At 33.1% G+C, this 260895-nt stretch overlaps 11 protein-coding genes across 26 annotated transcripts; 4 read left to right on the top strand and 7 right to left on the bottom strand.

Moving 5' to 3' along the window:
- Positions 1-963: 963 nt before the first annotated feature.
- On the bottom strand, positions 964-9763 carry LOC115877621 (larval cuticle protein LCP-22-like). Its single transcript, XM_030893868.1, has 3 exons — positions 9689-9763; positions 8045-8160; positions 964-1441 (listed from the first exon to the last, which is right to left on the bottom strand). The coding sequence occupies exons 1-3, from the start codon at positions 9698-9700 to the stop codon at positions 1168-1170; spliced, it is 402 nt and encodes a 133-aa protein (XP_030749728.1). The 5' UTR covers positions 9701-9763; the 3' UTR covers positions 964-1167.
- A 14597-nt stretch (positions 9764-24360) lies between these two features.
- Positions 24361-31905, bottom strand: LOC115877589 (endocuticle structural glycoprotein SgAbd-2-like). The gene is made up of 3 exons (XM_030893835.1): positions 31891-31905; positions 26881-27020; positions 24361-24697 (listed from the first exon to the last, which is right to left on the bottom strand). The coding sequence occupies exons 1-3, from the start codon at positions 31900-31902 to the stop codon at positions 24361-24363; spliced, it is 489 nt and encodes a 162-aa protein (XP_030749695.1). The 5' UTR covers positions 31903-31905.
- A 9096-nt stretch (positions 31906-41001) lies between these two features.
- Positions 41002-49985, bottom strand: LOC115877620 (endocuticle structural glycoprotein SgAbd-2-like). The gene is made up of 3 exons (XM_030893867.1): positions 49920-49985; positions 44831-44982; positions 41002-41333 (listed from the first exon to the last, which is right to left on the bottom strand). The coding sequence occupies exons 1-3, from the start codon at positions 49929-49931 to the stop codon at positions 41069-41071; spliced, it is 429 nt and encodes a 142-aa protein (XP_030749727.1). The 5' UTR covers positions 49932-49985; the 3' UTR covers positions 41002-41068.
- A 15054-nt stretch (positions 49986-65039) lies between these two features.
- On the bottom strand, positions 65040-91025 carry LOC115877480 (protein Daple-like). The gene is made up of 9 exons (XM_030893651.1): positions 90673-91025; positions 88707-88865; positions 84011-84661; positions 80460-80636; positions 77898-78011; positions 73706-74488; positions 72804-73082; positions 70649-71159; positions 65040-65273 (listed from the first exon to the last, which is right to left on the bottom strand). Exons 1-9 carry the CDS (start codon positions 90856-90858, stop codon positions 65041-65043), a joined length of 3093 nt encoding a protein of 1030 aa, XP_030749511.1. The 5' UTR covers positions 90859-91025; the 3' UTR covers position 65040.
- A 1397-nt stretch (positions 91026-92422) lies between these two features.
- LOC115877619 lies at positions 92423-94732 on the top strand. Its single transcript, XM_030893866.1, has 2 exons — positions 92423-92684; positions 94447-94732. Exons 1-2 carry the CDS (start codon positions 92505-92507, stop codon positions 94654-94656), a joined length of 390 nt encoding a protein of 129 aa, XP_030749726.1. The 5' UTR covers positions 92423-92504; the 3' UTR covers positions 94657-94732.
- Positions 94733-97311: 2579 nt separating this feature from the next.
- Positions 97312-185940, top strand: LOC115877479 (microtubule-associated protein futsch-like). 14 transcript variants are annotated; one of them, XM_030893639.1, is made up of 56 exons: positions 97312-97568; positions 101140-101313; positions 101371-101436; positions 105192-105624; positions 107765-107890; positions 108130-108234; positions 108293-108403; positions 109168-109272; positions 109371-109475; positions 109582-109686; positions 109749-109853; positions 109962-110066; positions 110182-110286; positions 110408-110512; positions 110624-110728; positions 110876-110980; positions 111127-111231; positions 111352-111456; positions 111692-111796; positions 114157-114315; positions 114379-114483; positions 114616-114720; positions 114870-114974; positions 115070-115174; positions 115273-115377; positions 115475-115579; positions 115675-115779; positions 115877-115969; positions 116072-116176; positions 116265-116357; positions 116457-116561; positions 116673-116777; positions 118055-118252; positions 118614-118730; positions 119335-119451; positions 119510-119647; positions 122852-122992; positions 123088-123204; positions 127423-127497; positions 127693-127752; positions 132374-132475; positions 134960-135085; positions 135146-135202; positions 135261-135299; positions 140134-141575; positions 143019-147407; positions 150135-150278; positions 153830-154662; positions 158000-166032; positions 167332-167678; positions 170278-170601; positions 173460-173684; positions 175583-175775; positions 179252-179397; positions 185446-185661; positions 185848-185940. In XM_030893639.1, the coding sequence occupies exons 1-55, from the start codon at positions 97389-97391 to the stop codon at positions 185641-185643; spliced, it is 21411 nt and encodes a 7136-aa protein (XP_030749499.1). In that variant the 5' UTR covers positions 97312-97388; the 3' UTR covers positions 185644-185661; positions 185848-185940. The 14 variants fall into 14 exon arrangements, with proteins under 14 accessions (XP_030749499.1, XP_030749497.1, XP_030749498.1 ...); XM_030893637.1 differs by having other exon boundaries at positions 122852-122998; positions 127426-127497; XM_030893638.1 differs by having other exon boundaries at positions 122852-122998; positions 127696-127752.
- Positions 185941-190072: 4132 nt separating this feature from the next.
- On the top strand, positions 190073-193499 carry LOC115877478. The gene is made up of 3 exons (XM_030893634.1): positions 190073-190200; positions 190266-190430; positions 193221-193499. The coding sequence occupies exons 1-3, from the start codon at positions 190101-190103 to the stop codon at positions 193460-193462; spliced, it is 507 nt and encodes a 168-aa protein (XP_030749494.1). The 5' UTR covers positions 190073-190100; the 3' UTR covers positions 193463-193499.
- Positions 193476-212768, bottom strand: LOC115877477 (nibrin). 3 transcript variants are annotated; one of them, XM_030893630.1, is made up of 8 exons: positions 212624-212768; positions 212308-212420; positions 212107-212243; positions 211617-212032; positions 206324-206813; positions 198954-199050; positions 196762-197337; positions 193476-193848 (listed from the first exon to the last, which is right to left on the bottom strand). In XM_030893630.1, exons 1-8 carry the CDS (start codon positions 212652-212654, stop codon positions 193678-193680), a joined length of 2031 nt encoding a protein of 676 aa, XP_030749490.1. In that variant the 5' UTR covers positions 212655-212768; the 3' UTR covers positions 193476-193677. The 3 variants fall into 3 exon arrangements, with proteins under 3 accessions (XP_030749490.1, XP_030749491.1, XP_030749493.1); XM_030893631.1 differs by having other exon boundaries at positions 212586-212666; XM_030893633.1 differs by lacking the exon at positions 212624-212768 and adding an exon at positions 212540-212614.
- A 208-nt stretch (positions 212769-212976) lies between these two features.
- On the top strand, positions 212977-225933 carry LOC115877476 (sentrin-specific protease-like). Its single transcript, XM_030893629.1, has 6 exons — positions 212977-213271; positions 213399-213490; positions 213543-213899; positions 213949-214399; positions 222201-222767; positions 225502-225933. The coding sequence occupies exons 1-6, from the start codon at positions 213192-213194 to the stop codon at positions 225794-225796; spliced, it is 1842 nt and encodes a 613-aa protein (XP_030749489.1). The 5' UTR covers positions 212977-213191; the 3' UTR covers positions 225797-225933.
- A 6578-nt stretch (positions 225934-232511) lies between these two features.
- LOC115877473 (DNA repair protein complementing XP-G cells homolog) lies at positions 232512-260691 on the bottom strand. Its single transcript, XM_030893627.1, has 9 exons — positions 260506-260691; positions 260142-260317; positions 259691-260075; positions 258858-259077; positions 256381-257776; positions 244267-244648; positions 240829-241164; positions 233931-234943; positions 232512-232886 (listed from the first exon to the last, which is right to left on the bottom strand). The coding sequence occupies exons 1-9, from the start codon at positions 260591-260593 to the stop codon at positions 232635-232637; spliced, it is 4248 nt and encodes a 1415-aa protein (XP_030749487.1). The 5' UTR covers positions 260594-260691; the 3' UTR covers positions 232512-232634.
- Positions 246291-255736, bottom strand: LOC115877474. The gene is made up of 8 exons (XM_030893628.1): positions 254785-255736; positions 253858-254064; positions 253730-253786; positions 253531-253611; positions 252214-252303; positions 247858-247941; positions 246556-246780; positions 246291-246413 (listed from the first exon to the last, which is right to left on the bottom strand). The coding sequence occupies exons 1-7, from the start codon at positions 254847-254849 to the stop codon at positions 246561-246563; spliced, it is 804 nt and encodes a 267-aa protein (XP_030749488.1). The 5' UTR covers positions 254850-255736; the 3' UTR covers positions 246291-246413; positions 246556-246560.
- Positions 260692-260895: the final 204 nt, after the last annotated feature.

The following is a 260895-nucleotide window of genomic DNA, read 5'->3' as shown; positions in this document are numbered from 1 at the left end:
TATGCACTTTTTGAGTCGCACCTCAGATATGCCCTTCCATTCTGGGGTACGTGTTGTGCGACTCAATTTGACCGCATTTTCAAGCTCCAGAAGAGAGCTGTTCGATATTCACTGGGTTGAAACAGCAGAACTCATTGCCAGGACATTTTTAAAAAAATATAAATATCTCTTCTTATAACTCTTCCTTCCTTATTTATATTTGAATCCGTTTGCCTAATACGTAAGCATGTTTCAGCTTCTCAAGAAAGGCCATCTCACACTTATCCACTCAGGAACGCGGAGCAAGATCTTTATCTGCCTACCCCACGTTCAGAGTTAGTTAAAAGTTCAATATTATACAACTCGAGAAAAATGCACAATCACCTGCCATTTGAAATCAAATCCATAACATAATTTTCTTCATTTCGCAAAGCATTGAAATCTTATTTACTAGACAAGGCTTTCTACGCCATAAATGACTTATATTTTGATAATCGAATTTGATCGTGTAAACACTGGTCTAATATTTGCTACAAACTTATTAAATATTTTTGAATCTTCTTTTTATTTTTTTACTCTTTGACATTGTAAACATTTATATATGTTTATTTTAAACAATAAGACTGACAATGTAATTTGTATACTTGTTTTGTATTCTCTTTGCTTGTTTGTTTGTTTACTTTATCTTTGTCTACAAAATGTAAAATTTTTTGACAATAAAGACATTGTTTTTATTTTATTTTGTATAAAACCAATTAGAAAATTAACAAGAAATAACACAAAAATACACTTAGGGAAGCCCATCTAATCCGAATCTGCCAAAATTTAAATCATTTTCAAATGTGTCAAATAAATGACAAAAATGGACTATGATACCAATTCTTCACTTCATATAAATTTATGTCCTAACATCCTTCATTTCTGAGATACGGGGTGTAGAAGTTTCATTTATATTTCGATTTTTTTCAATATATTTAGGCATTTTTACAATGATTTTTTTTTACAATTAATATGTCGTATACAATAAACTAGGGTACACCTAGGGCAGTACATTTCATTTTTCAATTTCAGGAAATATGAATATCTGGATATATTTAATTTAATTAACATATTTAAATTTAAAAAACATTATGGTTTTGTCTATGATTTAAAAAAGGTGAGTTTAAAAACAATATCACAACTATTAACTTAATGTCTACGATAGTGACTTGGGATTGGTTGGCCAGTTCTAGCAGCAATGTACTCCAACGACTTCAAAATTGCTGGTGGTATGGGAGGTGGTGTTGGTAGTACGTTGGATTGTGGTTGATACCCGTTTTCGTCAGCTACGTAGTTAACTACAACCGGTATCCCTTCTGGAGAAGTGTATCTGTAAGATCCAGCGGCTGCTGTACCGCTGCCTTGGGGTAGGTACTTTTGTTGGCCTTGTTCTTGTACAGAAATACCATTTTCTGTATCATACCTGCATATAAAATTATATATTTAATGGAAAAGAAATTATTAGATTGAAAAAATTGTAAAGTAGATTTTAAACTCAATTCTGAAGCTATAGGTACCGGGTGCGTCTCAAAAGTGGTCACCCTTATAACTTTTTTATTTCTTCAGATAAAAAAACGAGATTCGGTATGGTGGTATATGACATAAATTAGGATTTATTGACTTTGTATTCAATTGTTTTTGGTCACTTCCTGTTTCACCGGAAATAACTATAACTTTTGTTTTTTAGATAGCACCCTCGGTATTTTTTTACTTTATTCGATAGAAAATAACACTCTGAATAGAATGACATATCATATGTCAACTTTTGACATTTTTTCATATGGTTTATTTGAAATCATAACATGCGGTTCATAACAAAAGTTTGATTCAAAATACCAAGTGTGTGGTATCAAATTATTGGCAAAAAATACTTTTTGCAAATATGCTAATGAGCCACCCTCTCTTGATATTTGGGCATCTTCCAGGATAAAACATTAAAAATATTATACAATCAAATCTAAGTTTCCAAGCCTCCTTGAATAAAAATTAGTGTTTTAACATAACCATGGCACTATTGAAATTTAAAATATAATTTTTTATTTTTTAAGCGAGAATGTCAAAAGTTGAAAGTTGATGTTATAGGGCTTGTTTCTCTCTACAATTTCCTATCTGACAATGTACCGTTTGAGTCCGGGAAGGGTTTATAGTTTCATAGTTGTCGATTTTCAAAAGAAATCAGTACATGTATATTATTTCGTATATTTTTCATTTTATTGATTTTATGGAAAGAACTGTTAATTAAAATGTTGTATCCTGTATTATAGGGCTTGTTTCTCTCTACAATTTTCTGTTTCACAATGTACCGTTTGTGTCCGGGAAGGGTTCATAGTTTCATAGTTGTCGATTTTCGAAAGAAATCAGTACATGTATATTATTTCGTATATTTTTCATTTTATTGATTTTATGGAAAGCACTGTTCATTAAAATGTTGTATCGTATGTTATAGGGCTTGTTTCTCTCTACAATTTCCTGTTTCACAATGTACCGTTTGTGTCCAGGAGGGGTTCATAGTTTCATAGTTGTCGATTTTCGAAAGAAATCAGTACATGTATATTATTTCGTATATTTCTCATTTTATTGATTTTATGGAAAGCACTGTTCATTAAAATGTTGTATCGTATGTTATAGGGCTTGTTTCCCTCTACAATTTTCTGTTTCACAATGTACCGTTTGTGTCCGGGAAGGGTTCATAGTTTCATAGTTGTCGATTTTTGAAAGAAATCAGTACATGTATATTATTTCGTATATTTTTCATTTTATTGAATTTATGGAAAGAACTGTTCATTAAAATGTTGTATCCTGTATTATAGGGCTTGTTTCTCTCTACAATTTTCTGTTTCACAATGTACCGTTTGTGTCCGGGAAGGGTTCATAGTTTCATAGTTGTCGATTTTCGAAAGAAATCAGTACATGTATATTATTTCGTATATTTTTAATTTTATTGATTTTATGGAAAGCACTGTTCATTAAAATGTTGTATCGTATGTTATAGGGCTTGTTTCTCTCTCTATTTCCTGTTGCTCTTCTACAATGTACCGTTTGTGTCCAGGAGGGGTTCATAGTTTCATAGTTGTCGATTTTCGAAAGAAATCACTACATGTATATTATTTCGCATATTTCTCATTTTATTGATATTATGGAAAGAACTGATCATTAAATGTTGTATCCTATGGTAGAGGGCTTATTTCTGTATACAATTTTCTATCTCACAATGTACCGTTTGTGTCCGAAGGAGGATCATAGTTTCATAGTTGTCGATTTTCGAAAGAAATCAGTACATGTATATTATTTCGTATATTTTTCATTTTATTGATTTTATGGAAAGAACTGCTCATTAAAACGTTGTATCCTGTGTTATAGGGCTTGTTTCTCTCTACAATTTCCTGTTTCACAATGTACCGTTTGTGTCCGGGAAGGGTTCATAGTTTCATAGTTGTCAATTTTCGAAAGAAATCAGTACATGTATATTATTTCGTATATTTTTCATTTTATTGATTTTATGGAAAGAACTGTTCATTAAAACGTTGTATCCTGTGTTATAGGGCTTGTTTCTCTCTACAATTTCCTGTTTCACAATTTACCATTTGTGTCCGGGAAGGGTTCATAGTTTCATAGTTATCGATTTTCGAAAGAAATCAGTACATGTATATTATTTCGTATATTTTTAATTTTATTGATTTTATGGAAAGCACTGTTCATTAAAATGTTGTATCGTATGTTATAGGGCTTGTTTCTCTCTACAATTTCCTGTTTCACAATGTACCGTTTGTGTCCAGGAGGGGTTCATAGTTTCATAGTTGTCGATTTTCGAAAGAAATCACTACATGTATATTATTTCGCATCTTTCTCATTTTATTGATATTATGGAAAGAACTGGATCATTAAAATGTTGTATCCCTATGGTAGAGGGCTTATTTCTGTCTACAATTTTTCTGTCTCACAATGTACCGTTTGTGTCCGGGAAGGGATCATAGTTTCATAGTTGTCGATTTTCGAAAGAAATCAGTACATGTATATTATTTCGTATATTTTTCATTTTATTGATTTTATGGAAAGAACTGTTCATTAAAACGTTGTATCCTGTGTTATAGGGCTTGTTTCTCTCTACAATTTCCTGTTTCACAATTTACCATTTATGTCCGGGAAGGGTTGATGGTTTCATAGTTGTCGATTTTCGACAGAAATCAGTACATGTATATTATTTCGTATATTTTTCATTTTATTGATTTTATGGAAAGAACTGTTCATTAAAACGTTGTATCCTGTGTTATAGGGCTTGTTTCTCTCTACAATTTCCTGTTTCACAATGTACCGTTTGTGTCCGGAGGGTTCATAGTTTCATAGTTGTCAATTTTCGAAAGAAAACCAGTACATGTATATTATTTCGTATATTTTTCATTTTATTGATTTTATGGAAAGAACTGTTCATTAAAACGTTGTATCTGTGTTACATAGGGCTTGTTCTCTCTTACAATTTCCTGTTTCACAATGTACCGTTTGTGTCCGGGAAGGGTTCATAGTTTCATAGTTGTCGATTTTGAAAGAAATCAGTACATGTATATTATTTCGTATATTTTCATTTTATTGAATTTATGGAAAGAACTGTTCATTAAAATGTTGTATCCTGTATTATAGGGCTTGTTTCTCTCTACAATTTTCTGTTTCACAATGTACCGTTTGTGTCCGGGAAGGGTTCATAGTTTCATAGTTGTCGATTTTCGAAAGAAATCAGTACATGTATATTATTTCGTATATTTTTAATTTTATTGATTTTATGGAAAGCACTGTTCATTAAAATGTTGTATCGTATGTTATAGGGCTTGTTTCTCTCTACAATTTCCTGTTTCACAATGTACCGTTTGTGTCCAGGAGGGGTTCATAGTTTCATAGTTGTCGATTTTCGAAAGAAATCACTACATGTATATTATTTCGCATATTTCTCATTTTATTGATATTATGGAAAGAACTGATCATTAAAATGTTGTATCCTATGGTAGAGGGCTTATTTCTGTCTACAATTTTCTGTCTCACAATGTACCGTTTGTGTCCGGGAAGGGATCATAGTTTCATAGTTGTCGATTTTCGAAAGAAATCAGTACATGTATATTATTTCGTATATTTTTCATTTTATTGATTTTATGGAAAGAACTGTTCATTAAAACGTTGTATCCTGTGTTATAGGGCTTGTTTCTCTCTACAATTTCCTGTTTCACAATGTACCGTTTGTGTCCGGGAAGGGTTCATAGTTTCATAGTTGTCGATTTTTGAAAGAAATCAGTACATGTATATATTATTTCTGTATATTTTTCATTTTATTGAATTTATGGAAAGAACTGTTCATTAAAATGTTGTATCCTGTATTATAGGGCTTGTTTCTCTCTACAATTTTCTGTTTCACAATGTACCGTTTGTGTCCGGGAAGGGTCTATAGTTTCATAGTTGTCGATTTTCGAAAGAAATCAGTACATGTATATTATTTCGTATATTTTTAATTTTATTGATTTTATGGAAAGTAACTGTTCATTAAAATGTTGTATCGTATGTTATAGGGCTTGTTTCTCTCTACAATTTCCTGTTTCACAATGTACCGTTTGTGTCCAGGAGGGGTCTATATAGTTTCATAGTTGTCGATTTTCGAAAGAAATCACTACATGTATATTATTTCATATTTCTCATTTTATTGATATTATGGAAAGAACTGATCATTAAAATGTTGTATCCTATGGTAGAGGGCTTATTTCTGTCTACAATTTTCTGTCTCACAATGTACCGTTTGTGTCCGGGAAGGGATCATAGTTTCATAGTTGTCGATTTTCGAAAGAAATCAGTACATGTATATTATTTCGTATATTTTTCATTTTATTGATTTTATGGAAAGAACTGTTCATTAAAACGTTGTATCCTGTGTTATAGGGCTTGTTTCTCTCTACAATTTCCTGTTTCACAATGTACCGTTTGTGTCCGGGAAGGGTTCATAGTTTCATAGTTGTCGATTTTTGAAAGAAATCAGTACATGTATATTATTTCGTATATTTTTCATTTTATTGAATTTATGGAAAGAACTGTTCATTAAAATGTTGTATCCTGTATTATAGGGCTTGTACTTTCTACAATTTTCTGTTTCACAATGTACCGTTTGTGTCCGGAAAGGGTTCATAGTTTCATAGTTGTCGATTTTCGAAAGAAATCAGGTACATGTATTATTTCGTATATTTTTAATTTTATTGATTTTGTGGAAAGCACTGTTCATTAAAATGTTGTATCGTATGTTATAGGGCTTGTTTCTCTCTACAATTTCCTGTTTCACAATGTACCGTTTGTGTCCAGGAGGGTTTCATAGTTTCATAGTTGTCGATTTTCGAAAGAAATCACTACATGTATATTATTTCGCATATTTCTCATTTTATTGATATTATGGAAAGAACTGATCATTAAAATGTTGTATCCTATGGTAGAGGGCTTATTTCTGTCTACAATTTTCTGTCTCACAATGTACCGTTTGTGTCCGGGAAGGGATCATAGTTTCATAGTTGTCGATTTTCGAAAGAAATTAGTACATGTATATTATTTCGTATATTTTTCATTTTATTGATTTTATGGAAAGAACTGTTTATTAAAACGTTGTATCCTGTGTTATAGGGCTTGTTTCTCTCTACAATTTCCTGTTTCACAATTTACAATTTGTGTCCGGGAAGGGTTCATAGTTTCATAGTTATCGATTTTCGAAAGAAATCAGTACATGTATATTATTTTGTATATTTTTCATTTTATTGATTTTATGGAAAGAACTGTTCATTAAAATGTTGTATCTTATGTTATAGGGCTTGTTTCTCTCTACAATTTCCTGTCTCACAATGTACCGTTTGTGTCCGGGAAGAGTTGATGGTTTCATAGTTGTCGATTTTCGACAGAAATCAGTACATGTATATTATTTCGTATATTTTTCATTTTATTGATTTTATGGAAAGAACTGTTCATTAAAACGTTGTATCCTGTGTTATAGGGCTTGTTTCTCTCTACAATTTCCTGTTTCACAATGTACCGTTTGTGTCCGGGAAGGGTTCATAGTTTCATAGTTGTCAATTTTCGAAAGAAATCAGTACATGTATATTATTTCGTATATTTTTCATTTTATTGATTTTATGAAAAAACTGATAATTAAAATGTTGTATCCTATATTATAGGGCTTGTTTCTCTCTAAAATTTCCTGTTTCACAATGTACCGTTTATGTCCGGGAGGGGTTCATAGTTTCATAGTTGTCGATTTTCGAAAGAAATCAGTACATGTATATTATTTCGTATATTTTTCATTTTATTGATTTTATGGAAAAACTGATAATTAAAATGTTGTATCCTATGGTATAGGGCTTGTTTCTGTCTACAATTACCTGTCTCACAATGTACCATTTGTGTCCGGGAAGGGATCATAGTTTCATAGTTGTCGATTTTCGAAAGAAATCAGTACATGCATATTATTTCGTATATTTTTCATTTTATTGATTTTATGGAAAGCAGTGTTCATTAAAATGTTGTATCCTATGTTATAGGGCTTGTTTCTCTCTGCAATTTCCTGTCTCACAATGTACCGTTGGAGTCCGGGAAGGGTTCATAGTGTCATAGTTGTCGAAACATATGATATGTCATTCTAATCAGAATGTCATTTTCTATCGAATAAAGTAAAAAAGTACCGATGGTGCCATTTAGAATCAAAAGTTGTTGTTCAGCTGTTCCGGTGAAACAGGAAGTGACCAAAAACATTTGAAAACGTCAATCAATCCTAATTTATATTATATACTAACATACCAAATCTCGTTTTCTTTATGTGAAAAAATAAAAAAGTTATTGGGGCGAGCCACTTTTGAGACGCACCCGGTATATCTACTACTGGCATGTTCTACTGACAACTGAATTTTAAATTGTATGTCCAATCGAATAAAATCAATAAAATATGATCACAAACAGGGACAATAACAGAAATTTAGGTACTCATAACATAACTCATTACAAATATCATGCTTTTACTTACAAGTATTGATAGCTGCCATAAGGGGTGACGTCAGAATAAGATCTTAAAATGGCATATGGTCTGTAAGGAAACTGGCTGCTTACCAACGTCATAGACGTTAGGGCAAAAAGCACCACCTAATAACAAAAAAGGAATCATCTATTAAAAAAAACCGAGTATTTCACCATTGGAAAAGAAATCTAAAAAAATAAAAGTTGTTTTTTTATAAAATACCACAGCTTAGAATCCAAAACGAAAATGAGCATCTCAGTAAATGGCTCAACTTCGGTTTAGCTGAAATAAGTTATATAAGAAATATTTGTTTATTTAGTATTTGGAAGCATTTTCAAATAGTATACCACAAAAAATTTTCTGCGGAGATGCATCCTTTTTGAGTTTTTCAACTTTAAATTAGCTGAAATCAGGACTACTGACTACTTTCGCTTAGCTGAAATGAGTTATGTAAGATATATTTGTTTATTTAGTATTTGGAAGAATTTTTGAATAGAAAGTCAAGAAAATTTTTTCTGCGCAAATAATGCATAATTTTCAGTATTTCCACTTTAGAAACCTGAAACCAGTTAGATGAAAACAGTTTTCTGGTTTTCAAGTTCAATACCGTTTTTCAGTCTACAAATTGTTCTTAGGTCTGTTCTCAGAAGAATCTCTGACTAGTCAGCGCGTTTCTTATTGGTTGAAATGCGTAGAAACCTGACTAATAATCAGGTTTCTACGTATTTTAACCAATGAGAAACGTGCTGACTAGTCAGGGATTCTTCTGGGAACAGACCTCTTAACAACAAACAAAAAGCACCCAAAAAACTTCCTTCCGAAGTGTACCATATTCATTTATTGATAAAATATTATAAAATATATCAATATTTAAAAAGAACTCGGCAATTGGGATTCGTAAACATTTTATTCATATTTGGAGAAAAATTCATTCGTCATAAAAATGTTTGCATTTTCTAAAATGGTTAATGCCGTTTATACTTTTCCAAATTTCCATACTGTTTTAAAGAAAAAAAATATGAAAATATGATTGAATTTTTTGTCCTAAAAATCAAAACACGTTACTATGGTAATATAATTTCATCTTCATTCTTTGTTAGAGTGTTATTGATAGAATTTTAATTAACGTCTCATATTTTGTTGTTTAGAATGTTATAGAAACACAAAATTTTATTAGTTCAATGCTCTGGAAAGGGTGTTAATGGTTATCGGAAAATGTGCTAACAACAGCAAAAAATATGACATTATCAAAATTAATGATAACCATCTATCAAAAAAAAAATCTAAATTATATTACCATATGAACGTGTTTTAATTTTTAGGATTTCAACCATATTTCCATGTTTTTTTTATTTTCCCTTATAATATGGAAAAGTATAAATGGGATTAACGATTTTAGAACAAGCAAATTTTTTTATGAAGAATGCATTTTTCTGAAAATATCAATATTAAGAAAGTGTTACCTCTTGTAAAGATTATCCGGGGACATAATGTAGATTTAAAAAATACCTAAAAATAATAACCTTTACCCCCTAACCCTAAACTATACCTTTTAAAAAAGAACCTAGTTACCGATCAATATAATTATCCTAACCGAGCCATAATACTTTTTTTCCGCCTAAAATATTTTGCTAGAGCTACGGTGTTACTCACCAATTTGATCATTTTTATTCTACAACTATTCGCTAAAGTCGTTCAAACTAGTCTCAAAACCTAACTAAAAAATCAAGCTAAAGCCGCTATATTTATATAGATTTTCGGACAATAAATGATCTTCGCTGTTTCATCTTCGGGTGTAATAAAGGAAAAGTTCAGGGACGCCCAATATCCGCCGTAGGAGTCTCTTAATCACTCCAAAGATTTACTGGGCTATTCAAAATTGATTTGATTATTCTTGATTGTTATCGTAGACCTATTTGTTCAAAACCTAACGATATCAATAAATTCAGGTCTAATTTGTATTAATAGAGATGAAAATTTTATAGTTGGTCTCTTATTAATATCAGTGACGTTATTATATAATTATGCCAAAAAATTGCATAAATATACCTATATAAAAAACGCCTTATAGTAGAGGCACAGAAGTAGTGGAGCCGAGCGGGGATTTGGGATTTACTCAAGCGCGACAGATACATACATAGGGTTTCCATACAAGCTTTTTGGAAATTCTGGAGAAGTGAGCTCTGAAACATGGACAAAATCCGGACTTCATAAAATAAATTTTGATTTTATTTTGTAAAGATTGCCTATAAGAAAGAGACCGAATATATAAAGATAGGTACCTGACATGATACCTTTGTTGTATGTCATTGTTTGGACGCCGCCCGCCTAAAGCTTGATTCTCACTATACCTTCCATATCAGCTCCCTTCCGTTTACATAAAATATTATATCATGTAAATGAATAGGACAATGCACAGTATCCGTTCCGTTTCCCTTCCGTTCCATATCCTTTCCTTTTGGCGGTCGGACTGAAGCGTATCGGAAACAGCGTTGTTAAGTTCTTACATTTCTACCAGATCTGTTAACATTTTTCTGATATTTATTTATTCTTCCACGTCTTAATTAAATCTATTACCTTTTCAAAAGATACAAATTTTTAAAATAAAACTTTCGTAATGATATAAATTGTACAATAAAAAGTACGGAACTGATACGGAACGGAAGCTTACGTATAGCGTCAATACAATAAAAAATACGGAACGGATATGGAATGGATATGGAATGGAAACGGAAGGTATAGTGAGAATTAACCTTAACTCGGTAGACAGACATACCGGGTGGCCAGCTAACAATGGACGCCAGCTGTATCTCAAAAACTACTTATCGTATAACTTCAAGAAAAAATTGTGATAAGTAAATGGGCCAAGATAAATCGCTGGAAATTAATTTCAGGTTGAAAAAATGTCCGCTAGGGGGCGCATCTGTCACGACCAATGGGAAAACAGGATTTTTCCAAAAAAAATATGCAGGTGAAGAGTTATTTTTGATATTTCTGTTATAATCAATGGGAAATTTGTAATTTTTAAATTGATTTAGCTGGCCATGGAAATATACCGCTCCAGCGTCTCTAGCTACCAAACTAAGTGGTTTCCAAAAAGCCCCACACATTCATAGCAAAATAAGCTGCACAACTGCACCAATTGAACCATCATGCTGAAATGGCAACAAATGCAGTATCATCATGATCCTCTAACAAAATTTGCAATTCCTCTCTTAGAATTAGATTGTGTTCATTCCATTCAGATGAATGAAAAAGTCTAATCATTCACCCTCCTAGAATTCCTGCCCGACATTTACCGACCAACGATCTTGGTCTTGGTGCTGAACTACTTGCATCAAGGGTAGATTTGGACCTATTGTTATGATTTCCACCTTCGTTGCTATGACTCGAACAACATAAACTTAATATTATAATAATAAATAACGCAAACAACAGGTAAACAAGAAAACAAGTGAAATTAAGGACGAACTTGGATTAATAACTAAGTAAATGATGTTAGCATGAAAATAAACCCTATTATAGTTTTCGGCCATACGAAATTCGGGCGTTTCTGTTAAAAGCAATATGGCGGCACGAAATTTCTAAAAATTTAAATAAAATTATTGATTCTTCAACTTTCGGATATTTTAATCTGTCAACTACCTATATAAAATTAACCAAATATCGATGGAAGATAATGTTCAATAAACATGTTTAAAAAATTATGACGTCGTTTTTTTCTCAGAAAATGTGGATGCATGAAAACTAAAATTAGGATAAATGAAAACTAAACTTAAACGTTTTGATATTTTGACGTAACCAATTTACCTTCTTTTTGTTTCCTAGCCTACTATGTATTATACTTTTTGTACCTTATAATCCTAGGCGGGAACCTAACATGCTTTGTTTCCTTAATATCTCCCGTTAGAGAGAAGATAGAAAATTGCGATTTGCACTGATATTTTGGAAATTTTGTGATCTATTTGACTGTGTAAAAAGATACATAACCTGCTATTTAATTTTTTTATGCAAAAGGCCAATATCTGTTGCGATGTCAAACAACGCCCTCTAGCTACCATGAAAAAATGTATGAAAACAAAATTTATACTGTAGATTATTAAGAAAGAAAAGCTCTCTTAAACGAGCCCTATTTTGTTTAAATCGATTAACTCGAACTAGAGTTATCCTTATTTTAATAAAAGAAAGTTTAAACTTCCCCCACCGCTTTATTTCATGAGCAAAATACGCTATATCAAAAATATTACAACTTTTTTATTTTTTACAATAGCAGTATATAAAATACCTCTTCGCCTGCACATTTTTGAGAAAAATCCTGTTTTCCATTGGCCATCACAGATACGCCCCCTAGCGAACGTTTTTCGAACTTGAAAATAATTTCTTATCTATGGTATATTTTTTCCCTAAAATAATTATATAAGTTCTGTCTTAGTTGGCCACCCGGTACAGACTTTATTTTAAAGAGGAAATTAAAGGCACTCAAAATAGTGTTAAGTATAGTGATGTAAAATTACTGGTAATTTATAAATCGGTAATATCACCGATAATATTACGTAATATTACGGTAATATTGGTAATTTTTAAAAAATCAGTGTTTTAAATTCGTAAAAAAAGACCAGTTGTTTTTAATCTAGTCAGAGTCGGACTCGGAGTCAGACTGGCCTATATGATAGTACGTAATAGAGTGGATAATGGTAAATCCTCCTCAAACTTGTCATCTGGTTCTTCTTTCTCTTTCTTTAATTGACTCAAATCTATTACTTCGAAATCGATATCTTCTTATTTTTCCATTTGAGCCTTTCTGCCATTCTTCTACCATTCTTGGATGTTAATCTCCATCTAGTAAATTATAATTAGGGGCAATATAAGTAAATTTACCGGTCTTCTTGGCCAATGAACCAGCCATAAGTACTAAAGGTTCTTTCGGTTGCGGCTGTTGACGATAGTAAATTTAACACGTCCTCATTTTAGAGCTAGGCAAATAAAATAATAGAACACGCATAACCTTTTTTTAGCAACTAATTTTCAAAATCCAATAGATCCCCAGGACGCTCGAATACATTCCCTTTTAACATGTTTGGCTCCCTTACTATTAATTTCAATATAAAGTATATCGTTAAAGTAGAATTAATTCCAATCTGTAAAGCTGTATTATGCGTATTAATATAATTTAGGCAAGAGATTAAGATTAATCTTTCCTGTTTTCGCAAATGTGCAATAAAATCGATATTAAAAAGACATAAAATAAAGTAAGTTCTAAATAAGTCGCCACTGCATTATGTCAAATGTCACAATGCCGTAGGATGGCATAACTTAATGTATTTGTAATGTTTTGGTATTCCCATAAAACGTCTTCCTGGAGGACAAATCAGAATAGTTTAAATTTTTAATTAATTACAAACCAAATTTAAAATTATCTGTTTTTATTTTTATTATGGTGTACTTTTTAGTTTGTTGCCAAATAAAAAAATCTTAAAATTCCTCATTTAATGTATATTTAACAAAATTATAATTGTCACAAATATTAGCATCTCACAAATGGGATTAACAAGTGGTAAAAAAGATGTATAACAATTTAGAAATTTTTTTAATTAAATACTCAATTATGTAAACAAAAAATATACGAAAGTAGAGATGTTAATTTGCTGGAAATTCTGGAATATTCAAAAAAATATAGAAAAACATAATACATGAGAATAAAAAACAAAGAAAAATAAAATACAAAGAATCAGAGCTGCAACAAGTCTTAAGTCTTAAGTAATTTCTAAAATCAAAATGATTTCCGAAAAAGTCCGACGGCTATCTTGAAAAAACAGGACGGACGGTCGGTCGCGGACGGTCCGCTCCATCTGAAAGCGCTGTTATAACAGTAAAGACAAATCTATACTAATATCCCTAGGGTGTACTATATAGGGTGTCCCAGAAATAAGTGCAAATATTTTAATTGGTAGTATAGTTCAACCCCAGAAACACGCCTATGAGTTTTTTTTCGCGAAAAAAAAATTTTGAAAATTCGAAATTTTTTGATTTTTTGGAATTTTTTTAGTTTTTAGTTAAAAAACATAATTTCTTGATAATATGGCAACATAGGTATTAGATTAAATTCACAAGGAAGAAAATCCAGAAAAGATCCAGTGGTTCTCAAAATTTTCTCAAAAAATCATTTTTTTGGAAATTTTCAAAGTAAAATAACTCCGTTATTTTGGACTTATTTGAAAAACGATAAAGAGAAAATATGTTTCTTTTCATCAATTCATTTATCAAAATCTACCACCCCTTAAAATATTTGCACTTATTTCTGGGACACCATGTATAAAATCCTTAAGTGACTGACATACTGATTAATCACGATCCTGCTCAAACCACTCAACGTAAGAAGCTCAATTTTGGCATACAGGTTAATTCTAGGGTGTAGAGGTTCGATAAGAAGCGATTTTTGAAATTCCAGTTCCAAGAGGGTGAAACCACCCCTCAAATATTACAATATATTTTATTTAAAAAACGGTCAAGTTTCCGAAAAAAACGCTTAAACACGTATATTTTATTTTGTTTTTTTACATATTTTAAGATTTTTTAAAAATATATACAGGGTGTTTCGAAAAATCTGGTCATTGATTAATCACGATCCTGCTTACAGCCCTTGACGTAAAAAGCTGATTTTTGGAAAACAGATTGACTTTAGGGTGTAGAGGTTCGATAAGAAAGGATTTTTCGCAACTCGAATTCTAAGGGGGTGAAACTATCCCTCAAATATTAAAATATGTTTTATTTAAAAACCGGTGAGTTTTTCGGAAAAATTCTTAAACACGTATATTTTATTTTGTTGTTTTACATATTTTAAGATTTTTTATAAATTTATACAGGGTGTTTCATAAAATATGACCATTGAGTAATCACGATTCTGCTTAAACTGCTTGATGTTTAAAGCTAATTTTTGGCAAACGGATTGACTGTGGGGCGTAGAGGTTCGATAAGGAGGGGTTTCTCGAATCTCAAATTCCAAGAGGGTGAAAACGCCCCTCAAATATTACAATATTTATTATTTAAAAAACGGTTAGTCTTTCGGGAAAACGCTTGGACAAGCATAATTTATTTGTTTTTTTACATATTTTGAAATTTTTTAAAAAATCATACAGGGTGTTCCAAAAAGTTGGGTAATTCCTTAACCACGATTCTGCTTAAACTGCTTGACGTAAAAAGCTTATTTTTGCCAAACGGATTTTTCGAAAGTCAAATTCCAAGGAGATGAAACTACCCCTCAAATATTACCAAGTTATATAATAATATCGCCATATTGTTTTTTCTCACATTGACAAAAATGTGAGAAAAATTTATCCAGTTTGTATGTTAATGGAAATTCTTGCTTTGCTTTATCATAACCATTACAAATAATTAATTCGACGCGAACGAAGTCGCTGGTACACGCTAGTGATCGTATATTTATTTCTTTTATTGGATTTCCTTCGTTTTATAGAATAAGCACTTTAAAAACTTTTTTTATCTATGGCTGTATGAAAATCTGGTGAAAATTGTCCTAAAATGTTATACTTTTAGACAAAGTTTCTTATGTAGGTACATTCGTAACGCAAAATTTTTTCATCAAGTTTCATTTGTTATATTTTCTTTACTTTAAGCCCTATTTTTATGATTTTTTTAGCAAACTGTATATAAATCTATCAACTTTACTTCATAAACTCATTTTTTGATAAACTTTAGTATATAGCTTAGGTACTAGCGTGTACCAGCGACTTCGTTCGCGTCGAATTAATCATTTGTAATGGTGATGATAAAGCAAAGCAAGAATTTCCATTAACATACAAACTGGATAAATTTTTCTCACATTTTTGTCAATGTGAGAAAAAACAATATGGCGATATTATTATATAACTTGGTAATATTTGAGGGGTAGTTTCATCTCCTTGGAATTTGACTTTCGAAAAATCCGTTTGGCAAAAATAAGCTTTTACGTCAAGCAGTTTAAGCAGAATCGTGGTTAAGGAATTACCCAACTTTTGGAACACCCTGTATGATTTTTTAAAAATTTCAAAATATGTAAAAAAACAAATAAATTATGCTTGTCCAAGCGTTTTCCCGAAAGACTAACCGTTTTTTAAATAACAAATATTGTAATATTTGATGGGCGTTTTCACCCTCTTGGAATTTGAGATTCGAGAAACCCCTCCTTATCGAACCTCTACACCCCACAGTCAATCCGTTTGCCAAAAATCAGCTTTAAATGTCAAGCAGTTTAAGCAGAATCGTGATTACTCAATGGTCATATTTTATGAAACACGTGTTTAAGAGTTTTTCTGAAAAATTCACCGGTTTTTAAACAAAAAATATTTTAATATTTGAGGGATAGTTTCACCCCCTTAGAATTCGAGTTTCGAAAAATCGCTTCTTATCGAACCTCTACACCCCACAGTCAAATCATTAAAGTCATCACCCTAAAGTCAATCTGTTTTCCAAAAATCAGCTTTTTACGTCAAGGGCTGTAAGCAGGATCGTGATTAATCATTGACCAGATTTTTCGAAACACCCTGTATACATTTTTAAAAAATCTTAAAATATGTAAAAAAACAAAATAAAATATACGTGTTTAAGCGTTTTTTTCGAAAACTTGACCGTTTTTTAAATAAAATATATTGTAATATTTGAGGGGTGGTTTCACCCTCTTGGAACTGGAATTTCGAAAAATCTCTACTTATCGAACCTCTACACCCTAGAATCAACCTGTATGCCAAAATTGAGCTTCTTACGTTGAGTGGTTTGAGCAGGATCGTGATTAATCAGTATGTCAGTCACTTAAGGATTTTATATATTAGTATAGATTATACATACAGGGATTAAGGATTTTATATATTAGTATAGATTATACATACAGGGTTAATTGAAGGGTTGTTTTTTACCCTAACTTTAAAACACCTTGTGCAATAATTTCGTGAGTTACTTTTCCTAAAACGTTATTTTTCTATCAGAACCATGTCTCTTGAGCATTTTATTTTTTGGCTCATGTCAACACATGCCTTGGTTAATTTTTAAGAGCGAAATGAACTTGTCATCAACAATTTGCAATTTTTTCAACTATCATTACTTTATGATGTTTTTTAATATCACCCGGTGGCTTTGGTAGATATTGTTGTAATTTCATATTGACACTGGTTAGAACTCTATATTAAAATTTAAAACACGTTAAAATGTAACGATACAGGCTTGGTGTTAATAAATATTAGTTACACTAAAAGAACAAAGGATATTAAAAAATAATAGCTGTAATAACTAAGTGTACAAACAAACAAAAAAAAATTGTAAAAATACTCTAATACTTTGTAGTGCCTCCCCCGACCGGTATAACTGTCTGTAGATGTCGGTGTATAAGGTTAATGAGGCTGCAAATATATTGTTTAATGGTTTCTCATTCTTCTGCAAGGACCAAGCGAACATTCATAGTTTCGGCCATCTGCAACAAGATCAATGTCTTTTGCACAGTCTGGGAGCCTAAGAACCATATTCAATCGTACACAACAATAATCACCAAAGTCACTTCGTCATTATGAGAATAACATCAAAAAGTAACGACCTAACGATAATTGAAAAAATTGCAAAATGTTTGTGGCAAGTTCATTTTGCTCTTAAAAATTAACCAGGGCATGTGTTAACATAAGTTAAAAAACAAAATATTCAGGAGACATGGTTCTGACCGGAAAATAAAGTCTTAGGAAAATTTGCTGACGAAATTATTGCGTGGGGTGTTTTAAAGATAGGGTAAAAAACAACTCTTTGCTTAACCCTGTATAATAAGTCACATACTAAAGTTTATAATAAACTGAGTTAACGAATCAAAGTTAATATATTTATATAAAAAAATTAACAAAATAGAGCAAAAAATAAAGAAATATATAACATTTTATACTTGACCAAAAGTGTTTCCGTTGCTTTTTTTGCATCTGAGTGTACAGGGTGTCCCATTTTGGTGGAAATCATACGGTATCTCAGTTATTAGTAAAGATAGTAGGATGCGGTTTGCACAAATCTGGTGCCACTTTTTTGTCAAACGGAAGATGCTGTCAACAAAATTTTCATAGCCCTCATCGTTTCTGAGCTACAGGGTCTTTTCGAAAATTTTGCAACAAAATTTTGGGACAGATCCCGTAACTCCGTTATTATGGATGATATTGAGAAGGTGAAAACTGATTCTTGTAGAACCTTTAACGTAGAATACAGCGGCGTAGTCTATTTTTCTAAGAAAAAATATTTTTGAAAATATGAACTAAACTTGTGTTTTTTCAAATGGAACACCCTGTATATTTATAAATCATATGATCTGCCTTGTTATGAGCTTCTCAAAAATATATATCACTCTATATTTATTTTCACTATTTACGGCAATTTAAGTAGAGATAAATTTTCTTATTAGTAGGCGTGATAAATAAAAAATCAAAATGGTATTTACTAAAATAGTCATACACTTATTAAAATTTTGTTTGGAATTTATATATTTTACTTTTGAACTGTTACCACTCAATCTCTGAATATATTTTTATTTTTTTAACGGAATTTATTATAACTGGATGGGTTTGCAAATATCTAAAAGCTTGCATTATTAAATAATTTTCCAGGTGTTCGACATTGTGTTAGTTGCCACGATATATTTCATATTTTAAAAATCCCCAAATCAGAAACCGAGGAAAGACAAATCCCGGACTCAGGGTGGCCATCATATGGGTCCAATGGTTCCAATTGCTCATTGATTTGAGAAATAATAGTTTAACAAAATTCTAATATTTTCGTTGTAAGTTAAGTTGTGAGTGGGAGTTCCATCTTGGCTGAAAGCACAGAATATCTAGCTACGCAACAGAAAAATACTCGAGATGAAAGAGCTAAAATTGCACAAATAGAATACTAGATGGCGCGACCATATCATAATCAGAATATAATTAGAAATTTTGAACTTTTGGTTTTGGATCGACGGCTCGTCGACGGCCTTATAGCTCGGCTAAATATGCACAGTTGCCAGATTCAAAAAGACTTGAATTGGCATCCCATTCTTTTTATTGTGTATAATGCAGTATGTGTTTCTTTCTATTCTTTTTTCCTTGTCAGATACACTTATATTAATTATTCCTTTGGCTATTAAAATAGTTTTAAGAATATTATTACAAAACATATACATTTTTAATATACACTATACCTTATAATGTTAAGTAAGAAAATACCTTTAATTACTTTTTAAATTAATAATATACAGGGCGATTGATAGTGATATTTATTAATGCTGGAACGTTAGTAATGAAATATAAGTTTAATAATAATGGAAATAATTTATTAAAATGCAGTACAAAAAATGTTAACTGACAAAAAAATACTATAATAACAAATTTCTTCCGTTTGCCACGTTATTTATATAGACCTAGGTAGATTTTAAAAAGTGACACGGGTACAATTAATAATATATTAGTTCGGCATAAAAGTTGCTGTCACGACATCGAACAATAAATTAAAATTCGTAAAATAAATTAAAATTATTAATTAAACAAATCTTTATAAAGAAACGCAAGTATACCAAATTTAGGCCCAATCGAACTCCAGGAAATGATATCATAATAGTGTACTATATTATGGTACCACTCGATATACTTTAAGGTACCATAATATTGCAATGTCACCGAAGATCCGTAGTATACAAAATTTAAGAACATCGAACGCCATGAAATGGTATCGTAATATGGTACTATATTAAGGTACCACTTTATATACATCATAGTACCATCATATTACAATGTCACCGAAAATACGTAATATCCCAAGTTTAAGCCCAATCGAACGCCATGTACGTAATATAGTACTATATTATGGTACCAGTTGATATGCTTCATGGTACCATAATAATGCAATGTCATTAAAAATACGCAAGTATATATCAAATATGAGCTCAATCGAACGCCAGGAAATGGTATTGAAATATGGTACTATATTAAGGTACCATTTTATATGCATCATAGTACCATCATATTACAAATGTAACCGAAGATACGTAGTATAACAAGTTTAAGCCTAATTGCCAGGAAATGGTATCGTAATATGGTAAATTATATTATGGTACCTCTTATTATGCTCCATGGTACCATAATATTACAATATCACCGAAGATACGCAGTATCCCAAATTTAAGCCCAATCGAAGCCATGTACATAATATGGTACTATATTATAGTACCAGATTATATGCATCATAGTACCATCATATTACAATGTCACCGAAAATACGTAGTATACCAAGTTTAAGCCTGTCTCCTTTTGCTTCCTACAATTTTATACATGTAACGAGGCTTCTGTTGCGTAGCTAGATATTCTGTGCTGAAAGTATATTTCGCGTAAATGAGCCAAAGGATAGTTCCGATACGATTTACAAATAGCGGTAGAAAGTTAAGTTTTCCTAATATATAAAGAATTTATTAGTGGCTCTCAAAATAAAACAAGAGACCGATAGCAGTATACTTTTAATAATTCTTTAGTTTCTTTTATTATCAATCATGGCCTACTAATATAATGTTACGGACCGGTGTGGACTCGACCTAACCTAACAATATGGCCCGCCCTCGGATGACCTTAACATCGCATAGACACCGTAATGATTCATTCGAAGATTTGAGAAGTATCGAGTTCTACTGGAATGGAGTAGTACATACGAGAACAATCGAAACCTTCTCTATGCACCTAACGATCTATGGACTATTCTAGAGTTCTTTACCTGTCGGTATAAAAGTCGGCGGCTGTGGCCTAGAGAAGGCAGTTATAAATAGCCAAGTGCAGTTGACGCGCTAAAATTCAAAATAAATTCTTAGTTATAAATCGTTTGTAAATAGTTCTATAAGTCTTTTATCGTTATTGTTTTTGTTAATTAGTGTTAAATAAATAGTGTTTAAATAAATTGTGACTTTCTATCCACACGGAACCGACGAAAAACGTAACAATAAATATGAGTTGTTAATATATTTTTTTTAAATATTGCAGTAAATATTGAAAATAAATATAGAGTGATATATCTTTTTGAGAAGCTTATGGCAAGCCAGATCATATAATTTATAAATATACAGTGTGTTCCAATTAAGAAAACATAACTTTAATTCATATTTTTAAAAATATTATTTTTGTAGAACAACAGACTACGCCACTGTATTCTACGTAATAAGTTCTACTACAAACAGTTTTTACCTTCTCGATACCTTTGACAATAACAGAGATACAGGGGGTAGCACAAATTGAAACCAACCAAGACGAAAATTTCGTTTACGGCATCTTTTGTTTGGCAAAAAAGTGGCACAAGTTTGTGCAAACCGCACCCTTCTATCTTCATGAATAACGGAGATACCGTATGATTTCAACCAAAATGGGACACCCTGTACAGGGTGGGTCAAATTTGACGCTTTTAAATGGAAACACCCTTTTCTATAGGAGATAGACGAAAACTAATCGGTGTCTGGAGCTCAATTTTCATCAAAAACATGATGGTGAAAACCGCACATCAATATCTGTTACCGTTTCGGAGTTACGGGTGTTTTTTCAAAAGCTGTGCATTTTAACAAATCGTTGTAACTTTTTTGCTATGGAAAATTTTGTATTTCTATGAAAACATTTCCAAAGCACCCTTTTACGTAGAATTTAATGGTTTAAGTATAATTTTAAAATTAATAATTTGAGAGTGATCAACAGAAAATGGATTTTTATTTGGGGACACCCTCCATATTTTTAATTAACTGAAAAGAATTTAAAATTACCTTTCCAAAATATAGCACACTTGGATATTTTGTTATAATCCTCTTCGAAATACAGAATTTTTAAAAAGTTCGCCACTTTTAACTACTAGGCTTTGGACCCTTTATTGATGATATACTCTAATGGAACTCGAAAAACATATTTTTCCAGCAAGACGACGCACCGGCTCTGAACGCTGAAGTTATTAGCAAATTTTTGCAGCCAATTTCAAGAATATTTGAATAGCTAACCAAGATCCCAGCCGTTGGCCGTCGAGGCCGCCTGACTTAGTACCCATGGATCTAATCCTATTGATATATATATGCGAAAAAAAGGTTCCTTATTCTTCCGTATAATCTAGACAAGAATTAGAAATACTTAGCAGTTATGATTAGATATGAGGGTATCTTTCACCCCCACTGAGTTAATGAATTTCGCGAGAAATGTTCAAAAACTGCCACGTCTGTCCATAACAGAAGACGGTCGATATGTTGAACACCTATAGCAAAATCTCATGTCTTGGTTTGCTATTTATTTTTAATGTTATTAGATATAGTTTAAATGTGTTGATGTTGGTTAAATATGTTTTAAAATTGTTATGTAAATTCTGCATCTCTCATAGCAAATATTATTTTCGTTTTAATTGATGCTCACAGCTAGAATTTTTTTGCATTACAGCCGGTGCCGTTCAAAGCCTACTTATTTAAAGCGGGCGAATTTTTATATACTCTATATCTCGAAGAGGAATCGAGCAAAATATTAAGTTTGTTATATTTTTGGAAAGGTAATTTTAAATTCTTTTCAATAAATTAAAAATATACAGGGTGTCCCATATAAAAAATCAAATTTTTTGTTGATAATTCTTAAAATATTAATTTTAGAAAAATTATACTTAAACCATTAAATTCTACGTAAAAAGGTGCTTTGGAAATGTTTTCATAAAAATACAAAATTTTCCATAGCAAAAGCGTTACAGCGATTTGTTAAAAATGCATATTTTTGAAAAACACCCCATAAGTCCGAAACGGTAACAGATATCGATATGCGGTTTTCACCATCATGTTTTTGACAAAAATTGAGCTCCAGACACCGATATTAGTTTTAGTCTATCTCCTATAGAAAAGGGTGTTTCCATTTAAAAGCGTCGAATTTGACCCACCCTGTACAGGGTCCGGCAATAGTGCGTCGAGCATCTGTAGCTCCTAGAATAAAAAACTTGGAAATTTTGTTTAAGTGCAAACCTAAATTATGTACTAGGATGTATTTCAGGAAAATATTTTTACTTCTATAGGGTGGCTCAAAAAAGTGTGAGTGGATCTGGATGATTTTTTTTAAATGGGACACCCTGTATATTATTGTATTTTTGGCTTCCTTTCAGATCACTCTACATAATAAATAATATAATATTACATTAAATTATATGATATTAATAAATAAATAAACATTATGTATTTTTCAGCCTTTCTTAAAAAAAATATTAATAATACAAGAACTGTTCTGAAATCAAAACTATATTAGATATTCACTTTAGATGGTTTGTTCTTACTTTGGTATAAATATGGAAATGTAAATCATACAGGATGTTCAAAATTCTACGCCGAACTTCCTAAAATATAAAATAATTATTCTTCGTTTTTTTAAATGGAATATTCTGTATATTATTTTTTCAATAGACGGAGACTTAAAAAATGAACATTTTTTGTATTTAGAGTATTTCAAAATTTTTAACGGTTTCGTAGATATTACCGGTTTTGTATTTCATATGGCATTTTCCACAGTAAATTTTCATCAAAGCCACCTAATGATTTTTCTCTCGTATTTTACCATTGGAAGCGCCATATGAAATAATACTGCGTGTATCCGGAAAACTATTAAAAATTTTGAAATACTTTAAATACAAAAAATGTTCATTTTTTAATTCTCCATCTAATAAAAAATAATATACAAGGTGTCCCATTTAAAAAAAAAAACGAAGAAAAATTATTTTATATTTTTGAAAGTTTGGCGTAAAATATTGAACATCCTGTACGATTTACGATTACCATGCTTATAGCAAAGTTAGAATAGACCATCTAAAGTAAATATCTAATACAGTTTCGAGTTCAGAATAGTTCTTGTATTTTTAATATTTTTTCTAAGAAGGGTTGAAAAATATATATTTTTGATTTATTTTTTAATATCTCTGAAACTATCTAAATAGATTTACTCATATCTTAGGATTATGTGAAGTGATCTGAAAGGAAGCCAAAAATGCAATAATATACAGGGTGCTCCATTTAAAAAAATCATCCAGATCCACTCACACTTTTTTGTGCCACCCTATAGAAGTTAAAATATTTTCCGGAAATACATCTTGGTACATACTTTAGGTTTGCACTTACACAAAATTCTCAATTTGTTTATTCTAGGAGCTACAGATGCCCGACGCACTATTTCCGGACCCTGTATATTTTTGATAATTGGCATATAGAAAAATAACTACATCAATTTTAATCAAAAAATAAATATATTTGCAATTTACTGTCTTTTAATACATTTTCTACAACATAATATTATAAATAAATAAATAGTTTATTGTAAACTGACAAATCTTCTGAATCTGCGCTGACTAGACTGGCCAAAGAACGGCTTTTGAGCAACCTGGAACTTGGAAGCGGGTTCTTCTTGTTCCGGATGAGCCGCATTGTATTCCAAAGACCTCAATATGGCAGCAGGGATTGGTGGAGGAGTGGGCAGAACATCGGATTGAGGTTGGAATCCGTTCTCGTCAGCTACGTATTGTAAGTAGACAGGGACGCCTTCTGGGGAAGTGAACTGGTAGAATCCTTGAGCGGCTGTACCTTCACCTTCGGCAGTTCTTGTTTGCTGGCCACGTTCTTCGACATTTATTCCATTTCCGGTTTGGTAACTGGAAAATAATACAACATTTTTTTAGTACAAGTTAATTCGGCCAACAGTGAAAAAATGAAGCAAAACCAAGACCAGAATAAAACACAACATAAATAAAACAAAGTGATCAATTTCGAATCGAAATATAAACAAAAAAATATAATTTTTCTTTACAAGTATTGTCCAGCCATTCTCCAAGCATATTCCAGCATTCTCCAGCCATTCTCCAATGGTGTAACAAACCTGACTTTTGTTTTATTTGTTTAGATTTAATTTTGAATTAAGTAGTTTATTTAATTTACTAGCGTGTACCAGCGACTTCGTTCGCGTCGAATTAATCATTTGTAATGGTGATGATAAAGCAAAGCAAAAATTTCCATTAACATACAAACTGGATACAATTTTCTCACATTTATGTCAGCATGAGAAAAAAAAATATGGCGATATTATTATATAACTTGGTAATATTTGAGGGGTAGTTTCATCTCGTTGGAATTTAACTTACCAAAAAAATTCGTTTACCAAAAATAAGCTTTTTACGTCAAGCAGTTTAAGCAGAATCGTGGTTAAGAAATTACCCAACTTTTTGGAACACCCTGTATGATTTTTTAAAAAAATTTAAAATATATAAAAAAAACAAATAAATTATGCTCGTCCAAGCGTTTTCCCGAAAGACTAACCGTTTTTTAAATATCAAATATTGTAATATTTGAGGGGCGTTTTCACCCTCTTAGAATTTGAGATTCAGGAAACCCCTCCTTATCGAACCTGTACACCCCACAGTCAATCCGTTTTCCAAAAATCAGCTTTTTACGTCAAGCGCTTTAAGCAGGATCGTGATTAATCAATGACCAAATTTTTCGAAACACCCTGTATACATTTTTAAAAAATCTTAAAATATGTAAAAAAACAAAATAAAATATACGTGTTTAAGCGTTTTTTAGGAAACTTGACCGTTTTTTAAATAAAAAATATTGTAATATTTGAGGGGTGGTTTCACCCTCTTGGATCTGGAATTTCGAAAAATCCCTTCTTATCAAACCTCTACACCCTAAAATCAACCTGTATGCCAAAACTGAGCTTCTTACGTTGAGTGGTTTGAGCAGTATCGTGATTAATCAGTATGTCAGTCACTTAAGGATTTTATATACATATTAGTATAGATTAGATTATGAGGAGAGCTCTGGAAGACTGGGATGGAGGTATCAGTGTAAGAGGAGCTAAAATCAACAACTTACGATTTGCAGACGATACAACATTAATTGCGACCAGTAAAGAAGAAATGGCGAGTCTACTGTTGCGAGTAGAAAATGAAAGTGCTGAGATGGGACTAACTATCAACCGCCAAAAAACGAAATTAATGTTCGTGGACAGAAGAAAACCCCAACAAAGACCTTTCCAGCTTAATGGTATCGAAGTGGTTCATGATTTTGTTTATTTAGGATCAAACATAAAAGACGAAGACAATTATAAAATAGAAATTAGACGCAGAATACGGTTAGCAAAAACTGCCACAACGCGTCTTACAAGAATATGGCAGAGCAGATTGATAAAACACACACACAAAAAAGAATTTGCTGCATACAATTGTCTTCTCGATATTTTTTTATGGAATGGAGTCCTGTACCATGAAAGTAAATTGTATTTTCAGTCATTTTGGGGATGGTTTCTTTGTAATAAACAATAACGATTGTAACTCCAATCATGACTATATATTACGAATATTATACAAGGTGAGTCTTAAGTAAGTGCAAATTAGGAGTTGTATATTTCGACCAGCAAATTTTAGGAGTTGTATATTTCGACCCCAGACAAACAACTATAAGTTTGTTTTTTACGCGAAAAAAAATCAATATTTTGAACTTTTTGAATATTTATTTTTGGATAAAACATATATCATCTTGCTAATATGGCAACATATAGGTAGTAGATTAAATTTACAAGAAAGAAACCCAGAAAATATTCAGTGGTTCTCAAAATTTAAGCAAAAAATATATTTATTTTAAAAAAATAAAAATATTTTTATTTTTTAAATTTTCAAAGTAAAATAATTCCGTTATTTCGAACTTATTTGAAAAACGGTAAAGAGAACAAATGTTTCTTTTATAGAGATCTACCAGCCCTGAAAATATTTGCACTTATTTAAAACTCACCCCGTATATTATGAATATATTTTTGGCATTGATAATGTTCTTTACTTACCTATATTCGTAGCTACCATCAGGTCTCACGTCAGAATTGAATTTGAGAATGGGTATTTGGGCATTTTGTCCTGCTCCTGGCTTTGAAAACAAATGACTGACATCGGCAGCTACAAAAGCTACAAGTGCAGAAGCTACTACCTAAAATATAAATTAGTATTTTTTGAAGTCAGCTTCTAAAAATATGTTTTTTTTTTCTATAAGACACAAAAATCTAGTAAATACTAGAAGGACCATTTTACGAAACAAAATCGGTCGTCGATGGAGTTGGAAAATATTTCTAATAAAATTTATATAGGGGTAAGAGTAATTTTCATCCTTCCCGTACTTTTTCTTTTCCCGGACTTTTTTCTTTCCCTTGCTTTTTCTTTTTTTACGACTATTTTTGTGGAAGTCAAATGATAAAACATATATATTTTCACAAATCTAAGATTTGTCAGCATTTATGGGACACAGGGCACAGAATAAATTTTAATAACGCCAAAATTATAATCACAGAAGCGATAGCCTCTAAAAGAAAAATAAAAGAGGCTTTTTTAATACAATCTAATAAAAATAAATGTATTGTAATCGCAATCTTGTATAGCAATCGCTTCTTTGATTTCAATAACATAATATAAATAAACATATCATACGTAAAAATTAAAAATAATCATACAGAAAGTTTTGGGCTTTTTGGTTTTACCATTTTTTACCTTACTAAGTAATTATTATCAGGTAATAATTGTTAATTTTGAATATAATGTCATTTTAATAGAACATCAACGGTTTTTGTAGACGTATCTGTTTTAAAAACTAAAGTGTTCTCGAATAGTTGAATTTAAATATTTTAAATAGTTTTTTCGATTCTTTGTATTTTTTTGCTTCCGACGACCGAAAGAGATAAACTTTCCGAAACGTTAAGCATTTTTTTGTTCGTTCGGCAAATTTGTATATCTGTAAACCTAACTTCTGACAAGTAGTTTCCGTTTGGATTAACGCAGAAGTGTTTACAAAAAATAACTATTTTATTTTGTAGATTTTCTTGGAGTGACGAAATACCCATATAGGATTTTTTGGAGAGATGAATCCGCCACATAGGTATAGACATTTTTTATAAAACATATAGCAAAACATAGACACCCCAAATCTCATTGAAATCGAAATAACGAATCTTAAAATATCGTAAAAAATGTATTGATTTCTTAAAGGTGTATGCCCTCTAACGGACAAAGGAAGCACTAGTAGCCGGAGAGCTGGCGATCTATTTAGAGAACATATTTTAGGCAAGTTAGAATAACAAAAAAAATAAAGCTTAATAACTTGTGAACCCAGCATCCTAAGTCTGGCTGGGGGGTTGGGGGTATTTCGCTACTGCGAAACCCATAACATTTGCAAAAAAAGAAATCCAAAAAACATTCTTTAGGCAACTTGAAATTTGTTTATTCTTAAATTTTAGCATCTATTTAACCTAGAAATAAGTATGCCAGACTTTTTTTTCGGGTTTAAAGTGTAACCCAACCATTCCAAATATTTTTAATTATTATACCTGGAAAACAAATTTTAGGCATTCTAAAATTTTTACAGCGTGTTTATTAGATGATATTAAAAAATATGTGTTAATTGCCAGACGAATTCAATGGGATTTAATACTTGCCAGGACGCGAATAAAGATTGTGAATGAGCGCGACATAAAAGTCTTATGAGTATCTATAAGCGCGAGAAAGATAGTTTATTGAGACCCGTCGGCAGCCGATGCGGGTGACGTAACAGTATTTTGGAGCACTTCAAATTTCCATAAAAACATTTTTTTTTCGGTTTCATTTCAATTATTTGCAGGCTTTTAAATCAGAGATTATTTTGTTGGAATTAAGTTTCCATGTACAAATATGTATTTATAAATTAAATATTGACGTGCATAGTGTAAATAGTTTAGAATAATTACTGCAAATAATATTTTAGTAACTACTAAATTTGCTACTAACTACTAAATCTCAATGGATAAAAAACATTTCAGTTGTGTAGTTTGTAAAAAAGTTACTAGTGACAAAGTTATTGTTTTTGATGAAGGCAGACTACAAAAATGCAAAGAATTTTTAAAAGTGCGTCAAGAACTTGGCTTAAAATTTAAAGAAATGGTTTTACCAGAAAACGTAGTCCCGACAAAAGGGTACCATGTACAGTGCTAAAAAAATAAGTATTCTGGAATTTTATTAAAGTACCATTGTTACTCTTTCTAAATAGATTCAAAAGTAAGTAAAAGTGCTTTACTTTTATGCTTAGGCGTTAAAATGACTTTTTTATATTGTCAATCAGGTCGCAAAAATTAATAATAATATAATATGTCACAAAAGTATAATAATAATTATACTTTTGTGACGTGTGAAAAAAATATATTTTATATTATGCTAATTTTTAAATAATTATTCGTCTTTTTATTCTTTCGGATACAAAAAAAATACTTAAATTAAAAAGTCTTCTTATTGAAAGGATTTCAATTAAACATTTTTATTAAAAAACGTTTCTTTTTATTTATTCAATATTAGTTTTTTTTAAGTTTTTACGACTCCAAAATGCTGTTATGTCAGCCGCATCGGCTGCCGACCGGGTCTCAATAAACTATCTTTCTCCCGCTTATAGATACTCATAAGACTTTCTTATCGCGCTCATTTAAAATCTTTATTCGCGTCTGGCAAGTATTAAATCCCATTGAATTCGTTTGACAATTAACACATATGTTTTAATATCATCTAATAAACACCCTGTAAAAATTTTAGAATGCCTAAAGTATGTTTTCCAGGTATAATAATTAAACATATTTGGAATGGTCGGGTTACACTTTAAACCCGAAAAAAAAGTCTGGCATACTTATTTCTAGGTTAAATATATGCTAAAATTTAAGAATAAACAAATTTCAAGTTGCCTAAAGAATGTTTTTTGGATTTATTTTTTTGCAAATATTATGGGTTGCGCAGTAGCGAAATACCCCCAACCCCCCAGCCAGACTTAGGATTCTGGGTTCACCAGTTAATAAACTATAAATTTTTAGTTATTTTAGCTTGCCTAAAATATGTTCTCTAAATATGTCGTCAGCTCTTAGGCTATAGTATATCATCACACCTCTTTATATAAGTGTCCAATGAACTTATTTTGATTCCAAAAATAGCCTACAATAGTAGTTCTAGTTTCTATGTCTATAGGCATATTTTGGGACACACTGTACTAAACTATTCGTATGTTTGTAATATAATAATAGTATACACTACATAATTCCCCATAAATGACATCATTTATCATTCAAAAACCACTCACACATGAAGTGTTTATGTTATAAATGTAGCATTTAATTTTATTTGACTTATTTGAAAAATTACTAATTTTATTTTCGTTTATAATAGTGGAGTGCTTTAAGCCCTTATGGGATACAAACCTCGGAATTCATTTACTGTGAACGACTTTTTATAAAACTTTCTGCATTGTATTGTTAATAAGATATATTACAAAGTTTACCCATTTAAATTCGTTGCTTACACTTTAGTATTTATATAAACACACATATACAAATGCATTACATACAAGATGGCTCCGTGTTCTGAAAAAGCTCTGTATCAGGATTCCTATTTGAGATTTTCACTCCAAACATTTTACAAAATATGTGTTTACTGGTAGTTTACATTTCAAAAATATTTTTGTAGATATACAGGGTGAGTCAAATATATATCTATATTTGTTTAGTTCAGTGAATTTTCTATAAAATTCGGGTTCCAAAAATACTTTAATACCATAGAGTATACTAAGTGGTTTTTGAATTATGACCACATTCATGAGGACGTCAATCTAGACGTCCAGGAACCTTCGTGAGAACTTCTAATCGAGACGATCGACTTATTGTTAGTTTATCGCTAAGAAACCGCTGTTTACCAGCTTTTTAAAATGATATAATGAATTGCACTTAAGGAACGTACATATTAATTAACGGAAGAAGGTTAAATGAAGCAAATCTTATGCCAAGAAGGCATGCTTCGGAACCAGAACTGACTAGATGTGTTGACTAGGCTCAAAAGCAAATACATGGTTTTAATGTAAAAATTACGAAAAATGTTAGTGTCTTCTTCAAAAGCGAATATTTCCAACAAAAATAAAGCTAATGAGATGAACCAAAAAATAAACCATCGAGAAAAGATGTATCTAGATGATAAAATGATTTTTAAATTTCTTGCTGTTTTAACATATTCAAACTTTGTACCAAAATATCAACATTTTGTTTTCCCTCGTATAATTAACAGAAGGGGAGTTTCATTATTAATTTAGAAAAAGATACTAAAAAGTCAACTAATTTGGCTACACACTGCTTAAAAATCATCAAAATCGGCCCATTAAAACAAAATATATTAACCTTGAAAATACATCAAAGTTTTAAGGTGCCCATTTTTCGTGCCGGTGAATGTATTTCAAAAATTATACATTTTAGTCATATACTTTTCTAATGAAACAAACCTTTATTTTTTTACTAGAATCCAAAAATCAATTAATATATAGGGTGTTCCATTACAAAAAACATAACTTTGATGTGTAACTTTTTTTGGGGACACCCTGTAGAACTCTACATGATTTTAGAAAATGCTTTAAATTGACTTACATAAGCTCACAAAATTTCACTTCAATATAAACGTTTGTTCTCCTTGCAAAAACCGCGTCGTATATGACGCGCCACCCTGTATAATTCGATTTCAATCAAAATTTCAATGACTAGAATATAAGCAGAATAAGTATAGCTTATGCATTAGATTTATTTATTTCAATACATTTTCTTAGAAAAAGAATTAAAAAAATAAAAAAATTAAGAAGGAAATAATTAAGAATTTACTAAAATAAAAAATTAAAAGCAACGAAAAAAAAATGGGTAAGCATTTTAGTATTTTATCTATAAAACACAATACAGAAGGTTTCACATTAATATATTCACAGTAATTGAATTCCGAGGTAAAAGTCTCTGGGCACTCCACTATAACTAAAATTCACAATTACTTACCAATTTGAACATTTTTGTTTTATTTCTGTTATGAGATCTGGCGAACAGACGAAACTGAAGTATAATACATTTTGGCAAAAATCTTCTATTTATACAAATTTTACGACTGATGATAAAAGTGCAACCGGCAGCTTAACACTTCTTCGGCTAGACATAAAAAAGTCAAGGACCAATATAAAGATGTCTGCTATGGGGCGTTTTATAGTTTTCTTCTATTTAAATTATGTTCATTTCTCAAGCCAATTAGAATATGGCCTCATTTTTTAATGTCAATTTTTTAATATGTACCTGTTTTCACATAGATATTCTATTCAAGAAGCACCTAAGGGCAGGTGTAGGCAGTGCAGTAAGTATTTAAATAGGTATCGTAAAATAATGAATAATGTAAAGTGAATATTATACCAGAATGCAAATAGGTATTTGTTTTTAAGATTCCGTACCTCAAAAGAAGAAAACGGAACCTTTATTATAGGACTTTGTTTGTCCGTCGGTCAGTCATTAGCTTTTACGACCCACTAGTCAACTGGCATACCCAACAATGTTGCCGTTTGCTGTCGCTTTATTTTATGAACAGTTTACATACACACATGACCAAAATTATTGCATATAACGATATTTTTATTTTAGTTTGGACCTAATATGATTCTTTTTATATTTTTGGACATATTGGCTTACTACACGACTAACTAATATAAAATTAAAAATCTAAGTGCAACTAGATTGTTATTATAATTTTATTTCATAATGAGTGAAAATCAACAAAAACAAATTTCATTTTAAACAGAAAATATTGAAAACAATTTTGATTATTTCTCACAACTAATAGTCTGTATTGCCTAGAAGAAGTTATCCAGAAGATGTTGAGGAATGGCTTCTCATGTTTCGCGCGCAGCAGTCCTTTTGGCAATTGGCGGTTTAGCATGTCTCAAGCATGCTCGATCACATTCATATCTGGAGACATCGGTGGCCACCACAGTTTTCTTATACCCTCTTCCTCACAAAATTCGTAAACCGCTAAAGTGCGATGGGGAGTAGCATTATCGTCCATGTAAACAAATTCATCCCCATTGCCCCTCGAAATGGACGCACAATAGGCTCTAAAACGTCTCCAAGATATGAGGCATCTGTCATTGTACCATCAATAAAAACAAGAGGAGTTCAAACTCCGTGCATTATACCTGCCCATACCATAATGCTTCCCCCTTCAAAGGGGACACGGGGTTGAGCTGCATTCAAGCGTGCTCGTCTTTCAGATGCTCTCCAGACCAAAGTTCGTCGCGAGTCTAACACTAAGCCTATTCTTGTTTCATCACTAAACATGACAAAATTCTGATTAGGTCCATTTGCTCTCATCTCTTCAGCCCATTGTAGTCGCGTAATTTTGTGCTGTAAATTAAGCTTCGGAACACGTAGAGGCCTTCTTAAATGTAATCCTCTGTCATGGAGTCTTTCTTGAAATATTTACTCCTTCAAGGCGAGCTAACTCATTTTTATTAGCAGTACTAGAAAGCAGGTGATTGCGTCGGGCAGCAGTAGTAACTCTCTTTCTACCTCTTCCAGGCCGGTGTGTAACCTCGTTTGTCTCCCTGAATTTTTTTAATATTCGCGAAACATCGCTTTGGCTAACTCCTACGATTTCGGCTATTGCGACTTGCCGGTAGCCCTTTTGAGACAGTGTTACTATTCTGACTCTATTAAACTGTGAAATAAGGTTTCTAGGCATTTTAAGGCCAAAACAATGGTCAAATTTCTTCTGAAACCCAAGAGACCACTAATCGAATTGTGCACGAATTAGTAATAATATTGGGTTGGTATTTTAACAAAAAAATGTTTATTACAGATTATCAAAGCTATGTATAAAAAAAGATTCTTTAAATTCCTTACCGTATATTTTTAAACGATATATGCAATAATTTTGGCCATGTGTGTATACAAGACATATACCGTATGATCTTGGAAATGAACATCAATGACATTCTCTATATAATTTATTTGGTTAATAAATAAGTGGCGGATACCGAGGAGAAGAGCATGAGACCCCGGCCCCCTCTAAAATCTATAAATTGGAAGAAATATTATGCTTTTGGGTTAAAAATGGCGCTTTAAAAAGCATATTCTACATTACTTTTTATTTGGACTCACTTTAAAATAAATTCCTGTATCCGCCCCTGAATACCAATATTTCTAATGTTTGCTGCGAATGTAATCGCAGTTTGTGTGTTTTAGTGTAAACTTCGGAAACACGTTAAAAATTTGATCCGAATAACATAGAGAAGCAAATAATAAAGAATATGCATTTACCTGCGAATTTTGTAAACATGTTTAGCATGGCATTTAAAATCACACGCACAAGTGGCACAAGGTAATTGACCAAATTCTCAAAGAAGTCAGGCAAAGTCAAGTGTAAGCATTGCTATTCAGGATATTAGTAATGATGGTGCATGGACGTTAACTGTTAACTGTGACTTTCTTTGTCCTCTTTAAGAATGGAAAATTTTCTCTTAATATCTTTGATGATAGAACTGTTGGTTTAAATAATACCAATATCCCTGTACAGAATACTAGACAAAAATGCCCTATGTGTGATTTTGTCAGTAGGTTTAAAGATGACTTACATGAATGTTTTAAACGGGATCATGGTATTAGTGATCCCGTTTTTTTTTTCTGGATAAGCATTTAAAATTACGGTTTTTACCGGGTGTTGCTATTTACGGTTTTTACCGGGTGGCATGCTATGACCATGCCACTACTACTCTTTGCCTAGTCACAGATTTCGACTATATAGCTACGTCAGTGGTCACGTGACGCGAGAACGACGTCATATAAAGTAGCAGAAAAGGAACAAAAGATTTGACGAGGAGTCAAGCTACTAGTTTCCTTGTACTATGGTACTAGCATAACAAATTTCGTTTTTTTTATCTGAAAAAATAAAAAAGTTATAGCGGTGAGCCACTTTTGAGAACCACCCGGTATGAATATACTGGGTCGTGTTAAAGAAAAACATCTTAACGACAAGTGTCTTTAAAAAGATAAAAGCAAATTCCAATCAAATGAAAGGAAAAATTAATTTGGAATTATAATGAAATATAATGTCGCCTTAAGTGTAAATCTGACGGTTATATTTTATATTAGTGCCCTTATTATAATAATTATTAACAAGAAAGACTAACTTGTACAACACATCAGATAACGTTTTTTTTTCTTAGCTTGGCAGAACTGTCTTACTATCAATCCATGATTAATAAAATATTTTTTACCTACTAATTCCACATTTTTCTTTTATTTGACAACTTTATACAAATTCTACTCCAGTAATTTTTTTACTGGTTATAAATGTAACAGCTGACCTAACATAACAGCTGAAGAAATATGATATAGTTATAAAGTTTTCCGCAACACCTATGTGACAGTAATAAAATCACAAATACCATACATAAATTAAATGTTTACGACATTTTCCTGCTGCTAAATTAAACATTAAAAACCAATAAAAGATTGTGAACATAATATTATGTTATATGGTAAGATAACAAATTTGTTATACTATAGTTAATAGAATTAATAAATAATATATAGTTAATAAAGTTATTAAAATATAAATCTCTTCAAAACGTTGGATTAACGCCCAGCAGTGTTTACAAAAAATAACTATTTTATTTTGTAGATTTTCTTACAGTGGCGAAATGCCCAAAGGATTTTTTTTTTGGAGAGATAGCTAGAGAGAAAAGCTAAAGAATATAAATCTTTAGCTTTTTGAATCAAAGATTTTATATGGAGTTAGACCTCGGTGCGTCTTACACAAAGAATTTGAAGAGATCGATGTTGTGAAGGGTTCTATGAATGTGGTACACAAGAGCGGAACCAGGATTCCGGAAAGGGGGAGGGGCTAGACACAAAACTTTACTACAAAGTACATATTCCAGATTTGTTTAAGACAAAAAAATAAATAATATCGTATTGCTTGACTGAGCACCTATTGGATTCTTGTCTCCCTTACACACATATACAGGGTGTCCCAGGCTGCGCGTGCATTAGAAGTTTTTAGAGAAGTACAACATCTAGCTCGGAGATTTTTTGTACATCATAGTTTCACAACGAGATCTATCGATTAAAAATATTTTCAATATGGCGGCACTTCCGGATATACCGGAAGTTGACAGCAGTTTTCTTATTTTAAGGTGCGTATTCATTATCCGAACGAACGAACGAACGAATGTTCGCTAGTGATATGGACGGGGACCGTATGATAGAACCGCACGAGAAGACCGGACCACACACCGGACGCATTTCTTGGCGAACGCCTTTGATGTACCGACTCGAAACGGATGGTCGAGCGAACGAACGAACGAACGGCCGCATGCGTTCGGTCCCCGTCTAAATATACCGCACTTTCATTCGTTCGTTCGGATAATGAATATGCACCTTTAAATGAAAGCCCCCATTTTTTATTATGTATTTAAATTCTCTGTAAAATTTTATGTATTTTGATATTAAACACCCTCTATCTAACATTGACCGTTTTTGAGAAAAAAAATATTGAAAATTTTTGAACGAAAAAACTGCCTGTCAAAAATATGTGTATAGCCTAAACGTCAAATTTAGTGATTAGCACAGCCACTGTGCCATAAAGAGAAAATATGTGGCTTTCTATTTCAAAAATTAAATTGTTAGAATGTTATATAATTATCGCCGCAGCTGTCATTGAATTGGGCGATTAAAAAATTATCATAAATATTTTTTTTCAAATGGAAACCCACTTTTTTATTTCGCTGGTGAAAAGGCTTTTCAATTCGTTACTTTTAATTAACTACTTTTAAATAAAACTATACATATGTTCCTATACCTAAAATAAATTGTTTTTAAGTTATTTAAGATTTAGTTTTAAAGCATATATTTTTCCTGATTTTCAGTAGCCTATGACTTTAAACGTCAAGTCATATTGTGACGCTTCTTTGTTGTGTTCAAAAGCAGCATCATTTTCGAGCAAACTTTGCGCTGTTTTTTTTTCGATCATACGGAATATTATTAATAATATCAACTATTAGATATCACTAAAGAGCGAAAATACGAGATTCGTATCAAGATATATTTTTATAAATACACTTTTTAAATTCTTAAGCAAGCAGTATTTATACTATTGGAAATTCAATTTAATAATTCGTTTTCTGACAGATGGAAATAAATTGTCTGACAGTTTGACACTTAATGTCAAAGGAAGCTAGATAAAATCAAGAAAAATATACGTTTTCAAACTAAATCTTATATAACTTAAAAACGATTTATTTTAGGTATAGGAATATGTATAGTTAAAAAGTAACGAATTGAAAAACCGTTTCATTAGTGAAATAAAAAAGTGGGTTTCCATTTGAAAAAAATTATTTATGATAATTTTTTAATCACTCGAATTTAATTTTTGAAATAGATAGCCACATGTCTTCTCTTTATGTCACAGTGGCTGTAGTAATCACTTAATTCGACTTTTAGGCTATATTCACGGCCGCGATCACGATCTCCACGCGGCCGCGGCTAAAAGTTGCTGAAGAATACATATGACCCATAGACTTAAAATAAAATATAGACTACACTATTTACATCTCAACGCGGACAAACAATCTTTTTTGTACACATGTTTACTTCTGGGTACAGTCGACCGAGCCTTCCTCATCCAGCCTATGTTGTCACGTCTTTAATATTATCAATATTTTTTTTCTTGTTATACACATATATTGAGATATTAATACTACAGTTTAATAAAGTAGGTTTTAATATTCCAGAGATGTATTAAATAGTCCTTATACTACTAAATTATAAGTCGGATACTGTTTAAAAAGGATAAGTTCTTTACAATATGACAACACCGATTAGAGGCGAGGGAGCCTATTCATTCATTTATTACCTTGTAGTACGTGTCGCACGTGTGCGGTAAAGCTTTGTTGCCGCTATCTCCCCGGCTGTATTAACGCATTTTCTTAGCTTGTAGTGCTTAAGTGTTTATTTTATTGACTTTTTCTGTTCAAGAACTATAAAATATGGTTCGCCAGTGCCAAATTTGCAAGAAATTTGACTTAAATAATCCATTTAAGTCTTGAAACGACTTTTGACCGGTAGGCAACTCTCAATTTACCCATTGGGAGTCAGTGGCGTTGTTGTAGAAAGGCGCTTATTTAGATAATATTTTAGTAAAATGTAAAATCTGAATTTTTTCTCTTACATTACATTATTTACTTACTTACATTGTAACAAAATCATAATTATAACCCTGTTAATAATTAATAATGTTTTTATTAAAAATATATTCCGGTTTATTCTAAAATTATCTTCAGAATCTAAAATAACATACAAGAATTTTAAAATGATATTACATTATGAAACAATATTTTTTAATATACCGGGTCGTCTCAAAAGTGGCTCACCCCTATAACTTTTTTATTTTTTCAGATAAAAAAAAAACAGATTTGTATGTTAGTAGATATATGACATAAATTAGAATTTATTGACGTATTCAATTGTTTTTGGTCTCTTCCTGTTTCACCGAAATGATTACATCTTTTGATTTTTAAAGGCACCCTCGGTATATTGCTACTTTATTCGATAAAAAATGACACTCTGAATAGAATGACATATCATATGTCAACTTTTGACATTGTCGCTTAAAAACTAATCGTATTTTAAATTTGAATCCAGGGTGCCATGGTGTTGTTAAAAACACTAAGTTTTAATCAAGGAGCCTTGGAAAAATAGTTTTGATCGTCTAATGGGTTTCGTGTCTTGTCTAGGCCGGTTAAAAGATGTACAAATCGTATTTTTAATCATACATATGTCAATTTTTTCAAATGGAACAAGGGTGACTCATTAGCATATTTGGAAAATGCATTTTTTTTATGATTATATTGATACCACACACTTAGTATATCGAGTCAAATTGTCGTTATAAACCGCGTGTTACAATTACAATTAAACCATATGCAAAAATGTCAAAAGTTGACATATGATATGTCATTCTATTCAGAGTGTCATTTTCTATCGAATAAAGTAGAAATATACCGAGGGTGCCGTTTAAAAATTAAAAGTTATAGTCATTTCCGGTGAAAGAGGAAGTGACCAAAAACAATTGAATGCGTCAATCAATCCTAATTAATGTCATATACTAATATACTAAATCTTTTTTTTATTTGAAAATATAAAAAAAATATGGGGATGAGCCACTTTTGGGACGCACCCGGTATAATAAAGACAGTACCAAGTTAAATAAATGTAGTTTTTATTTTATCCACTTCCTATCACCTTCTTTGCTTTAGTGGAACAGATTTATGTTTTCTCTAATTTACGTAATAAGACTAACCAGAAAAAAAATTACAACAATCATATATTTTTTTCTCCCCCTGTCGCCGATTCTATTATATCTGTGGAATAGATCCTGTTTTGATTAATATTAGAGGTTGTAAATGTTTGACTAAAATTAATAATTCACTATTAATTTCAAAAATTACGCAATTTCGATTATAAAATTTCTTCTATAATGTGTATTTTATTATTTTTATCCTTTTTGGTTTCTAAGACGTTTTTTCTAAACTTTTATTTAAAAAAACCTGTCTTAAATCTTAATAAAATATAAAAAAAATTAAATCCGATATATTTTTAATTTAATTATAGCTTCATTAAAATAAAAAAATTACCCGGCTATGATACGGCGAGTTCAGGTGTACTTGAGAAACGAAAGACAGTGTTGTGTTTCGCGTCAGAGTCGTCAGGGAACGACCGTTACGACAGAGACAACCTATCTATCACTCGTGTTGTACTCGTTATAATCTAAAACAATAACACAACAATAACAAGACATTGTCTGACCGCATGTTCCAGCTATTTATGAATGAGATGCTCAGTCTATATTTTATTTTAAGTCTATGATATGACCCGTTTCACATTGGCGCGATCAAGTTTTGGAGACGAAGCGGCCTGGCGGCGTTCTATTCTGCGGTGGCGATCAGATTCAACTTGTCGAATTTGATCGCGTGATCGCGACCCAACTGATAGGAATTTTCCGTTATTTTGTGTGTTTTTTCTTGTTTCAATTTAGAAATGGAGTTAACAGAGCAGCTAATTAAGGCTGTAAAAATACAAAATTCTTTATGATTTATCCGATCCAAGTTACAAAAATAATAGAATTAAAAATAAAAAGTTTGAGACAAAATTGGAGTTGCAACTGGACTGTATAATATATATGTATACTTTTTTATTGTTTAAGTTTAAATATTGTAGGTAAATATTTAAGAATGTTTTTTTTTCGGTATACATAATTCACATTTTTAATTTGTACCTATTTTATTATTACCTATTTTATTCTATTTTTTTAATTTGTACCTATTTTTTATTATTATTATTTATTATATTCCTATGTATACCTACAGGATGGCGCACTACATATAGGTACGGCGGTGAACGTGAACGAGTTGATGTGTGCTAGAATGATCGCTCATGTTATCGCTACCCTGATCGTGATTGTGATCGCGGCCGTGATCGAACCAGTGTGCGTGTAGAATCTTGTTCAAAACATCGAAAATGCTGAGGAGCGTTTTTAACATTTCCCTCGTATAATAAGAATAATGACATAACCATAGAAAAATATGTTGACGTAACTCAAGAATAGAATATGAAATTCACGTAACATTGAAATTTTTCATTGTTTTATCCACATTTGACGATTCTGAGAAATTGCGATTTTGCCAATATGTGCTCAACGCTTATCCAGAAAACGATTCGCACGGCAGAATTCCAAAATCGACTGCTTGGCGTTCCGCTAATCGAGTACTTTCTAAATATAATGGGATTGACGAACGTGCAGGTTCTATCAATTTGAAGATGAAACGACAGAACTAGACAGAACACATTTTATGTCAGTATGACAGGCCTGGTCAATGTGCGGTTTTCTGATAGGCCATCATGTAGGCCATTGACAGAGAGCTATATGGAGGGTTCAGTCTCTAAATTGCTAGACTTTTTGGGATAGAAAAAAGGATAGAACTGGAGAATGTATCCTCAATAGATCTGAATAAAAATCGACTGATAATTTCATTTTTGAAAGTTATTGAAATTAAAAGTTCAACATCTTTAAAAATAGATTTTATTTACAAATACAAAAACTTAACCTACAAATAAATTGTACAATGGAACAATAAACCTAATTAAAAGGGTTCTGTTGGGGTTCTGGATGGGCACGGTTCCATTCCAGAGACCTCAGGATAGCTGCGGGGATTGGTGGAGGAGTGGGGAGCACGTCAGATTGTGGTTGGTAACCGTTTTCGTCAGCTACGTAGTTCAAAGCGACTAGTAAACCATTGGGAGCTGTGTAAGAGTAATACCCTTGAGCGGAAGTGCCTCCTCCTACAAATGGTGATCTCTGTTGGCCTTGTTCGTGGGCCTTGATACCATTTTCAGTTTCATACCTAAAAATGCCGTTAAAAACGTTTTTAAACCAAGAAATCAAACCAAATATACACTAAACTTTTATTTATATACTTAATATTTTGTTGCTGCATAGAGGGTTCGGCAATAGTGCGTCGAGCATCTGTAGCTACTAGAATATAAAACTTAAGAATTTTGTACAAGAATGTATTTCAAGAAAATATTTTAACTTCTATAGGGTGACTCAAAAAAGCGTGAGTGAATCGGGGTGATTTCTTTTAAATGGAACACCCTGTATATTATTGCATTTTTGGCTTTCTTTCAGACCACTTTACATCTTTACATAATCCTAAGATATGAGTAAATATATTTCGATAATTTCAGAGATATTAATAAATAAATAAAAAATATATATTTTTCAACCTTTATTAAAAAAATATTACAAATTCAAGAACTGTCCTGAAATCAAAACTATATTAGGTATTTACTTTTGATGGTCTATACTTACTTTGCTATAACTATCGTAATCTTAAATCACAGGGTGTTCAAAATTCTACGCCAAACTTTCTAAAATATAACACCCTGTATATTTTTTTTTTATTAGATGGAGAATTAAAAAATTAACATATTTTGTATTTAAGGTATTTCAAAATTCTTAATGGTTTTGCAGATACGCGCAGTATTATTTCATATGGCTGGCTCTCTCAACGGTAAAATACGAGAAAAAAATCATTGGGTGGCTTTGATAAAAACTTACAATGGAAAATGCCATATGAAATATAAAACCGCGAATATCTGCGAAACTGTTAAACATTTTGAAATACTCTAAATACAGAAAATGTTTATTTTTTAACTCTTCATCTATTGAAAAAATAATATACAGGGTGTTCCATCTAAAAAAATCAAGAAAAATTATTTTATATTTTAGAAAGATTGGCGTAAAATTTTGGGCATCCTGTATGATTTAAGATTACCATATTTATAGCAAAGTAAGTACAGACCATCTAAAGTAAATACCTAATATAGTTTTGATTTCAGGACAGTTATTGTGTTTAATATTTTTTTTAAATGGCTGAAAACATAATAGTATATTTTTTATACAGGGTTGTTCACCACATACGACACAGAGTATTGTAGCTAAACGATTAGATTTTTACAAATTGTAAGTTTTGGGTTCGTTGAAGAATTATTAGAGCTACAATTTTAAATTATTTTTACAAGATACAGAGTGTCCCAAATAAATAAAAAATATCAAAGTTGTATTTTTTTAAATGGAACACTCTGTATATTATTGCATTTTTAGTTTCTACGATTAAAATAAAGCTAAATTTGATTAAGGTTTATTACACTTAAACCTTACCGTTTATGAAATATTTTCAATTTTGTGAAATTGCAGTAAAAAATTTAAGGCTTTAGTTAGCTTTTTTTCCCCCGAGGGTATCAAAGTTATTAATACTAAATATCTACTGAAGTTTATTTATTGATTAGTTATTGTGTTGCAATAATAAAAATTATACTACCTTATACAGAGTGTCTAAAAATTCATTTTAAATAATTACTAGCTTTAAACGGCAATAACTTGTTTAATTTAAATGGAACACCCTGTATATTTTATGAGAATCAGATGCACAATTTAATTGTCTATCAAATTGTATTATACCACTTCTTAAATATCCCTTCAAGTTTTCGTAGAAAATGCATTTTCTTATAATTTAGACCTCATTTATCAATATACCCATGGAATATTGAAATTTTAGATTGTTTTTAAAACAACAACTGTTCAAAATGTACAGGATAGTAATATTATCGTTTTTAGTAAAACGATAATATTACTAGCCCATTTGTATGCAAAAAGAAAACTATTTAATTTTTTATAAAAGAGTATACCATTAATTAAATATACCTACCACCAGTATTTCCGCCCAAATACTAATTAATTACATACTTAATTGTGTTCGTTAACAAATTATTCTAAACAAATATGGATTTGAATCAGAAGCCAATATAATAATAAGTTATGAAAATGAACGTCTCTGTTATAAATAAGCATTTTTCAAAAAATGAAATATAATTTTAAAGGTGTTAGTTGTTTTACTACACTGTCTAATTCTAATCTCTTTAACAAATATTTAAACAGTTTTTTTTTATTTTTTAATGAAATAAACGAACTATATCGACAATATTAGTATCTGTACTCTTTAAAAATTTGGTACATCTTTAAAGATAATCTAAAATGTCAGTATTCCATGGATATATTGATAAATGAGTTCTAAATTACAAGAAAATGCATTTTCTACGGAAACTTGAAGAGATAGGTAAGAAATGGTATAATACAATTTGATAGACAATTAAAATGTGCATCTGACTCTCATAAAACATACAGGGAGTTCCATTTAAATTAAACAAGTTATTGCCGTTTAAAGCTAATAATTATTTAAAATAAATATTTAGACACTCTGTATAAGGTAGTAAAATTTGTATTATTGCAACACAATAACTGATCAATAAATATAATTCAGTAAATATTTAGTATTAAAAACTTTGATACCCTCGGAGAAATGAAGCCTTAAAATTTATACTGCAATTTCACAAAATTGAAAATATTTCAAAAACGGTAAGATTTAAGTGTAAAGACCTTGATCAAATTTACCTTTATTTTAATCGTAGAAACTAAAAATGTAATAATATACAGGCTGTTTTATTTTAAAAAATACAGCTTTGATATTTTTTAGTTATTTGGGACACTCTGTATCTTGTAAAAATATTTTTAAATTGTAGCTCTAATAGTCCTTCAACGAACCCAAAACTTACAATTTTTAAAAATCTAATCGTTTAGCTACAATATTCCGTGTCGTATGTGGCGAACAACCCTGTATACATAGGTATTTATTAATGTCTCTGAAACTAGCAAAATATATTTACTCATATCTTAGGATTATGTAAAGTGATCTGAAAAGAAGCCAAAAATGCAATAATATACAGGGTGTTCCATTTAAAAAAAATCATCCCGATCCACTCACACTTTTTTGAGCCATTTTATAGAAGTTAAAATATTTTGCTGAAATACATCCTAGAACATACTTTAGATTTGCACTTAAACAAAATTCTAGGAGTAAAGTTTTTTTTTATTCTAGGAGCTACAAATGCCCGACGCACTATTGCCAAATCCTGTAGAACTAATGCTGTATTCTACCTGGTGTATAAAAAATAATTCTAATTAATGGATTCTAAAACGATCCAACGCCTATAAGAATCACATAGTTACTGGTCCGAAGAATCTTCGGCGAAGAATCTTCGGCGAAGAATCTTCGGCGAATGCAGATTCTGTAGGAAAAATGAGTATTTTGGTACGACTGATATCGGAGTTGGAGAACTACCCTCTGTAAAACGGTCTCAGATAGATCTCTTTAGTCAAAGCCGTGAAACTGTATGATGAGTTATAACTCAAGAAAGAGGGACACAATAGATCTATAAGGTTGCGGTGATTAACTGCCCCCCTCACCCTATACAATCTACAATTTTAAGCTCTTTTACTTACTGCCAACTGTAGCTGCCATCGGGATTAAGCTGTGAGTCTTGTCTTAAAATGGCGATCTTTCCTGTGGGACTTTCTAGGCGAAATTGTGGTTGGGAGAATTGGGGAAATGCGGCAATGGTGGTAGCGTAAGCCAGGATAGAAGAAACAACCAACTGAAAAATAAAACTAATTGAAACAGTATAAACAACAACAAAAATATAATATACAATACTACATTACAGTGTTAGCATTTTATTTTGTCCCGCTTTTAACTTTTTCATGCTTGAGCTGCACTATTTATTTAACAATAAAACATCGTCTTTTCGTTCCACCTAGTTGTGAAGTGTAGTGAAGTAAGAATTTTTTGTCAATCAATGATCTGGAATTGACCAGTTGAGACCAGTCGATTTGACAGTTGTCATTTGTTGGCTATATTTTTGTTTTCATTTCGATTTAGGTATTTCTTTTTATAATAAATAATCTAATTTGATTTAAGTAAATGCATCTGTAGATGCTTAAATTTAAAATATTCTCTGAATTATATTTAGTTAATTTAAATAGTTTTTTCTATTTATATTTTTTAAAAAATTGATTTGCTAAGAAACTAAGACAGTGACAAGCTGATTTCCATTTGGATTCAACGCCCCCCAGAGATGTTTTCAAAAGATAACTTATTTTGAAGATTTCTCTTTCAATGGTGAAAAAAAACCAGACCTTTTCAACTATTTAGTACTATTAAACAAATAAATCCTATGTCCCGGGCTCCTGTTATCTATCAATTGTTAAATATCCTATAGTAGGAGAAACAATGTACCAATCTGTATTTATTAATTAAGTACTTATACTTTTATATAAAATATCTTTTATAAGTCTAGATAATAACTTTGGCATAAATTTATTTTTTCTTAATGTAAATATTTCCCAAATGTTTCGCCTATAAATACTTCAACAATCTCTTCAAAATTATGCAAATTTCATTTCGGTAGTTCCATTGTGTAAAAGAACGTCTAAATATTCGATATAAATGACCAAATTATTAAAATAGCATTCCAATAAACATAATAAACACAAATGATACATATTAATTCGCGATAAAAAGAATTGTTTAACATTTTAGAATTTATTTTCGGTTATATAATGTTATCAAGAAATCTACCTGAAAAATGTTGTCACTAGGATTCTACCAATTGGTTCGCTAGATTCACTAACTTACTTTATTATTTAAAGAGATAAGATATTTGACGAACTACACAAGAACTACTGTTTTCAAATACTTATATGGCAACATCCAGTGTACAGGGTGGATCGAATTCGACGCTCATCGTTGGGATTTCGGAAACCGTAAGAGATACAGGATCGGTTAAATGGAGGCAAAGTTGCGCAATTGGATGCTCAATAAAATGCCGTATTGCATTTTTTTGCAATTTTTATTTAACAAATAAAGTCAGAAAACAATAGAAAACAAAATTGAAAATTCCGTTTTTTTTTGTAGTAAGTTTTCTAAGTATTATACTAGTTTTTTTAAGTATTCGGAATTTTTCAAAATGCAATACGGCATTTTATTGAGCACCAAATTGCGCAACTTTGCCTCCATTTAACCGATCCTGTATCTCTTACAGTTTCCGAAATTCCAATGATGAGCGTCGAATTCGAGCCACCCTGTACAGGATGTCTCATTTCTCTACTGATGTAGAGAGAGATAAAAAGATGAGGTTTTCACACGACTGAGAACTTTTTTTTATGAAATTATAGATGCTACGTAAAAAACGTCTCTGGGTAAAAATCGCTACGAATAATAGTTCTCGAGATATTTGGAATCGAAATTATCAATACCTGCCATCATTGACATACATTAAACATGTTGACTAAATAGTTTATAGACTCAAATCATAAATTTGGTATGTTTTTGTGCCAAAAGTTCATCAGAAACTGTTTTATCATAATTTTTTCGAAGAAAAATTGGTGATTAATTTAAAAACATAAAAAGTTCTCGAATTTATCAATTCAGTCAAACAACTATCTATTCAACATGTTTATTTTTTTGTCAATAATGACATGTATTGACAATCTTCATTCTAAATATCTTGAGAACGGTTGCTTGTGGCGAATTTTACCAAGAGACCTTTTTCGCGTAAAAAACGCCGCAAATGTATATTTTTTTGATCAATAGTTTTAGACAGGGACGAAAGAAAAGTTATTGCTCTTCAAACCTGTTAAAAAATATGTAGGTGGCGCCCTCTACAAGTAGGAGTCATATTGACATCAAAATCAAATTTCTCATGTCAAAAAACTCCCAGATACCAATTTTCATCCAATTATTCATGTTACTTCAGAAATTATTTAAAAAAAATAAAATAAAAATTAAACTTCTACACCCTGTATGTCCAAAACTAAATATTTTAGGATATACATTTATACGAACTTTTTTACTTATTTTTATCTGCAGAATATGATGCCGAAGTTTCTGGAATATAGTTTGTATACTATACCGGGTGTTGCATCGTCGAGCGGAACAGAAAATCCCATGTAAATTTTAATAGGGTCAATTATTGGCTTCCCTAATTATTTTAGAGAATAATTCTATTTAGGTTTATTGAAGAGCACTAAAACCCACATGTAAAAGAATAACTTTAGATATTTTTTATTAGCCCGTTTACGAGTTATCGCCCGATTTCTTTTTAAATATTTCTCCTTTCTTATGGCCCTGTATTTACTTATGAGCACCAGTCAAGGTAAAAGATAACTGTCAAATGAAGTTGTCATTTCAGAAATTTATCTATTTAGTGCTTTATTATTATTATTAAAAACTCATACCTACATCGAAAATATTAGCCATGAATTACACTTCCCAAGAAAAAGTATTGATGATTAAATGGTATTATCAAGGAAATGGTTATCAAAAGGTGTCGGACATGTTTGCTGCTCTGTATCCGAATAGACCGATACCTGGAAAATCTACAATCGCAAGGAATATCCAGAGATTTGAGACCAAAGTTACCCTAATAAATAACTGCAGATGTGAAGCAAGGCAGGAACAAAGAGAAGATGCAAGAAATGATACCGACTTGGAAGTTTTATTGTGCGTGGAAGAAAACAATGGAAAGATCAGCACAAGGAAACTTGAGGTTGAAATAGGAATAGATCACACTACAGCGTTTCGAATTTTAAAACGACATAAATACTATTCCTTCAAATATGAAAAGCACCAAGAGCTACGAGATGGGGACGAAATACGGCGGCAGGCGTTTTGCTTTGATATGATGGAAAGAGCAAACACGGATAGGGAATTTTTAAAAAACACGTTTCATTGACGAATGCACGTTTACCTTAAATAATGAACCCAATGTTCAAAATTATCGATATTGGAACAAAGAAAACCAACACAGGTTTGTCGAAACAAGGACGCAATATCCACAGAAAGTAAATGTTTGGGCAGGGATATTCGGACACAATATTATCGGGCCATTATTTCTTACGCGAAATTTAAATGCAGAATATTATTTAGAACTACTCGAATATCATATTTTACCTGCTTTACATGATACCGCTAGGGAAAATCAGGAAGTTTGGTACCAAATGGATGGCTGCCCGGCACATAGTACCTTGGCTGTTCGGGAATATTTAGACAATAGTTTTAACGGAAACGTTATTGGCCTAAATCATACAGTAAATGCCAGCAAGGTCTCCTGATATTTCACCAAATTAGTTCTTTCTCTGGGTCCATTTAAAAAACAGGATATACAAGGATAAAAAATACCCAAATCTAGACGAGTTAAAAAATGCTATTTCTGCCGAATGCAATAGAATTTCAGTTTACCAACTAGCGAATGTAAGGAGAGAATTTTATGATCGCCTGGGTTATTGTCTAGCAGTCGATGGAGGAATATTTAAACATCTTCTTAAATCCTAAGTTCTAACAATTTAATAGTACCTAAATTAATAAGTTATTGAATATTGTAATAATACTATAATTAACCTTGTAATTGATTACTTTATTTTACTTTAATTCATATTAATTTGTCTTTATAAATACATCTTTAAGACTTCCGATGTAGGAATGAGTTTTCAATAATAATAAAGCACTAAATAGGTAAATTTCTGAAATGACAACTTCATTTGACAGTTATCTTTTACCTTGACTGGTGCTCATAAGTAAATACAGGGCCATAAGAAAGGAGAAATATTTAAAAAGAAATCGGCGATAACTCGTAAACGAGCTAATCAAAAATATCTAAAGTTATTCTTTTGAAATGTGGGTTTTAGTACTCTTCAATAAACGTAAATAGAATTATTCTCTAAAATAATTAGGGAAGCCAATAATTAACCCCATTAAAATTTACATGGGATTTCCTATGTCCCGTCCGACGATGCAACATCCGGTATATTGGGGTTTATTTTTAAAGAAAATCTAAACTTAAGTTGTGTAATTAGAAGGAAAAATAATATACTAATGATGCCAGTTCAATAAAAGGGAGAAATAATATATTCATAGATTATATCGCGCAATAATTTTCCTGCAACCAAATTTTAACTTTTTTCTAAATATCAATTTATTCCTAAAATTTAACCAAATTCACAATCAAGATAAATTATTGACTGAAAACATATTATTATCAGTTATTTTTACGCCTACCATGAGAAACGGCTACCATTGATTAAAAATAGCAAAAATATTCTACCTAGACGCCTAAAAGTTAGATTAAATAAAAACATTAGATCAAAACTAAAAAAGACAACATTTTCAAATAAAAGGTCATTTGCGCACTTTTTAGCCATTTCTACACTTTAAATCTTTAAATGTTGAATTTGACAGATACTTGAAAGCACCAGGTTACACTTTTCTTTTCACCTAACAACTAATTTACAAGTATCAAGTAGGTGGTGTACCAGTGAAACTCGATAGGTTCGCCAGCTACTGGCTAGGTTCGTGTAAATGAATCAAAAAAGTAAAGAAATGTGTTACTATCAAAAATATTTTAATTTTTTTTAACTTAGTAGCTATTTTGACTAAAATATCTCAAAGAATGTTTGAATATAATTGAGGAACATTAACTCTTTACATAATTAAATGTGATGTGTGTACAAAAAACACATATTTATGTAAACTTACCAATCTGAACATTTTGAACTGATAGAAGATTCGACTTGCAAGCAAAAAAGTGAATAACCATTTTTGGCAAAGTTCCCTATTTATATGACAAATTTAAATCGCGGATGATCCCAAGCTGATCATTAACGAAAAGTTCAGGGGCGTATCAAATTCCGGTATTTCGGTATAAGTTCTCGTAATAGCCATATGTATGTATATTACACAAAAGTTCTATCTAGTATTCGTATTAATTTCTTGCTCGATTTAAATATTTTAAATATTAATACTGCCCAAAATTTCCATAAAAATTGGTTTATTTTATGTGAGAAATCTGTTGGTTGAAATTCATTCACAATCTTAATCGTAAATATAAAATAATTCTTGTAAGGCTACATATCCGGAAATCCCGGTGCCGAAAGTAATTCCCGGTTCTTTTTGGTACTTTCGGGACTTTCGGTAACAATAATTAAAAAATTATTTTTTGTTGCGCGCGGATGACCATTAATACATTCTAGCGGTCAAATTCTGCTTCTTTTCCCTTTCTCTTGCTTCTTTTCCCTTTTGAAGTTCCTATAATAGGTTTAAATACAGGGTGGCCCATCGAAAACGTTCCGCAAGGCATGACGGTCAGGGTATTTTTTTTCAAAAAATCAAAAAACACGTCAATTTTGTTTGTGAGGCGGACAACTTTTGCCCCAAAAATGATTGCAAAATCTTCAACCCTCTAAGCGGGGGTGTCATCCCCCAACTTTTTTCAAATGGCAAGGGGGTCAAGTGGCGCCGCAATGAAAAGAGCTTTCTACTCTCTATATTTCCCCGCTTCGTTTTTTAAAATCGATCGAGTCATTGAGAAAATATGATGGATTGAAATTTGAAAAGTTTATTTAAACATTTATCAGAGTAAATGATAAGGATAAATTCCTTCGACCAATTTGCTGTTTTTGTTATTATTTCTAGATGTTTACGCTTTTTTTCACTTGCCACAAGGTTGAACGATCATCTGCGGTAGTTGCTAGATAGTTGCTGTTCTGTGACTTGTGCGAACACACATTAAATAGGAAATTATTATCATTCGCCACTCGTTCACTCATAGTTTCACAAAATTGCAAGCTACGATCAAAATCGTCTTCGTTGAGTTCTTGTACCAACTGAATTTTGTACGGGTGGAACTTGTGTTTTCTTTAATATCCTTTGGACACTTGTACGATTCACGCCGCTCTCATTGACTAATTTTCTTGTACTCAGCGTACTATCCATGGCAACTTAGTCCAATACGAATACCTCCATAACTTCATTTACTACAGAATTTTCCCTCTGCCTCTTTTTATTCATAACGGAACCAGTTTTGCGAAATTTTGCTACTATCTCACGAACAATTTTGCCATAAAGGTGTTTGTCAGGATGGCGTTCATTGAATATCTGCGCAACCGGATTGCCACATTCATTATTTTTAAAATAAAGTTCGATTATTTCCACTTTTTCTGCAAGTAAGTACACCAAAATTGTTAAAAAGTTTAACGATATTAAGAAGAACTTTTCAAATCTTCATATTTTCTCAATGACTCGAGCGATTTTCAAAAACGAAGTGGGAAAGTATAGAGAATAGAAAGCCCTTTTCATTACGGTACCACTTGACCAACCTTCCCATTTGAAAAAATGGGGGGATGACACCCCCGCTTAGAGGGTTGAAGATTTTTCAATCATTTTTGTAGCAAAAGTTGTCCCCCTCACAAACAAAATTGACGTGTTTTTAAATTTTCTGAAAAAAAATTACCCTGACCGTTATGCCTTGCGGGACGTTTTCGATGGGCCACCCTGTATGTTATTTTATTATTTAGTATAATGTTGTTCAATGTATTAGTTATATTTTATATTTTATTTTAATAGATATTTGCATTTTGAATTTAAAAATGTAGGACTTTTTTATCAAATTTAGTTAAATGGGTTTATGTTGTTTGATGTGAATTTTAAGTTACCCACCCTTACTTTTTTTTCTTGTGTTTATATTAATTTTCTCATGACTGATTCCTTAATAATTGGATATTTTCATTAAAAATCTCAGTTTTTTTTATCGATTTTACTTTGAAAAACCATCCCTTGCTTTCTAATTGATGAACTGCAACAGCATTGAACAAAAATTAGTTAGTACCAAAAGTACCGAAAAAACAGGAAATCCTAGTTCCTAAAAGGTACCAAAATTCTCGGTTCCGAAAAACAGCTCCTGTTCCGGAAACCCTAATGTGTATTAAGTAAAGATATTTAGCCACCTCAAAGGGTAGAAAGTAAAAATTAAAATTTTGAAAATTTTAGAAATATGAGGATAAAATTTTCTATACACCACTGCTTTTTGAATAATTAAAAATTTCTAGACAAATTAATAAATTAATATTTTATTCATCTCTTCCTATTATACATTAATTCTATTTTTAAATGACACAATGATACGTCAACAAAAGATAATGTACCTAATTTGATTAAAGAGGTGAAATATCTAAAGAACTATGACTCAATACTTTAATCGATATCCAAAAATCTATGCTTTTGATTTAAAATACAAACTATGTTTCGATAAATTATAGTGATAGCTAATAAATTAAGTTTGGACATATGCCAAGGAAACTTTTTTTTTGTAATAAATTGTCCTTTAACGTTTAAAAAATATGAATGAATAACTTATTCTTTTCGTCTTTTATTATCATATTTTTATTCATTCGCTCTCGTGTATTTTAAAAAGGGTTTTATAAATCAAAGTTCAAAAAAATCGTTGGTTACGCGGAAATAGATATTAATTCGACAGATTTGGAAATAAATTACGAAACAACATCTATTTTTATTAAAATTATATCCAAAATTGTAATATTTAAATTTCTGCTATTATAGGATGTTAAAAGATTCTATCTAAAAAATATTCCCAACATCGTTAAATTCATTGTATCAAGAACATTTCAGCGAACAAAATCCAAGAGTTTATACTATCAACCACAGAATTATACAGAGTGATTCAAACTTTCAGGGGTGGATGGGCCATATGAGAAAACGGGAAAATTCCCGGTGGGCCGGTGGAAAGTTGGGCCGGTGGGGCGGTTCCGATAAGAGCTCAAAAAAGATTTGATTAGCTAACTCTGCGGTTGACGGAGAAAACATACCTATGCTTGGCTTGAATTGGGGAAACGGACTAAAAGCCGTCTGAGAACTAAAAGCCAAGTCTAAATTGTTGTTTAAAATGTAGCTAAAATGAATTTGCTAAAAATTGCTGAGACAACAGAGAAGAGTTAAATAAGGTTTAAACTAGATTAGATAGAAATAAAGCAGTAGAACCCTGTAAAACTGAGGCATTTTGTAGTAACATTTCAGATGTCCGACCCAATATTGGTCTTTACGAAAATTTTGATCAAGACAATTTAATTTTTTTCTAAACCGGAGGCAAAAGAGCTTTTTCGCACGAGCGAAAAACACCCTTACTTATATATTAATAAATAAAATATGTTTCTTCGTTTAGGTAATTTTGTATTTGTGGATTTGGGCCGGTTGCCTGTTTTTCCCGGGCCGGTTTCCACTTTCCCATCCACCCCTGCAAACTTTCCTTATTGAGTTAATGCGAGAGACATGGTAAATATAATGCAAAATTGGTAGTGATGAGGAAATGCAAAACCAAGAAGAAGATTCTCTTAGTCTGGGTCGAATCATAGTCTTGATCTTGCTATAAGAGTCTTGCAAGTCTTTCATTTTTCTAATAGATTCTTGTTGATAGATTGTAAATTGTATGGGAGGGGCAAAGTTAATCACCGCGACCTTATAAATTGACTGTGCCCCCTTTTCTTGAACTATAACTCATCATACAATCTCAGAGTTTTGACAAAAACCAGTACCTGAAACGGTATTACAGCGGTTAGTTCTCCGATATGAATCATACCAAAGTTTGTAGCATGAATGGTTGTCGTCTTGGCGCACTCATTGATAAGTGCGCCAGGCTATTTTTGTTTTTTTTTCATTTTCCCCATAGAATCTGCACTCGCTGTGGTTTCTTAGCTTCAATCTACTAAGATGTTCGGAGACCGTATTTTGTTAGTAACCCCGTGACAATCCGAAGATTGTGCTTACTTAAATCAAGAAAAATCCTTGATTTTTCTCGGTCGTAAGCTCTGAGAAATTTCTTCGAGTTTGGAAGATTTCCATTTTAGGTTACGGATTCTTGAAAATTTCCAGGTTTCCAGGTTCTTCCAGTTCTTCTAGGAGTCCCGCTTTAAGATGGTTTCGACTTGGAAAGCTTGGAAAACTTGGAAAACTTGGAAAACTTGGAAAACTTGGAAAACTTGGAAAACTTGAAAAACCTGGAAAACTTGGAAGACTTTTCTAGCTAGATCGTTTGCTTTTTTATTACTTTCTATATCTTAGTAGGCTGGTCCCAGAGTACAAGGACTTATTTTCTTTGCCTATTTGTTTAGAGTCTCTAGGCATTCTTTGACCAACTTCCAACTGATGGTTACTCAGTTGGTCGCTTTTATTGCTACTTGGCTATCGGATAAGATGAATATTTCTTGTTTCCGATAGTTCATATCTAAGAAAAGTTGTACGCATCTTTCAGTAGCGTAGATTTTTGCCCGAATGATGCTGGGGTAGGTACTCGTTGGTTCGGAGTATTAATTTCTCCGCCTAAATACTCCTATCCCTGTTACTGTTTACATTTTAGAAGTATGAGTACACCACGTTATGGTGTGGTCTTTAACCTGCAAAGGTTTCTCTCTTCCAATTCTTTTTATTGCTCAATTGCAGTGATGTGTTTCTCAAAGTTGCTCATTCTTAGTATGTCATCCACTGGGTGTTGGAGGAGTGGAATTTTCCTTTTGAGGGTGTTCCAAGCTCCTGAACTGACAATTTTTCCGAGTACTGTTTCCGTCAAGACCATTCTAATCACTGTCGCATTGGCATAAATATCCATGACAATGTGCCGTGGTGTTTGTTTCGTTCAAGTTTCGTTGTTTCGATAAGTGGGTAACTGTTAGACTGTTAATAGATTTTTACTAGAGGTATTTTCTTCACAGAACATCAAACAGTAATTTTAGTAATTTAATACAAATAAAATTATAAAGAAAAGAAATTTTGACAATATTTGTCAAACGAAATTTTTTATTTTTTAATAGATTATATTGAATCCGGCATTTATTTCTTTAAAATTTTATGTAATAAATGGGAAACACTATTTGTAGTAAATTAAAAAAAATAATTTTGTACAAATAAGTAATATATACTCGGGATATATATTCGATAAGGCCCTACAAGATAAAGGCATTGGCATAAAAATAAATGACGTCCCAATTAACAACCTTAGGTATGCAGACGACACCGCGATTATCGCTGACAACCCTGAGGCTCTTCAAGAACTTCTAGACGACATAGTTCGGGAAGGAGATCCATTGGGCCTTAAAATAAACACGGCAAAAACCAAGATAATGGTCGTTAGTAGGAGAAATATTCCACCACCCAACATACGAGTATACGGACAATGCGTAGACACGGTAAATAAGTTCAAACACCTGGGATCCTGGCTAACATCGGACCTTGATCCCGACTTAGAAGTTACATTACGTATAGAACATCTAATCTATTTTTATTAAAATTATATCCAAAATTGTAATATTTAAATTTCTGCTATTATAGGATGTTAAAAGATTCTATCTAAAAAATATTCCCAACATCGTTAAATTCATTGTATCAAGAACATTTCAGCGAACAAAATCCAAGAGTTTATACTATCAACCACAGAATTATACAGAGTGATTCAAACTTTCAGGGGTGGATGGGCCATATGAGAAAACGGGAAAATTCCCGGTGGGCCGGTGGAAAGTTAGAACAGGCTAAATCAATGTTTAACAAAATGAGAAACCTACTATGTAACCGATCACTCAACATCAACATACGTCTGCATTTTGTCCATTGTTATGTCTACTCAATCCTCTTATACGGCTGTGAGACATGGACGATTAAAATGAACACCATGAGACGGTTGGAAGATTTTGAAATGTGGATCTACAGAAGACTCTTGAAAACACCCTCGACAGATTATGTACGCAATGAAGATGTTCTTGGTTAGAAAAAAGTTGTAAAGGTAGAAGGAAGAAGAGGACTGAGGACTTGGGAGACGCAAGCACTCTTTGAAAAACTGACGAGACTGGACTGGACTGAACTCACACGAACTGTTTCGAGCTGCACAGGACAGACAGTGTTTCGCCGCGATTGTTGCCAACCTTCATTAGAAGATGGTACTATAAGAAGAAGAAGTATTTTTAATATCATATAAAATAAACGATGTACTTAAACAGTCGTTAAACGGTAGCCTACTAAAATGCCGTTAATAGATATTGTGACGTCGTTCATGTCGGCGAAAAGTAATGACTAACCTTAAGCATTTGGCAAGAGCACCTGTGGCTCAGTGGCTGAGGCTATCGTTTCGTAAGCGAATGGTCCGTGGTTCAAATCTCACGCCGACCAAGACTTTTTTATATTTTTTTTTGCTTATAGCGTGATCTTATTGCATTGGTTTCACTCTTTTTGGTTGGATTGGTTTAGTTATTTGGCGGGTTGGTTAGCGTGATTATTTGGAGGGTGTTAATTCATTGGTTAGTTGGTTATTTGGTGGGGTTGGTTGATTTTTACTAATTTATATTTGTTTTTTACATTTTTTATCAGTGTCGAGGTTAGTTGCGTTGGTTAAGTTGGTTATTTGGAGGGGTGGATAGCGTTGGTTAGTCCTTATAAAATTCCTATATTTCATAAAGCCGTCAAGTGCGTCACATCAACGACGTCATACCTATTAACGGCATTTTAGTAAGCTACCGTTTAACGGCAGTTTAAGTACAGCCTAAAATAAAACGCAAGAGTCTTGCATGCTTAGTCTTGATCCTGCGGAAGTCTTGCACTGATCGGTCTTGGTCTTGGTCATGCAGATCAAACGCTAGTCTTGGTTTTGATCTTGCTTGTTGTGCTCTTTGGAAATATTCTTATTTAAAAATATTTTTTCAGCAAGCTGCGAAAATATTGCCATTGAAATATATAACAATTTGAATAATAAATTAGAATACCTAATAACCTTAACAAACTCTTTGATAAACTAATTTTATTGTTCAACAACAATATTTAAAACTTATTCAATTGTATGAATAAGTTTTATATATTTTAATTTCAGGAAGTTAGTATAACTGCTTTTTAAATTTTATTGGAATTTTATAATGCAATATAGGCGGTTCTTCAAATGAATATTTACAACCAATAAAAATCTGTTTCGATAATGTATTCAAATGTTCTTATAAATATTAATTGATTTCAAATTCTTTTCAGATCTTATTGTATAATAATGTAGTATGTAGATGATTACAAAATATACCTTTAATGAAATAGAATTAACATTATACGTATCTGTATAGTGCAAGTGTCGTCAGGAAACATAAATTTATAGTAATTAACTTCTCCTAAAACAATTCCTTTTGATACATCCTGTACATTTTAGTAGTCTCTTCTTCATAAACTTTTATAGATCCTTAACAACCACATCCTTTTAAGAACTACCATAAATCTAAATACCATTTCGATCTTCTTCGGACATTAACGCTAATTCACTTGGAAGCCGCAACCATTAGCATATTATTATTTAATTTTATTAATGCATTTCTCTGATGTAAATAATTTCCTGTCACCAAGAACACCTGAGACTATAATTCTAGTCTAAATTTAACGTCTAGTTCCATTCTTCACAAGGATGGTCAATGGAAATCACATATTTTTGAAAAAAACACAAGCTAGATTTTTTTTCTCGCATTTGGACCATTTGAATCATTCTCATATATTGTGTGTGTAGAGGTATTTAATAAGTATAGGTACATACCTACTTTCGAAGCTCAATATAACTAAGAAAATATAAAAATACAAACAAACAAACAAACAACGCTTTATTGTGCAAAAAGCCAAAACAGCTTCATCGACAAAGCACTCACAAAACAAACAAAAGCACAAAAAAAGAACAACAACAAATACACAATACAATTCATACAATTCAAAAAAAATAGGTCATTAAAATTACAAACAGAACATACATGGACAATTGCAGAACAGTAAGCAGTAAATAGATATAATTTTAAGAGTTATAAACAGTGGCGGACTAAGCCTGTCGGGGGCACGGGGCGGCAAAGCTAAATGTGGTCCCCGGTCTGCACATTTTGTAAAGATTGAATGACGTATGAATAATGGTTGACAAATTTCAAGTATTTATATACTGTACTAATGGTAATAAAAATCGATATATATACAGGGTGTCACAGAAATAAGTGCAAGTATTTTAAGGGGTGGTAGATAAAAGAACCATATTTTTTCGTTATCGTTTTTCAAATAAGTCCAAAATAACGGAGTTATTTTACTTTGAAAATATACAAAAAAAAATTGCTCTTGTAAATTTGTTCTTGTAAATTTAATCTAATACCTATGTTGTCATATTAACAAGAAATTATGTTTTTAACTAAAAACTAAAAAAATTTCCGAAGTTTTCAATTGTTTTTTCGCGAAAAAAACCTCATAGGCGTGTTTCTGGGGTTGAACTATACTACCATAAAATACTTGTAATTATTTCTTGGACACCCTGTATATTACAGTCAGTATCGCAACCAAAAAAAATCCTAAAAAAACTGAGTCCTAAAAATTTAAACACTATGGTAATATAATTTCGATTTCATTTTTTGATAGATCGTTATAATTCATTTTGATTAACGTCATATTTTTTGATGTTAAAGTATCACATTTTCCGATAAGTATTATCACCCTTTCCGTAGCATAGAACTAAAAAAATTCTGTCAATAATGATCTATCAAAAAATTATCACGAAATTATATTACCATAGAAAGGCGTTTTATTTTTACTAGTTCAAAAATTGAACTACATTTTCATATTTTTTTTTATTTTTCCCTAAAACGGTATGGAAATTTGGAAAAGTATAAACAGGAATTACCATTTTAGAACAAGTAAAAATTTTTATGAAGACAATCCGCGGACATACTGTAGATATAAATATGTTATTCATCGGCAGTGCCGTTTTTACGTAGAAAGAATTAAGGGCCCCCTCGAGGGCCCCAGCTTCAAAAAGGTATCAAAAAGGATAACATCATTTTTTTAAAGCTTATAATAATACATTTAAATTGAAAAACGAATGCAATTTGACGTAATACAACAATCCCGAAGCGAATGTTTACATATATTTAATGGCAATTTATGATGACAAAGTGATGGGAATACCGGTTCCACATATAAGCCGCGTTACTTTCGCGACCGTTCCAGGTAAATACCGCGATTTTGTAAGGGATCCCTTACAAAATCGCGGTATACTCCTATATAGGTACATGAATAAATAATTATTCGAATATAAAAAATAATAATTATTCGATATTCTAAACAAAGAAAATTACCCCTTGATTTAATTTCGTAAATAGAAAAATGCCATTGACAATTACTGGGGCCTAATAATTGATAATTAAGTAAATATCTGCTTCCATTTATACTGTGTTTAGTTTGCGTATACTTATGGTTTGCATACTCTACAAACTACAAATTGCTTTATAACTACTGAACACATATTGGCCTGTTTGTCAGTTGAATAAAAAATTACTTATTAAGATTTGAAGGCCCCCTAGAAGAAGGGACCCCCCCCCCCCTTTAGTCCACCACTGGTTATAAAATATTAAATACTTGACCTTTGACCAGTGTGTGAGATAATCAAAATTTTAAAATCCAAAATTGTTCATGATTAAACATCAACAAAAAAGTCGTTTACCGCATATAGGGCTCTCTCCAGTAAGTATGATTTCAGAGCTTTGCGAAATGCGGGAAAGATGAAAGCGACTTGATATTCAAAGGCAGATGATTGTACATTTTTTTGGCATTGTACAGTATTGAACCTTTAACTAGTTCTAAGTTCGGGGTTGGCAGATAAAGATCGTGGTCCGCATTCCTAAGTGGATAGTTATGAGATGGCCTTTCGGGAAGAGCAGATATGTGCTTGCGGATTAAGCAAACGGCTTCAAAAATGAATAAAGAAGGAAGAGTCAGTATTTTGAAATTTTTAAAGAAATTCTGGCAGTAAATATCGAACTGCTCTCTTTTGAAGTCTGAAAATACGTTCAAATTTTGTTGCGCAGCAAGTACCCCAGAATGGAAGGGCCTAACGAAGATGTGACTCAAAAAGGGCATAATAGGCTATTCTAGAGGTTGATAAGTTAAGTTCCTTAGAAACTGATCTTAGCGCAAAACAGGCAGCGCTTAGTTTCTTTGATAGAGTAAAAGTCCCATTTTAACGAGTTGTCTACAACATGTCCTAAGAATTTCACAGAGTCCACGACGTCAATAGTGGTGTTATTATGTACAAAAGGTTGTATAGTACTTTTATAAAATATAATAGTAATTGTGACGCATACACTCTATTTTAAACCAAAAATACATTTTTAATTTAAACAATTTATTAGGAATCAAAAACTACTTTTTGACATTTTTTGCCGTGAATATATTTTCTTGTTTAATAATAATAAAATTTTCATATAAATAGCCTTTGTTTGGAGAGATAGATAACTTATTACAGTTGTAATAAAGATGTTTGTGTAGGTTTACGGATCCTTCAATGCATTAATTAGAATATTTATTAAATAATTCAGACATTTTTAAACAACGTTGATTTAACCACTAATTTTTAGTGGGCTACCTTTTACAGCGTCATCTTGTAATATTGTGTCTCAAACAAAAGGGTAAGCTCTGGATTTTATATATGCTTGTTAAAAATCAGGAAGGTTTCGTTTGGTCTTTTTTTCTTTTAATGTACAGGGTGGGTCAAATTCGACTCTTTTAAATGGAAACACCCTTTTCTATAGAAGATAGACGAAAACTAATATCGGTGTCTGGAGCTCAATTTTCATCAAAAACATGATGGTGAAAACCGCACATCAATATTTGTTACCGTTTCGGAGTTACGGAGTGTTTTTAAAAAATTGCTTTTTTAACAAATCGCTGTAACTTTTTTGCTATGGAAAATGGTTTAAGTATAATTTTTTAAAAATTAATAATTTAAGAGTTATCAACAGAAAAATTGATTTTTTATTTGGGACACCCTCTATATTTTTAATTAACTGAAAGGAATTTAAAATTACCTTTCCAAAAATATAGTACACTTGATATTTTGTTATAATCCCCTTCGAAATACAGAATTTTTAAAAGTTCGCCACTTTTAACTAGGCTTTGGAGCCCTTATTGATAATATGCCCTTAATGGAACTCGAAAATATATTTTTCCAGCAAGACGACGCACCCGCCTCTGAACGCTAAAGTTATCAGCAAATTTTTGCAGCCAATTTCAAGAATAATTGAATAGCTAACAAGTAGCTAACCAAGATCCCAGCCGTTGGCCGTCGAGGCCGCCTGACTTAGAGCCCATGGATCTAATCCTATGGATATATTTGCGGAAGAATAAAGGTTCCTTATTCTTCCGTATAATCTAGACAAGAATTAGAAAGACTTGCAGTTATGAGAGGGTATCTTTCACCCTACTGAGTTAATGAATTCCGCGAGAAATATTAAAAAACTGCCCCGTCTTTCCATAACAGAAGATGGTTGATATGTCGAACACCTGTAGCAAAATCTCATTTCTTAGTTTGCTATTTATTTCTATTGTTATTAGATATAGTTTAAATGTGTTGATGTTGGTTAAATATATTTTAAATTGTTATAAAATTCTGCATATCTCTCATAGGAAATATTATTTTCGTTTTAATTGATGCTCACAGCTAGAATTTTTTTACTGTACAGCCGGTGCCGTTCAAAGCCTACTTATTTAAAGCGGGCGAATTTTTATATCTCGAAGAGGAATCGAGCAAAATATCAAGTGTGTTATATTTTTGGAAAGGTAATTTTAAATTCTTTTCATTAAATTAAAATATACAGGGTGTCCCATATAAAAAATAAAATTTTCTGTTGATAATTCTTAAATTATTAATTTTAAAAAAATTATACTTAAACCATTAAATTCTACGTAAAAAGGTGCTATAGAAATGTTTTCATAAAAATACAAAATATTCCATAGCAAAAAAGTTACAGCGATTTGTTAAAAATGCATATTTTTTGAAAAACAACCCGTAACTCCGAAACGGTAACAGATACCGATATGCGGTTTTCACCATCATGTTTTTGACAAAAATTGAACTCCAGACACTGATATTAGTTTTCGTCTATCTCCTATAGAAAAGGGTGTTTCCATTTAAAAGCGTCGAATTTGACCCACCCTGTACCTACGTTTCCCTACGAAATTATTGAGTTATACATGACGAGTCTTAAATAAGTGCAACTATTTTTAGGGGTGATTTTTTGAAAAATAAATTGTATTTTTTTTTCATTTTTAGTTAAAAAATATCTTGACGTAGTAGATTAAATTTAGAAGAATAAAAAACAGAAAAAATGCTGTGGTTCTTAAAATTTAAGCAAAAAATCATTTTTCTATTTAATTTTCAAAGTAAATAAACTTTGTTACTTTGGACTTTATTGAAAAATGATTGACAATATAAAAAAGTCATTTTAACGCCTAAGCCAGCCTAAGCATAAAAGTACGAAAATATATTATTAAACTGACATAAAGTGTCAAATTCAACGAGTCGTAACCATAGTTTCTTAATAATAATTGTAAAGTATGACCATAGATAAATGCAACAAGTTTAGATTGGAAAGCCCGTAAAAAATTTACGTCGCGAAATTATTTTGGGTCGCGACCGTTATACGCGATCTGGCGCTGCTATAGCGGTTGCTAAGAACAACGGCAAACAAAAACAGAAATAATTTTCTCTTGTCAAAGTCAGAATCTTCAAAAATCATAATAATCTTTCAAAATCCAAACCGCTCTCATTAAAGAAATTCCGAAAAGTGTTTATAGCGTCCATTTTTAAAGTAATAATTGCTATCTTGTGAGTTTAATTCAAGTTTTATTTACTCCAACCGGTGATAATTGTGAAAAAGTGGCATTAAAACATTAAAAAGTTGTGCTGTGAACTGTGAACTGCAAAAACCATCGTGGATCGTGGCATAACGTCGGTTTCCAATGTTTCATAGGTATTTCATACATGCGTCCTCATATAAAATAAAGTTTCTTGTATGCAACACACTGTCTTTTATTTATAAAATTAAACGAAAATAATAATAAATTTGAATAAACAATATTTGGCGATATAATTCCGGAAAAAGCCGAACCGCTCCGAAATTTTCAAAAGTTTTGGGTCGCGACCGTTGCAAGGATAGCGCCAAATAGTGTTTACATTGTCCTTATGGGCACTTTCCAATCTAAACTTGTTTCATTTATCTATGAGTATGACTTTTAAATCTTTTTATATTCTTTGGAACCTTTGGAACGTTTGAAAGACACTTCTTCTAGTATTTATTATTTTGTGGTTTGAAATGGCTTAAAAAATTATTTGTAGCGTTTGAAAAAAATGGCATGTTCTATTCGGAGTAAAAATGACTTTTTGTGCCTCGGCTGTATGTCAAACGTATAGCTTCGCCACAAAAAGTGTCATTTTTACTCCTAATAAAACCATATACTATTCTTTTATCGAGATCTATCAGCCCAGAAAATATTTGCACTTATTTAAAACTCAAGCTGTAGAAGTATTGTCGACTTTTTTCAAAAACTAGTATATTTATTTATCAATATCACTTCATATAATGTCAGGAAAGAATAACGATTTTACAGTACTTCAATTTTTTTCGTGTTCGCCTATAGTCGTTCATACAAAACCGACTAGTAGACGAACTACAATCGGATGAGATTCTGGAAATGGTCTCGGATCTCACACCACCAATCCAACTGACGCGCACAATGGGATAAGTCGAGAAACGACTTATTACATGCGGAATATTACACGCGAAAAAATTGGATTTCGGATCCAATACGGATGGATCCGAAAACTATAAAGGATCTGGTGCAGGAATTTACTGCAGCAGTCCAAAGACTGAGATCTACCACAGTTTTGGAAAACACACCACAATTTTCCAAGCTGAGCTATATGCTATTGAAACCTGTGTGCAACTGCTGGTAGAACAGCAATACACCGGGAAAACAATAAGCACATTTTCGGATAGTCAAGCCGCGTTGAAACCGCCTGAGGCAACGAAAAGCACGTCTCTGACGATTCTTCATTGTAACTACTCAATATATTAGAAGATAGGAACAAAGTGTCGCTAATATGGATACCGGGACATGTGGGCTTAGAGGGAAATGAACGTGCTGATTCCCTCGCCAAAACTGGTGCAGGCTCACCTCCATTCGTGGGCCCAGAACCGACACTTTAGCGTACCAAAAAATCTCGCAAGAGTTTCGGGACTGGTATAACAGTCCCGGAATGGAACATGCCAAGACAATCCTAGCAGAGCCATCCAAACGTAGAACATATGAACTCCTAAAGGCTGGTATAGGAACGGAGCGTGTACGCTCACTGCAGTATACACGGGCCACTACCGGCTGATGTCACACCTACAGAGGATGGGACTGGTGGAAGACGCCGAATGCCGACTCTGTATGGAAGATGACGAAACAATGAAGCACGTTATGTGTACCTGCCCCGCTGGAAGCAGGACCAGGTTTGAGGTGTTTGGCAAACCCACGCTAGACCTATCAGACCTAGAAGACATATCACCCTCGGACATAACGACCTATGTTAAAATCCTGGATCTTGAGGGTGAATTTTAATGCTCTTTTGCAATACACTGCAATACAAATAGTCGCGAAATAGTCACGAACAACAGATTAGTATGACTGATTGCAACTAGTTCAATTCGAATCGATTGTGTGCGGCTACTACTCTACGTGATCGGCACAGATAACAGAGGTATTATGTTATCTGTAGTTACTGAGGTTGCAAAATAATTACAAGGCTTAACCAGTTTGCATCTTTTATCACAAAACTGTCGCATCGTATGCGGTGGGCCTTAGAGTTTCCAAGATCCCAAATGAACACTATACATTATGTGTAGTGTCCATGACACTATAGGTATATCTTGGGTATAATCTATCTGTTAGCATAATGATAAAAATGTATTGCAGAAAAAAAACAAGCGAGCAAATGAAACAGGTAAATGTGTTATGATTTTTTATTTGAATCCAATGGTTGACCTACAGTAATTTCACGTCGTGAATCTTGCTCAAATTTTTCGTTCATCGCCTGTTCATTAATGAGTTCTTTTTGACAAGTGCACGCGCTTCTGCGAATACCCAAAGTTTGGATCTGTCTGACCGACATTTCCAATTTTTGCTTCTCCCTTTGAAGCTCCTCTAACTCTTCTCTGAGTTTCTTGCAATCGTCATCGCTCGAAGCTCGAAAATATAAAATACGCATTAGTACGGTTTACATGCATCCGTCATGCGTCGTCTGTCGTTGATTTTATACAATCTTATTGGTATTATACAGGGTGTCCCAGGCTGAGCGTGCATTAGAAGTTTCTAAAGAACTACAATATCTAGATCGGAGATTTTTTGCACATCATTGTTTTACAACAAGATCTATCGATTAAAAATATTCTCAACATGGCGGCACTTCCGGAAATACCGGAAGTTAAATACCGAACCAAACCCACTTTTTTATTTCACTAGTGAAAAGACTTTTCAATTCGTTAATTTTTGACTATATGTTCCTATACCTAAAATAAATCGTTTTTAAGTTATTTAAAATTTAGTTTTAAAGCGTATATTTTTAATGTTATTTTAATGTTAGAGACTTTAAGTGTGTAATAAAAAATGGGGGTCCCCATTTAAAATAAGAAAGTTGCTGTCAACTTCCGGTATTTTCAAAAGTGCCGTCATATTGAAAATATTTTTAATGGATAGATCTCATTGTAAAACAATGATGTGCAAAAAATCTCCGATCTAGATTTGTAGTTCACTAGAAACTTCTAATACACGGTCAGTCTGGGACACCCTGTATTTTAAAAATGACAGTTCACAACTTAAACACGAATGGAGTGACGGAACGACGGACGACGAATGACGGATGCTTATAAACTCACCTTTACAGAAATAGTCGTTTAAAGAACATACTTAATATTGATTATAGTTTGGAGGGAATAGTAGGGGAGTCCAAGCGGAGATTTTAGGGATTTACTCAAGTTCGGCAGAATAAGGGGAAAAACCATAAACCCTTTTATGTACCCCCACCATATATGAACCATGATACAGGGACGTGGGTATATGGCAGTCGTTCAGTAGTAAAAGAATGATCATTAGACAAACTCGAGAGCGTCAGATTAAGGCAAGATGAATTAATGGCTTGCAGCACAAAGGAAATGGAAGATTCACAAATTTGCCAAAAAAACATCACCTGGTCATTCTCGAGCGTGGTTATTTTGAAGGAAATCATTCAATAATTACGGGAATAATACAATTTTCCCGATTCATACAAACCAAAGTAGCTAAAATCACCAATAAAGTGATGTGCTGAGAAGTATGTTTTAAAAAATCTTGACTTTTAGTAGCGCCCAAATCGTCATGTCCATATCGGCACATGCACTATTAATATCTGAAACGCCCAAGTATTTATTTGTGACTTTTGATTTTTGATTTGTGATTTTTGAAAACTTGTACATGCTCCCCCCTACTAGTAAAAAAAACATACATCATAATATAATCTATTTTTCTTTTTTTAGCATCTAATTTTCACAATAAAATCCACATAATGCTCGAGTAAATTCCCATTTAGCATCTTCTCTACTAGTATCAATTCAGCATTCCTGATATATATACAGGGTGTCCCAGAGTGAGCGTACTGCAATATCTAAATCGGAGATTTTTTGCATATCATCATTGCTTTAAAACGAGATCTATCGATTAAAAATATTTTTAATATGGCGGCACTTCCGGAAATACCGGAAGTTGACAGCAACTTTCTTATTTTAAATGGCATATAAAAATGACATAATAAAAAAACTGCATGTCAAAAATATGTGTATAGCCTAAACGTCAAATTTAGTGATTACCACAGCCTCTGTGCCATAAAGAGAACTATCTATTTCAAAAGTGAAATTGTCCGAATGTCATATAATAATGACCGCAGCTGTCATGGAATTGAGCAATTAAAAAATTATCATAAATCATTTTTTTTCAAATAGAAACCCACTTTTTTATTTCACTAGTAAAAAGGCAATTCAATTCGTTACTTTTTGACTATACATGTTCCTATACCTAAAATAAATTGTTTTTAAGTTATTTAAGATTTAGTTTTAAAGCTTATATTTTTCTTGATTTTAACCAATAGCATATGACTACGCCAAGTGATGTAAAACAATAGATCTGGCCATGTCATATTGTGACACTTTGTTCAAAAAGCTTAAGTTGATATGAACTTTTTGTTTTATTTTTGCAAGTTCTATCGTCTATTAAATTTTCCCGATTAACATCTGAGACACCCTATATATATATATATATATATATATATATATATATATATATATATATATATATATATATATATATATATATATATATATATATATATATATATATATATATATATATATATATATATATATATATATATATATATATATATATATATATATATTGATCTACAACTTCGAAACCTGCTATTTCTGTTGTAATCGTGGGTTCTCGATCGATAATCATTAATTTTGTCTTTTCTTTATTTAGTTTTAACCCATATCTTTTGCTGACAACCTCTAATTTATGCATAATGGATTTTAATTCATTAGCGGAGGATGCGAGTATAAGTGTATCATCTGCGTACCTTAAATTTGTTATTTGTTTACCGCCTATAGTGATACCGCCGTTGTAGTCTTCCATAACTTCCCTCATTATAGATTCGCCACATATATTGAAGAGTAAGGGAGATAAAGGGAGAGGTATATGAAGAAATACACCTCAAAATATCTTTATCTTAAAACAGTCAGATTTAGATATATCTATATTAGATCCTACTTTTCTTATGAACTGTTTTTAGTAAACTGGTTAAAAATATACGTTATTAAAAAAACTTTTCCGAAACGTTTAGGTCGAACAGAATATACTATAATCTAACTCTGGTCGAAACGCTGAAACTTTATGAAGAAAATCAACGCCCTCTAATGACCGGATATTCAATGGAACTCCTGTCATTTACCAATTTTGGCAGAAACCAGAGCATCAGGCCGGATATAGAGTATGATATTGCCACACCACCACCAAGCGGCAGCCAGTTAGAATTCTTCTTTGTGTAAAAATATCAAATTAACTTAACACTAGCCAGTATGATATATCTGAAAATTATTTTTAAAAGTGTTAATTACGAGACTAACAATTTAAATTATTTTATTGAAATTTTTGAAATTAATAAAAAATGCATTGACTAGAGTAGAAAGTCGCCAGTAAAGAATAGTAGTACTACCATACGAACGAAAAAAGAAACGGCGTTACAGAAGGCTGTGGAATGGCAATCGATGATAATTTTGGCAAGGTCAAGCCCTAGACGTCATTTACCTGTACCCTTCTTTATTTTTTAATGGCGCTTCCTGCCAGTTGCCCGTAAGAAGGGTGTAATTTATTTCTATATTGAGTAAAAATGATTTTTAAATGGTGTAGTTTAAAATTGGAGAAAAAATTTTGGAAATAGATTTGTTTGTTTGGAAACGTTTTACGGCAATTTTTAGTAAATGACGTCGTCTTTTACGTCGTTTTTTTTTTCATCATACCGTTACATATGATCGAAGTTGAATTAACTATTAATTCGTAATAAGTTCGTAAATTAAATATGTTTTAATAATTTATTATTATTTTTTCTGATTAGGTGTCTTCATTAGAACAAGTGATGTAAAGGGAAATATTACCGCGGGAATATTACGGGTAATTTTGGTAATATTATGTAATATTACCGCAAGATCAGTAACATTGGAAATATTTCTTTTTCCCGCTCTATTCTTTTCCTTTTTTGGTGTGACAAGATGGGGCTGCTTTGTTTCGTGTCTAAAAAGCATTTTAGAGACTAAACACTCATTAAAAAGTTTAGCAGTTGTTAATAGCCCAGATATGTTCTTTGAACAAACACATCGTCACACAACGTCATCGATGAGTATATCTAAAACGCAGTGTGTAGCTTTTGGTAACAGAGTATAGAATACGTTTGCACTTAAATATAAAACTGATTTATTACAACTAAGAACGTTTCTCTGCTTGGTGTTGTCATTGACATCAGATTGGATTGGAAAGCGCACGTTGAGAGTGTTGTAAAGACATGGCTTTGCTTTGAGGATTGTCTCGGAGAAGGTAGGCGAATAATCTGCATTGACAGCGTATTATGCTTTTGTGAAATCTAAAATGAGATATGGCTTGGTAATTTGGAGAAATTGTACTGATATAGGTAGAATCTTTCTGCTACAAAAAAGATGTATTCGAAGTAATAAGTTATTAAGTTAATTAATTAAGTTATATTAAATTCGAGTATTAAAGTTATCGATCATTTTCAAGCCAACTTTGCACTATTTTTTTTTTTGATCATATATAGGTATATTAGTATTAGTATATTAATATATGCGGTAATAAGTGGTTGTTATTAATAATATCAACTATTAGATATCACTAAAGAGCGAAAATACGAGATATATTTTTATAAATACGTTTTAAACTTTTAAGGCAGGCAGTATCTATAATACAGGAAATTCAAATAATTCGTTTCCTGACAGATGGAAATAAATTACCTGACTGTTTGACACATAATGTCAAAGGAAGCTAGATAAAATCAAGAAAATTATACGTTTTCAAACTAAATCTCAAATAACTTAAAACCGATTTATTTTAGGTATACTCAAAAAGTAACGAATTGGAAAACCTTTGCACTAGTGAAATAAAAAAGTGGGTTTCCAATTGAAAAAAATAATTTATGATAGTTTTTTAATCGCTCAATTCCATGATAGCTGCAGCCATTATTATATGACATTTGAACAACGAATTTAAGTATGTAATAAAAAATAGGGGCACCCATTTCAAATAAGAAAGTTTCTGTCAACTTCCGGTATTTCCGGAAGTGCCGCCATATTGAAAATATTTTTAATCGATAGATCTCGTTGTGAAACAATGATGTGCAAAAAATCTCCGATCTAGATATTGTGGTTCTCTAGAAACTTCTAATGTACGCTCAGCCTGGGACTCCCTATATAAAATAATATACAGGATGACCCGAATTGCAATATGAAAACTTATTATACAGGGTGTCCCAATATTCCGTGGACATAGAACTACTACGTATTTGTGGAATCAAAATAAGTTCAGTGGACGCAATTTACCTCTATACAAAAGTGCTTTGTTTGTCCGCTAGAGGGCATCAAGCTTAAAAAAACACATTTTTTAAAATGTTCTAAAATCTACTGGCTTCTATCAAAGCCTTGACACTGTATGAAGAGTTATAAGTGGTGATTAATTTCCTCTACAACTTATTCTAATTGAAAAATACGTAGTAATTCTATGTTCTACGGAATATCGGGACACCCTGTATATTCTAAACGTTGTTTGTTTCTAAAAATCGTTTTAATACTACGCCCTCTTTAGACATTACTCTGCTAACTGTATTTTTTCAGTAATTCTAAAACTTGATCATATTAGTGAACATCCAAACAAATGGCTTCTACTTTTGGACAATTTATTTAATGTTAAATTAATAGCACTACGATTGCATGTAACATATACTTTATATGACTAGCTTTTAAAGCTACCTTCCATTTTACACAGGCACTCGTGCACTCCGGGAGCGTACTTCCCTTTGGGAAGCTTGCCCTTCACGCCGTGATCCCACTCCTTGTACTGTTTGCCCAGCTCCTGCACGATCCGCTTCACCGCGCACTCCGACTGCTTCAGCATCTTCTTCATGTGATCGTCTCCGCTGGTGCACGCGATTTTGTTCGCGATCTCTTGCAGCCTCTTGTTCTCGTTAGTCGCCATCGCCAGCTCCTTCTTCATTTGCTCCAGCGTTTTGATTTCTTCTTTGTTCAACTTTTTACTCGCGTCTATGGTGCCCGTTTTGCATTTTAATTCGTCCTCTAGGCACCTAATGTGACATTCTTTTTGGAGAATGGTGTGCTCGGCGCGATGGAGCTGCTTTTCTAGTTCTTTTATTTTAAGCGAGGTTTGTTGGGCTTGAATCAGTTGTTCTTGGGAAGCCGCTATCATTTTATCCTTTGCCTCGATATCTTTTTTCATCGTATCGATCATGGTGTTCATTTGGCCCTAAAATAATATGCAATTACAAATGAGGGGCTTAGAATAAAAGGGGTACAAGTGACTTTTTGTTCTAAATGGACTGAAGTACAGATTTAGACACTTTAGGTACCAATTTATTTAGTATAAAAGGAAATTAAGTAAATTCTATATTCTACTCTACTCAGTACCACTGTAGAATATACTTAATTCCATTTTATACTAAATAAATCTGTACCTAAATTTTCTAAATCTGCATTGAGGAAAAAGTCACTTGTAACCCTAAGCGCCTCAAATGTACTACGTAGTAATTTACTTCAAGATAATTTTGATTTTATTACTTATTCAACTACAGTCTATTTTACAAATTTCGAGTTTTTCCGAATTTCTGAACTTTTTTCGAACCTCAAAATTAGTCGAATAAATTAGTTGTTTCAATTAGCGTAGAAGTTTGTTACTCTAATTTCAATGTGAGAAACGTCAAAATTAATGATAGTAATTTTCAATTAGTAGAAAAAGTTAACAAACATTTAACATTTTCCGCTAATTAAGCTTGATTTTCATGCACCCATTATCTGCTGATGTAATGGTCCGACGACGCTCTGATTGGTCATAGCGTTTTCGCGCCACTTTTTTTCATCAGTAATCTTTTTACTCCAGCTCATCAACGGAGAAAGATCGTACGATAACGGACGTTTTGACAAATTTAATCTAACCTTAATAAAAAATATAATAGTACAAGAGCTAGCAACGTTGGGAAAACGAGAATTTTAAATAAGCTGGCTATATCTTTTGCTATCCTCTCCTGACCAAAAAGTGTGGGTCGTCTGGCTGCCGGTAGACTACTGCGGTTCAATATTGCGCATCACATCTGTACAGGGTATTCCATTTCGTGTGTTTTATGGGATTTCTCGTTTATGAGTAGAGATACAACGAGGGGTAAACCGCTGACGAATTTTTTTTTACACTAATACCAAAGTAATACCAAAAATAATGCCAAAAATGCCAACTAATGCCACGAATAATATCAAGTAGGTAATGCCAACATCTTGTACACCAAAATACACCAGCGGTTTACCCCTCGAGATACAATAGTACGATTTTCACATTATTCTGCATATGTTTGTCCTAGCCTCCTAGTTCCTGAAATACAAGGAGAATTTGTGATGCGCAGTAGTGAAGAGATGTTGAATACAGATATGATGGGCAGTAGTAAACGCAACGTCTACCAGCAGCCAGACGGTCCGCACTCTGTTCAGAAGAGCATAACAAAAGATATATTAAAATACCAACTTTCTTAAAATTATCTCTTGAAAACGTTGCTAGCTCTGAGACTATATGTAATACAGCAAAATCGTTATGGCAATGAAAATATAAAATGACCCATTCATAAGTAAATCGTACATTCGATGAACGGATGCGTAAAAATGCAATAAATTTAAAAAAAATGCGTAATTTTCTAACCAATTGAAGTCTTTAAATTCAACCAATAAAATTAATATCGTATAATCGTATCGTCGGATAACGGATGCATGAAAGTCAAGCTTAACACTAACAGAACTAAAGATATTAAAAAAATAACTGACCGGATTGCAATTCTTGCACTGTACCTCTTTAGGATATTTCATAATGATTCGCCTTATTATTAATTTCATTTGGATCTTTAACACTTACATCTTTGCTGCTCTTATTCTTCGTTATACTGTCCACCTGTATCACCAGACTCCTAATTTCGTTCTCCTGTTCGCAGATGCAAGCCTCCAAATCTTCCACTTGTCTCTGCAGTTGGTCTCTTTCTCGACCTATCGTGCGGGCCTCATCCACCTGAGCCTTCAACATCTCGCATCGGCACTCCATTTCTAGAACCTCCTCGTACTTTTGCTTGTACATGTCCCTTTCCGCCTTGATGTTGTCGAATATTTTCATTTTGTTCATCATGTCTTCGTATTGGTTCTAAAATCAGAATGTAATGGGTATTTTTGAAAAGTGGTTCACCTCTATAATTTTTTATTTATTTAGATAAAATACCGAAATTTGATATGTTAGTATATGACATAAATCGGGATTGATTGACGTACTCAATTACTTTCGGTCACTTCCTGTTTCACCGGAAATGACTATAAATTTTGATTTTTAAATAATACCATTAGAGTGCCATGGCTGTGTTAAAACCATTAATTTTTAATCTAGGATCTTTGGAAAAATAAATTTGATCGTCTAATGTATTTCGTGTCTTTTCCTGGCCGGTTAAAAGATGCCCCAATCCTATTTTTAATCTTAATACATCTGTTGTAGAGGGGACAGGGTATTTTTTCAATTGGAATAAGGATGACTCATCAGCATAATTGGAAAAAAACATTTAAAAAAAACGAATAATTTGGTCGTTACATTAATGGCCATGGCACTCTAGAACTGAAATTTAAAACACAATTTAAAAGGCGTTAAGAAGCTCTTAACTCACTCAAAATGCGTGAATTAAGAGCTTCTTACCTCACTGTCGTAGATATAAAGTTTTATAAGTACGTATTTGATGACGTACACGACAACTTTTATTGATTTTTCTATAGCAAACATACCTGTACATCGCTTAATTCATTAAGCTTGATCTGCAACCTATCCCTCTCCAATCTCATCATCTCCGCCTCCGTTACCTTCGCTTTCTGATTATCCATCTCCTTCTTCATACTCTCTATCCTCTTAGCCATGGCGTCCCTCTCCGACATGACGTTTTGCAGTTCCCTCTCCAAATTGTCCGCCACCGATCTCGATTTCTTCAAATCCACCCCTGACGACCGATCACCTTTGGACATATTCCTCAATTCGCGCTCCAGTTCATCCACTCTTTCCGCCTTCTGTTTATACTTCATCAATTCTGACTCCACCTCTTTCAAGCTCTTCACCTTCTGACTCATCTTGTCTCGTTCTTCCAGAACCGTATCCAACATATCCGATCTGTTCTTCAATAGTTCCAAGTCTTCGGGGACGTTTTCGTACTGCATCAGTTGCTTTTCCAGTAGCTGAACTTTATTGGCTAGGGCGTCCCTTTCTTCAGTTAGGGCTTCTAAGTGATCTAATTTTTCCTTTAGGGTGTCCATTTTTTCTTGTTGTATCAAATCAGGTTCGCTGTCTTTTAGAGCGACTCTGCTACCCAGCTCTACCTTAAGTTTTTCGTTTTCAGTTTCCACTTCCTTAAGTTTGCTGCAGTACCGCTTAAGAATTTCAACTTCTCGCTTGATGATCTGGGCTTCCTCCTCAGGAGACGGGTTTCCGCTTCGCATGATCTTGATCTCTGCTTCTAAAGCTTCGATTTCTTGCTGACAAGATGCCGGAAGTGATGGGTTGGTGACCGTTTGTAATTTCTAATCAAGTAAACAAAAAGGAAAGAATTATTTTATGAATGAAACTAGTAAAGGAAAGCTAGATTCGGTTACTGCTGCATGTTCCTAGTTTAACAAAATCCTTCAGCAAGACTGAACATGCAGCAGTAACGCCTATCTAACTTTCCCCGATATCTCAATAATACAAGACGTCAAAGTATCGATTTTTATTCGCAATCGCAAAGTCTGCTACAATCACAGAGTTGTCTACAATCGCAAAGAGAAAATTTCGATCTGTTCAGCCCGCTAGTTCCAGTTAAACATATTAAGAAGCGCTGGAATAAAGAAATTTGAATAATTTAAAAATGCCAATTTAAAAATTTAAATATGATGATTTTCTGAAAACTTTGCCATAATATAGTCATTGGGGATCCAAAAAGGGGCCTGCTTGAAAAAAAGTCCGGAAGTTTTGAAACTTTGCAGGTTTATAGGTTTTGGGTTCCCTAACTAAAATCCATAAAATGCACATTTCCAGACTTGCCGCCGGCGCCGCCATCTTGCCAAGATGGCGCCCGAAATCGGTATTTTGTAAATATCTCGAAAACTATGCGTTTTTCGTAAAAATTTGAAGAGAGAAAAATTAAAGAGAATAAAATTTCCTATAAAAAATGTTCTATGAAAATTTTCGCGAAAGTCATCCGTTTAGGCACAAAATCCGTGGAAATTTTACAATTTGGCGTGAAGTATGATATACATATGTATAGTCGATTTTCTGAAATCAAATGTCAATTAGGGTTCACTAAAACTAGTTTTAGTTTAGTTTCTTCAATATTGTCATAAAACAGTGGCGTATCATTAAATCGCTCATCAATTTATGAATAATTAATTGTCGTGCTGGACAGCATTCATTGCGAACTTACCACCAGGTTCAGCATTGGTCTGGTTGTACCAAAGATGCCGAAGAATGGGGTTGGAAGAAAACAAAAACAGACATCATTCCAGTCACAACGTTGACAGATCCAGCTCCAAAATCCCTATTGGCATTTTTATCCTGTAAATGCAAAACTGTGATAAATCGTGCGGATGCAGAAAAGCTGGATTAAAATTTTCAATGATTTGTGCATACTGCAATGGGAAATATCCCTGTGACAATGTCACTGAAGTGTCACTCGAAGAATTCGATGAAGAAGAGTTGGACTTGCCTGTAGATATCCCTCTGGCGGCTGAAGATGAAGAGTTGGACGAATTGAGAGACCACTCTGATGAGCCCAGCACAGCAGACATGATCGACTTTACATCAATGAGCCAGGTCAGTCGGGCTCATTGATAAGTTAAGCAGATAAGTTAAAGTTTTTAATGTACCTAGTGGAATAGGCCTCCGGGAAGACCACGTTAAAATAAACGCGCCATGTACTTTATCTCTTGGGTGGTGTGGAAACAAGTACACATTTTCAATAATTAATATTAATTATTCATAAATTAATGAGCGAATTAATGATACGCCATTGTTTCATGACAAAATTGAAGAAACTAAACTAAAACTAGGTTTAGTGAACCCTAATCGACATTTGATTTCGGAAAATCGACTCTACGTAATATATCATATTTTACGCAAAATTGTAAAATTTCCAGGGATTTTGTGCCTAAACGGTTGATTTTAGCGAAAATTTTCATAGAACTTTTTTTATAGAAAATTTTATTCTCTTTAATGTTGCTCTCCTTAAATTTTTGCGAAAAACGCATAGTTTTCGAGATATTTACAAAATGCCGATTTTGGGCGCCATCTTGGCATTATGGCGGCGCCGGCGGCAAGTCTGGGAATGTGCATTTTATGGATTTTAGTTAGAGACCCCAAAACCTATAAACTTGCAAAGTTGCAAAACTTCCGGACTTTTTTCCAAGCAAAAATCCCCAATAACTGAACTATAAAGAGCGCCACAGGATTATGACAAGAATCTAGCACTCGTCAATTTTTTTGTGTCAATGCAATTCGGGTTAACAAATATTCAATGCAATGTTTTTTCACATAAAATATACAGGGCGATCCGAACTGTATTCCGGAAACTTCGGCAGCTTATTCTGTAGATAAAAATAAATAAAAAAAGTTCGTATATATGTATGTCCTAAATTGATTAATTTCGGAGATACAGGGTGTAGAAGTTTCATTTTTATTTCAATTTTTTCTGAAGTAACTTCAATATTTGGATGAATATTGGTGTCTCGGAGTTTTTTGACGTTCGAAACTTCATATGGATATAAATATGGCTCCTATTTGTAGGAGGTGCCACCTACATGTGTTTTAACTCTTTTGAAGAATAATAACTTTTCGTCCGTACCTATATAAAAGAACTGAGTGGAAAAATATACATTTCCGTGATTTTTTACGTAAAAAATGTCTCCTAGTAAAAATCGCTACGAGCAACCGTTCTCAAGATATTTAAAATGGAAGTAGTCAATACATGTCATTATTGACAAAAATAAACATGTTGACTAGATAGTTATTTGACTGAGATCATAAATTTGAAAACTTTTTATTTTTTTAAATTAATCAAAATTTTTCTTCGAAATAAAGATGATAAAACAGTTTCTGTTGAACTTTTGACACACAATCATTTCAAATTTATGATTTCAGTCTAATAATTATTTAGTCGACATGTTTAATTTATGTCAATGATGACAGGTACTGATAATTTAGATTCCAAATATCTCAAGAACCATTACCCGTAGCGATTTTAACCAAGAGACATTTTTTAACGTAAAAAACATCGTAAATGTATATTTTTTTACTCAGAAGTTTTATAGAGGTACGAAAAGTTATTACTCTTCAAACCAGTATACAAATATGTAAGTGGCGCCCTGTACAGGTAGGAGTCATATTGATATCAAAATAAAATTTTTCATGGCAAAAAACTCCCAGATACCAATTTTCATCGAAATATTGACGTTACTTCAGATATTATTTGGAAAAAATCGAAATAAAAATGAAACTTGTACACCCTGTATCTCCAAAACTAAGCATTTTAGGACATATATTTATTCGAACTTTTATACTTATTTTTATCTGCCGAATATGCTGCCAAAGTTCCCGAAATGTAATTTGGACCACCCTGTATATTACGATATTATTATCAAATTGATTTGACAGTAATATTTCTGGATTATTGCCGCACATAGTTTTATTCTGTCTTTAATCCTGTGACACTATCCATATAAATTTGAACTACTATAATATCTAACCACAAAAATATAATTTTTCGTAATTACATAATATTATAATATAGAAAAAATATAGGAAACCATTTTCCTCGAATTAAAAAAAAATGATATAGGAAGTAAATATTTTAATGCCTGAGACAAACGTTATTCTCTTTGCTTAAAAACGATTATTATCCTTTATTAACTATTGATTATGAGCCTTATTTAGTACTATTTGACATGTTTATTAGCTTACTTTAAATTGATCCAACTCATTTAGGCATGCTTCGAGTTTCTTCTTCAAACCATCACGTTCGTTACTTAGCTGTTGTATTTTGGCTTTTTGTTCCTCACACAAGGCTTCAGCTGCCTAAAACCGACAAAGCTTAATATACCTTTATCATTTTTAGTTAGTACTAAAAGTGTTAAAATCAACGAGTTTTGGTGTGTAGGCTTGGTGCATTTCTGTTGATTTCAAAAAATTCAGACCGCAGCGCTGTATACGGCAGAAATCAGAAATGTTCGCTATGTTCACGCCGGCGCCGCGCCGTCTCGGTTACAGTTCATGTTGAAAGCTTTGTAATAATAATAACGTATTTTAGTTTTTTGCTAGTGCAGTTATTGAGACTGTAAAACATTCAGGTGCGATGTGTGATATAACGCTGTTTCGGGTAGTAAAAAATAAATGAAAAAGAACCCGAACTAAGCGTCATGTTGTGTTGTGACAATTTCAAATGCTAATAAAATTGCCGAAAAAATGTTAACGCGTAAAGGAGAGCGTAATTAGGGCGTTGTTGGGGCCAATAACATTCAATAACTCAATTTTTCCGGATATTCAACTCTCCCGAAACAACATTTTATAGTTTCATAGTTTCTCCCACCGATTTGATCAAAAGCAAAAATGGATTCTAGCAGTTCGACGAAACAAGTGAGTAAACAAAATGCTCGTTACATAATCAAAAAATTAAATAGACATATACAATGAGAATATTAATGGAATACTTTTTTTAATCAACTAAAGATTAAATGTCTTATGAACAACTAAAATTATAAGTATGTACGTTTAAATAATTTCGTTACAGCCGAAATAGCCCCAATTATGACCCGACTAGCAAAACCGGTGGGTAAAACTATGCTCGCTACTGTAGTTGAACTCATCTAAAAAGTGTTTTTAACTGAAATAATAAACTATAATACAAGTTAGACCTTCTGAAGATATCAAAATATTTTCTTTTTTTTTTTATTGTTGTCGATCCAATAATATATAATGTGTTCTTTTTTTATAAATTGGATTAGGATCGAAAGAAATCAACAGAAGTCCTTTGTTTTAAATTTGTCGACGTTTCGCAAAATTTATTTGCATCTTCAGGACACTACAAGTTAAGAGAGCAAAAATTACAATCAAATAAAAGTTTTTTCAAAAATTTAACAAACAACTTAAAATACATATCAGTGGAATTCCACACATATACAATTGGTAAAACTACCCTAATGTTAACAATTAAATAAAATATATGTATATGTTACTCACATTTAAATCTGGACTTTCTTAGTCATATCCATTAATACACGGATGGTATAGAGGGGAGTGGTATATATCCCTTTTTTCCTTTTAAAACACATAACACACTTACATAAAAAAAAACATATAACACAATTATGTATAGAGAAATATCACGAAAATCTTTTCCTTTCACAGACAAGCAGTGCAGATGTACCTACGTTGACCGTATACAGAGAGCAACTAATTCTAGTTGATAAAATACTAATATAATTTTTACCTGGAGATAAAGAACAGTTGAAAAAAGAAACATATAAAAATATTATTTGGATTTAAACCATTATTTTGAAGTTATATTATTTAATTTTTGAAAGAATATTAAAATATGCTGTACTCAGGTTTTCTACGTCTGTTCTTTTATTAACGCAATTTTTGTTTTTTTGGATTTCTATCATCTCTGCAAATAATCTTTTCTTATAATTAGATTGTGTTTGTAAAATAGTGGTATTGTCAAAATCGAAGTTATGGCCTGTCTCTATTTTGTGTTCTACTAATGCGGTAGGATTAGATTTCAAAAGAAAGTTCCTTTGATCATTTTTATGTTCATTCAATCTTTGTTTTAAATATCTACCGGTCTGCCCAACATAGCTTTTAGGACATTGAGTACAAGGAATGTTATATATTATATCCAGATTTAAATGTGAGTAACATATACATATATTTTATTTAATTGTTAACATTAGGGTAGTTTTACCAATTGTATATGTGTGGAATTCCACTGATATGTATTTTAAGTTGTTTGTTAAATTTTTGAAAAAACTTTTATTTGATTGTAATTTTTGCTCTCTTAACTTGTAGTGTCCTGAAGATGCAAATAAATTTTGCGAAACGTCGACAAATTTAAAACAAAGGACTTCTGTTGATTTCTTTCGATCCTAATCCAATTTATAAAAAAAGAACACATTATATTTTCTTTTTTATTTTTAGAATTTTCATAAATTATACTTCCTAACAGCGTTTCCAGATAGAGCAGAGCGTCCGCGACTTCGAGCAAGTACCATGAGCTTATATGAACAATTTCACATGGGTCGCGTATGCTCCGTCCGGATGAGCTATCTTGAAAAACATCCGCACCAAGCTTATTGTGAAAAATTAGTGATTTATTTGGCTATTGTAACACCAAAGGTTCCAACCTCAACTGTAAAGTCATGGAATGTATTAAACAACAAAAATCGCAACTTAATCCAGTGCATTATCGGTTTATTGATTTACCGGTTAAATGTCCTAAAGAGCGATAAAATATGACTATGTACTTACAGCCAATCTATCAGGATCCGCCAATGCCTCTTTATCATCGTTAGGATGTCCCGTCTCCACTGACTCGCTGGATGTTTTGTGCCGATTCTTCGCACGTGCTTTTATCGTTATTCGGCCAGGCTTTGCCGGATCATCCACTGGTTCAAAGTCAGACGGAAGATCTTTAATTTTGGATACCTAAAAATCAAGCTAAAAATCAAATACCTTTTGTAACTAACTAACTAACTTTTTAATCCTTCATATTGAACTCTAGCTAAACCGCTGCGCCGGGAGCTGTCATTTTTTAAATATGACCTAAACTTTTTTTTAAATGAAATATCCTATATACAGGGTTCGGCAATAGTGCGTCGGGCATCTGTAGCTCCTAGAATAAAAAACGATGTTCGATTTAAAATAACGAAGAAAAAATATTTTTTATTTTAGAAAGTTTGGCGTGGAAATTTTTAAACCTTTTTAAACTTATTTAAAAATATCTTAAGGTTATGTAGAGTGATCAGAAAGGAAGCCACAAAATGTAATAATATACAGGGTGTTCCATTTAAAAAAAAAACCATCCTGATCCACTCACACTTTTTTGAGTCACCCTGTAGAGGTTAAATTATTTTCCTGAAATACATCCTAACATACTTTAGGTTTAGGGAATGCAATCCCGCACCAAAATCTCAATCCCGCAAACCCGGGGGATTAAGGCAATCAATCCCGCGGATCCGCAAAATTGCGGGATTGTAAACAATAAATGCTCTTCTTTTCTCTCTCCGATTTTCGAATGAGGTTTGGAGCAGGTTTTAGACGCATCGATTGTGATTAAGATGCTATGTGGTTTTCGAAAATATATTTAACGAATTCTCGTATACAGAGTGTTTTATAATAGTATACAAATTTGGTCAAGAATTTTTTTTACCGAAAATTTGCAATTTTTGAAAAATCGAAATTTTAACTATGTACAACTAATCTGTATTGAAATTAGAAAAAACAATTTGGTGTTTTTTTTTAATTTTTTGTTTTAAGGAAAATAAGAGTTTTTTTCGAAAAATCAGCATTTATAGTCATACATTTGGTCCTAAATGGTACAAAAGGCATTGTACATTTTGCATAGGCCCACAATATACTGATATAGCGTGTATCTTAAACTAGCTGAACAGAAATTTGGACCGATGTATACAGGGTGTTCAAAAAATATATTTAATATTAAATAAACTTAGATTTTATTATAATTTATCTACTTATTTTATTAATAAAAGTATTATTCTGATGTTGAAGGTTTTTTTTTCAATTTGTGTTAGTTATCTGCTTTTAGATACACTCTATATCAATAATTTTTTGGCATATGCAGAATGTACAAAGCTTTTTGTACCATTTAGGACCATCGTATGACTAAAAATGCATATTTTTCGAAAAGACGTCGTATTTTCCTTAAAACATAAAAAAATAAAAAACCGATCAAATTGTTTTTTCTAATTTCAATTACAGATTAGTTCGCTAAATATATTTTCGAAAATCACATAGTATCTTAATCACAATAGATGCATCTAAAACCTGGTCCAAACCGCATCCCAAAATATTTTTTAGTTCAAGAGATATTCAACTTTAAATTTACCCTAAAATTTTGCTTGTCCCGATAATTATGTCCGGCAGTTTATTTGACGAAATTGTCCACTAGTAGTACTAGTTAAACGCTTTTCTTCACTTACGCTCGCCAGAAAGAAATCTAATAACTAACCTGTTTGTTTCACTTATTTTTAATGGCCAAGCCGTAAGGGGAATCCCCTGGTGTCGATCCCGCAGATCCCGCACGGTAAATCCCGCAAATTTGATCCCGCGGAATCACAGAGGGATCCCGCATTTGCGCGATCCAGCATTTGCGGGATTGCATTCCCTATTTAGGTTTGAACTTAAACAAAATTACTAAGTTTTTATTTTATTTTAGGAGCTGCAGATGCCCGACGCACTATTGCCCAACCCTGTATTTTTTTTAATTGTCATATCAAACCTGACATGTCTTCTAAAAATATAATATACTTTATATTTAATTTTATAAAGTAAGTAAAAACATTATTTTTAAGTTTTTACCATTAGGCCACCGACCGGTATAAATTAAATAATATAATAAGAAAATAAGAAAATAATATATAGGGCGTCTCATTTAAAAAAAAACACATAAGGTTGCAATTGGCCAAGTGTAACAGTAATCGACACTGTACCAGTGTTCGTCACTTTCTTCACGTTACATCACAGTTTTTGTGAAAAATTAAAAAATTTTATATAGCACCATAATAAATTAAAATGTATTTTACAGATTTGATATTATTTGATCGATTTCGCAACATGTGGATTTTTAATAGCTGTCATAAATCGTTTCTGCACATCAGTAAATGTACAAAATTAAGTTTAGTTATGCATATTTTTTTATTAAATAACCTGTATGGATATTAAACTTGCTGTATTTAGGAAGTTATACAAGATTTAAAGAATATGTTTAGTTTATTTTCCTGTGACGAACACTAGGTCTAATAAAAGTGGTGTTGTCCTTTATTTAGGAAGTTATACAAGATTTAAAGAATATGTTTAGTTTATTTTCCTGTGACGAATACTAGGTCTAATAAAAGTGATGTTGTCCTAATAATCACATAACGGCTCACATGACGGTTACTGGTACATGGAGGTAAAACTTATAACTGCGTATAGATTAATTAGTTTTGTTAGTCTAGACCTTATTTTTAATGGTGTTATTTTAAGCAGTAAGAATATACGTACCAGTCTCCGTCATACCATATTGTTTCGACATTTCAAAGAAAATATATGTTAATTAGAGATGACGAATACCGGGACATGGGGTGAAGATTTCTGGTATTATCAGATAATATGGTAAGAAAACTTAAATATTCCGCAGATAACACGCTTAAAACGATTGAACCTGTTAATAATGGTTTATCCATTAAGAACAACTTTGTGAGATAAGATGAAAATGGGACACCAATCCGTTTTAAGCCTACCAGAGGAAAACATCTTAATTGACAATATATGGATAATAGATAAATTTCATGCCTCTCATTATTTCTTTTCGGAACTTAAATAATTATTAAACCCTTCGAAAGGATAATTATTAAACCCTTCACCAAACGTAGTATGAACTTTTCTTAATGTGGCGAGGACGGGTACATTTACCGTAAGTTTGAATCATATTTCAAAAATGACAATTACCAGCAAAAATCTAGTTACGCCTCTGGATTCTACGTGAAAAACTCTACGCGACTCAGTTTTTACCTATCCGATAAGATAAGTAAATCAAGAAACGAAAGGGTTCGAAAAATGCAACATTTTCAAAATCACACTGTATATCAGTATCTAAGAGGGACAAAATATCTAAGTAGGACAAATACTAGTTTGCAGCATCTTTAGTTCACAAAAAAATAGCACAGTGATGTGAAACCTGCATCTTTGTATTTTTGTATCTCTACTCATAAAAGAAAAACCTCATAAAACACACGAAAATGGGACATCTTGCACATTTTTTACCCCTAAATATTTTTGATAAAAAAAATACATTTTACCATTTTATGGGGCGACTGACTTTTAAGTTTTATAGTCGGTTGGTCCTGCAAGAACTTGCCGAGTTTAGCTCTTTCTCTCTCTTGGCGTGTTTTCCCTGTACATTCTTCTTTCTCTAAACATTCCTCGGCGGCAAGCGGTGCTCCAGAACCTTGCATATAGTCACTGCCCTGCTTTGCCTTCATTTTAAGCGGTGCCACAACGGTTTGCATAAATTCTTCACTAACCGCACGCATTTTTTCGTCGTCGGCGGAGTCCGCTGGGACAGCTGAGTCCGCTCTGCCCGCTGGAACAGCTGAGCCCGCTGGGTCAGCTGAGTCCGCTCTGCCCGCTCTACCCGCTGAAACAGCCGAGCCCGCTCTGCCCGCTGGGGCAGCTGGGTCCGCTCTGCCCGCTCTACCCGCTGAAACAGCTGAGCCCGCTCTGCCCGCTGTGGCAGCTGAGTCCATTCTACACGCTGAGCCCGCTCTGCCCGCTGAAACAGCTGAGTCCATTCTGCACGCTTGGACAGCTGAGTCCGCTATGTCCGCTGAAACACCTGACTCCGCTCTGCCCGCTGGGACAGCTGAATCCGCTCCGTCCGCTGGGACAGCTGAGTCCCGAGATACTTCTCGCCCAGAATCTTCCAAGCATACTTTGGCCATCCGACTAGTCTAGAAAAGAAATAAAGATTTTACTTATTGATATACAGAGTGAGTCTTATATATATAATAAGTGCAAATATTTTCAAAGGTGGTAGATCTCGTTAAAAGAAACATATTTTCTCTTTCCCGCTTTTCAAATAAGTACAAAATAACCGAGTTATTTGACTTTGAAAATTTAAAAATATATACATTATTTTTTTCTTAAGTATTGAGAACCACCGGATCTTTTCTGAATTTTCTTTCTTGTAAATTTAATCCTATAGTTCATATCGAATAAACTTTTAGTCACGTGATTAAGCTTTACCGGCTCAGCGTTGCCCACTTTTACAAATTTTCTTTTGATCAAAATATTTTAGGAAATAAAAATAAATTAATTATAAATATACAGGGTGGTCCTAACTGTATTTCGGAATCGGCAGCATATTCTGCAGATAAAAATAAGTAAAAAAGTTTTATAAATGTATGTCCTAAAATGCTTAGTTTGGGTGTAGAAGTTTCATTTTTATTTCGATTTTTTTCAAATAATTTTTGAAGTAACGTCAATTTGAATGAAAATTGGTGTCTGGGAGTTTTTTCACCTGAGAAATTTGATTTTGATGTCAATACGACTCCTACTTGTAAGGGGCGCCCCCTACATATTTTTTAACTGGTTTGAAGAGTAATAACTTTTGGTCCGTACCTGTATAAAACTACTGTAAAAAAATATACATTTACGACGTTTATTACATAACAAAGGTCTCTTGGTAAAAATCGATACGAGTAATGGTTCTCGAGATATTTGGAATCGAATTTATAAATACCTGTTATCATTGACATAAATTAAACATGTTGACTAAATAGTTATTAGACTGAAAACATAAATTTGAAATATTTTTGTGCCAAATGTTAAAGAGAAACTATTTCATTTTTTCGAAAAAAAATTATGATCAATTTAAAAAAAAATAAAAAGTTCCCAAATTTATCATTTCAGTCGAATAACTAACTAAAAAATAAATGTTGAGTAGTCAACATTTATTTTTTTGTCAAAAATAACATGTATTGATTATTTCCATTCTAAATATCTTGTAAACGGTTGCTCGTAGCGATTTTTACCAATGCGATTTTTTATCCTGCATTTTTTCAGATGATATTATAATAAAATAACAACTATAGTCTATAAAATTAATAACTTTAAATTTTGACCGTTACCGTTTTTTACCAACATGGCAAATAAAAAATCCATCTATCAAAAAAATTACTGATATTCTTTAAATTGGTCGCGTTCATCAGGATAAGTTGATCAGTGAGCGATGTGCCATCGATTGGTTGTCCTGCTGAACGCGCTTTTTAGCATCCCTTAGACAAGGAACTCTCTTTCCTTGTCTAAGGTCTATAAATCATCAGTAATGCATATAGTCTAAGTCATAAGTAAAGCATATTAAATTGTTTTCATCCATTTTTGGCACAAATCGAGGGGATTAGTCAACCGAGAACAATAAACAAAATGGTTTGTTTTCGTTTTCCAAAACATTTTGTGACATTTGGCTTATGTGACGTTTAATCCATCATGCATCGGTAGCGTAGCGTATTTTAAATCTGATGGAAAAAATGGCGACTGATCCCAGAGCGCTCACAACTAATCGGCGCGTTCAGCAGAAAATTAGTGATCGCTGCGGTAGCGCTACGTCCTGATGAACGCGACCATTGAGTGCCTGAACGAATCAGATAGGTAACTCTTTTTACTTTCGTGAAATAGAAAAGGAAAATAATAAAACAAATGACAGTTCTTTCTCTTCTTGCAAAAATCAACACGAAATGTCATAAGTGTCAAAAGTAAAATGTCATCAGCTTTTGACATTTCTAAATATCAGACAACAAACAAAAATGCATGGCCGCAAGTTGCTAACCCAGGGGGGTGACAGTAAACCGGAAAATTGGAAACAGTTGTGGCGCGGTTCTACCCAGGCAGAAAGCATGGCCTTCTAGACTGTCCTAGACAAAAATCTGAATATTTCTATATGATTTCTGTCAATTTCTGCTACGGAACATTTTTATGCACGTCGGCGTCCTGTTCTTTTGTCTTTTGTCTGTGTGTCAGTGTGAGCCTCCGAGGCCTCTGGCAAGGTCGGGCGCCATTTTAATTTTTGCCGTTTAGATTTGATTGGAAGTTTGTTTCTGATATTTCGGCTGAAATTTATAAGTACAAAGATGTTTTTTGATATAAAGTTCCTTGTTAACACTTTAATAAAGTATATATGATATTAATTACATGAAGAAAATGATGAAATCGACGTTTCGGCGTGTAGCAGGTATGGGCCATATTATAGGTAAAAATAGGTAATATATTAACTGTTTTTATATTTTTTTAGCTTTAAACCCAAGGATCTTGGGATATTCTTTCAAGGATTTTTCCGTATCTCTACTTTAAAGACTGATCGGTGATTTTGAGCAATTGAAAGCAAGTTATACAAGGTAAATTATGATTATTGAACTATTATTAGCCTACGTTAAATTTCTACAAGATGAACAGAAATGCGTAATTACATATCACATAGGTACCTATTATGTATTTTCATAGCAATAATGCTATAAATCTATGTATGTAGATTATTTTTAAAATACAAATGAGGTATTAGATGTATATGTATCATATTTTTTATTCATTTTATTTTCATTCAAGTCCTGTTTGATTTAATTCACAAAAGTCTTATGTAGGTACCTATATTTATATTTTTTACATATTTTTTTTGATTCCAGGTTTTGTGTGGGTTCCGGTTGCCTTTTTCCTGCTTCCAGTTATTTATCCGTGAAGCTGTGAAAACATTTATTTATCTTCAAGTTTCTGTAAGTCAATGCACTGTTACTTTACTAATTCGCTTTAACACAGCATCTCTGATATTATTTAAATATTTAATATTGATACAGTAGTTTATTGGTTTATAGCTCTTTAATTGTGTTGATTTGCATATTTACATTGTTCTAAATTCCAAATAAATATTTTTGAGTAATTTTGTTGTATTATTTACTACTAGAAAGAGTAAAAAGTATATTACCCTCATTTAAACCTCCCTGAACAGCCCGCCATTGAGTGCCTGAACGAATCAGATAGGTAACTCTTTTTACTTTCGTGAAATAGAAAAGGAAAATAATAAAACAAATGACAGTTCTTTCTCTTCTTGCAAAAATCAACACGAAATGTCATAAGTGTCAAAAGTAAAATATCATCAGCTTTTGACATTTCTAAATATCAGACAATAAACAAAAATGCATGGCCGCAAGTTGCTAACCTAATAAAATTAACACTAGAAAAGCCCGCGGGAACTGTCAGATTCAAAGTTATTCGTTTCACAGACTATATATTAACTTTAAATGATAAATCTATTAAAAATATTGTGGGTGTAGATATTAGAAATGCATTATATTTTAAACGTTATTTATTTAAACCATATAGTATATGGAATGGGGATTAGCATATATTTATTTACATTAGTCATTTTAATCCTTTACGAATACTTATAAATTATTAAGGAATAAAAAAACGTGCTCCTATAAAATTAAGACACATTAGATTTTTCATAATATTCATAAATAAAGATTATGTTAAAAATACCCTATGATCGAGAAAATACGCGTATTTCTCATATAATTTTACAAAAAATAAAATGATGACAGCTTCATTTTATAGCCATTGCTGACGCCGTTTTTTTTCGATCGTATAGTGTATTGTATATAAAATTTAAGACATGACAGAAAAACTTTATATCAATAAATTGAAAAAAACTTATTTATTTATCTTATATTGTGTATAATCCTAAAAAAATATATCAACTAAAAACGCTTTATCACATCTATAATCAAAGTACATAATATAAAATGATGAAAAATCATAAAAAAAAGTGTAAAGATAATCATAATTTAACCCTTCATATAAAGTGGGATTTGCGACTCAATAATTTGCTGGTTTTTGTTTTACGTTGAGCCAATAATTAATTGTTAAATACATAGGTATTAAAATTGATAAAAAATAAATTTTTAAAAAATAAATATTAAATGTATATATTTTTCTATATCTTACCAAAGAACTCAGCTGTTTCCTATTTTCATCGTTTAAATCCAAACTGGATATGAAAGTCCACAGTTGTTTTAAACAACTTTTGAGCTGTGTTATGTCAGAGTTGGCCATTGCTAATAGGGCATTTATGATTACTTCTATGGGTATAACTTTTCCTATGTACTGAAACCAAAAAGTAATATCAATATTAAGAACTTCACAAACTTATACAGGACCATAAATACAACCGGGCATAAAATTAGAGTCACCTCCAAATTTGCGATTATTTTTGAAATTTTCGGGTTTTAGAGATTTTTACTAAGTATGGCATAGTTTACTCACATAATTCAATAAGTTTATCGTGATTTCGCTTGGATAAAAAAAGTTGTTATGGTTTTTTCAAAGTTTTGTTAAAAAAGGGTCCCTCTCCGAAATTCCTTAGTCCCATTATCAGCGTATTTCTGCATTCCATGTATGGTTCTAGAAGAAGGCCATGGACAGCGTGAAACTGCAAGAAACCTGGATGTGAGTCTTTCCAGTGTGCAACGAGTGTCTCAACGGTACGAAGAGACTGGTCTGCTCACCCGAAGACCTGGTTCGGGACGAAGAAGGAATACAACAGTTAGAGATGATCGCTTTCTCATAACTAATGCGTTAAGAAACCGAACGAGTACAGCAGTTTCCCTACGAAATCATTTGCAAGAAGTTAGAAATGTAAACATAAGTGAGTGGACAGTTAGGAGGCGACTTCACGCTGCTGGATTATCCTCTCGAACCATGGCTACCGGACCGCCCCTTTCCCGTGAACACCGAATTGCAAGATTGACTTTTGCACGAGGGCACTTGGCTTGGACAATAGAAGATTGGAGCCGCGTATTGTTCTCCGATGAGGCGCGATTTTGTCTAACAGGTTGAGACAGACGTGTGAGAGTATGGCCACGACAAGGCGAACGATTATAGTCGAACGACCTGCATTTGGAGGAGGCTCAGTTATGGCATGAGGAGGCATATCCTTTCAGGCTCGCACGGAGTTAGTGTTCATCTTGAATGGGACTTTGAATGCGCATAGGTACATCCTAGAAGACCATAGGTACATCCTAGAAGACCATGTTATGTAGGAAATCCTAGGAGACCATGTTATACCATTCCTGGGTTTTCTTGGGGAAAGCGCAACCTTTATGCAGGATAATGCACGGCCCCACACTGCTAGGATGACTTCTACGTATCTCGATGAGGTTCAAATCACAGGATTTGTTTGGCCACCGCCGTCCAGACTTGAATCCCATCGAGCATGTTTGGAATGAAATGAAGAACCAAACCCCCAGAAACTGTCAAGAGCTTTGTAATGTACTGGTGCAGGAATGGGAGAATCTTCCGCAGGGTGTAATCCAGAACCTTATCCAAAGCATGCCGCGTCGTCTACAAGCGGTTGTCACAGCTCGAGGAGGAAATACTCGGTATTGAAAATTGAAACCTTGAGATGTTTTTTCTTTAATTTATGAACTATGCATTATTTCAATAAACCGTTAACAAAACCGTAACAACTTTTTTTATTCAAGCGAAATCACGATAAAATCATTGAATTGTGTTAGTAAACAGTATAGTAGTATAGACTACGTCAGTGGTCACGGGACGCGAGAACAAGGTCATATAAAGTGGCAGAAAAAGAACAAAGGATTTGACAAGGAGTAAAGCTATTATTTTCCTGATACTATGACCAAACTAAACCAAAAAAGAAAAAAAAAACATTTTAATTAAATAAATTTCGTTATACACTAAAGTTTGGTGATTTGGTTAAATTTTAGTCAAGTAGTAAAAACTGTTTTTTTTTTCAAGCCAATAAGATGCCTACATTCCAAAAGCAGTACTGCTAGATAGTCTAGATATAGAATCTTGAGGATGACACTAGCCTGAAACAGTACCTATAATACTATACATGGCTGAACAATTTTATTTATTCTATATTTTAATATAATTATTATCTACCTACTTTTGAAATGTCCTTTGTGGCCAATTCTAAGATATGTTGTCTGCGATCTTCGACGATATCGCACCAATTTCGGACATCGGTCGACGAAGGATAGGTTTTCAGTCTCGATTCTGATCTTCTCCGTTCCGGCTGTACATCTTTCGCTTTCCTAAACATAAGAGCTTTCTTTTGGGTGTATGTCGTCATTTTGGATAATGGATACTTTGCGATAGACGACGTAAACAGATACTAAAAAGATTAAACCAAAGTTACATTTCTACAAAAAAATCTGGCGTTAAATTTGAAAAATTTTGAGTTCCTGTCGATTTATGACAGATGTTTCAAAATATATTTTTTCGGGCTCGTTCATTTGACATCAAAATTGTCATTATTCGTTACTAAACACCAGTCAAAAATACTGAAAATCGTGTTTATGTTCAGGTGATTGTTTTATCGTCACTCAAGCTTTGGCGTATGACATTGGCATTTAAGAGTGTAATGGTTTTATGTTCAATTTCTATCGGTTTCCTGAAAGTTTTCTTATTACGGAACACGAATCATAAAAAACATCCTTTGACTATCTATATAACCCCTACTGGTTATATAGTCAAAGAAAATATCTATCATAATTGTCACCAAACTAACCAGCGCCAGAAGGCTGGTTTTTCTTGTTTTGTTTGTCAATTGTGTTGTCAATCAAGGTCATTTATGTGACAGATCTCAAGCAAATACTGGAAATTCGAGTGTAATTCTCATTTAATTTCTAAAATTTGTAATAATATTTTGTATTTATATCCAACAGCAATGCAGGTAGGTAGTAAAGGTAAATAAATTTCATTAACTAAATAGAATTACTTTTTAGGACCATTTAAACTTATCATGCAGCCATTGTTCCTTAAACTCAGGAGCATTTAAAAAAAAACATGAGAAACAAAACAAAAAGTAATCGTGAATGTTTTGTTAGCTATAAAAATATAAAAAATATTGATTAGATTTGTTTATTTATTATTGATCTGTTTCAATATTGGACTTGCAAATCTTCACTTGAGCTGTCTAACGAGTCATAGATAAATGAAACAAGTTTAGATTGGAAAGTGCCCATAAGGACAATGTAAACACTATTTGGCGCTATTCTTGCAACGGTCGCGATCCAAAACTTTTGAAAATTTCGGAGCGGTTCGGCTTTTTCCGGAATTATATCGCCAAATATTGTTTATTCAAATTTATTATTATTTTCGTTAAATTTTATAAATAAAATACAGTGTGTTGCATACAAGAAACTTTATTTTATATAAGGACGCATGTATGAAATACCTACGAAACATTGGAAACCGACGTTATGCCACGATCCACGATGGTTTTTGCAGTTCACAGTTCACAGCATAGCTTTTTAAGTTTTTAATGCCACTTTTTCACAATTATCACCGGTTGGAGTAAATAAAACTTAAATTAAACTCACAAGATAGCAATAATTACTTTGAAAATGGACGTTATAAACACTTTTCGGAATTTCTTTAATGAGAGCGGTTTAGATTTTGAAAGATTATTATGATTTTTGAAGATTCTGACTTTGACAAGAGAAAATTATTTCTGTTTTTGTTTGCTGTTGTTCTTAGCGACCGCTATAGCAGCGCCAGATCGCGTATAACGGTCGCGACCCAAAATAATTTCGCGATCCAAAATTTTTACGGGCTTTCCAATCTAAACTTGTTGCATTTATCTATGTAACGAGTTTATAATAAAGCATTAAGGAATGACATGTTACATCATTTTGACAGGTTTTGGTTATCCACGTCTATTCTGAAAATCCTTGTAAAACTATTAGAAGTCGCTAGTATGAATAAATTTTGAATATGTCATATGCAAATAGAAAAGAAAGAATATTTAAGGATGGAGAAAGATGGGATATTCCTCATTCGAGATCAGAAAGTCGTATGAAAAAGTATTGGTCTGCTACGGATAGGAGAGCTTGGTGCGATGAAGTGGAATTGAGAAGACAGCACATATTGGAATTAATTGCTAAAAATAGAGGGGTAAGTTTTTGAAACAAAACGAATTAATGTCAATATAGGCCAATCAAATTAGAAAGTTCACTTGGAAAAAAGTGTTGGAAAGCTAATTATCTTGATTTGTTTAGTTGACATGAAAGAGAAGTGTCACAGTTTTGCACGATTGCTCAACCGCCGCTTCACTCAGGAGAACCAAAAGATGGTAAAATTCTTGGATTTTTTTCAGATTTTCACCTATAGATCCGAAACGTTGCGTTTTAGCAAATATTTCACTATTACAAGAATTAAAGAGTATCAATTCGTTTAATTCGATCTAGGAGTATGGTAGAAATTGAAAGATGAAGAATGGTGATATTTACTTATTTTGCTGACAAACGCATTAAAGTGACATTTAAACGTTCGTCACACAGAACTATATCATTCTAAATAATAAACCATACAATAAAAGTTACAGAGCATCAAATTAGCATTTTACATGAAGTAATACATGGCAAGAAAATAAAAATTTTTGCGTTCCGTCGTCCAACAATTCTGCGTAGAATCATAAAGTATCAATTCGTTCAATTCGGTTCAGTAGTCTGAAATGATGCTTAAAAATAATGATTTTACCAGTTTTGCCGCTTCAAAAGAGCGTTTCTTATCCAAACGACCGTAATAAGAAACGTTTAATTAGCATGCTCTATAAAAAGCTAGATGATAAAGGATTTATTGTAAAAGTAGTGGAGGAAGATGCTGATAGATTCATTGTTCCGATTATTAAGTAATTATTAGTATATTTGTTACGATTTATAAGTAAGTAAGTAAATGTTACGATTAGCACCTACCACCTCAAAGATTGCACTAATAAAGGCTAGGAAAGATGCGAAGGAAAATAAATAATTGCACTCTCCCCGACACTTCAAATACTCGAAGAGTTTAAAATGAAACATTCTGTTCCTGCATGTTTTCAGTGGATATGATAACAACTGATCATTGTATCAGCAGAAGAAAATGAAGTTTGTCAAAACCTTGGACAGAAACATAGACTTGTTCTGGGATAAAATTCCCTGTAGCCATTTATGGTGACCCTCAAAATCAAAATCATTAGACGACATAAGATACGATATGTTCGCCAAAGTAGTAGCCAAAACAAACACGAAGATAGCAACCTTTTTCCTCTCTCCGCAGCAGCACGCTTTCCGGAGATACCACCAAGTCCAGACGTGGTTGAGGCAGGCTAAAAATCCAGTAGCACCTCTAAGAAGTACTCAACAGCGTGTCCTGCTTTACGGGATGCCGAGATCACTGCAGTTGTCAAAAAGCAGGAATGAAATGCAACTTTCATTGTATGGTTTATTATTTAGAATGATAATTTCCGTGTGACGAACGTTTAAATGTCACTTTAATGTGTTTATCAGCAAAATTGGTAAATATATTACCATTCTTCATCTTTCGATTTCTACCATACTACTGAACCTAATTGAACGAACTGGTACTCATTATACGCAGAATTTAATTTAAACAGGTCTTTAATTTTTGTAATAGTGAAATATTGACTAGAACGCAATGTTTCTATAGCCGAAATCTGAAACTATAGGCGAAAATCTGAAAAAGAATTTTACCATCTTTTGGTCCTCCTGAGTCGAGCGGCGGTCGAGCAACCGTGCAAAACTAGGATACTTATCTTCCATGTCAACTGAACAAATCAAGACCATAATTAGATTTCCAACGCTTATTCCAAGTGACCCCTATAATAGATCTTATTTTGACTGGCCTAACTTTATTTATAAGGTTATACTTACTTTAGCAATTCTGCTTGGAATCCCTTATCCCTCTTGGTATGATCTTGAATATAATGGCGGCAACCAGAGATGCCGAAAATGAGGATTTGCAAAAAAGAATAGATTCCCTAGAAGCGCAGTTGGCCGTATACAAGGACATTGATTTAACTGAGGAACAACAAAAAGAAGTTGATGCACTTATAAAGAAATATAACATTAAACCACCTGAAGATTAACTTAAAACATTTTAAGTACCTACTTATCATATTGTTCTGGATTCAAGTTTTTAAATAAAACATTATATTACCACAATTCAGATTTATTCTTACGGAAACTATGATCCCATCAAAAAGCATAAAGCCGAGGGCAGACGTTTTATTGTCCGTCTTTCTTGCCAGGTATCCTGCTCATTGCCACTTGAGGGATTTGACTGCCCATTGCCACTTGAGGGGGTATGACATTTATAACCTAGGTCTTTTGTCGTATCCACTCTATTCTGTTAGGTCTTTCTTGGTTATTCTCAGCACATTTCGTTCCATTGAATGTTGTTCGACCTGCAATTTCCTTATGATGTCCGTTTTAAGTGGTCAGGTTTCGCATGCATAGGTCATAACTGGTAGTACACATTGGTCGAATGTTTTCTGCTTTAGATAAAGTGGCATTCTAGATTTAAATATGATTGAGTTTCTTCTACTAAGGGCTAACAAAGGTTAGTCTTGGGTCGAGATTTCCGTATGTAAGAAGAGTACAATGCGTTTATAATGTACTGAACAAAGAGAGGACAGTAAACACGTTGCCAAACGTTGCAAAATATTGATGTGCAAAAAATCTTGTTACGGTTATATATTTTAAAGGGGAATTAATTTTCTTATATTTATTTTAATTAATATATCTTGACAAAATGGTGAATGTGGTGATTTATTATTTTGTTTATAACCTTGAAGATGGCACGTTAATAAAATATAACAATACATTTCTTAATACATATTAATTATTTATTTATTTTCTATTTACAAGTAAAGTAAATGTGCATTAACTTTAAATCATAATTTAACTTCATATTGTTGTATTTTTAGCCAAATGTAATATTTTGTAAATAATATCTTTGACTCGATCTTGAGGTATTATTCTTCAGGTTATGGAAGGGTAAATGCATCGTGTAAAGACTTCTTATTTATCTAAAATAACGTTAATTAAAGTAATATTAATAATAACCACTTTATATACTTACTTTTGGTATTTGTTTACTTCTGTTCAAGTGGAAATATTCATTGCATTTTGTTAGTTGTTTGGTTGCTACAAAGGGAAACCATATTATATTAATTATATTATACGAAACGATGTACATACCTTTTTAATAACAATAATACCTTCAATAATTATTATTAATAAATAATCTGATTGTGATTTTTGTTTAGATTAATTAATTTGTGGTTAGGGCAGAAACGTCAAATCATCAACGGGTCTAACGGTGTTGCCAGCTTCTTGAAGTTTTCTTAAATCATATTTCACCTCATTCATATTTAGTCTCTAAATAATTAATTTTAGCATTTAACTTATTTTAATACTTTTATTTATTAATGATCTTAAACTCTTATCAATTGTATCTAGTTGTAATTGCATTTAACTTATTATTATTGTTTGATTTATTATTAAGTTTCTTTTATTATCGGATTACTCCTGGCAACATTGGTACTTAACTGGTTGCGGATGTACCTAGGGATTTTATAGCTAAATTTATATCAGGAAGGGGTATCGATATTAAAATTCCAAGCGCCCACCTGTCTGGTGATTTCCTTTCTTTTCTTTTCGGCACGCTGGCAGTGAAGTCACGTTTTGAGTTGGAAAAATCCTTTCATTTGATTTTGGGAAAGGTTAATAATTCTCTACGTTTAATTGATATTATGTATATCATACAGCTACGGCTGGATTGAGACGAAACTAATAGCGTTGCATCTTTTGTATTATTTCCAAGGAAATCGCCCACAGTTTGGGTAAGTTAATTTTGGTTTATTAATTATCACGTGGGACAAATTTTTATTGGGTTAATTTTAAATTAGGCACCTTGGTTTGGTTTTCTTTTACGCACCAACTTGATTCCACGAGGGTTTTCACGACTGGCTAGCGAGGTTCCTGTTCAAACCAATTGATCAGCTAAGGGGAAGCCACGTGGTTGGGCCTTCTGGTTGTGCGGCAGATCCTGGCGTAGGGGATTTTTTTTGGGACCCTTACGAATAAAAGCTAAGTACCAAACTCTTTATTAGCTCCCTCTCGTTCCTGCGTACTTAATAAATATTGTACCTATTTTTTTTTGTTGCTTCTGATTAGTTTTAGTAAAGACCATTTATTTAGTAATTTAAGTATCATTTATATCGTGGGTACCCCGTTTTTCATATATATTAAATTTTAGTAGAGTAGGTAATTTTTTTAGTCTAGGTTACACTAACTGGTCATCTAACGGGTAACCAGGATTACCAATTATTGCAAATATTTAATTTATAATATAGTCATTTTAATTTCCCTATATTATTGTAATAATTATTTAAACCATTTTAAATTGTATTGTTTCAAATGATGAGCTACCCTACATCTGAATAAACGTCTGTCTTGTTAATCTGTGTTTTATTGTGTAATTACATTGAACTAAAATTTGGTGTTTTATATAGGTACAATTTTGAACCCACCTCCCAAACGGGAAGGTAGCAATCTCCGATCTAGATGTTGTAGTTCTCTAGAAACTCCCTTTGACTCCTAATGCACGCTCAGCCTGAGACACCCTGTATATCGGCGAGAGTTAGCAATTTTACCTTATTTGGCATTTTGTTGACGTACGTCATTGTCTCACGTAGAACTGTCCAAAAAATGACAATTCCCTTAACAATCCTTTGCAGAAACACCTCCACATCGCCCATTTGAAAGAAGATAAATTGAAATTCGTTCTGAAATAGTTCTTTAATTACTCCTCACCATGTCATACGTGAATAAGAAGGAACGAATCTTTAGGAAAGGCGAAAGAACGGATATCCCTCGAATAAGATCTGAAAGTCGCCTGAAGAAATACTGGTCAGAAACAGACCGAAGAGCTTGGTGCGATGAAGTGGAGTTAAGGAGACAGCACATTTTAGAACTAAATGCCAGGAACAAAGGGGTACGTATGAAACAATTCGTTTATTCTGATTATTATCCGTTTAAGAGTCCAAAGTGTAGCAAAATAAGCGTTCGGCATTTAACGTTTTATGTCAAACTGGCTAGGTATTTTTACACAAATGAAAAAGGAAATTAAAGATAAAGGATTATACTATATCCGTATTGTAGCACATTTATAGACAACTTCTTTATTTTTAAGATTTTGATGGTCAAACATCAACAAAATATTCCTTATGTTTGAACTAATTTTTCTCGAAAACAAAGACAGGATTTAAAATTCCGTTACAAAACGGAAATAGATTGGAATTTTTGTGATTACAGTGATATATAATTTATATGGTTTTTTTTTATGGCAAATGCTGAAGCTCCGCAAACCTTAATCTAGCCGTAATCAAAGCACGTGTGTTTGTAATTTTCAGTGTGGCTTAACACGATAGGACAGTCTATTACGCTGTACAGGGTGTCCCATTTTGGTTGAAATCATACGGTATCTCCGTTATTAGTGAAGATAGAAGGGTGCGGTTTGCACAAACCTGTCTCACTTTTTTGTCAAACGGAAGATGCCGTAAACAAAATTTTCATAGCCCTCTTCGTTTCTAAACTACAGGGTCTATTTGAAAGTTTTGCAATTTGGGACACCCCCTGTATCTCTGTTATTGTTAAAGCTATCGAGAAGGTGAAAACCGTTTATTCTAGAACTGTTTACGTAGAATACAGTGGCGTAGTCTGGTTTTCTACCAAAAAAATATTTTTGAAAATATGAACTAAAGTTATGTTTTTTTTAAATGGAACACCCTGTATATTTATAAATCATATGATCTCTCTTGCCATAAGCTTCTCAAAAATATATATCACTCTATATTTATTTTCACTATTTACTGCAATATTTAGAAGTTTTTATTAAGAGATCATATTTATTAGTAGACCATGATTGATAATAAAAGAAACTAAAGAATTATTAAAAGTATACTGCTATCTGTCTCTTGTTTTATTTTGGGAGCCGCTAATAAATTCTTTATATATTAGGAAAACTTATAGTCCTCATTCACTTCCACATTTGTTGGGTTCATACATGTAATGCCATTGCATTGACCACATGCCATAGTGCAGGTGAGTCCCATTCGCTTGCATGTACATGCTTTTTTACAGTCTCCCGAAAAGCAATTGCAATTTTTTTTTTCTAAAACCTGTGTAGGAGCAATGGGCTGATCTGAATGTATTGGATTCATATCTCGATTTTTCAGATTCCAACCCCAATCTTGCGGTATTAAATTGTTATTTAACCAAGTCTGTACCCTGCGATATTTTAAGATCTGTTTTCTCAATACTATAATTATATAACATATCATTATGGCAAAAATGTCATTGTTGTTTTTGATGGCTATGAAGAGATACAGACCAAAATTGTGGAGCAGAATCGCAGATCTGCAGGTAAAAAAATGGTACCAATTGTATCTTTCTTGAATTTATCTGCAGTGAAGGTACCAAAGACAGATTTTTTGTCAAACAACACCAACAAAAGCAACTTCATTCGTGCGCTCGGAAAAGTATTGTTGGAAAATGGAATCAATGTTAAATTCACTGATGATGATGCCGATACTCTTATTGCAACTACAGCGGTCGTAATAAGTGACAATTTACCAGAACTGACCGTAGCAGTAGTTAGCGAAGATATGGACATTATAGTATTACTGATTCATTATTGCCACAAGAGACTGTTTATGATTCTTCCGGGAAAGGTGTCAAAACCAAATAAAATAATCGACATATCGGCCTTACAACAAAAATTAGGGGATCTGAAGAATGTGATTCTTAGTGTCCACGTCCACGCTATATCTGGTTGTGACACAACGTCTGCTGTGTTCAATAAAGGGAAGATTAATTTAGTGAACACCATCCAGAAGAAAAAATTCTCTACAAAGGAGAAGTTAGAAGAGGTTACATCTCAGTTTTTATAGCAGCATATACATATGTTAAAAACTCGACAAAAAAAGTAGATTTGAATAGTGCCAGATACATGCTTTATCAACAGTACGTAGCTAAACGAAGTCTTAATACCAACATCAACTTGCCATCATTACCACCTACCTCCAATAGTGCGAAATAGCATGGACTTAAGAGTTTTTCATCAGGTAAGTTAAATTTATGTTGCATTCAAATGTTAAACTAAATTCTCATTTTTAACTTACAGGTACAGGCTTGGTTAAATAACAATTTACCACCGCAAGATTGGGGTTCGAATCTGAAAAATCGAGAGATGAATCCAATACATTCAGACCAGCCCATTGCTACTACATGGGTTTTAGAGAAAAATTTTTGCAATTGCTCTTCAGGAGGCTCTAAAAAAGCATGTACATGCAAGCGAATGGGACTCACCTGCACTATGGCATGTGGTCAATACAATGGCATTACATGTATAAACCCAACAAATGAGGAAGTGAATGAGGACTATCCTTAAGATAAGTTATCCTATTTTTGAGCTAAGGTTTTTCTTGTTTTGTTATTAAACGTGTAAATTTTTCAATATACCTATTTCATGGGAAATTATTTGTAAAACTGCAATTTTTCTTATTCAATATTTTTAAAATGTAAAAAACGCACATTTAAAAAAATTATCTTCGCCACTGGTAACTTACCTTTATTAAAAAGATCGATTTTATAAGAACTTGTATCCTAATAAATTTTTTGGTCTCGAGATTTATCTCAAAAATGCTTTCATTTGTAGTTAAACACAGAATGGTGGGTTATTAAAACAATCCTCCTAAATTAAAGAATTCGCACCTGCGCCACTGAAACTCTAAAAATTTTGGTTCTTTATCTATGTTGTAGGAAATTTTCTTCTATTCAATTTTTTACTCGTGACGTTTTTTCCTAAAATTCGTAGTTTTAGAGTTATTGAAGAAGAAGTAAAAAAGGGTCATTTTTACCCCTTATAGGGGTGGTTTTGGGGTGACGCATGACGGGCTCAACGCTTTATCGCTGGGGTTTTAGGATGTTTAAAAATCTACAAAATGAAGCTCCATGTCAAATTTCAGCTTGTCTCTAATTTGTTGAACCTCGGCCTGTATAGGCTCTGGGCTAAAAGCGGGTGTGTGACCGAAGGAAATATATATGATATTTCAGAAATCTGCCCTAAGGCTTAGCCCGATCCTGTCGTGTTAAGTCACACCTAGAATTCCAAACACGCGTGCTTTGATTAAGGCTTGATTAAGGTTTGAAGAGCTTCAGCATTTGCTATAAAATAATGAGCAATTTTGATACAAAACCATATAAATGATATATCACTGTAATCACAAAACTTCAATCTATTTCCGTATTGTAACGGAATTTTAAATATTCGAGAAAATTTAGTCCAAACATAACGAACATTTTGTTTATGATTGACCATCAAAATCTTAAAAATAAAGAAGTTGTCTAAAAATGTGCTACAATACGGATATATTATGTAGTATAATCCTTTATGTTTAATTTCCTTCTTCATTTGTGGTAAAAATACCTAGCTAGTTTTACATAAAACGCTAAATGCCGAACGTTTATTTTGCTACTTTTTCGGATGATTATATTTTTTGTAGCAATTCTGCTTAGAATCTCTTATTCCCTTGGACATGCTTTTTGACGTAATCAGTGGCGAAAAAGATGACGAAAGGGACAAATTGCAAAGTAGAATTGACTATTTGGAAGCCATGTTGGATATATACAGGCAAGTAAAGCTGACTGACGAACAACAAAAGAAAGCTGATAAAATGGTAAAGCAATAATCAGCTTAATTAGGAATTAATTTAAAATAGAGAAATATATTTCAGAACCAGGACTTAAAGAAAGAACAGAAAAAGCTAGCAGAGGCAAAACCAAAAAAAGAAGGAGACAGGGTAAGTTCTGGTAATCCTCAAATAATTTGGACTGTTTTGAAAAATACTTTGAACTTAACTAAAGTCCTTCTTAAAACTAAAAGAATTTCCGACCTCCATTTTCTTTATTTATTTTTGCTTACACAACGTTTCGGTCAGAAGTATCACTGACCGTTATCTATAGCTATTATACATAGTTATATACCTCTATATCGGTAGCTATTTCCTAATACATTGAGTAGCTTTCTGCAATGACGAATCATAGACGTGCTTTTCGTTGCCTCAAGCGCTTTCAACGCGGCTTGACTATCCGAAAAGATGTTTATTGTTTTCCGGTGTGTTGCTGTTCTAGCAGCAGATGCACACAGGTCACAATAGCAACTCAGCTTGGCAAGATTCCAGCGCCAGATTCTTTTTGTTCTTGGATCCGTCCATGTCCGTATATAATAAACCGTTTCTCGGCTTATCCCATTCGTCCCTATTCGGAAACAGGACGGTGTAGGTGCGTATCAAGAGATGGACAGGTGGTGTAAGATCTGATACCATTCTTAGCACTAGCATAAATAGCCTTTAGCCATCCAAGTATTCTTATTCGCAGATGCAAAAAAATCGCAACGGAACAATTTTTCGGCAAATTTGAATTGTTATTTCTCTTAACTCTGTTTTCATGATTTTTTTAGCAAACGGTATATAAATATATCAGCTGTAATTCGTAAACTTTATAAAGGTAAAAACTTTTTATCTTAACTTTAAAACACCCCGTGCAATAATTTCTTACGGAAATCTTACTAAAACGATATTTTTCAAGCAGATATATTCATACCGGGTGCGTCTCAAAAGTGGCTCACCCCTATAACTTTTTTATTTTTTCCGGTAAAATAACGAGATCCAAATCTTAATATTATATGACATTTATCGACGTATTCAATAATAATTATTGTTCTTGGTCGCTGCCTATTTCACCGGAAATAACTAGAACTTTTGATTTTTAAATGACACCATCGGTATTTTTTACTTTATTCGATAGAAAATAACACTCTGAATAGAATGACATATCATTAGTCAACTTTTGAAATTTTCGCATATGGTTTATTTGAAATTGTAACATGCGGTTCATAACGACATTTTGACTCGAAATATCAAGTGCGTGGTACCAAATTATTCGTAAAAAATGCTTTTTCCAAATATGCTAATGAGCTACCCTTGTTATATTAAAAAAAAAATGAGATATGATTAAAAAAACGATTTGGATATCTTTTAACCAGCCAGGATAAAACACGAAAAACATTATATTAATTTATGATCAAATCTATTTTTCCAAGGCTCCTTGATTAAAAATTAGTGTTTTTAACACAGCCACTGCACTCTAGATTAGTGATGGGTTGTTATTTAACTATCTGTTATTTTATAACAATTATTTATAAATAACATAACGCAACCGTTACTACTTCTAAAAAATAACAGATATAAAATAACGACACGTAGAGATCGGCCGCTCGTGAAACGAAAAACGAAGTCAGCGCTCTGCACCGCCACGAAATTCTATGCTGCTCGAAGCAATTCCAAAAACAACTAGTATGGATTTAAAACCTGTTATTTCGTCAACCATCGATACAGGCGGCGAGACAACGGACAACGGAGTGGGGAATGCGCTACGGCGAACGTAGCTGCTTCGGTCGATACCGCTTAAAAATAATAGGATATAAAAGAAGCAGGTTTTTGAAACAGTTGCGGGCATAACGCCTGGCGGTCGAGATAACAGGAGTGGGAAAGTAACGCTGCTGCATCGGTCGATTGTCGATGGAGGTTCGAAACAGGTTGGAGAATAACGCATCAGTTGTTTTAGATACATTGTTTTTCAACCTGTTACGAGCATAACAGGCGGAGGTCGAGATATTATGGCGCTGTATGTTTCAGTACTTACTTATTAAGTTTCAATATTTAGGTATTTATTTATTCTGAAAAATTTTCAGAATAATATTTTAAGATTTTTAAAAATGTATACAGGGTGTTATGAAAAATCTGGTCATTGATTAAACACGATCCTGCTTAAAGCACTTGACGTAAAAAGCTGATTTTTGGAAAACGGATTGACTTTAGCGTGTAGAGGTTCGATAAGAAGGTATTTTTCGAAACTAGAATTCTAAGGGGGTGAAACTACCCTCAAATATTAGAATATTTTGTTATTTAAAAACCGGTGAGTTTTTCGGAAAAACTCTTAAAACACGTAAATTTTATTATGTTGTTTTACATATTTTAAGATTTTTTAAAAATATATACAGGGTGTTTCGTAAAATATGACCATTGAGTAATCACTATTCTGCTTAAACTGCTTGACGTTTAAAGCTGATTTTTGGCAAACGGATTGACTGTGGGTTTGAGGTTCGATAAGGAGGGGTTTCTCGAATCTCAAATTCCAACAGGGTGAAAACGCCCCTCAAATATTACAATATTTGTTATTTAAAAACGATTAGTCTTTCGGGAAAACGCCTGGACACCTTGTTTTTTTACATATTTTGAAATTTTTTAAAAAATCATACAGGGTGTTCCAAAACGTTGAGTAATTGATTAACCACGATTCTGCTTAAACTGCTTGACGTTTAAAGCTTATTTTTGGCAAATGTGAGAAAATTTTATCCAGTTTGTATGTTAATGGAAATTCTTGTTTTGCTTTATCATCACCATTAGAAATTATTAATTCGACGCGAACGAAGTCGCGGGTACACGCTAGTTTAAGTGTAAAATTAATTCGAACTCTAGTGTGTAGTTGGTTTACTTATGAAGAATATACTACACATTTTCTTATATTGCTATTTTTTGACCGCAAATGGTAAAATCATAACTAAGAGCTTCTCGCCTGTCGCACCCTGTACACTGCTACGCAATTCAAGATCTACGCGGATCGAGGGGCAGGGCGTAGGTAGATCGGAATTTATAGATATAGACGAGTGGCGGAATTTTGGCTTTTTTATATCGCAATTTGTAAACAGCGCTTATTTGTAAACAACCACCGTTTTTAGAGAGGTATTTTAGATAACAATCGATATTTAGAAATGTTTTGACACCCTTGAAATACTACCACCGAGCACGTCATTGTTGCAACTTCCAACTGCGTTAATACGCCTGGCGGTGACCGCCTCATAATCTTTCAGATATTTAGCAGTAAAATAAAGAAACCTGTTATTTTTAAGCTGTTATTTTAAGCTGTTTTTTATAAATAACTATAACAGTTTCAACCGTTATCTAAAAATAACAGTTTTGCCCATCACTACTCTAGATTGAAATTTAAAACACAATTTTTTTGCAGTAATGTGCAGAGGGTGCCATTTAAAAATCAAAAGTTGTAGCAATTTCCGGTGAGACAGGCAGTGATAAAAACAATTGAATACGTGAATCAATCCTAATTTATATCATATACTAACATAGAAAATCTCGTTTTTTATGTAAAAGAATAAAAAAGTTATAGGTGTGAGCCAATTTTGAGACGCACTCGATGTACTTAGTTTACTAAAAAATCATGAAAAAAATAGGGCTTAAAATAAAAAATATATAGCACTTTAAATTTGACGAAAAATTATCTCTATGCTTTTTTTGTATCTGAGTGGATATTATTATAGAAACTTCCACAACAAGTAGGTGTTCTCAATGGACAACAGAAAACAGCAAACTTGACTGCTAATAAAAACAATGAAAATTCAACACAACAGTTTTATTACAAATAAAACTATTTCTAACACACTTTTAAACAAACTAATTAGCAAAATACACGTTCGTAGGATAAACCAAAACCCGATGAAAAAGCGAAACGAAAAAGACCCAGTTCAGAATACGCAGGCAAGCCGAAACCTGAAAAACCGAAACGGCGCAGTAGCGAGCCGCGACCTGCCAGAAAATCGGAAGACAGAACCGGACCTTCGGGCGAAGAAGAAGCGATAGCCCCCCAAAAGAAACCGCTGAAAGTACACGCAGCACCACCTCCTAAAGTGCGCGCAGCACCTCCTCCTAAAGGGAAGCCGGCTGCTGATAAAGGCGGAGAGGAGAAGGTTAAACTGCCCACTGATACCAAAAGCGATCGGAAAAAACCAGATGCAGGTGGTGTGAAAGGAGGTGATGAACCGGAAAGAGATGATGTGAAGGTCAGGGGCAGAGGAAGAGGAAGAGGGAGAGGAAAAGCTCCAGGAGAAAAGGTGGCACCAGGTGAAAGTCCAGGTAAGATAAATAGAAATAAAATGGACAGTTAAGCTCCATTCGGAACGTCGAAATTAGTGGTTTCAATTAGCGTAGAAGGTTTCTTCAATTTTCAATCTTCAAGTTTCTTCAAATGTAACCTAACCAAACCAAACCAAACTAATGAAAAATAAATATGTCAAGGCACTCAAACGACTTACCCCTTTTTGCCCACACTCTTCGGATGCACGTAACAATGTTTTTGAGAAAATAGCACAAGTAAAAAAGATCAGTGTTGGATTTCTGCACTAGTGTTTGCGACTCTACACATCAGCCGAATGTCTTCTTCTCCTGGTTGTACGCGCACTTAGATCGCGCGCACTGGGCAATAGAGAAACAATCTGAGTACGAGTTTGAATTTTGAAAAGAAATTGAATTTAATTTAACGATTTATGCGATCATTCTTAACCAAACAATTAACAATCCAATATTGTCAAGAGAAATAAACAAAAAATAAACTATTTATTTTTTATCATACCATTTATATTGTACTAATAATTAAAAAGTATTGTAATCCCAAACCCAATTAAAGAAAACTAAAAAAAATAATGTGATGCATGAAATTATTAATTTTCATAGACATTTTTTTCAGCATATACCGGGAGCGTCTCAAAAGTGGCTCACCCCTATAACTTTTTTATTTCTTCCGTTAAAAATACGAGATTTGGTATGTTAGTATATATGACATAAATTAGGATTGGTTGACGTATTCAATTGTTTTCGGTCACTTCCTGTTTCACCGGAAATGACTACAACTTTTGATTCTTAAATAGCACCCTCGGTATTTTTTTTACTTTATTCGATAGAAAATGACATTCTGAATAGAATAGTGTGTGGTATCAAATTATTCCTAAAAAAATGCTTTTTCCAAATATGCTAATGAGCCACCCTCGTTCCATTTGAAAAAATTGAGATTTGATTAAAAATACGATTTGAGCATTTTCTAACTGGCCAGGACAAGACACTAAAAACATTAGACAAACAAATCTATTTTTCCAAGGCTCCTTGATTAAGAATTAGTGTTTTTAACATACTCATGGCTCTCTAGATTGGATTTTAAAATACGATTTTTTATTAAGCGAGAATGTCAAAAGTTGACATATGATATATCATTCTATTCAGAATGTCATTTTCTATCAAATAAAGCAAAAAAATACCGAGGGTGCCATTTAAAAATCAAAAGTTGTAGTCATTTCCCTGTGAAACAGGAAGTGACCAAAAACAATTGAATACGTCAATCAATCCTAATTTATGTCATATATTAACATACCAAATCTCGTATTTTTAACCGAAAAAATAAAAAAGTTATAGGGGTGAGCCACTTTTGAGATGCACCCGGTATAAAGGGTTTTCATAGATATTTAGTGCGATAAAAATTGAAGTCCTTTGTTTATTTTTGTTTCGCTTTCTGGCAGTATAGGTAAAGTAGTAGGACAGTGCAGAAAATTTTGTACAGGGTGTCCCATTTTGGTTGAATTTTTTTGTATACGGTATCTCCGTTATTAGTAAAGATAGGAGGATGCGGTTTGCACAAACCTGACCCCTTTTTGTCAAACGAAAGATGCTATCAAACAAAATTTTCATAGCCCCCTTCGTTTCTGAGCTACAGGGTCCTTACGAAAATTTTGAATTTTGTATCTCCGTTATTGTGGATGGTATCGAGAAGGTGAAAACTGCTTCTTGTAGAACTTTTTACGTAGAATTCAGTAGCGTTTTCTACGAAAAAAATATTTTTGAAAATATAAACTGAAGTTATGTTTTTTCAAATGGAACACCCTGTATATTTATAAATCATATGATCCATCTTGCTATGAGCTTCTCAAAAAATCACTCTATAGTTATTTTCACTATTTACTGCAAGAAATGTAAATATATAATTTTCTTATTAGTAGGCCGTGATAAATAACAAAGAAACCCAAAATGATCTTTACTAAAATAGTCATACACTCACATACATAGTCATATACTCTCCCTATTTACAATAGTGAAAATAAATTAATTCATTCCCTTCTACATTCACTAATAACGGAGATACTGTATGATTTCGACTAAAATGGGACACCCTGTACATATGTAATTGTAATTAATACTCAGTAATTATTCTTGAAAAATTATTATTTAGGGAAAAAAAGACCTTCTATTTCTTTCGCCGATGATTCTGCAGAACCCAAAAATGGAAAAGTAGATGAGAAAACGCCCAGTATTGCTAAAAAAGATGGGAAACCAAAAGATAAAGATTTAAAAGCAGGTAATATTTACCACACCTCTAAGTAATATATATAATACTTATGTATTGCGTTGTGTGTAATCACTAGAATTAAATTTAACATAATTCTCTCCCAGCTGAGATAATACATAATATAAATTGCCCCATAGTTTCTTCACTTTACAAGCAAAATCAGCATTCGACGTAGTCCCATTTTAAGAAATCATATTTTTTATCATACCTACTAATTTTTTATTAATTACTTTAATATAAACACCAAGGAGGTCCTAAATCGCCAAGAGGCAAAGATAAAGGCGATACAGATAAACCTGTGGATAAAACAAAGAAGGATGATGTTGACCAACCCATAAAGAAAAAAGCAGCTGGTAAACAAGCATCTATATATTTGTATTATATGAACTGCGTATTTTATCTCAATTTTAGGACCAGGACTTGAATCTGCCAAACCGGTATCCAAAGCTAAACTTGATACAGATAAAACACCTGATAAAACTAAGAAGACACCAACTGGTACTGATGCTAGTAGAAAGCCAGGTAAAGTCCATAATATAATATATACTTGATTCCCGAGGATTTTCACACTATCGATCGCCATTTGCTTTCGCAATAAGTGTGTAGGAATATCAGGGCTCGAATTATGAAAATTCGACATAAAAACGTTACGCTTACAAAACGATGAAAAATGTCAACGTTACATGAATTTCATAACCTATTGTTGAGTTATGTCAACCTATTTTTCTATGCATATGTCATTATTCTTATTATACGAGGGAAAAGACGCTTCTCAGCAGCTTCGATGTTTAGAACAATATATAAACCTGCCAAGTAGTAAATTATCAACTACTTATTGAGGAATTTATAGAAGAAGTAGTTTTCACTAAAAAGCAAGAGAACGCACAAAATCACAATTTTTTCAATGTTTACTGACAGTTCAACAAGGATATATATCTTCCTCGTTTAGGATACGAATAATTTCTATGATAATTTTCAGAATTCTTGTGAAATTTTGCCAATTTTTTTTTGTATCCAGGAATGCACAATACTTATCACAATTTTGTCTATTATTTGTTTGAATGTAAAAATACACAAGTGGGTTTACATGCATCCGTCATGCGACATCCGTTTTTACATAATTTTATTGGCTTATTTCAAAAATGACAGATCATAATTCATCTTGATCGGAGTAATGGAAGCCGACACATGACGGATGCGTAAAAACTTATCAATATTATTTTTTTATAATCAAATATTATCATAATTAAACTTCTGTAAAGAGGAAAATAATGAATATATTCTAGAACCATCTGAAAAGCCACCTAAAGATGTTAAAGACGCTGGAAAACCTAAAACTGATGCTGACAAAGCTAAGAAACCTCTAGATGCTGAGATAGGTCCTAAATCAGGTATTACTGTATATATCATAGTTAAATCAATATTATAATCAAATATTATCATAATTATTAAACTTCTGTCAACAGAAAAAATAATACATATATTCTAGAACCATCTGAGAAACCACCTAAAGATGTTAAAGAGACTGGAAAACCTAAAACAGATGCTGCCAAAGCTAAAAAACCTCTAGATTCAGAGAAAAGTCCTAAATCAGGTATTATTGCATATATCATAATCAAATATCAAATATTATAAACAAATAACAAATATTATCATAATTAAAATTCGGTCAACAGAAAAAATAATTCATAATGTTCTAGAACCATCTGAGGAACCACCTAAAGATGTTAAAGACGCTGGAAAACCTAAAACTGATGCTGCCAGAGCAAAAAAACCTCTAGATTCAGAGAAAGGCTCTGAATCAGGTATTATTGCATATATCACAATTAAACTTCTGTCAACAGAAAAAATAATGCATATATTCTAGAACCATCTGAGAAACCACCTAAAGATGTTAAAGACTCTGAAAAACCTAAAACTGATGCTGCCAAAGCTAAAAAACCTCTAGATTCAGAGAAACGTCCTAAATCAGGTATTATTGCTTATATCATGGTCAAATCAATATTATAATCAAATATTATAAACAAATATTATCATAATTAAACTTCTGTCAACAGAAAAAATAATGCATATATTCTAGAACCATCTGCGAAACCGCCTAAAGATGTTAAAGACGATGCAAAACCTAAAACTGATGCCGACAAAGCTAAAAAGCCTCTAGATTCAGAGAAACGTCCTAAATCAGGTATTATTGCATATTATATTTTTCATAATTATATCAATATTATAATTAAATATTATAAACAAATACTATCATAACTAAACTTCTGTCAACAGAAAAAATAATGCATATATTCTAGAACCATCTCTGAAACCACCTAAAGATGTTAAAGACGCTGCAAAACCCAAAACTGATGCCGACAAAGCTAAAAAACCTGTAGATTCAGAGAAACGTCCTAAATCAGGTATTATTGCATATATCATAATTAAATGAATGTTATAATCAAATATTATAAACAAATATTATAATCAAATATTATCATAATTAAACTTCTGTTATCAGAAAAAATAATGCATATATTCTAGAACCATCTGCGAAACCACCTAAAGATGTTAAAGACGCTGCAAAACCTAAAACTGATGCCGACAAAGCTAAAAAGCCTCTAGATTCAGAGAAACGTCCTAAATCAGGTATTATTGCATATGATATCATAATTATATCAATATTATAATCAAATATTATAAACAAATATTATCTTAATTAAACTTCTGTCAACAGAAAAAATAATGCATATATTCTAGAACCATCTCTGAAATCACCTAAAGATGTTAAAGATACTGCAAAACCTAAAACTGATGCCGACAAAGCTAAAAAACCTCTAGATTCAGGGAAAGGTCCTAAACCAGGTATTATTGCATATATCATAATTAAATCAATATTATAATCAATTTTTTTAAACAAATATTATAATAAAGTATTATAAACAAATAGTATAATCAAATATTATCATAATTAAACGTCTGCAAACAGAAAAAATAATGCATATATTCTAGAACAATCTGAGAAACCACCTAAAGATGTTAAAGACGCTGCAAAACCTAAAACTGATGCCGAGAAAGCTAAAAAACTTCTAGATTCAGAGAAAGGTCCTAAATCAGGTATTACTGCATATATCATAATGAAATCAATAATATAATCAATTTTTTAAACAAATATTATAATCAAATATTATAAACAAATATTATAATCAAATATTTTCATAATTAAACGTCTGCAAAGAGAAAAAATAATGCATATATTCTAGAACCATCTGAGAAACCACCTAAAGATGTTAAAGACGCTGCAAAACCTAAAACTGATGCCGACAAAGCTAAAAAACCTCTAGATTCAGAGAAAGGTCCTAAATCAGGTATTATTGCATATATCATAATTAAATCAATATTATAATCATTTTTTTTAACAATTATTATAATCAAATATTATCGTAATTAAACTTCTGTCAACATAAAAAATAATGCATATATTCTAGAACCACCTGAGAAACCACCTAAAGATGTTAAAGACGCTGGAAAACTTAAAACTGATGCTGATAAAGCTAAAAAACCTCTAGATTCAGAGAAAGGCCCTAAATCAGGTATTATTGCATATATCCTAATTAAATCAATATTATAATCAAATATTATAAACATATATTATAATCAAATATTATAATCAAATATTATAATCAAATATTATAATTAAATATTATAGTCAAATATTATAAACAAATATAATGAAATATTATAAATAAATATTATAAATAAATATTATAATCAAATATTATCATAATTAAACTTCTCTCAACATAAAAAATAATGCATATATTCTAGAACCATCTGAGAAACCAACTAAAGATGTTAAAGACGCTGGAAAACCTAAAACTGATGCTGACAAAGCTAAAAAACCTCTAGATTCAGAGAAAGCTCCTAAATCAGGTATTATTGCATATTAAGGTATTATTGCATATAATGTAGTATTATTATTATTATTGTCTTTTACCTGCTGAGCAAACGTTTCTCTCATACAATCCATTTTATTGCTCAATACTACAGTGAGGTGTTTTTCAAAGTTGTACATTCTCGGTATGTCATCCACTGGGAGCTGTAGGAGTGGAATTTTACTTTTGATGGTTTTTCAAGTCCCTGACCTGATATATTTTCCAGTACTGTTTCCGCCAATGACCATTCTAATCATTGTCGCATTGGCATATCTACCGACGACCATGGCACCTGTGATGCAGATGCATCCCAGTCTCTGTACTTTGCAAAGGTCTTGTTCCAAGCAACTGCTCCATAGGTAATCATGGGTCATGATATACATCCAACGTAAAATGTTGGAACCCCATCTATTTCCTGTCAGTCTTCTGCAAATCATGAAAGCCTTTATGGCTCTGCTGGTAATGTTCTTAAACTGCCTGTTCCATAGAAGTTCACTGTCAAGGGTAATACCAAGACATTTGACTTCCTCTGATGGCAGTATTTCTTTTCCGTCTAGATGGATACTTACATAGGTCATAATGACTGGTGGTACACATTGATCGAATGTTTTATTCTTTATATAAAGTCAGATTCTAGATTTGCATATGATTGAGTTTCTTCCATATGTACTCCATGATAACTAAATTCTTCTGATGATTTGTTGTGGTCAAGATCTTAAACTGTGTAAGAGTTGTCCTTAGTGTTGCACAAGAGTCTTGCAAGACCAAGACTCTTGCAAGAAATTCAAGACAATCAAAATTTCTTGTCTTGAATTTCAAGACAAGACAAGACTTTAACATGCAAGAAATTTCAAGAGAAGAAGAAATTCAAGAAATTTCTTGAATTCAAGATTTCTTGAAAGTTAGAAATGATACATTTTTTTAAGTGATAATTAGGTCTTTGCGAAAGTTATGCCGGGTTTATACAACATTTACATAGTCGTAATTACAATCATAGTCATGATACAAAGAATACAAGGTATGATATTGCGCAGGTTGGTCATTACGTCACAGGTGATAAACGGCACCATTGGTCGGCAAGCTCCGCGCGCCAATTTGAAATTGTCAAACAGATGACATAAAAATGTGAAAATAATTTTTCAAATGTCAAGCTCCATGATTTTACATAACTTTTGGGGTTATGTCCTAATTCTTCCCTATTTTAGGTCTTTTTTATATTAATGGCAATTGAACAATATGGATATTTTTTGTCTGGCGTATGACGTCACAGGTGGTATGCGCAAAAACGAAATTGGGGCCGCTATCGATCATACCTTGTTTTCTTTGTACCATGAATCATAGTCATAATCATAAAAGTTAAACTATCCACCTGTTGACATCTATACCAACCTGTTGACTTCTACCATGAACTTAGCCTTTAATTATGTTACCCAACTTCACTGATATAAAAATTATGATTATGAAAATGTTCTCTAAACGCACATTTAAATTGCGTTGTTATTATGACGATGATTAAGACTGTGATTATGATTACGACTTATGCAAATGTTGTCTAAACCCGGCATTAATATTGACCAGTGTTCATTTTTTTTCTATCATAGCAGTGTTTTAGAGTTGAGAATGAAATAAAATAAAGTCGAGGCAACAAACCGTATATTGGTAATTGGTATTATACACAAAATTATATTGGTATAATAAAATTATAAAAAAACTAATGGTAGTTGAAACTAATGGTGGGTTCGTGGAGCACGCTATTTGCGCTGTTTGGTACTACTTTTCATGCACGAAATTGCTCCGCGATCAAAAAGTAGTATCAAATAGCGCAAATAGTAGGTACACTCTAGAATGACCTTTCCGTACACCCTATGTCCAAACTTTTCCAACCAATCTTCCATAATAAAAAAATAAAATAAATACCATAAAAAATAAAAGTAACAAACGGGTAACCAAAATAGAACATAATAAACTAACAAGAATTAACAACTAGAACTAAAAAATTAACTTAACCTTACTTATTCTTATTCTTTTACTTCTTTTATTTGGTAATGGCTCCTGTTTCGTCAAACGGGCGAATTGACGTAGTTCGTTTGCGGTCCGTTTGGTTTGGAGATTTTGTTCATTTTTCCGTATTACATTTTGTATACGAGGCTTTCTATGAAATAAAATATAGAAATATTATTACTTTTTTGTTAGAATGTAAAATTTTTCAAGACAAGAAATTTCAAGAGTCTTGCAAGACAAGACAAGACTTTGCCATTCAAGAAATCTGCAAGACAAGACTTTCTTGTCTTGAATTTATTATACACATTATTATTATACACATTTATTGATACAAATTCTAATAACGTCTAACGACAGGTAAGGATAAACTAGAAGAGTCGCCTATTGCAAAAAAAGCTAAGACCAAAGGGCCCACCGAAGCAAAACCTAAAAAACCCGAAGAATGCTCGGACGAAGAATGTATGTCTAATAAAAGTAAAGCAGCATCTACAACTAGTACTAAAAGTGGAAAAGAAGGTAGTTTCACATATTATCATACGTAAACTTCAGTCAACAGAAAAAATAATGCTTATATTCTAGAACCATCTGGGAAACAACCTAAAGATGCTAAAGCCGCTGGAAAACCTAAAACAGATGGTGATAAAGCTAAGAAACCTCTAGTTTCTGAGAAAGGTCCTAAATCAGGTATTGCTGTATATATCATCATTAAATCAATATTATAATCAAATATTCTAAACAAATATTAAAATCAAATATTATAATCAAATATTTCATAATTAAACTCTGTCAGCAGAAAAAATAATGCATATATTCTAGAACCATCTGAAAAACTACCTAAAGATGTTAAAGATGCTGGAAAACCTAAAACAGATGCTGATAAAGCTAGGAAACCTCTAGAGTCTGAGAAAGGTCCTAAATCAGGTATTGCTTTATATATCATAATTAAATCAATATTATATCAAATAGTATAATCAAATATTATCTAAAATTAAAATTATTAAATTATCTGAATTAAAATTTTAAAAAATACTAAATTTCTATCAACAGAAAAAATAATGCATATATTCTAGAACCATCTGAGAAACCATCTAGAGATATTAAAGACATTGGAAAGCCTAAAACAGATGCTGATAAAGCTAAGAAACCTCTAGATGCTGAGAAAAGTTCTAAATCAGGTATAATTGCATATATCATAATTAAATCAATATTATAATAAAACAGTATCACTATTAAATTTCGTTTAACAGAAAATATAATGTATATATTCTAGAACCATCTGAGAAAGCACCTAAAGATGTTAAAGCTGCTGAAAAACCTAAAACAGATGCTGATAAAGCTAAGAAACCTCTAGATTCTGAGAAAGTTTCTAAATCAGGTATAATTGCATATTATATCATAATTAAATCAATATTATAATCAAATATTATCGTAATTAAATTTCTGTCGTCAGAAAAAATAATGCATGTGTTCTAGAACCATCTGAAAAACCACCTAAAGATGTTAAAGACGCTGGAAAACCTAAAACTGATGCTGATATAGCTAAGAAACCTCTAGATTCTGAGAAAGGTCCTAAATCAGGTATTATTGTATATAAGATAATTAAATCAATATTATAATCAAATATTATCATAATTAAACTTCTGTCAGCACAAAAAATAATGCATATATGTTTTAGAACCATCTGAGAAACCATCTAAAGTTATTAAAGATGCTGAAAAACCTAAAACTGAAGCTGACAAAGCTAAGAAACCTCTTGATTCTGAGAAAGGTCCTAAATCAGGTATTATTGTATATAAGATAATTAAATCAATATTATAATCAAATATTATCATAATTAAACTTTTGTCAACACAAAAAATAATGCATATATTCTAGAACCATCTGAGAAACCATCTAAAGTTATTAAAGATGCTGAAAAACCTAAAACTGATGCTGACAAAGCTAAGAAACCTCTAGATTCTGAGAAAGGTCCTAAATCAGGTATTATTGCATATATCATAATTAAATCAATATTATATTCAAATATTATATCATAATTAAATTTCTGCCATCAGAAAAAATACTGTATATATTCTAGAACCACTTGAGAAACCACCTAAAGATGTTAGAGAGGCTGGAAAACCCAAAGCTGATACTGACAGAGCTAAGAAACCTCTAGATTCTGAGAAAGGTATTATTGCATACGAGTATATCATAATTAAATCAAATAATATTATCAAATTCTATCATAATAAAACTTCTATCAACAGAAAAATTAATGTATATATTCTAGAACCATTAGAGAAACTACCTAAAGATGTTAAAGATGCTGGAAAATCTAAAACAGATGCTGACAAAGCTAAGAAACCTCTAGATTCTGACAAAGGTCCTAAATCAGGTATTATTACATATATCATAATTAAATCGATATTATAATCAAATATTATCAAAACTAAACTTCTGTAAAAATAATGCATATATTCTAGAACCATCTGGGAAACCACCTAAAGATGTTAAAGAGACTGGAAAACCTAAAACCGATGCTGACAGAGCTAAAAAACCTCTAGATTCTGAGAAAGGTATTATTGCATACCGAGTATATCATAATTAAATCAATATTATCAAATACTATCATAATAAAACCTCTATCAACAGAAAAAATAATGTATATATTCTAGAACCATTGGAGAAACTACCTAAAGATGTTAAAGATGCTGGAAAACCTAAAACAGATGCTGATAAAGTTAAGAAACCTTTAGATTCTGAGAAAGGCCCTAAATCAGGTATTATTGCATATATTATAAGTAAATCAATATTATAATGAAATTGTTTAATCAAATAAAATCATAATTAAACTTCTGTTAACAGAAAAATAATGTAGGTATATATTCTAGAACTATTTGAGAAACCATCTAAAGATGCTAAAGACGCTGGAAGACCTAAAACAGATGCTGATAAAGCTGAGAAACCTCTAGATTCTGACAAAGGTTCTAAACCAGGTATTACTATACATATACTACACATCCTGAATTAAATAGAATGTATAACTACAAATATTTGAGATGAGCAAGTTAAAACTGCGATTTGCGTTTGTTTAGTTAGATCTCTGCTAATAATACCTGCGATTGGGATGGCAATTTTAATATTTCAATATTGTAATAGTTATACAATAATTGTCTGCGTATATAAATTAGTAAAATAATGTATCATAGATGAGGCACTGTGACCGCAATTCACTTCTTCTCTCTCTGTGCTCAGTTTTTTTTTCAGCGGTTCTCATTATTTACTTCTTAGAAAATAATAACCTCTCTATAAATTAGAGAGAAGATTCAACCGCAGTTTATGCATTCCCCGCCGGTGCTGCCACCGCCGGAGAATATCGTAAATAACGAATACGTACGTAATATAAGTTATAGGGGTGAGCCACTTTTGAGACGCACCCCCAAGTGACATTCACGGTAAAATCACAACTATATTAATATTTGCTGCCTAAAAACTCGCAGAAGAAGGTCGCAGTTTATAAAATCATGATCACAGCAAAAGCGCAAATCGCAGTTATATTAAATATTGCTTGATTAACAATTGAAACACGCAGATAGAAAAAAATCGCAGTCACAGTTTAGTATGAAAGCTAATCGTATGTTGCGACAGCGATTTAAGGGTAAAAACATAGTGAAGCGACGGGGCTAGAGGCACAGCGACGAGGTAAGAGACAAGATAAGCGTAGCGTATCGGAGACACATACATAGTAAGGAGACAAAAGTTGCGATTTATTGCTCGACTTTCCAAATTCAAACCAGTATGTACAATGTTCTCCGACAGTGTTACCTGTTATTCCACATTCTCTAGCCACTTCTGCCCAAAGTTCATCTAATGCATAGCGGTTTCTGTGGTCTGGATGGGATGCATTCCATAACGCACGTCTGTTGAATACGGATGGTATTATTTTATTGTCAGACATTGCGAATGATAAATGTTGTCTCCAAGTCAACTGAAAAAAGGCCACACGCATTCCAGCGCCAACGCGACAAGATATCATATTTTTATCTCGACGCGCATCTCCTCGCTTGTCTCGTCGCTTGACGCTTCGGCAATCTCTTTCCTATATTTGCCTCCATTACAATACACTATCAAATTCAAGTCGCGACGCTTATCTCGTCGCTGTGCCTCTAGCCTCGTCGCTCGACTATGTTTTTACCCTAAGAATCGCTACGATGAATACCAGTTTTTTATTTTTAGCTCAGCCCTGATTTTTAATTTAATGTTGCAATTGCAGCTCTTGATAAACCTGAAAAGCAAGCAAAACCAAAAGTTGATGCTGATAAATCACCAAAACCAGCCACAGAAGATGCAAGAGAACCAAAGAAAACTAAAACGAAAGATGATTTGCGACCCGAACCTACAGAAAGTAAAATTGCTGCAGATACTGCCAAAACCCAAAAACCTGAGGATGGTGAGAAAGCGCTTAAACCAAGTATATTTTTTGTTTAGTATATTTGTTATAGTATGTACAGGTTGGCGCCTCTCATACGACGCGAAGGCTCCAAGGAGGACGGTAGTTTATAGTTTCTATCGAAATGAAATTTTGGGAGCAAATGTAGGTTAACTGAAAGCATTTTATAAAAATATATACAGTTCTACAGGGTGTCTCCAAAACAAGTTACGCATCAAAACTGGGGTTTTCTATAAAACTCTATATTTTTAAAAAGTACTCTAAATCAACCTACATATGCTCACAAAATTTAATTTCATTACCAACTGTCGTTCTCTTTGGAGCCTCCGCGTCGTATGAGAGGCGCCACCCCGTATATGTTTAGAAAAATGATTTGTTGCAGTTCCTAGTGAGGATGTATCTGCCAAACAAGCAAAACCGAAAGATGCAGAAAAGGAAGACGCTGATAAGAGCAAGAAACCCATATCAGATCGTCCTGTCATGGATAGTAAACCAGGAGGTATAAAAAACCAAGTATATTATCTGCTTAGTTTTGTAATGCTCAAATCGTATTTTTAATCATATCTCAATTTTTTTTCACATTGAATGAGAGTGGCTCATTAGCATATTTGGAAAAAGCATTTTTTTACAAATAATTTGATACCACACACTTGGTATTTCGAGTCAAATATTCGTTACGAACCGCTAGTTATAATTTCAAATAAACCATATGCGAAAATGTCAAAAGTTGACATATGATACAGGTATATTTTTTGTTTAGTATATTTGTTATAGTATGTACAGGTTGGCGCCTCAACTACGACGCGAAGGCTCCAAGGAGGACGGTAGTTTATAGTTTCTATCGAAATGAAATTTTGGGAGCAAATGTAGGTTAACTGAAAGCATTTTATAAAAATATATACAGTTCTACAGGGTGTCTCCAAAACAAGTTACGCATCAAAACTGGGGTTTTCTATAAAACTCTATATTTTTAAAAAGTACTCTAAATCAACCTACATATGCTCACAAAATTTAATTTCATTACCAACTGTCGTTCTCTTTGGAGCCTCCGCGTCGTATGAGAGGCGCCACCCCGTATATGTTTAGAAAAATTATTTTTGCAGTTCCTAGTGAGGATGTATCTGCCAAACAAGCAAAACCGAAAGATGCAGCAAAGGAAGACGCTGATAAGAGCAAGAAACCCATATCAGATCGTCCTGTCGTGGATAGTAAACCAGGAGGTATAAAAACTAAGTACCTATATCTGCTTAGTTTGGTAAACTCTTAACTTTAATTCAGATAGTGAAGGCACAAAACCTATAAAAGATGCGAAACCATCAGCAGATGGTATAAAAATGGGACCAAAAGATAGTAAGCCCGACGAAATGCAAAAAGGTGCTGATAAATTGAAACCAGCTGCAAAGCCATCTAAACCAGGTAACTATAGGTATAAAGTTATTTAATCTGTCTAGGCAGAGATGGGACGATATTCAAAAATTGTGAGAAAATGACAATTTACTTTTGAATTACAATGGCATGCAACGACTGTTACTATCAAATGAAGACTTGAAACAAATAATGTTCTAAGTGCCAAAAAATCGGTTTAAAGCTTGATTTTCATGCGTCCGTTATCCGTTGATACGATCATAGTATAAGGAAACCAGTAGCTTTACTCCTTGTCAAATCCGAAGGTACCGAAAGAACCGGAAATTAATAATATCGAGTCCCGGTTCTTTGGTATCTCAAAAAAACCGGGAATTTACGGTTCTGAACCCTAGTTACCAAATAATCAAGAAATTATGTTTTTTAAATAAATACTAAGAATATTTCCAGATTTTTTTCCAAAAAAAAAAATTGCGCAGAAAAATCCATATTTCTGGAGTCAAAATATACTACCCCTAAAAATATTTGCACTTATTTAAGACTCACGTTGTATAGGGCGATTCACGGTTATGGTAAGTGATAACGTTTCCGGAACCGGAGCTGTATTTCGGAACCGGTAATTTCAGTACCATGCCTCTAAGGAACATGAATTTCCATTTTTTTTCGGTACTTTCGGTACTAGCAAATTTTTGTTCAATGATGGTGCAGTTCGTTAAACAGCAAGCAAGGAAGGGATGATTGTCAAAAGTAAAATCGATAATAAATTGAGGTTTAAATAAAAATAATATCAAATTATTAAGTAGTAATCAGTCATGAGAAAATTAACCTGATCACAAACATGATCACAAATGACTCTAAAAAAACTCAAAGCACAATTTATTATTACTACAACCAATAGCAGCACACAGTAAGACACTCATTTTTTGTCAATCCGTCTCTGTTCTGGGACGCAACGCTCGAACCTCGCAGGTCGACGGACGGAACTCAACTGAAAGGCTCTGCAATCTGCCGATATTCGACAGATTGTAAAAACTGGCAGAAAATATTTGAGAGGGTGCAATTACTCTTTTCCTTCTATGATACGATGGCGCGGCGCGGCGCTCTGATTGGTCATAGCGTTTTCGCGCCACTTTTCATCCGTATTTTTTTTTATTCAATGTCGTCAACGGAGAAAGATCGTACGATAACGGACGTTTTGACACTTTTTTGACAAATTTAATCTAACCTTAATAAGAATATAATAGTACAAGAGCAAGTACCGTCGGAAAAACAAGAATTTTAAGAAAGCTTGTTCTTTTATAGATCTTTTGCTATGCTCTCCTGACCAAAGTGCGGGTCGTCTGGCTACCGGCAGACTACTGCGCATCACATCTGTACAGGGCTCTCATCTCTCATTTTCGTGTGTTTTATGGAATTTCTTGTTTATGAGTAGAGATACAACGATGCGATTTTCACATTACTTTGCTACTGTTTTCTGAAACTAAATATTCTATACATAGGTTTGTCCTAGCCTCCTTAGTTCCTGAAATACAGGGCGAATTTGTGATGCGCAGTAGTAAACGCGACGTCTACCGGCAACCAAACGGTCCGCACTCTGTTCAGTAGAGCATAGCAAAAGATATATTAAAGAACCAGCTGTCTTAAAATTATCTCTCGAAAATTTTGCTAGCTCTTAGACTATAAGTAAAACAGCGAAATCGTTATGGAAATGAAAATATAAAATGACACCAATCACAAGCAAATCGTATATCGTATATAATAAAAATTGCGTAATTTTCTAACCAGTCAAAGTCTTTAAATTCAACCAATAAAATTAATATCGTATCATCGTATCGTCGGACAACGGATGCATGAAAATCAAGTTTTATTTGTAAAATGTCCTAAATTCAATAACCAACAACATATACAGGATGTTCAAAAAAAATATGTGTCATCTCTCGCAGGGAGATTCCTCTTGTAAGCAGAAGATTTTTTTTATATTAGCATATGTCCGATTCCGCTTTGTTTCATAGCTACAGGGGGTTAATGTAGAATGTAGAATGTTTAGGAGGGGAGCCAATCACCGCGACCTTATAGATCTATTGTGTGTTCCCCTTTCTTGAGTTATAACGAGTTATAACTCATCATACAGTCTCAGGGCTTTAACAAAAGCCAGTATCTGAGACGGCTCCACGGAGGCTAGTTCTCCATCGTCGACATCAGCCGTAACAAAGTTCATGGCACGAATGGTCGTCGTCTCGGCGTACTCAGTTATAAGGTATTCTGGTGTTTCCCCATTTTCCCCACAGAATCTGCATTCGTTGTTGTTTCTGAGCTTCAGCCTACTGAGGTGTTCGTTGAGAAAACAGTGTCTTGTTAGAAACCCCGTGATAATCCGAAAATTGTTTTTACTTAAATCAAGGAAAACCTTTGATTTTTCTCGGTCGTAAGTTCTGAGGAACTTTTTCGAGTGTCTTAGACCGCTGGAGGACACTCATTCCAAGTTACGGATGGAGTCTTCCAGATTCTTTAGTTCCGCTCTCAGTTGGTTCCCGCTTGGAAAACAGAACGGTTCTGGTCCAGTTAGTGGGAGTGTTCGCTCCTTTCCTAGCTAGATCATTTGCATTTTCATTGCCTTCTATCCCTTGGTGAGCAGGCACCCAGAGTAGGAGGACTTTATTTTCTTTGCCTAATTTGTTGAGCTTCTCTAGGCATTCTTTGTCCAACTTCGAATTGATGGTTACTGAGTTGATCGCGTTAAGTGCTGCTTGACTATCGGATAGGATGGCAATTTCCTGTTTTCGATAGTTCCTATCTAAGATAAATTGTACGCATCTTTCGATAGCGTAAATTTCTGCCTGAAGAATACTGGGGTAGGTGCCCATTGGTTCGGAGTATTTAGTTTTCGGCCCAAATACTCCTATCCCTGTCCCTGCTTTGGTTTTGGAAGCATCAGTATACCACGTTATGGTATCCACGTTATGGTATCTACGTTATGGTATCTACGTTATGGTATCTACGTTATAGTATCTTTTATATGCTGAGTAAGGGGCGTTTATTTCTTCCAATCCTTTTTATTACTTGCATTACATACGTATAAATACAGGGGGTTAAAGTCTTCATCATTAAGTGCTTTTTTTCATTTATTAAGTGGTTTTTTTCTTCTAAATGCTTTTAGCGATTCGAATGAAATTTTGAGGGTAAACGTTACTAAAGTGCGACATATTTTAATGCTAAAAAAGCGTCGACATATTCACCAGATCTTTACTTTGCATATAGCAGATGAAAAAGATGCTAAGGGAGTACCGAAGGGAGTACCATCAAAGGACGGTACGGCAAAAAGTGAAACAGCGATCAAAGATCGAGCAGATTTACCTGACGACGCCAAAAAACCGAAAGATGATGGAAAAGGTGTAAAAGGTAAAGGTATATATTTATAACTCAATTAATTCTTTCACAAAAAAATACTTACGATTTTTGTTTCGAACTGTTTTCACGATATATTTTCATTTTAGATGCTGATGGCGCTTTTCAACCAACTGAAGTTCGGGGTAGGGGTAGATTAAAAGCTCCACAAAAAGAACCCGGAATAACTCCTGGATTAGATGTGAAAGGAAGTAAACCTGAACCGCGTGAGTGGTAGATACTATAAATTTTACATTTGTTTCATAAAACACATTTTTGGTTTTGATTTTTTAAAGAAGGCGTCCATTCTTCTCCCATTCATGGACGCCTTGTCCATTCTTCTCAAAGAGACCTGGTTTAAATAAAAAAGAAATAGGAAAAAGACTGAAAGTCTCGGTCTCAACGTTTATATTAACTTAAACAGTGTCACTTGTTTCGCTCATACGAGCATCATCAGACCTAACAAGAAAATACCCAAATAAATAACAAATAATAAAAAGGTCATCGTAACTCATAAATACAATAATTAAACTCAATTCACACACTGAGATGAGGCTGAAATGACCGGCGAATATATGTCAATAAAAACAAACAGGAACAAAAAATCAAATAAAAACAAAACAAACTACAAAATTAAAAAATAAAATAACCCAGCGGGGATTTTGATTTGTTATTTATTTAGGTTCTTTCTTGTTAGGTCTGATGATGCTCGTATGAACGAAACACGTGTCACTATTTAACTTAATATAAACGTTAAAACCGAGACTTTGAGTCTTTTTCCTACTTCGTTCTGACTTTGATGTTTTTCCATAAAAAAAATTCACATATGAATTCTAACTTTTTTTATCATAGTTTAATTTAAATGATTGACAGCTGTGAATTGCAAACATGTAGAATGTAAAATGAGTAGAGGGGGGGGTTAATCACTGCGACCTTAAAGATCTATTGTGCCCCCCTTCCTTGAGTCATCACATAGTCTATAACCCATCATACCCCTGTTGTAGAGAAGACAAGGTATTTCCCATCCTCCTCTGACAACAGTTCTTCCTCCGAGGGTACACACCCTTCCAAGGTTGGAGTTTGGCCCTCCGTACCGCCCTTCACAATCGAGGAGCTTGCCTCCGGTTGAGGAACCCGTGAGGTGGAGGCTGGAGGATCTGTTTCCATTTTCTCCGCCTCTTTAACTTGATCTCTTCTTAGACCTGATACCGCTGTTGTCCCGTATCTATAATAGAGGATATGTCCCTCTTTCTCTATTGCCTCCTTGGATTTGAGGTCAATTTCTATTGTTATATTCCTATGGACCTGACCATGACCCTCCTCCCTCGAGTTGATAACTCGCCAACTCGATGTCCTTACATTGAAGTTCTGACCCTGGATAAGGCTCAGCAGGTAGGTGGTGTCTTTCCCCTTGCTCCTCGTCAGAAAGACTGTGATGGCCGCCCCTTTAGAGATGTTTTCTCCCTTCACTGCAACCAGTTCCGGCCCTTGCCAATTTTTAAGCTTAGGAGCGATTTCCACCAACCAATTCGCCGATTCTTGAGATACACAATCTATGAGGATCATGCCCACCCGAAAGTGTAACCCCGCAAAACGCAGCTGACACATTTTGTAGATCGTTGTGTTGCGATCCGTTCGCCACTACTTCGTCCAGTATAGCCTCTTCTAGAGACGTTTGCTGGTCGGTGGTCAGAGCAACCTCTGGGAAATCCTTTGGCAGCACCGCCATTTTCACTTGTCCAGCAATAGCGGCAGAGATGGTGACACGTTCCTGCTTGCCTCCCGGTGTTGGACGGCTTTCCATCCTGGCTTTTTTCTCTCCCTGCCGGAGAAGAGGTGAGAGGTTCTCGCTCCCTCTCTTGCCTTTTGATGGAGATGAGTCAGGTTGTTTCTTGGTTTCTTTACTTTTTTTTCGTTTTTCGGAGGAGTGTTTTTGCTTTTGCTTCCTCCGGAGCAAATCCTTCGTGGATCAGTAGGAGGTATCTCCGTGCTTCTGCTCCACTAAGACCTACTCTCAGAGGACCGTTGCCTGGTTGGTCCAGGCCGGGTAGGCGAAACGGTAGTTTGTGTCGCTTATTGGGTCTAGAGGTAAGCTCCCGACCCTTGCTGGAGAAGGTGTGTGCCACTTGTAAAGGAGGATCCCAAGCAAGTGTCAGCCGCCCCTCTTGTAGTTTCCTTTGGTTTTGGTCCCCTGAAACTTTCATTTGTAATGTTCCCAGTGTCGCTAGGGGGATTCCCCACAGCTTCACCGGTGGTGTTTTTAATGCTAGATCTCATAGTGTCTCTCATATTCGGTCCACTTCTACAGAGCCCCGCATGTAGAAGTAAGGAGTAAATACAATGGGGTGTCCCCTGATGCCCCAAGGTTGAGGCCAGTAATGGCTAGTCCTCTATCTAGCAACGCATCCCTTTGACCTAGTTCCGCCATCGTAGGATTTAGATTTTTGGTGAGGTTGTCTCCTATTAGTCCAGGCGATTAAGCCATGGACCCCCCCCCCACACCCTCTACCCGCGAGACATGACCACAGTCAGTAGAGGGTGCCTGGTATGACGGACAGGGGTAGCCTCGTCCGGCATCGTTATATGTCTTGGTGCAATTCCCTGGCCATGACACTACAGTCAGGGACAAGACGATGAGTGAGATGCTTGTTAAACCAAGCCAAGCCCTAGGGGGATTCCCCCCAGCACCTGACCAGGAGCTTCCCCACCAACGACAAGGTCTTGCATCTCCTAGGGGAAGAATTGCAAACATTGTCACTGTGAAACAACCACAGGTAGAGATTTTGTACCCACTTCTAATGGAAAAATCTACCTTTATAATTTTCGTTGACCCAGGTAAAGTGAGAGGAAAGAGAAGTACAATAGAAGAACCAGAAAGACAACCGAAAAGAAGATGGTGATATTAAGGATGCCAAACCAGGTAAAATATACTTATTATCATTATCAAACACATTGATTATAATTGGAACAAATTATTAATAAAAGAATAACCAGTAGATATTATATAATAGAATAACCAATATAGAGGATGTCCCAGGCTGAGCGTGCATTAGAAGTTTCTAGAGAACTACAATATCTAGATCGGAGATTTTTGCACATCATTGTTTCACAATGATATCTATCGATTAAAAATATTTTCAATATGGGGCACTTCCGGAAATACCGGAAGATGACAGCAACTTTCTTATTTTAAATGGGCACCCCCATTTTTTATTACATAATTGTGTGTTGAGTGTTGTTTTAATATGCAAATGTGTGTGTGGATTGACTTTTATTGTATTTGTCTGATGATGCTCGTATAAGCGACACACGTGTCACTATTTAACTTAATATAAACGTTGACACCGAGACTTTGGGTCTTTTTTCTACTCTTTTTAATTTAAACCAAGTCCAAGAATGGACGCCTTCTTTAAATTTATCCTCTGTGACACTATACAGAGTGGTCCGAACTGCATTCCGGTAACTTTGGCAGCATATTCTGCAGATAAAAATAAGTAAGAAAGTTCGTATAAATGTATGTTCTATATTGCTTTGTTCCGGAGATACAGGGTCTAGAAGTTTTATTTTTATTTCGATTTTTTCCAAACAATTTCTGAAGTAACGTCAATATTTTGGTGAAAAATGGTGTCTGAGAGTTTTTTGACATAAGAAATTTGATTTTGATGTCTATAAGACTACTTGTAGAGGGCGCCACCTACATATTTTTTAACTGATTTAAAAAGTAATAACTTAAATTACATTAATAACTTGATTATCAATACCTGTCATCATAAAGATAAATTAAACATGTTCACACTAAATAGTTATTAGACTGAAATCATAAATCTGAAATGTTTTGTGTCAAAAGTTCAACAGAAACTGTTTTATTATCATTTTTTCGCAGAAAAATTTATGGTTAATTTAAAAAAATAAAAATTTCTGAAGTTTATTTCTTCAGTCAAATAACTATCTACTCAACGTGTTTATTTTTTGTCAATAATGACATGTACTGACTATTTCGTTTTAAATTTCTTGAGAATGGTTGCTCGTAGCGATATTTACCAAGAGACATTTTTTACCTAAAAAGACACGGAGATGTATATTTTTTCACTCAGTAGTTTTATACAGGTACGGACGAAAAGTTATTACTCTTCAAAACAGTTAAAACGCATGTAGGTGGCGCGCCCTACAAATAGGAATCATATTGACGTGAAAATCAAATTTCTCATGTCAAAAAACTACCAGACACCAATTTTCATCCAAATATTGACGTTACTTCAGAAATTATTTGGAAAAAATCGAAATAAAATTGCAATTTCTACACCCTGTATCTCCGAAACTAAGCATTTTAGGACATACATTTATACGAACTACTTTTTTACTTATTTTTTATCTGCAGGATATGCTGCCGAAGTTTCCGGAATAGAGTTCGGACCACCTTGTATATTTAATTATTTCATCAATAGAAGAGAAGAAACCAGAAAAAGCAGCACCTGGAAAATCCGACCCTGCTTTATCAAAAAGCAAAGATGCAGTTGCAGGTTTGCATTTAATGTAATACCGTATAATAAAAAAAAACGGCGTCCAATTGGCTTGGGAATGACGATCGATGACATTCCCCATATAATTTTACATATAAAATGACAGCGATCTTCATTTCATAGCCATCGTTGACACCGTTTTTTTTCAATCGTATTGTTTATTGTTCATTTATTAATTGATCGTTTAAATTTCAGCAGAGGAATCCACAAAGTCCATAGTAGAACCCGATGAAGAGGAATTGAAGAAGAGAAAAGGTGAGGGCGAAATACAACAAAAAGTCAAATTAGTTTATAGTAGAGTGCTTTAAGCCCTTATGGGATACAACCCCCGGAATTCTTTTACTGTGGACGAACTTTTATAAAACTTTTTGCATTGTATTGTTAATAAGATATATTACAAAGTTTACCCATTTAAATTCGTTGCTTTCACTTTAGTATTTAAATAAACACACATATATGAATGCAGAAATATAAGATGGCTCCGTGTTTCGAAAAAGCTATGTATCAGGATTCCTATTTGAGATTTTACAAAATATGTATTTAATGGTAGTTCACATTTCACAAATATTTTTACAGATATACAGGGCGAGTCAAATATATTTTTACACTTAAGTTTTAGCTTTTCAAATGAAATGCTTTATGTTTGTGCAGTAAATTTGCTATAAAATTCCGGTTCCAAAAATACCTTAATACCATAGAGTATACTGAGTGGTTTTTGAATTATTACCACGTCCATGAGGACATCAATCTATATGTCCAGGAACCTTCGTATGAGAACTTCTAATCGAGACGATCCACTTATTGTAAGTTTACCGCTAAGAAACCGCCGTTTGTCAGCTTTTTCAAATTGTGCCTAAGGAACGTACATATTAAACTAACGGACTATAAGAAGAAGACTAAATGAAGCAATTCTTATGTCAAGAAGGCCTGCTTCGGGACCAGAACTTACTAGATCTGTCGACTAAGACTAAAAGCAAAGGCATGGTTTTAATGTAAAAATTACAAGAAAATGTTGGTGTCTTCTTCAAAAGCGAACGTCTCCAACAAAAATAAAGCTAATGAAATGAACCAAAAAACTAACTATCGAGAAAGGATGTATCTAGATGATAAATTGATTTTTAAATTTCTTGATGTTTTAACATATTCTACAAGGTATTTCAAAGTTTCACCAAAATATCAACATTTTGTTTTCCCTCATATAATTAACAGATGTGGAGTTTCATTTTTAATTTAGAAAGAGATACTAAAAAGTGAGATAATTTGGTTACATGCTGCTTAAAAAATCATCAAAGTCGGCCCACTAGAACAAAATATATTAAACTTTAAAATACCTTAAAGTTTTAAGGGGCCCATTTTTCGTACCGGTAAATGTATTTCAAAAAGTATACATTTTAGTCATATACTTTTCTAATGAAACTCGCCTTAATTTTTTTACTAGAATCTGAAAATCAATTAGTATAGGGTCCTCCATTACAAAAAACACAACTTTGATGTGTAACTTTTTTTGGGAACACCCTGTAGAACTCTATAATTTTAGAAAATGCTTTAAATTGACTTACATAAGCTCACAAAATTTCACTTCAATACAAACTTTTTTCTCCTTACAAAAACCGCCTCGTATATGACGTGCCACCCTGTATAATTCGATTTCAATCAAAATTTCAATGATTAGAATATAACCAAAATAGATAATATAGCTTATGCATTAGATTCATTTATGTCAATAAATTTACTTAGAAAAAAAAATTAAAAAATCAAAGAATTAAGAAAGAAATAACTAAGAATTTACTAAAATTACTAAAATAAAAAATTAAAAGCAACGAAAAAAAAATGGGTAAACATTTTAGTATTTTATCTACCGTGCTGACAACTGTTACTTTTGGGTCGGCATTTACATGTGTGTGGAAGTAAAGCGCATAGGGATCATATTAAGTCGGAGTTAGAGAAATGCGACGGTGTGCTGTTGCGGCGTTGCCGGTAAAATCACGATCCCAAACCGCTTATTTTTAAAAGACTTTTTTTCAAGAGATAACTAAGTAGATAAAATCATTAGACATGTTTCTGAGCATCTTAAATAGAATTATAAGGATATCGTTAGGGTGTCATTTTTTTATAACGAGAAAACGTCAGTAATCGCGATAATTTAAAAACTCTACTTTTTAACACATAACAGGCCATGACTCAACAACCACTTTAGATATTGAAACTTTTTTTTATTTTCAAGATCGGATATTTTACAATATGTTTACATAAGAAAAATTGGATAAGGTTGTTTTTTCTATTCAAAAATTGTATACAATCCATCCATTTACATTTAAAGCATAGCAATTTTCAGCAATCGTGTAATTTTTTTACTAATAAAGATTTTCACATACTGTCTACAAGGAAAATACAGCAGAAATATTAACAAAGTTCTTGAAAAACTACAATCTTTTATTTCTAATAGATTTCGAGATATCGATTTTTGAATTCAGAGTATTAATAGCGCAACCACTATCGAACACCCACTCAATTCCACTTATTTTTACCAAAAATGCAAGTGTTTCTAGCTTGCACTTAAAAATTTTCAACCTATAGGGAAAATTACAACGACTCGTTAATAAATAAACAAATTAAGTATCACGAGACGTAATTAAATCGTGAAGCTGAACGCATGACGTACACCTTTTCCTAGAACTTTAAGTACTGACAGAGGTCAGAGGTATTATTGGGTCGACCGGTCAACTGCGACAAATTTGCTATATCCCCGTCCACGTCTCTTAGCGATGTGCACAGTTTCTCGCTTTATTTCGTACGTTTGGCAAGGTGTTTACTGTCCTCTCTTTGTTCAGTACATTATAAACGCATTGTACTCATTGTACTCTTCTTACATACGGAAATCTCGACCCAAGACTAACCTTTGCCAGCCCTTAGTATAAAACACAATACAGAAGGTTTCACAGTAATTGAATTCCGAGGTAAAAGTCTCTGGACACTCCACTACTATTGAATGAAATATTTTAAGACAAATATTAGATCTACTCTAAATTTTAGCACTAGGCTTTTTTATTCTTTGCACAAATTTTTTTTATTGGGATATGACGCAACTCAAACTCGTTTGTTCTTTATTGTCAAAATACAATAAAATATCGAAGAGTATACGCACTGATTCCTGTTCTATCAGTGAAGTTAATCGACGTTAGACGTGACAAAGGTTTCGATGGGTAAACTTCGTCACTGTTTCACTATAGTTAATATCAATTAAACTTTTAGTCACGCGATCAAGCTTGACCGTCACAGCGTTGCCCACTTTTACCAATTTTCTTTTAATCAAAGTATTTCAGGAAACAAGAATAATTATAAATGTATGTATTATAACAGCTATTATCTACATCAACGAAACTCACCTCCTCAACTGCACTTAAGGGATATAAAGGACCATTATTACCGCTTTCCCGTTGAAAATATTCTAATAAGGTGGCGATGAGTTTTTTGCAGCGCCTATTAAGGTATATTGTCGCGACCTAGCTTGGGGGTTGTACGCTAGGGTCGCTATACCAGGTTCTCTCTTTTAATGAAACAACCATTAGAAAGATATAGATATATATTCACTAGCTCCTGACTAACTGACTGTCAACTTTGACTGACCATTCGACTGACTACTGATCTGATTGCAACTAACTGACTAACCCGCAACTGACTAACCCCGACTAACTGACTAAAACCCCAACCCTATCTTCAGCATACCCTTTTATATTTGTCCGCTCGTCCCAATCATCGGCGGGTGCGTCCAAGAGATCCGAAAAGAGCCACAATAAATCTGAATAGGAAATATAAATAATAACACATTCATATCCAAAAAATCCTATATGGGTATTTCGCCACTGCACTGCAAGAAAATCTACAAAATAAAATAGTTATTTTTTGTAAACACTTCTGCGTTAAACCCAAACGGAAACTATTTGTCAGAAGTTATGTTTACAGTTATATAAATTTGCCTAACAAAGAAAAAAATGCTTAAACTGTCAACAATTCCAAAATACTATCTATGTTTAATTTTGTTCTAACTATTAAATGTGTATCTTGTTCTAATCTATCCCAAATTGTTTTAAGTGATTTATCTACCGGCACATTAGTGAAAAGACTGACAACATCAAAACTAACCATTAAACTCTTGGTGTTATATTAATGTTTGAAATTTTTTCTATAAAGTGTGGTGTGTTTTTAATGTATGAGTCGGTGTTATTTGCAATCGGATTTAATATGTCTAGAAAACTTTTTGCTAACGGATGGGATGGAGAATTTATACTACGACTATAGGTCTAAAAGGTATCTGTTTGTGTATTTTCGGTAAACCGTATAAATGAGGTGGTTTACTGTAATGGGGTGTTAATAATGTTCGTTGTAAGTCTGTTAATATATGTTTGTATTTGTATAAAGTTAAGCATTTTATTTTATGTTTTAAGCATGTTTTTCTTTGTTAGGCAAATTTATATGTATAACTGTAAACATAACTTCTGACAAGTAGTTTCCGTTTGGGTTTAACGCAGAAGTTTTTATAAAAAATAACTATTTTATTTTGTAGATTTTCTTGCAGTGCAGTGGCGAAATACCCATACAGGATTTTTTGGAGAGATGAATCCGCCACATAGATATGGACATTTTTTACATTCATATATTTATCACTTAACACGATCTAGGGACATCGACTAGTATATTTAATAAGTAGCTCTAATAAATAATGTTAGTTTATTTTTTACTTTATGACGCCTTGTAATACAAAGGGAATCTCAGTCCAAAAAGATATATTTCATTTCTTTCCAACGAGTTTGAGTTACGTCAAAACTCGATAAAGTTTCCACAAAGTTCTGCGGTAAAGAAGGAATCTTTTATTTAGCTCCCCCCAAGCCAGGAGAAGTTAGAGGACGAGGAAGAGTTAAATCCCAGCAATCTGAAACTGGCCCAGTTGGTGTTGGAGACAAGGATAAACCCGTGGCAGGTAATATCGATTTTAAATATATACAGTTTTTTATTTAATTGTTTCTGTTTAAATAAGTGGTATTCCTCAAAGCAATTAAAGTGTTTTTAATTAAATTAAAGCCGCCCCCCCCCCATCCCTCTTAATTTAAAACCCTTCATATCCAAACTACCACTGGCCGGCGCGAAAAACAGACACAATAAAATTTCCATGTATTTTATATTTCAATAAAATTTCTAGAGGTACGAATTCACTTGCAACAAAACACTCCGAACAAACCAAACGCGCCGCGCACTCCAAACAATCTGCAACAAAACATTTTCCGGGAGCGCTCTGAACGACCTGCAACAAAACATTTTGCGCGGAGCGTCCCGCCTGTTTGCGGTGTTCGCTGCGTTTCCACCAGTAATCAGTGTGTGAATCAGTGTTAGTGTGTTTGCCGATAAGGATGCATCTGATATTACCATAGCCGCTGGTGCTTTTTTAATTATAGAGGCATTAGCGGGTAACAAAAAAGAGAAAAAAAGGAATGGACGAAAAATGTGGGAAAAACGCCTCTTTTTGCGCCATCAATATAATATGGCCGTACTTAGCGACCTAGATTATATGCATAAAAAGAATTTAATTATTTTAATAATTAATTATTAATTTAATAAAATAGGCCGCCCTTCAAACTCATCAATTAACTCTAAACACTTTTCTCTGTTCCACTCCATAGCCATGCCGATCTTAATAGCCGACCATACCAACAGGTATGGTAGGCTATTAAGATCGGCAAAAAAAAAGTTTTTTTAATTTCACTCAAAATGAGTTATTTGGGTCATAAATAACCTAAATACAAAATATTTTCATGGTCTGTCTGGTCTGTCTGTCTGTCTGTCCGTCTGTCTGTAACACGATAACTCAATAACCGCTAAACCGATTTTAACCAAATTTGGCACAAAAATCCTGTGGCACCCGAGAATCTGGCCATTAGTTTTTGGCGGGAGGTGGGGGTTGGTAAGGTGCTATGGGAGGGGGTTAAAAATTTAAAAAAAATCATAACTCCAAAATTACAGTAGCTAGCGAAACGCGGTTTTCAATTTAAGATTATGAATAATATTTGCAACAAAATTTGTAATAACATCAAAATCAGCCGCAGTTTTTGAGATAATTGAAACTAAAAAAACTGCCTACCAACTTTTTATTAACATATTTTAGTATGGGCGGCTATATGTGCCCCCCGGCGCCAATTTTTCTTTTCTTCTTCCAGTTGATGCTTTATCATATTCGAGTGAATTCTCCTTTTTTGTAGTAGGGTTGTCAGTTAATTAGTCTCTAGCGATTGCATAAAAGCTGTCTTATTAAGCTCTATGGTTTTTCGGATATTTAACCGAAACCTGCAAACCTGCTATTTCTAAATCATTGCTGTTCTTCACAAATTCCGGTTGACATAACTTCTTCTACTAAAATTTTAGTGAACAGTTTTTGTACGGCACTCATCAAGCTGATACTACGATAGTTTCGCGGATCTGCTTTTTCTCCTTTTTTAAAAATTGGTATCAAGATGCTTTTTTCCATTCAGATGGTATATTCTTGTCTGTAAGTATTTTTTCAGATAAAAAATCGCGATTTGGTATGCTAGTATATGACATAAATTAGGATTGATTGACGTATTCAATTATTTTCGATCAATTCCTGTTTCACCGGAAATGACTACAACTTTTAGTTTTTAAATGGCATCCTCGGTATTTGTTTCTTTCTCCGATAGAAAATGACACTCTGAATAAAATGAAATATCATATGTCAACTTTTGACATTTTCGAATATGGTTTATTTAAAATTGCAACATGCGGTTCAGAACGAGAATTTGACTCGAAATACCAAGTGTGTGGTATCAAATTATTCGTAAAACTTTTTCCAAATATGCTAATGATCTACCCTCGTTCCATTTGAAAAAATTGAGATATGGTTAAAAATACGATTTGGGCATCTTTTAACCGGCCGGAACAAGACACTAAAAACATATACAAATCTATTTTTCTGAGGCTCCTTCATTAAAAATTAGTGTTTTTACTACACACACACAAGACACACTCTAGATTGAAATTTAAAATACAATTTTGTTTTAAGTAAAAATGTCATAAGTTGACATATGATATGTCATTCTATTCAGAGTGTCATTTTCTATCGAATAATGTAAAAAAATATAGAGGGTGCCATTTAAAAATCAAAAGTTGTAGTCATTCCGGTAAAACAGGAATTGACCGAAAACAATTGAATACGTCAATCAATCCTAATTTATGTCATATACCAAATCTCGTTTTTTATCTGAAAAAATAAAAAAATTATAGAGGTGAGCTACTTTTGAGACGCACCCTGTATATGTATTTACCCGTTATATGTGATTATTTCTGTTTTTATTTCATCTATGCCTATAGAGCATAATGACAAAATACTCAAAGGTTTCCAATGCGTTTCTCTAATTAAAATTAGACGATGCTGAATAATAAAATCAAATTTCAGAGAAAATTGAAAAACCAAAGAAGGAAATACCTGAAAAATTAGATAAAATAACTGATGATGCCAAAAAAGAAGCGGAAAAGGTTGAACCAAAATCGCCGCCGAAAGAAAAAGCAAAAGGTGATAAAGGTAATATGTGTAAATTTCACGAAATTGTTAAATAGATATTTAAAGAGCAATTTTTAAAAGAGCCAGAACCCGAGTCTAAGATGGTACCTGGTATACCCCAAAAAGAACCTGCCAAAGGTAACAATGCAAAGAAATGGAAATGTTTTCCTTACTGGTAATTGATTATAAATTTCAGGCAAAGCTAAGGAACCAGCTGAACTTACTGATAAAGCAGGTATAGTTTTAAATACTACATTTAATTAGTTACATTTTAATATATTACAGATTATCACAAATAATTAATTACGGTATAGTTTATATTAAATAAACTTTTAGTAGCGTTATTAAGCTTAGCCAGCACAACATTGCCCACTTTTACATAGTTTCTTTTAATCAAAATATTTTAGAAAACAAAAAGAAATTATTTATAAATATAAAAACAGTTATTATTTACCATCAACAAAACTCACCTCCTTAACAGCACTTAAGGGGCATAAAGGGCCATTACTACCGCTTTCCCCTTCAAAATCTATACTAATATATAAAATCCCTAAGTGACTGACTCACTGATTAATCACGATCCTGCTCAAACCACTCAACGTAAAGGTGCGTATACATATGGCGAGCACAACGCGAGCCGAGCACGAGCCGAGCGCGCCGTGTTGTGCTCGTTGTTCGCCGCAAGCAGCGAGATCATAGTCCGAGCCAGCAACGATCCATATGAAATGTAAATGGCTCGCGAGCGCACAAGAAATATTCTTTTTTCAGTGTCAGTTTTTGACGCGACTTGGTTCAAATGTTCAGATAAATAAAGTTAAATATTTTAATCTAAATTATATGTTATTGAAAGTACAAACGAGTATTATGTAAATAATATGTAATGTACCCTGTACCTACAGTCAGTACAAAAAGTCTCCATACACCCCTTTTTTTCAAGCAAATTTTATAGCCTTTTTTATGTTTAAAAAAAAGCTGAAAAACAATTTTTTTTGAGTGATTTTAGATAAAAATACCATTACCATTCAAAAGAGAGGTAAAAGTTATAAACCTCCTAAAAATTACACAAGGATTGAACAAAAAATACTCCAGGTATAAAATTTTCAATTTAGCAAAAATAATAAATTTTTTGTAAAAATCTTAAAAATGTTATTATTTTTCGCAAATTTAAAAAATTTTAAATTGTACATTTAGCCCCTTCTTCGAATAGTACCAACCATGTTTACCTAAAACCACTCAAAAAATTTTCAGCTTTTTTTTAAACATGAAAAAAAGGGGCTATAACATTTTTTGAAAAAAATTGCAGACCCACGTCAACTGAGTAGATTTGAACGTATTGAAGATTTTAAATGTACCATTACTTTTTTTAATTATGGTCAAAAAAAGTTGCTACAAGAAAAAAAAAGGGGTGTATTCAGACTTTTTGTACTAATATGCTTTTCAGATGGTAGTTGAATAAATGTCATTCTATAAATAAGCATACTTCTTTTGCAAAGCACACCCTTTTCCTGTTCCTACTGACTCTTTTTCCTCTCTCTTCTATAAGTTGCCAACATGCTTATAATTTTTTTGTTGCATATCTCTTCAGGTTTGCCTATTAAAGTGGCGATTTCCTTCCAGGCATCCATTTTTGGTTTTTTAAAATTTTTCCTCTTTGGGGTCCCACAAAATAGTATGCGTCGTATACAACTCAATTAATTGAAGCAAAATATCCTCCGACCATGTAGGCTCCATGCTGGCCGATCAGACCAAAACGACGAACCTGTCACAACGCCGTCCAAATTATAACTGAGAACTCCTTTGTGTTCGTCGCAAAAACCGACAAGAAGTGGATTGCGACGTTCACACTGTGAGCGGCTCGCGAGGCGCTCGCGGGAGGCGTACACATATGACGAATTGAGGTTGTGGCAGGCTCGGCTCGCGTTGTGCTCGCCATATGTATACGCACCTTAAAGGTGGGTATACACATGCGAGACGATCGGTTTGTGAACCGCTCGTTAGCAAATTGTTTTTGTACGAACCTTCAACGATCCAAGGGAAAAGCGCGATCGCCGCAAACCAACCGAAAACATGCAGTCATTTTTGCGATGCGACGCGATGGTGCGAATACGCGTTTAATTATGTCTTCGCGAGAAGAGAATTATGCTCTGTTGGTGATGAGTGGTGCATTTTTAATGATGACTAGTTTAGACAAGAAAAGGAAGCAGCGACGTTGGTGGTAGGATGCGAATAAAGAAATAATTTTCTTCTTACATTGGTCTGCATTTTTTTTCAGTTCGACACCTATTTCCCTCCAAGCGTCCTCTTTTGTCCTCCATAATAAAGCTATAGAGATCAATTAAATCTAAATGATTTCCTCGGACCACTCCATATTTAAATAAACTTCTATACCTCTTCCAAACTGTAAACAAAAACTAAAAATTGAAACAGTGCGTCTGGATTGTCTGAAGGTTCGATACAAACAACGAACCACAGAATATACTAACGAAAAAGAAGCCCAAGTTCCTTGTAATAAATCGGTTCCATTTTCGTAACGCCATCTCTCGACATAGTTGACATTATAGGCTAGCCAAAGGGGTGCGGGGCCGGGGGAATTGTAAAATACACTTTTTTATTTTAATTATTTTTATTCGCTATTTGCAATTTTATTTTTAAAACATATTATGTAAAACAATCACATAATATGTCTTTAAAATAAAATTACAAACGGAAACAAAAGGAATTAAATAATCTGAAAATCTACAAAGTTTATTGATAAAAAAGTTAGGCTATGCAAATTGATAAGTATATTAAGTATAACCTCTTTGGTATAACATTGTTAAACAAACATTAACAAATCATAACATATCAGATCATAGAACTAAAAAAAGTACTATTACATAAAAACAGGTGATACAATACTTCAAAATTAATTTTAACATAATATCAAAACCGAAAAATCAAACTGCAAACACAACCACACTTATCACAACAGAAATTAACACACACTTTCGCGGCAAATGTCCAAGAAAGACTGATCATTCTGATTGGTCCTGGTCCGGTCGTAGCTCACGTCGTATTGTCGGTAAGCAAAATCCCTGTCCAAAAATTTTGACGATCAGCGCCATCATCCGTCATAATTGGGAAACTTTGGCTGGAACCATTTTTAATATTTCACTTACATGGCCCTGCAACGAACAACACAGGTGCCCGTCCACCGAGGGCCATGAATCCCTTTGTGTTCGTCAAAAAACCGACAGGAGGCGGATCGCCGCGAACGGTTTGCGAGCCGTTCGTTCGTTGCTCAAAACAACGTACACATTTGCGAATTTTAGGTTCACAAGCGATTCGCGAACCCCTCGGCTCGCATATGTATACCCACCTTAAAAAGCTCAATTTTGGCATACAGGCTGATTCTAGGGTGTAGAGGTTCGACAAGAAGGGATTTTTCGAAATTCCAGTTCCAAGGGGGTGAAACCACCCCTCAAATATTACAATATTTTTTATTTAAAAAACGTTTCCGAAAAAAAAAGCTTAAACACGTATATTTTATTTTGTTTTTTTACATATTTTAAGACTTTTAAAAATGTATACAGAATCAATCTTTCGAAAAATCTGGTCATTGATTAATCACGATCCTGCTTAAAGCGCTTGACGTAAAAAGCTGATTTTTGGAAAACGGATTGACTTTAGGATGCAGACGTTCGATAAAAAGGGATTTTTCGAAACTCTAATTCTAAGGGGGTAAAACCACCCCTCAAATATTAGAATATTTTTTATTTAAAAACCGGTGAGTTTTTCGGAAAAACTCTTAAACACGTATATTTTATTTTGTTGTTTTACATATTTTAAGATTTTTTAAAAATGTATACAGGTTGTTTCGAAAAATATGACCATTGTAATGACGATTCTGCTTAAACTGCTTGACGTTTAAAGCTGATTTTTGGCAAACGTATTGACTGTGGGGTGTAGAGGTTCGATAAGGAGGGGTTTCGCACTAAAAAAGATTCTAAAAAGAACAATGTTCGACTGCAAGGTCTGCTGGTAAAAAAAATTAAACCTAAAGTATCACAACACAATTCATTTAAAACAAGTAATCGTAATACAAAACTAAAGTGTCAAAACGAAAGACAATCTCATGAAATAAATAAATAAATGTATGGCAACTTGACATTTTTTACATCAGAGCTACCACTTGAATCTTCAGCGGGAAATTTAAATTCCAGTAAGACAGCCCGGCGCCGAATATGCCCATGGTTGGCAACAATGAATTTAATAATCGCGCCCTCGATGACTTAACTAAAAGTTTATTTGGTATCGCTTATACAGGGTGTCCCAGAAATAAGTGCAAGTATTTTAAGGGGTGGTAGATCTCGATAAAAGAAACATATTTTCTCTTTATCGTTTTTCAAATAAGTCCAAAATAACGGAGTTATTTTATTTTAAAAATTAAAAAAATATATATATATATATATATTTTGCTAAAATTTTGAGAACCACTGAATCTTTTCTGGATTTTCTTTCTTGTAAATTTAATCTAATACCTATGTTGCCATATTATCCAGAAATTATGTTTTTAAACTAAAAAAATTTCCAAAAAAATTTTCAAAACATTTCGAATTTAAAAAAAAAATCCCGAAAAAACCCTCATACACGTGTTTCTGGGGTTAAACTATACTACCAGTTAAAATACTTGCACTTATTTCTGGGACACCATGTATATACTAAGTAATACCGTACAATCAAGACAAAAAACCAGTCCAGTTAGCTTGGAAATGATGATCCATGATCCCCATATAATTTTACATATAAAATTTCAGCGGTCTTCATTTCGTAGCCATCGTTAACACCGTTTTTTATCATATTGTATAACACTATCATGTTAATATTTAGTAAATAATAAAGAAAATTGAAAATATGTTATTAACTTTAACGGCTTTTGTAAATTACGATTAGAGGAAATATCTATTTTTACTCTAAACATCAAACCTCGTAAATTTGTTGCATAGTCCTGAGCAAATATTTTAGAGACATCAATCGAATAAATAGTATTTAAATTCTTAATGCTATTAAAAATATATTTGAAATTTCAGATACAGGTCCAGATATAGACAAACAAAAATCAGATATAAAATATCCACAAGAGGCAGCCAAAAAGGCATCAAAAATACCGGAAGAAGGCGCAAAAAAAGATAGACCTGAAGGTAAAAGTAAAACAGAAATACCAGAGGAAGCACTAGGCAAACCTAAAGCCAAACCTTTGCTTAGCGCTGAGGACAAAACTAGAAAAGAACCTGCAATATCAGATTCAAAAACAGAACCATATGATACAGAAGCTAAAAAGACAAAAGAACCGAGTAAACAAGATTTAGAACCCAAAGAGGAAATGGGAAAGCAAGTATCATTTAAAGATGTAAGGGATGAGGATAAAGGTTTACCCGAAGTACCAGGTAAAGAAAAACCTTTGGTGAGCGCTAGGGATAAACCTAAAAAAGAACCTGAAATCTCAGCTTCAAAAACAGAACCGTACGATACAAAACCTAAGATAACCAAAGAGCCGACTAAGGAAGATTTAGGAGAGAAAATATCAGGTATATTTGACACCAAACCAAAGAAAGCAAAAGAACCAACTAAAGAAGATTTAAGACCAACGCCGAAGGTGTCTGAGAAAGAAATAGAATATAAAAAACCCGAAGAAAAAATTGAAAAGCCGTTATCAACTAAAGATATAAGAGAGCCACAACAAGTCAAGGGAGAACCATTGCAGCCAGAAAGGCAGCGAAGACTAACTGCCCAAGAACTTTGCGAAATGGAGAAAATATGCAAAACTCCTCGAACGTCCCTTGCTGAAAAAAGAGAGCCACAACAAGCAAAAGAACCAACTAAAGAAGATTTAGGAGAGAAAACATCAAGTATATTTGACACAAAACCAAAGAAAGCAAAAGAACCAACTAAAGAAGATTTAAGACTACCGCCGAAGGCATCTGAGAAAGAAATGGAATATAAAAAACCCGAAGAAAAAATTGAAAAGCCGTTATCAACTAAAGATATAAGAGAGCCACAACAAGTTAAGGGGGAACCATTGCAGCCAGAAAGGCAGCGAAGACTAACTGCCCAAGAACTTTGCGAAATGGAGAAAATATGCAAAACTCCTCGAACGTCGCTTGCTGAGAAAAGAGAGCCACGACAAGCAAAAGAACCAACTAAAGAAGATTTAAGACCAACGCCGAAGGCGTCTGAGAAAGAAATGGAATATAAAAAACCCGAGGAAAAAATTGTATCCACTAAAGATATAAGAGAACCACAACAAGTCAAGGGAGAACCATTGCAGCCAGAAAGGCAGAGAAGACTAACTGCCCAAGAACTTTGCGAAATGGAGAAAATATGCAAAACTCCCCGATCGTCGATTGCTGAGAAAAGAGTAACTAAGGAAATGGATAAGGCTCCGATTAAAATGGATTTCGATAAGCTAGATGAATCCCAAGATGAAGATACGTTTAGAACAGCAGAAGAAAGTCCAAAAGAACCGGTAAAAGTAGGTATTCCAGCAATGTGTATTATTGTTAGTTTTTATACAAGGTAACTCCAAAATACCTTGAAGTGAAGTTCGATCCTAGAATGATGTACAGGGTGGATGAAATTGGACGCTTTTAAAGGGAAACACTTTTTCTATAGGAGATAAAGTAATATCGGTGTCTGGAGCTCGATTTTTATTAAAAACATGATGGTGAAAACTACACATCGATATCTGTTACCGTTTCGGAGTTAAGGGGTGCTTTTCAAAAATGTGCATTTTTATCAAATCGCTGTTAACTTTTTTGCTACAGAAAATTTTGTATTTTTATGAAAACATTTCCAAATCACCTGTTTACGTAGAATATAACGGTTTAAGTATATTTTTTTTAATTAATAATTTAAGAGTTATCAACAGAAAAATTGATTTTTTATTTGGGACATCCTGTATATTTTTAATTAACTGAAAAGGACTTAAAATTACCTTTCCAAAAATATAGCATACTCGATATTTTGTTGCAGTCCTCTTCGAAATAAAGAATTTTTAAAAATTCGCCACTTTTAACTAGTGGGATTTGAACCCCTTATAGATGATCTGCCCCTAATGGAACTCGAAAACATATTTTTCCAGCAAGACCTGCCGCCTCAGAACGCTGTTATCAGCAAATTTTTGCAGCCAATTTCGAGAATAATTGAATAGCTAACCAAGATCCCAGCCGTTGGCCGTCGAGGCCGCCGGACTTAGCTCGTATGGATTTTTATCTTTGCGGAAGAATAAAGGTTCTCATTTTCAAAATTGCCTGTATAATCTAGACAAGAATTAGAAGTACTTAGCGGCTTACATCCTCGATATCAGCCGTACCAAGGTTTAGTAAGTGTGTTCTGTTGATTCCCCATTTTTTCCATCTGCATTTGCCGTTGTTTCTTAGCTTCAATCTACTGAGGTTTTCATTAAGGAGACCTGTCTGTGCCCTGTTAAAAACCCCGTGACAATCCGAAAATTGTTCTTACTTAAATCGAGGAAAATATTTGATTTTTATCGATCGTAAGTTCTGAAAAATTTCTTCGAGTGTCTTAGACCTCCAGAGGATTCCCATTCCAGGTTAAGAATGATTCCGTTTTAAGTTGGTTTCCACTTGGGAAGCAGAACGGTTCTGGTCCAGTTAGTGGAGTGTTCGCTTCTTTTCTAGCCAGATCGTAACCTATGTGAGAAGCCACTATTGTTTCCCGATGTATTTAGAAGACTGTCACAATCCCATCCTAGTCTAGAATTGACCTCTGTGAAATCGGGACCTTTTTGGTCCTATGATATGTTAAGAATATTGCAACTGACAACGGTGTGTTCTTTTTTGTTTGTTTCCGCCTGAAAATATATTTGGAGATCTACAAGCCCCTGAAATGTCTGGACTTTTTTTAAGAGACACTCTACTTATTCTATTTTGTTTAGTAACTGTATTTTTTTCAGGAGAAACTATCGGAAACAAAAATACAAAAAGAAAAGGCGTTAGCTGAACCAGAAAGTAGGCCTAAATTGGATGCTAAAGAAGAAAAACCGACTGGTCCATCCGCGTTAGAAGCTAGGCCAAAAATAGAAGCTAAAGATGATAGAAAAGCAGAACCTATTGGTCCATCCGAGTTAGAAGCTAAACCAAAAATAGAAACTATAGAAGAAAGGAAAGTAGAGCCGATTGGTCCATCCGTGTCAGAAACTAGGCCGAAAATAGATGCCGAAGAAAGGAAAGAAGAACCTATTGGTCCATCCGCGATAGAAGCTAAACCAAAAGTATATGCTAAAGAAGAAAGAAAAGAAGAACCTATTGGTCCATCCGCGTTAGAGGCTAGGCCAAAAATGGACGTTAAAGAAGAAAGGAAAGAAGAAATTCCATCAGCGATAGAAACTAAAGCAGAAATTAGTCGTCCATCCGCTTTAGAAGATAGGCCAAAAATTGAAGAAGTTAAAGAAGATGTGATTGAACCATCCGCCTTAGAAGAGAGAATATATATACCCACTAAAGTAGAAAGAAAAGAAGAAATAGTCGGTCCATCGGCGTTAGAAGGTAGGCCAGATATACCCGCTAAAAAAGAAGAAATGATTCGTCCATCCGCTTTAGAAGCTAGGGAAAAACTAGATATTAAAGAAGAGAGGCCATATATACCTATTAAAGAAGAAGGAGGAGAAGAAATACCTGGTCCATTCGCGCTAGAAGGTAGACCGGATATACCCACTAAAGAAAAAATTAAAGAAGAAATGATTCATCCATCCGCGTTAGAAGATAGGCCATATAAACCTACTAAAGAAGAAATAGGGGAAGAAATAACTGGTCCACCCGCGTTAGAAGGTAGGCCGGAAATACCTCCTAAAGAGAAAAGTAAAGAAGAGATGATTGGTCCGTCCGTTTTAGAGGAGAAGCCATATATACCGAGTAGAGAAGAAAGGATTGGTGTCCCGACAATCGGTCCCTTTTTTGGAAAAGATTGTAGAGCTCATTGTTCTATGAAAAAACTAAGTGAAATTAAAGGATTACCAAAAGAAATCCAGGAAACACCTGAAGAAGGTATACCAATAGTTCCAAGCAAATTATCAAAGGCTGATTCTAGAGAAAAGCCATCTCTTAGTTTCATTTTATCAAAGGAAGAACCTTCCGAGATCAAAAAAGGTGCGCGTGTGTGTAAAAAGCCATGTAAAAACGCTTTAGAACGGCCAGTCACTGTTTTTGGGGAGGAAACCGGTGGAGTTGTAGTAAAAGCCGAATCAGATACTCTAGGAGAATCTATTCCTACTGGCTACTACTTACCTGAAGATGTCAGTCCCAGACAAGCCATGCCAGAATGGACTGAAATAGAAGAGCTACCTGCCGATATTGACGACAAAGATCTATCGCTATCGGAAGCTGGTTTAACTACTTCCGAGACCGACAAGGCAATATGGCTAGTTCCTAAGTCGGAGGAAAAGATATTCGAACATCCTGAAGAGGCTCCAAAATTAGAAACCGAAACCGAAAGTTTGCATACTGAATTAACTACAGCTCCTGAGATGAGCAGAGTTATGTCGAAGGTATTGTCTGGACAAATAAGCCAGTTACCTCCTAGAGACTATATGCCTCTTGAGAAAAAGACTCCAAAGAATCTGTCGGAAGCATTATATAAACAAAAGTGCAGGGCGCGATGTATGCAAATAAAACTTAGCACAACATGCGAAGAGAGTCATACAGAAACCGTTGAAGATGTAAGTGATCTTGAAATGGACTCTGTATTATCTGATGAAGTCACTGACGAAATTAATATTGAGAAAGATAAAATTCCAGAAGAATCAAATACTCCGTTTGAAGATAGTTTGCCGTCTAACGTACCAGAGCAACAACCATTATATGAAGAACCTAGGTCTCGACAAATTGAACCAGAACAACTTCAACGAGAATTGCATAAACCTATGGAAGATGTTTTGCAAGCGAAAATTTCAAAACAATCAAGAATATGTAAAGCACCATGTGCTAAGCGGGCCCGAAAAATGCAGAGTGATCAAGAACAACTTACAGAAGAATCAACTACGCAATATGAAGATACTTTACCACCAAATATGTTACAGCAACAAATTTCGAGTGCAGCTCCAACACCACACATGGAGAATATTGAAGTAGCAGAAGAACAAGAAGAAGTACCAACTTCGCAATATAAAGAGAGTTTACCTGCAAACATTATGCAACGACAAATATGTAGAGCACCTTGTAGAACTCAGAGGGCGCTGCCTTCTGAACTAATTACTGAACCACCAGATACAACATCAAAGAAGAGCTTACCGAAACCTATTTCAGATCATCAACCAACTTGTAAAGCAACGCGTGTTAAATATTTCAAAGATCTTGACAAAATCGATGATATAGAAGAAATTATCGCTACTCACGAATCTGTCGAAAAATATGTTACTTTCGATAATGAAATATCTGAATTTCCATCTGAATTTGAGGAAAACGCCTCAGAAGACCAAAATATTATAGACGAAATAGACTTAGTTGCTGAAACAAAAATAAAGGAAGAGGATGACCATATCCAAGATGGAATACATGAAACATTTGAAGATGCCGAAGATGAATCATTGAGAGACCAAAAAGCTGATTTGGATATTCATAAAGAGTCGATACAAGAAGATACAGCTAAGGAAGAAGAACAAAAACAAATAGACGACATACCTGTCAAGGAAGCTATAAACACAGAAGAAGAAAAAGAACTTGACGATGCGAATATTGATATACAAACTACTGACGTGGTGTTAGATGATGAATATGCTGACGCGTCCCCTCAAATTAATGAAATGCTGCCAGAAGAGGTGATATCGGAAGTGCACATCTTGGAACCGATTCCCGAAGATGAAAATGAAGATAAATTGGCTGCCGAAAGTGTTATAGTTGAGGAAATTAGTAAAAAGGAAAGTGACAAAGAATTTGTAGCACCCACCGTAGAAGATCAGTTTGATAAAAAAGAAAGCGAGAAAGAAATTGACGAAGAAATTGTCAGACCTACCGAAAGCTTTATAGAGGATCAGATTGATCAAAAACAAAGCGAAAAAGATGTTGTCGAGCCCACAAAAGATTTAATAGAAGCTCAGATTGACGAAAAAGAAAGTGATAAAGGAGTTGTTCAACCTACCGAAATTTTAGTAGAAGATGAAGTTGACCAAAGAGAATCTGGTAAAGAAACTCTTCCAATTGTCGAAAATTTTGTTGAAGATCAAATTGAGCAAAAAGAAAGTGACAAAGAAATTGTTCAACGTACCGAAATTTTAGTAGAAGATCAAATTGACCAAAAAGAAACGCTTCCACCTACTGAAACTTTACTAGAGGATCAAAATGGTCAAAAAGAAAGTGTCAAAGAAATTGTCGAACCTGACGGAAGTCACTCCGAAGAAGAATTTGTAGAAGTTGAAGATATTCCTCCACACCCAGAACATATACTTGAACAATCCGATGAAGAAAATATACCATTAACTGAAGACTATACTCCTTTAGAAGATGAAGCTGAAATTATTGAAACTGGAGAGCAAACAGATGTACTACCAGTAATTGCCATAGGTAGTCAAACGTTACCCGTCTATGTAAGTACTCTAGAGCCAATAGTCGAAGAAAGTGAAGTAGAAAAATACGAGGATGCTAGTAGCGATCTATCTCCGCGTTATGATGTTAAACCGGTCCCTACAAAGGACGTATCCACAGTTTGTACTGAGAAACAAGTAGTGTATACAAGAGAACCACCAGTAAGATATGTTGAAACCAATTATGACAGGGCAATTGAGAAATCCAGACCGACCCCACAACCAGCCAGAGAATCTTCAGTTCCCCGATTTGCCAGCTGGTTCCTGCCTGTATCAAGAACCGAAACAAAGGCAAAGGTATGTCCCGCCCCATGCAAAACAAAAGACAAATCGGTTGGCGTTGTACCAACCTTAGAACAATCCGCTACTTCTCCTGAATATAATGAAAATCTGGACAATAGATTTATCCAAACTGAATTCGGTGTAGTTTGCGATAAGCAAACAGAATCTGAGATAATTGACGAATGTTCCCGCTCATGTCAAGTATTAGCAGAACAAGAAATCATTGTAATAAAAGCGCCAGTAGAGAAGAAACATACAATTTGTAGGGATGACCAGCCGACGTGTTCTAAATACCTAACTAAAGAAGCTAAGGAACTGGATAACAAAAATCAAACCAAATGTATTTGTCGGGCTATTGAGAGTTTGAAACTGGTTGAAGAAAGCTTGACCCAGTTAGCTACACAACCTGTCCCGACATGTCGTGCCAATAGAAATGCTGTGGTCAGTATGGAGCGAGAAAATGCTGATTTGAGAGCTCAACTAGCGGTAAGTGTATTTTTTAAACCATTCACCTGTTTCTTAACTTTTTGATCTTCTTTTGTTTATTTTTATTTCACTTTTTGGCGGTTCAGGTAAAACCTTAGAACTCCTATATTTATAGCTTTTTTACCACCTCCAATAAGTAAGCCTCATAAAACATCCTCTATAGAATTTTGACTTATATGTCAAAAAATGAAAGTAAAAGAAACGCCTCCTTGAGTTTGTTCGCGCACTAAATTCATGAAATAATAATATAACATATAAATATTCAATCCTTATATTTCATTTATTTTTTTTTAATATTACAGAAACATTTTTTTAATTGTAACGAAATAGGGATATTAAAATTACATTATACAGGGTGATCCGAAGTGTATTCCGGAAACTTCGGCAGCATATTCTGCAGATAAAAATAAGTAAAAAAGTTCGTATAAATATATGTTCTAAAATGTTTAGTTTCAAAGATACAGAGTGTAGAAGTTTCATTTTTATTTCGATTTTTTCCAAATAATTTATGAGGTACCGTCAATATTTGGATAAAATTTGGTGTCTGGGAGTTTTTTGGCATGAGATATTTGATTTTAATGTGAATATGACTCCTACTTGTAGAGGGCGCCACCTGCATATTTCTTAACTGATTTGAAGAGTAACAACTTTTCGTTCGTACCTGTTTAAAACTACTGAGTAAAAAAATATATATTTACGACGATTTTACGACCTAAAAAATATCTCTTGGTAAAAATCGCTACGAGTAATGGTTCTCGAGATATTTGGAATTGAAATTATCAATACCTGTCATCATTGACATAAATTAAATATGTTGACTAAATAGTTATTAGACTGAAATCATAAATTTTTGAAAAGTTTTTGTGTCAAAAGTTTAACAGAAACTGTTTCATCATCATTTTTTCATCAGAAAATTGATGAAATTAATCATCAATGAAAAAAAAATAAAAATTTCCCAAATTTATTATTTCAGTCAAATAACTATCTACTCAGCGTGTTTATGTTTTGTCAATAATGACATGTATTGACTATTCCCATTCTAAATATCTTGAGAACAGTTGCTCGTAACAATTTTTACCAAGAGTGATTTTTTAAGTAAAAAGTCACGAAAATGTATATTTTTCACTCGGCAGTTTTATACAGGTACGGACGAAAAGTTATTACTCTTCAAAAAGTTAAAACCTTGTTAAAACACATGTAGGTGGCGCCCCCTACTATTAGGAGTCATATTGATATCAAAATCAAATTTATCATGTGAAAGAACTCCCAGACACCAATTTTCATCCAAATATTGACCTTACTTCAGAAATTATTTGGAAAAAATCGAAATAAAAATAAAATTTCTACACCCTGTATATCCGAAACTAAGCATTTTAGAACATACATTTATATGGGGAAATTAAAATAATTTTGGTTGCACATCATAATACGACCACCAGCAAACTCCATAAGACGACGCATGGTGTCATTTGATGACGTGCAACGAAAGTTGTTTTAAATTCCCTATTTTTATCTGCAGAATATGCTGCCGAAGTTTCCGGAATACAATTCGGACCACCCGGTATATTAAAAATTACATTAAAAAATTGTAATTTATATGTCACTGTAAATGAGAGTTGGTTAGCAAGGTTAAAGAGTTGGTTAGCGTGGTTATTTGGAGGGTGTTATCACCTAATCGAACATTTATAAAAAAAACTAATCGACCTAATCGGTCGTTTATAAAAATAAAACAATTATTGATGATATTATAAATTATATATAGGTGCCCGGTGGCGTAGAGGTACAGGCTCTCATTTACCAATCTGAAAGTTAGTGGGTTCGAATCCCACACCCGGCATTTCATCAGCCGACTATTTTTGTTAAAATAAAAATAGTTTGGGTACCTAGGTCGACTCAGCCTTAAATGAGTACTTAGGATTCACAATCCTGAGATAATAATAGGCGGTTGAAGCGTAGTGCTAGCCACATTACCTTCCTTGTATACCGGACGGCTCTAGTATGGCAAGGTGTACCTTGCTACTCCCAAGGCTTTAAACGCTATACACGGGAGCTATTATTATTATATAAATTATATATTTTATTTATATATAAACTGAAAAAAAACGTACAAAACAAATTCCAATCTTTCCGGGGACTTGGAAAACCAAAAAGCTATCAATTTTGTTGTCGCAATTAGGAATGCTACTGTTCTTCTTCGCATGTTTGCGTTCTCGGTCGAAAAAATCCATTGCATTTAAATATGAATAATTAAAATAAAATGTACTTGGTAAAATAACTGCAAATACACCAGTAATTAATGAGGAAATTGCCAAAATCACACACCGAATATTCACAACGAAATAAAAATATTGACATATTTAAAAAACAAATGAATATTTGTTAACTTTTTAATGACTAGCAGCGCCTCTAGTGTTTGTTCGCACAGTATAGTTTTTACTTCCAGTCATTGCCATTACAGAAAAACGTTCTAAAGGGGGATGTTTTGCGGTAAGCCTGCAGGTATCGCACTAAATACTCTGAATACCCTGTACATTTTCTATTCTGATTACCTAGTTTATCGCAGGTGTACATTAGTAGTGACTTAAATTCTGACATAGGCTTCTATTTTCAAAATGAATCAACATGACATCGATGATTAAGACTGGATTTGTAAGTTTCCAACTATTTTAAACCCATTTTTAATGTTTGATTTAGCATTTTATTGTGACTCTCTGTTACTTTTTTTAGGCAAAAGACGCTTATTGCGCCGAACAAAGAAAAATTGCATCGGCTGCTCTAGAGCAACTGGAAAACATAAAAAATATCGTGGAGGAACGTGACAACCTTCGAAAAAAACTCGAAAATTCACAACATGAACTCGCCCAACTCAAGGTAAGCTTTCATTTATAATAATTTTGAAAAATTATTTGCAGTTACTGTGTAAAGATATCTCGCTATACCAAAAAATTAAAAGGCTTGCTAACGTCAATATAAAGCTAGGTTCATATGCATTCCAATTGCGAAATGCTAATTGCGATATCTAACTAAACTCGGCACAAAATTCCGCCACCCTAAAATTTTGACTAAGTTTGATGTTTTATAACTTTTTAATTTGTAAGCCGATTTTTATGATTATAGTATTAGTTTGTAGATAAATTTGTTGCAATTATTTTTTATTACTTTAAGGGCTCATATATTTCGGTTAGGTGAGCATATACCGGGGTAAATCAAAACTTTTCAACAAACTTTCATCAAACTTTTTTTGCAATAAATTCAAAACACCCTGTAGAAAAAATGGGACGGGCATTTTGGATAAAAAATACTTTCCCGTAATCTTAGATGTATTCCTTACATTTCATTTTACGTTTGGGCTATACATTTTTAGGTAAAGTATTGATATTTTTACAATCTTGAATTTGTTGAAAATTGAGCTCTTAATGCCCAACGTTATATTGAGGATGTCCTCCAAGAAATTGTCGTTCCATTTGCTCCTTTCGTTGGAAATCAGTTTATGATGCGTGATAATGCCAGGCCCCACGTTGCGCGGTGTAACGAGTTACGAGTACGAGTATTAACGAGTACCTGGATGGGGTTGGACTACGAAGTTTACGAAGAAGAATGACCTCCTTGTAGTCCCGACCTCAATCCAATCGAACATTTGTGCGATGAACTTAAAAGAGCTGTTCGTCGTCGTCCTATTCCACCGCAAACTTTACAAGAGCTATGGCTAGCAGCCTTAGCTCTTGTAAAGGATTTTCTTGATTTAGCTTGATATTTAACAAGCTATAGATCAAGGACGAATAAATACCGATATTCATTCGATAGGACAAATACCTCGAGCTGTTATTGCTGCGAGAGATGGACATACACGCTATTAAAATTATTATAAAATTATTGTTTTTGTCAATAAAGCAATCACTGAAATCAATACTTTACTTAAAAATGTATAACTCATAAAAAATAGAGATAATGGGATAATTCAAAAAATGAAATGTTAGGAATACATCTAAGATTACAGGAAAGTGTTTATTATCCAAAATGCCCATCTCATTTTTTGCACGGGGTGTTCTGAATTCATTGCAAAAAACAACGTTTTGATTTATCCCGGTATAAACCCACCTAACCGAAGAATATGAGCCATTAAAATAATAAAAAATAATGCCAATAAATTTGTCTTCACATTGATACCATAATCATAAAAATGGGATTACAGAATAAAAAGTTATGAAACATCAAACTTAGTCAAATTTTTTTGGGTGGCGAAATTTTGTGCCGAGGAGTATATCTATTTAAACATCTTCCATCGCTTTACATGGGTCTCCTCGAATCTCTTCCTATTTTCTCTGTCTGACGCCATCTAATGCCTACATGTTTCCTCAGATCGTCCGCCCACCTCATCTGAGGTCTTCCTCCAAGGACTGTATATATCCTAAAGGACTTTTCGATCGCGTCAAATCGCCGTTATCGTAGTCACCGTGGATGCTTAAGTCACGCAGGGACCAGCGCTCCACAGTGCGGCGGATGGTTATTCTAGCGGGACAAAATCTCAGGAGCGATATTATATGGTTGGTTGATAAAAATGTATCGAAACACAAAGAATATATACGACCAAAAAATAATTCATGCATTTTTATATTAATTGGAATGCCTACTATTTATTCTTATCAGTACACATTTTTGGCTTATTTCTAACCAAACGGTTTTGTCCCGCTAGATTTATCTTCCGCCTCACTGTGCGCTCGTCCGTCAAACGCAAAAATAACTGTCACTGTCTAAAATCTTTAGCGCGAACTTCAACTCGGTCCCTAGAAAACGGAAAAAAACTGACAGTACAGGAAGATAGGAATCGAACTATCCTTATCTCTATAGTATCATTGGTCTTCCTCTACTTCTTTTATTTTCCCAGGGCCTCCAGTTTATGATGCATTTGTTCCATCGATCGTCCCTTTGTCTGCAAACTTTTTGACTTTGACCGGCAAACTTTTGCTAGTTCTCTTCTACTCTTCTAACATCTCTGGCTTCTCTAACTATACCATCGTACTACAGTTCGTACCAAATAAACTTTTAGTTACGTGATTAAGCTTGACCGGCACAGCGTTGTCCGCTTCTATATATTTTCTTTTAATCAAAATATTTTAGGAATCAAAAATAAATTAATTATAAATATTGTTGTTAGGTTAGGTTAGTTATACTATTTACATCAACACAACTCACCTTCTTAACAGCACTTAAGAGACATAAAGGGCCATTACTACCGCTTTCCCGTTCAAAATATTCTAATAAAATTGCGATAAGTTTTTTACGACTATTAAGCTATCTTGTACACTTCGCACTAAAAGAGGTTCTAAAAGAACTATGTTCGACTGCAAGGTCTTCTTCGTCTTCTTCTTCTTCGTACGTTAAGACCAAGACCTGTGTTTTCTTCAATGGTTCCCTAAGAACAGTTTGGATGATGAAGACCAGCTTTCATACCACCTTGTAGGTGGTCGTCCCGGCGGTCGAGGCGTGTTGGGTCTCTTCTCCTTAGCAATTTTCGCTAACCGGTCGTTTGACATCCTGTCCACATGGTCTCTCCACTCTCTTCTCCTGTTTCTTGCCCATCTTACATACATCCTGTACTTCACATGTTTCACTTATATCCTCACTTCTTTTCCGGTCATATAAGGTATATCCTGTAATTGATCTTAATGTTTGCATTTCTGTTGTTCTTAGGAGCCGTTTTGTTGTTGTGTTCTCTGCTGTAGTCTCTATCACATATATGTCATAACTGGTCTCACGTAAGCCTTATAAATTCTAACTTTGCTTCTGACGCTCATATATTTATTTCGCCAAATTATATCCCTTAAATAGCCTGATATTAATGATGTCTTTGTTGTTTGGGTTTTTACTTCGTCTTTGAGATTCCTAGTGTTTGCTATATTTGACCCTAGATATTTAAATGACATCACTTGTTCTACACTCTTCAGGGATTTTTTTTTCACGGATATTTGCATGTTAAATAGTTTTGCCGTTTGTTGGAACTTATATAGAAGCTTTTGTAAGTTATCTTCGTCTTCAGATATGATTACTGCATCGGCAGCATAGCATATTATTTTTATTTCTTTATCTCCCAGTCGATATCTTCTCCCAGCTTGCTTTACTTCATTTATGATTTCGTCCATTACGATCGTTGTTTCGTCCATTACGTCGAACAGGGTTGGGCTTAAGCTATCTCCTTGTCTGATTCCGGTTGTCACAGCTATTTTTCTGCTTAATTTATTGGCCGCTCTTACATATGTGTAGTTCTCGACTGCAAGGTCTGGTAGTAAACATTTTCAAGCTTAAAGTATCACAATACTATTTATTTTATTTAAACCAAAAACTCGTAATACAAAACTAAAGATTACGCAACTAAAAGTGTAATTGATATGAAATATATATTTGAAGAACATTGTATTTTCTAGAAAAATCTAGAAGCCAATGTATCGGGTTTTGGAGATGCTGATAAGGTGGAACAGAAAGAAGCCCCACCACCCATCAAACCTTTGCGCACCTTAGTCAGTCCATTTCAACAAGATGATGAAATCGCACAACTCGAAGAGGAAGTTAAGGAAATGCGATCGACAAATCTAACCCCCGACCAAGAAACGAAAGTGATCAGAAAAGAAGTGGAAATGCTTAAAAGGTACTGCTCCAGGCTCTCGTCCATACAAGAAGAGAACGCCCAGCTGAAACAGCAAAACGCCGAGTTGCAAAAACGCTGTTTGGGTTCGGAGGAGAAACTTCGAACCCTCGGCTGCAACCAAACCAAAAACTTCGAAGAACTAAAGAATAAATTGCAAGTCCTGGACGAAACAGTAGCCGAAAGAAACGCTTTGCAGGACAGAGTGGAATATTTAGAAAAAGAACTGAGCGCTTACGAAGACCTACCGGAGGACATTGAGATATTTAAGAGGAGGTCTTTGTTACTGGACGACGTTCTCAAAGATCGAGATCGCCTGGCCAAACGCGTTGAACAAATGAGAGGAGTGGATGATAGCGTGATGTGCAACAAACTAAAAGCGGAAAGAGCGGATGAACTGGAAAGGCAATTGAGATTGGCCCACAAGGATCTGCAAGCCTGCGAAGACGAGCTGGACACTATGAGGAATAAGTGCACGATGGCGGAGATCGAGCTGCTCAACGGGAAGACGGAAACGGACACGCTCAAGTCGAAAATTGTTTGTATGGAGCACGAGATGGAGAGCTTGAAGTCGATGTGCAAAGAGCAGGAGCAAACGCATATAGAAAAAGAAAGGTTTGGTAGTTCTAGTATATTTTTTGCGGCCATTTCAATTTTCCGTTCAGTTTCAGTTCAGTTGTCAGTTATTGTATGTCTAAAACACAAAAAAATTACTGAGAAAAACTGAAACTGATACGGAGCTGCGGCTCGATGGATTTGCCAAAAGTTTGTGTATTAGTTATAAGTTAAAATGAAAAAATAATAAAAAATCAATGAGTAAAGAAATCACGTATGGGGCTACCAGCGCAAAAACGGCCTAACCCCAAAAAGTTTGTTTTTGCAAGTGCCATCTATCGTGAGGAGATTCCTCTTGTAAAAATAATATTTATTTTTCATATTAACATAGGTCCGATTCTGGGCCCGAATTATGTAACTTTAAAGAGAACTCTTTATTAGAAAACTCTCAGCGTATACTAGGGTCGGCATTTCTGGCCTTGAGTGCCGATTTTCTTGTGTACGAAGAGTACGTTCAACACGCTTAGTAAAATAAGATGTACTGAATATAGACGGAAGGCAAGTATTTTCCCAAGCGTATGGAATTTAGCGTTAGATTAAGTGGTTATGTAATAAATACTTCGTATTTTTGCTCTCTCCGACTTACTAGATTGCCATAGCAGCTCACTCCTATACATATAAACGCCGACCCAACGTTTCGCTTTCCAGCAGGGTATAACCATTAATTTTCGCTTATCGCGCACTTAACTACCGATTTGGGTATTCCCATCTGACGCTCTTAGCGTCTTTACACATTGCGCTAAGCGATTTAAAAACGGTTACCTTAAAGGGTCGCTTTGCTGGTCGAACTGTCAGTAAAAATAGAAAAACTGTGATTTTGTGCGTTCTCTTGCTCACTAGTTAAAACTATTTCTTCTTTTATCAGTTCCTCAATTATAAAATTTAAAAAAGGCGTCCATTGAACCCAAAGAGACCTGATTTGAAATACAAAAGCCAAAGCAATAAGACTCTAAGTCTCGGTCTCAACATTTAAGTGAACAACATTATAGTGTTGTTTTAATATAAGAGATGTAAATGTGTGTGGTGTGACCTTTTCTGTAAATTTGTCTGATGATGCTCGTGTGAGCGAAACACGTGTAACAATTTAATTTTTATCATATTAAATGTTGAGACCGAGACTTAGAGTCTTATTATTGCTTTGGCTTTTGTACCTCAATAATAAGTAAAGGATAATTTACCACCTGGCAGCTATATATAAATATTATTCAAAACATTGAAAATGCTGAGAAGGGTCTTCAACATTTTCCTCGTATAATAAGAATAATGTGGCCGGCCGTAGCTCCAGCGTTAGTGTATCGATCTGCGGAGCGGAAGGTACTGGGTTCGATCCCCAGCCAGTACGATCGCTTTAGTTATTTAAATAAAAATGTTTATTTATCTAAATAGAGCGACCAAGGAGCCACCACCTCAAGGAAGGCAATGGCAAACCACCTTGAGTATATTTGCCTTTTACAGCCTCTCAAATAGTGCCGTTCGGATTCGGCGATAAACTGTAGGTCCTGTGTACTTGTGAAACACTGATGACACACATCACAAGTACATGCGAGAGGTAGCCGACGCTCTATATAGAGTATGGCACTGTAAGAAGAAGAATAAGAATAATGACATATTCATAGAAAAATAGGTTGACATAACTCAACAATAGGTTATTAATTTCATGTAACATTGGCATTTTTCGTCGTTTTATCCCAAGGACTGTATATATTCTAAAGGACTGTTCGATCGCGTCAAATCGCCGCTATCGTAGTCGCCGTGGAATGCTACGTCACGCGCTGACCAGCGCTCCACAGTGCGGCGGATGGTTATTCTAGCGGGACAAAATCTTGGGGCAATGTTTGGGACTTAAAATCAGAAACGAAAAAAAAAAACGAAAGAAAAACGAACGTAGAACGTAGAACGTAGAACATAGAACGTAGCAAATGGTCTAATATATAGCAACTATATGGTTAAATTTATTTATTTATTAACAACTTAATTTAATAATAAATAAATACAAGATAATAAAACTATGATATTATTCGTACATGACACACAAAAACCGTATTAGAAACTATTGCCAAATACATAAAATTATGATATCAAGTGAAATACTTACAAAAAACTCTTTAGCAGTTATTTTTTAATTACTTTGTAATCTTGTGACACCCTCTATATTTTATTTTAAAAAATTATATTTTATTTTAAAAATATTAATTAAGATAGATATTTTAATTTTAATTTTAAAACACTCGGTAATTGTAAATTCATATATAGTAAGCATCTAAGACAATTTTTTAAACTCAGTGCCTTTTCATGGAGTTGTTTTGTTTTTATACTATCCGATTGAAATGAAACTTTTTGGGCATTCACCTGTTAAGCTTGAACTCGCTGTGACTGTGACTACCTGTGTTGGTAACTATTGGTAACTCAAAAGATCTACATCATTCAATATATCTATATGTGAAAAAAAGTAAAAGTTTGATATCTGCAGAACAAAGGCACGAAGGATTTTAACAAATAATATACGTACAGTAGAAAGTTACATACCTTTTGCAATCTTCAACATAATTTGGCTTTGGAATAAAATGTATAAGCACTTGTAAATATTTTGTTTTCGTATGATCTCTGCCTTGCTGAGCAGAAAACGACCAAATTTGGTTGATAAAAATGTATCGAAATACAAAGAATATTCATGCATTTTTATATCAATTGGAATGTCTACTATTTATTCTTACAGTACACATTTTTTGGCTTATTTCTAACCAAACGCTTTTGTCCCGCTAAATTTATCTTCCAACGCACTGTGCGCTCAAATGCAAAAATAACTGTCACTGTCTAAAATCTTTAGCACCAACTTCAACTCGGTCCCCAGATGACGTAAAAAACTGACAGTGCAGGAAGATAGGAATCGAACTATCCTTATCTCTATAGTATCCTTGGTTTTATCCTAAGGTTTTATCCACATTTGACTATTGGTAAACTATTATATACCTGAGAAATTGCGACGGTGCCAATATGTGCTCAACGCTTATCCAGAAAACGATTCGCATGGCAACAATAATACCAAAATCGATTGCTTGGCGTTCCGCTAATCGAATATTTTCGCTTGCCGCTTTGAAAGCGTAACGTTTTATGTCAAAGTTCCAGAATTCGGACCGTTTTGTTTTATAGCTACAGGAGGTTAAAGTCTTTGTCTTTTTTCGTTTTATTATAATTTTCTTCCAAGTGCATTCGACTGAAATTTTGAAGGTCAAACAACGCAGAATCGTGTTAATATGAAAAATAAATCTTCCCCACGAGAGATCGCACATGTTTTTTGAAACACCCTGTATTTAATTAATTCTTTATTTTTTTGAAGATTACAATCTAGCTTAGACGAACTAATACGAATGCAAGACGATTACGACCACATATGTCTACAAATGAAAGGCATGGACGTGGTGAAAGCGGAAAGAGATAGATACAAGAGGAAATACGAAGAGCTGCTGGAAGTGGAGTGCGAATGCCAAGCCCTTAGAGAAGCTTTAGAAAAAGCCAAGGCCATTGAAGAAGAGCGAGATGCATTGTCGGAACAGAACGAAGTTCTCGACAAATGCATTACGGAGCAAGAAGAAGAAATTAAACGACTCGTTTGTCACATCGACTGTTTGGCTGAAGGCAAAGAAAAACAAAGCGTAAAAATGAAAGCGGTGGTCTCAAATCTCAAACAGGAATTAGAAAAGAAAGAAAGTCTGCTGGCCCTGTCCGAAGAGAAAATGGAAACTATAAAAATCAAAGTGGACGAGTCCCTCAGTAACCTAACCGAAGAAACTAAAATTCTAAGAGATAAAAACAAAGCCCTAGAAAAAGAATTAAATAATCTAAGTGCTAAAAATGGAAAACTCGAAGAGAAACTTCGAACAATGTCCGAGAGAAATGATTCTTTAGTCAAAGAATTAAAAAGTAGGGAAAGAGTTATCGCTACCATGGAAGAGGTCCTCAATGACAGAGAATCAGTTCAGGACACGAACAAATCCCAACAAAACATGAAGGAAATTACTAAGTTACAAGACGAACTAGCTAATGCCCACCTTGAAAACCAAAGACTCCAACAACTGGCGGCCAAGAGCGAGGACGCCACGGGACTAGCGAACAACCAACTGAAATTAATGTTAGAGCAATCGAGATCGGCGGTGGAAAGAATCGCTCAGGAATTAGAACAGCAGTACACTGACTGGGATTGTCGGATACCTTACAGGTGCTGTCCCGGATGTAACTGTAAAAAGAAAAAGCAAACGCCAGAACCGAGAGTGATAATAAGGTGTTGCGCCGGTTGCAACTGTAAAAATAAAACTAAAAAACCCCAACAAACTCCCGATTACGGACAAACAGAACCATCAAGCAGCAAAAAGGAGGCTCCACTCAAAAACAAATGCATCTGTAATAAAAAGAAAGCTTCCACTAGTCCACAGAGAGAGTGCATAAGTCCATCGACTTGTCCGGCAATGGCCAAAAGCATGAAACTCCTTCTAGAACCAAACGATGAACCGGACGAAGACCAAATGTACACTGCTCGATCTGTCGAAGAAGGTAAAACCAAAATTGCCGAGTTGGAAGAGGAACTGAACAAAGCAAACGATGTAATTCTTCAGCTACAAAACAAGCTGGCAGCGGCGGAAAAGTTATCGGCTGAAAACGACGCTCTCAAAAGACACTCGACCGAAGTTCAAGACGTGGCCAAAGACCAAATCGAAGAACTGGCCAAGCTTTTGAAAAAAGCCCAAGAGAGAGTTACCGCTCTTGAAACGAGAAATTGTGCTTTAAAATTCAAGCTCGCTAAGTGCAGAAAGTCGGAGGCTTCTGCAGAACTTGTAGAAGACATTGGTTTAGAAGAAGCTCCAGAAAGAAGTATTCTTAGTTGCTTGCAAACAGATCTAGAAAAGTGTCTGAAGGAGAAAGAAACTTTACTAAGTCTCGTGGAGAATCTTAAGAAACAGTTAGCAGCAACTCAGGAAGGAAGTGACCTACCGGACTTGGCCGCATTCGCTAGTCTAGAATCAGACCTAGAACAATGTCTTAAAGAAAAAGAAAGGTTCATAGCGGAGATCGAGACTTTAAAGAAAATGCTAAAAGAAACATCCACGTCGGGAGATGAAGATTTGTTCGCAAATATTAAAGCAGATTTGGAGACTAGCTTACGTGAAAAAGAATCATTGCTAAAGACCATAAAACAGTTACAAGAACAACTGGCAGGTGAAACTACCGAAAAATTACCGGATATGGGTGAATTTACAGAGCTAAAACTTCAACTAGGTACGGTAAAAGGTAAACTCGAAGAATGCTTAGCTGAAAAGGAAAATCTATTAAAAACAATAGATGATTTAAAAAAGAAGCTCGCGGCAGCTGCTATCCCTGTAGATACAGATATGGATAAATATCTGGATAAAGATATGGATAAAGATTTGAAAAAGGATTTCGAAAAATTGAAAAGTCACTTAGAACATTGTGTTAGAGAGAAAGACGAATGTTTAGCTGATAAAGAGAATCTACTAAAAATGATAGATGAATTAAAAAAGAAGCTCTCAGATTCTGAAAAATTACCCGGTATGAATCAATTTGCTGAACTAAAAAAAGAATTGGAGAATTGTTTATGCGAAAAAGAATTATTGCTGAAAACCATAAAACAGTTGCAAGAAAATCTAGCAGGAGAAACAACTGAAAAATTACCAGATTTGGGTGAATTTGCAGAGCTAAAAAGTCAATTATTGACGATAAATAACAAACTGAAAGAATGTTTAGCCGAAAAAGAGAATCTATTAAAAATAATAGATGATTTAAAAATTGACACAGGTAAAAAGAAGCTCTCATGTGCTGACAAATTACCCGGTTTGACTCAACTTGCAGAGCTGAAAAAAGAACTGGATAATTGTTTACGTGAAAAAGAATTATTGCTGAATACCATAAAACAGTTGCAAGAAAAACTAGCAGGAGAAACTACTGAAAAATTACCAGATATGGGTGAATTTGCAGAGCTAAAAAATCAATTAGAGACTACCAAAAACAAACACAAAGAATGTTTAGCTGAAAAAGAGAATCTACTTAAAATAATAGATGAATTAAAAATGAAGCTCTCAGATGCTGATAAATTATCTGACTCTATAGAACTAAAGAAGGGTTTGGAGAATAGTTTACGCGAAAAAGAATTATTGCTTAAGACCATACAACAGTTGCAAGAAAAGCTAGCAGGAGAAATTACTGAAAAATTACCAGATATGGCTGAATTCGCCAAGCTAAACAATCAATTAGAGATGGTAAATAACAAACTCAAAGAATGTTCAGCTGAAAAGGAGAATCTATTTAAAATAATAGATGATTTAAAAATGAAGCTCTCAGATGCTGATAAATCACCTGATATGGCTCAATTTACAGAGCTAAAAATCGAATTGGAGAATTGTTTACATGAAAAGGAATTATTGCTGAAGACCATAAAACAGTTGCAAGAAAAACTAGCAGGAGAAAGTACTGAAAAATTGCCAGATATGGGTGAATTTACAGAACTAAAAAATCAATTAGAGACGATAAAAAGCAAACTCGAAGAATGTTTAGCTGAAAAGGAGAATCAATCAAAATTAATAGATGAATTAAAACAGAAGCTCTCTGCAAAAGAAGCTGTTGTCCCTGTAAAATTACCCGATACGGGTGAATCTGCAGAACTAAAAAATCAACTAGAGAAGATAAAAAACAAGCTCGAAGAATGTTTAGCTGAAAAGGAGAATCTATTAAACATAATAGATGAATTAAAAAAGAAGCTCTCGGCAGCTGCTATTCCTGCAGATACAATTATGGATAAACATATAGATAAAGATTTAGATAAAGAGTTGAGAAAAGATTTCGAAAATTTAAAAAGTCAGTTAGAAAACTGCCTTAGAGAGAAAGACGCCCTTTTAAAAACAGTCGGTGATTTAAATTCCGAAATACGCAAACTCAAAAAAGAAAATGAAGACTTAGATAAAATGTTAACAAGTAATGTTAAGACGAGCACTAGCAGAAGCTCCAAATTAGAAATAGAATTAGAAAATGAACAAAACAAAACGAGAAGACTTAGCTATGATAGTCAAAAGCAAAGTCAATTAAATAAAGAATTGGAAGAGAAAAATAGCAGTCTTCTTAAACAGATTGCGGACCTAAAAAACGAAAATAGTCGTCTAAAAGACGAATTAGCTAGATGTAAAGAGGAAAATATGAAACTACACGACGAAATACGCGATTTAAAGAAACAGATTCCCGATAGCTCAACTTTAAATGCACTAAAAAATGAAAGAGACAATCTCTTAAAACAACTGGAAACTAAAGAAGAGGCCTTAGAAAGAATTAAAGCCCCCGTTGTATCCAGTGCCGTAGCCGAAAAGGACTCCAAGGAGAAAGAAGCACTACAGTCCACCATCAACGACTTAGAAAGTCAATTAAAACGTATGGCAGAAGAAAAGTCACGGTTTGAAGCACCGAAACCGTCCGACGATTATAAATCGAAAATCGAGGAACTCACAAAACGATTGGAAAAAGCCCAAAAGCGGGCGGATTTGGCAGAGGAAGGGTTAATAAAATTGAAAGCCAGCGACCCAACAGCTATGATGAACGCCGAAATTCAAAAACTACACAACAAAATCGAGCAGCTCGAAAAGGAAATCCAGAATCTCGAAGCAGCTTTAGCGCAAGCCAAAGCCGAAAACGATAACTTGAAGAAATCCCTAGAGGACGCACGAAACGAAACCAAAAAAATGAAGGAGGACAACGACTTGTTGCGAAACAATCTCGAGCTCAGCAAGAACGAGAAAGATAAACTAAATAAAGAATTGCAGGAGATGAAAAATGAAGCATCAGGTGACTCCAGCTTGAGGGACGAGAATGACCGGTTAAAAAAGAAAATAGCAATGTTAGAAGGCGACATCTCTAACCTACAAAAGGAATTAGACCGGGCTAATAACGAGGCCAAGAAGCTTAATCAAATTTTAGACGAGAACAGAGACCTAAAAAAGAGTCTCGCCCAACTCGAAGGCGAAAACGCCAAACTGAAAAAGAATCTCGAAACGGCCCAACTGGAGCATGAAAAATCCACCCATAAGTTAGGCGAATTCGAAAGGGTTACCGACAAATTTAAACAAGTCAACAAAGAACTCGAGAACGAGATAAATCTATTGAAAAAAGAATTGGACAACGCTTTAAACGATTCAAAGAAAAGCGTCGGTAATATTTCGGATCTAGAGAAAGAAATCGCCGAGCTAAAGCATAAAATTGCCCAATTGGAAAGTACCAATTCAAAATTGGAAGGCGACAACGCCAAAGTAAAGAAGGAACTTGAACAGGCCAAAGGAGGGTCGAAAGCCGTCACTGAACTACAAGACGAAAACGCGAAATTGAAGCAACAAAACGCGCAAACGCAAACAGAACTTGATAGACTACGTAGCGAGCTCGAAAAGGCACTAGCCGACGCGAAAGCGAAACGAGACAAGGCCAAAGAAATCGAAGGCGACCTGGAAAAGCTCAAAAAGCAAGTCCAGTCTCTGGAGAACGAAAAGGGCGACTTGGCAGGTAAACTGAAAACAGCACAGGACGATTCGAAGATGAGCGACCTTCAAGACGCTTATAACAAATTAAAGTTAAAACTTGCCGAAATAGAAAATGAAAATTCGAAATTAAACAAGGACTGTCAGAGGGCTATGGACGAATCTAATAAACTAAAGGACGAAGTAAGTCAGTTGAAAGAGAACGAAAAGAAGCTGAAGGACAAAATGGCCCAAAGCGAAAGTGAAAATAGCAGCCTAAAAAAGAACTTGAATTCGGCTTTAGATGAGTTGAAAATAATGAAAACGGAAGTGGGAGGTGCGCAAGGCGAAGAGGCTAAACTAAAGCAAAACGTCGGATTCCTTGAAACCGAAAACGGTAAGCTTAAGAAAGAATTAGCGAACGCTTTAGAAAACGCTAACAAGGCTACCACCGAATCGTCCGCACTGAAAGAAGAAAACGCGAAACTTAAACAACGCGTCGCTCAGCTGGAATCCGAAAACGCCAAACTGAAATCCGATTTAGATTCCGCCCTTAATCAACTGAAGAAGGCTAAAGAATCTGTTAAAGAACTTACAGACGATAACAACAAATACAAACAAAGAATAGGTGATGCCGAAAAAGAACTAAAAAATGCTCAAGTAAAACTTGATTTGCTCGAAAAAGAACCGAAAGGTCCGTCTGAAGCTGATAAACTAGGTAAACAGCAAGTTATCGATGAACTGAGTAAACTGAAAAAGGAACTCGAAGCGTCTAGAGCTCAAGCCAGTAACAACGGGAAAGAACTCTCCCAGTGCAAAGACGAAAATAACCGATTAAAACAAAACATTAAAAACCTAGAAAACGAAAATGCCAGACTGAAAAAAGAGCTAGAAGATGCTTTAAATAATGCCAAAAATGCCGAAAAACAACTGGCTCAGTTACGAGACAACGAAAGCAAACTGAAAGACAAACTAGCAAAGCAAGAAGCAGAGCTAAACAAACTGAAGAAGGAAAAAGACGATCTTGCAGAGCTACTTAAAAAAGCTGACGCGACTGCCGCCGAACTGGCTAGACTTAAGGACAGCGAGAACAATCTAAAACAAAGAATAGCTAAACTGGAAGCAGAAAATGCTAGAGTGAAACTCGAACTGGACAACGCCGAAGGCGACATCAAGAAATTGGAATCTGAACTGGCCACTGTAAAAAGCGAAGATGCTAAACTTAAACAGGAATTGGCCAAAGCGGAAGGCGAGAGCAGAAGATCTAAAAGGAACGTAGAAGACGCTCTCGCTGAAGCTAAGAAAGGAACAATGGGATTAGACGATTTAAAGGAAGTAGAAGACAAACTCAAGCAACGCGTCGCTCAATTAGAAGCGGAAAATAAAAAGCTAAAGGCCGATCTCGATGGCGCGTTAAACAGAGCGAAGAAAGCTACAGACGACGTGTCCAAAATTCAAGAGGACGACGGCAAATTGAAGCAAAGACTGGCCCAGTTGGAAATGGACAACGTAAAAGTGAAGAAAGATTTAGATCGAGCACTAGCTGAGGCTAAATCGCGCGTAGGAGCTACCGATGAAATAAAAGGTGAAAATAACCGGCTTAAAGAAAAAATTCCCAAACTCGAATCGGATATCAACAAGCTAAGAAAAGACTTAGAAGCTGCATTAAACGACGCCAAAAATAAAACAGTCGGCATGTCAAAGCTCGATGACGAAATTAAAAATCTAAAACAAAAAATTGCTCAGTTGGAAAAAGAAAACGATAAATTAAGAAGAGACTTGGAGGCCAGTTTGAAGGATAAAAAAGCGGAAACGGAGAGCATAAATAAGCAGCGAGATGAGAATAAAAATCAAAAACAGAAAGTTATGGATCTCGAAATAGAAATTGAGCAATTAAGAAAAGAAATGTTTACCATAAAGGCTCTGCCACAGGCGAAACCGATTGACGATGTAAAGTCCAAGCAACAGTTGGAAAAAATAGAAAAGTTAGAGAATGATAACAACAAGTTAAAGAAAGATCTCGATTCCGCGCTAAAAGAGGCCCAAAAGATTCCCAAACTTCAAGAGGAAAACGCAAAACTCAAGCAAGAAATCGCTAAATTGCAAGCGGAAATTGACAAATTAAGAAACAATTTAAGCGCTGCCGAAAACGAGAAGAACAAGAAAGCGGGCGATTTGTTCAAAGCCAAAGACAACGAGGCAGCCTTAAAACAGAAAATTGCCCAACTTGAAGCGGAATTGGCCAAGAAGAAAAAGGAGTTGGACGATGCCAAGTCTTCTGATAAAGCGCTGAACGATCTAAGGGGCGAAAACAAAAATTTGAAAGATAAAATTAACGACTTACAAAACGAAATTGCGAAATTAAAGAAACAACTGGCTGCTGCAGAAGAAAAAGCGGGTTCGGCAGGGCCCACGGATGACACCAAGCCTTTAAAAGACGAAATCGCGACACTAAAACAAAAAATCGCCAACCTGGAGGGCGAAAACGCCAAGTTGAAACAGAAACTTGACGATGCTAAGAAGGACGCAATGACCGCTGAGGTGGCGGCGAAACAAACTATCGAAAAGCTACAGGCACAACTTGCCGACATGAAAAACAAACTACAAGAGGCGGAAAAGCGTAACCGAAATCTTTCCGAAGAAAATGCGAAGCTAAAAAAGAAAATCGAAAGTTTGGAAAAGGAAATTGCCGATATAAAGAAGGAACTGCAGGCCGCCAAAGACTGGTTAAATAAAACTACGGAAGATTTGAATAAAATGAAAGACGAAAATGGTAAACTGAAAAGCGAAAACGATAAACTTACAAACAATCTGAAAAGCGCCAAGAATGAACTGAACGAAGCTTTACGTGCCCAAGAAAAACTTGCCGGTAAGTAATAATAAACACACAGCGGTTGTTTAGACAATTATTTACCGTAGGTGTAATAATAACCGAGTTATCACCCTGTTAAGGGTTTTTTTTATTTTTCGAAAACTAAATAGCAACTGTAAAATAATGGCAAAAGAACACATTTTTCGAAGAAAATGAATATAACCGTTTTTAAAGTGTTTGAAAAGACCTTTTAAATGCTTTTTTGAGGTGACCATTTTATTTTTATCATAACTCCGCGAGTTTCTGAGCTACGAACTTTAAATCTTCATTTTTGCTTTATGTAAGTTTTACTATAAAACGCAAGGTTTTCGAGTTATAAAAAATATTATAATTTAAATAAGTTTATAAAAAATGACAGAAAAATATGCAATTTTAGATAAAAAATCAACATTTTCAATCCTAAATATCTAGGAAAATATTAATTTTCTGAAAAAATGTTATAGCTCTATTCACTGTTAAAATTTCACGTCAATCGGTGCAGGTGTTTTTGCAGTCCACAGTTCACACAGCTTTTTAAGTTTTTAATGCCACTTTTTTACAATTATTATCACGGGTTTGAGTAAATAAAATGTAAATTAAACTCACACGAGAAAATTATTTCTGTTCTTGTTTGCGATTAATCTTAGCAACCATAGCAACCGTTATAGCAGCGCCCTACAACGGTATGCGCTCCAAAACAATTATAAGATTTGGCGGCAAGCCGAGCATTCCAATCTAAACTTCATTTTCCTTTATCTATGACAAAATGTAATTATCAATATGAAATTACGACTCACCTAAGCCACATCGTGATATTGAAAAATATTATCAAAAAGTAATGCTAATAATTGAAAAAATTGCAAATTTTCAAGGAGTTGTTAGGTTACCAAGGAGTTGTTAGGCTAACATGATCCAAAAAACATAATGCTCAGAAGACATAGTTTTGACAAAAATAATGTTTTAGGAATATTTGCTAACGAAATTATTGCACAGGGTGTCTTAAAGTTAGGGTAAAAAACAACTCTTCGATTAACCCTGTATAATAAAACAAATACTAAAGTTAATAAAAAACTGAGTTTATAAAATAAAGTAGATATATTTATATTCAGTTTGCTAAAAAAATCATAAAAGTAGGACTGAAAATTAATAATAAAAAAAATTAATACTTTAAATTTGCCGAAGAAAATCACAGTTGCGTTTTTTTGCATCTGAGTGCATTGAAGTGTCAAAATACGCAGCATTTTTTCATAAATAAACCCGCCATAAAGGCACAGCCCGTTATTTAACTTTATGTCGATACAATCTTATTTATTTTAGACTACCAAAAAGAAATCGACGGCTACAAGAATCAAATTAAGAACCTACAAGCGGAACTAGCAAAACAGAAGAAAGAATGCCAAGATCTCATCGAGTCTTTGAAAAAACAGTTCGAAAGAGACATTAAGAACCTAAAAAAGAAAAACGAAGACAACATCAGTCAGCTGCAGAAAGCTCAGGGCGACTACGTTAAAGATTTGAACGACAAGCACGATAAGGAAGTAGCGGCGCTTAGGGAGGCCATCGAGCAACTAAGGGCTGAGCTTCAGAAGGCACTGAGAGAGCGTGACAATTCGAAAAGCCTGCTGGACGAGCAAAAGAGGAAAAGCCTCGACATCAAGGAAAAGGTGTTCTTCTTCTTTTTCTTTTACGTACTTGAGATCTTTCGATCTGAAAAAATAAATTCTCATCTGGGACTGATGGGCTTACTCTCAAAATGTTCTCTGAACTTCCGGAATGCACATTAATCTATCTTACTACTCTAATTAACGAGTCATTCCAAAAAGGTGTTTTTCCAAACTGTCTTAAGACAGCAATAATTATTCCTCTGCATAAAGGAGGAGATAAAGATCAAGCTTCAAACTATCGCCCAATTGCTCTCCTGCCCACATTATCTAAGATCATTGAAAGATTGGTTAAAAAAAGGCTTCTATCTTTTCTCCTTAAATATAAAGTACTTTCGACCCATCAATTTGGATTTCTAAGTAACAGTTGCAAAAATGATGATATGTTCGACCTTTTTAATAATGTATACTCTAGCCTGAATAACCATCACTCTACAGCCACAATTTTCTGTGATTTCTCTAAGGCTTTCGACTGTGTAAATCATAATATCTTAATTAACAAATTGCAATACTATGGATTCAGGGGAGTGCCGCTCGAATGGCTTAAGTCGTATCTTGGCAACAGAAGGCAGCTTGTGAGGATTGATACGTCTATGTCTTCTTGTAAGCCTATAGAATGTGGTATCCCTCAGGGTTCAGTACTTGGCCCTATTTTGTTTCTGCAACTCGTTTATCAACGACATTGCAAATCTAGACATTAGCGGTAAAATCTGCCTCTTTGCGGACGATACTAGTTTCACTTGGAGCGGCCCAGATGTTAAGGCACTATATAATACTATATCCAGTGACTTACACACCATTAAATCTTGGTGCGATTCTAATCTCCTATGCCTCAACCTTTCAAAAACTAAAGTTTTGTCATATAAAAGTACTATACAACCTTTTGTACTTAATAACACCACTATTGACGTCGTGGACTCTGTGAGATTCTTAGGACTTGTTGTAGACAACTCGTTAAAATGGGACTTGCACATCGAAGCTTTATCAAAGAAACTAAGCGCTGCCTGTTTTGCGCTAAGATCAGTTTCTAAGGAACTTAACTCATCAACCTCTAGAATGGTCTATTATGCCCTTTTTGAGTCGCATCTTCGTTATGCCCTTCCATTCTGGGGTACTTGCTGCGCGACAAAATTTGATCGTATTTTCAAACTTCAAAAGAGAGCAGTTCGATACTTATTGGGACTAAACAGTAGAACTCACTGCCAGAATTTCTTTAAAAATTTCAAAATACTGATTCTTCCTTCCTTAATTTTTGAATCCGTTTGCTTAATCCGCAAGCACATTTTCTCTATTCCGGAAAGGCCTTCTCACAACTATCCACTTAGGAATGCGGAGCACGATATTTATCTGCCAACCCCGAGCTCAGAACTAGTTAAGGGCTCAATACTGTACAATGCCAAGAAAATGTACAATCATTTGCCTTCGAATATCAAGTCACTTTCATTCTTTCCCGCATTTCGCAAAGCTCTGAAATCATACTTACTGGAGAGAGCCCTATATGCGGTAAACGACTTTTTTGTTGATGTTTAATCATGAACAATTTTGAATTTTAAAATTTTGATCATCTTACACACTGGTTAAAGGTCTAGTATTTTTTTGTAGCGTTGTTTTTTTTTTGTTAATTTTAAGGTTGCCTCTGTAGGAGTTCTTGGGAGATGGACTGCCAACTGTCCTTCCATCTTTTTGGAGGTATTCCCGGCTGTCCCTTACCCATGGGTTTCCCTTCAAGAGCTATGCGTGGTAGCCTGTTTTCTTCCATGCGTTTTACGTGTGCGAACCATTGTCTTTTTCTTTGCCTACCCCATCTCATTACGTCCTGTATTCCACATTGTTGTCTGATGTTTGTGTTTCTAATTCTGTCTCTTCTAGTCTTCCCCATTATGGTTCTTAGGTTCTTCATTTCAGCTACTCTTAACATGCTTTTGGTCTTGTTTGTTTCCTCTCGGATTTCTATGCCATATGCCATTATTGGTCTAATGGGGTTTGTCCAAACTATTTGTCTCAGACATCCTGGCCGTTGGTTGCTCTGTTTATCTGGCTTCTCAGATCTTTCTCTGGATTATGGTAGTGCGACATATCTATTCCTAGGTATCTGAACTGTGATACTTGCTCAATAATTTTGTTTTCTACTAGCAGTTTGCATCTTACAGGCTCTTTAGAGAAAGTTAAACATTTAGTTTTTTTTTCTGTAGAGATAATCATATTTAATTCTCGGCTTACTGGATAGAATTTATGAAGCTATCTCTGCATATCGTCCTCTGCGCAATAATGGCTGCATCATCAGCGTAACACACCATGCTAACTCTGTTGTGTCCCATTCGATAACCGATATTCATCGAGGTCACCTTTTCTATCATGATGTCCATTAAAAGACTGAATAAGAAGGGACTAATACTAAGGCTGTCTCCTTGTCTAATGCCTCCTGGTGTTGGTATGTCTCGTGTTAGATTATTAGCTTTCACTTGAGTTGTGTTATCAATATTTACATTTCTGTTTCTGTTTATAATGTCAGATAGGCGTACTTTATCGAATGCTTTAGTCAAGTCGATGAAACAGATATAGTCTGGTGTATTAAATTTTATTGCTTATTCTTTTTAAAAAGGTGTTCGAAGTGGAGAAAGTCATCTCGAAGGAGCGACGACGCAGCAAAGAGTTCGAAAAGAGACATAGCGATTTGAAGGCTATGTCGGCCGCATTGGAGGAGGAGATCGTTAAAGAGAGGAAGGCCTCCGAGCAAATGGCAAAGGAAAACCAAGAACTGAGCCAGAAATTGGAAGAATTGAAAAAGCGAAAAGATGTTGCGCCTTCTCAAGTCAAAGAGGCACCGATAAAAACTGGTAAAGTAGCACCGGTAAGAGCAGCTAAAGAAGCACCGACGAAAACTGGTAAAGATGCGCCAATAAGGAAACAAAGTCTTTTAGAAGAGGTAAAATAACAAGAAATCCCCAGATTCTCTTGCATGCATTCTTCATTAAAATTGTTGCTTGTCCTAAAATGGTTAATCCCGTTTATACTACCCAAATCTCCATACTGTTTTAGAGAAAATTTAAAAAAAAACATGAAAATATGGTTGAATTTCCTAAAAATCAAAAGACGTTTCTATGGTAAGACAATTTATATTTCATTCTTTGATAGATTACCATAGAAACCCAGTTACTTTTAATTTTTTCTAAAGCGGTATGGAAATTTGGAAGAATATAAACGGCATTAAACCATTTTATATCAAACAAAATTTTTTATGAAGTATGCATTTTTCTCAAAATGTCAATAATAAAAAAGATTTTCCTCTTGTAAAGACAATCCGGAGACATTCTGTAAAACTATTACAGTGGAGGGTTGGAACCTTTGGTATTAAAACAGCAAAAGATTAATCACTAATTCACCACAATACACCAAAACTTTTTACTTTTTGCACTTTCGTTAACCATGTTTGCATCATCAGCAGATGATGAAGAAACCGAACCAAACCAAATCAAACTAACACTAGTTATGTCTGCAGCGTGTTCTGTAGAAGAAAATAAATTTAAAAAAATCGTATAAATGTATGTCTAAAATGCTTAGTTTCGGAGATACAGGGTAGAGGTTGCATTTTTATTTCGATTTTTCCAAATAATCTCTGAACTAAGGGCGATATTTGGATGAAAATTGGTGTATAGGTGTTTTTGCCTTGAGCAATTCTATTTTCATTTGATTTCGGTGTCAATATGACTCCTACTGGTAGGCAGCGCCACCTGTCTGTTTTCTTAACTGTTTTAAGGAGTAATAGCTTAACCTGTATTGTACTGAGTGAAAAGATATCCATTTCCGCCGGTTTTTTTTACATAAAAAAGGTCTTTTGGTAAAAATCGATACGAGCAACTGTTCTCAAGAGATTTGGATGGAAATTATCAATACATGTCATCACTGACAAAAAATAAACATGTTGACTAGACAGTTATTTAATTTTAAGGCGTCTATTAATCCCAAAGAGACCTGGTTTATAAATACAAAATACAAAGCAAAAAACTTTCAAACTGTCGGTCTCAACATTTATTATAAAAAGTCAAATTGTGACACGTGTTTCACTCGTGCGGTGTGACCTTAACTGTATATTTGGCTGATGATGCTCGTATTAGAGGTAGGAATTCTAGTTCCTTAGTTCTAGTTCCTCCAAAGGAATAGTTCCTTGAACTAGGTCTTTAGTTCGCAATAGTTCCCGACGTACATTGACATCCCCGCTGCTTGCTAATGGGTTTCGTTGTCAGTCAGAACTATTCACGGTATGATATGTATAATTTTTATAATGTACGGGAAATACATATAATGAGACGCGTAATTGAGTAATGTTAAAAACATATAGGTAAGTTTTATTGCAGATAAAAAAATTAAAAAAGAAACTCTATCAAAAAAACTAAATCAAAAAACAAAAAAACTATATCACAAATCAATTGGAACAAATAATACAAAAATTTTACGAAAAATTGAATTTTTTTCTCACTTCAGCCTTTTTGTTTTTGTCTTAAAATTCAGAATATCTACTTCGTATTATAAGATATTTCTTAATTTTAGGGACCTAAAGTGAAACATTCCCATAAAATATTCAAAAAACAAACTAAAAATGAAAAACAGTATCCACGACAATTGTCTGTGGTAATTACGCCGGCTGTGGCAATAGACAAGGTCGAATCCATCGTCGTCGGCTTGTGTTATATCTCGGATCTGCCGATTGAATAGATTCCCATGAACTAGTCTTTTAATTAGTCACTATAGTTCCTCTCAGTCCTTTCGGGACAGGTAACATACGACTGGTACTATCCGCTCCCGCCTAGCATCGGGCTACCATCGCTGTGACCGATCCGTACATTAAACTAGTCTTTTATTTAGTTCCTCTAGGTCCGGATCCGATAACATACGGCTGACACTCCCCATCCTGCTTAGCATCGAGCTACGATCGCGCTGGCCGATCCGTCGCATTTTATATATCTGTCACAGTCTCGATCCCGGAATAGATCCCGAGGAACTAGTTCTTTGAGAAACCGGGAACTAGTTCCTTTCATTCCGGGGTCGGAATAGTTCATTGGAATCAGTTCGTTGACGAACTACACACCTCTAGCTCGTATGAGTGAACACGTGTCACAATTTTACTGTTTATAATAGATGTTTAGACCCAGAATTTGAGCACAGATAACATAATCTTTGAGTCTTTTTGTTTTGTCTTTTGTAGAGAGTTATTTGGCTGAAATGATTGATTTGGGAGCTTTCTTTTTAATTAATCACAAATTTTCCTAGAAAAATTTATGATAGTTGCTGTTGAATTTTGCCATAAAAAATCCAGATTTATTATTTGAGTCCAATAACTATTTACCAAACGTATTTAATTTTTGTCAATAATGACACGTATTGATTATTTTGATTCCAAATATATTGAGAACCATTACTAATAATCATAGCGTTTTTTAACAAGAGGACTTTTTTACGTAAAAAACGGCAAAAATGTGTATTTTTTCACTCAGTGGGTTTAATACAGGTACGGACTTTTCACTCAATACAGAACATTTCTCATGTTAAAAAACACCCATACACCAATTTTCATCTAAATACCGATTTTAGTTCGGAAATTAATTGGAAAAATAATTTTAGGATATAAATTACCTAACCTAACCACCCTGTATATGTATTTTTTGGAAATCGTCTGTGGAAATCTTTCCTGTCTCGGTAGACACGTCATTATCATCCTAATTATGAGTACCTACGCGGATATAGTCAGTCCTAACAGAATATGATCTAATCGAAATAACTTAATAGGTAATGTCAAGTAGAATAATTGAAGAACTCAATATAGAAGAAAGGAGACCAAAACACGACAAACTAACGATGGCCACGTTTGAGACGGTGTCGTTAGCGCCAGACGTTATCCCTATAACAGCTCCACTGTCCGACAGAGCGCTCAGGTTTTATGGTAAACGACACTGCCCTTGTGGCGATACCTTAGACGAACTCTTGAGGAAAGCTGCAAGGAAAGGATTACCAGTAAGTGAAATTCATAATTGTGAATAATGAGCATTCGTGGATATTTTATGGACTGCACGTAAAGTTTTTCGGCATGACACTCCTCGTGAAAGCAATATTCCTATTATGCAAGATTCATGCAGTCTCCGTACCTCTATGAGAGTGCAATGGTATTTCAGTGTCAATTCTAATGTAATTCTTATAATCTTCAGGATAGCTTTTATTAACTGTTTCTGTCAGAGCGTCCGCACACGGGTCGTCTAGCTTTCGAAGCAGAAACGTTTCGAACTCCGAGCGAATCTCCCTACATTCTACCTTCCTAAGTAAATAATAGTATAGTATTTCAGAAGTCAATTGAAAATATTGAAACTCTTAATTTCGTTGTCCCGACGATGCCGACAAAGGCGGCAACAAAGACAGTGCCGAAATTAAGAGTCTCAATCTATTCCAACTGACTTCAGATAAACTATATCAATCACTTCGACTCCACGTCGACCGCCAAACGACCCGTTCGTAGATCCATAAAATAATAAACCATAGATAAAAGAAACAAGTTTAGATTGAAAAGTGCCCATAAAGACAATGTAAATACTATTTGTCCAAAAAAATCCTTTATGGGTATTTCGCCAGTGCACTGCAAGAAAATCTACAAAATAAACTAATTATTTTTGTAAGCACTTCTGCGTTAAACCTAAACGGACACTACTTGTCAGAAGTTATGTTTTCCGTCGTCGGAAGCAAAAAAAATACAAAAATTAAAGAAAAAAACTATTATGCAGTGGCGAAATACCCATAAAGGATTTTTTTGGAGAGATGAATCCGCCACATAGGTATAGACATTTTTTAAATACTATTTGGCGCTATTCTTGCAACGGTCGCTCTCCAAAGCTTTTGATAATTTCGGAGCGTTCGGCTTTTTTCGGAATTATATCGCCCAAATATTATTTATATTCAAATTTGTAATTATTTCCTTTTAATTTTTTAAATAAAATACAGTGTGTTGTATATACAGATTGTTAACTGGACAGTTACTTATAGGGCAAGAGAATCTATCGACGAGCGGGCCGAGGTGGCCATATTTCAACCATAAAGCTCTTGCCGCGAGTAATAAACAAATTAACAACCTGTATAAGAAACCCTACGAAACACTGGAAACGTTATGCCACAATCAACGATGGTTTTTGCAGTTCACAGTTCACAATGCTTTTTAAGTTTTTAATGCCACTCTTTCAGAATGATCACGGGTTTGAGTAAATAAAATTTAAATTAAACTCACAAGATAGCGATAATTACTTTCAAAATGGACGATTTAAACACTTTTCGGTATTTTTTCAATGAGGGCGGTTTAAATTTTAAAATATTTTATAATTTTTGAAGATTTTGACTTTTACAAGAGAAAATTATTTCTGTTCTTGTTTGGCGGTTGTTTTTAGCAACCGCTATAGCAGCGCTCTACAACGTATGCGCCCCAAAACAATTATAAGTTTTGGCGGCAAGCCGAGAATATAAATATAAAAAATATAGAGAATTGCATTGTTTCAGTATCCATTACTTAATTATATGCAGTTTTAAAGTAAATTAGTAAGGTATAAGCATGAGCTACAGTAATTTCTAAATAAATATACGTATTCACAGCCTTCAAGGACAGAAAACGGAAACACGATCATGAAATAAACCTAATTTCCCTTTTATATTTTAAAACTCATTTTAAAATAAAAGTTCCTCAAACAATGCACGACTTTTAATAAAAAGTTTGATCAAAATTTAACTAAGTGCATGGGTGATGCAGTTGTGCAACGGAACGTTGCGCATCGCTTTGTTGCGCAACTTGTTTGATAGTGTATGGGCCGCTTTAGAACAATTTTTATTAGATTCATTTAAAATGTCCTTATACTATGGACGGCTTTATTTTGTTTTAGTCGCTGTCTATCGAAGAGCTTCAGTTAATTCACAGACACTTAAGCGAAACTGCTGCTAATATGTTAGAGAGATCAGGAAAAGCTAAAGGTGTCTTGGAACCGAACGAAGCTGGGGATAGATTGTCTTTGCTGAGAAGAATTGCTGAACTGGAAGGGGACCTGATGATGAAACAGAGACAAACTCAGCAAAAAAGTAAATGTTGTACACACTTTTCCTTAATTTTCTTCAAACAATTTTGTAAATATTTTGAATATACATATGAAGAGATAATTTTATCTTATTTAAAAAAAATGTGTATTCACTATGTGCGCATATTTGAATTGAAACTTCTTACTAACAGCTATTTAATTGAAGAATTTGAAGAACATTTTTGAAAAAGTGACAGTAGTTAGAAATGTTAAAAAGGTAATAAATTAAAAAAATACTTTTTTACGCGTAAAAAATATTTTTTTACGTGTAACAAATAGTTTTTTGTACCTAAAAAATATTTTTTTGTGGGTAATATATAGTTTTTTACGTGTACCAAATAGTTTTATACAGTTTTATACGCTTAAAATAAAATAATAATAAATAATTTGATTCTCTTTAACAAAATTTGTATTAAAATGTCAATATTTTTGATTATACAACTCTATGTATATTTTTCCTATATAGAAGGATGTGATTAATAAGTGATAATCATTTAAGTGATTACCGCTTTTGGTGGCCATATTGTAATTGTCATTTTTTGAAATATTAATTCAGAAGTAATTTCTGTCAGTTCAACAAAATATCCTTGTAGTTTTGTTATTAATAATAATTATTATAATAAAAATGTTTAAAATAAGAAGGATATATGTACTTTATTTCAATCTTTTGAATACAACTCGATGTTTCGGGATTACCTAATATTTTTGCCTGACACTCAATGCAATACCCGCAACCAGAGAGAAACTAATAACTAAAGTGAGAGGGCTTGTGGAATAGGGCATTTCGTAGGAAAGTTTATTTTGTTACCGCGCTTCCCAGACGCGCATAGCGTTTAGGCGGTCAAAAAAGGAAGTTTTCAACTTTGCAAGTTAAACACATGACTGGATTAATTAGATTGTCAGTAGCTTTTTCTATTTCTTAGCTCTAGAAGGAGATAACTAAAATCTGTTGATAATCGGGGTAATAAATTGTTTTTAACAGAATGTGCCCTGTTCTTTTAGCTTGTGAGAAGAGAATATTATTGTCATTATTGATTATTTCAGATTCCACGATTATTCGGCATTTTTGTAATTTTTGTTTTGTGGTTGAGATCCAGAAAAAACGTTTCCTTTAAAGGTAAGTTTTTTTCGGTAATTATTTTAACATACAGTAATAGTGAGTGCACATAATAATCGTACATTGCTAATTTATATAAGCATAACCTATAGGAAAAATCCGATTGTAAAAGTAAAACATCACATTCTTTTGTGATACCTATGGAACGACTATTTTTTTTCTCAGGTAAGATTTCGACAGACAATGACAGAAGAAAAGCAGATGACGTCCCATACCAATCTGTTTATTTTACTAAAAAAAGTTTCTAATAATTTTTAAGTTAACTATGGATGGGTTTAAATATAAATTCGTCATGCGTCGTCACTTGTTGTTTTTATCCAGTTTTATTGGTTTATTTCAAAAATGACAGATCGTATTTCAATTTTATTGGTTTGACGGAACGATGAACGACAAACAGACGCCGATGCTTATGAACTCGCCTTTAGATTTTTGACGTTTGTCAAAGTCTTGCCAAATTATAGGTTATAATTTTGTGACAACTTTTGTCAATGTGTTTGTCAAATACCCTGCGCTTTGGAAGATGATGCATTTTGATTCGTGTTATTACGTGTGTTTTGTGTCTTTTGAAGTCAAGTGGAGGAAAAATCGAGTGAAAATTAACTGTAAAACCCAGAGCACAGTTTATGGTTAATACTCGCTGCCCAGGCAGAAAGTCTTATACAGATACACCAATAAAGTTACTATCAATAAAGTTCGTATACCATCTCGTCGTAGATAAGTGCATCTCGAATATGGTAGAAGGACCATACTCTAAACACATACTAAAAACTGGAGCAGCTGTAAAATATCGACATCGCACGATAGGTAAATAATGGATTTTAGTACTGCAGAAAAATAATGTCAAAAGGTACTGGTTTAAAAAAATTAAGATTAAAGTTAATTAATCAACCTGTGAGGTATAAAATTTGGTAAGTGTTATTATTAGTAAAATAGTTTGTTTTATTTATGTTGTTTTATTTATTCCTGCGGAATATTACAAATTTGTATTTGTACATAAGTTATATTGATAAATATAATCATAAATGCGGGAAGTTTCATAAAGCTTGAAAGTAAGAAAGAGTTCTTTTATATATATTTTGGTATGTGGTGTCTTGTTTTTGATTGTTTTGTATTAACACATACCGTTTTTTATTAAATAAAAAAACTCGATTACATTTTTTCAGTTTTATACAGTTTTTTTCACAATATTTTGAAGTTACTTGTCAGTCAAATTTTAAATACATATATTTATTTCCTGCTATGCGTTCCAGTTGTACCAACTTATTTCTTTGTAAAATAAAATAAACTACTTTGAAATTAAAATCACAGACACATCTATCACTGTCAAGGATCTTCTCGTTGGACAGACTATAGGTATTATACCTGATATTATTACCAGTAATACAAATTATTTTCTTCAGCTGATAGGTTCTTGTTATAGAATATACTGGACGCGCGTTTCGCTAACCATGTTAGCATCATCAGCAGATGATTATAAACATATCATAATAAATAATAAATTTTCGTTGTCAACAAAATGATCTAAAAAAACTACGAAGATTTCTTATTATAAATTTTAAATTTTTGGCGCCAGTATATAGGTATGAATGCAACCTACAATATCGATAATGCGCTCATAGTTCGGGTTAGACGCCAAAGGCGGCGCCACTAACACAGTCTTCAAAAATTAACGTTGATCGGTCTCTCTCACTTTAATTATTAGTGTTCTCTCTGTCCGCAACACTACTCCACCTTCGGAGTCGTAGTGTTGCCGGGTTGCCGGGTAATCCCGAAACATCTTGTGGTATTACATTCGATAAACACGTGAACTGCTCACAAATACATGTCGCGTCACTACGTATTTCTAAGCCGTAGGCTGTCCTTACCACTTTTCGTCTCGCGCTTGTGTGTCACTACCGTCTCGCTAGCTTGTGTGTCACGGCCTTGAATTTTTACTACCAGCCCGCGTAAAGAAGTTTCACTTCAAAAATTATAAAAACGTAATTTTATTTCAAAAATATATAAATTCCAATTATTGCTTTGACGGATGGTGTCTTTTCATATTGAAAAAAGTTACGTCATAAAAACTCTATTTGATACAATACAATTATATAAAATATTATAAAGCATTTTTTGTTAATTTTGTTAAAATATAATGCCTAACATTCTCTTTTGAACTACGTAATTTTAATTCTCTCATAATATATAATTGCATGAAACGCATTTTCTTATACTACGTTAAGTAAGAAATTTTTCACTAAAATAAATTCGAGTTGTCTCTTCGTCCCTTCAGATCATTTGTAAAAACTATTATGTTTTAAACGAGATAAGGATACGATACGGATATATAATATTTTCAACAAATAATCACTCTGAATTTTTAGTTGACGAAATGCAAAACGCTGTAAAGCGCGAAAAGGACAAACTCAGTGAACTCAGACGAAATTTGCAGATGGATAAAAGAAGCAAGTCTGTTACTGGTTCGGATGGATCGAGAAGAAATCTCAACAAGGACTCTGAAATGTTAGAAGTACGATTATCATTTAATTAACAAAATTAATTTTATACCACTTAGAAGATATATTTTTTCCGAGGGGAATCCATGAAATACAACATTGAGAGTAATAATATCTAGAAAGATTTTTGAGATTTTGAATAATAAATTAAAATGAAAAAATGGACACTCATTTAACTACTCTAATAATTTATTTGCATCATTAATATCACATAATAAATTTACAAGAGAACAGTTTCATCGACATCCCTTACTACCTATAATATGCTTACTACAATATTTTTCTGTCTCAGCCACCAAAGGTATTTTTAATTTTTTTCTATGGTAATCGCAAAACAATTTCCGATGCACGTGACATTCTGATCAACTTTGAGTGACAAGCGATGGCGACAGCGCTGCCAGATTGTGATGGACTTATGAGACGAATCTTAATTTAAAATTGACAAACAACATATTTATTATATCATTTTTTAAAGAGTTTTACGTTTTATTTTTAATTTAATAACTAATATTTTAGTGATTAATTGATTTATTTGTTTTATAGCTTATTTTACTTATTACATATTGGTAAAAACTAGTCCATTATGAAGATTATTATAAGCATTATTATGGTTTATTTATTTATTGATGTACATCTTGCAACGCTATAAGTGGTAATAACAAGTAAGAGGGTGCTATTAATGCAAAAAACTAATAATCACAAAATTTAATAAAAACTAACTTTGAAAGTAGTATAATGTGCTTATCAATCAAACTCAGTTTTTTTACTGCAGTCAAGGGAATAAAGGACCTTTATAGTCACATTCTCGTTCAAAATAATTTAAAAATAACAGGCTACAAGCTCTTTGCTTCGACTGTTTAAATGCTTCGGCATATTTTCAACACACAAATTTCAAGAAATGCAATACAAAAACTCGAAAATTTAGTTCTTAAAAGAACTGTTTGTGCTTAAAAGTGCAATTTTTACGTATAGCCGCCCATACTAAAATATGTTAATATCTCGATAACTGCGACTTTGACTGAGTCTGATGTTATTACAAATTTTGTTGCAAATATTATTCCTAATCTTAATTTGAAAACCGCGTTTCGCTAGCTACTGTAATTTTGGAGATACGATTTTTTAAAATGTTTAACCCCCTCCCATACCCCCTCACCTCCCCCCACCCCCACCAAAAACTAATGGCCAGATTCTCAGGTTTCACAGTATTTTTGTGCCAAATTTGGTTAAAATCGGTTCAGCTGTTTTTGAGTTATCGTGTTACAGACGGACAGACGGACAGACAGACAGACAGACACCATGAAAATATGTTGTATTTAGGTCATTTATGACCCAAATAACTCGTTTTGAGTGAAATTAAAAAAACTTTTTTTTGTCGATTCTAATAGCCTACCATACCTATTGGTATGGCCGGCTAAAAGAAGAGAATTGCTTACAAAGATTCGACAATAACACCATATTATACAAGATAATGACTGACACTAGGATAATTGTCAAAAAATAAAGGACAACATTGCTGAACACGGCGCAATGTGACCAACATAGCGATAATAAAATTCGGTTTAAACTAATTTTTGCAACTTTAATCTAAATAAAATATTTGTTACAATCATTTGCTCTATAAAGTAAAACGAAGAGCTGCTCGGTATCGGGTATCTTAAATTATACAACAAATTTAAACATTTTTGTAAAAATTTCATTTAGTCAGGTTTATAGACTTTAGTGTCAATGTCGATATGATTGATGGCGTGCATCGGAAAATGTTTTGCGATTACAATATTTCTTTTCGTAAATGGATTCACTCGTAGGTGGAAGTAACGCCTGTCTTGCTTCTTCAGCCTCTTTTAATATTTCCTCCATTTTAATGGAAACGTACTCGAACGTGTGCCAAATTCGCGCAAAAAATGTTTTTTTACAAAAAAATGAACTCGATTGACAGTAACCGTCAATTTATAAACAGTACCTATTATAGTTTAAAGCTTCATTCAGAACCTCGAAATCAGTGGAATAAATTAGTAGTTTCAATTAGCCGTAGAAGTTTGTTCACTTAATTTTAATGTAAGCATTCAGAACGTTATAATTAGTGGTGGTAATTTTCAATTATTGGAAAAAGTTAACAAACTTTCGACTTTTCCACTGATTATACTTCAAAATTTGCGAAGAATGTCATTTTGGCCAGAGTACGTAGATCGCCGAGTAGCGACAGAAACCGTCGGCTCTTTTGATGTGGTGGGACCAAATTTTCTTTCTCTCTCTTTTGACGTGTTTGACAGATAGACTACGTATTTAACTGCTCAACTTATGAAGTGGTCCTATAAACATGGTATACACTGCTCACAATTTGAAGTGGAATTAATTATTAAGTTTTATACATATCTTTTTTGTTTTGTTTTATCCTTATTTCTAAATTTGAATGTATAAAATATCTAACTGCTAATAAATAATTAAAAAAACGATTCGTTGCCTCAGGTATACTTGAAATAAAGTATATAGAGATATTTGATAAATGGCAACAGTGGCAACTTCGCTTCTTCGTATGACAGATAACCTACTTATTTCGCGCAGCCGCAAAGAAAATTGAAAACGGGACTGTCGCTACTCGTCGGTTTAGGTACTCTGTTTTGGCCTTTGATTATCACCCGTCAAGAAAAATTTTGGTTAGAAATGAAAAGTTTATTGTTTTATAAGCTAAATATTATGCTTTCTCTATGGATACAACTGACCAAGGGCTGTATATATTCTAAAGGACTGTTCGATCGCGTCAAATCGCGGCTGTCGTAGTCGCCGTGGAATACCACGTCACGCGCTGACCAGCGCTCCACAGTGCGGCGGATGGTTATTCTAGCGGGACAAAATCTCAAGAGCAATGTGTGGGACTTAAAATCTAAGAACGTAGCAAATGGTCTAATATATAGCAACTATATGGTTAAATTTATTTATTTATTAACAACTTAATTTATTAATAAATAAATACAAGATAATAAAACTATGATATTATTCGTACATGACACACAAAAACCGTATTGTAAACTATTGCCAAATACATAAAATTATGATATCAAAAAACTCTTTAGCAGTTTTTTTTTAATTAATTTGTAATCTTGTGACACTTGTAAATTCATATACAGTAAGTATCTAAAACAATTTTTTAAACTCAGTACCTTTTGATGGAGTTGTTTTGTTTTTATACTATCCGATTGAAATGAATCTTTTTGGGCATTCACCTGTTAAGCTTGAACTCCCTGTGACTGTGACGACCTGTGTTGATAACTATTGGTAACTCAAAAGATCTACATCATTCAATATATCGATATTTGAAAAAAAAGTTAAGTTTGATATCTGCAGAACAAAGGCACGAAGGATTTTAACAAATAATATACGTAGAGTAGAAAAGTACATGCCTTTGGCAATCTTCAACATAATTTGGCTTTCTAATAAGATGTATAAGCACTTGTAAATATTTTGTTTTCGTATGATCTCTGCCTTGCTGAGCAGAAAACGACCAAATTTGGTTGATAAAAATTAGGGCTGTGCCGATACTACCTTTCAGATACCGATACCGATACTTTCGATACCTAACATCCGATACCGATACTATATCTGAAATTCCGATAAAAGGTTTTTTTACTTAACTTTCATTAAAAATCAAAACTCGTTACATAATATTTAGCTATAACAACTAACAACTTCAAAAAAAGTTTATCTCAACCTAAGGGGTAAAAATTTTTCATAAAAATATTAATCTCTGGACATTTTCTGATGTTAGTGAAGTTCTTGTAGGTTTCACAATATGCCCTGCTTCGGAAAAAGTTTGTTCAGAGAAGATAGATCCAACTCCTGATTTCCTGTTTTTAATAATCTAATGGGTCAGTTTCAAGTTTTTTTTGTCGGTTCATGTAAATATAGTTAAATTTCTTTGTCCAGATCATAGTTTGGATTTGGATTTGGACTCCACTGACTTTTTTGTAAAAGTTGTTTAGTAGCCCAAAAGATAGTAAATCATATTTAATACGAACTGTTTTAGTTTTAAAACTTTATATATACCTGCAAAAGGCTTAGATTAAAATTGGGACTAAGTGAACCAGAGGTTCCTGGGGCTTCATCAAAGTTCATATTTGTATTTGTATCCGTATCAGAATCAGACATCTGTTGTGATTGTGAAGCATGTAAAGCTAGCGGTGCATTATCTTTTAATACATTTATTATTTTCTGAATTATGGTTTGCTCATTTTCGTTTTCAGCTGTGAATAACGATTTGACACAAGAAAAAAGTATCTGACAGATACTTTGGTATCTGAAGTACTAAGTATCGGCTAGTATCGGAAAATAGACAATATCGGCCGATACCCGATACTGAGTATCGGTCAATTGGAATGTCTACTATTTATTCTTATCAGTACACATTTTTTGGCTTATTTCTAACCAAACGCTTTTGTCCCGCTAAATTTATCTTCCAACGCACTGTGCGCTCGTCCGTCAAATGCAAAAATAACTGTCACTGTCTAAAATCTTTAGCGCCAACTTCAACTCGGTCAGTAGATGACGTAAAAAAACTTCCAGTGCTGGAAGATAGGAATCGAACTTACCTTATCTCTATAATATCCTTGACAACTGACTACCGCAAGCTGTTGCTAGGATATTCTATTAATTTTAATTGTGTTTTTTAGACATTGTGAATGATCGTAAACTTGTCGTAAACTAAAAAAAGTAGTGATGGGATAACTCGAGCGAAAACTCGCTCGAGTACTCGATTATTGAAATAACCGAAATCGCTCGATTATGAACGAGCGATGCAAGTGACGAGTACCTACCAAGCGACGAACGCAAGCGATCCTAGAATGAAATAAACTGAAATCCGATTTTAATGTGACATACTCGATAAAAAGCCGAGCGAATTTTCTACATACATTGCAGGTAGCAAATTTATACGACGCCGTATATATATTTATATAAGATATTATATAATAATATTATAAATATAATATATATTATAGAATAAACATATATGTAGGGTTTTTTGGCCCCTTTTTCCGCTTCTTGTATTTTGTTTGTTTATATATTTATATATTTATCCGTTGCGTATCTGAGGGACAAAATTTTACGGCCTACATCGACAATGCTTCGAAATATACTAAATCAAGCGAATCGCTCGCTGCTTACTACTTGCCGTTCATTACCGAAAGGTGTAGTCTTTGCCGAAAGAATGTGCCCTGCGCACGCAACTTACTGCTTGGCGCTTGGCGTTAACGAGTACTTACAACATGCGACGGGTGAAAACCGTATTTTTAAATACGAGTGATATATCGCTCGAGTAATCACTCGGTTATTGCAATCGCTTGATCCTCGAGTACTCGATTATTGAAATTAATCGGTTTTTCCCATCACTACTAAAAAGTATAAGTGTAATTGAAACCACTAATTGGGAGGTTCTGAATGAAGCTTAATACTTGGAATAGTAACCTGACAACAATAATGTTCCTACCAGTAGCGTCAATACATATACAGGGTGAGTCTTAAATAAGTGCAAATATTTTCAGGGATGGTATATTTCGACCCCAGGAACACGTCTATGAGTTTTTTTTCCGCAAAAAAAGATGTTGAAAATTGTGCATTTTCTTTTAAATTTCTCTGTATATTTTTCGAAAACTTTTTAAAATTGCCTGTTCACCGCAAATTTTCCCACGGTATAATTTCTTAATCTCTGATATTACCATAGTTACGGCTTTACTCTATGATTAGGAAGTATATATGATCTAGGCTAAAAGGGATGCAAATACAGAAAAGATCGGGTGGCTCTCAAGTTTTTGTCAAAAAAAATCATTTTTTTAAATTTTCAAACTTAAATAACTCGGTTATTTTAGACTTATCTGAAAAATAGTAAAGAGAAAATATGTTTCTTTTATCGAGATCTACCAGCCCTGAAAATATTTGCACTTATTTAAGACTCACCCTGTATAGGAAAATTAATAAATCCAACATTTGTGTCGTTTTAAACAAAATATACTAAATTCAGTAAGAAATAAAATTATATATGCCACTGATAGAGATCTTTATTTCTTCTTCAGGAACTAAAGAAACAGCTTGAAAGTCGTCTCAAAGATGAACTGGCAACCAAAATGAATCTGGAACGGCAACTGTCGCAACACGGCAAATTGGGCCAGCCGCAACAAAGCAAATATCATCCAGAGTCGCCGGTTAGGGATGTGTGCCATGAGAGAATGAGCCCGAATTCATGTTCATTACGATCGTCGGGGAAATTTTAAACATATCATCTTGTCCAGGTATTAAATTGCAGTAAAGTCTGTCCAATGAATCGAGGAAAGATTTCTACAGATGACAGTCAAAAATTGACAGAAATTACAACTTACCTGTGAGCTAAAAGAACAGACATAACTGTCACTGTCATGTATTGTCTCGATGGACAGACTATATGAACAGTGTAAACGTTAATGTTTAGAATGTTTCAGGTCAAAAAGAAGTGCTCGTCTTAACAGAACATCGTGAAACTATGTTCTGCGTCGAAACTGTAACTTGTGTTTTAAATAAAAATATACACTGAATTATTTGTTTCCTTTCTTGCCTATACAGGGTGATTCACGGTCATACTATGATATACGTTTATGGAGAATCGGTAGTAGGATGTTTTTGAAAATTTGTGTTTTCGCATTTGGGAATATGCCAGTGGTCGGACAGTTTAGAAAAGCTGAGTTTAAATTGCTGATTAAATTTTCTTTATTGGTGGCATGGAAATGAAATTGTATGAAATAGATATTGTGGTTAATGGGCTTCACGTTAAATATAACAGTTTTTTTAATAAACCTACCTATATAGTTTTAATTATTTTTTTAAGTGATAAAAGTGCTGTTTTGTCAGTAGTCCGGGCCGGGTAGTTACCCGGAAAGTCGTCTCAAAGTCGGACACTTTGTGATTGGCTGATTCTGCACAGTCCCGTACTTAATATATGTATAATTTTAAAGCAAATTTAATCTTGAACGTTATACAGGGTGTCCCAGGCTGAGCGTGCATTAGAAGTTTCTAGATAACCACAATATCTAGATCGGAGATTTTTTTTACACATCATTGTTTTACAACTAGATCTATCGATTAAAAATATTTTCAATATGGCGGCACTTCCGGAAATACCGGAAGTTGACAACAACTTTCTTATTTTAAATGGGTGCCCCCAATTTTTATTACATACTTAAATTTTCTGTAAAATTCTGCGAATATTAATGTTAAACACTCTATACCTAACATTAACCGTTTTTGAGAAAAAAAAATTAAAATTTTTGGGCGAAAAAAACCACCAATCAAAAAAATTTCTATAACCTAAAAGTCAGATTTAGTGATTACCACAGCCACTGTGACATAAAGAGAAGACATGTGGCTATCTATTTCAAAAATTAAATTGTTCAAATGACATATAATAATAGCGGTAGCTGTCATGGAATTGAGCGATTAAAAAATTATCTTTAATAATTTTTTTTTTCAAATGGAAATCCACCTTTTTTATTTCAGTAATAAAAAGGTTTTTCAATTCGGTACTTTTCGACTATACATGTTCCTATACCTAAAATAAATCGTTTTTAAGTTATTTAAGATTTAATTTGAAAACGTGATTTTATCTAGCTTCCTTTGACATTAAGTGTCAAACGGTCAGACAATTTATTTCCATCTGTCAGAAAACGAATTATTTGAATTTCCTATATTATAAATACTGCCTGCTTTAAGATTTTAAAAATTGTATTTAAAAAAATATATCTCGTATTTTCGCTCTTTAGTTGATATTATTAATAATATTCCGTATGATCGAACAAAAACAGCGCAAAGCGTCACAATATGATATGGCCAGATCTATTGTTTTACATCACTTGATGTTTAAAGGCATAGGCTACTAATTAAAATCAAAAAAAATATACGCTTTAAAACTAAATCTTAAATAACTTAAAATTGATTTATTTTAGGTATAGGAAAATGTATAGTCAAAAAGTAACGAATTAAAAAGCCTTTTAACTAGTGAAATAATAAATGTAGGTTTCCGTTTGAAAAAAAATGATTTATGATAATTTTTTAATCGCTCAGTTCTATGACAGCTGCGGCCATTATTATAATATAATAATGTATGTTCATATTATGACATTCGAACAGTTTAATTTATGAAATAGATAACCACATGTTTTCTCTTTATGGCACAGTAGCTCTGGTAATCATTAAATTTGACGTTTAGGCTATACACATATTTTGGACAGGTAGTTTTTTTCGTTCAAAAATTTTAAATATTTTTCTTCAAAAACGGTGAATGTTAGATATAGAGTGTATTAATCTCAAAATTCATAAAATTTTACAGAGAATTTAAGTATGTAGTAAAAAATGGGGGCACCCCTTTAAAATAAGAAAGTTGTTGTCAACTTCTGGTATTTCCGGAAGTGCCGCTATATTGAAAATATTTTTAATCGATAGATCTCGTTGTGACACAATGATGTACAAAAAATCTCCGAGCTAGATGTTGTAGTTCTCTAGAAACTTCTAATGCACGCTCAGCCTGGGACACCCTGTATACTGTTTATTGTTGTATGTTATCTAAGTAAATGAAAAAAAAATCATCTTTAAACGATACCAACGCTGTTCATAAAACCATGCTTCTATTAGTAAACAGCGTTTTCAGTTTTTCTTCTTCTAGATACAGTTTTTTCAACTGTATTATGTAACACCTTTTTTTATTGGAAATCTGCAAATGGCTAAGTTTTCAATTCAGGTAACATTTTTTTTTTCAATTTCTCTGGTTAAAAAAGTTCTGGTTGCAAACGTCGCTTATTTGTCTTTAATACGGTCCTGTACTGACTGCATAATTTAGGCTTCATGCTTGAAAATAACCAAAATTTCATTAAAATCAATCTGAACGAAAGAGGGCCACTGTCCGACCTCTCAAATATATTAAATTTAGCGTTGACCGGTGGTCGGACAACTTTTATTTCCTTTGATCTGCGTTTGTGTTGAGTTTTTGCTGTCCGACCACTAAACAGTACCAAAAACTCATGTTTCATTATATTTCTAACGAAAAAGAAAGTAGATATTACATATCAATTATCAAGAAAAAGACTAAAACAAAATAGTTATTTTTCCAGTAGTCGGACACTCTACATTTTTGGGAGGAAAAATATGGAATTTTATGTTAGTATCACCAAATGATATTGGACAATAATCTTCATAAAAAGGGTTTATTTTTAATTGATGCCCTCTATCAGACAGACGAAGCATCTTTTGTATAGAGGTAAATTTTGTGTAATTAACTTATTTTGATCCAAAATATACCTAGTTGTTCTAAGTCCACGCAATATTGGAACTCCTTGTATATTTCGGAGGACTGATTTAGTAAAAAAGTATTCTTCAAAAATGTTTTTCTCAAAAACTATGCGATGTGACGGCGTTTTTAACAAGAGCCAAAAAATGTAGTAAATACTAGAAGGACCATTTTACAAAAAAAAAAGTTATCAGCGGAATTGGAAACTATTTCTACTAAAATTTATGTGGGGGTGGGGGTAGTTTTTACCCTTCCCGTACTTTTTCTTAATTTTTATAAACGTCAAATGTTAAAACACTTAGCAAAACATAGGCACCCCAAATCTCAAATAAATCGGAATATCGGTTCCAAAATTATTTTAAAAAATGTGTTATTTTTTTAAAGCTTTTTTTGATGCTCTCTAACGGACAAACGAAGCACTTTTGTAGAGGTAAATTATGTCCATAGAACATATTTTGATTCCAAAAATACGTAGTAGCGTTGATTGAAAGAAATTGGAAGATACGCAACCTAATGAGCGAATTCGTGACAAAGCTCATTTGATTTCCCCTTACGTCTCAAGTGCCGTATGGTGAAGTCACCAATCGTTCTGCGACCAATGCATAAAACACTTATTTTCTCTAATTCGGTTGCGGCCAGCGAATGCATTTCGCAGACGGAGTGGAACTGAAAGCGACAGTGTTGCCATATTAAATGTGTAATATTTGTAATACGTTTGACGAAAATATCTTGGGATAAAAAATCCGCGTTTATGTATTGAAAATTTATTCGTGATAAACATAGAATAAACAACAAAAATAAAAATTCTTTTATAGGTACTGAATATGTCATGTCGAAAAAAGCCATTTAGTTGGCTAGGAAATGACGATTATTGACATTTACCCTAATATATTTTACATAATATGAAACAACAGCGATCTTCTTTCCAAGCCAACTCTGACGCCGTTCTCTGTTTAATCATAAATAAGTATAAATTGTTTAAGGATAGAAAATCCATATTATTAACGTACTATACCCAAAATCCGTAAATCTACGGATTAATCTGTAGTTCTGGCAACACTGTCTCCCAAACCACTCACTCTGTCGACGAAAAGCGGAGTTACGGTACAGTATTCTTCATCTGCTGCGCTTTAAACGAATATCAACACGCAGCGGTGCAGAGCTAAACTAAATCTCGGACAGGCTAACGGTAACGCCAGCTACATCTCGGACATTGCCCATAAGCTACGAAATCGCCCATAAGATTGCACATCTTCCTATTTCTTCAATCAACGGTAGTAGTTCTATGTCCACGAAATATTGGTACACCCTGTATACATTAAAATAATTTTAAAATAATTCTAATAAACAAACCACTAGGTTATTTAAAAGAAACAGACAGATATGTCAGTTAAAAGTCCACGTTACCTTGCGACTAGTATGGGTCTCGAGGACAAACAAGTACAGCATAATTTCGATTATGACACTGAAGTTTTTAAAGAAAACGTATACTATTGCATCACTTACATCACCCACAAATGTACGGTATCGCTGGACGTGTTAGAAAAATAGAGCACGCGAAAAAATAATTTTAAAGAATTGCAGGTCCGCCGATGCAAGAGTTTTTCACCAAATGGATTGAACTGAGCTGTAGACAGAAAGCGTTGCTCAATTATAACGCTTTCTATATTTTGGAGAATCCAGAAATGAGTATATTCTCCTCTATTATTAAGGGAGTGAATTACTGGAATAATGTACAAGATACCGAAGGTATTGTATTATCCAATTTTTATAATTTCAAATATTCCAATACATTTCAGAACAGTTTTGAAAGAAATATATATATATTTTTTAATATTAGAAAACAATAAAATAAATATAACAAACTAGTGTGTTATAACTTCAGCCACACCATTTTATAGAAATTATTAAGCTTCGTTCATAAATTGCGAATTCAATTATTTATTTAAATTAACATTAACATTAAATGTCCCTCCACTATTTGAAATAGGCTCTGTCATTACACTCTGTCTCTCTGTCATTACACTCTGTTATTACACTCTGTCCCTGTCATTGTTCTGGAACATTTACAACACTTTGATTTTTTTGCGATCTCTATTTTATTGTTGATGGACTCTTCGATATATCCTTCCGCAACCGTTGCAGATCGCCATCCTCCGTGTCTTTTTAATGTTGTCATGTTCACTCCTGCATTTGCCGGTACTGCAGCGGATGATCTTCTCATACAAGTACGTAGCAATTTTTGATGGCATCCTTGACAAAGTATTGATTCCCACGCATCGCGTTGTGCATTTACTATTTTTATAAAACACAAAAAATCTTTTATGGGGAGTACCCTTTGGTATCAAAAGTAGATATTTTCTGCACAACTCCACAGGATTGACAGGAAATCTTTCCGGCATTATAGTAAAATTTCGTGGTTTATTGGACTTCATATCGGGTATCAGGACATACAAGTAAGAATCATTGTCTCTAATATTCTCCACATTTAAATTCGTTAAATCATCACCCCTGTCAAACACACAATGACAAATCACATTTAAATGACAATGGCAATGTCTGTCAATCACAATGACAATGTCAATGTCTAAATAACAATGTCTCCACCAATGACTAAAGAATTCAAGGACAAATAACACCCGAGAGCAAATTGTTACCATGGCACCAAACAGTGCCGTGGCCATATTTTTTTCTTAACTTAGCTAGTTGAAGGGATATTAAATTTATATTTTTGATTAATGTTTTGCCTACGCCTATGGTGTAGGTGGTGGCATCATACTAATTAATTACGAAAAAAACGTATTAAAATGTTAACAAAAGGTACAAAACTAGTATAGACGTATAGCACACATCAAGTACATATAATATAAGAAAAATAATTATCGAATTCAATAAGAAAACTTAAGAAAACGCTAAAAAGTTTGAGCGGACTGTTTATTTACCTATGAAACGTAACTCCTGGCTCTTTCTTGTCACTGCTGCTTTTACATTTGAAAGCTGAACAACTAATCAGCATTGTATTAAAGTTTATACAAAGTTCACTACACACAAACTATTAAAAATTGCTAAAATTGTTATTGGTGACCAGCTAATGACTCATTGTTTGCCACCAAAAGAAAAGGCGTCTAAGGTCACAAATTCTGCTGCAGCCCGTATAGGGGCGTTACATGTCCTTATATTCTTTAGTGATTGGCTCCACATAATTCGTTAAATCATCACACACAATGTCAAATCACCACACCTGCATGCTCCCGCCATTCCCATAATAAGTGCCGTTTTAATCAACAAAAACCCACCGTCCGGGGCTTCTTCCAAGAACTTGTTGATATCGTTACGTTCCAGGGTTTTTAATTTCCTTCGCTTATGATAGTTTCCCTTGATCTTGAGAGAATGTATAAGTATTGGAAATTCGAATTGAAAATTCGGAAATATTAGTATTTTTATAAATCTGTAGAGTTGACTTGAACATTGCATACTTAGTCCATAAGGATGATGGAACAAATTTCTTCTGTAGCTCAAAGAAGTAAGCAAGCAAGATAGTTTCTTTTATACCTTTGACATGTTTTACTTTCATCCACTCTTCAAACGACTTCAATTCCCTATCATATACGCCACGAGACTTTTCTGGCAGTATTTGTGCTGTAGCCGCCTATGCCTGGTTAAATTTTTCTTGGGGAAGATCTTCCTGAATCATTTTTCTTTAAAATCTGATTTGCTGGATGATAATTCACTATTTTATCGTAAAAAAATTGCGATTTATCTGAATGGTCAATCTAATAATGCAATAATGGTTATCTAATAATGTCAGTGCTTAAATAAATTATTCTTTAGAGATTGGACATGAAACAGTTCTGCTGTTGGATAAAATTTTGTATGGCCACTCGCGTGTTATAACCCTAGATCATATATACTTACGTAGATAAGTAAATCACTATGGAAACTGTCGCAAACATATCAACGACTTCCATTTATCTTCTTTTTTTGTTGCACACGCAGTGCTTCTACTCTGTCTATCTTTGTCGAGGACCTAGCGTCCACGCGCCACATTTAAACATTAATTTTAAAAATTTAATTTGGAAAATGCATATATTTGAACAATAAATTGCATGTTTACTGTCACAAAAATTAAATTATATAAAAAATACATTTAGCCACTCCGTACGAATATCAATATTCTTAGGAAACCTAACCAGAAAGTAGGCATGTGGTTTAATATAAATAAAAGAACAACTGAATACTTTACTTGCCTATGAAAAGATAATTCGGGAACATTTATATTAGAACTTCCACACACCAAACACTTTCTAGTCATTTTTACGAGTATTTAGAAAGTCCAACGAAAAAAAAAATAGAAATATAATTGTACAAACTTAAAATTAACTTCTCACTGAAGACACTTGCATCCTTGGCTATATAAAAACAGCCGATAAAAGAGTAATTAATACAATTTTTTAAATAAACGACGAAATAAACGAACTATAAATGGCCAGAAAATAAATGTTTACTCCCTTAATATTACATTATTTTCACATGCTTCAGGTGCTTGCGGATACAACAAAAACCCGTTCGAATTCAGGTTAGGCAAAGAGGAAGAAAGTCACATTTTGCAAGTTGTCGCTGATGCCAACAGAATACTTAGGACGGTAAGGCGCAAAGCTGTATTGTGCAAGGAAATAGACAATTATAACTTTTGTTATCAAAGCAACAAAGTAGTATTTCTTCAAAAGCTTGGAGAAGTAGGTGACATAAATAATTCAACCAATAGTTGGTCAAAACTATAAATAAAAAAAATAGTTTTTAATAAACTGCATTTCAATACTTTATTGTCTCTTATAGTTTAACAAAAAAAAACAGTTTCTTTAAATTACACCTCTTTCTTCACTGTACCACAAGAAAAGGCAAAAATTTAAGGAATGTATATATTCTGCTAATGCCACATATAGATAATATATCAATAAACAAACTTTTTTGTGTAAATATAATAAAAACAACCAAACTAAAGAACAAATTTCTTACGCTTCGGTTTGGCAGTAGGTCTGACTTCTTGAACATCTTCATCGTCAGATCTATTGAAATTGTCTAACTGGATAGAGCGAACATTGCCCACTGCTACTTTAGTTAATTGTTTTCGACTTATGAAATTCATCTGAGGTCTAAGAGGAGCAACCTAAAAAATTAATTTAACAAAGTGATTTGTACGACAAAAAAAATATTTGAAAATCCTGTTTTTATATCAAGGATCGACCCGGTTACAAAAAAATTATAATATGCACGAATAAACTATAAAATGCAATACAATAACATCGCCATTAGATATTATTAACACTAGTCTACGGAACCTGGCATAAAATTGTGGGTAGCACTGGCCAATAGGGAAACGCTACACGCATAACATGCATATGCGAAATTATGACATACTTTTTAAGTTAGGCAACTGTCTCGACAAGCATATTTTGATTGCTTCGGTTTCAACCTTTTTTTTCTTTTGCGTTTCTTTGTTCCCGCTTATTTTATTTTTTATATGAATTTGATTGGTTTGAATATCTTAATATTATAATTGAATATCTCACATCAAGTTTTCAGTCAACTGCTATTATTTCAGGATTGCCTAACTTAAAGGTTATGCACATGACTACCAAATGTCAACAGCAAATTGCAGTCCTTGTCCCATAGATAAAGAAAACAAGTTTAGATTGGAATGCTCGGCTTGGAAAACTTATAATTGTTTTGAAGCGCATACGTTGTAGGGCGCTGCTAAACCGCCAAACAAGAACAGAAATAATTTTCTCTTGTCAAAGTCAGAATCTTCAAATATTATAAAATCTTTCAAAAATTAAACAGCCTAAAATACCGAAAAGTGTTTAAACCGTCCATTTTCAAAGTAATGTGTGAGAATTCTTGTGAGATTAATTTAAATTTTATTTACTCAAACCCGTGATAATTGTGAAAAAGTGGCATTAAAAACTTAAAAAGTTGTGTGAACTGTGAACTGCAAAAACCATCGTGGATCGTGGCACAACGTCGGTTTCCAATGTTTCATAGGTATTTCATACATGTCCTTATATAAAATAAAGTTTCTTATATGCAACACACTCTATTTTATTTAAAAAATTAAAAGAAAATAATAATAAATTTGAATAAATAATATTTGGCGACATAATTCAGGAAAAAAGCCGAACCGCTCCGAAATTATCAAAAGCTTTGGAGAGCGACCGTTGTAAGAATAGCGCCAAATAGTATTTACATTGTCTAAACTTGTTTCTTTTATCTATGCCTTGTCCGGACACTCACGTCTTATAAATATTACAGAGAAAATATGATTTTTGTAAAAAGCTTATGCTATTTAGACTCAAAATAAAAATAAAGAATCGCTTTAAGAAAATATATAAAATCATTATAGGGAAAATAGTTTGTGCTTATAGAAACTCGTTTATACTCATACATGCTCTTATAAAGAAACGTCGGCTCGTCACAAATGGAAACATTCTCTCTATTATTACAGCACTAGCAAGGTCTAAAACGAATATAATAATGGAAAGATTCAAGCTGGATTTATAAACTCCGGAGTTCGCGTTCAGTTGAGGTACAGTTGCAGTTGGATGTTCGCGGCAGTTGAGGTTCAATATTTTTGCATTTATAAACTGTCAGTTTCGGTTGTAGGTTAGGCTTGGAATTGTGAAAATTTCGAACGTTTTTCTTTCGATTTAAAAACACTTTTGATATTTGTCAAAGTTCAAACACAGTAATCCAAGATTATGCAAAATATAAACATTACATTAACAGAAATAATGAAACAACAATAAGGGCCATTTTCCAATGCATCGGCGTCGCCTCTCTTTACCGTGCTTCACATGATCGACAGGCGCTTATTCATTGGCTGTCGCCGAACGTCGCCAACGGTCGCCAACTGCCGACATAAACATTGACCATCTTTGAATTCCGCTGAACGTAAAACGAACTGCCAACTTTTCGACCAACTGACTTTATAAATGCGCGCGTTCATTTCATAGCGTTGAACATTTTGAACGGCAACTGAACCTCAACTCCAGTGTTTATAAATCCAGCTTGACTGATTCCACTCCTCCAACTCTTGATGGATGCCTTAACAAAAATGTACAACTTTGAGAAACACCTTACTGTGGAATTGAGCAACAAAAAGAAATGAAAAAGAGGAGAAACGATTGCTCAGCAGTTAAAAGACCATATCATAACGTGGTATACTGATGCACCTACCCCAGCATCTAAGCTATCAAAAGAAAGGCTATCGAAAGATGTGTACAACTTATCTTAGATAGGAACTATCGGAAGTAAGAAATAGCTCTTATCCAATAGTCAGACAGCCTTAAGAGCGATCAACTCAGTAACTATCAATTCGAAGTTGGTCAAAGAATGCCTAGAGAAGCTAAACAAATTAGGCAAAGAAAATAAAGTTCTCCTACTCTGGGTGCTAGCCCACAAAGGGATAGAAGACAATGAAAGAGCAAGCGATATAGCTAGAAAAGGAGCTAACTCTCCGCTAACTGAACCAGAACCGTTGTGCTTCCAAAGTAGAAACCAACTTAAATCAGAACTCAAGAACCTGGAAAACTCCATGCATAACCTGGAATTGGAATGCTCCAACGGTCTAAGACAATGAAGAAATTGCTCAGGACTAACTACCATAACAATCTTCGGATTGTCACGGTGTTTTTAACAGGACACTGTCTACTCAATGAACACCTCAGTAGCTTGAGCTAAGAAACAATGGCAAATGCAGATTCTGTGGGGAAAATGTGGAAACGCCAGAACACCTCATCACTGAGTGCGCCGAGACGACAACCATTCGTGCCATACATTTTGGTACGACTGATAACGGATATGGAAAACCAACCCCTTAAAACCGTCTCAGATACTAACTGTAGACAGTTAGATACTAACTAAGACTGTATGATGAGTTATAACTCAAGAAAGGATGGCACGATAAATCTATAAGGTCGCGGTGATTAACTTCCCCTTCCCAGAGAATCTACAATCTCTATTACAAAACTAACAAAGCCTAAAGCTAATATAATAATAGAAGGTAAAAAAGTATATCACTTACTTTTCTGAACTTCTTAAAATTCTTCACACCAGACGCTTCAACCGTCGATTCGTTTATCGTCGACGTTGTACGTTCAAACGAGCATTCAGGTAGTAATTTGATCTGAACGCAGTCGGCAAACATTTCGACAATCTTTTGCAAACCTGGATCATCGATTTTCGATTTGTCCTGTTTGCAATGGGTCTGTTTTTTTGAAAACCACGTATCGTTGAAAATGCTCGTGGTTAAAGACGAAACCAGGGATCTTTCTACTTTTGGTACTTTTAGTGGAAAATCCACACGAGTTGTTCCTTCATTTCTCGTTTGGCTTTGCTGTAACATATCTTCCAAAGCTCTTCGCGATATAGTGGTGTTATCAGATATCGCTTTAGTGGTATTAGAATTTGTAGTGTCCGTAGAAGATAGAAAGGCAAATGGATTTCTTTTAACTTGTTTACTTGTACTTTGGGATTGTTTTTCTGATACTACGTTTTTATTAGTAGTACCTCTTTTACATAATGTAAAAGGATTGGATTTTTTAGATTGGGACTGTAGAGGTTCTTCGGCCTTTCTCTTATTTGATTCTACGCGTATCACCTAAAATGTTTTCATTCATGATATACAGGATGACTTGAAAATATTGTACAGGGTGTCCCATTTTCGTGCTTTATGGTGTTTCTCGTTTATGAGTAGAGATCCAAAGATGCAGTTTTCACATCACTTTGCTATTTTTTTATGAAACTAAGTATGCTACACATAGATTTGTCCACACCTAAAATACAGGGCGAATTTGAAAATTTTGCATTTTTCGACTCACCTCGTATCTCCATTATTCTATAACTTATCGAAAAGGTAAAAACTGAGTTCCATAGAGTCTTTCGCGTGGAATCCAGCGGCGTACCTAATTTTTCGCTGAGAGCTGTCGTTTTCGAAATATTACTCAAACTTATGTTTTTTTTAATGGAACACCCTGTATATTATGTTTTTATTTTATTTGTATTGTTATGAGCTTTCTAAAAATATACTATAATATATACTTATTTTCATAAATAATGTAAAAAATACGTTATTTAACGCGGTTTTTATTGAAGGGCTGGCAAAGTTGGACGTTATTATTTACGAATTTAAAAAGAAAAGGGGATATAGCAGATTGGTCGTTGCCGACCGATCGACCCAATCAGTACGATCAGTACTTGAAATTCAAAAGCATGATGTACACGCGTTCAGCTTCGCTATTTAATTACGTCTCGTGAAACTTTATTTGTTTATTTATTAACGAGTCGTTGTAATTTTCCCGATAGCTTGTAAATTTTTAAGTGTAAATTAGAAACACTTGTAAGTACTTTTGGTAAAAATAAGTGGAATTGAGTTTGTGTTCGACAGTGGTCGCTATTAGAACTCAATGAATCAATATCTCAACTCAATCTCTTGAATTCAAAAATCGATATCTCGAAATCCATTATAAATAATTGATTGTAGTTTTTTTTACAAACTTTCTTAATATTTCTGCTAAATTTTCTCCGCAGACAATATGTGAAAATATTTATAAATAAAAAAAGTTACACGATTGCTAAAATTTGCTATGCCCTAAAAGTAAATGGATGTTTTTTTTTAATTTTAAATGGAAAAAACACCTATCGAATTTTTCTTATTTAAACATCTTGTAAAAGATGCGAACTTCAAAATAAAAAAAGAAGTGTCAATATCAAAAGTGATTCTTGAGTCATCGCGTTTTAGGTATGTGTTAAAAAGTTGAGTTTATAAATGATCGCGATTACTGACGTTTTCTCGTTATAAAAAAGGACACCCTAACGATATCCTTATAATTCCATTTCAGATGCTCAGAAACATATCTAATTATTTTATCTAGTTATCTTTTCGAAAAAAGTCTTTTAAAAACAAGCGGTTTGTGATCGTGATTTTACTTTACTTGATAGGAAAAGACGTACTGGAGAAATGTGGCAACGTCGCAACAGCACACCGTCGCATTTCTCTCACTCCGACTTAATAAGATTCCTATGTGATTTACTTCCACACATGTAAATACCGACAAAAAAGTAAGAGTTGCCAGCACATTCAATATCATTTTACGGACTGTGAGTAGAACCTCACAAAAAGTGAAGAATAATTTTACCAAAAGTAATTCACCATAAACGTCCAATAGGAGCCCTTAAGTAACCCTGTATAAATATTGAAAATAATTTAAAACTAACCTGACTAGAATCGCCTTCTGCCATATTAGTTCTGCTGCGATTGAGTGTAGTGTCTACTTTACTGGTACTGGGTTTAGTGAACCAACTATCTAGATCCCTAAAAGTACAGACGGGTATACAGCGTGTCAAAAATAATAGTGTTTTATATCTTAAAAGTTCAAAAGAAAATTACACTTCCCCTCCTATACAATCTACACCCAGATGCAAAAAAACGCAACGGAGAAATTTTTGGTTAAATTTTAAGTGTTATATTTTTTCCAAAAAAATCCTGTATGAGTATTTCGCCACTGCTGCAATAAAATCTATAAAATAAAATAATTATTTTTTGTAAACACTTCTGCGTTAAACCTAAACGGACGCTGCTTGTCAGAAGTTATGTTTACGGTAATACAAATTTGCCTAACAAAGCAAAAAAAATGCTTAACGTTTCGGAAAGTTATCTCTTTCCGTCGTCGGAAGCAAAAAAATACAAAGAATAAAGAAAAAAACTATTTAAAATATTTAAATTCAACTATTCGAGAACACTACTTTTTTTTTCAACAGAACGTCAACGGTTTCTTGTAGACGTATCTGTTTTTAAAAAAAGTAAAGTGTTCTCGAGTAGTTGAATTTAAATATTTTTAAATAGTTTTTTTCTTTATTCTTTGTATTTTTTGGCTTTCGACGACGGAAAGAGATAACTTTCCGAAACGTTAAGCATTTTTTTTTTGTTTTGTTAGGCAAATTTGTATTACCGTAAACATAACTTCTGACAAGCAGCGTCCGTTTAGGTTTAACGCAGAAGTGTTTACAAAAAATAATTATTTTATTTTGCACATTTTATTGCAGCAGTGGCGAAATACCCATACAGGATTTTTTTGGAAAGATGAATCCGCCACATAGGTATAGACCATAAACTTAAAATAAAATATAGACTACACTATTTACATCTCAACGCGGTCAAACAATCTTTTTTGTACACATGTTTACTTCTGGGTACAGTCGACCGAGCCTTCCTCATCCAGCCTATGTTGTCACGTCTTTAATATTATCAATATTTTTTTTTCTTGTTATACACATATATTGAGATATTAATATTACAGTTTAATAAAGTAGGTTTTAATATTCCATAGATGTATTAAATAGTCCTTATACTACTAAATTATAAGTCGGATACTGTTTGAAAAGGATAAGTTCTTTACAATATGACAACACCGATTAGAGGCGAGGGAGCCTATTCATTCATATATTACCTTGCAGTACGCGTCGCACGTGTGCGGTAAAGCTTTGTTGCCGCTATGTCCCCGGCTGTATTAACGCATTTTCTTAGCTTGTAGTCCTTAAGTGTTTATTTTATTGACTTTTTCTGTTCAAGAACTATAAAATATGGTTCGCCAGTGCCAAATTTGCAAGAAATTTGACTTAAATAATCCAATTAAGTCTTGAAACGACTTTCGACCGGTAGGCAACTCTCAATTTACCCATTAGGAGTCAGTGGCGTTGTTGTAGAAAGGCGCTTATTTAGATAATATTTTAGTAAAATGTAAAATCTGAATTTTTCTCTTACATTACAATATTGACTTACTTACATTGTAACAAAACCATAATTATAACCCTGTTAATAATTAATAATGTTTTTATTAAAAATATATTCCGGTTTATTCTAAAATTATCTTCAGAATCTAAAATAACATACAAGAATTTTAAAATGATATTACATTATGAAACAATATTTTTAATATACCGGGTCGTCTCAAAAGTGGCTCACCCCTATAACTTTTTTATTTTTCAGATACAAAAAAATTGTACGTTAGTAGGTATATGACATAAATTAGATTTATTGACGTATTCAATTGTTTTTGGTCTCTTCCTGTTTCACCGAAATGATTACATCTTTTGATTTTTAAAGGCACCCTCGGTATATTGCTACTTTATTCGATAAAAAATGACACTCTGAATAGAATGACTATCATATGTCAACTTTTGACATTGTCGCTTAAAAACAAATCGTATTTTAAATTTCAATCTAGGGTGTCATGGTGTTGTTAAAAACACTAAGTTTTAATCAAAGAGCCTTGGAAAAATAGTTTTGATCGTCTAATGGGTTTCGTGTCTTGTTTAGGCCGGTTAAAAGATGTACAAATCGTAGTTTTAATCATACATATGTCAATTTTTTCAAATGGAACAAAGGAGACTCATTAGCATATTTGGAAAAATCATTTTTTTATGAATATATTGATACCACACACTTGGTATTTCGAGTCAAATTGTCGTTATGAACCGCGTGTTACAATTACAATTAAACCATATGCGAAAATGTCAAAAGTTGACATATTATGCTATGTCATTCTATTCAGAAATCAATATTATTATTAAAAATTAAATTGTTATCATTTTCTATCGAATAAAGTAGAAATATACCGAGGGTGCCGTTTAAAAATTAAAAGTTATATTCATTTCCGGTGAAACAGGAAGTGACCAAAAACAATTGAATGCGTCAATCAATCCTAATTTATGTCATATACTAACATACTAAATCTTGTTTTTTATTTGAAAATATAAAAAAATTTTGAAGATGACCCACTTTTGGAACGCACCCGGTATAATACAGTACCGTGTTAAATAAATGTAGTTTTCATATTATCCACTTCCTATCACCTTCCTTGCTTTAATGGAACAGATTTATGTTTTCTCTAATTTACATAATAAGACGTCACTTAACCAGAAAAAAAATTACAAAAATAATATTTTTTTTCTCTCCCTGTCGCCGATTCTGTTATATCTGTGAAATAGATCCTGTTTTGATTAATATTAGGGGTTGTAAATGTTTGACTAAAATTAATAATTTATTATTAATTTCAAAAATTACGTAATTTCGTTAATAAAATTTCTTCTATAACGTGTATATTATTATTTTTATCCTTTTTGGATTGTAAGACGTTTTTTTCTAAACTTTTATTCAAAAAAACCTGTCCTAAATCTTAATAAAATATAAAAAAGTTTAAATACGATATATTTTTAATTTAATTATAGCTTCATTAAAATAAAAAAGTTACCAGGCTATGATACGGAGAGTTCAGGTGTACTTGAGAAACGAAAGACAGTGTTGTGTTTCTCGGCAGAGTCGTCAGGGAACGACCGTTATGACAGAGACAACCTATCTATCGCTCGTGTCGCACTCGTTATAACCCAAAACAATAACACAACAATAACAAGACGTTGTCTCACCGCATGTTCCAGCTATTTATGAATGAGATGCTCAGTCTATATTTTATTTTAAGTCTATGGTATAGATATTTTTGTTATATTTTTGTTATTTTTAACCCTATTTTCATGAATTTGTTAGCAAACTGTATATAATTATATCAACTTTAATTCGTAAACTAAGTTTTTTATAAACTTTAGTATTTGGCATATTATACAGGGTTAATCAAGGGTTTGTTTTTTTACACTAGCTTTAAAACACCTTGTACAATAATTTCGTGTGTAAATTTTCCTAAAATATAATTTTACGGTCAGAACCATGACTTCTGAGCATTTTTGTTTTTTGATTCATGTCAATACATGCTTTATTGAATTTTTAAGGGCGAAATGAACTGATCACGATCAATTTCCAATTTTTTCAATTACTTCTTGATGTAATTTTTTAATATGACGGGATAGTTTTGGTCACTATTGTCGCAACGTCATATTACGCTGCATTGGATACTCTATACTAAATTAAAAAAAAATGTTAAAGACTAACTATACAGTCCTGATTTTAATAAACATTCATAACGATAACAGAACTAACGATATTAAAGAAAACATATACATATGTAATACTCAAGTACAGTCGGGTCCGCTTATAACGAGTAGAACTTATGACGAGCGACCGGTTTTAACGAGCTATTTTAGGTGTAACGGAAAATCATTCATTTAACTTAGCACATTTGAAATTCGGGTACAACGAGCGTGGATATAACGAGTACCTCTTTTAGTACGAGCAAATTTTCTTTGCAAAATTACCATCTTGCTTTGTATACAACGAGCGCCTTTTTTTCAATTTTAAATAATATTTGCCGCTGCGATTAAAACGAGAAGCCGACATATTTTTGAACTGTTAGCTTCGTTTACAGCGCGCGCCCACTGCGTATACCGCGAGTCAGGGGAAACAAAACTTGTCATAGTAAAAGGGTCTATAACCACTGACATACTTAATTCATTTCAACAAGTTGATGATTGTTTGGTAACTTGCGAGTATCCATCAGAACTTGAAATTGCAGCTGCAGTTAAGGAAACGTTGTTAACTGAAGAGCCAGAGTCAGAAGAAGAAGAAGAGCCAGAAAGCACCTTTGAACCACCGACAGCACAAGAAGTATTTAGTGCAATGAAAACCGTGTGCACATATTTAGAAATCAACAGTTTCGGAAGCAGTGTGAAAGAAAAGTTTGATTTTGTTCAAAGAAGAATTGAAAATTCCTTTTTAACAAAAAGTGTAATTCAAAAAAAGATTACGGACTACCATAAGTAAACTTTACATACCTAAAAATATGTATTATTATTACATATAAATATATTTTTATTTATCACAAATAATAATTATGTATGTATTTTGTTATTACATTCAATAAAAATTATATACAGTTGTACAATTTTAATTGTAATAAATATTGTTGTTGTAACCGACCCTGGCAAAAATCGCATATAGCGAGCGTTCGCATATAGCGGAGATACGAGTATTTTGTTGACACCAACGCGCTCGTTATAAGCGGACCCGACTGTATACAAACAGAAAAAAAATGTAAAAAATACCCTAATACTTGGTATTGCCTCCCTTGGCTGCTACAACTACCTGTATACGTCCGTTCTGTATACGATACTGTCATTGAGGCTGCATATATCATATTGCGTTATGCTTTCCCATTCTTCTTTAAGAACCAAGCGAAGTTCGTTTAATCAAGCTGGTACCGCTTCGCGACTTCTAAACCTCCCGCCAAGCATTTCCCAAACGTCGAATATGATGGGCAGTTCATAGTAGTATATTGTTCACAATAATCATCAAAGCCGCCTTGTCATATTGAAAAATAACTTAAAAAAGAAATGATAATTGAAAAAATTGCAAATTGTTGGTGGCAAGTTCATTTCGCTCTTAAAAATTAACCAAGGCATGTATCGGCATGATCCAAAAAACAAGATACTCAGGAGGCATGATTCTGACCGTAAAATTATACAGGGTTGTTCACCACATACGACACGGAGTATTGTAGCTAAACGATTAAATTTTTACAAATTGTAAATTTTGAGTTCGTTGAAGGACTATTAGAGCTACAATTTAAAAATATTTTTACAAGATACAGAGTGGCCCAAATAAATAAAAAATATCAAAGTTGTATTTTTTTAAATAGAACACCCTGTATATTATTACGTTTTTAGTGTCTATGATTAAAATAAAGGTAAATTTGATTAAGGTTTATCACACTTAAACCTTACCGTTTTTGAAATATTTTCAATTTTGTGAAATTGCAGTAAAAATTTTAAGGCTACATTTCTCCAAAGGTATCAAAGTTTTTAATATTCAATATTTACTGAAGATTATTTATTGATCAGTTATTGTGTTGCAATAATAAAAATAATACTATCTCATACAGAGTGTCTAATAAGTTATTTTAAATAATTTCTAGCTTTAAACGGCAATATCTTTTTTAATTTAAATGGAACGCCCTGTATATTTTAGGAGAATCAGATACACAATTTAATTGTATATCAACTTGTATCATACCACTTTTTACCTATCCCTTCAAGTTTTCGTAGATAATGCATTTTCTTATAATTTAGACCTCATTTATCAATATGCCCATGGAATATTGACATATTAGATTGTTTTTAAAGCAACAAATGTAAAAAATGTACAGTTAATATTATCGTTTTTAGTTGTAATATTATCGTTTTTAGCAAAACGATAACATTACTAGCCCATCTGTGTGCAAAAATAAAACTATTTAAATCTTTATACAAGAGTATACCATTAATTAAATATACCACCATTATTTACGCCCAAATACTAATTAATTACATACTTAAATGTGGATTTGAATCAGAATTCAATATAATAATAAGTTATGAAAATGAACGTTATACATAACGTGTTATAAATAAGCAAATTTGTCAAAAAATAAAATATCATTTTAAGGTGTTACTTTTTACCACACTGTCTAATACACATACAAGATTCAGTTTTTTAGTATTTCGAGCAATTATTATTAATCAATGCAAACAGTCAATTAATGTAGTTTGAGTACTGGAATCATATTAATTGGTCCTCTTTAACAAATAATATTTTAACTATAAACAGTTTTTATTTTATTTTTAATGAAATAAACGAACTATATCAACAATATTAGTATTTGTACCCTTTAAAAATTTGGTACATCTTTAAAAATAATCTAAAATGGCAGTATTCCATGGGTATATTGATAAATGAGTTCTAAATTACAAGAAAATGCATTTTCTAAGGAAACTTGAAGAGATAGGTAAAAAATGGTATATTACAATTTGATAGACAAGTAAATTGTGCATCTGATTCTCATAAAATACACAGGGTGTTCCATTTAAATTAAATAAGTTATTGCCGTTTAAAGCTAGTAATTATTTAAAATAAATTTTTAGACACTCTGTATAAGGTAGTATAATTTTTATTATTGCAACACAATAACTGATTAATAAATAAATTTCAGTAAATATTTAGTATTAAAAACCTTGATACCCTTGGAGAAATGAAGCCTTAAAATTTTTACTGCAATTTCACAAAATTGAAAATACTTCAAAAACGGTAAGGTTTAAGTGTAATAAACCTTAATCAAATTTACCTTTATTTTAATCGTAGAAACTAAAAATGTAATAATATACAGGGTGTTCCATTTAAAAAAATACAACTTTGATATTTTTTATTTATTTGAGACACTCTGTATCTGGTATAAATATTTTTAAATTGTAGCTCTAATAGTCCTTCAACGAACCCAAAACTTACAATTTGTAAAATTCTAATCGTTTAGCTACAATACTCCGTGTCGTAATTGGTGAACAACCCTCTATATTAGGAAAATTTACAGACGAATTTATTACACAGGGTGTTTTAAAGTTAAAGCAAAAAAACAACCCCTCGATTTACCGTGTATAATATGCCAAATACTAAAGTTTATAAAAAACTAAGTTTGCGAATTAAAGTTGATATAATTGTATACAGCTTACTAAAAAATTCATCAAAAAAGGGCTAAAAATAGCAAAGATATAACAATTTAAATTTGAGTAAAAATCGCTCCTTTGCGATTTTTTGCATCTGAGTGTATAATCTACAAGACTAGCCAATTATCAGCCATTTCCAGTAGACACTTCAATAAATAGGTACTTACTTCTGTTTAGCACCTTCGACTTTTTTCTTTTTAGAAACCGACTGGTTGGCATTCGAAATCGGCCTTTTTATCCCACCTCCATCATCAGCCTGACTTTTTCGCAATGACATTAACACATCCACATCATCCTCCAGCGTCGCTGGTATAATTTTTTCCGACTTGACAGTAACAGGCATAGTAGAGACCAACTGCGTCTGCGTATTTTTGGCGATTACTGGCGCATTTCTAGCAACATTCTTCGACGTGTTACCAAATATCTCTTTCGATTTATTAAAGTTAGGGTTGCAGCTGGTCTCGCACGAACAGTAAATCACCGCTAAGGCTATCTCGGTCAAAGGTATGGTTCTCCTGTTTTCCTTTGCCTCGACTTTTATTAGGTCGTTGAATAATTCGTTATCTTCGTCCGGTTTAATAATTAGATATTCTTTGGGGCTTGCTTTTATTTCTTGGTAAGTTAATTGCTGTTCGTCCCAGGCTATGCATTCTCCACCTAAATAAGAACTTCGCTATAGGCTTGGTGCATTTCAGTTCATTTAAAAAATTTCGACCGCGGAGCTGTATACAGCAGAAATTCATGTATTTCACGCCGTTCCGGTTACAGTTCATGTCGATTGTATTAAAATAATATTGAAACCGTGGCTTTGTCATAATATTTAAGTATTTTAGTTTTTTGCTAGTGCAGTTATTGAGACTATAAAACACTCAGGTACGAGGTTTGTGCAATGTAACTAGGGATGGGTAAATTAAATTTCATATTTTACCTATGTTGAAATTTCATAATGAAATTTTCACTGAAAGATTGAAATTTTGGAAATTTCAGTGAAAATTTCAAAATTTCAAATTTTCAGTGAACATTTCTTAAATTTTCTGAAATACTGACAATTAAATATTTCACCTTGGAAATTTCACTGAAATTTCATGAAAATTGTTTATAAAAATGAGGTGGTGAATAATTGGTGTATGGTGAAACACCAAGAAAAATATTTCGAAATACTATTTTTGGGCTTAACCATTATTTCTTTAAAAATTGGAATTGGAAAACACAGAACACAGGTCACAGGTAGGTAAACAGGTCACAGAATTCCAAACCAAACTTTATGAAATGTGAAACACAAAAAATGCACAAAAAAAACAAATCTAATAACATAACATCCACAGATAAGATACTACTCAACATTTTCAACGAAAATCATAACCTTTATCTATCTACTGCGGTTTTTCATTTGTCAAGGTCAAGCGTCAGTCCTCTACAGACGCGCAAGCAAATCGAGCAAATCAACGATCGATACCTACGTCGATACGGTCGGCATACGAACACGATAAAGGAGTTCGCAATGTTTATGAAAATTTCATTTGAAATTTCACCTGTAAATTGAAATTTCACGATACATTTCTGAAAAATTCGAATTGAAACTTTCACTTTTTTAAAATAGTGAAAATTTCAATGAAATTTCACTTTTTTAATATAGTGAAAATTTCACACTGGAAAAGTTGCCGACATGAGAATTTCATTTGAAATTTTCAAGTGATACAACCCCAGTGGCGGATACGGGGGGGGGTCCCATGGGGCCCGGGCCCCCCCTAAAATCTGTAAGTTGTGTTAAATATTAGGCTTTTTTGTTAAAAATGGCGCCCTAAAAAGCATATTCTACGTTACTTTTTATTTTGGGCCCCCTCTAAAATAAATTCCTGTATCCGCCCCTGCACAACCCTAGATGTAACGCTGTTTCGGGTAGTAAAAAATAAGTGAAAACGAATTCGAACTAGGCGTCGTGTTGTGTTGTGACAATTTCAAATGTTAATAAATTTGCCGAAAAAATATTAACGCGTAAAGGAGAGCGTAATTAGGGCGTTGTTGGGTGCGATTAGTGATGTTGGTAGCCAATATTTCCATTCGAATTTTGCAGGAAATTTCAGAAATTTCCGAAATATTCGGTCCCAAAATCGCGAATTTTCGCAAAAATCCGAATTTTGCAAGAAATTTGGTTTACTAAAAATTTAACGAAAGTATGCCTATTCTAAAAGCAGAAGAAAAAGAATGCTTCTCCGCCGTACAAAATAGAAAAGGTATGGCTCTTAAACCAATGCATTTTGCCGCGAATTTCTTGGACCCCTGTTTCCTGGGAGAGCACCTTAACAATGAAAAACACATGCCTTATGGAATTTATCAACATATCAACAATATCACCAACAAACATCCTCAGTTTATCAATAATAAAGAAGCCATTTTTACATATGTAACAAATTATTGCGTCAAATCTTAAGTCGTAATCGTAAGTGTATAGATACTCAGTTGAAATATTTAGCTGTTGCTCTGCTGTCCTTACCAACGTCATCTGCAGTCACTGAGAGAAGTTTCAGTACTTACAGTTTTATCCATACTAAAAAAAGGAATCGCTTAACTGCACAAAGAGCCGGCAAAATAATGTTCTTAGTTCATAACAATAGATTATTACTACACAAACAAAAAGTGGATATGGAGCATGATATTCAACATGAAACTCCTCCAGAACCACTAGAACCCGTAGAAGTAGAGGTCCATCCTTCAGAATCAGATCCAGATGATTTTACATCAAATATATCTGATTTGGAAATAGAAACTGACGAAGACAGTACTACTACTTGTAAATAATATATATAGTATATATAGTATATAATAATAATACCCTATGAAGATGGGACCAGCTCGGCGCCTGAAAGTATTCCGGAAGAGAATAATTCAGTTATTTGTGTTTTACGTTTGTTAAATTTATATTTGGTGCTTTTTTGTTTTTTTTTTAAGTTCATAGTCCTAGTTCATGGTTTATGTACAGGGTGGGCCAAATTCGACGCTTTTAAATGGAAACACCCTTTTCTATAGGAGATAGACGAAAACTAATATCGGTGTCTGGAGCTCAATTTTCATCAAAAACATGATGGTGAAAACCGCACATCAATATCTGTTACCGTTTCGGAGTTACGGTGTGTTTTTCAAAAACGTGCATTTTTAACAAATCGCTGTAACTTTTTTACTATGGAAAATTTTGTATTTCTATGAAAACATTTCTAAAGCACCTTTTTACGTAGAATTTAATGGTTTAAGTATAATTTTTTTAAAATTAATAATTTAAGAGTTATCAACAGCAAAATTTATTTTTTATTTGGGACACCCTCTATATTTCTAATTAACTGAAAAAAGTTTAAAATTACCTTTCCAAAAATATAGCACACTTGATATTTTGTTATAATTCCCTTCGAAATACAGAATTTTTAAAAGTTCGCCACTTTTAACTAGTAGGCTTACTCGAATACATATTTTTCCAGCAAGACAACTCACCGCCTCTGAACGCTGAAGTTATCAGCAAATTTTTGCAGCCAATTTCAAGAATAATTGAATAGCTAACCAAGATCCCAGCCGTTGGCCGTCGAGGCCGCCTGAGTGCCCATGGATCTAACCTATGGATATATTTGCGGAAGAATAAAGATTTCTTATTCTTCCGTATAATCTAGACAAGAATTAGAAATACTTAGCAGTTATGAGAGGGTATCTTTCACCCCCACTGAGTTAATGAATTCCGCGAGAAATGTTCAAAAACTGCCGTCTGTCCATAACAGAAGACGGTTGATATGTCGAACACCTGTAGCAAAATCTCATATCTTGGTTTGCTATTTATTTTTATTGTTATTAGATATAGTTTAAATGTGTTGATGTTGGTTAAATATATTTTAAATTGTTAAAGAATTCTGCATCTCTCGTAGCAAATATTATTTTCGTTTTAATTGATTCTCACAGCTAGAATTTTTTTGCATTACAGCCGGTGCCGTTCAAAGCCTACTTATTTAAAGCGGACGATTTTTTATACACTCTATATCTCGAAGAGGAATCGAGCAAAATATCAAGTGTGTTATATTTTGGGAAAGGTAATTTTAAATTCTTTTCAATAAATTAAGAATATACAGGGTGTCCCATATAAAAAATCAAATTTTCTGTTGATAATTCCTAACATATTAATTTTAAAAAAATTATACTTAAACCATTAAATTCGACGTAAAAAAGTGCTTTGGAAATGTTTTCATAAAAATACAAAATTTTCCATAGCAAAAAAGTTACAGCGATTTATTAAAAATGCATATTTTTTAAAAACACCCCGTAACTCCGAAACGGTAACAGATATCGATATGCGGTTTTCACCATCATGTTTTTGACAAAAATTGAGCCCCAGACACCGATATTAGTTTTTGTCTATCTTCTATAGAAAAGGGTGTTTCCATTTAAAAGCGTCGAATTTGACCCACCCTGTACAAAGTACAAATGTTACCAAATGATTTTTGTTATGTGTTATGTTTATGACTTTTATGAGTTATGAATTGTTTATTAAAAATATAACAACTAATATTATGTTTATTGTTTTTTTTTTCACTTACATGTCGGTATCAAATGTCTATCTAATTTATTTCTTTATTGTATCAACAAAAAATATGTAAAATTGTAAAATTTCATAAATTTCTGAAAGTTTTCGAAAGTTTCGGAAATTTCCTGCAACAATCAAAAATTTCCGAAATATTAACATCACTAGGTGCGATAACATTCAATAAGTCAACTTTCCCGGATATTCAACTCTCCCGAAACAACATTTTATAGCTTCATAGTTTCTCACACCGATTTGATCAAAAGCAAAAATGGATTCAAGCAGTTCGACATAAAGAAATGAGTAAACAAAGTACTTGTTACATAATCAAAAAAAAATAGACATATACTATGAGAAGTTAAAATATAATCTGCAATATTAATGGTATACTTTTTTAATCAACTAGTGATTAAATGTTTTATGAACATCTTCTAAAACTATAATTATGTACCTTTAAAAAATTTTGTTATAGCCGAAATAACCCAAAATTATGACCCTACTAACAAAACCGGTGATTAAAACTATGCTCGCTACCGTAGTTGAACTCATCTAAAAAGTTTTTTTTAGCTGGAATAATAAATTATAATGCAAGTTAGACCTTCTGAGGATATCAAAATATTTACTTTATTTTTATTTTTAGAATTTTCACAATTTACACTTCCTAATACTTTTAGATTAATATTGTTAACTCAAATAAAATTAATAACAAAGCAGTTGTTCTTTTGATTTTTAACATGATGTAGGTATGCCAGATTGGCATTCTTAAAGAAATATTTCAATTTAACTGTTTCTTTTTTCCTCTCTGATGCCTTACTAAGAATATAAATATCATAATTTTAGTTCTAATAACCAGTAACATTTAGAAAAAAAAACAGCAGGAATGGGCACTAACTTATTTTACTTACCACATGATTTGACTACAGTTTCAATCTGATTCTTAACATTTGTCTTTAAAAAGAGAAAAACTTTATTTCTAAATAGTGTTTTTCTTTTTGGATTTGCCTCACATTTAAAATCAGATTTCAATAGCTGTTCTGAAATTTCGGGTCGATTGTATTTATTGATATCAGGAGGTGGTAAGCCTTTGTCTTTACTATTCTTGTAGGCACTCCAATAATCTGGTGTTACAATTGGTTTTTCATCTATTAATGCTTGAAGGACTTTAACTGTCACGGTAACCATCTCCACAGTTAAATGTGTACATTCAGAACTCCATTTATCTACATACTTTCCACAACAATATTCAACGTTTTGTTTTAAAGCTGATTTCTTTTCTGATGATAATCCGCTTGCCGATACCACAAAATTATAGAATTCAAAACTAGAATTATAAATATGATTACCTCCATAATATATAAAATAAATATACATATATGTATAAAACAAACAACTAACCGAAATACATGATTAAGCATTCCAAACTTAATTAAATCCTTGTTTTTTAATTTAATTTCAGTTTTAGATTGTATAGCAGTATCATTGTGTAGAGTATGATATTTTGATTCAGAATCTTCCAGGGTTGCACCGTCTGACTGAAAAATGATATTGAACTTTAAAGACAGATCATTAAACTTGTGAAAAGAATGTTTTATATACCTTGACTCTTATAATAGCATGTTTCCTACTTATAGATGCATCATCACGTAATACAATATCACAATCTTTTCTTCCTACAATATATGTACCCTCCGATAATGCAATCTCTTCACCTATAAAAAAATAAAATGTAGTAAAACAGTTTCCATATATATTTTTAATTTTATGACTAAATACTCCCATATATTGGTAAAATTAGTATATAATAAAATTAGTAGATAAACTATTCTACCTAGTGATATTATTTAATAAAATATAAAATATCTAGTAAGCCTCACTTAATAATATTCAACAGCAAATAATATTTGAACCTGACCTGTTGAAATCCTTTTTAGTGAATATGTCATTTTTATAATGGAATAAATGTGTTAATAAGCAATGATTAGATTAATAATTATTATCAATAAACATTTTTTTCAAACCGCAAACCACAAAATATCAAAATAAGGAAGTAAGGTTAGATTTTTCTTTTAAATTCAGTGTAGTCAATAGTTAAAACGAAAAATCTCTAAAAGAAATCCTAGGGGAGTGAAAAAAACTAGATCATATATAATATTATTATCTTATATAAATATGATTTGCACCATCCACAGAATACAAAGTTTACACGACTTAAATCTTACTTAAATTGTATATGCTCCATCTCCTTTCTGTAACGTACGTCTGTTCTAGTCTTTATATTTCTATTTGTGAAAGTTTTTTAAAGCGGTGTCGAAGCGTCTTTAGATATTTCTTTAATATTTATTACGTACTAATTAGCCATTAAATATTACCTTTTTAATGTACAATATTGTTGAATATAATAAGTTTTAAATATAATGTAGAATAATTATACTTTAGCAAGAACTTTTTAAAGGAAACATAACCTATGTTTATCTTTTGCAATGGATCTGCATTTCAGAGGTGTTTTAGATTATATTAAAAATTTCTTTACAACTGATAATGAAAGAAATAGAAAAAGAAGGTAAGTTAATTTTCGTTTGTATAAGTTATGACATTACTTATATTTAAATCATCGTGTCAATTGCAATACATATTGTATTATTTTAACTTGTTTATTGTATGATAAATGCTCGTTTTATTTATTTCAGAGCTGTACCAGATCTAAATATTGCATTAAGCCCAAAAATCGGCAGATACTCTCCATACTATACCAAAGAAAGAATTATTCCTATTGAGAGAGGTAAGAAATTATTTATAGAATGACTCTTAATATTTTCAATTTTTATATTTAGAAGATAAATGGTTTTCGTCTACAAAGACGTCCATAAAGAAATCTCCCCGGTTTCAAAAACCTTATAAGTCTCCCATGAAACCATTTAAAGTCATCGATACAGTGAATTTAGATGATAATGATACATTGGATATTAGGAAGCCTAACTTTAGGCCTGAATGTAGAAGCAAAATAACTTCTTCCACGCCATTAGAAACCAGAAAGAGTTTATATATGAATGGAAATTCTACAAGAAATGATGATGAAGATGACGTAATTTTTGTTACCTCGCCTGAACAAAAGCGAGATGAGGCTAGATTGGCAGGTTTTACCTATATTAAACCCAACTTCAAAGAGGATAAACCACTGTTTCATATTGGTAATATAATAATAATTTAATATGCTATAATGATTATATTTTTTGGTAGGATCGGGAAGTGTACAAAACGGAACAAGACCAAAGGATCGCAGCAAATTAAATTTTTCAAGATCCTCACAAGATAATTCGTTCCTAAACTACTCCTACAGATTAGATGATAAATTAAAATACAAGAAACTCTTAGAGCAAGTGAGTGGTTCTTCTTTTAATTCTTCGGTCTATCACACACCACAAGGAAAATTGTTTGATTCTTATGACAAGAAAAATATAGGGGACAGATCGATTGATAAACCCAAGGAAACTACGAAAGAGAGAGTTTTGAAAGTATTGGATAGTTTGGAAAATGATGCTGTGGTTGTTAAAGATTCCGATTCTGAGGAAAGTGTGATTCTAGTGAATCCGCCATCTCCAAAACCAGACATTAAAGTTGACCCTGTAAATAGTTTTAAGAAAATCGTTGATACCTCTAAGTTTGCAAAGAAAGACTGGCTGGATGATATGTAAGTACTGACATTTGTTATGTCTAATTCACAATATGATCTTAAATAAATATTGTATGTTACTTTATTTTCCAAAATATTTGATATTTTTTGTCAGAATTTTTTCATTGATAAATTATTTTTTGTTTGTTTGTCTGATGAGAATTGAATAGATGACAATTTTTAACAGATATACCGTGTGCGTCTCAAAAGTGGTTCACCCCTATAACTTTTTTATTTTTTCAGATAAAAAAAACGCGATTTGGTGTGTTAGTGTATGAAATATGATTGATTGTCATAATATTCAATTGTTTTTGGTCACTTAGTGTTTCACCGTAGTCATTTAGTCATTTCTTTCTTTTCATTTAGTCTTTTCACCATAGTCTTTTTAGTCATTTCTACAACAAAATAAAAACACTAAATCACCACAATACATGTGTTAGTTTATTGTAATATAAGTGAACTGTTAGTTTATAATCATCTGCTGATGATGCTAACATGGTTAACGAAACGCGCTTCCAGTGTAAAAGTAAAAGTGTTTTGGTGTATTGTGGTGATTTAGTGTTTTTATTTTGTTGTGTAACACCAAAGGTTCCAACCCTCAACTGTAATCATTTCTACAACTTTTGATTTTTAAAAGGCACCCTTGGTATTTTTTACTTTATTTGATAGAAAATTACATTCTGAATAGAATGACATCATATTATGTCAACTTATCACATTCTCGCGTAATAAAAAATTGTATTTTAAAATTCAATCTAGAGTGCCATGGCTATGTTAAAAACACTAATTCTTAATAAAATAAAATAAAATAATATATTTACGGACCAGCCATTTAAATGTACAGGGTGAGTCAACGATAGAGTAAAGTCCATTATTTCATTTGTTTCAAGGTTTACAAAAAAATGTTAAATATAAAAGTTATAGAGAAGTTTAAGATACACATTTTAAAATTATTATAGAGTATACAGGGTGCTTCAAAAAAGTGTGGCGAATATAACATATGTTTTTTTAAATGCAACACCCTATTTTTTATATAATTTTTAGATTCTGCGTAAAATTCCATAACTTTGTTATATATAATGTTATATACCTAAAATTAATAGTTTTCGTAATATTTAAATTTGTTTAAACAAATGTTAGATTTCAGTGTGATAAAAAATTGTCAGTGACGCCGTTGTTTCTGAAGTTGGACAACTAAAATTTGGTAGGAAAAATTTATAAAGAGGAAGAAAAAGATATATGTTAGATGCTACAGGGTGTTCAAAATATATTTATAAATTTCAACTATTTAAAATTAAAACAATTCAAATTTTTTAAATGGTACACCTTATATATTATCATTTTTTCTGATAGATTTTGCAAAATTCTACAACTTTTATAAGGTAAACTAATATACCAATTTTTAATAGTTTGCGACTTATTCTGAATTATTCAATTTTTACTCTGTTTTTTTTTTAATTCATTTATGGCTAAAACATCATGGTTGCCATGACAAAACAAAAATATATATTATTAATCATTAACAAGTAGTTTAGTAACTAGTTACACACAATTGTTATTATCAGTTTATGTTAATTTACTTTACTCAAGTAATAAAAAATCACTGAATTTATTCGTGTATTTCTATATTATGAAAGATGACACTTGGATTTTCCCTTGGGGCGAATGCTATAGATTAGGATAATACCAGATTACCTAGTTAGAGACTACTGATATAGGAGTTTTCTTCGATATAAATTATGTTTTTTTCTTGTAGCAAATTGCAATTGCAATTCTGGTTTATAATTAATTTCGTAAAGCTAATATTACTATTGCCGCGAAACCGTCCCATTACACACTGAAAATATTTTCTAGTTAATCTACATCTATTCTTATAGTACTTAGCAATAATATATAATCCTGAAACAAAACATAATTTTTTCTTTTTTGTGTATATCAGTCAAATTGACTAATTCAATTTTCAGCAAAATATGTTACTATTACTTCGTCCATCTATACTTATTGTAACAAATTAAACTAAAATTCAAGTTTTGTTCATAACTTGCTTAACAGACATATCAAATTTTGAAAATTATTACTTTTTTTCATGGTAACTATGATGTTATAGCGTAATTGTATTAAAAATATGAATAAAAATAGAAAAAATTGGAATAAATCGCAAACTAGTAAAAATAGGTATATGACATACTTAATAAAAATTCAAGAGTTTTGTAGAATATATCAGAAAAAATGATAATATATAGGGTGTGCCATTTAAAAAATTTGAAATTTTTTAATTTTAAGTAGTTGAAATTCATAAATATATTTTGAACACCCTGTAGCATCTAACTAAAATATCTTTACAAATATCTTTTTCTTCATCTTTATAAATTTTCCCTACCAAATTTTAGTTGTCCAACTTCAGAAACAATGACATTACTGACAATTTTTTACCACACTGAAATCTAACATTTGTTAAAACAAATCGAAATATTTCAAAAACTATTAATTTTAAGTATATAAAATTATATATAAAAAAGTTATAGAATTTTACGCAGAATCTAAAAATAGGATAAAAAATAGGTTGTTGCATTTAAAAAAACATATGTTATATTCGCCACGCTTTTTTGAAGCACCTTGTATATTCTATAATAATTTTAAAATGTGTATCTTAACCTTCCCTATAACTTTTATATTTAACATTTTTTTGTAAACCTCGAAACAAACGAGATAATGGACTTTACTCTATCGTTGACTCACCCTGTACATACAACAATAATTATAATTACAACTAGAATAAAATCCATCACAACAGAAACTTTACAATAAATTACTACAAAACCACCGCCTTTACTTTATTCTTGAAACTATTTATATTATCACAGAAGAAGTCGATATCACAGTCTTTATCAATAATCTGATTAGCCTCTACACAAAATCTTGTAAGCGCAAATGACATTCCATAATTAGTTCTGTGAAAAGGTAGTTCGCTTAGTAAGCTGGGACAGTCAATCTGAGAGTTGAGAATCTTGAAAAGTGTGCAAATATCTATAAATTTTCTCCGATCTCCCAAACTTGGCAAATTCAATGAATACATTATTTCCTCAATTGCAATATCTTCCACGGGGATACCCATCTTAAAGCCCACAAACCTCAACAATTTTCTCTGTATACGTTCGATCTGCTCCACATAGATTTTATAATATGGACCCCAGACTGGGCAAGCATATTCTAGTATCGATCTCACATAGGCAATATATAAAGTTTTGATACAGTTTATGTCATTAAAATCAGTTAACGTTCTTTTAATAAAACCCAACATCTTTAACGCTTTGTTTGTCATGAAGTTAATATGATAATTAAAATTCAGATCCTTAACAAAGTATACACCTAGATCTTTCATCACATCAGTTTTATCTAAAATATCATCTTGAATCTTATAATCATAAAATAAAACATTTTTTCTTTCTGTAGAACTGCATTACTTTACACTTTGATATATTTAATGACATCCCATTCAACCTACACCATTCACTCAATCCATTCAAATCCTGTTGCAACTAAAGCAGTCATCCAGTGACTGAATTACCTTGTAAATTTTGAGATCATCCGCGTATAACAAAAATTTAGAGTGTGTAATAAAGTCGGTTACATCATTAATAAATATATTGAAAAGCAGCGGAGATAAATGAGACCCCTGTGGAACTCCGGACTCGACTAAAACCTCCCTAGAAGTGAACCCTTTAATTTTAACAATTTGTCTTCGTTCCATTAAATAACTTTTAAACCATGACAGAAGATTTCCACAAATTCCACACCTCTCCAATTTCTCCACCAGCAGATTATGATTGATTTTATCGAATGCTTTAGAAAAATCTGTGTAAATAGCATCGATTTGTTGTTTCTTCTCTAGAGATGTTTTTAATTCATTTTCATAGACTAATAAATTTGTAATTGTAGATTTTCCTTTTCTAAAGCCATGCTGATAATCAGTTAATATATTTTGAAATTCCAGTTTGATTTTGCTATCAATAATTGATTCGAAGATCTTGGCAAGTATGGAATTCTTAGAAATCGCTCTGTAATTAGTAATCTCAGATCGGTTACCACTTTTGAAAACTGGTGTTACATATGACACCTTCCATTGGTCCGGATATTCCCCTTTGGCAACAGATAGCTTAAAAAGAATACATAAAATGTGAGACAGTATGAAACAACATTTTTTTAAAAACATCACAGGAATCCTGTCGGGCCCTGCAGATAAATGATTATTTAATCTAAAAATAGCATTATATATATATCAGTTTCCTCAACATCACATCTCTCAATCACTACACTGTTGGTTACATTAAAATCAAGTGTGGCATGTTACATTACTATTATAGACCGAAGAAAAATGATCAGAAAAATAATCTGATATTACAGTACCATCATCGGAGGTTTCAGAATTGTAAGACATTAGATGTGGCAATTCAGAGTTCTTACTTTTTGAATTAACATAATTCCAAAACTGCTTAGAGTCACTATTTATCGAAATTTGTATGTCTTCAATATATCTCTTGTAGCATGCCCTAGCCAAGGCCTTACACTCCCGTCGAAAATGAGAGAAAACTCCATAATTATTCAACGATTTGGATTCCTTGAACTTTTTATGTGCAATCTTTTTATTGAAGATTAATTTTTTAAGTTCATTATCATACCATGGTGATGAGAATTTGGGTTTTTTTGATTTTTTTATGGGGATATATAAATCAAAAGCCATATAAACTATGCCGTAAAATGAATAGATATTTTCCCCAAGAATATTAGAATTCAACAAATTCTCCCAGTCATACAGGCCTAAGAAATCATTAATAGCTCCAAAATCCCCATTCTTGAAATCATAATATTCATAATCAAAGTTCAAGGTCTCCCCACGCTTCTGTGAAATACCAAATTCAAATGTTAAAGCCGGATGATACTTATCCAATGAAAGTAGAGATTGCTCTGCTAAGACTATCTCCGTCTCAACATTGCTGAGAACCAGATCGAGGTAACCCCCCAACACATTTGGAATTGATTAATCAAGGAGCCTTGGAAAAATAGATTTGATTGTCTAATGTTTTTAGTGTCTTATCCTGGCCAGTTAGAAAATGCTCAAATCGTATTTTTAATCATATCTCAATTTTTTTCAAAATGGAACGAGGATGACTCATTAGCATATTTGGAAAAAGCATTTTTTACAAATAATTTGATACCACACACTTGGTATTGCAAGTCAAATTTTCTTTACGAACCGCAAGTTATAATTTCAAATAAATGTCAAAAGTTGACATATGATATGTCATTCTATTCAGAGTGTTATTTTCTATTGAATAAAGTAAAAAAATACCGAGGGTGCCATTTAAAAATCAAAAGTAGTAGTTATTTTCGGTGAAACAGGAAGTGACCTAAAACAATTGAATACGTCAATCAGTCCTAATTTATGTCATATACTAACATACCAAATCTCGTTTTTATCTAAAAAAATGAAAAAGTTATAGGGGTGAGTCACTTTTGAGATGCACCCGGTTTATACAGTGTAATTAACTTTGAAATTAATAATAAAAAAAATGATTATGAATCGATTTTTTAATTGCTTAATTTCCGACAGGTGCGGCCAGTATTATATTATGACATTGTATAATGTATAATCTTCTCTCTATGTCACAGTGGCTGTGGTAATCAATAAATTTGACGTTTCGGCTATACCGGGTGCGTCTCAAAAGTGGCTCACCCCTATAACTTTTTATTTTTTCAGATAAAAAAACGAGATTTGCTATGTTAGTATATGACATAAATTAGGATTGTTTGACGTACTCAAATGTTTTCGGTCACTTACTACAAGTTTTTATTTTTAAATGGCGCCCTCTTTTTTACTTTATTCGATAGAAAATCACACTCTGAATAGAATGACATATGTGTCAACTTTTGACATATTCGCTTAAAAACAAATTGTATTTTAAATTTCAATCTAGAATGCCATGGCTGTGTTAAAAACACTAATTTTTAATCAAGGAGCCTTGGAAAAATATATTTGATTGTCTTTTGATGTTTTTAATATCTTGCCCTGGCCAGTTAAAAGATGCCCAAATCGTATTTTTGATCATATTTCAATTTTTTTCAAATGGAACGAGGGTTAATTTGATACCACACACTTGGTACTTCGAGTCAAATTGTCGTTATGAACCGCATGTTACAAATTCAAATTCAATTTCAAATATATAATATGGGAATATGTCAAAAGTTGACATGTGACATGTCATTTTATTCAGAGTGTCATTTTCTACCGAATAAAGTAAAAAAATACCGAGGGTGCGATTTAAAAATCAAAAGTTGTAGTCATTTCCGGTGAAACCGGAAGTGACCGAAAACAATTGAATATGTCAATCAATCCTAATTTATGTCATATACTAACGTACCAAATCTCGTTGTTTTATCTGAAAAAATAAAAAAATTATAGGGGTGAGCCACTTTTGATACTCACCCGGTATATTTATCCGTTGCGTATCTGAGGGACAAACTTTTACGACCTACATCGACAATGCTTCGAAATAAACTAAACCAAAAACCAAGCGATCAAGCGAATCGCTCGCCACTTACTACTTGCCGTTCATTACCAAAAGAATATGTGCCCTGCGCATGCAGCTTAAGCTACGTTTACGCGATGCAAGTTTTGCTTGCGCAAGAACTTGATTGCAAGTACTTGCTTAATGTAAACGGTGTTTCAAGTAATTGCTCAACTGATTGTACAAGAAAAATTACTTTGCAAGTAAAGTTGATCGACGGTCTACTTTTCTTGCACGCTAGTACTTGCAGAGCGAAAATTTTACATGTAAACACGTTGTCAAGTTCTTGCAGTAGCAGTTGCATGAAAAAATGGCCCCAAGCAGGTTGTCTCACGACCAAATTATGAGGGTTTTAACTATTTACGAAAAGCACGAATGTTTATAGATCGTTAGAAGAGTACACCTTAGTGTACACTATAGAAATAAAATTATGAGATGCTGCCTCTGAAAGAGTTTTGGAATAAATAGTTTTTCCTCAGATTTATCCATGGTTTTACCCATACTCTTGTTTTTTGATTTTTTCTAACAAAGTACGCAATTCATCACTTAACGTATGACATAAAATATTTACACCACATTTAACAATCTCTGTGGTATCCATAGTTCTTGCACAATAACTTGACTAGTGTAAACATACAATTTTAAAATGTTCAGTTGCAAGTACTTGCAAACAAGTAATTGCGCAAGCAAAACTTGCATCGTGTAAACGCCGCTTTACTGCTAGGCGCTTGGCGTTAACGAGTACTTACAACATGCGACGGACAAAAAACCGTATTTTTAAATACGAACGATATATCGCTCGAATGATCACTCGGTTATTGCAATCGCTTGATACTCGAGTACTCGATTATTGAAATTAATCGGTTTTTCCCATCACTAGAAATTACTCCCTGTAATGTTTATACTATATAGGAAACACCCTGTATAGTTAGGTATTAATGAGATCTTTTTGACAATAGACACCTGAAGAATAAGAGACAACAACATGATAACAGCTGAAATATACTGACATTAGATATTAGAATTTCCAATAGTTAAAATTTAAAATGGGAAACACATTATTTTTTCTATTGCATTTTTTTGGGTTAGTAAGTTGAAAAATGAACTTTCTGTTTTACCAACAGAATCGTTGTTTTAATTGTTTCATTTAAGTGGAAAATATTGATGGTCCTCTACAAAATTGATGTAATTCAAAATTATTTTGTGTGTTAATTTTATAATCATAGACATTAAAAGTACGAAACTATTTACAGTTTGGAAAAGCACAAGCAACAAGCGGAAATTCGCCAGAAGGAAATAGATGACTTAAGAATTTGTTCCAAGAAACAAGAAGAAATCAACAAGGACATAAACATAGAACTTCTGAGGCGCAAAGTAAACGATTGTTTACAACTTAAAGATGTCATTCTTCCTGTTATCGAGTCGGAACCAGAAACCGAACTACCACCGCTTACTGAAAAACAACAATATATGGTCGAAAGAGCGTTTAGAGGCGATCCTAGCGAAGTCTTGGCCAGGAAATTCAACCTTAACATAGCTAGGAGGGATCTGCTCACTTTGGCCGGGCTAAATTGGTTGAACGACGAAGTCATCAATTTCTATATGAATCTCATCATCGACAGGGCGAAGGATTCCAAATGGCCGAAGAGTTACGCTTTTAATACGTTTTTCTATCCGAAACTCATTAGCAGCGGTCCACAGTCTCTGAGAAGATGGACGAAAAAGGTGGATTTGTTCTCTTATGACCTTGTGTGTATACCGATTCATCTTGGTATGCACTGGTGTATGGCTATCATCGATTTTCGGGAAAAATCGATAAGGTAAGTTTTATTGAATTTGTTACTGTATTGTATAGGCTTGGTGCATTTCAGTTGATTTCAACAAATTCCGATCCCAGCGCACTCTACGGTAGAAATCAGAAAATATCAATATATAGTTCACGACGCCGCGCCGTCATGTCGATCGCATTAAAATAATATTGAAATCGGTGTTTTGTCATAATCTTTAAGAATTTTATTTTTTTGCTAGTACAGTTATTGAGACTATAAAACACTAAGGTAGAGTAAACGCCTCGAATGTTTGGGAGTAATTCATCGCTTGATGAAGTTAGAATCGACACGCGCGTTATCATTTTTACATTAAAAACGTAAATTTTTACCGCAGACATAGGTTTTTAAAGGCCCGGTCTAATCATCTGCTTGCGCTCCTCCTACTTATTCTAAAATGTTAGCGTGATTGAGAAAGGCAATACTATATCGCGTTTCTTTGATTGATTCGTTTTTGTGCGTCAGTCCATTGGTGTGCTTGCAGTGCGACCAATGGGACATTCCATTTTATATTTATAACCAAATATATGTTTTGACAAGACTTTGACAGTTAATAACAACAAATTACAACAGATTAAATATTGATTATTATATGATTTGAAAGACCATGGCACTGGAATTAAGTTTTATGTGACCTTGAACCGATTAGTTCACATGGTAGCGACCGATGAATCACTCCCAAACATTCGTGGCGTTTACTATACGAGATTTGTGTGATGTAACGCTGTTTCGGGTAGTAAAAAATAAGTGAAAAAGAATTCGAACTAGGCGTCTTGTTGTGTTGTGACAATTTCAAATGTTAATAAAATTGCCTAAAAAAATGTTAACGCGTAAAGAAGGGCGTAATTAGGGCGCTGCTGGGTGCAATAACATTCAATAACTCCACTTTCCCGGATATTCAACTCTCCCGAAACAACATTTTATAGCTTCATAATTTCTTACACCAATTTGATCAATAGCAAAAATGGATTCAAGCAGTTCGACGAAACAGGTGAGTAAACAAAGTCATCATCATCATCAACCAGCCTGAAGTGTCCACTGCTGGACGTAGGCCTCCCTCAAATCTTTCCACTCTTCTCGGTCCTGTGCCACTTGGATCCAGTTTCCCCTAAATCTCTTTAAGTCATCTGACCATCTTGTCCGAGGTCTGCCTCTGTTTCTGAGAGCATCCTGTCTTGGCCGCCATTCTAGTATTAGCTTGGTCCATCTATCATCCGTTCTTCTGGCAATATGCCCAGCCCAGTTCCATTTGAGTTTTTTAAGCAGATATATAGCAACTGTTATTCGTGTACGCTGTTTTATAACTGTACTGGGTATCTTGTCTCTTAGTGATACACCAAGCATTGCTCTTTCCATAGCTCGTTGGGCTACACGGTTTTTTTCTATGGACTTTTTCGTCAGTGTAAGTGTCTCTGCGCCATATGTAAGTACTGGCATAACGCACTGATGGAACACCTTCCTCTTTAAGCACATTAGTACACCGATTTTAACACATATCTTAGTTTGCCGAATGCTGCCCATGTTAGTCCTATTCTTCTTTATATCTCGTTCGTCTGGTTATCGCGACCAATTGTTATTTCGTGCCCCAGATATTTATATGAATATACTTGTTCTATATTTGCTCCGTCTACCGAGACATTTCCACTAATAACATTAGTTTGGTTTTTGAATAATTTATGCGTAGTCCAATTTGATCTGACGCCCGTTTAAGTGTTTCTAGCATATTTTGTGCTTCGTGTATTTTGTCTGTAATCAGCACCAAGTCATCAGCAAAACGCAGGTTATTGAGCATTTCCCCGTTAACATTAATGCCCATTTCCTCCCAGTTTAGTCTTTTGAACATATATTCTAATAGTGCTATGAACAATTTGGGGGAAATGGTATCGCCTTCTCTCCGTACTCTTTTAATACGGAATTTATTTGTGTTTTCATGTAGCGATACAGATGGTGTTGCATGGTCGTATATATATTTTAAAAGGTTAGTATAACGGGTGTCTATACGACATTCGGCAACAGTAAACAAAGTGCTTGTGTTAAATAGACATAATATACTATGATAGGATGAAATATAATTTACAATATTAATGGTATACTTATTTAATCAACTAGTGATTAAATGTTTTATAAACATCTTCTAAAATTATAATTATGTACCTTTAAAAAATTTCGTCATAGCCAAAATAAACAAAAACCGGTGATATGCTCGCTACCGTAGTTGAACTCTTCCAAAATTTTATTTTAACTGGAATAATAAATTATCATGCAAGTTAGACCTTCGGAAAATATCAAAATATTTACATTTTTATTTTTTTGTTTGGAATTTCCACAAATTACACTTTCTAACACTTTTAGAATTATTATACACTAACTTTTTCGTTTACTCGCCTTTTAAATCCGTGTATTTGTATGTGTTCGTTATTTACGAGTTGCGGAGAATGCACCAAGCCTATAGTCCTCCATACACCTGCGGACTTGGTCGGTCACGTACCAAAACTAGTATTTTGGACTGACCAATCTTACCCGCCGATTAGATCTTTGCCTGATTAAATCTTCCCATTTGGGACAAAATTCGACTTTTTATTACAGTTTTTATATAGATAAATGTTTATCGGAATAAAAAATACTGTATTTTCGCTAAAGAAAGAGCGTCGTAATAATAAAAATATGCTGAAACACCAATTGAAACCAAAATGGGACACTGCATAACTACACATTGTTCTTTTTTTAGATACTATGACAGTATGGGCGGCCCGAACAACAAATGCCTAAACGCGTTGGCCAATTACCTGGTAGCGGAACACCTCGACAAAAAGGGATCGAAGTACGACGTGAGCGACTTCATTTTGGAAAATATGGACAACATTCCGCAGCAGATGAACGGCAGCGACTGCGGCATGTTCTCCTGCACGTTCGCCGAGTTCATAACGAGGAACGCGAAACCCACGTTTAAACAGGACGACATGCCATATTTGAGGAAGAAAATGGTGGTCGAAATCTTATCCGGCGAGCTGTTGATCAAATAAAGTCTACGTAACAAACTTGGTTCGATTTGATATTTTTTAGGTTATGTAACATCCACAGACGTATTAAATGAGAGACAGTATAATTTATAGAGTGATGTCCTGATTTGTTTACACCATATAAATTTTATTTTCCTAGAGTTTTGTTTTTCTTGTAATTTTGTAGAGTGGTCGCAACTAAAGAGGGAGCTAGGAGCGTCAACAATGACGCGACTGTACCCGGTGTGGGTCAAATTGGACGCTTTTAAAGGGAAACACCCTTTTCTATAGGAGATAGACGAAAACTCATATTGGTGTCTGGAGCTCAATTTTTATCAAAAACATGATGGTGAAAACCGCACATCTATATCTGTTACCGTTTCGAAGTTACGGGGTGTTTTTCAAAAATGTACATTTTAAACAAATTGCTATATAATCCTCTTTTGCTATAGAAAAATTTTAATTAATAATTTAAGAATTATCAACAGAAAATTTGGTTTTTTATATGGGACACCCTGTAGTAGTGAGGCATTTGTGAGTAGTTGCAAATAATATTTGCAATAAGAGAGGCAGAATTTTATAACAATTTAAACTATACTTAACAACATCAACACATTTAAACACTATATTAATAAAAATTCAAATTAATAGCAAACCAAAACATGAGATTTTGCTACAGGTGTTCAAAATGTCGACCGTCTTCTGTCATGGAGAGACGGGACCGTTTTTAAACATTTCTCGCGGAATTCATTAACTCAGTGAGAGTGAAAGGTAATTTTAAGTTCTTTTCATTTAATTTAAAATATACAGGGTGTCCCAAATAAGAAATCAATTTTCCTGTTGATAACTCTTAAATTATTAATTTAAAAAAAATATACTTAAACCATTAAATTCTATGTAAAAAAGTGCTCTGGAAATGTTCTCATAAAAATTCAAAATTTTCCATAGCAAAAAAGTTACAGCGATTTGTTAAAAATGCACATTTTTGAAAAACACCCCATAACTCATAAACGGTAACCGATATCGATGTGCGGTTTTCACCATCATGTTTTTGATAAAAAATGAGCCCCAGATACCGATATTAGTTTTTCTCAATCTCCTATAGAAAAGGGTGTTTCCCTTTAAACGCGTTGAATTTGATCCACCCTGTACAGGGTGTCCCATTTTCGCGTGTTTTACAGTTTTTCTCGCTTATTGGTATTAGTGTAAGTACAAAGATGTGGTTTTCACATCACAGTTCACAGTACTTTTTTATGAAACTAAAGGTGCGGCAGGCAGATTTGTAAGCAGATTAGCCTTCTTATTAATTACAGGGTGAATTTGAAAATGTTGCATTTTTTGTCTCCGTTCGTGTTACAATTTATGGAAAAGGTGAAAACTGAGTCCGAAAGAGTTTTTCACATAAAGTAACGTAACTATAGATTTTCGCTGGGAACTACCATTCTTGAAATATAAGCCAAACTTTTATTTTATTAAATGTGATAGCCTGTATATTATTTTATTTTATTGTGTTTGTCTTGGTATGAGCTTTCTAAAAATATTATATGCTATAAACAACATAAAAAATGCATTATTTAACTTTTTAACATTAACAACAGCCAAACAAACCAATCAAATAATTTAGTCAACGTTAAATTTTGGTTACTGGCTATTCCACGCTAGTTTCTGTGTGTAGAATTATTGCACAAGTGCATCAAAAATATCAGTAACACTTATTAACAGCGTGTTATCTAAAAGCTGCACACACTGTTTATTTTCTGTGCAGTTTATTAAGATAACACAATGGAAAGCAAAATTATATGGTTAAATTAAATAAAATGAAAGAATACCTAATACTCTTAAATTAGGTTGATTTATGTTAAAAAGTTAAATAATGCATTTTTTGCCTTATTAATGAAAATATATATATACTACCGTATGTCCCCGGATAGCCTTTACAAGAGGAAAAACTTTTTATTATTGACATTTTGAGAAAAATGCATTGTTCATAAAAATTTCCGCTTGTTCTAAAATGGTTAATCCCCTTTATACTTTTCCAAATTTCCATATCGTTTTAGAGAAAATTAAAAAAAAACTTAAAATTATGGTTGATTTTTTCCTAGAAATCGAAAGTCGTTTGTATGGTAATATAATTTAGATTTCATTATTTGGTAGATCATTTTTGATTAACTTCATATGTTTGCTGTTGTTAAAGTAAACATTTTCCGATAAGTATTATCACCCTTTCTGTAGCATTAAACTAAATAAATTTTGTGCTTCTCTGACATTTTAAAACAACGAAAACTATGACGCTAATTAAAATTCTATCAATAAAAATCCATAAAAAAAAACGAAATTATATTACCATAGAAACACGTTTTGATTTTTAGGACTTCAACTGGAAAATTCAACTATATTTTCATGTTTTTTTTTTACTTTTCTAAAACGGTATGGAAATTTGGAAAAGTATAAACGGGATTAACCATTGTAGAACGAGCAAACATTTTTTAAACTTTTTTCTTTTGTAAATTGATTCTACTTGAAAAACTACGAAATTCAGTTTTCACATTTTCGATAAGTTATAAGAAAACCGCGATACGAAGGGGTCGAAAAATGCGACATTTTCAAATTGCCCCTGTATTTCAGAAACGCTGTGTCTAGATGCGCGTTAACGTGTACGAAAAATAAAGCTTCGGTGCACGCGAAACGGGTATTTTGCGTGCAATCTAAACAAAAAAAAACGATTAACCGACGCAACCAAAATACGCCGCAGGCTATTTAATTACCGACAGCTTCGAAAAAAATTAAAAAGCTGTAAAAAAAACAAAAAAAGTTCTACATTTGTCGGGGATCGATCCTAGGACCCCCTCTCTCCTGGGTGAAGCACAGGCTGCTTTCGTAACCAGGCTATAGCTGGGCATTACTTAGTGCAGAAAGCTTTCTAGTTTTTCCTAACCTAACCTAACGTGCACCTAGACATAACGTTTCAACCAGAAGGCTGGGACGAAGCTGTGTATAGTACATTTTGTTTCATAAAAAAGTAACAAAGTGATGTGAAAACCGCATCTTTGTATCTCCACTCATAAACGAGAAATCCTTTAAAACACAGCAAAATGGGAAATCTTATCAAACACATCCCTGTATAGTGACAGTGACCGCACTTTGCTTGCGTTTCGACAGTTGGGTAAGCCATGAGTGTGAGTTTAGTTATTAGTTTGTTCTAATGCTATAAAATAACATTTCGAATTATTTGGCGCGGCACTGCCTAACGCTTTCACCGGCAAAACATTTGACGCTCCTAGCTCCTTTTTTAGGTGCGACCACTTTAGTGTAGATCTCTAAAATCACATCAGCTGTCACTCGGTAGATATGTAAGATAATTTTTCTATTTTATTTTTTTAAAACAATTTTTCAAATGAAACAAATTAAAAGCTAAGGGTATTTGTGTAAGACAGGCTGTTAAATTAAAGTACAGTTTAACATCATAAAAAGTAAAAATATGATCTTAAAAATGTACTAAAGATGTGTTAAGTCAGTTTTGATTAATTAAAATTAAGTTATAATGTAGGATTATTGGCCTTTCTTTGTTTTTGTTATTAAATCCATTATTTATAATAATTTACTTGTAATTATTTAATAGTTTAGTTTCACGATACGACTCCTAAATTATTCTACGTAAGAAAAAGCAGTGTTACATTTTTTTATTAAAAACGAAATTTTTTCCTAATATTAATAAATTATGTACTTTCCAGAACTCTATTTGTTTTATGTTTTGTCCTTAATAGTAACTACCAGGAATGACCTATATTTGATACTAATTAAACTTTTAGTTACGTAATCGAGGGCGCGATTTTTAAATTCGTTGTTGCCAAACATGGGCATATTTGGCGCCGGGCTGACTAACTGGAATTTAAATTTCCCGCTGAGGATTCAGATGGTAGCTCTGCTGTAAAAAATATCAAGTTGTCACATTTATTTATTTATTTCTTGACATTTCATTCGTTTTGATATTTTAATTTGGTATTACGAGTTTTTGGTTTAAATGAATTGTATTGTGATACTTTAAGCTTAAAACTTTTTACTAGCAGTCCTTGCAGTCGAACATTGCTCTTTTTAGGAACTCTTTTAGTGCGAAATGTACAAGACAGCTTAATAGCCGTAAAAAAACTCATCGCAACTCTATTAGAATATTTTGAACCGGAAAGCGGTAGTAATTAATGGCCCTTTATGTCCCTTTAGTGCTGTTAAGGAGGTGAGTTTTGTTGATAAATAATAACTGTTTATATATTTATAAATAATTTATTTTTGTTTCCTAAAATACTAGCGTGTACCAGCGACTTCGTTCGCGTCGAATTAATCATTTGTAATGGTGATGATAAAGCAAAGCCAGAATTTCCATTAAAATACAAACTGGATAAAATTTGCGTATATTTATGTCAGCATGAGAAAAAACAATATGGCGATATTATTATATAACTTGGTAATATTTGAGGGGTAGTTTCATCTCGTTGGAATTTGACTTTCGAAAAATCCGTTTGCCAAAAATAAGCTTTTTACGTCAAGCATTTTTAGCAGAATCGTGGTTAAGAAATTACCCAACTTTTTGGAACACCCTGTATGATTTTTTAAAAAATTTCAAAATAAATAAAAAAAACCAAATAAATTATGCTTGTCCAAGCGTTTTCCCGAAAGACTAAGCGGTTTTTAAAAAATAAATATTGTAATATTTGAGGGGCGTTTTCACCCTCTTGGAATTTGAGATTCGAGAAACCCCTCCTTATCGATCCTCTACACCCCACAGTCAATCTGTTTGCCAAAAATCAGCTTTAAACGTCAAGCAGTTTAAGCAGAATCGTGATGACTCGATGGTCATATTTTATGAAATACCCTGTATAAATTTATAAAAAATCGTAAAATATGTAAAACAACAAAATAAAATATACGTGTTTAAGAGTATTTCCGAAAAACTCACCGGTTTTTAAATAAAAAAATATTTTAATATTTGAGGGATAGTTTCACCCTTAGAATTCTAGTTTCGAAAAATCCCTTCTTATCGAACCTCTACACCCTAAAGTCAATCTGTTTTCCAAAAATCAGCTTTTTACGTCAAGCGCTTTAAGCAGGATCGTGATTAATCAATGACCAGATTTTTCGAAACACCCTGTATACATTTTTAAAAAATCTTAAAATATGTAAAAAAACAAAATAAAATATACGTATTTAAGGTTTTTTTTCGGAAACTTGACCGTTTTTAAATAAAAAATATTGTAATATTTGAGGAGTGGTTTCACCCTTGTTTCACCCTCTTGGAATTGGAATTTCGAAAAATCCCTTCTTATCGAACCTCTACACCCTAGAATCAACCTGTATGCAAAATTGAGCTTCTTACGTTGAGTGGTTTGAGCAGGATCGTGATTAATCAGTATGTCAGTCACTTAAGGATTTTATATATTAGTATAGATTTTGATTAACAGAAAATAAGTGGGCAACGTTGTGCCTTCTATTGTTAATCTAAGGTTGTGCCGGCCAAGCTTAATCACGTGACTAAAAGTTTATTTGATATGAACTATATTTTATATTTAAAAGTACACAAGGTTTTTAATGCAACTTATTCATTAAAAGTTTTTTAGGATCAAATTTAGAGACAAATTTGAATGTTTAAATGATAATAAATTATTTTCCAGTTACTGACATATCCGATTTAATAAAAAGTAGCTGTCATATTTGTCTATATATTTTTTGATTTTTGGTTCTAAACATTTATTTGTAAAATGTCATACCTAAACATCGATCTATTTTATAGAAGGGGCACATTTTAGGCATATACCTTGCCTCCAGCTTCACCCCCTGAGTGAGGGCGAGTGACACCCTTAGTTTTTGTAATGGGAAGAGGGTCGAGTGATACCTTTTTAAAGGTCTCTCGCTCCAGATTATATAGTCCTAGAGTTTGAAGTTGCTAGTGTCATCTTTGTTAACACGACAGCTTGTCAAAATTCCTAATTTTCTTAGTTTTGTCAAGCTGCCATATTAACAGAAATTACGGTAGCAACTTCAAACTCTAGGGTTATAATCTGTAGCGAGAGACCTCTAAATAAATAGAGGAGATGGAGAATAAGGTCGAATAATCACTCGACCCCCCTTCCCATTACAAAAACTAGGGGTGCCACTCACCCCCTCTCAGGGGGTAAAGCTGGATGATGACGATTTCAAATGCTTAGACTAGTGGATTTATTTATCAAGAGAACAGGTTTTAGGCATATTACCCAGGATCCAGCTTCACCCCCTGAGAGGGCTTAAGTGTTTAATCTGAAAAATGATACCTCATATGTTTCCACATTGTAACCCAAAAGTTTGAAGCTGCTACCTACTGTAATTTCTGTTAATATGGCAGCTTGACAAAACCACAACAAAACTAATAAAATTAGGAATTTTGACAAGCTGTCATGTTAACAAAGATGACACTAGCAACTTCAAACTCTAGGGCTATAATCTGGAGAAAGATACCTTTAAAATAAGGTATCACTCGACCCCCCTTCCCATTACAAAAACTAAGGGTGCCACTCACCCCCGCTCGGGGGGTAAAGCTAGAGGGAAGGTGAGATGCGTAAAAAGAGCCCCTTTTAAAAAATAGATCGACGTGTTCATTTTTTGTACTAAAATCCTAGTTTAAGAAAATGAATTTATTCCATACTTTATGTACACACTGTATGTAAAAACTGCCTCCAATTATATGTAATAATTGCAACTATTAATAAAACAAAGGTTTATTTTAAAAAATATAAGCATAACCATAATAAATATATACATAAATAAATTACATAAAAAAAGGCATAACACAATATGATATGAATACATATTATTTTAACATATTAAAAATTGTACTTTATTGACTGTCTTCAGAAAGCTCGGCATCCAACTTTGGATACATCTTTCGCTTTTCTTTTTTCTGAACGTAACCAGGCCCTCGTTTTCCTTTCCTAAACGTTTCGATCGCTTTCAACTTATTCCTCAGAAGCAGGCTTTTGTCCTTTTCCTTCTGGGGTATAACTTCTTTTTTGGGAACCTTAGTCGATCTAGCGATTGGTCTCTTGGGTGGTGGTTGTGAGGTTGAAGTTGATGGACCAGGAAGCGACTCCTGTAATTCAATTTAATATTTACACAGTGTCCATCTTTCGAAAATGTTTTGACTCATATCATTGAAATCTCGGAAATGGTCATAATTTTTTTGGGTTGGTTTTAATAAATAGACATTTTTTAAAACTAATAACTGAAAAATCTACAATCCAAAATCTTTGTTAATTTTTAAACAAAAATACTCTATAATAGTGTCCTCTTTAAAATTTAGCATACTGGAATTTGTAATGGCTTTTGTGATATACATAGGCAAAACTAAATGTATTTTTACTCCACTGAATTGAGAATAATTTTAACTTCATGAAAGATAACGCATCTCCCCATACCAGCAGAGTGACTAGAGAATGTCTTGAAACGGAATGTGTCATAGTTTTGGACTGGCCTGCATGTTCACCAGATCTTAACCCTATCGAACACTTGTGGGACCAATTCAAAAGAGATAGAGCTGGTCAAAACAATCCAGGAAATGTTGCATAGCGTATTCATGCAACATTAGCAGAATGAGAAAACATATCCCAAGACAACGTTGATAATTTAATAAGAAGCATGCCAGCGCGGATAGAAGTTTACATATGGGCTAGAGGTGGCAACGCGGATTATTAAAATTATCAATTTTCTTTTTGTTTTTGCAGTGAAACTTGTTTACGCGCGCTGGGAGTAAATATTCAAGGCCGTGACACATGAGCTAGCGTCATGAAAAGTGGTAACGATCGAAAAAGTGGTAAGCCCAATGATAATAAAGGATAAAACAGTTTTCCCCATCAATAGTTTTTTAATAAATGTATAGTAGTAATGAATGTATAGAAATTTACTTATAAATTAATGAATTTGTTACAGGATGTTTATAAAAATTTAATAAAAAGAACAATTCAAAAAATACACTTTATTTTTAAAATGAAAACCTCAATTCTTGTTTATTTAGTTTATTTGCAGTAAAAAATAAAGGTAACCTTTATTTTTAACGATTAATGAACTAAGAAGAAAAATGGGGGTTTCCAGTTAAAAAAATCAGTCGAGAAGAAATTATCTAACATAATATACTCACCAATAATTTCCCTTCTAATATTTCAAACTGTTTTTCGGCATCTTTGTTAATCTTCTCTGCCTTTTCCTTAGATTCTTTTAATACTTGTGACAGTACTTTCATTTCTTCATCCACAGCTAGATCTTCTGTAATAGCCTCTTCAATTAGTTTCTTCGCTTTTTCTTTCCTACAATTTGCATCTTTTTTACCAACTGAAGATTTTGCTTCTTTCAGTGCCCTTCTCTTCCTAATTATGTTAATTTTTTCCGTTATAATATCATCTTCATTTTCTTCGTCTGGTTCAGTTGCTTCTTGAAGTGGCATGGCAGAACTTGTAGGGTCTTCTGGCTTTTGAACTGCATCAGACTGTGGAACTCTAGAAATTCTTGATCTTTTTTGTGGTACGACATTCTTTTCTGCATCTTCAATATCAGTTTTCTGATTAGTTTCATTATTTTGAGAACTAGCTCCTCTCACTGGCCTTTTCTTCCTAATTGTGTTATTTTTTTCCATTATATCATCTTCATTTTTTCCCTCTGGTTGAATTTTTTCCTGATGTAGCATTGCAGAACTTGAGGTTTCTTCTGACTTTGGAACTGTCTCAGATTTGCGAGTTCTAGAGCTGCTTGATCTCTTTTTTGGTGCTTCATTATCATTTTTCTGATTGGTTTCCTTATTTTGGGAACTATCATTTCCCATTTCATTAGATATTGGTTTAGATTTCAGTTTCTTCAATTGAACAGGTGCTGATTTATCTACCTTTGATCTCTTCTTTGAGGTATCATTTTTTTCCTCAGCTTCGTTATCAATTTTTTCCTTGATTTCCGTATCTTTTAAAGTACGATTTTTCTTAGTAAACTCAGGAGCTGTGACTTCTTCACCGTTTTCTGGTTCCTTAGATTTCTTTCCCTTTGTTGGTAGTTTTTTCTCCTTTTTCTTTAATTCCTTTTCATTAGTTGCTATTTCTGAGGGATCTTTTCCCATACCTATAAGTGCGGATTTGACTCGTTTACTTAAATCTTTGGTAGGCTCATCTGAAAATTAAAAAAAATATAAACATTTAATTTATTTATCAATATTTATAAGATATTGTAATGTGTATAGGGTGGGCGGATGTGCCAAATTGGACACTTTTAAAAAGAAACTTAAAAAAAACTAAACTTAATAAATATCGGTGTCTGGAACTCAATTTCTATCATAAACATGATGGTAAAAACCGCACATGATATCTGTTACCGTGTCATTAGCATTTGTTAAAAATGTGCATTTTCAACAAATCGCTGAATTTTTTGCTATGGAAAATTTGGCATAATATTTATGAAAACATTTCCAAAGCACGTTTTTACGTAGAATTTAATGGTTAAAGAAGAAGTAATTTTAAGTTCTTTTCAGTTAATTAAAAATATACAGGGTGTCCCAAATAAAAAATCCATTTTACTGTTAATAACTCTAAATTATTAATTAAAAAAATATAACCATTAAATTCTACTAAAAAGGTGCTTCGGAAATGTTTTCACAAAAATAAAAAAAAAATCCGTAGCAAAAAAGTTAGAGCAATTTGTTAAAAATGCACATTTTTGAAAAACACCCCGTAACTCCGAAACGGTAACAGATATCAATGTGCGGTTTTTACCATCATGTTTTTGATAAAAATTGAGCTCCAAACTCCAATATTAGTTTTCGTTTATCTCTTATAGAAAAGGGGGTTTCCCTTTAAAAGTGCCCAATTTGGCTCACTCTGAACTTTTGTAGTTATTTTTTTTTAAATATTACTCTTACTACTCTTCTGAAAATATACAGGATGATGCAACTAAAGGTAGGTTCATTGGTCGATTTAAAAAAAATACAGAGGTGGAAAAATTGACACAAAGTTGTTTTAATATTTTGCGAATATTCGCTGCGAGTTTTGAGTTTTTAGGTTATAATATATTTTTTTATATAATTATGACAATATAAACATTGGTTGAGAGGGAATAGACTAAAAAGGTATGAAAAATTGTACATAATCATTATATTTATTTTTTTACAATCTAATATCATTTTCTTTAAATTTATAGTATGAAATTCAATGTTTTGACTGCAAACTGGTAATGTTGTTGGAAAATTTCCAAAACCATCGAGAATAAAATCCTTTACAGATATTCTATGGTAGTTTCTAAAAAAAATTTCGAAGTTTCATCTATTGCACTAAATTGTGATATTCTCCTTGCTGTTTTTACTTTTTAAATCTTTCACATGTTCCAGTTGTTTTATGTATTTTATTTTTGTGGTATTTTGTTTATTTTTTTATTAATAAATATACAGCAATAGAGCGTCTTCTACGCCAAAAATAAGTAGCTTCATCTATTACACAAGAATATACTTATAAAAATAAACCTGAAGTAAACCCATAAATAAAATTCTTCATTCAAGTGACCTTTTCAACATGTGCTTAAAAACACAAATATTCCTAGAATTCATTGCGAATTTCGTTATTATATGAACTACGTAAAAAACGGGTTTTTGCGATATTTGCAATTAGCGTATATATGAACCTACCTTAAATCAGCGTGGACGATTATACCACAGATTATAAACTTATCGTCAAAAGCATTGTTTTTCGTGGTTCCAATTTTCGGAGTAGCGCACTAGTTAGGCTACTAGTTTGCGCACAAGCGGCCTCTAAAATTGAGCATAGCGCCTGACCGGCCCAGTTATTACGCTGTTTAAACGGGAGTTTATTTTTGCGCACAAGAAAATTTACTCGTTTGCTCATCGTCATAAAAAACAATTTTCGTACCACGAATTAGGGACAAGATTTTTATCTGTATACTTACAGGATACCTAATCTGTGATTATACAGTATACAGGGTCGCTTTTATGTATGGAAACGGTCGATTATTATGTAAAATATAGGAGGTACCGCAAAAAGTTAAATATAAAAGTTATAGGGTTTATAAATATCTATTAACGGGTATTAAATTTAGGTATACAGGGTCGGTCATAAAGTCGTAGCACATCGAAGTTTCTTTTTTTTTAAATAGAACCCCCGGTATATTATTGCATATTTCGGTTCTTCCTTCAATTCTAAGCAAAAATCAAAATACACACAATGTAGCTCATACCAACCGTTTCCGAGTTATTGACTTATGAAAATATCACTTAAACAATTTGATTTAATTAATTTCGATATGTTCAGTTTCATTTAACGATGCCATATGCCATTTTGCCGAAACTGTGATACTTAATACTATTTGACATTAATTCTCAAGTTAGCATTTATAGATGTATAAAATGAGAGTATAGCAAGTCCGCGCGGAAATTACAAAATTTTTGTTTAACATTTCACTTCTTCAATTTATGTACATTGGGTATTACGAATTACGATTATTGTTTACAATTGAAAGAATTGAAATATGCAATAATATACAGGGGGTTTCGTTTAAAAAAAAATAAAGTTTGATGTGACACAGCTTTATGACCGACTCTGTATACTTAAATTTATTACTCGCAAATAGATATTTAAGGTAATTATTGGGAAAAGTGGAAATCGTCCGATTTTCACCAAAATTGGTATACTCCCTATTTTGAGGTCGTAGATTACGAATCTGAACTTGTTTCCTGGCGGTCTCTCACCGTTTTTCAGAAAAACGGAAAATTATGTCAACATTGAATTTTTCTTAATTTCTCGTATTTTTAAGTTTTTTTCGCACATATTTTGTTAGGTATTCAATAAACAATCAGGTTTGTGCTATTTTCTGTTACTTTTTTTTACCAATTCTATGCATAATAGAGGAAAATTTGCTAAAATAAATTTGTAAACAATCTGAAAATGTTGGGTTATGCGTTTCTGACATTTAAAGCGACGTTGCCAATGCGTAATATAAACGTAAATTTAGCGCGTTTTTTTCGCCCTCTCTGGGATTACCAGATTCATAGAAAGGGAAATATTTTCCCCTACATTCCAAGGCAAAAACCGTTAGATTCTAACGATTTTTCCAACTGATTTTTATTGATTAATGTGCACGAGGTGCAGTTAGAACTTTTTTCTGCGACTGAAGACAAGTAAGTATTTAGCAATGGAGCCCTGCAATGGATGCACTTTGGACGTCGGAGGTATGTATAATATAGTCAATGATGAGGGTAAACTAAATAATTTTTTATTTTCTCATGGGGTATTTTCTATCGAACCTATAAATTGTCCAAGATGCCATGTACCCTGCAAATTTTACGCACGCGATAAATTTAGATTTCGTTGCACTAATACAGTGTATTTGTCTAAAAAAAGGGGGACTAAATATACGTTTAAAATTGGGGCAAAGAGGGGAACTTTTTTTGAGAAGGCGCATTTGGACATTCAGACAATTTGTAAGTTCGTGTTTTACTGGTTAGCCCATAATCACGGGCAGGAGGGGATGATAGTCGAGCTGCAATTGGCGTCCGATACTGTTGTCAACTGGACAAATTTCTGCAGGGAAGTTTGCTTAATTTGTCTGGTTGATAACTCCCAAAAGGTGGGGGGCCCAGGGGTTATTGTAGAGATCGACGAATGTAAGATGGGCAAACGAAAATATAATAGAGGTAGAGTAATCGACGGTCAATGGATTTTCGGAGGAATCGAACGGGAATCAAAAAAGCTCTTTTTGGTACCCGTTGAAGAACGGTCGAAGGAGCATCTGCTGGCGGTTATTCAAGAATGGGTACTACCGGGTACTACAATAATATCGGATTGTTGGAAATCGTACAACTGCTTGGCAGATGAAGGTTTCCAACATCTGACGGTAAACCACTCTCAAAATTTTGTCGATCCAGACACTATGACTTGTATGAAGCACACACTATGAAGTACACTTGTATGAACACTAGACTTGTATGGAGCACACACGCAAAATATTGAGAGAGCATGGATCTGCGCGGAAATGTTCCTAAATATGGCCGGGCAAAAGATAATTTTCCCGGTTATTTGGCGGAACATTTATTTCGGAGGAAATTTCGAACACCCAAACATCAAGAGATGTACCATGAATTTTTTAAATATATCTCAAATGTCTATCCCCCTCTGCCAGTATGGAGCAAAACGGTTAGGTGGATTACTGTGCCTCTATTTTATTGTAAGAGTGGACGATTGAATGATTTACAAAAACAAAACAAAAAAAAACTGTACCAAAACCCAAACCAACTTAACCTTAACCAAACCCAATTTATTATTCTATCCACAACTACTCTCATATATCCTAGAAAATGGCGAGCGAAATGATCCCACCCTCATCCCTTTCCTGGCAGAGATTTGTCCCGCCTCCACGTGGCCTCTGCTGGACTGCAACTTTTTTCTATTTGACATAATTACTATTAATTAATTAAGATATCTACTTAACAGACACCTCCTATTATAATGTTAAAATTAATGTAAGCTTGAATATTATATATTGATAAACTTCTTAGAAAAATGTTGTTGACGAAGTTGAACAAAACCTACATTGAATGTTGGATTATTATTGTAGTTTAATTAAATATATACTTATTTTATTAAAAAGTATATTAAATAAAACGTATTTTATTTAAACTCCCTAATCCCCCGAAAAAATACAAGACATGACAAGGTTGCAAATTTTCAGTTTCTAGATCAGGTCTAGATTATATTTGTCTCTCTCGTTGCATAGGAGAGAGAAAGAAGGATATATGAACGGTCAAGTGTCAATCTTGTCAGTTTTGGTGGAAATTTTCTTTGTTTATTTTATTAAGAAAAGTGTTTTTCAGTAAAATTTAGGGTATTTTTCTATCCACAATCAAGAACAGCTCTTAGATAAACTATAATATAATGAAAATATAGTGATATTACTACTTTATACAGCGGAAATTAAGAAAAATTCAATGTTGACATAATTTTCCGTTTTTCTGAAAAACGGTAAGAGACCGCCAGGAAACAAGTTCAGATTCGTAATCTACGACCTCAAAATAGGGTGTATACCAATTTTGGTGAAAATCGGACGATTTCCACTTTTCCCAATAGGTAATTACCATTACAGTTGAGGGTTGGAACCTTTGGTGTTACACAGCAAAATAAAAACACTAAATCACCACAATACACCAAAACACTTTTACTTTTACACTGGACGCGCGTTTCGCTAACATCATCAGCAGGTAATTACCATATTTAAAAATCCTATAACTTTTGTATTTAACTTTTTGCGGTACCTCCTATATTTTACCTAATAAACGACCGTTTCCATAGTAGAAAAGAAAAGAAGGGTTTTTAAAAAAATTAACCCACAATAAAGGTTTGGACATTATTATTAGTTCTATTTAAAATAAGTTAAACTGAAAATGTAAAAAATGATTTAAAAGAAAGTTTATCCCAAATATTCTTAACCTAAAAAAATAATATTTAAATCAAAATTACATTCTAAAATAACTTTGTAGAGTAAAGGCCACGAATGTTTGGGAGCGATTCATCGCTTGATGAAGTTAGAATCGACACGCGCGCTATCATTTTTACATTAAAAACGTAAATTTTTACCGCAGACGTAGGTTTTTAAAGGCCCGGTCTAATCATCTGCCTGCGCTCCTCCTACTTATTCTAAAATATTAGCGTAATTGACAAACACGATACTATATCGCGTTTCTTTGATTGATTCGTTTTTGTGCGTCAGTCCATTGGTGTGCTTGCAGTGCGACCAATGGGGCATTCCATTTTATATTTATAACCAAATATATGTATATGTTTTGACAAGACTTTGACAATTAAAACAACAAATTACAACAGATTATATATTGATTATTATATGACTTGAAAGACCACGGCACTGGAATTAAGTTTTATGTGACCTTGAACAGATTAGTTCACATGGTAGCGACCGATGAATCACTCCCAAACATTTGTGGCGTTTACTATAGAACGGGTTGTATTAAAAGCTATTATAACCACAATTTTAAAACTTACGTGAATGTATCTTATATTTCGTTTTGAAATAATCCTTGATAGTCTTCTGATGCCTCACTTCTTCCAATCTTCGAATAACTCGAGTTAGGATGTCTTCGCTTTTCAACCTGGTCCACCCGAATTTTTCCGCAGCGTAGTCGATCAACTCTATTGTGTTCGGTTTGCCCCAAGAAAACGGTTCCCTACTGTTATCAATGTTCGGTTCTAGATACGCTCGCACCACATGAACGCTAGGAAAATTTTCGGGAAAGGTAACATTTTTGATTTTGTTTTTTAGAGTTCTGCCCATACTAGGCGACTTCCTTTCCGTGTACCAGGCCCGAAATTCACGTAGACCTATAATAGAAAAACGTAACTCTAAATAAATTTCAGTTTCTGTATTAGTAAAAAATGTAGCAAAAAGTATAGTCGTCTAAAATACAATCTTTTTAAACGCAAACACAAAACATCCCCCTTTTTATTTTATGGCCATAAACGGGAATAAAAGACTAACCGTGCGGACAAACACTAGAGGCGCCACCGGTCATCAAATGGTGTAAAAATTGCGAAAATTTAATCATCTAATTTTGACACAAGGGGTCGCGCTTATTTTTTTTAATTTTAATTCAATTTTTATTGTTTTCAAACTACATTATTAGATTTTATTGTATTTAGTGACTGTATAAATATTTTCTTAGTATAAAGTTGCATTATATTAATTTAAATTATATTACACATTACACATACACATTTAAAATTAAAATATTATGACATATATGTCAGTTGCCATCTAAAATGTCATCTTGATAACAAAAAGTTAGTCATTGTCAGATATAGTTAAAATATCAAAATTCACAAGTTATTATTATTAGTAATTAGACAATTCTATTATATTTTATATTATTTCAAAGACAAAAACATAATGGTACAGCGTAATTTTGATATGCAGGTTCAAAACAAAAAGTGCTGTTTTCATTGTCAGTTTTCATTGTCAGATATTTTTATTTGTGAAAAAGAAATGTTGCGTTTGGATTGCAAAACTAAAAGTGGCAATTTTATTGCAATGTAAGTATACTCTGTTTTTTTTCTCAGGTAAGATTTCGACAGACGATGACAGAAAAAAAGCAGATGACGTCTATTATTTATTTTACTAAAAAAAGTTTCTAATATTTTTTAAGTTAACTATGGATGGGTTTGTATATAAATCCGTCATGCGTCATCTCTTGTTTTTTACCCAGTTTTATTGGTTTATTTCAAAAATGACAGATCATATTTCAATATTATAGGTTTGACGGAAAGATGAACGACACACGAACGCCGATGCGTGTGAACTCGTCTTAAGATTTTTAAGAGTTGTCAAACTCTTGCCAATTTATAGGTTATAATTTTGTGTCAAATTATATCAAATAGAAATGATAAATATTTTGCATTTTGGACTATGTTATTACTTGTATTTCGTGTTTTTTTTTTAAATTAAGTGGAGAAAAACTCGCGGGAAAAGTAAGTGTTGACCCAGACCATAGTTTACAGTTAATATTCATGCCCAGAGACCGCCAGAGATAGTTCGCCAGAGAGATGTATTAGCCACAAATAAAGCTTGTATACTATCTTGTATATGATACCAAAAACTGGAGTGTCTGTAAAATAGCAGCACACGATAGGTAAATAATATTCATATTGAATAATTATATTGATAAATTAACAATAAATGCAGGAAGTTGCTTGAGTTTGAAAGCCGGAAATCTTTTTTATATCTTTTTTGGTATTTGGTGCTTTTTTAAATAAACCCTTGCTTGTTTTGTATAACACATACTGTAATTGTTTTTAATAAAATAACTCGATTAGATTTTCTCAATTTTATACAGTTTTTTTCACAATATTTTGAAGTAATCACTTGTCACTCAAATTTTAAATAAATTTTCTGCTATGCGTTCCAATTGTACCAACTTAATTCTTTGAAAAACAAAATAAACTAATTTGAAAATAAAATGACAGACACATCTATCACTGTCAAGGATCTTGTCGTTGGACAGACTATAAGCGTTTGTCCATTTTATATTTTACTTTTTTCATACCTACGACAAATATACATATACTGAAGTTTTATAATTTGTTTTATTTAAAAAAAGAAACCAAGCTTATAATTGCCCTACCTAATTGTATTGTAATATATTCCATTTAAATGTAATATATTACTTTAGAATTAAAAAAATGTAAATTTCAAAAATATATTAAAGATATATACAGGCATTAATTGAAATTTTTAGTATGCGAACAAACACGAGAGGCGCTTTATTTTTACTTTCATTTCTTAATACGACAGATGAAGTTCTAAAGGGGGATGTTTTGTGAACGCAAATATCAAAAGTTGACACATGATATGTCATTCTATTCAGAGGGTCATTTTCTATCAATTAAAGTATAATAATACCGAGAGAACCGTTTATAAAAAGTTGTAGCCATTTCCGGTGAAACCGGAAGTGACCGAAACTAATTAACCTAACCAAATCAATCAATAAATTTACTTATTTGAGTTATTTCCACGTCCGATATTCAGATTGTCAAATTATAAAGGCGGCCTACTAGACACACTTAATTTGCATGTTTGGATTATTTATCCATAAAACAAAAGAAAAGGTTCCGTTGCTAGGCTATTTATTTATTTACAAGCTTTCCGTTTCTATCAGTGAAATGAAATTTAAAATAAATAACTAACAAATAATAAAAACCAAATTATACGGGATATACTGTGATAAAAAAACAGTTAAAAAGAAAAGTGAGTGATAGTGACAATCCAGCTGAAATTTATGAAGCCGCCAATGCAGCCACTCTAAATTTATTTTCTGAAAAATCCAGGCAAATTTACTTAAAACAGTATGACGTTTTTATGAAATGGTGCAACATACATATTACATATTAAAAAATTAAAAGAAGAAGTACTTCTCGTATTTTTTCTGGAAAAGACTAAGGTTTCAAAATCATCAACATTATGGTCCGTATACTCGATGTTAATATCAACAATTATGGTCAAAAATAACATTGATATCAGCAAGTTTTCAAAACTGAATGCTTTTTTGAATAAAAATTTGAATCTAATCTTCCAGTTTCGTCTTTATTTAGAAACAAAATTGTAAAAACATTGGCCCTATGATCATCTTTGTCCTCACCTGAAATTTGCGGCCCAGGCGTAGCCGAGGCTAAAAAAGATCAACTTTACGGCCTTGGTACACAAATAACTATTTTAGGTAAGTTCCCCATTATGGTAATTTTCTTAATGATTATTTAACTTTTATAATTATTTAATTTCTAATAATAATTACCAATTTAAAATTATTTAAAACAATTCTAAAACTACTGTATTAAAAAATAATTAAATGTTAAACAGAGCAAATCCAATCATGGTAAAAATTCGGGAGTTTTTTTTAAATGTAAACAATCTAAAGAATATTGCCAACTCACCTGATAAGAGTTCAGCATGAGACAATCTAAAATTCCCAAATATCCCTCTAGCTGGTGGAAAATTTGCCAGAATCTCCATAGCGGTCACAGGTCCCACTCCTTGCAATCCGTCCGTGTAATCACTACCCACCAGCAAAGCGAACAGGATCATCTGATCCCTAGACAGCTTGAAATGGTGCTCGATATCGCTCGCCCGAAATTCCTTCACGTACCTGTCCTTGTCGAAGAAGTTTTTGTACACGGTTTTGGCGCCAAACAGCCAGATGTCGCTATCGTCGGTGATGGTGCCGTCGGTCAGATTGATCTCTTCTAAAAAAGCGCACTGAGCTTCCGCTTCCATGGGGGCTACGACGTACGGGATACCAAATAGTTCTAACAGGTCCTAAAAACGAATACAAATACCGCTGAAGATACACGTATGATGCGGATTCGAACAAAAACGCCAAACAAAACCCATAGACAAAAAATGCTGCAATCAATAAGTTATTTACACAAAAAAATACAAAACATGTTTATATTAAGATAGCTATACAGGCAGCGATTTTCCTCATGATTTGCACTGTACAGGTTGTCCCATTTTTTGGTGTGTTTTATACTTAGATTATACAGGCTGTCCCAGAAATAAGTGCAAGTATTTTAACTGATAGTTTGACCCCAGAAATATGCTTTTTCCAAATATGCTAATAAGCCACCTTTGTTCCATTTGAAAAAAATAAGATATGATGAAAAATACGATTTGGACATCTTTTAACCGACAAGACACGAAAAAGACACTCCTTGATTAAAAATTAGTGTTTTTAAAACAGCCATGGCAAGCGAAAATGTCAAAAGTTGACATATGATATATCATTCTATTCATAATCTCATTTTCTATAGAATAAAGTAAAATCATATCGAGGGTGCCATTTAAAAATCAAAAGTTGTAGTCATTTCCGGTGAAACGGGAAGTGATCAAAACAACTGAATACGTCAATCAATCCTAATTTATGTCATATACTATAGGGCGAGCCAAAAAAATTAACCTATGGAATTTATGGGTTAAAATGAACCTAATAACCGAGAAAAAATATACCCGGAAGGCAGGTTTTATTGGTTTATTTCAAAAATGACAGATCATATTTCAATATTATTGGTTTGATGGAACGATGAACGACAAACGGACGCCGATGCGTATGAACTTGCCTTTAGATTTTTGAGAATTGTCAAAGTCTTGCCAAATATAGTTGTGTCAAATTATGTCAAATAACCTGCGTTTTGGAAGATTATAAACATTTGCGAATTGTTTTTGCATTTTAGTTCGTGTTATCACGTGTGTTTTGTGTCTTTTGAAGTTAAGCGGAGGAAAAATAAAGGGAAAATGAACTGTAGACCCAGAGCACAGTTTATTATAGTTAATATTCAGTGCCTAGACAGAGAATGTTATACACCAATAAAGTTACCATCAGTAAAGTTTGTATACCATCACGTATATGGTACTAAAAACAGAAGTAGCTGTAAAATAACATCACACGAAGGTAAATAATAGATTTTAGTACTGCCGAAAGATAATGTCATAAGGTACTGATTAAAAAAAAATTAAGATTAAAGTTAGTTAATCAACTTTTAAGGTATAAAATTCAGTAAGTGTTATTATTAATAAAATATTTTGTTTTGTTTATGTTGTTTTATTTATTCCTGTGCAATATTATTTTTTTTATTTGTAAGTAGGTATATAAGTCATATTCATAAATATAATAATAAATGCAGGAAGTTTCTTGACGCTTGAATGTAAGAAATAGTTCTTTTTTATATTTTTTTGGTATGTGGTGTTTTGTTTAAAATACAGTCTTGTTTATTTTGTAGTAACACCGAGGTTAACACATACTGTTTTTTTTTAAATCAAAAAACTCAACTAACTAAAGATTTTTCAGTTTTATATATTTTTTTCACAATATTTTGAAGTAATCATTTGTCACTGTCACTCAAATTTTAAATATATTTTTTTCTGCTATGCGTTCCAATTGTACCAACTTACTTCTTTGTAGAATAAAATAAACTACTTTGAAATTAAAACGAGAGACACATCTATCACTGTCAAGGATCTTGTCGTTGGACAGACCTTATTCTCTATCACATCCCACAAGTATCCTATTGATATTGTAACATTTCTGAAACATGGATAGACAATTAAATACTCGTTATTTAGGATAACAAATAATATTCAATAACAATTGCACTAGGATGTTTAACCATTTAGAATCACAAACTGTAAATTGGCAAAATACTGACCAAATTATATAAAATACTTACTCTTATTATAAACTTAACTCCGTTATCAGACATTCATCTTTTAAATAGTTAAGTAACTGCTTTAAGGATGTAATTCTGTTTTTCAATCGTCTTACTGTCATCTGTAAATTGTGAATTCTTTTTCGTTGACTCGCGCAACGTTTCTTAATAAATGCCAAATTTCTTCTGCGTTTTTCTGGAGTAGAAAAATCACTACTTCCCATGTCTCCTATGTATTTTCTCTTCCTAACAATAAAGAGAATGAAAAATTTGAAATTAGTACTGTATGATCGAAAAAAAAAACGGCGTCCAGTTTGCTGCGAAATGACGATCAATGACATTTCCCATATAAATATATTTATATTATATTTATATATTCCCTAATACTAATATATAAAATCCTTAAGTGACTGACTCACTGATTAATCACGATCTTGCTCAAACCAGTCAACGTAAGAAGCTCAATTTTGGCATATAGGTTGATTCTAGAGTGTAGAGGTTCGATAAGAAGGGATTTTTCAAAATTCCAGTTCCAAGGGGGTGAAACCACCCCTCAAATATTACAATATTTTTTATTTAAAAAACGGTCAAGTTTCCGAAAAAACGTTTAAACACGTATATTTTATTTGGTTTTTTACATATTTTAAGATTTTTTAAAAATGTATACAGGGTGTTTCGAAAAATCTGGTCATTGATTAATCACGATCCTGCTTAAAGCGCTTGACGTAAAAAGCTGATTTTTGGAAAATGGGTTGACTTTAGGGTGTAGAGGTTCGATAAGAAGGGATTTTTCGAAACTCGAATTCTAAGGGGGTGAAACCACCCCTCAAATATTAGAATATTTTTTATTTACAAAAACCGGTGAGTCCTTCGGAAAGAATCTTAAACACGTATATTTTATTTTGTTGTTTTAGATATTTTAAGATTTTTTAAAAACTTATACAGAGTGTTTCATAAAATATGACCATTGAATAATCACGATTCTGCTTACACTGCTTGGCGTTTAAAGCTGATTTTTTGGCAAACGGATTGACTGTGGGGTGTAGAGGTTCGATAAGGAGGGGTTTCGCGATTGTTTTTTCTCATGCTGACATAAATGTGAGAAAAGTTTATCCAGTTTGTATGTGAATGGAAATTCTTGCTTTGCTTTATCATTACCATTACAAATGATTACACGCTAGTTTATATATAAAATGACAGCGATCTTCATTTCATAGTCATCGCTGGCGCCGTTTTTTTTTCAACCATACAGTACTTAACAGTTCAAATATTAATGATAATTATAAACTAACTAAAATATAAATCATAAGAAGTTATAAGTACCTTCTAATAAAAGGTTGTTTTGGTAGGTTCTCAGTAGAATTTAAAACTGAAGATGGGGAAGAAGAAGCTTGCTTTTCAAACGATCTATAAATAAAAATTGTATATATGTAGTTATTATAACAAAACGCATTCAATAATAATAGCCAATTTTAAAAAATTATAGTTATTATTAATATTCAATCGATTCAATTACTGAATTGAATAAAAAATGGTTTATCAAGTTTTTTAGAATCTAATTTAGATACGAATTTGAATGTTAATTCACAGACTAACTTACAGTAGTGGCCAAAATTATAGCAACTTTTTATATTCGAATATAAAATTGCCTACAAATTAATAGCAATTTTCCTATTCACCCAAATAAAATGTTGAAGTCTAGATGTCTATTTTAAGGACATTAAAAGTTGATTAATCTATTAAAAAAACGTATAATAAAATAATATGTATATTCTTCTTCTTCTTCTTCTTTTAGAAGGCGTATCGCCTGTTTAGTTCCGGTTTCCTCCTCGTCTAAGCAACTCTTGCGAGGTTGACTGCCAACTGTCTTGCCAACGTTTAGGTGGTCGTCCAGTAGGTCTTCTGCCATGGAGTACGTTGTTGCGAATTATTATGGCCATTCTGTCGGGGCCCATTCTATTGACATGCTGGTTCCATTCTCTTCTTCTCTGCCTGATCCATCTGACAACGTCGTTTGTTTGGCACTTTTCTCTTATGTCTACATTTCTCTGTCTGCCCCTCAATGTGTATCCAGTTATCATTCTTAAGGTCTTCATTTCAGTAGTTCGTAGGATTCTCTTTGTTACTGATGTTTTAGCTCTGGTTTCCGCACCATATGTCATCACTGGTCGTATGCAGGTTTTGTATATTCTTGACTTACATTCTGTACTCAAATGTTTGTTTTTCCATATGGGATATTTAAGATGTCCTGATATTGCGGCAGCTTTATTGGCTTGTTTCCTTACTTCTTCTTCCAGGAACCCTGAGCTTGTAATTTTGCATCCGAGGTATTCGAATGACATTATCTGATCAATAGTTTTGTTTTTTATTACCAATTTGCACCGTAGAGGCTCCTTTGTAATGGTCATGCATTTGGTCTTATTTGTGGAAATTTGCATGTTAAGTTTTTCTGCCTGTCTGTTAAAAGCTTGTAGCATTCTTTGGAGGTCGTCCTCTGACTCTGCAATAAGTACTGCGTCATCGGCATAGCATAATATGTTTACTTTATGCATTCCCATTCGATATCCTAATCCAATATTCTTGACGGTTTTTATTACTTGATCCATGATTGTGTTGAATAACAGAGGGCTGTGGCTGTCGCCTTGGCGAATACCAGTTGTAGTTCGAAGATGCTGCGTTAAGGTAAAGTTTGTTCTTATTTGGGTTGTTGTGTTTGTGTTTAAGTCCTTGATAAGTTCTGTGAGTTCTTTCGAGACATTACTGCTTTCCAAGATGGTGATGATGTCTTTTAGTTGGACTCTATCAAAGGCCTTTGTTAAATCTATAAAACATAGATAGGCTGGAGAGTTATATTCTAAGGATTTTTCAACTAGTTGCCTGAGTATGAATAGTGCATCGGTAGTTGATCGGTTTCTTCGGAATCCTTGTTGTTCCTCGCTTATTGGCACTATTGAGGAGATTTTGTCCGCAATGATCTTAGTCAGAAGTTTTAGCGAGGTGCTCAGTAATGTTATTCCTCTATAGTTTGCTGGGTCTGTTTTATCTCCCTTTTTAAAAATGGGTATTGTTATACTTTGTTTCCATTCTTCTGGTATTTTCTTATGTTGTAATATAATGTTAAACAGTTTTGTGTATTCCTCTATGATAGCCGTGCCTGCGTTTTTTATTAGCTCGTTTGGTATTTTATCTTGATTAGGAGATTTTCTATTTTTAAGTTTCCTTATTGTCTCTTCTACTTGCTTGTAAGTGATTTGCGCATGATCTTCTGTATTATCTCTTTGGCTTGTCTCTTGTGCTTCCATTGGTTCATCTGTTTCTGCGTATAAGTCTCTGAAATATTTTTCCCACGTATCTTCTCAATTGTTCTTAGTTGTATTGTTTCATTTGTTTCTCGTTTCAAACCCCTCAACATCTTCCAAATACGTTTTTGTGCTCCGTACATATCCGCCTCCATTTCGCTACTAAATCGCTGCCAATATTCTTCTTTAATTTCTCGTACTCTATTATTAGTCCTGTTCCTTATTTCGGTATAGATATTTCGGTTCTCCGGTGTTGGAGATTTATTGTATTGTAAGTATTTTTCCTTCTTTTCCCTTGTAATGTTCTTGACTTCTAATGTAAACCAAGGTTTAATGTTCGGTCTTCTATTGTGTGATACAGTACGTGTTCCTAAAGCTTCTTTAGCACCTTTGCAGATGTTTTCTTTCAGCTTGTTCCAAGCTGTGTTAGGAATATCAAACTGTACTATGGGGTTAAGAGTGACATGTGTTTGGCATCTGTTTGAATAAAGTTGTTTAGTGCTTAAAATTATAGCAAACTTTACAAATTAATTTGAAAATAAATGGAAAACATGAAAATAATTAATATTTCGTATATCCTTTCTGTCTGATGACCTCTTCACACCTTCTGGGCATAGATTGCACCAAATTGGTTATATAATGTTCATCTATTGCTTTCCAGGCATTATGTAGTGCTTCAAAAAGTTGATCCAAGTTTCTGTAGTTTTGATTCCGGATTTTTGTGTCCACATAGTTCCACATGTTTTCAATCGGGTTAAGATCTGGAGACTGTAAAGGCCAAGGTAATAAATCGAGTATTTCATCTCTTAAATAAAAAAATTAAAAATAAAATTTGGATTTGTGCTTGGGGTCATTATCTTGTTGAAAAATAGCACCTACAGGCATTTTTTCTTCCAAATAAGGAATCATTAGATTTTGTAGAATGTCTTTATACAGAAACCGGTCCATTATTCCATTTATTATGAAGAGTGGACCCATGCCGTAGCTCGAAAAACACCCCCAACCCTGTATGGAACCACCCCCATATTTCACAGTAGCTGAAATATATTTTCTATTCAGCCTTTTTCCTACAGGGCGCCTCACGTAAGCAATTCCATCACTTCTGAATGGATTGAATTTGGATTCATCGCTAAAAACTACTTTTTTCCATTGTTGATGTGTCCGGTTACAATAATTTTTAGCAAACTCCAATCGAGCCTTCACATTTTTTTGGGAGAAGTGGTTTTTTTGCCGGCCAAAGAAATTTACATTGCCAGAATTGCTAATTTCGTTGAAAATTTGTGTGGAAGTCATAAATGGATTATCTCTTCTTATTATTATTGTTTTCTAGGCCTTCCTATATTTTTGTTTTTTTCGGCGATCCTGTTTCTTGATATTTTTTCACAATATGTGATATAACGGACTTGTTTAATAACAAACTTTAGGCAATCCGAACTTGTTTTTCGCCATTTAAAAATCGTCGAATAATAATATCCCTAACTTCGGGAGACACAGTTTTACCACGACCCATTTTTACCGATAAATATACTTTATTACTGCGTTTTCGTTTCGCCAAAATGTCTGAACCTGTTTAAATATTATCTCTACAAAAAATAGTTGCTATATTTTTGTCCAGCAAAAAAATTAAAATGTATTTCCAATTGACGATAGTGTGATGATAAGAAATTCTATACATAGTAAACAAATATTTGAGTGAAATACAATAATAATAAATTATAAACTACTCGCCAATTTTAAGTTTTCAATAAAATTTTCAAGAATATTAAAAGTTGCTATAATTTTGGCCACTACTGTAAACAGATGCAACAAACAATGCAAATGTAAAAATTACAATTTGGCGAATGCGCGGGGCTGATTTTTCAGTTAGTTATCATTTATTGTTAATCTAAGGTTATCATATAGGCGAATTTTACAGCGAACCAGCAAAGTAACCTCCATTCGTTTACTAAGACGCCTCCTTTGTGAAGAAATTAAAGAGGATTTTGTATTTCGGAATCAAACAGAGATGATTTTAATTTCGTTCCAATTCAATTTTTTTAGATTCACAATAATTAATAATAATTAAAAAAATATTAATACATTTTAAAAAATGTTTTTTTACTATTCGGTATTTTTATGTATTTTTTAATACGAACCAAAAATAATATATATTAACTATATTTTAACTATATAATTATTATAATTATCCCTAAATTTCATCTCCTAAGAAAGAAAAAGTCGGTACAAACATACCTTAAAAATTGGTTTGGTTTGGTTTAAGTTGGTTAGTACAAGTTGTTATTATCTACTGATCTTTAGGCATTGTTACATAAGAGTCTCATGAAAGTTCTGTCGAGGCACAACTGAAGTAAAATGTAATAACGATAAAATATTTGATTACCTTTCCAATTTTTCTGTTTCTGATTCTGATTCTGTTTCTGCACTCAACGAAGAAGAAGATGGCATCTTCTCCAAAATTGTATGTGATTCCCTGCAAAAACCAAAAATATATCTTTATATTAAATATACAAGGTCCGGCATCTGGAGATCCTATAAAAAAAAAAGTTAGAAATCTTGTTTAAGTGCAAACCTAAAGTATGTATTACGATGTATTTCAGGAAAATACTTTAACTTCTACAGGGTGGCTCAAAAAGTGTCAGTTGATCGAGATGATTTTTTTAAAATGTATGTATCATTGCATTTTTGGCTTCATTTTTAATCACATTAGATAATCCTAAAATATTATTAAATACGTTTAGACAGTTTCAAAGATATTAACAAGAATAAGTAAATAAAAAAATAATTCTTTTCAGCATTTTCTAAAAAAAAAATATTTAAAATACTATAGAAATGTCCTAAAATCGAAACTATATTACATATTTACTGTAGTGGGTCTGTACTTACTTTGACACAGACCACAATAGATCTGAGAAGGTCGCAGTCGATCAGGCCGAAAGCCACCTCTAAGAATCTACTTTGACACAAATATCGTAATCTTAAACCAAACAGGGTGTCCAAAATTCTGAAAAAAATATAAAATAGTTTTTCTTCGTTTTTTTTTAACCAAACACCTTGTATATTATTTCTTGCTTAGATGGAGAATTAAAAAATAAACAATTTTTGTATTTAAAGTATTTCAAAATTTTTAGCGATTTTGCAAATAATCGTTGTTTTATTACATATGGCTTTTTGAATCCATTGGGTGGCTTTGATAAAAATTTACTGTGGAAAGTGCCATAGGAAATATAAAACCGCGAATATCTGCGAAACCGTTAAAAATTTTGAAATACTTTATATTCAAAAAGTGTTCATTTTTTAATTCTCCATCTAGCAAATAAATAATGTATAGGATAGGGTGTTTCATTAAAAAAGACGAAGAAAAACTATATTATATTTTAGAAAGTTTGGCAAAGAATTTTGAACACCCTGTATGGTTTAAGATTACGATATTTGTCGCAAAATAAGTACAGACCCGCTACAGTAAATACCTAATACAGTTTTGATTCCAGGATATTTCTTGTATCTTTAATATTTTTTTAAAAAAGGCTGAAAAAATATTTTTTTTATTTATTTATTAATATCTTTGAAACCATTAAGGCATATTATATTTAAAGATTATATAAAGTGATCATAAAGGAAGCCAAAAATGCAATTTTATTCTTATTAATTTTATTGATCGAATCAATATTTCTTTCCCTAATCATTCATTTCAACTCACCTTGGAAGACCCGCATTGCTAGTCGATGGCAAAAGTTCATTTTCGTTCTCCATAAGATTTTCCATTAAACTATCCTGACCACTAAAATACATAACATTCTACTATAAAATAACTACATATACTCAAAATAACACACCTAAGTAACGAATTTTAAATAATTTTTTCTCTATTCTTGATAAAATGGCTATATCGAACTTACCAATATATTATGCTCGGAAAACCCTCAGTCATCGTAAGTACCTCAGTATTTTCAGAGCTACAATATGAATAAATATCAAATAAATAAATAACAAAACAACATGAAAAAAAAATTATATAAGTATGTACCTGGAAGAAGAGGAATCTTCAAAAATGGATGTATTAGTGGCTGGAATGGCATCAAGATCAATATGCCTTCTCCCATCAGCACGAGTAAGTACTTCACAAGGTGAAAAGTGATCTGAACATATATCAGGCTTTTTTGATATATGCGGACCATCTTCAATACCAAAAATGGAAAGCCAAATAAGCCTTTTTTCGGGATTTACAGGAAAACTAAAAACAGGAGATAACTTAGTATGATTTTGAATATAAATGTTTGATATAAGAGCCAATTTATTTAAATAAAAATTCCTCAAATTGTCTAGGTTCTACTTGCCACACATGAGTATAACTCTGACAATTTGTGAGTACTCACTCTCGACGACAAAAACCCTGACAAATTAACTACGTAGGTATAATTTATTAATTTAGTTAAATTTTCATCGTTAAAGTGGAGGCAATATGATTGCTTTACTTTAATCACTAAACAAACAATATACATTGTAAAATAATTTAAAAAAAAATAACCCAATCTTATACCATATGATAACAAAAACGGCGTCCAGTTGGCTTGGAAATGAACATCGATGACATTCCCCATATAATTTTGCCTCGAATTTTGCATATTGACTCATTTCATAGCCATCGCTGTAGCCGATTTTTTTTCGACCATATTGTGTAACATCTATTTTATAAAAATGAAAATAGATCATAGACCTTGCCCCAGTACATTTAGGACTTACTAAATAGGTACGTAGTGATCATTGATTTCATTAAACCTCGTAAAAAGTGATTTCAGTTTACCTTACCTAGCGAAAATATAAACTCCATAAATGGTGTTCATTTTACAACTATCTATTGAAACACTATTGTACGCAGATTTTTAATATTTCCGAATGTTTTTTCTACTAAATATTTAAATCTACAGCACTGTTATGACATAACCTTACATACCTTCGAAAACAAACTTCGGGGTCTAGATCGTCTCTTTTCTTACAAATTAAACAAGACCGCACCATTGTCTTAATGTTGCACAATAAAACCAATAAACACAACACCTCAAAACACTAAAATATCCGAAAAACACCTCGTAATCACTTGAGAAAAAATACAACACTGCAGAATAATTTATATGTGAATGAATCCAAAATTACGGAGTGAAGTGGGGTATGTGTGGAGCGGAGTAAGATGCGTACGTTTTCAGCAGCAGCTGGAATGTCGACATTGCCGATTCTTTTGTGTTCAATTTCTTAAAATCTAAATTTTATAATTAGAGAACATTTAAATAACGGTTATTGCTGATTGGGAGTAGTTAGTCATATAGTGATGATATGCGACCTTTAATTATTATCATTTTAAAGTATACTACGTCGTAATCTATATTTGGAATTCGTGGTTTAGCTATGTTTACGTAAGTACGAAAGAAACATTCCCTTTAAATACTGCCGAAATGGTAGTTTGGCAAACATGCAATTTTGTAGGCTAATGATGAATTTCAGCAAAATGTAAGTCGCCGGGTCTAATTCACTTAGATGTCATTGGGATGAGCCACTTTTGAGGTGCACCCTGTATATTATTAAAGTTTTAAATACTTTTTACAGTTGAGTAAACTCAAAAAAATAAATCTTAACAATTATTAAAACTTCTTTTTTAGTCACATTAGAAATTATTTTCAATCGTTTTAAACAGCAGTTTTAACTTTTAATTATTTAGTTAGTGCTTACCCTTTCGGATAAAAATTTGTCAGTATTTTTATCCAGCATATACGCAAACCACATACACCCACATATCTATTAAACTGAACAACACAAAATTATCACTTGCAAAATATTATCTTTCGCATCATAATAATTTACACAAATACAACAAAAAGTATTAAAAAAACTTGCTTTTATAAACTACTTAAAACATACCGGTGTTTTCTTCAACATTTCATCAAGACCCATACAGCTTACTTCACCCATTTAAAAAAAAATAACGCGCCTTCTCAAAACATTTTGGTGTGTTACCTTTAAGTCTTTCTAGTCGATGTGGCAACAGTGGGCGGCGAATAAGCTAAGATCCTGGAAATTGCCGATTTCTGCCGGCGCAGCGGTTCTTAAAATGTTGCAATTATTTTTTTAAATTTTCAAAGTTAAATAACTCGGTTATTTTCAATTAATTTTAAAAATAATACAGAGAAAATATGTTTCTTTTGACCAGATCTACCGCCCCTTAAAATACTTGCACTTATTTCTGGGACACCCTGTATAAAAATCTACTATAGGTGCATCAAACATTATATAAACTGTTAAAAAGCGTTTACAGTGTTCTCATCCGAATCATTCACTTTATTAGTCACATATGAATATCTTAAGAAAATTAAAAAATATGTACGCTCTGAAAAAAAAATAGATCAGGCTGCACAGAGTTCATTAATATCATAAAAGTGCAGAGTAATCAATGAAAAATGTTTCATCTTTTTCCTGTATTATTTTGTTATTAAAAACTGAGAGTGGTATTTTCAAAGAATAAATTTGACATACATATATACATTTTTTATTTGCCTACCTGAGCTTCCTGGTACATTTTTTCAGTTATATTACTGGCTATTCTCTCCTTTGAAGACTTCTCAATCAGCAAATTAACTTTTTCTTTGTGTAATTCGCTTCTAAGCTTCACTAGTTCTTGTTCTGTTAAAGCATCCTTTTTGGCAGTATTTGCAATCACTTTGGGTTCTATTTGTTCCACATCTTTATTGTGTTCTGCCTTATCATTTGCACTGACCACCACATTATTAATTTGTGTTTTGTTTTCATCAATAACTGCAGATGAGCTTGAATTATCTGCAATTATTGTATTGTCATCAGTATTTTCTGTGGGCTTTGCATTAATTGTTGTATCTTTAACTCCTACCACACTACCTTCACTATCAATTAATAAATCCTTATTTTTATTAACTTCAATGTTATCTTTAACAAATCCAATTTCAGTTTGTTTCAGGCTAACAACAGAAGGCTCTTTTTGTTCCACATTTGCTCCTGTTTGCATGTCCAATGATTTATGACCAATATTTATTTCTTTTTTAGTAAATATGTCACTAAATAGGTCTTCATCTTCTTTATATGTATCATCGGGATTAATATTTATTTCAATAGCTTTGCCTGAAACATCTCTCTTGATTGAATCTTCAACAAAGATTCCAGAATCTGACTTATCAGATATCTTATCATTTTTGCTTTCTTCTTTTTCTAATTTTGAACTGTTAAGTCCATCTTCAGATTCAGAATCACTCGAAGACATAAATTCTACGTCATCATTAATTGTTTCTTTGTTTTTATTTTTACTGTCTTTAGATCTATCCAAGTTAGTGTTATCATCAGAATCGTCTGACAATATTAGCTGCACATCTTTATTTACAGCTACATTATTTGATGTATTGGTATTCATTTCTAAATTATCTCTTAAATGTTCATCTTTTTCGGGTATCACTTCTAATATTTTACCACTAGATTTCTCCTTTAATTTCTTCCTTTTTTCCTCATTTACTCCCAAGATACGTTGAATCTCCATAGGCGTTAGACCACTGTTTTCCAACATATATCCATGTACTTGATTCAACTTAGCCCTACGATTTTTTATGGTTTCTTCTTCATCATCGCTGGAACTAGATGCAAAATCGGCATCATCAAAATTATCCAAAAACGAAAATTCAGCAATGTTAACTTTTTTAGTTTTATTTATACCAGAACTGCTGGGTTCATCACTGTTTGTAGATTCTTCCTGTAAAGATAAAGCAATAGCTTTCTGGAGATCTTCCTCATATTCTAAGTCAGCTTTATTTTTCTGTTTTTCTTCAGAGACCACGGATAGATCTTCATCGGTTTCAGGGATGTCTTCAAGCTTTTCTTTTTCGCTGTTTTTTTCCTCCTCTAAGGCTTTTTTCAAATCTTTTATATAGACGTATCTGGAAAAGAAATGGTTATTTATGTGAAACTTGAGACAAACCTTAGAAAAATAAGTAAATCTGAAAGATTTATAAAAATAAAGTATGAAAAGTCTGAAAACAATAATTCTCTTGCCTCTGCAAAGACTGCAGAGAATCGGTCTCGACTTATCTCGCGATTTTTATTACAACTAATGTGGAGATATTAAATGACATTGAATATGAACCAGAAGAAGACATGGAGAAGAATCAGAAAAGCAACAGTATTGTAAATTGCTGTTTTCTTTTCAAATACTTATTATTTAGGGTGTATTCCGTTGCTTACCTTGGTTATGGTTTTATGTTCCGTTTCTATCAGTTTCCTGAAAGTTTTCTTATTACAGAACACGGTTCCTGAAAAATTCGGTTATAACTGTTACCAAACTAACTAGCGCGAGAAGGCTGGGTTTTCTGGTTTTGTTTGTCAATCAGTGTCATTTATGTGACAGAAATCAAGCAAATATTCGAAGTTCCAGTGAAATTCTCATTTAATTTCTAAAATGTGTAATAATATTTTGTATTTACATCCAAAAGCAATGGAGGTAGGCAGTAAATGTAAATAAATTTCATTAACTAAATAGAATGACTTTTTAGGACCATTTAAACTAATCATGCAGCCATTGTTTGTTAAAGTCAGGAACCTTTAAAGAAAACATGAAAAACAAGACAACAAGTAATCGTAATGTTTTGTAAGCTATAAAAATATAAATATTGATTAGATTTGTTTATTTATTATTGATCTGTTTTAATATTGGACCTGCAAATCTTCCCTTGAGCTGTCTAACGAGTTTAACAGTTTATTAATAAAGTACTTTTCAATATTAAACTCCATTGAAAAGAAGAAACAAACGTAAAAGCAGAGAATAGGTACATTAAAAATGCATAAAAGATAAATTTTATAATATAGGTATTGAAATTCAGAAAACGTCAACATTTGACGTTTCCAGTATTTTACCAAACCATTCTGTATCAAACCAATGTTTTTCAGGAACCGCTCTTTACCGTAGTTTACCGGTCTGGTTCGCCTGGTTTAGCAACGGAATACAGCCTTAATAAGCCATACCTTGTAACATTGTCAGAGGCAATCCTTTTTCCAATATTCTCATTTTTTAGAATCCCTTCATCTTTTAATACCGACTCAAGTTCACTCAAACTCAAACTTTTACCACCCATCTCTTTTGTAGTTTCTTCTAGGGCTGTCTGAACGGCCTGCCTTTTGAGTAATCTTTTCATTTGATATGTGGAGAAACCATCACTTTCCTTAGGCAGTTCATGAATTCGACCTAAAATAATTGAAATTAAGCTGACAGTGTCCTGAAAAAGCTTCATACTAGATTTTGTAATGGAGATGTTCACTCCAATCTTTTTTTATAAAATATGAGAGCAATAATAGTATACCTATATTCGATACCGATTAAACTCTTAGGTTCGTAATGGGGCGCAAAAGACACATCAAAAGGACCAATGATTCAAACAGCTGTCAATTTTAAATTTAGTAGAGCTCCCATTGGTTGCTTGAAATGTCAAACTGTGTCGCCAGCGATACAATGTCGTTCTGAGAACGGGGCTTAAAGTTTGATTTTCATGCGTCCCTTATCCGACGATACATTGATACACTATTAATTTTATTGGTAGAATTTAAAGACTTCGATTGTTTAGAAAAGGTTAACCAATCGAAGCCTTTAAATTCAACCAATAAAATTAATATTGTATCATCGTATCGTCGGACAACAGATGCATGAAAATCAAGCTTTAGTCTCTCCAGGGAGAGGTTCTATGACAGCAACAGTTGCTGTTTGTCGTTTTAATTCACAGATTGTAGGCATTTTCTGTTGAATTCTTCCTTGACACATTGGACAGACTTTTTTTGGAACAATAAGAATAATCAATATTTACCCCATGATGACTGCTTCCTTGTTTCCTTTAAATCAGATAAAATTTCATGACGTACATCAGCTGGCAGCGATTTAAAATGTGCACTATTTACATCAATAGTATGTAAATCGTAGTTTTTAGTGGGACTAGAATCGCTGGTTTCTTCCCACTCAGACTCATCTTCCGAACTAGAAACTGTACTATCCAGTTCCGTGTTTTGTGGCAATACAAACAAATCATCTTGACCTTTATTGGAAGTGATTTTGGGAACAGAGGTAAGTGATGCTTCTATTTTATCTGTTAATACTTTACTAACAGCGGTGTGTTTTAACAGAACGCTCAAAAGCTGTCTTTGAAGTTTGCCAGCTTGAGCTTCATTCTTTAGTTTTGATTGGACTCGTCTTTCCTAAATACAGCAAAGTTAGGTGTTATTGTATTAAAATGAATATTAAAAGTATATTTTTGGTCTTACAATGGTTTGACGTTTTAATGCTGGTACTCCACCATCAAAAACAAAAATCGGTTTTATCCTAAAATACAAAAGCTTACATACTCGGTGGTATATACCGATTAAATGGGAATTTGGAACGGATTGTCCTTTTGAATCTTGATAGCCTTTCACGCACTGATGCAACCATATAGATATATCTAATTTAATTTTAAGTAAAATATATAGATTTTGGCATTAATTTTACATTAATACATCTTGATCGCGAAATTATTAATGTTCTAACTTCTAAAAAAGGTAGCTAAAGAAAATATCAGATTTGTTTATTTACATTTTGGGCTTTAAAAACATAACCTAAAAACGAAAACTCAAATAAAAAAAAGGATACCGACAGCTAATATTTTATTTTCCAATGTTTCCAGGGGCACCAGAGTTCCTGATGATTCAATGAGTCTCCAAAGACCCTCAACTCCCATGTTCCTATTCGAGGTAAATAAACGAAATAAATTTCATAAGTTTTTGAAACTTTTCACATTTTACAAAAACCAAAAACACAAACAAATAAGCACGGCAACTGACGGCAACCCTAAAATCTTGTATGTAATAAAAATGTTTTTCCGGCAACCACATATACACATATTTAAAGGTTTCTAAGCCGAAAAAAACTATCAAATTAAATAAGAAGAGATAATTTTTAACTCTATGGAAGAATGGAAGAGATGTACTATTTTTTATTAAATAAATTATATTTAGATTTAGGAACTATAGAGAAAATTAT

Source organism: Sitophilus oryzae, unplaced genomic scaffold (assembly GCF_002938485.1).
Source record: "Sitophilus oryzae breed Bouriz unplaced genomic scaffold, Soryzae_2.0 scaffold_1494_pilon_pilon, whole genome shotgun sequence".
NCBI lineage: Eukaryota > Metazoa > Arthropoda > Insecta > Coleoptera > Curculionidae > Sitophilus > Sitophilus oryzae.
Note: the sequence above shows the minus strand (reverse complement) of the source record. Positions and strands in the feature narration are given on the sequence as shown.

Excerpts from the sequence above, each read along its gene's own strand:
- LOC115877621 (XM_030893868.1), bottom strand. Across the intron at positions 1,442-8,044 it reads TATGGCAGCTATCAATACTT|GTATGATACAGAAAATGGTA; the intron begins GTAAGTAAAAGC and ends TTTTATATGCAG.
- LOC115877589 (XM_030893835.1), bottom strand. Across the intron at positions 24,698-26,880 it reads GATGGTAGCTACGAATATAG|TTACCAAACCGGAAATGGAA; the intron begins GTAAGTAAAGAA and ends ATTATTTTCCAG.
- LOC115877620 (XM_030893867.1), bottom strand. Across the intron at positions 41,334-44,830 it reads GATGGCAGCTACAGTTGGCA|GTATGAAACTGAAAATGGTA; the intron begins GTAAGTAAAAGA and ends CGGCATTTTTAG.
- LOC115877480 (XM_030893651.1), bottom strand. The coding sequence starts at position 90,858 with ATGACGACATACACCCAAAAGAAAGCTCTTATGTTTAGGAAAGCGAAA. Across the intron at positions 88,866-90,672 it reads CCACAAAGGACATTTCAAAA|TACATAGGAAAAGTTATACC; the intron begins GTAGGTAGATAA and ends TTTTGGTTTCAG. Across the intron at positions 74,489-77,897 it reads ATGAGTTGGATCAATTTAAA|AAATTACAAACGGTCACCAA; the intron begins GTAAGCTAATAA and ends TTACTTGATTAG.
- LOC115877619 (XM_030893866.1), top strand. The coding sequence starts at position 92,505 with ATGTCATATGCAAATAGAAAAGAAAGAATATTTAAGGATGGAGAAAGA. Across the intron at positions 92,685-94,446 it reads TAATTGCTAAAAATAGAGGG|CAATTCTGCTTGGAATCCCT; the intron begins GTAAGTTTTTGA and ends TACTTACTTTAG.
- LOC115877479 (XM_030893635.1), top strand. The coding sequence starts at position 97,389 with ATGTCATACGTGAATAAGAAGGAACGAATCTTTAGGAAAGGCGAAAGA. Across the intron at positions 108,235-108,292 it reads CATAAAGAAAAAAGCAGCTG|GACCAGGACTTGAATCTGCC; the intron begins GTAAACAAGCAT and ends TCTCAATTTTAG. Across the intron at positions 114,484-114,615 it reads TGAGAAAGGTCCTAAATCAG|AACCATCTGAAAAACTACCT; the intron begins GTATTGCTGTAT and ends CATATATTCTAG.
- LOC115877478 (XM_030893634.1), top strand. The coding sequence starts at position 190,101 with ATGGGTCTCGAGGACAAACAAGTACAGCATAATTTCGATTATGACACT. Across the intron at positions 190,201-190,265 it reads CACTTACATCACCCACAAAT|GTCCGCCGATGCAAGAGTTT; the intron begins GTACGGTATCGC and ends AAAGAATTGCAG. Across the intron at positions 190,431-193,220 it reads TAATGTACAAGATACCGAAG|GTGCTTGCGGATACAACAAA; the intron begins GTATTGTATTAT and ends CACATGCTTCAG.
- LOC115877477 (XM_030893630.1), bottom strand. The coding sequence starts at position 212,654 with ATGACATATTCACTAAAAAGGATTTCAACAG. Across the intron at positions 212,421-212,623 it reads ACTAAAAAGGATTTCAACAG|GTGAAGAGATTGCATTATCG; the intron begins GTCAGGTTCAAA and ends ATTTTTTTATAG. Across the intron at positions 193,849-196,761 it reads ATTTTAAGAAGTTCAGAAAA|GTTGCTCCTCTTAGACCTCA; the intron begins GTAAGTGATATA and ends TTAATTTTTTAG.
- LOC115877476 (XM_030893629.1), top strand. The coding sequence starts at position 213,192 with ATGGATCTGCATTTCAGAGGTGTTTTAGATTATATTAAAAATTTCTTT. Across the intron at positions 213,272-213,398 it reads GAAAGAAATAGAAAAAGAAG|AGCTGTACCAGATCTAAATA; the intron begins GTAAGTTAATTT and ends TATTTATTTCAG. Across the intron at positions 213,491-213,542 it reads AATTATTCCTATTGAGAGAG|AAGATAAATGGTTTTCGTCT; the intron begins GTAAGAAATTAT and ends TTTTATATTTAG.
- LOC115877474 (XM_030893628.1), bottom strand. The coding sequence starts at position 254,849 with ATGGTGCGGTCTTGTTTAATTTGTAAGAAAAGAGACGATCTAGACCCC. Across the intron at positions 247,942-252,213 it reads GAAACAGAAAAATTGGAAAG|ATCGTTTGAAAAGCAAGCTT; the intron begins GTAATCAAATAT and ends TTTTATTTATAG. Across the intron at positions 246,781-247,857 it reads AAACAACCTTTTATTAGAAG|GAAGAGAAAATACATAGGAG; the intron begins GTACTTATAACT and ends CTTTATTGTTAG.
- LOC115877473 (XM_030893627.1), bottom strand. The coding sequence starts at position 260,593 with ATGGGAGTTGAGGGTCTTTGGAGACTCATTGAATCATCAGGAACTCTG. Across the intron at positions 259,078-259,690 it reads AAGGAAGCAGTCATCATGGG|GTCGAATTCATGAACTGCCT; the intron begins GTAAATATTGAT and ends CAATTATTTTAG. Across the intron at positions 244,649-256,380 it reads AAATGTACCAGGAAGCTCAG|GACCTGTTAGAACTATTTGG; the intron begins GTAGGCAAATAA and ends ATTCGTTTTTAG.